Source organism: Prionailurus bengalensis, chromosome B2 (assembly GCF_016509475.1).
Source record: "Prionailurus bengalensis isolate Pbe53 chromosome B2, Fcat_Pben_1.1_paternal_pri, whole genome shotgun sequence".
In the NCBI taxonomy this organism is placed as follows: domain Eukaryota; kingdom Metazoa; phylum Chordata; class Mammalia; order Carnivora; family Felidae; genus Prionailurus; species Prionailurus bengalensis.
The window spans coordinates 121,718,957-122,007,314 of NC_057349.1; the positions used below are offsets into that span (position 1 = coordinate 121,718,957).

At 40.4% G+C, this 288,358-nt stretch overlaps 2 protein-coding genes and 1 long non-coding RNA gene across 7 annotated transcripts; 1 reads left to right on the forward strand and 2 right to left on the reverse strand.

Moving 5' to 3' along the window:
• The first annotated feature begins 97,335 nt into the window (after positions 1 to 97,335).
• Positions 97,336 to 98,180, forward strand: LOC122490014. The gene is made up of 2 exons (XR_006299066.1): positions 97,336 to 97,616; positions 97,851 to 98,180. It is a non-coding gene; the product is annotated as an uncharacterized LOC122490014 (long non-coding RNA).
• A 6,314-nt stretch (positions 98,181 to 104,494) lies between these two features.
• ALDH8A1 (aldehyde dehydrogenase 8 family member A1) lies at positions 104,495 to 127,152 on the reverse strand. Its single transcript, XM_043593058.1, has 7 exons — positions 126,942 to 127,152; positions 122,941 to 123,088; positions 121,518 to 121,673; positions 119,716 to 119,865; positions 114,349 to 114,605; positions 110,522 to 110,683; positions 104,495 to 105,344 (listed from the first exon to the last, which is right to left on the reverse strand). Exons 1-7 carry the CDS (start codon positions 127,077 to 127,079, stop codon positions 104,892 to 104,894), a joined length of 1,464 nt encoding a protein of 487 aa, XP_043448993.1. The 5' UTR covers positions 127,080 to 127,152; the 3' UTR covers positions 104,495 to 104,891.
• Positions 127,153 to 136,474: 9,322 nt separating this feature from the next.
• HBS1L (HBS1 like translational GTPase) lies at positions 136,475 to 223,685 on the reverse strand. Of its 5 annotated transcripts, XM_043593059.1 has the most exons (18): positions 223,457 to 223,683; positions 218,926 to 218,991; positions 209,979 to 210,107; positions 209,289 to 209,483; positions 172,059 to 172,167; positions 167,682 to 167,941; positions 167,049 to 167,214; positions 164,129 to 164,246; positions 158,963 to 159,109; positions 156,652 to 156,726; positions 155,782 to 155,899; positions 155,317 to 155,385; positions 152,449 to 152,553; positions 148,829 to 148,919; positions 148,287 to 148,395; positions 141,725 to 141,825; positions 138,728 to 138,872; positions 136,475 to 137,142 (listed from the first exon to the last, which is right to left on the reverse strand). In XM_043593059.1, exons 1-18 carry the CDS (start codon positions 223,497 to 223,499, stop codon positions 137,131 to 137,133), a joined length of 2,058 nt encoding a protein of 685 aa, XP_043448994.1. In that variant the 5' UTR covers positions 223,500 to 223,683; the 3' UTR covers positions 136,475 to 137,130. The 5 variants fall into 5 exon arrangements, with proteins under 5 accessions (XP_043448994.1, XP_043448996.1, XP_043448997.1 ...); XM_043593061.1 differs by lacking the exons at positions 209,979 to 210,107; positions 218,926 to 218,991; positions 223,457 to 223,683 and adding an exon at positions 185,869 to 185,976 and having other exon boundaries at positions 209,289 to 209,392; XM_043593062.1 differs by lacking the exons at positions 209,289 to 209,483; positions 209,979 to 210,107; positions 218,926 to 218,991; positions 223,457 to 223,683 and adding exons at positions 185,035 to 185,040; positions 187,636 to 187,644.
• Positions 223,686 to 288,358: the final 64,673 nt, after the last annotated feature.

Genomic DNA, 288,358 nt, shown 5'->3' on the forward strand with positions numbered 1-288,358 from the left:
TCACAGTGTTAATGCTCATAATCACTGGGGATTTTTACCACTGGTGCCTTGGACCAAAACAACCAGGAACAAATGAACAATCATTTGAACTCATTCAAACTACTGAGAAGCAACTCAGAATACACAACCTGGGGATGGTTGCTCAAGCACACCAATAATTTGTCAAGAAACAAGCATATTTCCTACTAATCTAGTCAAGACAAATAACCTATTTGACCTTATAGCCATAACCTTGGAAACTACAGCATTTTACCCTGCCAAAGTCTTGATGTGTATGTACATGTATAGATGTGTAATATTTCATTATTAGCCATTTACAATTTTATTTTTATTTTCTTATTTTATTTTCTTATCACCCTGCCAAAGTCTTGATGTATATTTACATGTATAGATGTGTAATATTTCATTATTAGCCATTTACAATTTATTTTTGCTTTCTTATCAAGAGTAAATAATGGTTTTCAGAAATTAAGGAGAAAATGCAACACTTCCAGGAGTCACAGCGATCCATCTTCAAAAAATATAAATTGACTAACACATGAGTCATACACTGAGTGAGTCAGTCCAATCAGGGTCTAGGCTAAGCTGGTGGGTGATTCATCATTAAACTGAATTCATATTCACGTTTTTCTCATCACTTGAAGGCAAACACAAGAGATTAAATTATTTCATAAATGCATCTTCTTGACAAATACATCAGACCCACAAGAGAAAATGGTAACTTCGTTGGATGCCAAGTTTCCCTGAAGTGAATCAAATGCCTCCACACAGCACAGCCTGGGCCACGTGTTTCAGAGATGCCAGCCACACAGGGAAACACAAGACAGAAGCTTCAGATGCTAAGTCTTGGCCTCCTAACACCTCAGGAGCTTATCAGGCTGTTCCAAGTAAAGAGAAGGAAGCACTGAGTTCTTGTTATCTTCTTGTGCAATGTGGGCAAATCACCATATTTCCCGGAACCCAGTCTTAAGCGCCATCAGATTAAAATGATGCAAATCAGCCTACATGTCCCATCAGGTTAGGGTGAAGATTGAACATATGGTATGCTCTCTATCCCCCCAAAGGGAAAAGAAAAAAGAAAAGCATCTCTACTCTGGCCCTGTCTCAATGCCTATAATTCCCACTTATCACTGCTTTTGAATTAAGGCATTCATTCTCAACTGTGCTTCGTGACAGGATCACCTGGGGAGTTTTTGAAAATATCATTACCGGGGTGGGCACCTGCCTGGCTCAGTCGGAAGAGTGTGTGACTCTCAGTCTCAGGTCGTGGGTTTGAGCCTCACATTGGGTGTAGAGATTACTAAAAATAAAGAAATAAACTTTAAAAAAAAAGATAGCTGAAATATATATATATATATATATATATATATATATATATAAAATCATTACCTGAGCCCCATTCCAAAACAACTAAATTACAATTTCTGGAGGTGGGGCTTTGACACTCACCAGTAAATTTTCAAAGGTTACCCAGGCAATTCTGACCTGTAGCCAGGGTTGGGAGCCATGAGAATAGTGTGGATTCCACACGAGCAGCTTTTGTATCACCTGGGAACTTGTTAGTAATGAAATTCTTGGGCCTGACCTCAGACAGACCGAGTCAGGGACTTTGGGGGACAGGATTCAGCACTCTGAATGTCATTTTAACAAGCCCTCCAGGGGATGTTGATGTAAGCTAAGCTTATAGAACATTGCAATAGAATAAGGGCATAAAGATCCCAGTTAAAACTCAATGATATCTAGAAATGGTACCATGTTAAATGACTGTACTGACACTAACACTTTAGGTGGAATTAGCTTAGCATTTTAACATAATACTCATTTAATCTGTTCCTGAAAGAATGTGACAGAGGCTATGTAGGCTGAGATGGAAAAAAAAAAATAGAAAGGAGGATCTAATCAGTGCTGTCCAGTACAAATATAATGTGAGCCACAAATATGAGCCACAAATGCAAACCACTATGCAATGTGAAGTTGCATAGTTTCCACATTAAAGAAGAAAAGGAAGTAGGTAAAATTACATTAAATAATGTATTTATGTAACCTAACATCTCCAAAAGGTTGTCATGTCAGCATTAATCGATATAAAAATTGTTGATGTTCTACATTCTGTTTTCAAAACCCGGGATGCTTTTTACACGTTCAGCACATCTCACTTTGGACTAGCTACATTCCAAGGGTTCAATAACCACATGTGGCCAGTGACTATCAGATTGGATGGCACACCTCTAGATCAGTGCTTCTCAAACTTTAGTGTGTAGGTGAATTACCTAGAAATCTTGAAAATGAACATTCTGATTTAGACCTAGGATGGGGCCGGAGATTCTATTTTCTTCTAAGTTCCCAGGCCCAGCCAACTACATAATTGTTGGGCCAACTGCAAAATGAAAATGCCGAGCACCTTGCTACTATCAAAAAGACAAGAAATAACAAGGGTTGGCAAGGATGTAGGGAAAAGGAACCCTTGTGCACGGCTGGTAGGAATGTAAATTCATGCAGCCACTATGGAAACAGTATGGAGTTTCCTCCAAAAATTAAAATTAGAAATACCAAACGATCCAGCAACTCCACTTCCAGGTACTTATCCAAAGAAAATGAAAACACAAACTCAGAAAGACATGCATCTCTACGTTCATCACAGCATTATTTACAATAGCTAAGATATGGAAGCAACCTAAGTATCCAATGATAGATGAATGTATAAAGATATGTATATATACCCAATGGGATATTACTTGACCATAAGAAGAATGAAATCTTGCCATTTGTGATAATACGGATGGACCTAGAGGATATTATGCCAAGTGAAATAAGTGAAACAGAGCAAGACAAGTACCATATGATTTCACTTATATGTAGACTCTAAAAAGCAAAACAAATGAACAAAACAAAACAGAAACAGACTCAAAGATACAGAGAACAAACTGGTGCCCAGAGGGGAGGGACGTGGGTGTATGAGTGACATAGGTGAATAGGATTAAGAGGTTCAGTCTTTCAGTCATAAAATAAATAAGACACAGGGCCACAAGGCACAGCATAGGGAATATAGCCAATAATATTATAATGACTTTGTATGTTGACAGATGGTAACTAGACGTATCGTGGTGACCATTTTGTAATGTATATAAATATCAAATCATGATGTTGTACCCTTGAAACTAATACAATATTGTATGTCAATTACTCTTCAATTTAAAAGAAAAAGGAAAAAGGAAAATGCAGGGCTTCTTGTTTAAAAGGCAGAGAAAACAATGCCTTCAGGGGTCCTAAAATGTAAAATTTTCTCCTTTCTCCTGTGGTCCCTTTATACCTGCCATAGTTCTTTTGTCTTTAATTTGAAGCGAGAGAGAGCTGGAGAGAGAGGCAGAGGGGGAGAAAGAGAGAGAGAGAGAGAGAGAGAGAGAGAGAATCCCATGCTCAGCATGGAGCCCAACGCAGGGCTCGATCCCACAATCCTGGGATCAGGACCGGAGCCAAATTCAAGAGTCAGATGCCCAACTAACTGAGCCACACAGGTGCCCCCTGCTGTCATAGTATTTTTTTTAATCGTTTTTAATTTTAATTTTAATTTTAATTTTAATTAATTTATTTATTTTTTATTTTTTGCTTCTTGAGTCACACTCCCTGGGGCATGGATAAGGCAGGGTGGTGGGAGAGGATACTCCGGGACTGAGCGCAGACCTCCATAGGCAGGGAGGAGACGGTGCGCTGTAATCTGTCGTGTCCAAATGTCCCACTTCACCCAGTACTTTTTGTTGTTCTTTTTGTTGGCAAACCTGGAGCCCTGTGTACAGGTGTGAAACTATAAAAATAACTCCGAACTTCCTTTCAGACAAAATGTAGTTGTTTAATTAGGTTGATGGTAGAAATAGGAAAGCTAATCCTAAAACTTCCAACATTTTATACCACAAAGGTAGGGGACTTGTTTGCTTCCATGGAGGAGATAAATTGTCTCTTTCAAACCTCAGTCCCTTTACTTCCAAGAGGAGGCAGGACTCTGAGAATCCTGGCAGTTTGGCTCAGAGACAAATGAGCCACCTTGGATAGCGGGAGATGTCAGGGGAAACCAACGTCAGAGAACTCTGGCTTTTTCTTCCCAGCATCCTTATCCTGACATGATGATCCAAAAAACACACAGGCCCTGGCCATTTGTCAGAAATGGTGCAGGAAAACAACCTATGAGAATGACTGGAAACTTCTATTCTAGCTTTTTTTTTATTAACTGATTGATAATCTTCCTTAAATCACAAAGGTTCTGAGGTGACCTAAAGGTAACATATGCCAGAAAAAATTTAAATTAAATTAAGTTAAATTAAATTAAATTAAATTAAATTAAACACCAAGAAAGATATAAAGCAGATTATATTGTTAGAATCAGAGGGAAACATTAGAACTCCAATTTATAGGCCAAGAGGTCCAAAAGAGTAATAGTACTTGATTCTGAAGTGTTTCTAAGTTACTTGCCACCAGAAGTAAAAATGGAAATGTTGTCAGTTACATTGTTAACTGTAACTACAGTTACATGCATTGTCCATGAGGAGAACAGCACTGATGTCCTAGAGAGAGCAAAACGTATTTGGTACTTAAGTCTAAAAGAAATTACTCACTTGGATGCTAAGAATTATGACGGACAATGTCCTCAGTAATATTAGTCAGAGTCCAGGCGAAGTATGCCAAAACACTCTGCTTTGGCTATTCCTTGCGGCTTCTTTCAGTAAATGACAAGCGCACAACCGAAAATATAAAATAGAAATAATACATCTTAGGGGCACCTGAGTGGCTCAGTCAGTTATGCATCCCACTCTTGATTTCGGCTCAAGTCATGATCTCATGGTTCATGAGATCGAGCCCCGAGTCAAGGTCCGTGCTGACAGCACGGAACCTGCCTGCTTGGGATTCTCTCCCACCCCCCCTCCTCTCTCTCTCTCTCTTTCTCTCTCTCTCTCCTCTCTCTCTCTCTGCCTCTCTCTCTCTCAAAATAAAGAAATAAACATTTTTTTAAAAAAGGAATAATACCTCTATACTCCCTGCCAATTCATTTTTCTGATCCAGTTTAATATTTGGTGAGTAGTATATAGAGCGACAGGGTATAGCAGATGTTTTCCCACAGCTGGGCTTGATAATTGGTCGGGATAGAGAACCGATAGACACAGAAGCCAAGACCCGTAAGTCTTTCCGATAAGCATCGTACAATCTCTTTGAAGAGAAAGGTCTACTGTTGATTGGTTGTCTGACAATTTATCAAGCTGCAACAGAAACAGAATTCATAGGCACAGCCCATGATTAAAGAAACAGGATCCTACGTGAAGATCGAACCCTTAAAACCTGCTGTTACTGTCTTCATGCAGTTGGAAACCATCTTCACACCCCATCTTTCAGAAAGAAAGTCACTCCTCTATACATAGTGTGGAAGCTGGGCGATGCAAAGGCCAGTGGATATTGCCAAACGTGCATGAGTGACAGCAGTACTGGGGGCCTCCTGAGAATGCCCAGGCCTTCTGAATTTAAGCAAATTATTCAGCCTATAAAAAAATGTTGGCCTGGGGGCCCCTGGTGGCTCAGTCAATTAAGCATCCAATGTTAGATTTCGACTCAGGTCATGATCTCATGGTTCTTGAGTTCAAGCCCCATATCAGGCTCCACACTGACAGTGTGGGGCCTGCTTGGGATTCTCTCTCTCTCTCCTTCTCTCTGCCCCTTCCCAGCTAGTTCTCTCTCTCCCTCTCTCTCTTTCTCTCTCTCTCTTTCTCTCAAAGTTAATAAATAAACCTTAAAAACTTTTCTTAAAAGACATTAAAAAAACTGTCAGCCTGGCCAGCATAAAGCTACTAATGTTAAAGAAATTATTAAATAGAACCGTGAGACATTAACAAAAACTCACTTTAACGTATGTAGCTATGGCTTAAGCCCTCATTTGAGCACTAATCAATACCTCTTATAGACATAGTGTCATGAAGAATGAGAGGGAAATATTGGTAAAGAGTCTCCCACTAAAATTAATTACAAATTCCTTTATTGCATTATTGGTCTGTAGGCCTCCAAAATCAAGTTATATAGATTAGTGTGTGAAGTAACAAAGGGACAGGTGACCAGTGGAGAGATGGTGGGCATGGGCTCAGATATCAGGAGAGAGGGGAAGTGAAGCTTCTTTCAGCCTGAAAAGAAAAATTGACACAGGAAACGTACACATGATGAATTTAAAATATGATCTGAGGAGAATACGATCGTAAAGGAAGTAATAGATTTTAGCCCTCAAATCAACTTTCTCATATCTGCCTTCAGTATGAAAATTTCTGCATGACCACTTCAACTTATAATAAAAGTTATATATAAACTCTGGAGTTTAAACAAAATATCATCACTTTTATGTACTAAGAATGTATCCTTTCGCCATAAAATTGGAACTCTAATTTCCTGGGAATTTATGGAAGACATTTTTAAAATCCCACGGAAGGGTTAAAATATGTGTGTGTAGCCACTCTTCTTTTAATTAGATTTTTTATCATTTTTTTTATTTGGGCTGTTACAGTAGTTATTATTTTAATTAAGTTTTTTACTGCCAGTGCTCATTTTAATGCATTGAATGTTATTCCTAATGAAAGGAAGGCAGTTTAATATCATCTGAAACTCGGCGGAGCCTTTGTAAAGTTAATTTTTCTCCAAGGATGGATCTTAAAAATGCCTCGACCTCACAGACTTGGAGCCAAAGTTAGGTCGGTTTCACTTGGATGCTCACTGACCCATTAAGAGGATTGCCACCAGCTTTATTGGGCAAAGTAATATTGCCCTGAGTCTAATAAAATTCTTACTGTCCATCCAAGTCTTCAGCGGTTGAGTTCATCCTCGCTCTTCTCTTCCCAACTTCATAGAAGAAAGAATAACCTTTAGATGTAGATTTCCATGAAGCCCACCCTGTTTGATCCAGGGCCTGGCATTGCTATGAAATCAGCCCCCTGTTTCTCCACTCGCCAGGGAAATATATAAGTGTGTGACACTTTCCCTCTGTAGCACATATCATGGTTTAGAATCATAGACTGGTTTGATTATTTAATCAGTGTTTCTTCCAGCCCGACCTGTATGCCAAAAGGGTGAGCAGAGTGTTTTATTTGCACCCCATTGCACCCTGCACTGGCCAAGCACTTACCAAGCACACAATGAATGTTTGCTGACTGAGTAAATGAAATTTTAAGCTGGGAGCATTATAGCGAGCATCATGTCTGCCTCACCCTTAATACAAATGGGAGAAACTAGGAGAGAGTTGGTCCTGATTCTCATTTATGGTTTGCTTAATTTTTAAAAGTATATTTTATATAATATTTTAGTTGAAATCATTTAGTTAGAAAAGGATGCTCTGGGGGTGCCTGGGTGGCTCGGTCAGTTAAGTGTCCAACTTCGGCTCAGGTCATGATATTGTGGTCCATGGGTTCGAGCCCTGTGTGCTCTGGGCTGACAGATCAGAGCCTGGACCCTGCTTCAGATTCTGTGTCTCCCTCTCTCTGCTCCTCCCCTGCTCTCTGTCTGTCTGTCTGTCTCTCTCTCTCTAAAATAAATAAACATTAAAAAATTTTTTTTAAAAAGGATGCTCTGATTTAGTAAGCACTTAGTGTGTTAACCACTATTTGGCAAACAATAAACTTGAGCAATCCACTGCAAAGCGCTAAGAAGTATATTAGCTAAAGAACAAAAACAAGGGGCACCTGGGTGGCTCAGTCAGTTAAGTATCTGACTCTTGACTTCAGCTCAGGTCATGATCTCACCATCGTGAGATCGAGCCCCACATCAGGGTCAGCACTGAGCTTGGAGCCTGCGTGGGATTCTCTCTCTCCCTCTCTCTCTGTCTCACCCCCATTCGTGTGCACACAAGCACATTCCCCACCCCCTCTCTCTCTCTTAAAATAAATACAAGTTAAAAAAAAAACAATAAAAAACAAGGAAGTAGGACCCAGAAGTCTGATGCAGAGGAGCCCAGAGACTTTATAGGGCAATAGGCCTCACAACCAAATTATATCCAATATTGGGAGAATGGCATTTTCACTCTGGGATTGTGCCCATCCTGGAGAATGCCACAGACGTAGAGTTTCTGGTCTTTCCCTCATCCCCTCAGTCTTCTCTCTCATATTTTGCCTCCTTATACCCAAAACTGGAGAGAGCTATGGGGTAACAAGGGCTACCCTTTTAGATGAAGAGCTTATATTTTCCTGTTTCCTGTCTTCATCTCTTGACAGAGAACCTTGACATTTTCCCTCCTTGGATTCTTTTTCCAGTATACATAAATGAGAATCCTCCCCGCTCCCTGCCCCCGCCTCAATCTCAATCACTTAAGTGATACGTATTTTTTTAATGACTATGCAGTGAAAGGCTTTAGAATACTTTCCTCACTATAGGAGAACAAAAAATCCAGCTAGGTAGTCAGACAGCAATGTTCATTTAACCTTCCTTGTCTAGAGGAGAAAGGCACTTGGCAGGGGGAATTTCGAAGTAAGATCACTCCTTCCTGAAGGGCAGCCATGTCCTCATGGGCATCAGAAAATTCTCCTTCCCCCGTGTTCTTACACACACACACACACACACACACACACACTAGTGAACAAAGGCACAGTTGGCACATATCCAGTCAGACTTGTGGTCTATGGGCAAACTTGAAGGACTATGAGGAGGTTGGTGTGGATTCTGCTGAAGGAGAAGGTGAGGAAGAAGGAGAGAATACTAAGTTGGCTGAGAAGACTGAGGAAGATTAAGATGTCACAAAGGTGCTGCCTTTCCAGGGAAGCCTATTCTATTCTAAACTTTGGGAAGCTGTGGTCTGATGGGTTCCTTTTTACCCAGCGCTGTGCACCCTCGTATACGATTCCCGACCTATGTTTCGAAACCCAACATAATGATCCAAATGGCCCATGTCTCTGATGGGTTTGAATACAATATTCTGTGTCTTAAATGAGGGGGGGCAGGGGGAAGAAACAGAAAAAGGTCTCTCCCTTCTGCCTGGTCCACATTCCCCTGTCAGTGCTCTTTGGCCAGACTCCAGGGTGCATCTGGCACTCAGTTCTGATGATCACAGCACATTCTGCCTACTTAGCCCTGCACTTTTCGTTTGAAGAATTCCAGATTCCCAAACTACCTCTCCCTTCCCATTCACCCCTGCCCATTCTCTCTGAACCCAGATCTGAGCTACCCAGCAAGCCGATGTACAGATGTGATCAGCTGATAAGAGCCAAAGGAGCCGTCACTGAAAGTTTATACTGGAAACCAGATGTAATTGCCTTAAGCACAGAGAAGCTGCCATCTCAAGGTGATGCCTCAAGGAGTCTCAGGTAGGAAGGTGCCCTGAGTCAGTGGAGGTGGGAAGATACTAGGGGCTAACAGTGGTGACTCTTGGATTGGGGAGGAGCCACGATCCTCGGAAGACACGAATATATTGAAGCGGTTTATTTGGTAGTACATATAAAACTGGAATGACTAAAAAAGCAAACAAACAAACAAAACAAAAAAGAAATAGAAATAAACAGTTGGTGAATGCAACCAAAGCAAGCAAACAAGAGCTGTGAATGGCTGGTGGCGTTCCCTACGCTTTACGTCAGGGGGGAGAGGGTGCAGTCACCCGCCAAATGAATACTCCTTGTTCATACTCCACCAGCCAACTACTCACTACTCAACCCTTCAACCACAGCTCTCTTAAACTCAGTCACTGAAACCTTCAATTCCTCCTTAACTTACGCCTTTTCTGAGGACCTAGATCTCAGTGTAGGTGGTTTGAACTCTGTTTATTAACTTAAGCTACAGAGAGACTTCTTCATTTTCCAGCCTCTGAGGGCATGGTGACTTATTTTCCTTTTCCCTTTTCCCTTTCCTCCGTGAACTTTCCCCGTGATCCCTGGGGAGAAGTAGGGCTTACTTTAAATAGCCTGAGAGGTACTTGAATTTTCATGTTTCAGTGATCTTTAGCCATGAAGTTAATCATTACGATTAAAGAAGGTCACCATAACTTAGAATTGGCAATAGAACTGAACTTTTTCTCCCAAGAACCTAAACCCCTCAAACCCGGCCAAGTTTTGCAGCAATCGAAAAAGCTTTCCCTGAGTCAGCAGTGGAGGCAGGTGACAGGAGTGGGCAGGCACAGGTGAGGTCACGGTGAGGTAGTTACGGGCCAAGCAGTGTGGGGAAAAACCCACACCACCATTATTCCAAGACAGGCCTCATTTGGTCTTAAGGTCAGATGGTGGCCTAGCAGCTTTTTATTCCCCCTTTGCTACAACCCTCTGTCTTACCTCTTCCTCTTCCTCAGCCTTTTCAGAAGAAAACACCCGTGACGAACTGACGCGTATCTTCTTATTTTCGATATTTTCGTTTGCCAAATGCGGATGCTGAGGTCAGTGTTACCTGTATCGTATCTCTTCCCAGTTTGGTCTCTCCCCCACCCCCGAAATCTAACCCAGCCTCTCCCTCCCATGCCCCATTCTCCTCTTCTCCCCACCAGCGAGACCCACTTATGCAGCGACTTACCATCTAACCACTCATTCCTGAGAGGATCAGTCTCAGAGCCACATCGAAAAGTCAATTTTTAATAAAGTTTCAGGGAGTGTCCAAAGCGAGACTGTTCGATGCAAACAGGAAGCAATGTTATGCATAAATAACCTGTGGAGACAGAGAAATCAGACAGTTCGAGCATTAGGCATCCATGTGGGCAGAAGAGAAATCCATCCCTGGAAGCAAATGGCCACTATTAATTGTCCACCTGTAGCTGTGATGTGCTCAAGAAAGAGGAAGGGTAGAGGGCACCTATGCAGGTCAGTGGGTTAAGCATGTGACTCTTAATCTTGGCTCAGGTTGTGATCTCACGGTCCATGAGTTCGAGCCCCAAATTGGGCTCTGTGATGACAGTGTGGAGCCTGCTTAGGATTCTCTCTCCCTCTCTCTTTCTGTCCCTCCTCCTCTTCTCTCTCTCTCTCTCTCTCGTGCACGCTCTCTCAAAATCAATAAATAAACTAGAAAGAAAGAAAGAAAGAAAGAAAGAAAGAAAGAAAGAAAGAACAAGGATAGGAAAAGAGCTACCACCATAGCCACATGTACACTAACCTTTAATTCAATTCCATTCCACAAGCATCAAGAACTGACCATGTACCCAACACTATGACGTGCACCAGATAAGCAAGATATATCTGTTTCCTGTCCTCACAGAGCTTACTGTTTAATGGGTAAGCGACACAATGTGATATGGCATGAAAAGCACTATGGCAGAGAAAAGAGTGATCTCAGGGACCATAGGAGGATTCCTACCCAGACACAGGGAAGATTTCTGGAAGAGGTGACATCTCAGCTGCGGACTGAAGCCTGAACAGGACAGCAGTTATGCAAACCTAACTGAGGATTGGGAGGGAAGGGAAGAATTTAATCTTGACCAGAACCCTGTGAAGTATGTGTGACTGGCTCTGTCTTCCTAGGAAGATAACCACGCCTCACAGGCATTAAAGACTCACGTTCTCAAATCCAGTCCATGGCGGGTGTGGGCTTCGTCCTCGGGATAATCAAGCCCAAGGCTGGCCTGGTTCCTTGCATGACACCAGGCCTCTAGCCGCATCTCACCTCTCTACCAGTTCCCAGACCTCAGAGAAGCACCTGACAGGATCAGGACCGAGAGTTCTGGCCAGAAAAGGAGGGCAGGACAATGCTTACCTGTGGGGATTTTATCTCTGAGCAGCAAGGGCTCAGCAGGGACATGTGCCCTTCAAATCGCCTCGGAGTTCCTGTACAAAGATAACTTCTAGTGTCCAACCAGCACATCGTATGGAAACTCATTCTTGGAAAAGTGCATGCAAACGATTTTGAAAAGCAAAAGAGACGCTTTATTTAGAACAGACCTGTCACGAGGACCTTTAAAGCAAAGTCTTGTAAACAACTGTAACATCTCCTTTCTCTTACGATGAGGCACGCTTGGAATATTGGAGTTGGCTCTTCCTGGCATAGCACATTCAGGAGATCAGAGGCTGTCAGAGGCAGTTGGAAAAAAACGACCTTGATAAAACAGTTGGCTTTCATTCCGGCCCCGTTCATACTCTGAAAAGAAAATTAAGTGACTGACGTAAATGTCCATCGCTGAGTATATTTATTTAAATCCTGAATGGCAAAAGGCAAACATTGTAGATATTAATGAAGAAATAAAACAAACATTTGACTTTTTTTCTTTGCTCAATGATAATAACCTTGTTTGAAAGCCTGCCTTGCCAGATCTGAGGCCAGCTCCTTGCGGGTCACACAATGGCTTTTCCAGGCGATGAAAATTTGCTTTTCACCGAAAGATGATGCAGATGAATACGTTTGAGACGCGCGGATGGGGGAGCGACCTCTCTACTGGAAGTCTGCTGTGCGGGTAGCAAAAAGTAACACATCTAATGCTTTACTTTCCCCTCAGAGCCCAGAATGTCAGCTTTTAGCCCTGCTAGTCAGGAGGAAATGGAGACTTCAGAAGGTACTGGCTGTGGTTGCCAAGGGATTAGTGTAATGTGTGCAAGACTCACTTCTGGCTGGCATGGATATTTCTGAAACCACCAAAAAGCTTCATTTTGGTGAGGCCACTTTTCTGTCTCAGATATTGAAGGAAGCATTGCTGGCTATGATGCCATCAGCCTTCAGCAGCTTGCCAATGGGAGGCTGGCTCCAGACAAACCCCAGTTGCCTACTTGTTCTCCTTTCCAGAAAACCCTGAACGCATTTGCTCTAACCTAATGCTCCTCACACACATTTCTACACCTACAGAAATAAGGATTATCTCGAGCCTCCCCAGTGATTAGGTTCGAAGCCCCTGAGTCTGAGAAGAGACATTCTTTGGACATTTCTTTCTAAATGTCTTTAGAATTACCACATTCTTTAGCTCTGCCATTGCCATCTATTCTGAATTTCCCTTATGTCTCTGTTCTTGAAGAAATCTCATCCGAATTCATCCTGCTCTCAGTTCTCTCTCTTTCTCTCTCCCTGCCTCACCACCACCACACCTCCACCACCAGGGTCAATGTTGAGGATAAGTCAGTGAGCTAAGACCAGGCCTGCTACTTGTTAAATTGGAGGGCTCGCGTGGATAGTATATCCTGGGGCTGACATCTGCCCTAAAGAACTTTGTTTTCTGCCTCTGCCCTGTGCCGCACTCCAGCCCCCAACACATTCACATTAGGGCCCTTGACCAAAGAGTAATAAGAATACCAGGTATCATTTTGGCTCTGACATTTTCACTTTAACTCCCTTCTCATTTTTAACAAGGCGGCGGTGGCCTCTGGAGATAAATCCAGGCACGAGCATAAGAGGGAACTAACACATCATAAGCACCCATTTTGCCCCTGTTGTATCCAGCCGAGACTGGTGGTCAAGAGCACCGACTCTGGAGCCAAGGACCCAAGTTCATACCCCAACACTGTACTTTCTAGCATTGAGATCTTGGCCACTTTACCTGGCCTCTGTACCTCTTTGTCCTCATCTATAAAAGAGGGAAAGGAATAGTGCAATGTCTTAGGGGTGTCAGCAGGATTGAATAACTCAGTCTGTGTCAAGCACTTAGCACCTTGTAACCCCAGTAAACACTGGCTATTGTTACACCTGAGGGTGGGGGGTGGGCAGGGGTGCGGGGTGGGGGGGGAGACACAAGCAGCTGATCTCAGCCAGTAAAGATTGTTGTTTTCCAAATTAAAAAAAAAAGAAAGAAAAAAGAAAAGAAAAGAAAAGAAAAGAAAAGAAAAGCAGAAAAATTTAAAAAAAAGGGGGGGGGGGCACCTGTGTGGCTCAGTCAGTTAAGCTGCCAACTTCGGCTCAGGTCATGATCTCATGGTCCGTGAGTTCCAGCCTCGTGTCGGGCTCTGTGCTGACAGCTCAGAGCCTGGAGCCTGTTTCAGATTCTGTGTCTCCCTCTCTCTCTGACCCTCCCCCGTTCATGCTCTGTCTCTCTCTGTTGCAAAAATAAATAAACCTTAAAAAAAATTTTTTTTAAAAGAAAAGAAAAGCAGAATCCAAGCAGTTCATCTTTTTTTTTTTTTTTTTACATGCTTTCTTTTAGCTTAATGCTGCATTGGAGGCATAGAAAGCATTTTTGAGGTTTGTGCTCTAGAAAAGCTATGCATGGTTGAGAGACTTTTACAAAGTAAACATAAAGTTGGCTGGGTCCTCCATCTGTGGACGTGATGAGACTAGAAACCAGGCAGATTCTCCTGAGACTTCTTTGTGAGAAGATGAGTTACCCAGCCAGATCATGAGCCCTGGTAACCTATAAATAAATCTCTTTCTTCAAATCACCTCGTTGGAAGATAACCTTTTATGTTGTGGCTTTTCACAAAAATTAATTGATGTTGTTACATCTCTAAAATCCTTCATCCTAAGAAGAAAAGGCTTCATCTATATCTTATTCCCATATTTACATCCTGTTCTTGTCTAAGTGGTATCACATGTCCGGTCACAGAGTAAGAATCCACACAAATGCAATCTGCAAGTACGAGAAAGCACCATGCCTGTTTGACGGTGAATGCCCAGATTAAATGTCAAATGAATGAATGAATGAATGAATGAATGAATGAAACAGCTCAACAGTAAAGCAATGAGCTGTTTTAACAGAAAGCATAGTTCCCTTGGGAACAATAAGAGATGGCTTTACAAACCATGCTTAACCTCCGAGTTATTATTTCCACAGGTAAAGCCAGGAAGTTATGGAAGCCTCTCCCTGCCCCACGGTCATAGTACAATGTCACAGATAGTCACAGGCAATTTTATAGCAGACCTGTGAGTGAAAGGCACCCATGGCATCAATCTGCATTGAAGAGAGTTACACTTGGGGCACGTGGGTGGCTCAGTCGGTTAAGCATCGATTTCGGCTCAGATCATGATCTCACTACTGTTCGTGGGTTCGAGCCTCAAGTCCAGCCAGCTCTGTGCTGATGGCTCAGAGCCTGGAGCCTGCTTCCGATTGTGTATCTCCCTCTCTCTCTCTGCCCCTCGCTTGCTCATACTCTGTCTCTCTCAAAAACAAACGTTAAAAAAATTTTTTTAATTAAAAAAAAAAAAAGAAAAGAATTACATTTGCAGCATTCCCAGTAGCTGCTCACCTCAAGTGGTAGGACAACGCCTTGGTTTTTCATTTTGTTTTGTTTTTTTAATGTGTATTTATTTATTTTGAGTGAACATGAGCGGGGGAGGGGCACAGAGAGAGGGAGACACAGAATCCGAAGCAGGCTCCAGGCTCTGAGCTGTCAGCACAGAGCTGGACACGGGGCTTAAACCCACAAAGTGTGAGATCATGACCTGAGCCAAAGGCAGATGCTTAACCGACTGAGCCACCCAGGCATCCCCGACAACACCTTGTTTAATCACTAATTCCGTTTTTTGAAATTAAGGAAATTAAGCCCTGACTTTTGTAAGCAAGTATCTGAAAGCACAACACTAAGACCTATTCTTAGATGTGATTTCCTCGTGTCTCCAACCTATGTCATCAATCTTTGGGATGTGGGTAAGCTGTAAGGGTCCCAGCTTCACCATTTTTTATGTCTGAGACTGACCTTGAGAAGCTCTCTGTTACTGCTGTTCCAGTTACTGGCCAGGTCAATAGTTCAGCTCAACAAACATTTTATTACTCTGTGATGGGTTCAGGCTTCCTCACGTGCTTTTTTCTCTGTACCCTCTGCGGATTATTGACTTTGACCCCTTTCCACCTAAAGACAATGCCAGGCCACCTGGTCAACAAAAGAACCCCACTCTTTTTTTTTTTTTTTTAATTTTTTTTTTCAACGTTTATTTATTTTTGGGACAGAGAGAGACAGAGCATGAACGGGGGAGAGGCAGAGAGAGAGAGGGAGACACAGAATCGGAAACAGGCTCCAGGCTCCGAGCCATCAGCCCAGAGCCTGACGCGGGGCTCGAACTCACGGACCGCGAGATCGTGACCTGGCTGAAGTCGGACACTTAACCGACTGCGCCACCCAGGCGCCCCAAAAGAACCCCACTCTTGACTCCACAGGGCCAAAGTCTTCGGTGATTAAGCTTCTTTCTTTTGTTGATGACACCCCAAATAGTCTGCCTGAAAGATACACTATACACACATATATATACATATATATACATATATACATATACATATATACATATCTATATCATATATAGATCCATTTCATCTCAGAACTTGCCTCCCATTGATTGTTACCTTCTCCTGACCTGAAAATTCCAAAATTTTCCAAAATTCTTTGGCATCGTCAGTAGCTCGTATAATTCTTCTCTAGCCTCTGGGTCCCCATAAGTTGCTTTACTCTTCTTAATATCTAGAGGTGCTGTTTATCTTGCCTCTGTGGATCTGGAGAGGAAAAAACAGTTTTAGTTCATAGTCTGCTTACAAAGATCATCTCTGCCTTTCTCTCTGTGTGATTTTTCCCCCATTTCTTTAACAAAAATTCTCCCTTTACTCTTTCTTACATGCCAGCGGGAACGAAAGGCCAGGGGAAGAACCTGATGACATTTTTAATATCTATCAAAATTGTACTGTCATATCCATTATTATGCATCACCCATAAGAAGAGGGAGAAGTAACTTCTGAAATGCACCCTAGATCCACCCAATAAAAACGGAAATTTCAAAATTCAAAACTGTTTGAATGTTTCCAGCCAAGTAGTACTTAATTCTTAATCAATAATGAAATAGTGTAATAGTCCATGTTCTGGGTAGGCTTCTTGTTTGTTTTATGTGGTCTTATACAAGAATGCAAATACCTCAAGAGGCAGAGAAACCTCCTAAGAGAGGCTTTGGAACAGAAACAGGTGCTAACATCTGCCAGTGATGGGCATTGGAAAGAAGCTGAAATCAAATAGATTTTCTTGGAATTTCAGATTCCTCAAGGTGTGCCTGAAATCATTTGGAAAGATACTAGGTTCGGCAAATGAAAGACGGATTAAAGACCGATTCCCCGTCTCTAAGACCCAACCAATCACAAATAAATTTTGGACTTCCCTCCTGCTTTTCACTATTTTCCTTGCAACTTTGAGAACTCTTAGTACACAAGAGGCATTCTTGGAAGATCACTTACCTGAAGATCCTAAGGAGGAAAGATCAGCCGTTCATTAATAATGGTGACTCATTAAAAGTTTACTTAAAACATTCCACAGGAATGCCATGGAGACCTCTTCTACATGCTACTCAAAGTTTAATACTTAACCACATTATGGTCCGGTGCCTTCAGCTCTGTCCTGCCCTGCAGCGTGTACCCAAGCTTCTCATAAATTAATGGGTCATTCATCGCACTGGAGCTCACCCACCTCCCTAGAATTCAGGATTTACTGCCAACATTCTCACTCTGCCACAAAATTAATAAAGCACTGTTAGGACATGGTGTACTTTGAAAACAACCAGCAATCATGATTCTACATTTAAGCCCCTGAATCCAAGAAATATTAATTAAAAAGATAAAAGGTACAGCAAAAAAGGACCACTGTACATAGTTATAATTAATCTGTTTTAACTATTTCTCGCTTGCAAAAACGTAGAGATAGTAACTCAAAATAAATCAAGTTATTAGAAGAGTAGGAAAGGAATGACCTTTTAATAAAGACTTGGTTGTTCCATCAGCCTTTCATAAGCTATCCGATATAATTCTCCCAAAGACCCTGCAAGGTAGGCATCATTATCCTTATTTTGGAAGCAATGAAACTTGGGGCACCTGGGTGGCTCAGTCGATTGAGCATCTGCCTTTGGCTCAGGTCATGAACTCACGGTTCGTGGGTTTGAGCCCCTCATCCGGCTCTGTGCTGACAGCTCGGAGCCTGGGGCCTGCTTTGGATTCTGTGTCTCCCTCTCGCTCTCTGCCCCTCCCCCACTCTCACTCTCTCTCTCTCTCTCTCTCTCTCTCTCTCAAATAAATAAACATTTTAAAAAAAATTTTTTAAAGCAATGAAACTGAAGCTCAGGGAAATTACCCCAACTTACACTTACTAAATGGATTTATAAGCATTAAAAGCTATATATAGAATCAGGATTCATACTCAGGAACACCCAACTCCAGAACTTTTCCACTAAACACATATTGCCTTCCTAAGATCAATTGATTGTGCTATTATTAGAACCATCTGTCAATATTTTTCCTTTCCTGTGAATAATAAAGTGAAATATACATTTTTTTTTACGTTTATTTATTTTGAGACAGAGAGAGACAGAGCATGAACAGGGGAGGGGCAGAGAGAGAGGGAGACACAGAACCGGAAGCAGGCTCCAGGCTCTGAGCCATCAGCCCAGAGCCCGACGCGGGGCTCGAACTCACGGAACGTGAGGTCGTGACCTGAGCCGAAGTCGGTCACCCAACCGACTGAGCCACCCAGGCGCCCCACATTATTGACAGTACTTACTCTTATAGGAGAAATTTTCCAAAACCAGTAGTTCCACGCCTGACTAATCACCAAAATTACCTGGAAAGCACTTAAAATATTCCTTAGGCCTTTCTATAGAACTACTGAGTCAGAATCGCTGAAGATGAGCCCAGGAATCTCCTTAAATATAAAGCTCTCAAGACAATTTTTATAGTCAGCCAATTAGGGAGCCATTGGGTCTTCCAACAGTGGAGACAAAAAGCAACACTACCACTTGGAGATACAGTGCACTGTACTTTTTCAAAGTATTATAACATCCTCTGTTTCATCTCATCCTTATAAACACCTGCTGGGCAGGATGTGGGGCAGATATTTTTATCCTCCTTAGATACAAACAGAAACCAAGATCAATAAGGGAAGGACACTTGAATGATTTTTTTCCACTTTCTTAGTAAAAATGGATCACCTAGGAAAACCAAACTGGCTTTGGATATACAGCATTAAGAATGTAAATATCTCTAAGAGTTTCCCTTCATCTTCTCCTTTCACTAGGATAACAGGCTCAATAATATTAGAGGATGAGGGGACTTCATATTTGTTCCCATCTCCCATTCTGGGCTGTAGAAGTAGTTATTCTTCAGTTACATAGTAAATAGCATGTGATGGGGCCCGAAGTCCATGTGGATGTTTCAGAAAGAATTTTGCCTCAAGACACAAATTATTTAATAAAATAAACTGAAGCTAGCATGTCTTTGTTCAAACAAAAATATTCCAGAGTAAGAGCTTGAGGTGTTTGTCAGACTTTTACCAAGTTCTTTCTCTCTCTCAGATGGCTTTGGATGGCGTCTTTATAACCACAAGTCCTTTGGACTGATTTCTCTTCAAATGATAAACATAGGGGCGTCTGGGTGGCTCTGTCAGTTAAACGTCCGCCTTCGGCTCATGTCATGATCTTACAGTTAGTGGGTTCAAGCCCCTCATTGGGCTCTGTGCTGACAGCTCAGAGCCTGGAGCCTGCTTCGGATTCTGTGTCTCTTTTCTGCTCTCTCTGCCCCTCCCTGGCTTGTGCTGTCTCGCTCTCAAAAATAAATAAAATAAACATAAAAAATGATAAACATACTTTCCTACTGTTCAATAAAATGTCTTGTAAAACCAGCATTTTATGCATATTTCAAAATTCACATTATATAGCCTGTTTTGGAGATGCATCTTATGAGTGATTTTTATGGTGTAAGTGGTTTTTATGAGAAGTCTTGTGACCAATTAATAACACATAAGTGTACAGAGATCATGTCATTATAACCAGCATTCGGTCAGTTATGTAACATTTCAAAATACCTGAATGTTTGGCAATATGTTGACCAAATATACACGTGTATATTCTCTTAGTTTGATATATCATGGCCGTGTTGTATTTTAAAGGAACCCAACATGAATTACCAAATCAAAACCACAGTTCACCCAATTCAGTGGTTGATCTCAAATGATGGCATGGCAGGGAGGCTGCCTCAAGTCGAAGAACCTGGCTGGAAGTCCAAAGTCATTCCCATAATATCATTTCAATCCAGAGTACATGAAGGGTATTTCATGCCTTATACTCACCTGTGTAATAACAGATCAAGTCTAAACTAGGAGAACATGCAGAGGAAAAAACCAAAGAAAATAATTTGGAATTATGCCACAGATTTCACACGCAGCCTACTGAACAAAGTAAAACTTTCCCATGGAGGGACAGAGTCCATGTGTACAAAAGTGCAGTTAAAACAAACAGAATTACATTTTTTGGTCCTGGCTGATTCACGGCTGCTTATCTACAAAGCCACAGGATGGCAATCGAAAAATTCCTGTTGTGCAACTCTTGTCCAAATGGTTTTATGGAAAAAAAAATTGGGGCCAAATGCTTGGGTTCTAGTCCAATTGGCCTGTAATCTGGTCATATTCAGATCAAGCTTTGGAGAAGCCCGTGCTCATGAATACCACAAGTACAGATAGCCGCGGTTTTTCATGATCTGACTCTACGTTTGTAGCCTCCACTCCCACCCTGTCAGTAACCCTTCCCCACCTCCAATCTATGACCTTTTTAAAATAAATAATTGGGGATCTACCAGGAGCCAACAACTGTTCTGTGTCCTGGAATTACATGAGAGAGAAGTAGAAAAGCTCGCTTCTCCATAGAGTTCCCATTGTCATGAAGCAATACTGAACCTAGACAAGTAAACGTGTAGTGTGTGTGGTAGAGATGGCCTTTTGTGCACCAACATTTCCAGAGTGGAGTTGTCACTGGTAAGCAAAGGCCCTACCCTTACATTTCGCAGCCTCCCTTGCATCCAACAGTGTCCACATCACTAACTTTTGCCAATGTAAACTGAACAGCAGTGAATGTATATCATTTCCAGGACAAGGTTGTTAAGAACCTGCTGTGCCTTCTCTACTTCTTACTCTTCCCCCTGGTTCCTGCTGCATGTAGAAAACTCTGAGGTCCTGAAGACAGAGCCTCCAGATGGAGGGATCTGGGTGTCTGAATCCCAAGTGAAGGTAAGCCACTCGCTAGTTAAAACATTAGCATTGAAGTGTTAAGTGAGTATGTAATGGCCCTGAAATATGTCAAATTATAGAAATGTTGGGGTGAATATTTAGAGGTTCTATCAGTAATCTAGCATAGCATATCAGGTGCCATAATGCTATTGAAAATAATGCACGTGTGGAGAATGAGGAATGCAGCGGGTAGAGTTGCTAATCTAAATAGAGTGGTCGAGGAAGACCTCATTGATAAAGTCACATGAACGGAGACTGGAAGTGAGGGAGCAAGTCAAGTGAAGCTCTTGGGAAAAGCTTTGCAGAAAGAAGGGGTAGTGAGAGCAAGGGTGCTGAGATCAGAGCATGCCTGCTATGTCTAGGGAACATCCACGAGGCCAGGATGCCGGAAGTAGAGTGAATGATGGGGTTTCTGGCAGGAGTTGAGGTCAGAAGGTAAACAGAAGGACCAATCGCATTGGGCTTCACATGCCGTTATAGGATCTTTGGATGTGATTCTGAATGAGATGGAATGTTATTGAGAGATTTTGAGCAGGAAAGTGGCAAGATGTTACTTACGTTGTGCAAGGATCACTCTGGATGTTGAGGTGCGACTACGTTGTGTAGAGTTGAAAGGAACAAACGTGGAAGCAGTTAGGAGGCTGTTGCAAAAATCCAGGTGAGAGACACTGATGGCTCAGACTAGGGTCGTGGCAGAGGAGGTGACAAGAAATAGTCAGATGTTTGGGGATGTGGGTCGAGAGAGAGTTAATTTTTTTTTAAGATGGGAGATATTATGATTTATTTCATGTTGATGGAGATGATTCAGTAGGGAAGAGGGAAATTGATGATAGGGTAAAGGAACAGAGGAATTGATGGAGCCATATCCCTGAAGAGAAGGAAGGACATGAGTTAGCTTTTGACAGAGGAGTGTTGGTATCCATAGCAGTAGGGAGGAAACAAGTCTAGGGACTCAGATCCCAGCTTGTGAGTAGATGTGATTGGGAGCATGTGGGAATCTCTTCTGATTGCTTCTATTTTCTCATTGAAACAAAAGGCTAAGTCAACCACTGAGAGTGAAGATAAAGGTGTGGCTATTTTGAGAAGAGAGTAGAAGGTGGACAATGGTCGTTTTGGGCGAAGTGCGGGCCACAAACAGGCTAAGAAAATGTAATAAGATGGCATGGCTACATTGAGCGCTCCCTTTAGTTCACTGACCCTGGATAAGACTAGAGTCCATGGCCCTGAGTTTTCCTCCAGCCAAGGGCAGCTTCTCAAGAAGAGGACGGAGTAGGCAGAATTGGAACTAACCAAGGTTGAGGGCCATTGAGTCTTTAAGACAAAGTTAGAGAAGGGAAACCCAAGGAGCTGAGTCTTTATACCAGGAAGTGATGCTCATGGAATTTAGTTTGAGCAATGGAGGACACTAGGAGAGTGAGGCACAGTGAAAATCCGTGGGGGTTGGTGGATTCCTGACCCTGGTGTAATCAAAGAATTATTGAAGTCCAGATACTGAGGCAGCAATCTGGAAGCATCTGAGCTGGGCTGGAGGCAGCGTGGTTGTTGGCAATAAGGCAGCCATATCAGACTGCTTACCATTCCCTGAAGTTCAGGGCGTTTCAAACTGCTTTTAAATTTGCTCTTGCTATGCCTTCTTGTTGGAATCATTCTGAATCCCCTCCTTGGTTCTTACTCATTCTTCAGGGCCCAGATCAGATGATACTTCCTTGTGCAGTGTCCTCTGATCCTCCAACTCAAAATTAATTGCCTTGTCCACTGTGCACATACGATGGGTTTTACTCACCTTTCATATGAGGCTTATCATAGTGTATCATTGTTACCTGTCTACAAGTCTGACGCCCACGGCTTGTGATCTCAAAGAGGACGGGCTAATTTTCTACTCACTCCCGCATTCCCAGCTGATGGCGGAGAGGCTGGCCTTAATAGTTTAATCACCAGGGGCCACAGGCATGCTTGCCCTACTCGGACCGTTTTCCAGATTCTAGTCAAAGTGATTTCCTTAAAAGTGTAAATCAGATCATGTTATCCCCCCTGCTTAGAACGCTTAATAGACTTTCCAATTGCTCTTAAGATAAAGACCAAATTCTTTCCATGGTACACATGGTGCAGGACTCGGCTGGAGCTTACGTCTCCAGCTTCATTGCTCACCATTTACCCTCTGCTTTTCACGCTCCAGCTACCCTGGCCGCTCAGTACGTCCAACGGGCCATGTTTCTTCCTGCAATCAGGGACTTCTCATGTTCACTTGCTTCGATCTGGCACCTGGAACATTACCTTTCAGATATGAGTTCGAATATCACCTCCTCAGTCTTTCCTGACCCCTCGCTAGGTGGGGATGACTTTTACATACTCTCAAAATACCCTGTGTTTTTCTCATAGCACTTGTAGCATCTGTAATTACACAGTCACGTGGGTGGTTTGCTCCCATTCTGGTCTGGAAGGCCCCTGACGACAGTAATCTACCTGGCTTTGCTCTTTATTATGTTCACAGCACCTACCACAGAGCCTGACTCATAAAATCACTTCATAAATATTTCTTCACTAAATGACTTTATTAAACTGCTAAATCAATGGTTCTGCAGTTTTTCTTAATATTCTGTAAAAGATAGCCAATTGGGTTCTCCAAGCACTTATATTTCCTACAACAAAAGATAACGCAATCAATGCACACACATGCACACACACACACACAAACACACGACCAGTCTTAATGACTTTTCATACAGATCTTTAAAATACATAACCAGGCATGAGGTTGTGGTCTGCAACTTATAGGCTATACATAATTATTAAAATGAAGATGATATGTATGTGGCTAAACCAAGGGCTATTCCCTCTTGAATGAGTTATCGTGAAATCTTGCTGCACTGAATATTTCAGAAGGCACCCCAGGGTTAGAATCGATGCTCACTAGAGTTTTCCTGCATAAAAGATAACCACATAATGAAAGGCAAGTGTGTGCCCTTTTGTGTGTGTATATTCAACTAAGAGCCATTTCCTAAGCCTATTGCATAAATGGAAAGTGGACTCTAGTTGTTACTTTCCATACCTTAATGGAATTTTTCAGATGATAAGCACTAGGGTGGCAAGAAAAAAAATTACATAATGTCTCTAGGGAAAATCCTCATTTGTTCACTTTCTTTCTCTTACACCGTAGAAATACAACTATAAGGTGCCAAATAGGCAAAATAACAGACCTCTCTAACTAAATACATTTCTCTTTTTTAAGCTGATTTTCACTTTAAAAAAAAAACCAATGAACATACAAGAATCCCTGAAATTATTTTCTTTTTATTAACATTTTTTTTTTCCTAGGAACTACTTTGGAGAACCATTTTAACGTTTATTACAGCAAAGTTTAAATAGTAAAGATAGTATACGGAACTCCCATCACCAACCACCAAGCTTCAGTAATTGTCAATAGTCTGCCACTATTTTTTTTCCTCTGAAAAAATTTAAGGAAGGTGAAATACAGGTAAATCCAAAAAGTTGTTCAGCAGAATTGCCCCAGATGTCTCCATGTTCTTTATCTCCCCCGCTAGTCCCTCTCTGACCCACCGGAGGTGAGTTTTTGTGGGTCAGTCCCTCTCTGACCCACCGGAGGTGAGTTTTTGTGGGTCAGTCCCTCTCTGACCCACCGGAGGTGAGTTTTTGTGAAGCAAAAAGGACTGTGTGGACACCATCATGGCCAATAGAGGAGGATTTTTCAGGGGCCTGTTCAAAAGGATCCCCCAGTTAGAACACCTCCAGAATAATCCCACTCCTGACCCCAAGACTCATATCAGAAGCATCTCGAGATGACTCTGACATGAATACATTCAAATTCAATTTTAGGAATTGACGTGCTACTCACAGTCTGACACAGACATGCTCGTGACTCATAATCTCTTTCTGCACAGGCTGCTTCTCAAATCCCTGCAAAATGTAGTTCACATGCAGCTGTTGAAATTTACAATTATACTTCCTTTTTACGATGCCGGGTTTGAACATAAGCTGGTAATGTGACTTGTCTTTATGTCTAAGGAGTGGTCTCCTAATTTCTATACTTTGCTCTGTATTTTAGAAATTACTCTGAACCCTGGCTATTATACTGATTTTTTAATAGCTTTTGGCCAAACACATGAAAAGTTTGGCTTCACTAGAGGAAGATGGACATGAACATTTCAGCTTTAAAGTACTTTCTGCATCGTTCCAAAGGAGAGGAGAGGCCATGGGGCCTTATCTTAAATTTGGTCTAGTGACCTTGATAAAATTGGTCCTGCTCTGACCTTGAAGTCCACACCAGTGGCTGGGCTGTGCACCCTGAAATCCATCCCCTTAATGACCCAGCTTGCTGGCAGGTGCCCAGTTTCTTCGCCACTAAGGCTGAGAGCTGTGCCCCAGACCCAGCACTCCACAGCTCCCTGAGGCTTCCTTTTGATTAAATGCATCTGTAGGGATGGCCTGCATTGATTCCCACTTATATATACCTCCATTTAGGGCTGTTACATCGTCTCAAGCTCAAGGTATTCGTGGCCTTACCCGTTAGAAATTGCTGGTTTGGTACTCACTTTCCTGAGTGGTTATTGAAATTTTCTTCTTGTTTAAATCTTTACCATTACACACAACTCAGCCTTCCCCACCTCTTGAGTCTCCCCAGACATTGCATATATCTCCCCAAGCACCTATGTCATGGGTGAGGCTCAGAAAGTTCCAAGTCTTAGAGATGGTCTGTCCAACCTCTGCTCGTTTATTCATTCAATTAATGGTAATCTGTGCCAGGCACTAGATGTTAACCATTCTCCACCTGACATTTTAGCAGCGACAGGTAACAGCAGGTAACCTTTGATATAGCTGGCCCCTCCCATTTCCACACATGTCCACCTCATCAGGTGTAAACCTCCAGAAATGACACCTAATGTGGCAGGTGTCCCCCTCCCCCAAGAATTCCTTGGGAATGTCGACCCCCCCCCCCAACTCACTCTGACTACACAATCTCTCCTCTCAGAGGATCAAATTCTTCTTGGTCCCAATGGACTTGGCACATTCATTATCTCCCTGAACCTCTGGAAGGGAACACGTTTCTCAACATACATGGGAGGGCAGAGTGTGACGAATGGGACAGCCAGCGCAGAGCGCCCAGTGTTTCAGAGATGCCAGGAGGCTACCTTCCTTACAGTAACCCAGGTCCTGGTGGGACAGGGCCACCAACCCAAATTCAAGGGTGGGTTCTGAATATCCCTGTTCTTTATCTTTTCTCAAGACTGCAAAGAACACAACCACCCCACTAAACTTTGTATCTCGAATGTGAGCCAAAGACCAGCCACAAAACCTTGTCCTCTTCCAGGCTCTGACTCCCTCCCTACACAGAAGTCATTGTCCCCAAACCTCTTGGTCCCTGTTGAGGGAAAGAACCAAGCAATGAGGCGGGTGGCTGGTTTTCCAGAGGCCCTTGCGCACTGGCTGAAACAATCCCGTCACCTTACGTGTCCCCTCTAGCTCACACACTTAGAAAAGCATTTGCCAAGTACATATAGATTTCTTGGATCATTTTCAATTACTCAGAGAAGGTACCAATTGTTAAAGAAAACTAAAAAATACCCAGAATGACTGTGAAATCTTTTCATTCCCCACTCTGTAGGGTAATTTGTTCTGATTGCCACTATTTCAAAAGGCAAGATTACACACCAGGGAAGCAGAAAGATAAAAAAGGGAAATCTGTTCCCTGCTGAGGCCCTATCAGAGCTCAACTCGTGTTTGGAAGCAAAGGCGAATTTTTTTCCGCCCTAATGAAACCTTGTTAACTATGAACACTGCGGCTGAACTGATCTATTAAGACTACTTGCTGGGTCATTAGGAGGTCATTAGGGGTCACTGGTGCATTCAGAGGTCACTGCCATTCTTGGCTTTCTTCTTAAAGCAAGAGAACTTAAATATTTCCTAAAAAGTGTCCTCCCTGAAGTATATAAGGAAAGTGGGAGAACAAAATTATCATCTTTTTCAGATAAAAATATGTATCACCCACGTTTGTAAAGTTCCAGACTAGAATATGTGAGTTTTCAAAACTTGGTTTCCACCCCCCCCTTCCCCCCAGTTTTGCCAATTCTCTCTAATAATCAGCAGTGGTCTTGTCCTATTGGGAGAATGTTTTAACTATCTTTTATAGGTTTAGGATATCTATTTTGTTAATGATGAATCGTTGTTACAATCACTGCAAGAAACAGCAGACAAATGACCTTCAAGACTTGCCAGGAAGAGCAATGAGCCCTTCTGTGTATTAAAATTATCTGGGCTTGGGGCACCTGGGTGGCTCAGCCAGTTGAGCGTCTGACTTCGGCTCAGGTCATGATCTCACAGCTCATGAGTTCGAGCCCCACATTGGGGTCTGCGCTGACAGCTCAGAGCCCGGAGCCTGCTAGGCATTCTGTGTCTCCCTCTCTCTCTGCCCCTCCCCCACTCGTGCTCTGTCTCTCAAAAATAAATAAACATTAAAAAAAGTGTTTTTAATTATCTGGGCTCCACTAATGGTAAGCAGGAGGCAGAGTATGAAGCTGAATACTTCCTCTGGGTTGGGGCAAGGAATGGACATAATTATAACATTTGGTCTCCCACCATATTCTTGCCTTGGAGTTGAATTCTCACATAACTGAAAACATCTGAAGCAAACACAGAGCAAAGCATGGCTTTATAGACCCCTGTTCCAAGAGTAGGCAAGAAAAACAGCTCAAACACAATAACTAAGAGTTCCATGTCATTCATTTATTCCATGACCCAGCATGTTTTAACAGAGCTTTCAGAATTCATGTGTCATATATAACAGCCTGCATAAGAAAATGCAGTGCAGAGCTGAGCTGAAGGATAAGTACATATAGTTCTAGAACTATAGTCTCTATAAAGGAATGATAACAGAAAAAAGTAAGATTCCCCCTCCCCACCCCCAAGAAGCTTACACTTAGGGGCACCTGGGTGGCTCAGTCCGTTAAGCGTCCAACTTTGGCTCAGGTCATGATCTTGCAGTTTGTGGTTTCAAGCCTCACATCAGGCTCTGTGTTGACAGCTCAAAGCCCGGAGCCTGCTTCAGATTCTGTGTCTCCCTCTCTCTCTCTCTCTGCCCCTCCCCCTCTCATGCTCTGTTTCCCTCTCCCTCTCTCTCTCTCTCTCTCAAAAATAAACATTAAAAGAAAAGAGAAGCTTATGCTTAGATATTAGATAGGAAAAGTAAAGGCTTGAACTGTACAGGCTTTAAGATTCTTTGTAGCTCTACAATTCTTTGAGGACAGAAATAAGATTTAACATGACATTGTTCTTTAGGCCCAGAAAGTATACCGATATACACATTGTGCAATTGATACAGCATGCAATTATCTAAATCAGATTTGGTTAAACAAAAATTTAATATTTTTGTAAAAAGGGTATGCTTACTTAGAAGACATCTCTAAGGGTGGAATTTAAAAAATGAAAATTTAATCCAAAAAGTAATTGAAGAGGCTTCTGGAATCACCCAGTCCTGGATTGGTTTTACAAATGAAGCATCCGGGAAAAACCCAGACGTCCCTTTCCTCCAGGCTTCCTAGTGAGGGGCAGAGCTGGAACCAGATTCCAGACCAAAGCCAGAGCGCTCTGGCCTCTGTGGCCTGGTGCCTACCGGCTACACGTTGCATTTGCCTACTGAGGAAACAGCGTCATCTAGCGGCCATTTATCAGAGTCACCTAGATGAGATGTGATTCAACCCTCACTGACATCTCACCCACTCACCCATTTCTGCTGTCCCTGACTGCCCAAGACAACACTGCTGGACATTTTTCCTTCCCTAGATTTTCCAAAGCCCAAACATCTCTCGCTGGGACACTCTCCTACAATGCCTGTTCCCATTTGTATTTTTCAGACTTCTCATGCCAAACTTTGACCAGGCATCAGGAATCCTCCACCGCAGGACCCATACCCGTGGTGGCTGATGTCCTTTGAGTGCTTCTTGATTCAAGTGTTCAGCAACATAACACTCTAACCCATGCTTTCAGGCCTTCTGCCAATTGATGTGTTTTAACCAGAGAAATATCTTCCTTTCTTCTGAAAGTTACGCATTTCATTCAGGCATGCTGATAAAACACTCGCTTTTTCCTCCTACTGACAGATAAGGACATTTTTGTTGCCTTTGAAATAATCCTAGGTATTGCCCGGGACAGTTCTGTGAATAAGTATATGGACGGACTAGTTTCAGCCAAATGCATCTATTCATTTGTCTTTCATGATCTCAACCATTTACCCATCTCGTAACATGTGCCAGAGGCCAGACGTGTCCCCTGCCCTCAGGACTCTAACTTTGGAGGTGAAAAACAAAATACATCAACAGATAGATAATTGCCTTATATGATAAATGCTCTATTATTAGTAAGCTTAAAGGGACAGGGGAAATCATTCTGCTGAGGCTAGCAGGGAGAACAGCAAGGGCGAAAGTGCAGAGTCAGGAAAGTACATGGTATGATAAAGGGTCAGCAAAGAGTCTACTATATTCACAAAAAAGAGCCCAAGAAGACAAATGGGAAGTGATGTAGCAAAGTAAAGAATGAGAACACAAAGGTGCTTAGATGCCAGCCTCGGGAACGTGGACTTTATACGCAATGACATACTTTCACATTATATGCCCCCCCCAAAAAAAGGACTATGTTTTCAGTTCTCCAGAAAATGAAGTACTTTATTTTTTGCCATTTTGAAGCTGTTTCCTTCCTAAAACGGTGCCCTCATTGAAGAGCTGGTGTGACTGAGGTCCTGGACGTGAATGATATGTCAATGTTAGGGCAAAACCTCAGACCTATTGAATCTCAGTCCATTTCTTTGTAATAAAGAGTTAATCAAGAGCATGAAATACTTATTAGAAAAATAAAATAATTTTAAATTAGAAAATCTCTGGGTTTTTTTTTTCCAATTTAGTTCTTGTATAAATCCTCTGAAAGTAATTTAAATATTCACAATGGTCCCTTCTAATCGTATCAGCCTCATTCAACATGTGCCGGCTGTATAAATGAAAAAATAATTTGATAGGCATTCTATTTAAAAGCACTCGTAAGAGAAATAGAAACTTTTCAGACTAAAACGTGTGATAAAGGAGGATAAGGCAAACGTAAACCACCATGAACTAAAGAATAAATGAGCAAGAAAGGTCATCTTAAGCATCAGAAAAGCACAGCCGTGTAAAGATTTCTAGAAAAGTCTATTTCTCTTGGCTTTGTGAAGGCATCAGTCCCATTGGTGTCAGAGGAAAAGGTAGCTTACTAGTAAGTGTCGTTAAAAGATAATCTTGGCAATCAATTCTAAGGAGATGGAATCTTTTTCAAAATTTATTTATTTTGAGAGAGTGAGAGCACATGCATACATGGGGGAAAGGCAGAGAGAGAGGGAGAGGGAGGGAATCCCAAGCAGGCTCAGCGCTTCTGGCATACCGCCCAATGCAGGGCTAACACAAACCTAACCATGAGATCATGACTTGAGCTGAAATCAAGAATACGGTACTTAACCAACTGAGCCACGCATGTGCCCCAGCAACCAGTTCTACACTGGTAATTAAGAGGTCATTTCTTTTCAAGAAATGCGTTTCTCAACATGGGCCAGTGTTTTCTATTTCTGCTTTGCTTATACAAATAGTCAATCTACCTACTAAAATCTTGATCCAACCTGCTGCTGTTTCTCTTATTAACTATGCTCATTGAAGTGTCAGGTCTTACAAAGCCCTACTCCATTTTCCATGCTTTTGCAATAGATAATAGGAGATATGTGTCTGAGCTGACAGTTTTCTGCAAATGGGTGCCAGACGTTTCACATAGAGCTAAACGCTGAAATCATATGATATAGTGCATTGGCCAGTGCTGTTACCATAGTATTTTATGTTGAGGCTGACATTCCATTCATCAAGTGAACACCCAGTGGGAAAGGGAACAACATGGACTGTCGTGCTTCTGAAGCTGCCAGACCACAAAGAATAACTGGACTTACACAGCTCCTCCTTGGCCCCCCTCAAGAGTCAGCTTGTAGATTTGGGTGTGTCATTTCTAAATGCTCCTCTCCGAAAAGTAGTAGCTGAGTGGACCACGGGGAGGTGAGAATACCCTGCAGCCAGGCTGCCTCCCAGTTTCCCACTCCACTAGAACCAGCCCCCTTGGCACTCTGCCCCTCACAGAGCTGCCTCAGAGGCCTGAAGCCCAGAGTGCGTAGACGCCGGCCTGTGGCCGTGTTGGCTCACCTCTGTCAGTCGTAAATAGAGCCAGACCATGGAAGCCTCAGCTGGAGAAGTTCTTCTCCATACTTGGCCTTCCGAGAGAGGGTGTCTGCTCTGTGGTTTTCACTGCCTAACAAATAAGAAATGAAAACTCTAAGCATTCACCAAAGAAGCTGGGACTGAGTGCAGTGAGATTCCGCGTCTGTTGAGAGATGATAGCGCGCTACAAGGCAGCACCTCCAGACCTTCAGGGCGGCTGTGACAAGGTGCAAGTCATTGTTAAATAGAATAGTTCACACTCACTAGGACCGTCTTTTGTGAGAAGCATGTGTGGGGAATGAGTTCAACTGGACAACTGTAAAAAAAAAAAAAATTAAAATGTAAATGGACATCTACCATGAACCTTGGCACTGTGTCAGACAATCATCCACGTCCCATTCTCATTGAACTAACAGGTGATAGGTAGCATAAAGAGTTAGTCTGGTCTAAAGTTTAAATCAATAAGGGCTTCCCAGAGGCACTGGTGTTTAAATGCGCTAAGAGAAAGGTGTAGAAGGAAACAGAGACCTTAGGCGAAGAAGCAAAGGGGTGAATTCCAGAGAGTATTAGATGTCTTCAACTGACCTAGGCAGGATGGACATTCTAGAACAGCTGACCTTCTGCCTATATGCCGTTATATATAAGCCTGCTTAACTGTGCAAAATATGGCCCCAACATTCTACTCAATCAGGTCTGACCAGCACATTTCTCAGGGACAACCTGGCAGGGGATTGTAATATCTCAACTATCTCCAAACTATGGTTTACCACCTGATTTGGCAAATCAATCTTAGCGGAATCCAGCCATACCCACCGTTGACATATTCTCTATGGCTGCTTTTGTTCTACAACCGCGGAAATGAGTAATTGCAAGAGAGAAAGCATGGCCCACGAAGCCTAAGGTATCTACTATCCGGCTCTTTATAAGAAAAGTTTGCCAACCCCTGCGATGGCTGACAGAGACTGTGTGAACCAAGTTTGTGAAATGTTAGGAAGGAGTTCTCAAGTACCTCATCGCCCTTCAGACCAGGAGGTCATATGCCAAACGTTGGGCACTTAAGACACTCAAGGGCAAGCAACCTCACAAGACGGAGGGCGTGATGAACCCCCGGTATGAGTTGGTACCCCCATGTTTGTGGAAGGCATCAATATCAGACTCAGAGAGTATATCCACTTAGCAGAAAAATATGCCATGGTACTAGTGTCATTTCATAATAGAGCTTGGGACAACAGATCAGTTTTTCTCTCGCTACAATGGGGAATTCCTTTCTATGAGGGACGTGTTCGACTGGGATCCCTGGCATGATGGTTTCAGTGAGGGTGGAAGTTGCCTGGAGACAGAAGCATCCCTGATGGTAGGAAGCAAGGGTATGGTTCTCCACAAGATAGCCAGGTCACAGGAGGGATCAGACAGAAGCATGGACAGCTTGTGATTAAACTCTGCAGCGTAGTCTTCCCATAGGCCACTGCTTTCCTCAAGCAGAAGGTAACGGGGTCCATGCCCACCAACAGGTAGAAACAGTCTGACCAGACCTTGGTCAATGAGGCCACTCAAGTCTATTACTTCAGTGCAGTGGAACACACCTCTTCCTGAGACTAAGAACTGGGTTCTGACCAGGGCAGGAGCCAAGGCAGGAGCCAGCTAAGCAATGAAAAAGGACCCCTTACCCAGCAGAGACTGGCCACCCAGCATGGCAATGGGTCCCTACTGCGTGTGTCAGAAGGCTGTGAACACTGACAGCCAGCAAGAAAACCCCCTGTGAGAGGGGAAAGAGCAGGGAATCACCAGGCCAGGAGGAGGAAAGGAGGTCAAGGAAAAGGAGTCATCGCGTTCTCACGATGTGAGCTTCGAAAAAGCTGGGAAGAGTGGGGCACTGGACCACTGTCTCCAAAGCTTTCAGGGGGTCTTCCCAGGGCTTTACTTGTGGTCCCAGTTTGCATTCTATTTTTATATCAAGGCTTCATTCTGTGGTAGTGCATCTACACACCCGTGATGGAGCCTGTGGCTGGTATTGTTGGCCATCTCTTGCCAAGTTGAGCCATGGCGTTTTGTGGTCTCGGAAGCAACTGGCTGCCCTATAACTGGAAGGTGCTGGTAAGCCTCTGGCAGCGTGAGCTCAATCCTCATCTCTGGCTGGCAGAGGCTGCTGTCAAGCACAGGAGGGTGGGGACCACACTCCTTGGGTCCCTCTGAGCTTAAAGTACTCAGCTATGTCTAGAACCAGCCAGGGTTGAAGGGCGACCCCAGGCAAGGAATGCTACGGCAGCAGCCACAGCCACAGGCGGTAAATTATGATAAATTCACACAACTGGTGATTCAGGGATTGAATGTCTAAACTCCCCTCCTAGACAAGTGAGAGTCCAGCTTGCCAGACACAGGCCATGTAGGGCCAGGAGTGACTTGGTGCTGACCCATAAATCATAGAGCTGAGGAAGACTAGGGCCAAAGAAAACACCAAGAAGGCAGTCCATGTGAAGCAGCAATTGAAATGGCCAAAGTAGAAATGTGATCCTTAAACATTCAAGGCAAGAGGTTAGAAATCAGACGCAAGACGCTGGAAGATAGAGCTAGGAGAGCCTTCCAGCCTCTGGGGCTTACCTTGTGGCCTTCTCTGTAGGTGAATGGGCAGGCTATTAGAGGCACAGTAAGCCAGATATTTGGATGAGCCATGGTCTACAAATCCTACCTGATGTCCTGGGTGTTAATGAGTCGTAAAACTAGTTTCCAGGCGAGGCTGTTATCTGATTTTGGAGAAAGTTCTGGGACTGTGAATTGGGGTATCTGCGACATTTGCATACTTAACAGGGACTCTGTATATCTCACTAAACAAACAACTTCACAGAAGATGCAGTCAAGAGTATCTAAAGGTCACCTGTAGTGAGCTGCTTAGAGACATGCTTTTTATGATTGAGCTGTTAGGTTTTATAACTGCATGCAAGGTTCAGATTCTGATGGTGAAAGATTCGACATACTTTGAGTGTAAAAGGCTTTGCAAAAGGAGCCAGAAAACCTGACTGGCTATGCCACTGATTAGGTCCTCCAACTTCCAATCTGTGGTCTCTTCCAGAACTAATGTTCTATAATTATTCATAAATCAAACTGTATATTATGATGAAGCATGCTGGCAAAAGACAGGCCCATATGGGCTTGTACAATTCCCCTAAAATCAATTATTAATGAAGTCGTTGGCTTGCAGATGTTGTATACAAGGATTGGTCTGGTGCCCACAATGTAATCTTCTGTTCCCATGAACAAATCAAGGCTATTGTGATCAATAAAGCCTTGTTAAACATTAGTAAGGGAGTGGGCAAATGGTGCAGAGTTAATAACCTATTACCCAGGCTATTGTTTTTTTCCTTGATCCAGAATGTCCCCTTCTTCCTCAGCTGTATCATGCTTGCAGCACATGCTCGCACTAAACATACACTTACCTCTAAAATTAGGCACTATGTATTTATTTTTGTTAAAATTCAAAGTTATTTCACACTGATTTCCTGAACGGCTTCCAGTTTTGTTACCGGAATAATCATTAGGAGTTGAGCCAGCATGAGAAAACTGGAGAACTTGATGTTTTAGTGGGACCTAGAAATGTTCACTAAACTGTTCCTCGGCTCATTGTGAAAGCAATTAATTGACCAAGAGTATCCTGCATTGTGGTATTTGTTTAGTCAGAAAAATCATTGTCGACGAATGGCGGGAAAAAGAATTCTCTGGTTGGTCAGTCTGTGTTCAGTCTCACAGACTCCTGAGGATTAACTTGGACCAGCCCCCTTAGTAGACCTTCATTCATCAGCACTCCATAATCTGAATAAGTGATTCTTTGAATTCGGTTAAAATGCAGTGTTACCTCAGTGTATGCAAGTGCCCAGGTGATAATAAAAGCAGCTAACCAATAGAGAGAGCTTCCTGTCAGGCCCTGGTCTAACAGCGTTACATGTATCCTTGTTTAATCTTTACAACAACCCTATGAGATACATTCGACTACCCCACACTTTATACAGGCGGAAATTGAGAAGTTAAGTACATGGTCTCACAAACAGTAAACACACCCGGCCTAGCTCCAGAACCCTAGAACTTAGCCGATGCCTCCCTCATGTACATTTTCACTATGTTTCTGTAAAGCACCTATTGTAGGTGAACCTTGACATATCTAGAGACACAGAGAATTTGTGTTATCTAACAGACTCAGACCATCTTCGTGCTGAAAGCCTCTACGGAGACCATCCAGTCTGACCCCTCCTGCAGACCCTCAGGGGGAGTAATCACCCTCTCTCCGCTCACCCCCAGTGAAGGAGATTCACTAGGTCCTGTAGCACCCCCACCTCAGAGAGCTTGAGGCTTGAGAAATGGCTTCCTTTCCTTAAGCTGAAACATACTTTTCAAAAATTCTACCTGCTAGCCAGAAGTCTGCTCTCGGAAGCCACGCTGAAGACACGCAACCCCTTTCTCCTAGTACTTTCCAAATCTTCACAAGAGCGGTTATGCACCATCTTAAATTACAGTCTTCGTGACTGCTCGCTCATCACCCAAGTACCATTATTTTGAGATCCAGTTATCTTGGTCATTCTTCAATGGGCTTTCTAAGTTTGGGGCAAATCTCATTTGACGTGTAGGGCCTGCAAACAAACACGGTTGTCAGAAGGCCTGAAGAGTCCACAAGGATTGCCCCACAACTGTAGGACGCTTCCCTCAGTGCACCCTGAGGCCGGCCCTGCAGAAATGATGGCGGCCCATGCCTGCTCACTCACATCTGATGGCGTATAACCCAGCTCTAGTCCAGAGGGGATATCTTTGCATCTTAAGCTGCCATCAAATGAAACTTCCTCCACTGTGTATTTTTTAAGTTGTCCTTTTAAACACAAGTGTAGGATTTAATACTTATCAATAATGAATGGATCCTTCAAGCCCACAGAGAGACAGAGACAGAGACAGAGACAAAGACAGATAACCACTCTGTGTTCATTCCACCCTACAAAACACTAAGAAATTCAAGTGGCCTGTGAATTAGTTCAGAGATATAATGAGTTATTTTAGAAGGGGAAAGCAAAAAAAAAAAAAAATGCAGTATTAGCACAGAGCGAAGCTGGACCCTAAAATATAAAAACAAAAAACAACAAAAAACCCAAAGCAAAGGGCCTGGCAGCTTTCAGAGCCTGGGGCTAGTTTCCCTTAACGTGTCCCTGGTGGAAAAGGGATCAATCAGATGCTATAATTGTAGACATTTGTTGATACAAGAGTCAGCCCAAACGTCATAAAGGCCAACCTGAAGTTTGTGGTATGCGGGGTCATAGTTTTGTCACATGTGACCCTGTTTCCAAGACGGCATGTGGGGAAACTCACTAATTGATCTGCCCATCGGAGCCAAAATTGTAACCACAAAGCAAGGCAGAAAACTAGGTTCTTAGGCAAGAAGTATTCTTCCATGGCAGCAGCACTGATGAATTTACAACCCAAAAGGAAGAAAACAATGATTCATATCTTAGACAATTGTTCTTTATGTTGCATAAATTTTGTTTAAATAATTCATAGCTACATAATCAAGATCCCCCACACACACTACAATGGATCTGTGCATACCAAAGGGATTTAAAATATTTGGAGTAGTGTATGCGGAGATGGGGTTTTTTTTTTCCCCCTTCCAAATCTTTTCATATCCTTTATATCACAAAACAGATTTTACTTTTAAGTTTAAAAATCCACAAAGGAAAAATGGAACAAAGATTTTAAATAATAATGAATAAACTGCCTAACATGTAGAACAACCCTTATCCTCTCCCCTCTTTTTTTTTTTTTTTTTTTCCCCTGCAGGATAAACTGGCTTGCTACAAAGCTAAGGGCTAACATTAAATTATGCAGTTAGTGGTTTTTATTAGATATTTTGAACTTTAGTGAAACAATATGAAATGTGAAAGACATATTATAGAAAAGATCTTCCTTTTGTGTTGACCATTCTAGGTATCAAAGACATCTAGGCATCCGGGTTAGCTTAGGTGCGTGTAATTCCTACCATCCCCAAGTGAGAGGGAAAGGGAGTCAAACACAATAGCATTTTCCAAGGATATTTAAGAAGTTTGTGGAGAAATTATAATGTGAATCTATTATTTTCTGACACCTCATTGTCTTTCTTCAAGGGCATTTTGAAAAAGGAGTTAGTAAAGCTTAACATTTCCCTTGCTGTCATAATGAAAGGAAGGAGATCACAACCACCGCTGAGCTGATAATCAGGAATGAGGGGTGGGACAGGAGAGAGGCACTTTTCCCATGTGTCCCACAGTGATATTGACTAAGACATCAATCTCCTTGGCAAAGATGGACAACCTCTGTTTTCTGTTTCCCTGGGGCCCGAAGGCATCAGTATCTACGCCATTCCATTTGGCAACAGTAATGAAAGGAAGAAAAACGAGATTAGTACTTAACACACATGATTTATTGTAATCAATTTTAATACAATGCTCATAAATGTAGGCAGAAAAAAGAAAAACTGTCTTGCTATTATCCAGAGAATTTAATGATTGCGACGTGGAGAAAAAGGCATACTGAAAATTCATGGTATTTAACAAAAGGATAGAAGCAGAGCATTTTCCCAAGAATAGTCTGTCCGTGGGCAGGAAAGTAAGAAGAAAGAAACAGAGAGAAGAAAGAAAGAAAGAAAGAAAGAAAGAAAGAAAGAGAGAAAGAGAAGGGAAGGAGGGAGAGAGAAAGGAAGGAAGGGACGAAGGAAGGAGGAAAGAAAGACAGGCTATATATATATATATATAGTTTGGATATATGTACAGGAAAAGAGCATGTAACAGAAAATATGCATATATAAACTGACGTAAACATATATCAGAAATGTATACACATTTGTACTTTCTATTTAAGATTATCCAGTTTTCTATCCTCTCTTGTTCTATCAACCTTCCCTCAGCATCTATACCTACTAACTCCACAGGGGCATGAGTTTCACTTTAGATACATTTTGAGTATCGGAACGCTATCTCTAAGATACAAAATCAGAAGAAGATTAAAAACAGCATGGTTCTTAATTCTAAAAAAATAAATTTGTGAACCCAAAAGCAGTAAAAAAAAAAAAAAAATATATATATATATATATATATATATATATACATATGTATGTATGTGTCCTAGTTATCTCCTCATATTTAACAAGCATATCTCCTTAAGATGAATGACCTATGTCTGCTGTCCAAATAACTTAGGGACCCAGGAAGGAATGTCATTGGGGGAGGTTTTGGCAGGGGTTTCTGAGTACAAGACACAAAAACACACAATGGGAGTTGGAAAATATTTGGAAAACTCAAAAACAACAGCTTGTGTTCATTCTCAGCTGACTTGTGGCTAGCTTTCCTTCTTCACCTCATGGAGACCGATGGCAGGGGCCAGCCTGGCCGTTGGTCAGCTCCAGGCACACGTGGTTTCCTCGAATTCCACTGTTAAAAGAAACATGGACCATTGTGGGTGAGATGCCTGTTTATCAGGAAACAGAAATATGTGGCAATTAAAGTCATCTTAACCGCAATTAAAAGCCATCAGGCACAATATGCCAGATTTATGAATGTGTCCCCTGACATGACCTCCATTTCCCAAGAAGGAAACAAACAATACTCACAAAGAAACAGAAACACACAAAGAAACACCCTGTAACATAGAATGGCAGCCAAGCACTTGCATTTAAGAACACATGCTGCATGAGTTACTGATATTTGGATCGGTGATTTCAGAGATAATAAAGCTCCAGAGCTCTTTCGGAAATTCACAATGTAAGCCCAGTGTTAGAACAAACAAGGGCAGAGGTGCTGTGGTTGAGACCGCCGAGGACTGGCCCAGAGCTCGGCCTGCTCGGGCCTTTCTTGTTCCCAGTGGAGACACTGGGGCCTTAAGACTGAGGAACCTGTCTTCAGAGAATGAAAAATAGAAGTACCTTACAGCCCAGCAATTGCACTACTAGGTATTTATCCAAAGGATACAAAAATGCTGATTCGAGGGGGTTATATGCACCCCAATGTTTATAGCAGAGCTATCGACAATAGCCAAAGTATGGAAAGAGCCCAAATGTCCATTGGCTGACAAATGGATAAACAAGATGTGGTGTATATACAATGGAATATTACTTGGTGATGAAAAAGAATTGCCATCTTGCCATTTGCAACAACGTGGCTGGAACTAGAGTGTACTATGCTAAGCGAACGAAGGAAGTCAGTCAGAGAAAGACAAATACCATATGATTTCACTTATACGTGGAATTTGAGAAACAAAACAGATGAGCATAGAGGAAATAAAAGAGAGAGAGGCAAACTGTAGAGAACAAACTGAGGGTTGCTGGAGGGGAGGAAGGTGGGGGAATGGGCTAAATGGGTGATGGGCATTAAGGAGGGCACTTGCTGGGATGAGCACTGGATGTTACATGGAAGTGATGAATCAATAAATTCTATTCCTGAAATCATTATTACACTATCTGTTAACCAATTTAGTTTTCATGAAAAAAAATAAATATTTTAAAGAAGACTGAGGAAATTGGGTCAAAGAACCATTAATTTAGAGAGACTGACTTGGCCAAAAGGATTGTTGAAACATATCCCTAACACCAAAGTATTTAAATATTTAAAATACAATATATGCAAAAAAAAAAAAAAAAAAACCTTTCAAATAAAAAAAGTTTTCAAGGGAATGATTTTATTCAATTAAATGAGTACTTTTAGAAAAAATTATTCTGGGGTGCCTGGGTAGCTCGGTCATTTGAGCATTGGACTCTTGATTTGAGCTAAAGTCATGATCCCAGGGTCGTGGGATTGACCCCCACATGGAGCTCTGTACTGACAGCATAGAGCCTGCTTGGGATTCTCTCTGTCTCTCTCTCTCTGTCTCTCTCTCTCTCTCTCTTTCTCTCTCTCAAAATAAAGAAACATTTAAAAAAAAAATTCTTTGGCCTACGATTGTACCTGGATCATTATTACTCGTAAAGAAATAAAACCACAAGCCCCAAGCTCACTTAATGGCACCAGCCTTCACCTTTCTTCTACATCTCTTTCCTATGTTTGGCCTACATTTATTCAGTTACTGTGTTCTGCTTGCTCCACCCTTGAGCATCTCTAAGACCCCTTCCTTCTTCTCCACTCACCCAGCAGCCGCGCTTGCTCAGACCCCCATCGATTCTCCACCTGGACCCTAAGGTGACCATTCTACAAGCCAACAACATGGATCACTCACTCACCTGCTCACACCCGTCCTCTAGCGCTCCAGTGTTCACACGGTCAAGCCCGCACTGCTGGGAGTAGCCCCACTCCTTCTGCACCTGGACCCTGGCTGCCTCTCCAGTTCTCCCACCACCTGGAGAGAGCCCTCTCCCTACACTCCAGGAACCCATATACCTCCTGCCTCTGTATTTGTGTTCTTACTGCTTTTAATGTCCTTCATTCCAAGCATTTCCGCAGCCCCGAAGTCATTTCCCTTCCTACACGTCCTTCAAGACTCAGCTCCTACCTTCTCTTATAAATCCCTCGCTGGTGCCCTCAAATGTAGTAGAAACTTCCTCCTTTATGCTATTTACACGTTACATAAAAACCTATCTGTAGCCTATATCTTATAGCATCCGCTGACCAGTGTCCTTCCCTCCCCTGCCTTGTAGCTCTCCAAGGGTAGGCATTCTTTCCCTTTCCCTTTTCATCCAGAGAGTTTAGCTGGGCTTAGTAGTAGTACTCAGTGCATGTTTAGAAGTGGAATGAATGAGGGAACAAATGAATACATATGCTGGAGAAATCCAGGGAGGGAGTTTACCAGGTAAAAGGTAAAAGACTTACATCAACTCACTTTAGTGAAGGTGATGGGTAAGTTGATCCCTGAGCCTGTCCCCACCCTCGGTCTGTTCATTTACGTACTCGTCCATTTATTCAACAAACATTTAACAGATAGTGCCTGCATGTTTCAGGTCCTGTAGCAGGCACGCGAGCTCCACAAATAATAAAATATGTTTCCTGCTCTCCAGGAATTTGTAGTGCAGAGAAGGTCTCGGATGCAGAAGGCATCAGCACCGCAAAGACCTGTAGGAGCTCCAGCGGAGAAGAGGCGGCAAGTCGGAAGCCAAAGAAGGGCACAGGGTACCCCCGCTGGACAGGCTTCCTTGTGGAAGTGCTGCAGGAGGAGTATCCTGAAACGTAGCAAGAGGACGAGTAGGAGGAAGGCACAGCCAACCAGGCAGATGGCTCGTGCAGACTCCACGCAGGTGGAGAAGTGCGCTACACGGAAGTGAAATGAACATCATGAAAGAAAAATTGTTTCAAACTCGCATTCCAGAAGTCAGGCCTGTATTGAAATGTCAATTCTCTACCTATGTGACCTTGAGGACGCGACACCTGCTGTAAAATGGAGGTAGTAATGGAACCTACCTGATAGGAGTGTTGTGAATGTGAAAGTTAAGGGCAATGAAGTGAAGAGCAAGTGAAATAGTCCTTGGAGGGCCCTTGGCACAGTATTTGCAACACGGTGACGACGGAACTACAACACAAACGCGTAGCATGAGACAAGTCTAAACCGCCAGGCGTGGCCCACCTGGGGACCATCTTCCACGTCCTGTCATAGAGTGTGGACTTTAATCGGAAGTCATCGACAGAAAGCCATGGAAGAATTTTAAGTAATAAAATGCAAACTAATCAGATTTGCATTTTAAGCTCTCATCTCGTGTGAAGGACACGATTAAAAGTAGCACAGGATGACTGACAACAGCTGGACAGAGACAACAGCTGGGAGACGGTGGGGAGGGGACAGACTGTGCAGACGCCAAAGAAGTGGAACAGCAGGAGCGCCTGGGTGGCTCAGTCGGTTAAGCAGGCAACTTCAGCTCCGGTCACGATCTCACTGTTCGTGGGTTCGAGCCCCGCGTCAGGCTCTGGGCTGACGGCTCAGAGCCTGGAGCCTGCTTCGGAGTCTGGGTCTCCCTCGCTCTCTGCCCCTCCCCCACTTGTGCTCTGTCTCTTTCTGTCTCTCAAAAACAAACAAATGTTAAAAAGAAAATTTAAAAAAATAAAGAAGTGGAACAGCAGTACTTGGTCACCTGCAGCTGATGGGGAAACGAAGGAGAGGGTTGAAGGTGACCCTTAGGTTTCCATCTGCAGTGACCGAAGAGGGGGAAAGCCTTAACCAAGAAAGGAAGCACAGGAAGTAGGACATATTGGAGGGGAAGTTAAAACTTTTATTTGAGATGGAAAGTTTCTCAGGCTCTGGACTATCCACGCAGAGCTGCAATGGGCAGCTGATAGCTGAATCTGGTGCAGGCTGCACTCACAGATGTGGGAAGCGACAGCAATATTATTTATTATTACTTGAAGCTATCGAAACAGATCTGTTCACCTGGGAAAACAAATAAAGGCTGAAGAGACGAGTAATGAAGGAAAACAAGAGGAACTTTTAAAGGACGGGCCAAGGAGAAAAGGGACAGAGAAATTACTAAGTCTTTAGGTGACTAAGTCGTGGGGACAAATATCTTACAAATAAATCCTCTTATGAAGAGACTTTGAGTCAATTTCAAAGATGACTAGAAGAAATACATTCTGCAGTCTATAGCCAGTTCTACTGAGAAAAGACCTTAAAAGGATTATTGTTTTGGGGTCAGTTATAAAACGGTTTTTAAATTGTTGTAATAGCAGAGAATAGATCTGAATAGGGCAACTTTACGCCTTCATTCTCGGAGAGTGAGGGTAGCCATGTTTCTGTATAAAGATTCTGAGATCATTCTAGAAATAAACAGAATGCCCTAAACTACATTATTAAGCATATTTCTTTTAGCCAGTGATCACAGAAAGTGCTGGAGTCTTGAAATGGTTCAAACAGGTAAACTATATGAAGAATGTTGACCTCTAGAGTATTTTAAATAGGTGATAACCAGAAATATTCAAGTCATGGGGAACAATGAAGAGGGGAAATTGGGTTCATCAATGGGTAGATCATAAGAAAGAGGGAAATATATAAAATATCCCAGAAATTCTTTTCCATATTCTCTCACACAGAAACTAATTATGACTTAATTTTTATTAACATGTTCTGATATATTAAAGATGTCCAGGGCTAAAAATACACATTATATGTAATAAGTTATGATATTTATTGCACATCTGTATGTTAAAATTGTCTGGGATTTTAATTCTGCCTTATGCCAGCCACCCACTTCTCTTAACCTAACTCCTCTATCATATTTTATAATTTTATGGTCTATTACCTTTACACATTCACACTATATGAAGTTATCTTCCTTATTTATTTGTTTATATATTTCTTTTTCCCCTCGCATAAGAATGAAGGCGCTATGAAATGGAGGGAATCTGTCCATTTTGTCCATGATTATGTTCCCATCTGTTAACAAACTGCCTAACACATAGTAGGTACTCAATTAAAGGTCCGTTGAATGAAATGCGTTAAGGAGGTTCGTTTGTTTTTTATTTCAGTTGTTATGAAAGAGGACTTCTCTGACCACCCTAACATACCACCCCTCAACACTCCTTGCATCTTTACCTACTTAATTTTTCTTTTAGCATTCATCACCTGATATATTTTGTATTTCTTGGTTGGTTTCTGTCTGTCTCCCCTCCCTCCCTTAGCTCACTGGCAACAGGCTGTTATGCTCACCTAACAGAAACTCTGCGTGTATCCCCAGTTTCAGAACAGTGCCCAGCTTGGAGCAAGCTCTCAAAAAAAAAAAAAATGTGTAAATAAATGAATTTAAATTAAAATCTGGATTACACGTTGCAGCTATGTGACACATCAAGTTCTTTCCATATATGGAGCATAGTATTTTCCTCCTGCCTTAATTGTGATTAAAGTAATGTCATTATCACCCCCATTCTATTAATTCTATCACACATATGTCACCTTGGCATTGTAAGTCTGAGGCTTAAAGTTGGCGACGCTCGTTTTCAGTGTCCCTTTCCCCTTGTTACACGCTCTCCCCTTTCCCTTCCCCTCCCCACTGCCCCCTCACACACCCATTCAGGCACCTTGGCCTCTGTGCTCTTTAAGAGTTTCATGTCCAGGGGAGAACCACTACTCTGGAGTTTGCATTCTTCTGTCGTAATTTGCCTCTTCGTTTCTCAGGATAATGACAACTATGTGTTCCCCACACTAAAGTCACATCACATAATTTAATCCTCATGACAGCCATATAGAGTAGCCTGTTAGCATCAACCCTCGTTATAAGTAAGGAAACAACAAGCCCCAGTAACTTGGATAATTTGTAGAGATAATACAAATTTTCACAGGTCCAGTTTTTGGGCGCCTGGGTGGCTCAGTTGGCTAAGCATCCGACTTCGGCTCAGGTCATGATCTCACGGTTGGTGAGTTCAAGCCCTGCGTTGGGCTCCATGCAGACAGCTCAGAGCCTGAAGCCCGCTTCGGATTGTGTCTCCCTCTCTCTGCCCCTCGCCAACTCACACATTCTATGTCTTTCTCTCTGTCGCCCTCGAAAGTAAATAAACATTAAAAAAAAATTTTTTTAAAGGTCCAGTTTTAAGCCCAAGTATCACTGACCTAAAACTCTACATCCTTTCTGCCATCCCAATTGCCAAGTGTCAAAGACAAACTAAGGTGTCTACAGCTGGGGATGGCTTAATGTGCTCTTTGTCTTGGGGGGAGGGAGCGGGAAATGCTCATTTTAACACGGCATTGTGGGAGACCCAATACCTCAATGCAAAGGAGTGTGTCCATAGTGGTGGGATTTGTGGGCACTTTGGCAGATTTGTGAGAGACACAATCTTGAGCAGGGACACCATAAAGGCGGCTTCCTTTTCACCTCTCTGTGTGAGAAACAACCCTACGTGCATCTTGACGGGCGGAAAATAGAGCAGATGGCACATGACGAATGACGTGTGGCTCTACCTCCCTGGCTGAGCCAGATTATCATCCGGGCACATGAGAGTCTGGTTAGAATAGACTGGCCAGTGTGAGCCCCGAGTACTTCTCCAGTTATGAAATATTTCTATTGCTCTTTGTGTCTCTGAACTATTTTTTCTCTGTTCACCACAAAATGCAGATCTCTAAGTGTTAGAGCCAGCAAGAGGCGTCCGTGAGACCTAGCTCCACACTCTAAAGCCTTCGATTCTACTTTTGCTTTATTCAGAGAGGGTCTTGTTTCGTTGGAACATTGCTTCTCGATAAGGCCTAATGAAGAGTAAAGGAACAATCCAAATATTTTGTTTCCTCTCAAATCAAGGCTCTGTCTGTACCGTAATGTCATACGTGAAGTGTCATCCTGAACCATCTCTTTAACGTCATATGGGTGCAAACTCCTTCAAAAAAGAAAAAAATTAGCCGTAACTTCTGGAATTGGATGATGCAAGCACTGTATGATCAGAAGCTCTATGAAGTATTACAACACTCTTATGAGGTAGGTTATCTTTTCTTAATCCTTCATTTTACAGATGATAAAACTGAGCCCAGAGAGATTAAGTAACTTGCCCCAGGTCACACAGCTAATGGATGGCAAGGCCAAGATCTGAATCTAGGTAGTCTGATGACATCAGAACTCTAAATCTTAACCAGCATCCTTAACATTGTACACATATTATTTACGCTATTTGATTGGCAAGCATTTTGCCTTATGTTCATTATTCACTTTACAGCTTTTATCCATAATTGCCCCATGCATGGATTTTATTTATTGATGGGAATCCTAGGAAGATAGGAAGGGAGAAGACAGACTATGAAGCAACTAAGTCAATTTCCCAACTTGCCAGTTCTTGGATTTCAGGTAAGAACTTGCACAATCCTCTGTGTTTCAAAACGCAGAGCGTCTTATCACCTGAGCTGCTGGCTTTCTGTGTTACCAACTAGCCTACTTTTAAAATGTGTTTGTTTTAAAGTGGCCACTGAAGAGGAAATCTGAGTGAGATTTCCTGAGGAGAAACCTGAGGAGAGGCCTTGAGTGACATTCCAGCCTCAGCCCCATCCTGAAGGCAGAGAATAAAATGTCCTGGGGACTATAAGAACGTGAGCCTCTGAAACTGATGGGGCTGGCTGACACTGACACGTGCCTTCAGCCGGGCAGTGTCTCGGCACATCCTTAGGACCCCCTTGTAAGCACCCAGTGCTACGCTCAGAGTTGAAGATTCCATGGTGAGCAAAAACAGAAAAAGACTTGCTCTCCTACAATCTACCATTTTGTGTCGTTAACAGAATTTAATCAAATAATCTCACACGTGAATATATTGTTACAAACCCAAATGAGTGCTATGAGGCAAAGAAACAGGACTGTGAGAAAATGGAACAAAGGTCTTATTAGAAAAAGGGACGCCTTACTAGAAACACGAGCAGGTGTCCACCCAAGGGGAATGGACTTCCAGGCACAGGGAATAGCACGTGCAAACGCCCTGTGGTAGCAAGCCCACGACTGGCCCAGAAGGGTCTTTGTGCCAATTAGAAAAAAGGTACCACTTCTCAAGACCCTTGGCTGCTTTCAAAAATTGTCATAATTTGCTGATATTGTTAGAACAAGATTTTTTACTGTCACCTTCCAGAAAACCTGTTTACACAATTCTACATTGTCCAGACTATCAATAGCACAACCACATGCTGACCAATATCATAGTGACTGGTTACATTTGGCTTCTGAGCACCTACAGTGTGGCCGGCCTAAGCCAAGAAGTGCTCAAAGTTTAAAATACACTCTGGGTTTCACCGGTTGTGAAAAAATACAGCATACCTCAAATCACTTTTCATTAATTACATGTTAAAATTGTACCATTTAAATAGATTGGGTTAGGTAAAGTATTTTACTACTTTTGTTTGCTTCTTCTTATGTTCTTAATGGGGTGGCAAAAAAAGTTTTTAATCGCACGTGTGGCTCGTGTTTGTGGCTCATGTGACATTGCTACTGGACAGAGTTTACACAGCCTTTGGTGGAGTGACCTGTGTGCCACACTGCCTGGCAAGCATACTGTGCACCCTGCGTGGCAGGGAAGGACATGATGAGCACAGGGCAATGAAAGGAGACCAGAGTCATCGTCCCACAGAGGGCAAAGAGGAAAGCAGTGCAAGATAGGACAGAAGCCAGGTCATGGCAAGTCCTGTCTTCCAAGCCTACAAAGTTCAAGAAGGTTCATCCTTCACTTCATGTTCATGGATGCCTCCCGTGCTTTGAAGTTTGTCTAGGAGCACCTGGGTGGCTCCGTCAGTTAAGCATCCGACCTCACCTGGGGTCATGATCTCGCGGTTCATGAGTTCGAGCCCCGCGACGGGCTCTGTGCTGTCCGTGCAGAGCCTGCTTCCAATCCTCCATTTCCTTCTCTCTCTCCCCTGCTCTCTCGTGTGCTCCTGCGTGCTCTTGCTCTCACTCAAAAATAAACATCTTTGAAATATGTGAAGTTTGTCTAATCAGTGATTTATTGTGAACGCATTTATTGAGCGCCTACTGTGTGCTGCGCACTGTGCTGAGAGCTATAGATGCAACGTCAGAGGAAATTGCCACTGATAAGGAGTCTACCATCTGTGGAGATGCAGGCAAGTGAGAAGACCACTCAACGGGGCGTGGAAAGTGCTGACTGCTCTGAGCCCTGAATGCAAAACGATTGCATGCTGTTGGTGATGAGCGGGTGGGCAACAGAATGCGGAGAAGTTGTCAGACTCCTGCACAGCCCTCGAGAAAAGCCCCCAGCATGTGCCTTCCTGCCGGTGGGATCTCCCTCTGAAGGGCAGCAGCCTGGAGGCGTCTGACCTGGGAAACCAGCATGTACCCCGGGACAGGTCCTGGATGCCACTCAGTATCCTCGTGTGGAGGTTTTGCTTCAATAGGAGGCAAGCACGATTCTCTTCAGCATTCTAGATCACTATGACTTATGGCTCTTATCACGCCTTCTAATTGGAGAAGAAACCACACCCGTAACTTTTGGGATTCAGCAAAAAGGGGCGAGTGAAGTGTTCACTTGAAGCCACTGGGGACTAGTGTTGGGTAAACCAGAGAGGAAGAATCCTGGAGACAAGCCTAAGGGATGTGGAGCCTGGAGCCAATCTCTTGTCCCCACTGCCACCAACCAGTGTCCCCACTCATATTAAAATGAATCCAAAGAGCAGTCGTGAAGAAGAAGAAGAATATCAACCACACTGACTCTATAAGAGACACTGTGCTAAATCACATACGTTGATTATCTCATTTCACCCTTATGAAATGGCTGGATCTGTACCTGTTTTGCAAGTGGGAAAACTGATTCTCATTGCCAAGTCTGCTAGCGGATGGCAGAAAAAGGGCCCCAAAAGAGCCGGGTACAGAAGACAAGAGCTCCTCTGTAGCCCCGGAGAGAAGGGTCGTTTATGCACCTGCTGCATGTGTATGAAGCTCTCGGGCCTGCCAAAGCATCACAGGCAGACACTGCTTCCTGCAGCCCTTCCGCCTGGAGAGATTGTTACAGCAAGGGGCTCAGGAACGGGGAGGGAGGGACTGGGGGCAGTTGAAACAGTTTAGCAGTTTCAGTAAAGTCATACCTGCTCTCTGGAAATGTTTCCTAATCCATAAAATGCACAGTTAACACCGATTATCCCTAATGTCCCTACTACCTTGCACAATGTGTTATCCATGAACACGCACGACCGACCTGGGGCTTTCTCGAGAAGCTGTGATACTAACAAGCTGTAGTTCTGGACTCAGGTTCCATCTCTCAGACAATGCATCTGTTTTTTGTCTTTAAATATTCTTGACTCTTGAGACACGTCCTCCTTTTTCTGTGAAAGTTTTTGAAACTTTCTCACTAAGAACTTAAAGATAAATTATACAGAAAGATTCTTCTCAAAATACACAAAACTGGTTTCAGAATAAAGAAAATGGAGCTCTGGACCCAGCTGAGACCCAGTGATCCGAAACAGACACTTGTCGCTTTTCCCTGTGTGTCAAATGGGAACCATATTAAAGTCCAATAAGATAATGAAGGAAACACACTCTGAAGCCATGAAGGTTAGAACAAATGTACGACTTACTATCGCCATTTTAAATGTGAATTTATCAGACTGACATATCTAGATTTAATATGAGTAGGCATGGTACATGCCTTGTGCTAGCTCACCTCATCCCCCCACCATGGGGTAGGTGCTGTGACTGTCCCATCTGACACTCGGGGAACAGAAGCACAGAGAAGTGCAACAAACCTGTCCAAGGGCATGCTGCTGCTAAGTGGTCAGGCAGAGCTTCAAACCCAGACAATGAGTCCTCACTCACTACTCTATCCCATCTCTCAGCCTAGATGGTGGCCTAGAGCTCCTGGTGTTAAGCATGTACCTATGTTTCACTTCTTAGGAAAAAAAAAAAAGAGAGAGAGAGAGAGATTCTAAAAATAAATTAGGATCCTGGAAATTATACTTAAGGATTCAATAAAATGGAAAGTAGCTAGATCATTATTTCTTTTTTTTTTTTATGTTTATTTATTTATTTTTGAGAGAGAGAGAGTGAAAAGGGCAGAGGGAGAGGGAGAATCCTAAGAAGGCTCTGCTCTGTCAGCACAGAGCCCGATGTGGGCCCCGAACCCATAAACTGTGAGATCATGACCCAAGCTGAAACCAAGAGTCGGACGCTCAACGGAGCAACCTAGACTCCCCTAGATCATTATTTCTACACATTACTGGCTTAAAGTGAGGGTCGTTTGTATCCAAGGTGACCCGTTTTTCTTTCATACAGAGATCAGTATGACTGACTTTAAAAGCACAAAGCAGCATGCAAAATCGCTTTAAGGCTTATTTCTTACCGAAGACCTGAACTGGACAGCGTCGCGTGCACACATTAACCCTCAAGGTCAAAGGCACCGCGATAGCTGCCAGGATTGCGTCAGAAGTGAGCGCCACGCCTCCTCCATCCCACCCATTGAGAGATACCTGAGAGGGGCGGAGGTGTGTCTGCACAGGCCAATCTGCAGCCAGGGACGCCTGTGTGCCCCTGCACTGAGCAAACAGTGGCCTGAGCAGGCTGACGTTGGCTGCGGGGTTGGCACGTCAGCCAGCTGGGCTAATCTGTTTGGGCAGATAACCTTGGCTGCAGGCCGAGCCTGTGCCAATATTTGAAGTGGGCCACCCTGGGCTCCTGAACTCACGTAGCCTCTCCAGCGTTTTGGTTTGGGTTGGGTTGCTTTCTTGGTTGCTGTTGGTTTTTAGCATCCTACAGTAACCTCGTTAGAATCCAGACAGGAACACGGCACTGAAGTCCAGATGCAGACTCTGGGGCCAGACTGCCTAGGAGGGAGACTGGCTCAGCCGTGCCCCCCAGCTGTGTGACCTTGACCAAGTCACCTGACCCCCTGTGCCTCAGTTCCTTCATCTGTAAAATGTGGATCAGGATAGTCCCCAGCTCGGTGGGGTGTAGCGAGGAAGGGATGGGGGGAAACTAGCCCCCCCCCGGGGCTCAATACACCTGAGCTGTTGCTGTCACCAGAGCACGGCAGAGCCCGCCACCCGGGGTGGCACTTTTCAGTAGTCCACATTTTTTTTTATGTTTATTTATTTATTTTGAGCACAAGAGAGAAAGTGTGCACGCTTAAGCAGGGGAGGGGCAGAGAGAGGGAGAGAGAATCCTGAGCAGGCTCCTCGCTGACAGTGCAGAGCCGGACCCAGGGCTCCGTCTCAGGAACCTGGGATCATGACCTGAGCCGAGACCAAGAGTCGGACACGTAACGGACCGGGCCACCCAGGCGTCCCATTCTGCATCTTAAGATGACACACTATATATTCTTTTTTTAGGGTTTCCATAGCACCAAACGCACCTTTTCCAAGTAGATTTGCTGTATCGGACAGCCATCACCACTGTCTAATCCAGGGCGTTTATATCCCCCCCAAAATCCTCCCCGATAGCGGTCACTCCCCATCTCCTTTCCTGTCTTCCAGCAGCAGAGAATCCACTTTCTGGCTCTGAGGATTTGCCTACTCAGGACATGTCATATAAACAGAATCTTAAAATATGTGGCCTTTGGCAAAGATGATTTTATAAAAGAAGCCCTGACACTCAGGGCTGCCCTCCCCCTTCCAAAATACCAGTGTCAGCTGCATCTGTTGCAGGAACAGCTTCTTAGCCAGCCGTGGCTGCCGGGAGGGGCCTCGGCCCGATCTGGGTTCTGAAACGGTTTAAGCTTGAAGCTCATTTTGCCTTGAGCGTCTCACAGCAGAGACGCAGGGCGGGATCCCGTCGGATCGCGCCATCCTCCTTCTTTCCTAGTCTTCCTGCAAAGCTCAGCAGAGTTTCCCTGATAACCCCATCTCCTTACCAACCAATTCTCTCCCCTGGCGGGACGCCTACTCCTCCAGACCTGACCCGGAGGAGCAGATTCGTGATAGCTTCATAAGATGACAAACTGCTCCCCAAGCTCACGGAAGCCCCAGGCTGAGAACCCCTATGGGCTTAAATACACTCACAGAGGTTCTTGCTTTAAAATATACTGAGACCAAGGGGTACCTGGGTGGTCAGTCGGTTAAGCGTCCGACTTCGGCTCAGGTCATGATCCCACAGTTAGTGAGTTCGAGCCCCGCGTTGGGCTCTGGGCTGACAGCTCAGAGCCTGGAGCCTGCTTCGGATTCTGTGTCTCCCTCTCTCTCTGCCCCTCCCCTGCTCATGCTCTGTCTCTGTCTCTCTCAAAAACAAATAAACATTAAAAAAAAACTTGTTTTTGTTAATATATTGAGGTCATCCGTTGGCCCAACGGGTGTCATTTCATTGCTTATGAGGAAGAAAACCCCAGCACTGTTCTTGGAGAGAAACAATACAGAAGAAAGGACACCCCATACTCATTTCCGGTTTGAGAAGAAAACTAAGGTACATTCCATTTGTTTCTCAAGTCCTTGAGGACTTGTGGCAGAAAATCCCAGGATGGAGGGAAGATGTGGATGCACATGCCCACCCATGGGTTCAGACAGGAAGACAGCGTCAACCTCTGGGTTTTCCCAGTCTGGCAAGGCTTGGCAGGCTCCTTGGGTTTCTTTGCCCCGCACTTCTTCAAATATAAAACACTGATGGCCCCAAGACCCCTCCAGCTTTAAGCACCAACCAAAGTTCCTCTCACTGATTCATTAACGGGAGACGTAACACCCACGTGAAGTCTCTCTGCCAAGCACTTACACACGGTCAGACCCAAGTGCAGGAAGGCAAGATTAAGCGGTGACCTCTGGCCTGCCGGCCTCCTGCTCATCAGATCGGCGTTTGAAAATTGAACAGATTTCAGAATGCCACGGGTGTTCAGTCAAGTGAGGACATGATGGGAACGGAAAGTGTTTTTTAATGTCACCACGGGAATAGAGAAGAAAGGTGCTGTATCACCCTTGCTTTTTAGTTGTTGTCTACCGGGGTAGTGTTCTAACCTCTCTTTAGGAAAACTGACATCCTTCTGCAGGCTGTAAGCCCCAAGCCCACTGTCAAGCAGCAGAAAGGGGCATAGAACACAAAGTAAGGAGCTCATCCTGAGTAACAGAGGGCTAATTACAGAATGGGCCTAGTATCAGGCCCGTCGTTAGGGGTCACTCCCTGCCTTTCTCTATCGGCTGACTTGGAAAGGGTTGCTTTGTTACCTGAGTGGACTCTCCCTTTTGTGCCAGTGGCTAAGAGCCCCACCGCCTGATTCCTCAGGCCGACTGGGATTTCTTTCTTCGAGATCAGCTCTTTTTATCAAAGGACCCAGTGATGATCTCTGGACATCCATTCCTTTACAGCACCAAGGCTATCAATAGCAGTGTGGTCACATTACATGCTGGCCCAGGCTGAAAAGGGCTACGACGCCTACTGTAGGTACTATACCTACTTCGGAGGCTGGGATTTGCCCCGGTTTAAAGTTTCTCTAGAACTGAGACTCCAAAGCACACTGTGAAAGTTCAGGAACAGATCTGAAAATCACACGTGTTTAAACTACCTTCTGGGATTAAATGTGGCTTGCATTTCCAGTTTACAAATGGTGACCTATATCATCAGAACTCATGAACGAAGTAACCCTAATCCAGGGCACCTTAGTGGCTCAGTTGGTTAAGTGGCCAACTCCCAATGTCAGCTCAGGTCATGACCTCACAGTTCATGGGTTTGAACCCCAGCGCAGAGCCTGCTTGGGATTCTCTCTCTTCCTCTCTCTTTGGCCCTACCCCACTCACACTCTAGCGCTCTCTCTCTCAAAAATAAATAAACATTTGGGGTACCTGGGTGGCTCAGTCGGTTAAGTGTCCGACTTCAGCTCAAGTCACCATCTCTCGGTCCATGAGTTCGAGCCCCGCGTCGGGCTCTGGGCTGATGGCTCAGAGCCTGGAGCCTGCTTCCGATTCTGTGTCTCCCTCTCTCTCTGCCCCTCCCCCATTCATGCTCTGTCTCTCTCTGTCTCAAAAATAAATAAAACGTTAAAAAAAAAATTAAAAAAAAAAAACATTTAAAAAATAAATAAATAAACATTAAAAAAAAAATAAAATAGGGGCACCTGGGTGGCTCAGTCAGTTAAGCATCCAACTCTTAGTTTGGGCTCAGGTCATGATCTCACAGTTCGTGGGTTCAAGCCCTGCATCGGGCTCTGCACTGACAGTGTGGAGCCTGCTTAGAATTCTCTCTCTCTTTCTCTCTCTCTCTCTCTCTCTCTCTCAAAATAAATAAATACATGTAAAAAAATAAAATGAAATATCCAAATAATCCATCTTTTTCTATCCCCAAGAGTTTCACCTGGTTTTACTTCCCAATCCATTTAAGCAGAACGAGATGAGTCAGCTTTCACCTTAGTCAAAATATTTTTCATGAGCTGACAAAAATTGCTCATCATGAGGCAGATAAGAGGCTATACATGATGTCAAAACAAGGTCAAGCAACCTTGACGTTTAGCAAATGGTTCTCCGTGGGCTGTTTTGAACGTGTCTCCTCTTTAACTGTGAGACACACAATTTTTAAGTTTGCTAAGAATTGTCTTACTGAAAGTGTGCTCAGAAATGAACGTCTCACTCTCTTTGCTTATGTTCATAAGCTTATTTCTGTTGGAGGAGCCCAGGTGAACTGCGGGAAAGTGTTGATTGTTGCCAGAGTGAAAGGAATTAGAGGCAGAGCCGAACTCACTCCAGGTCTGAAGTCAGTCCGTCAACAATATTTATTGGACACCCACTGACTGACACCCAATTTGCCATCTGTGGGGAGCCGCTGCAGCGGCTGCTGGGAAAACAAAACACAAAGGTTCTCCTTGAATCCTGCAAGGACGCAGCTTGTGGGTGGTTGTTGCTGTTGACATTGGAGCAGGTGGTGGAATTTTATGTAAACCGGTCTCCTTTTTTCAAGGCATCAGGGTAATCATTTTTCATTGAGTATCAGATGAGCATTGTCAACAATCCTACAGCAAAGGTCAGCAGAGGAAAAGTGTGAAGCACCCGATTGCCTCTTTGGAAATGATTGTCGTATTCATGACTCTGCTATTTTCACCACTTAGAAATTCCGTAATCGGTCTTACCCCTCTTGGGGGGCGGGGGCGGGGGGGGTAGGGAGAAGGCCTCTGTTAATGTTACTTGCAAGTGCTGGAGTGATTTAATTTCATTACTTGAAGAGTACTTACAAGAGGGGCAGCATTTATCGTTTGAAACTAAGCTAAATGCTTGCATGCAGGCTTTTCCACTGAGATCACCCGTGTTGCCTTTTGTTTTTTTAAAGCAAGGAATGCATTGGAAAATGGACAACCAGCAGGACGTCTAATAAAAATGAGGCTTGATAGATCCATTTAGGCTGGGCTTTCTCAGCCTTGGAACTATTGTCATTCGGGGCCAGATAGTTCTTTGACAAGAGCTCCCCTGTGAACTGTGGGCTACTCAGCAGCACCCCTGCCCCTCTCTGCAAGATGCCAGTTGTGACCACCAGAAGTGTCTCCAGACATTGCCACAATGCCCTGGGGGACAAAGATCCCCCCTAGGTTGACAACTACTGATTTAGATGAAAAGATGTTTGGGGATTTTCTTGTTGTTTGTTGGGAGGGAAGAGGGGTGGTGTGGAAATTAAACCCTGCTAAAGGATCTGAAATCCATTCCTAGTCATCAAAACACCTTCAATTCTAGAAACAAAAGAATAGTGGGACTTGTACCGAAAGCTAAGAGTTTCCAACCCGGAGCCTCCGGTAACCCATCGCAGTCTCACTCTGCCAAATCCTGAAGCAGCAGTGGACGTCTCTGAAAGAAGGAAATAGATTGTACTTATCCTTTTCTAGGCTTCCTACGCTCAATAATCAACTAAATAGTAATTAAAGTCAAATTCTAGACTAATAAAGTTGGTCCAATTTTTTTGCTTTTGGTGTTCTAGAACATATTGCTGACCGAGATGAGAAAGACTAAATCATTAATATCTTAGGTTTCTGCTCCCTCATCCCACAAAGCTGATGGCTGGTTTGCAAGTTTCTGAATATCTAAACCACTCATAAAATGTACGACTGTGTTTCATTTTGTGTATTACAGACGCAATCGATAAGATTCTATACCTAATTGTTCGGGCTGATCCAATGATCTCTTTGTATCCCCTCTTCTTCCTTCCCTCCCACCCCCACCACAGGCACATGCACACATTTTTCTGAGCTTTATAAATCTAGTTTTGATTTTCTGTAACTATTCATTTTGTCCTACGGCAGAAGTTTGCTTTTTAAAAAAATCCGGGAATCTCTTTCTTTTAACAACTTTTTAGACCCAACTTGTGAACTAAGACTCTTCTCTTACTCTTCCCGGAGCAGTTTGAAACCACTGACATCGAGAAGAGAATTTAACTTTTGAATCTATAGCTGCTATAGACAACACAGAGTCTAAAACTATAAGTAAGGTTCCTAAGGATGTTAAGGTTAAAAGGACTACCTTTATATGTGGCAAGTCTCAGGTAGCTTCAGAGAACAATTCATCGTTAGATTCTAAGACAGACATAGGCTAACGTTATAAGGAAGAACGACTCTCTTAGGTTCTTAAAGGAGCAACCATTGCTGCAGCGAAAATCCTGTTTATTGTACAGGGCTGTTACCCCATGTAGTTCAGGTAGAAGTCCTCGTTAAATATCAGCTCTCTGCTGTGAGAAGCCACCTCTCAATTCAAAACCTCACAGGAGCTACAGAGTTCCTGTCTTGCCAATCCATGCCCCTGTCAACCTGGTTTTTAGTAGCTTCTCCAGCCCCACCCCCTTACTCACCCAGGCCACATATTGTGCTTTGGAATTCTCTACAGAGGCTCCATCTGATGGGAATTTCCACCTCATGGTCCCCCATCCAGTCAATTGCCATGTTGTTCTGTTTTATTTTTAATTTAGCTTCAAACTTGCCTGAAGTCTTTCCTGAGAATTTCTCTTATGAGCTCTGCCTCCTTTTAGGGTCCCTTGGACTCTGCATTGAGCTGAACCAAATCATCCCCTTGCCTTTTTATTCTCCTCAAGTTGTTCCAATGAGTAAGTTCGTCACAGGGTCATCCCTAAAGGACAAATTCCCCAAAGACGAGACCCTATTTTTTTTTCCTTTATTTCCCACGTTTTGGCTAAAGACCTATAATAACTTCTCAAATAATGCTTGCTAAAATAAAATCGCATATACAGTCACAACGGATTGTTATGAACAAACAATGGATTGTTATGAAGCCAGGTATAAACAGGCCAGTCATGGGAATAATAGCACACTCAGTTGAGAACAAGAGTATTTACGGTTAATTTTATGGAACAACCTGACTAGCCATGGTGTGTTCAGATGTCTGGTCAAATATTATTCTAGGTCTTTCTGTGAGGGTCTTTTGGGACGAGATTAACATTCAAATCAGTATACTGAGGGGGTGTCTGGGTGGCTCAGTCGGTTGAGTGCGGGTCATGATCTTGCAGTCTGAGTTCGAGCCCTGGGTCAAGCTCTGTGCTGACAGCTCAGCCCGTCTCTGATTCTGTGTCTCCCTCTCTCTGACTCTCCCCACTCACACTCTCTCTCTCTCTCTCTCTCTCTCTCTCTCTCTCAAAAATAAATAAATAATTTTTTTTAAAAAAAAATCAGCATACTGAGTAAAGCCAATTACCCTTCATAATATGCATGAGCCTCAGCCAATCAGCTGAAGGCCTCACTAGAACCAAAGTCTGACCCTCCTCCAAGTATGAGAGAATTCTCCTGCCTGATGGGCTTTAAACTTGGACATCACCTTTGCAGATTTTGAACTTGACAACCTTCATAATAGCATAAGCCAATTGTTACAGCTAATTAGTTAGTTAGTTAGTTAGTTAGTTAGAATATGAATGTGAACTTGTTGGTCTGTTTCTCAGAAGAGCCCTGAGTAATAAAGAGTTTATAACTATCACAGGGCCCCATGTGAGCATGATACATAGGTCTGTTGACTTAACCCAGTCCCTGAGAAAAGAGCAATAAAAACCAAAGGTATGAACAACCTCACTCAGCCTTTCAGCCCAGGAGAGGCTGTCTATACTACAGAAGAGAAATGACACACAGGCCTAGAGGTCACCATAACCACAGGGGCAGAAATGGACTGTTTTGTGGAACTTGAAGCTCAGACCATTGTAGGGAATGTGGGTGCTTTTTTAAGAAAAAGAATATGAAATAACAAAATTCTTCAGAAACCTATCAGTTCAGGTGAACACATTATTTGAGGACCTTTCACAACCTCGGAAAGAGTTCATCTAAGGGACAGATTCTGAAGTTTCAGCTTCATTTACTTCATGGTAAATGCACTTCCGTACAGGAAAATTGAGCTGGATGACCCAGAATCCTCTACCTGAAGATTCTGGCTCAGTGCTTACCCAGCTTCAAAGTTGGGGAAGACGGAAAAACAGAAGGAAGAATGAGGGCCACTGACAAATTTTGACAACTAACTTTTGAAATTATTTCCAGACTTAAATGAAGCAGCAGATGCCCTCCTAAAATAAAAACAAGTCACAAGTAGAAAAGATATATATGCATTTTTACAAAGAAAAAAAAATCCCCTAAATAAGTAAAATATGGTTAGTAGATACAAATGAAATGGCAGCTGCTTACACTCCTGGCAGATTGTCAATTTCCAGTCAAATGAATGCTAGGGGGTATATATAGTGACTTCATCTCAAATCTGAGACAAGGGCACTAAAATTGGCTCACTTCAAAGTTGCTCGAGCAAACATAACCATTCACACTCTCTATGTGTTGGTAAATGCAAGCTGTAGGGGTAAAGGATGCTAGTTTCTTGTTTTTAATGCTTGCAATTAAAGGAATGGTTGGTTTTCTGGAAAGTCTTAAAGGCTAATACATTTTAGGTGTATACGAACGAAAGATAGTTTTGAAGTTTGGTTTACCTGCGACTCGGCGTTCATTTTGCTTAACGTTGACCCTACCTCTTCAAGAAACAGCATGCTTCCATCCAAGTTTCTTCTGAATGTAACACAGGGAAATAGCTATTTTTGTTCTCTGCTATGGCCATAGCGTTTCTTGTAGATTCCGTTTCTTCATGTTGATCCTCAGAATCTTAATTTATGAATGAAGGAATCACAGCAACCAAAACTAGTTACAGCTCTTGCCTTTCTTCCTTCCAAACATAAGGGCTCTGGGGCAGGTAGAAATGACAAGGTGGTTTATTCCAAGGGACCTGGTGGCTGGCACAGAACTGAAGACTGCTTTGACCATCTCATCTGCTTTGACCAGCACAACCACAATCACCAAAAGAAGAACAGGCAAGTCCTATGTGTCTCCAGGGTAATGCCAAAATGCTGGGCACTAGGTTGAGAGAGGAATACCATTGAGGAGTGACGTGTTTATCTCTGTTATAAACCTCCCGGGATAAACCTAAACTATGGAAGGCTGGCTGTGCTCCTGACACACTTTGGGCATTCTTTCAATGTGTTCACCACTGCAGAGCCTAAAGGGAAAAAAAGAACAAGCACGCGGAGCTAGAGTTTCAGGAGGAGGAAGGAAGGAGTGAAGGGAAATACAAATGACATTTCTGGCAGTGATCAGAAAGCCAATAGAAATAGTGCCACATCTCCTCCCCGTAGAATCTTCCCTCACTTCAGTGTCATTACTTCCCCTCCCTGAGAATAATGTGACTGGTGGACTTGGAAGGTAATGAACTTGTTCCATACACCCCACAGACTGTGTGTGTGTGTGTGTGTGTGTGTGCGTGTGCGTGTGCATTTGTGGATACATACGCATTTATGTATAAATACACACGTGTACATACAAGCATATGCCATAGATTCTCATTATTCATGGTAATTATGTTCTATAAAGCTACTGTGAACACTGAATTCACGAATACTGCTCCTAAGGAGAAATACAGGGTATACAGGGGTATGTTCCCGCAAGCCTCTGGTCATATTTTCATTAACCGATCAATATAGAATTTTGTTTTGTGTGTGTTTATCTGTTTAAAAATGTCTTATTTTATATGTATTATTGGCTCGTTAACATTGAACTCACAGCCAACAGCACCATAACTCATGACTGAATAAAGCTTATCGAACACATGTATCTTCTCTGAAAGTCACATCAGCCTTCTTGTGCTTGGAAACATTAGACAGAACTTTAGCACTAAGTTTGGGGGCTTTTCAGCAAAAATCATCAACAAAAAGCAATGTGGCAATAAACAGAGAGTGTTCAAAGGACACTTGTTTATAGTATGAGCCGAAACAGAAGGGAGAACACTGCCTTGTTCACCCTCAGCTGGAAGGTGGGCAACTCGAATGTGTCACCCATCCACGCCTGCCCATAAATGACAGTGAAAGCACTGTGAGTGTTAATGGAAGGGTTACAAATAAATTTTAGTGAGTAGGTGATTTCACAACGACAGAATCTGCAACCAATGAGGATTATCTCTGTGTGTGTGTGTGTGTGTGTGTGTGTGTATTCACAAAGGTGGTGTCGTTACTTTATGGTTTTATTATGATTCAATCGATACGTATTCATACTTATTATTGGCCACAGGGTTTTGTGATGGGTGCTCAGGATGCAAAAAATATGTATAATTCACAGTAGCCTTCTTCAAGGAGTACATAGATTATGGGGAATCAAAGCACTTATATATAAAGCGATAATGCCAAAAGAAAGCCAGTGTTGACTGAGTGATGGAGATGATACATTATATAAAAAGTTCTACAGATGTTGTTTCTGTTATGGATATTTCGTTAATTATTTTCAATATAGTCTTTGTAAGGGAAAATAGGAGTTTAGATCTGTACTGTCCAATTATGCTAGATACTAACCACATGTGGCTATTTATATTAAAATTGAATTAAATTGAAAATTCAATTCTTTAGTCTCACCAGCCACATGTCAAGTGCTTAACAATGACATGTGGCTAGTGCTCAGTGTATTGGGGAGTGTAGCTACAGAATATTTTCATTAACACAGAAAGTTCTATTGGACAGCACTCATGCAGATTGTCTAATTTACATGTGTGGAAAAGCAACAAGAGAAAATCACCAAAGGTAGAAAATTTCCCAGTTGGAATTATTAAAACTGTAAGTTATATAGAATATTTTAGGTTTGACCCTTACACAGTTTGAAAAGGAGAGTTTTGGGGCACCGGGTGGCTCAGTTGGTTAAGTGTCGGACTTCGGCTCAGGTCACGATCTCACAATTCGTGAGTTTGAGCCCCACATCAGACATGCTGCTATCAGTGTTAAGCCTGCTTCAGAGCCTCTGCCCCCTCTCTCTCTGCCCCACCTCAGGCATGTTCTCTCTCTCAAGAATAAATAAGCATTAGGGGAAAAAAGCAAAGGAGAGATTTAAGCTTATCATTTCTTGTACATGAGCAATATTTTATGGTAACACCCCAGAAACATCATGAACTTTCTACAAGGCCTTCAGATTAACAGTGACACGCCTATGATACATAGACAACTGTGTACTCAATGAGGGCTTATTGCATATCAATATTAAACATATCCATTTTTCTGAAGGTTTCTCCCTCATTTGTTAGGTAACTGTCTCAGAGAGCCGCTGAAAGTTCACAGGTACTGCATGAGCCTTGGAGAATGAAGCAGAAGACACGCGTTTAACCACAATTCTATCACTTCCTCACTACGTAAACTTCACGACACAAGGATCAAGAACTTGGGATAGAACTATGCTTTCATTCACTTCAGGGAAGCTGCCCAAATTTCTCCAGAAACTTCCCAATGTTCTCCCACCCACTCTGGGTCTCCAGGGACGTTGGTAGTTTCTCCAACACAGACTCCCCAGGCTACCAGCATAGGAGCGGCAACTATTTTGTGAGGCATGGGGAGAGTCCCCACAAAGCCGCAGCACTTGGGCTTTGTCTAGGAGAAAGATACCCATCCATTCCATTTTCACAACCCCCAAAAGACCAGAGCATTCCATAACATGTCAGTGCCCATCCTACCTTTTTATTTCCAAGTTCTCTCTTCATTTCCATCCCAGCTTCAGAGGTATTCCTCCCATCTGGGGGAGCCAGGGGAAAAGAAACAACTCTGAAAGCAGATGCAACGGTTTACTTCAAATATCTTTCTATCTTACACTTGGATCTTTAGCTTTGAAGTTTAGAAGATTAGGAACTTGCTGTCTTTGGGGCACCTGGGTGGCAATTAAGCCTCTGACTCTGGGCTTTGGCTCAGGTAAGGATCTCATGGTTGGTTGGGGCCTCACATCTGACTCAGTGCTAATATCTCAGAGCCTGCTTAGGATTCTCTCTCTCTCTCTCTCTCTCTCTCTCTCTTTCTCAAAAATAAATAAAGTTAAAAAAAAGAAAAAGGAAATTTCTGTCTTTGTTCTCTCAAGTACAGTTCTGACAACTTCCCTAAATCTCCCAGCCCCACTAGCTTATGGGTACAATCAGATTGAGTTTTCAACTTTATTATCCCACCACAGACATCAACCTGTAGCGTGAATGTTTCTTTAAACAGATTAGCTATCGGGGCGCCTGGGTGGCGCAGTCGGTTAAGCGTCCGACTTCAGCCAGGTCACGATCTCGCGGTCCGTGAGTTCGAGCCCCGCGTCCGGCTCTGGGCTGATGGCTCAGAGCCTGGAGCCTGTTTCCGATTCTGTGTCTCCCTCTCTCTCTGCCCCTCCCCCGTTCATGCTCTGTCTCTCTCTGTCCCAAAAATAAATTAAAACGTTGAAAGAAAAAAAAATAAATAAACAGATTAGCTATCAGTCTTAGTTGAACCACTGTATCAGGTGGTCCCATCACCTGAGAAATTTCCTATCCCAGTATCATCAGTAGCCCTAAAGGATATAAAGAAGGAACTCACCTGGAGCCAGGAATGCATATTTGATCAGATCAATATGACAAATATGCCTGTGGCCTAGTAGTTCTACCTGGATACTTCTTTCATGCCATGATCTACATTATATTTCTTTTTTGCAAATGGCTTAGTTTAGTCCCGAACTTCTAAATGTACTCTCAGAGACTGCTTGGGGGAAGAAGCGAGAGAAATGGAATTCATAGTCCTGAAACTTGTAGGAAATATTGTCTTCTGCCTTAAAAAACAATCTGACACGCCAAGAGGTTGAATTTTTTTCTTAATCTCCATTATTCAAGACATGATGCCAACCTCCAAGAGATTGAGTTTTTAGAAAGAAATAATGCAGATTTCATATGTGATTAAATTAAGTCATAGTAAGTTAGGGACTCAGGGAACCTGCCTCAGCTAGTACTAGGAGGTTAACATACTGCCCTAGAAACAAATGTTCTTTAAAAGAAAGGACAAATAAAATGTTTAAAACTAAATCGTGAGGGTACACATTTTGAGTATGCAGGTTTTTTTGCTCTGAAAGATGCTTTTCAGCACGATGAGCATTGTTCCAGTAACCGAACACAGCTGTATGGTTGTGAGCCCTCACCTAGAACACGAAAAGTGATTTTATTTAAAAAATAGAAGATGGCAAATTGAGTAAGCAGATTTAAAACATGACCGTAGCAAAATTTTTAATTGACTGGTTTACCGCAAGGAGGACTCATTCCAAGGAGGAATTCTATCTCCAGGGGTGATATCGTGCAGGAAACAACAGATTGAGGTGTGGTCAGTAGTTTCAGTGATGAGATCGTCTGATTCCTCTTATTGCTCATTTGTAAATTACAGACGCGCAGGGTTCGCTTCAGGCGGCCATGCTGTCAAAGGACGAAAAGATGCCGTCTTATCAAGTATAATTTTGCGTGTGCCCGTGTGTGTGTCTGTGTGTCAGTGTGCATGTGCGTGCATGCATGGGCGCTGTTCAGCACTTAGCCTAGAAGGACATTTTCACGTACTTCTTTTTCTCTGAGCCTCTGCCCACATAGCATTTGGTTTACGATCTTTGAGGGGCACTCAGGCTCCGAGCCTCAGGGACCACTGTGTACGGAAGGAACTCAGGTGGGACTGGTCTCTTCCTCCACAGGCTCCTGGGAGAGAATATCATTTCTACTTCTGTGTTACTGGAGCCCATTATACGTGGAGTCCTTTAGAGTAGGATCTTAACAGCTTTCTTTCTAAAGAATGTATAACTTTCTCCTAAAGATGTTTGTATCTCCTAAAGAATGTGTAACTTTCTCCTTTCTCCTAAAGAATGTATAAACATTATAGTAAGGAGGCAGACATCATTGGGGGTGATTTTATACAATTACCCCCTAGGGTACGTATCTAGTGTATTTAACACCCGTGACATAGCATTGTTCACGCTCCTCTTCTGCATGACATTACTTTTAGTACAAATATGAAATGAAATCAATAATCATAACAGAAAATAAATCCATTTCTTTTGTTTAACTTTGTATAGGTAATCATTCCAGTACACATTAAAGAAGTGATTTTAATAAAGCTGAAATATTCACAAAAGTTAAATTTTTGCCTCTAAATCATACCATTAATGTCATGTTTTCTTTCCTTCATTTTTTGTTGGGTTTTAAACCATGAACAATAGGGTCACCTGGGTGCCTCGGTCTGGTTAAGCATCACCCTTGATTTCGGCTCAGGTCATGATCTCATGGTTCATGAGTTCGACCCACAGGTCAGCTCTGCGCTGACAACACGGAGCCTGCTTGAGATTCTCTGACTCCCTCTCTCTTTCTGCCCTTCCCCTGCCCTTGCTTTGCTCTGTGTCTCTCAAACAGAGAGACAGACATTTTTTATTAGAGTATTTCTTTCTAGAGTATTTCTTTCTAGAGTATTTCTTTCTAGAGTATTTATTTCTCTCAAAATGAATACACTTTAATAAATAAACAGTTAACAATTAAAAAGCAGAAAAAAATTCTATCTTACAGCTCTTAGTCAAGTTCAGAAAACTATATCAGGCCAGATGAAATTTGTACCAACTGAACCAAAATATTCCACCCTGAAGATAGCGCTTCTGCTATTCCACTGTGCCTCATTTAAACTCAAATAAAAACAAAGCTGTGACAAAGAATAAAGAATTGAAATAACTCAAGTTCTGTTTCTTCCTCTTTATAATCTCTGCACCACGTTGTTTATTTCAAATCTACTACTTAAACGCAAGGAGTATGTAGTACCCATGGGGTTGGAGACACAAACTTGGTCAGTAGCAAGCCTAAACAAATCCAAACTATTGTGAACTTAGTCTAGAAAAAGCACGTGTGCTGAACCCACATATGTTAGGGGCCAGTGAGATAGCTGGAAATCCTCCAAATTAATTTCCATATTCAATATAATGTTTATTAAAGGGCAAGTAATTAAATACTTGCGAATTTGGAGCTAATATGTATATTACTAAAACTTAGTAGTAAGCATAAAAACGGCTTGGAACTTAAACCAACAATAGATTTTTTTTCTGGGGAGCATTTCATCACTGACATTGTTTAGAACTGCTAGCACATGGCGATGATAAAAAGCAGGCTTACCTGCAGTCAGTTTTATTACCGTCTTTAAGTTCTCTGTACACAATGCACTTCCGTATCGTGACACAGAGAGTTGACTGCTCCTGGCCCCCCCAGAACACCGCCAGCTCCTACTAATGGATTTAAAATCGCATGTGACTGCAGAACCTAGATTCGCACACAAGTCAAAAAATACCGGGATCAATTCCCGATGAAGTAGTGGAATAAATTCCCGTTGGATTTTTGACAGTTTCCCTGAGTGATGTAACAGGTAGGGAATCATGGCTGGCACTTACTTCACTTCGAAAGGTTTGGAACTGACTGCAAATTTAACTAGTTTTCCGTAATGACTTAAAGTACTCCTTTCATCCCAGAATTTCTCTGAAGGCTTTCGAAACTTACTTATATTTTCATCATGGCCCACATTAGGGGGTTATAAGTACTGTACCTTTAATACCTGCTATTTATTTATTTACTACTTTACTTCGTGTTCTCTTCAGCCTGAATCCTTTCAAGCTTTGAGGGCTACCTTGTGGGTTCCGGATTCCTTTATTTGGTTATACAGTCTTGGTCACGTTTCAGGAGGATATTCAGAGAATGTCGAGTGAAACCTCAGCGGTCCTTCTGTCATTTTTAGATCGTTTTGTCACCTCCAACTCACGGTGCTAGTTAGACATAAAACTGAACTGAGAAAGGAGAAAAGTCAACCCCCCCCCAGGTGTAACTGAAGCTTTATTTGCAATAATGCAGCAACAGACTCAATAGTTTAGAGACTGTGACAATGTACCAGGATACCAGGGTCACCAGGCTGCCTCCAATTTGCACTTGAAACCTAGAAGGATTGAACAGCAGCTGTGCCCTCACCGAAAACGCAAACACACCTGTGCTTCTCATTTATGTTCACCTGCTAACTCATTAATACCCCCATTTTGTCGTATAATGACTTTCCCAACAAACAACTTTAGTATATATAACGTTCTAACCTATTACGTTCCCTCTGTAGTACAAATGTGTTTGTCCCAATCTGTCTATAGCTGGATATAAACACTGGGATATGCTCGTGCCGACTTGTACCAGCTCACGAGGGCTGAGGCTTAGGGAGCACCTCTTCCCAATTTATATTCACTGATGTCTCACTGGTGGCTTGAAATTGGCCATGGTGGAAATTTACACCACAGAAAATGGCAAATGCCACAAATCAGGCTCCCCCTTCACCAAGAGGGCTAGTTTTGTTTTTTTGGGTTTTTTTTGTAATGTTTATTCATTTTTGAGAGACAGAGCATGAGCAGGGAAGGGGCAGAGAGAAGGAAACACAGAATCTGAAGCAGGCTCCAGGCTCTGAGCTGTCAGCACAGATCCCAACGTGGGGCTCGAACTCATGAACTGTGAGATCATGACCTGAGCCGAAGTTGGACACTCAACTGACTGAGCCACCCAGGTGTCCCCAAGAGAGCTAGTTTTTTTTCTTTTAATTTTTTAAAATGTTTTTATTTATTTTTGAGACAGAGAGAGACAGAGCATGAGCAGGGGAGGGGCAGAGAGAGAGGGAGACACAGAATCTGAAAGCAGCCTCCAGGCTCTGAGCTGTCAGCACAGAGCCCGACGCGGGGCTCGAACTCACAGACTGTGAGATCATGACCTGAGCTGAAGTCGTACGCTTAACCCACGGAGCCACCCAGGCGCCCCAAGAGAGCTAGTTTTTAAACACATACCAGCATACCCTTGGATATATATTTGACTATTTGTTTTTGCTTTGTTTTGTTTGTTTTTCATGTTTGTTGTTATGTCACACAGGGAACCTCCTTTCTACTCCTTCCTAACTTGGCTTACATGTGCCTGGTGAAAACCACAAGAATGCAGATGTGTAATGATTTAAAAGGTACAAGAACTCATTGATAATTGAGTGGCGGGAACCTGTGCTATGTCTCCTCTCCATAAAGTAGCAGAAGGAGACAGGATACCAAAGTTTGCCAGAATACATGGTAGTGCTTTAGTTAGCTAGTATGAGAAAGCCAAGGTCCTCTGAGCTAGGAGTGTGTATAAGTGAGGAGCCCAGCATTGGCACACCCAAAGGTTTAACTGAGAACAGCTTAATGAAAAGACTATTTGCAAAGTAGTGGGTAGCGTTGAAGGAAATAACAAGGAACGGTGAAGCGACAGGAGATATGGGAGCAATTACTCTCCGAAGCCTGAGGGGAAAAGGGAAGAGATATTCTTCCTGGAACCAACCACTAAGAGCTCTAACCACAGGCAGAGAAATTTCCAGAATTGTGGCAAGGCATGCAGGCACAGGGGGAGAGGGGGAGTGGGAGGAGAGAAATACCCAGACCTCTCTCTGTGCTTCTGTCTCTCCCCACAAATGACCCCCATTGGTCAGACCAACCAGAAAGCAGAGGGCAAGAGCTCAAGTGACACTGTCCATTGAAGTCATGTCCCCTGGTCTGGAGCAGGACACCCAAGAGAAGAGGACAAAGCTGGGGAATGGATGCAAAAGTGAATAATCCTCCCAGGCCCCTAGACTCTCCCTTCCCTTCATTCTGCATTCTTTCTTCTACCTCCATGTAGCCCCCAAACAAGTAGGGAACTGAATCACTTAGCTATGCAGTCACATGTTTTTAAAAACTTAAAAGTTTTATTATTATTATTATTATTATTATTCTGATGCAAAGGAGGACTCTGAGAAAGAAAGAAGGGGTTTGGAGGAGGTTAACCTGCTATGGCTGTCATTTCAAACAGAACTCTAACTGCAAGCCTTGTCCTTAGCAGGACCACATAGATTTAAAAGCACAGAATGGGACGGTGTCAGTGACACCTGGAACCATCTTTAACAGGTAAGAGGAAGCTAAGACAGACATTTCTTTGATACAGAACAGAGTGTCGTTCCAACAATTTTGCAGAGCCTGACAAATGAACCATTAAACCAGAATCTGAATCGGTCTGAGTCACTCCGCTTGAACGTGTTAAGGTCACTTCCTTCACTCCAGCTCTCCACGCTCCAGCCTTCACGTCCCCCCTACAGGCACAGAGATAAAGAAAATGCATTTTAAAATCATAGAAGTGGTTACAGGGTGCTAGCCCCAACTCTTGTGAATGCTCAGTGACATTTTAACCGTGACCAACGCTGGCCCTCAGAATCTCTACAGAATTAGCAGCTCTTTTGCTCATGCCGTTGGGTAGAGTATTCGTTCTGTAGGGCGGACATACAAAGCACTGCAGTCTGGGTGGCTTCAACAACAGAACCGTATTTCCTGTCATTTCCGGAGGCTGAAAGTCCAAGATCAAGGTGCTAGCAGCATTTCTCTGGAGGCCTCTCTCCTTGGCTTATAGATGGCCACCTTCTCTTCTTGTCCTCATATGGTCTTCCTTCTGTATGTATCTGTGTCCTAATCTCCTCTTCATATGAGGACACTAATCAGATTAGATTAGAACTCACCCTAATAGCCTCCTTTCAATTTAATCAGCTATTCGAAGACCCTGTCTCCAAATACAGTTATATCCTGAGGTGCTGAGGATTAAGTCTTCAACGTATGCATCTGGAAGGGGACATAATTCAGCCCATAACTGGTAACGTGTATTTCCATTCTCCCACACACCCATGCCATAGCTTCCTCCAGAGAGAATATTTTTGCCTTGGTCTTACTTACTTCACCCCCTCAAAATGCATCGCTCCTCGGTCCACGTTTTCTACTTTCAAGTATTATGTAGACAAATTCTCTGATGTTAGAAACTGCGATTTGATTTTTTTCAATTTGTAAGTATATCAGTCTCCCAGGTAACAGAAACCTAAGGATAATGGCCTGTTACTGAAAGAAAACAAAACAAAACAAAACAGGACTCACATGGCAAGAATTTCAGGAATTCTAAAGCTGGAAATAGGAACGTGTGAGGGAAGGTGGAGGTTTGTGCTTGGTTCCAGATAAAGGCATGCATGGAAGGTCCCAGTGCAGAGCCTAGCACACGGTGGGGTCTGAATCCTTATCACTTCTCTGCTGAACAGGGGCAGATGTCCATAGATCTGACAGCCACCCCTGTCCAGCCCACCATCATCCTTCTGGACCACCGCTGCAACCTCTTCCTATGCCTCTCCATTTTCTTCATGATGCCCCCACACTTGCTCTCCAGACAGTCTCCGAAGTAATTTTGTAAAATTCTGAACGAATCAGTGTCACAAACACCTCTCCACATCCCCTTAAAGTCCTTCAGCAAATTCCAGTTGCTCTTAGGAAAAACCTCTGCTTCTCATTACGGTCTTTGAGCAGGAGTCAACAGAAGACAGCCCGTGAGCCAAAGCTGGCCGCCATCTGTTTCAGAGAGCCCAGGGCAGAGAATAGATTTCCCATGTTTAAACGGTTGAAAAACTCAAAAAGAAGGTTTCATGACACATGAGAATTACATGAAATTCAAATTACAGGGTTGAGAAATAAAATGTATGGAAACATAGCCAAGCTCATTTATTTATATCAAGTCTTCAGCTGCTCCTCATACAACAGAGTTGAAGAGTTACCAAAGTTTGCCAACCCCCGCCTTACAAAACCTAGGTCATGTGACACCTTCTACATTCCATCCTCATCCTGGGTGCCTCTCCACCACTCACTGTGCTTTGGCCACAGGAACCATCCTTCTGTTCCAGACAAGAGGAGCACATTTGCAACCCCAGGGCCTTTGAATGTGCTCTTTTCGCTGCCTAGAATGCTCTGGCTCAGCTCTTTAGTGGCCAGCTTCTTTTACTTAGGAGTCAGCAAACCTATCATTTCTTCCCAAAGACTTTCCCTGAAGACATTCTTTAAAAGTAGCTCCCCACACCATCTTTTCTGATTTGTGTGAAATTAAATAATTTACCTCCATTTGCAAGGCATTAAACAAGTCTTAACATTTAGCCTGTTGAATAATAAAATGGATTAGCCCTGTCAGCAAAAATTTAAGCAAAATTAAGTCACAATATTTTAAAACTTCATTATTTCCTAAAAGTGATAAGTGCCTATTGCCATGATTTTAGAAGCTACAGAAAAGTATACAGACGGAAATAAAAAAAATCACTCCAGAATGCCACCACCTTTAGATTATTGCCTTTAGTATTTGATACATATCTTTCTTTCATTTTTTTTATATAGTTCTGTTCATTTAAACTGAAGCCACATGGGCCACTTGGGTGGCTCAGTCGGTTGAGCCTCCGACTTTGGCTCAGGTCATGATCTTGCGGTCTGTGAGTTCGTGCCCCACGTCACCTTCTTTGCTGAGAGCTCAGAGCCTGGAGCCTGCTTCGGATTCTGTGTCTCCCTCTCTCTCTGCCCCTCCCCCGCTCATGCTCTGTCTCTCTCTGTCAAAAATAAATAAACATTAAAAAAAATTTTTTTAAACTGAAGCCATATACCTAGCCTGTGACTAGATTTGCCTAAGGCAACTCTAAAATATGCAAGTTTGTTTGGTGCTAACACATACTAGAGAATAATAATAAATTAATTCATGAATTAAGATTCAGTTGAATTGCATTATAAGGAAGGGTCATGGCTGGACACATATATTGTATCCAAACTGGATTCTGTATTATGAAATGTAAATGTTAATGCTTCCCCTCCATGCCTAGAGATTCCAAAGGGAAAGAAAGAGAGGTGGGGGAAGGGAGAGAGGGGAGAAGGCAAGAAAGTGAGGAAGAAAGAAAGAAAAAGAGAGAGGGAGGAAGGAAGGAAGGATAGAGAGGAGGAGGGGGGAGAGGAGCTTTTTCTTCCTGAGTTTAATTATATCTTTACAGAAAATTACATGCCCATCTCATTTCTATGTGTTCTCTTTAAAGACTGGTACTAATTAGCCTTTGAGCAAACATTTGGGAAACAATCTCATGCAAATTGCTAAGTGCCCTTGATCTGGCCTGTCATAGGCCTTCAGATTCGCTTCTTACCAGTGCCAGCACCATTTCCTTTTGCTTGGTGTGGCAATTGCCAAACACCGTGGCAAATTCTCTGGCACTCCTTCTACTGCGAGGTGTGGTCCACACCCCTCTCCTTGATTCTGGACAGGCCCATGACCGCTGCAGCCAACCCAGTATGGGGGAAATGTTGCTATATGATTTCTGAGGCAAGACCAGAAAAGGCCATGAAGCTGCTTCTTGGTTCTCAGGATTTGGTTTTTTGTTTGTTTATTTGGTTGGTATTTTTTGGGGGGTGGGGGGGTGGGGGTAGACAACCATTAGGTAAGAAGTTCGACTGCTCTCAGATCACCACACTTAGGTGCTCTGGTCAACAGCCCAGCCGAGCTCCTAGCTGACAGCCAGCCTCAACTGCCAGCATGTGAGTGAGCCATCTTAGACATTCAGCCCTGACTAGCTATTATGGGGTGAATAATAGACCCCAAAAAAGATTTGTTTAAGTCCTCCTGTCTGGAACCCATGAGCGTGACCTTTTTGGGAAATACGGACTTCGCAGGTATAACCAAGTTGAGATGAAGTCATACTATGTTTGTGTGGTCCCTAATCTAATGACCAGCGTCCTTGCAAGAAGAGGGAAATTTGGACACCGTGACATACACAAAGAGAAGACGACCCTGCGAAGAGACGGAGAGAGCGCCATGTGACAACTAGGCAGAGATGGATGGGCTCCATCTACAAGCCAAGGATTGCCGGCATCCACCAGAAGCTGGGAAGAGGCAAGAAATAACCCTACCCTGGACTCTTCAGAGAAAGCACGGTCTTGCCTACACCTTGATGTTGGACTTCTAGCCCCCGAGATCTGTGAGAAGATATGTGTCTGTTGTTTCAAACCACAGAGTTTGTGCTACTTCATGATGGCAGCCCTCATAAGGCACTACGCTAGTCCTCGAATTTTTGCAGCCTGGTCAGCATCTAGCTGCAAACAGGAGAGACTCCAAGAACTGCCCACCAACCCTCCGATTTCCTGCCCCCCCCCCAACTGTGAGCAAAAGGAATTGGTTATTTTGAGACTCCAAGGTTTGAGATAATTTGTTCCATAACAGCAGTAGCTGGGGCACCTGGATACTCCCATTCACCCTTCAGGTTTCCATTTCGCCATCGTCCTAGGACGCCTTCTCTGACCTACCCAAACCCCCCTCTGAACTCCCACAGTGTCTCTTTTTACTTGCTCTGCTTTTCACTCTGCGTTGTATGAACCCATACTATCCCCCAAAACAAGCCTTTCCTTTCACCATGTTCCGGCGATGATGCATGTTCACCTCAAGACATTAGCCCGCCCGCTTTGCCTCAAAGAATTCTGGTGCATTGTTGATTTTACTAAAGCTTCTGTGCAGGAGATAAAAGAGAAAGATGGCAATATACATTCACAGAGCAGATAACTAACACACTCGCCCATAGATTTTTTTTTTTTTTTTAATTTAGCTTGAAGTCCTCCAGGGGCATCTTTACCACATACATTCTTAGGACCCTTCGATGACCTATTAGGAAGAAGAGGTTCTGAGGGTTTCCCAAACTTACAAAATGGCTGAAGTCTTTTTTATGGAGTAGTTTCAATGGCTTGGGATTTTCCTGAATTTGATTTAATTACCAAAACTCATCATCATTATAAATCCCGTTTTTTAATTAAATTTTTTAATGTTTATTTATTTTTGAGAGACACAGAGACAGAGCATGAGTGGCGGCAGGGCAAAGAGAGAGGGAGACACAGAATCTGAAGAAGGCTCCAGGCTTTGAGCTGTCAGCACAGAGCCCAAGGCGGGGGCTTGAACTCATGAACTGAGTGACCTGAGCCAAAGTCCGGCGCTTAACCGACTGAGCCACCCAGGTGCCCCTAAATCCATTCTAAGATATTGCAATCTTTCCCCCAAAGCTTTGGACTCTCTGAAAAAAAAGAGCAGGGCCCTGGGCATTTCACCCTGGCTTCTTTATCATCATTAATAAGTCCTAGAGAGAGTTTCCAGACAGACCCTTGAAGAGTCTTTACCCCTATGACTCATGTTGACGTTCCTCATCCCAAGCACATCACAGAACGACTGAAAAGTTCCCACAAACTTTCCGACTGCCCAAAGCCAAATACAACACCATTTGGAGCACACCAAATACTCAATGTTTCTTTTTTTTTTAATTTTTTTTTTAACATTTATTTATTTTTGAGACAGAGAGAGACAGAGCATGAACGGGGGAGGGGCAGAGAGAGAGAGGGAGACACAGAATCGGAAGCAGGCTCCAGGCTCTGAGCCATCAGCCCAGAGCCTGACGCGGGGCTCCAACTCACGGACCGCAAGATCATGACCTGAGCCGAAGTCGGACGCTCAACCGACTGAGCCACCCAGGCGCCCCAATACTCAATGCTTCTGCTCACTAATTTCATTTCTTAGTTTCAGGCATAGTACTCGTAGACTATTAAAAAGTTGACGACTCCTGTACGTGTGGCACAGAGAAGGTGTAATGGAGCCAGAAGGAGGCCCCGATGGAGCCTCAGACGCCTTCTCGCACGGTTCTGTCTACCTCCCAAACGACTACCAGCCCTGAGCAACTGCCAGGAATGCCATAGGGTCTGCCAACGCGTTTTGTTTGTAGATGATAAAGCAAGTGAGGGTCATTCTCTAGCCCCTGGGAAGTGTGAGGGAACCACTGGTGCAGGACACGAACCTATTTAGGAGCCCTGCTCCAGTGCTGGGCGAAGCCCACGGCAGAGGAGGGCTCCCTCAGTTCTCCATCGCGTTTCCTGTTCCTGTGCATTGGGGCTCTGTGTGTGCTCAGCTGACCTGTGGTCCTTACCGGTACGGTCCTCCTTACCCATAGAACTTCACTTGCAAGGACTGCAGATTTAACCTCCTCTAGGGTGAAGAGAAAATCAAGCATGGTCTTTTAGTAATTGAAATATTATAACTATGATACAGATTGTGATGTTGCACTGTAATCCTGGTTGGTAACAGTGAGCTCTCTCGATGCTTGTATTTCTTTAGGCTCAAAGTCATTCATCCCTAAGCTGAAAATATACCATCCTCACTGGCCAACACACTCACATTTTCTTGTACACTCACACACACACACACACACACACCTCGTGTAACTCTGACTCCCCTTACCACTACACTCCCTAGTACCCCTTATTCTACCTGCCTGGTTTCCAAAATAAAACAGGAAGTCACCCTGGATTCATTCCTCCCCCTCTCCATCAGCACTGGGCAGTTACCATGAGCTGCAGTCTACCCCTTTCCAACCCTGAACTCCATCCACTTCTCTCCCTACCTGCCGCACCCAGCACTATGCAGTTTAATCACCAAAATCCTTGGCTGTCTTTTCCTTCAAGGTACAGACCTACCTTCACATAATCTTTGTGCCTTAGGCCCTGACAACATAGTGCCTGGCACCTAGCAGCTCTTCAATCATGTTTGCTAAATGGATGATTTTCTCATACAACCTCTTCATGCATTTGCTAGAACATATGGCCGCCCAGGTGGGAAGACTGGCAGGCAACCAAATGGAGTCCAGGAGCGGTTTGAACCTACCTCCCTCCCAACATGATATAATGCCAGAAATCTCCCCTGGCAGAATAGACATAACTCCTGATCTGATGCATTATGTTTCCAGGAGGCCTGTGTTTAAAAATCAAACATGGCTCCCCTAAGACAAGAATTATCAAGTCATATCAACGTATTTGGTCAATCGGCAAGGTTCTGGATGGGACATGAGACAAATGAGTTTTGACAGCCGATTAGGTCAAGTGAGATCCATGGCATAAGATGTTACCCCTTGGAAGGACAGGATCTGAAAGAAAAATCACAGAAATAAAACCCGGCATTTAGGCGTTGCCTCTAGAATTAGATGGATCAAAAGAGAGAAAAGCCGATCGTTCATGTTTGAGTCAGAAATGGGAAAGCTGTACTTCCTGTCTCGGTTCATCGCCTCGATGCTCTGGTTCCACTTACAACGGTAATTCTCTCTCTAGACATGAAGCTAATAAGGCCATGTGTCTGGATTTCCCGGAATTTTTCTGACTCTGAATATGGACTTGTTCCCAAAAACGTCCATGTCCCATCTGCCCTCATGAGTGGGTCATTTCCATGATGTCAGCCGAGGGAAGGCAGGGAGATGCCTGAAGCCTGCTCACTGCTGCCACATTTGACAACAGTGGCGGATGGAGACTTATCCTCACCAAGAGAAGTGGGGGCTGAATTCACCTTTTAATGTACTGCCTGAGTCAACAAAGCATGAAATGAGAGCTAATAAAATAACCCAGTTGGCTTGGAAGTGTTATCTAATTTCTAAGAGTTCTCTAAACCAGGTTGAATCATCTCGGAATCTACCAGATGTCACTGGTCATTAGAGTTCCTGCGAGTTCACTGGGCTTCTACCCCCTTCACTCTCCTTCCCCTTTCCTTCCCTTTTCTTCTCCCTCCCTCTGCTCCTCCTCCTCCCTCAGCTCTTCCCCCTTGTCCCACTTCCTCACTCCCTCCACACCTCCTCCCTCTCTCCCTCCATCTCTACCTCCTTCTCTCTCTTCCTCCTTCCCTGTCCTCCTCCCTGTTTTCTTTCTCTTCCCTCCTTCCCTTCCTTTCCTCCTTTCCTCCCTTCCTTGCTTCTGTTCCTCCTTCCCTCTCTTCCTCCTTACTTTCTTTGCTTTCTTCATTTCCTCCCATCCCTCATTTATTCAACAAATACTTGTTGAGGGCTTACCTCAGGTCAGATGCTACAAAAAAGAATGAGATAATTGCACAAAATCCTTGTTACACACACTCACACACTCACTCACACTCAGTAGCACACTCCTATTTGGGGACTGCCCTTGGCAGTTTCTCCGATGGAAACCGGTGTTGACAGTTGGTGGCCCTGCATGCCCGATGCTAAGAGGCAAGGCGTGCTAAAGATCAGGGCGGGATGGGGAGGCCAGGATGACTGGAGAACACTTGGGTTTGCCTCGTGACTCTGCCTGCGACTTCATGAATGACCTTGACCAGGGATCTGGGCTCTGAGATCCTCACTGAAGAAAGGAGGTGCCTGCTCAAGTTCTCTCAGTTTCAACTGGCTATAAGAACTGAAAGATCAGCTCAGTGTGGGAAGGGCTCAAAGATAATGAGGAACCAAGTCTTCCAAGGTCAGAAATGGGAAAATGGAAGCCATGAGAAAAATAAGTAAAGACCTGGTTCTCTGAAACTCTTGTCTATCAAGGAATATATGACAGATGTAAGCAAGTCTTATTTCCCCTAGCATAAAATATTCAAGTTGCTTTTCTGGGTCAGGCCTTTGCAGAAGCCACTTGAATGAGAGAGAGGCTAGAGTGGATCATGAAAAATTTCTGCAGAGAAGCAGCGCCACCTGCTGCTGTTCAGTGGTGCTGCACTTGATAAATATAAATCAGGACCAATCTCCAGTCTGGGGCGTTCCTGAGTATGGAATCAGGAGTGTCAGTCTTTTTTTTTTTTTTTTTTTTTCAACGTTTATTTATTTTTGGGACAGAGAGAGACAGAGCATGAACGGGGGAGGGGCAGAGAGAGAGGGAGACACAGAATCGGAAACAGGCTCCAGGCTCTGAGCCATCAGCCCAGAGCCCGACGCGGGGATCGAACTCACGGACCGCGAGACCGTGACCTGAGCTGAAGTCGGACGCTTAACCGACTGCGCCACCCAGGCGCCCCAGGAGCGTCAGTCTTAATCAAAAGCTGAGGTTTTCGATTTTGACAAGACCATCAGACTGTGGAAAGATTTCTCCACAGGTTAAATTTAGCCATGTTTTAGATTTACCTTTGCCTCAAACTGTTCAGCCATGCTACTACGTATCTTTCTTTATAAATCAGCTTCAATGATATGTGCTATTAAAAGCCACTTAGTCAAAATCTGACATTCTAAGTAGGTGGCTAGGTTCAAAGGTCTCAAGTGTCCTTCAGTTCAGACTCCATTAATCAATCAACCAACCAGTCAGATCTCCAAATCTCCCTCCATCTCTAAAATTCAGCCTCCTGGAGAAAGTAGTGTTATCTGTTGAGTTCTATTGAACATGGGGCATTTTGTATACTGAGGGGTAGAGGCATAGGATGCATTCCTGACCTGTCACCGTAGAGAATTGTTATGAAAATATACAAACATAAGTAGCAATTATAAAAAGTAAATAAGGATTCTGATCAACCCCCGTCCCAGGGTAGAATGGACCATAACTGCTTTGAGAACAAATGCTTCAGACAGGCAACCAGTGGGGCTTTTATAGAGGAAGAGTTTCCTGATCCGCAGATGCAGAATTACTAGGATTTGGATAACATTCAGGGATGCTGGAAAAAATGGAGCCAAGCACAAAACAGGGAGGCAGAAAACATGTTTCGAAGTTTGGGGCTAAAAATAAATAAATAAATAAATAAATAAATAAATAAATAAAATACAATGCAATGTGCTTGAGAAATACCAGAAAGATTAACTGAACCTGAGTAAGACTTTTTAGAATAGTATGAGATAAGCCAGGAAAGGGAAATTGAGACATGATGAGATATTTCGTAAATGAAAGGATTCGGAGTTTGAGCTTGTTCCTGTAAGCAATCGAAAAGCACTGGAGATTTCTGGGAAAGAAAATAAAATGATCAGGAGTATGTGTTAAGACTCACCTGGCAATCAGACACAGAATGAAATGATTTTCAGATGTGAAAAGATGCCCTGAAAGTGTAAAAAAAAAACCCCACAGAGGTGAAAAAGGAAATTTTTCAAGGCCACAAGTGTGAACCTAAACGCAGAAAAGAAATCTGGCTTTGTGATATTTTTCTGTCTCAAAGAATAACTTAAAATTATTCTGAATATCAAACCCGGTGGGTGCCCAGTATGCAATAAGGAAGAAGAAAAGGAGGGAGACACACACACACACACACACAAGCCAGAAAGGAACTACTATAGAGGGAAAAGGATCCTGACCCACAGCTTGAGAGAAGCAGTTCCGATGTTAAGGCCGCAGAAACATCTAGAAGGCTAAGAACTGGAAAAGCATTGGCTAGACATGGTTACACATTGTAGATAATGCATAAATAATGAATGAATTACCTGATCGGTTAACTGTTTCATGTTTTTTCATTAGACAGGTTTGGGCAAGAAGGAAACTTGGAAATTATCTGCCTCTCGACGCAGTAACAATTTGTGCTACATCCTCCCAAACAGCTTTCCAGTATCCGTGTTGTGTCCGGTGACGTGCGCACCCTCCCGCGCTAGGTGGGCCAGCCGGAGACTTCTGCGAACACTCAAAGGCAGGCATCAGATCTTACTCCCACACCTCCCAACACCTGTTCTTTTCCCTAGATCACCGTGATCAGTCTGGACCATTTTGCCAATGTCTTTCTGGAGCACTGAGCACACTGGTGTAGAAATGCTCTAGAAATCAGAGCGCTAAACGGGACAGCGGCATCACCCAGAGCCTGCGGTACACTCAGTTTGGGTCTGAGCTAGACTCATGGCTAGGACTGTTCATTAGCTACTCCTGGTGAGCAAGCTCACTTCAGTCCTGTACATGAGCACTTGATTGTGCTAAACCTATGGCATACATCATGTCATTTCCTATAAAGTTGTTTTCTTTAAAAAATTTTTTTGGGGGCGCCTGGGTGGCACAGTCGGTTAAGCGTCCGACTTCAGCCAGGTCACGATCTCACGGTCCGTGAGTTCGAGCCCCGCGTCAGGCTCTGGGCTGATGGCTCGGAGCCTGGAGCCTGTTTCCGATTCTGTGTCTCCCTCTCTCTCTGCCCCTCCCAGTTCATGCTCTGTCTCTCTCTGTCCCAAAAATAAATAAACGTTGAAAAAACAATTTAAAAAAAAAATTTTTTTTAATGTTTATTTATTTTTGAGAGAGAGAGAGGGAGGGAGGGAGGGGCAGAGAGAGCGGGAGACCAGGCCCCAGGCTCTGAGTTGTCAGCACAGAGCCCTACGCGGGGCTCGAACCCACAAACTCTGAGATCATGACCTGAGCTGACGTTGGCCGCTCAACCGACTGAGCCACCCGAGGGACCCCTTTATTTTCATTTTTTTCAACGTTTATTTATTTTTGGGACAGAGAGAGACAGAGCATGAACGGGGGAGGGGCAGAGAGAGAGGGAGACACAGAATCGGAAACAGGCTCCAGGCTCTGAGCCATCAGCCCAGAGCCGACGCGGGGCTCGAACTCACAGACCGCGAGATCGTGACCTGGCTGAAGTCGGACGCTTAACCGACTGCGCCACCCAGGCGCCCCTATTTTCATTTTTTTAATGAAGTTTTTTTTTTTCCTTTTAGACAATATTTCAGCTCAGTTCTAGCACTAGAATTGGTACCTGGTAAGTATTTAATAAATATTTAATGTTCCAATTTAGAATTTTAAGTTTGGCTGTGTTGCTACTCCACCAACAGCAAAACTTTTTCATTTCTTCCCCTTAGGTTCTATCTCTATCTCCCCATAAAAAATCTGAGTATGTTCAGGGCAATGATTATGTCTTATTATGCCCATTTCACCAAAACCTGGCGTAGCAATTGGCATGAGCTAATGAATTAATTTGAAAAGTGTCAGTGCACATTATAGATGGATTAGATAATGTATTATAAAATGAATGTTCTATTCCCGTTGCAAATAGTACCTCAGAAAGATATTCGTACGGTGCTACTAAAATTTCGGCAGGTAGATTTTCTTCTTGTTTGTATCATTTATTGAAACTATACGTGTGCTTAAGAGACAATCTGCTGGTACATCCACACAATGGAATATAATTCAGCAGTTCAAGAAAAAAGAAAAACAAACTACAGATATGTGCTGTGTCATGAATGAACTCCAAAAATACTGTGCTCACTAAAAAGCCAGACAAAAGAGACCACGTGTTATGTGATTCCTGTATATACCAAATATCCACAAAAGGCAAAAAGTAGATTCATCGTGGCTGGGGAGGTTGGGGGTGGTGGTGCTGGACAATGAAGATGAGCAGTAAATGTACATATTGGGGGTGATGAAAATGTGCTAAAACAGATTGATGTTGAGGGCTGCACAACTTGGTAAATTTACTAAAGACACACACATACACAAAACTTGAAGGGGGTGAATATTTGATATGCAAAATATGCCTTGATAATTTTTTTTAAGCCAGTTTAGGTCTCTGAAAGTTTTTCAACATTCTTAAGAAGGCTGCGTCAAGTTCCAAGCACACGGGAAATTCTTTCACGGGCAAGGTAGTTTGCCCTTGAAACCATCAGTGGACCCTCCATTATACCTAGACTGAAATTTCCAACCAGCATCTGTAAAACTATAGACACATTGTCTCCACAAGACCCACATAAAATGTGCTCTGGGTTTCTGAGTGCCCCCCAACACCCACCCCCTTCCCCGCAGACCTTCATGTGAGCACATCAGACGGATTCCCGTGTCGGATTTGCTAGTTCATGCGGTGGGTCCTGAGGAATGAGAGATAGAGTTCTAATTTTGATGAAAGGTAAGTGCAACATTTACCAAAAAAAACCCCTAAAAACAGATCTTTCCCTCTGCCCAATGTCACTATTTCTTAGCGTAATTCTTACTTGTTCCCCCTTAGCATGCTTGAAAGACTCCCTCTTCCCGCTTTGAGCTCCATTGGGAGGACTCCCTTCTATTATGCATTGTGTGTACCCTGCCTCTCCGGGGAGACAGACATGCTTCAGGAAGGGAAAACTGGGGAGGAAAACCCCAAATCATCGTGGCACTGATGAAGAAAACTTACGGTGTTCGCAGTGCTTTGTTGCTTTTTTCTTTTTTTCTCATCACATCACAAACATCTTTCCTTGGATGAAGACTCATGTTTTGTGTTGCCGGTAGCTCTCCCGTCTGGAACTCACATCATGTTGCTATTCTGGCTGGAGAGGGGTGTGAGGTGCTTGGAGCCCCCCACCCTCAGCCTGCCCGAGATCAACTGAGATCAATGCCTGAGACCCCTGGGCTCTGAGGAACACGGTTGAAAGGGTGATCGTCACAACATCCACATTCGTGGCTAAGCAGCGTTCTGTTTGTGGATGAACCGTGCCTTTTCAAACATATTTCCTCTGTGGGACCTAGAGTTCATGTCCAGTTTTCCTTATTTAAAATTTTTTTTAACGTTTATTTAGTTTTGAGAGACAGAGAGACAGAACCCGAATGGGAGCGGGGGGGAGGGTGGGGGCAGAGAGAGAGGGAGACACAGAATCTGAAGCAGGCTCCAGGCTCTGTGCTGTCAGCTCAGAGCCCAATGCGGGGCTCGAACTCACAAACTGTGAGGTCATGACCTAAGCCCAAGTTGGATGTTCAACCGACTGAGCCACCCAGACACCTCCAGTTTTCCTTATTGTAAATAAGACTGTAGTATGGGGCACCTGGGTGGCTCAGTCGGTTAAGCATCCAACTTCAGCTCAAGTCATGATCTCGTGGTCCGTGGGTTCGAGCTCCGCGTCGGTCTCTGTGCTGACAGCTCGGGGCCTGGAGCCTGTTTCGGATTCTGTGTCTCCCTCTTTATCTGACCCTCCCCTGTTCATGCTCTTTCTCTGTCTCAAAAATAAATAAATGTTAAATAAATAAATAAATAAATAAATAAGACTGTAGTAGGCAGCGTGTAACTAAATCATTATGCTCATTTAGGATATTTTCTGAAGTAAACTCCTAAAAGTGTTCCTGGTGGCTCACATAGATGCACTTATGTATACAGACGGAAAAAACACACTCTTAAAAATTTTGTTCTGATGAACTCTTAGCAGAAGAATATGAGAGTGTTTGCTTCCTTAGTCATTGGATCATGCCCTTTTTAAAATTTTTGTGAAAAAATAAAATAAACATACAATAAAATCCCTGTCAATTTGAAAGGTGGAAAATTATATTCATTGTTCAAACTTACAGTTATTTGAATACTCATGGGGCTGGATAATTTTTCTATATTTAGTGGCCACGTGTGTTGTTATGTTGTTTCATCTTTAACTCTTGGGGGTTTTTTTGTTTGTTTGTTTTGTTCTCAAAATCTTTGAGAAGAAAGCTTTAGCTCGCTTTCTGCTCTTGGAGTTCAGGCTCAAAGTAGAGTTCGGAACCCAAGGACCAGCGAGGAAAGCAAACTGGAGGGTTGTGTTTCAGGCCAGAGGCAGTTCTAGATCATTCTCCCTCACTTTCAAGCACTCGACCAGCACTTGAAGCACAATCAAATTTCTTGGGTACACATAGCCCTTGGACACATAATTTAATAGAAAACTTCAAATAGTTCTCTGTGTCATTTCTGAGGAGAAAGACCAGCTCGGAGGTCTTGGAGGCCATAATCAGACAAGTACCTCTCTACTGAACGAAACATCAGGCTTGCAATAGAATCTTTGCAAGATAAATTTAAGCCACGAAGAAGTCTTGTGTAGACTTAAAGAGGAGTCTTGAGGATATGACAGGGTGGCTCACCTCTGAACAGTCCTCAGGATTCTATTATCATTGATTAGTCAATTTCCTTCCCTCCTTCCTTCCTTGCTTCCTCGCTTCCTTCCTTCCTTTCTTCGTTCCCTCTTTACCTCTCCCCCACCCCTTCCCTCCCTTTCCTCTTCCTTTCTGCCTTCAGCCTCCTATTTAGGAATACTTATACAAGGTATTGTGGAATTTCAAAACAAGAAATAGAACAAGCTGTGTTCCCAAGGGGTGCACAGGACATGCATTCAGAAAATAATTTTAAAAGTAGACCTTTTCTGGGGTGCCTGGGTGGCCCAGTGGGTTAAGCGTCCGACTGACTCAGGTCATGATCTCACCGTCTGTGAGTCTGAGCCCCGCATTGGGCTCTGGGAGCCTGGAACTGCTTTGGATTCTGTCTCCCTCTCTCTCTGCCCCTCACCTGTTCATGCTCTGTCTCTCGCTCTCTCTCAAAAATAAATATATTTTTTTTAAGTTTAAAAAAGTAGACCTCTCTTCTTGAAAGAAAAATCTTTCAATGTTTTCATACCTGTACTTTCTACAACCTAGTAAAAAGATACCCGACGGTGAATTATTAAGGTTTAAGTTTTTGTATACACAAAAGTAACAAACATTTGCTTTAAAAACTTAAGCAATGTGGGACGCCTGGGTGGCTCAGTCGGTTAAGCATCCGACTTCAGCTCAGGTCATGATCTCACAGTCCATGAGTTCCGGCCCCGCGTCAGGCTCTGTGCCGACAGCTCAGAGCCTGGAGCCTGTTTCAGATTCTGTCTCCCTCTCTCTCTGGCCCTCCCCTGCTCACGCTCTGTCTTTCTGTTTCTGAAAAAATGAATAAAGCTTAAAAAAAAGTAAAAAAAAAAAACTTAAGCAATATAAAACCATGTTAAGCAGAGTGAAGGTGGCCCCATGCATGGACAGTAACATGGAAAAAAGTCACAGGTGTTCCATTCCCCCCAGAGTAACAGCATGAGTGTTCCCTTGCAGACACGTTTCCATGCACACACACAACGGTAACATGTACGTCACAAAATGCTGCACGAGTCTTCTCCTTTAGTCTTGAAATCTTGGCTAAAGCTACACAGCTAAGGCTCGTCATCTCCACAAAGCCATGCCTTGTAAATAGGAGCTTCCCCAATTCCCTTCAGCCTCATAGAGTTAACCAGACTGGTCTACCCTCATCCCACCACTCCATCCATCCTCCAGAAGCACAAAGTCAGGCTCAGGGAAGGAAAAAGGGAATCACCCAGATAGTGAGCTGCAAGCCTGGGGAAAGGTGCTTTGGCAGGATCGGGGATGCTGGGCTCCAGTCCCCAACCCAATCCATGTAAGGAGGGTTCGGTGAGCACCTGTCATAAGGAAAGAGAGTGCCAACCTGCATGTTTACTCAGCCACAGGACCGCATGAAAGAGCCTGCTCTGTGTCCCTCAGCCTACGAGCACACAAAGACGTGAATCTGCTTTTCACTGCTCACCTACTGCTGCTCAGGGCCCACGGAGGCGGAGCAAGGAGAGAGGGCTGTGCCAGGGAAAGGCCCCACCCACCATCAGCACAGCAGCAGTATGTGAGCTGAGTCGCCAGCGATTAGGAAAATACAGCCGCAAATACTGAGACGCCGTCATTGGATGGGTTGGCAAAACAATTTTTTCATTCAGAAAATCTCGTGTCGACAAGAGTAGGTTGGAAAAGGGCACTCGCAGATGCTATATCTAGAGCCACAAGTGTAAATATCTTCCTTAGAGAAAAATTAGTAGGACCTATCAGAACGGGAGACACAATGCTTTTTCCCCTAGTAATCCCACATTTAGCACTGCATCTTATAAAACAATGACAAAATTATCCTTCCAAAGTTGTCGGGAGACTTTGAATCCATCCAGATAAGGACTTGGAACAAAGCATGGTGGTGGGAATGAAGGGGAAGAGAAGGACGTGGGAGACAGTTAATAGGATTTAGAGGCTGCCTCAGAGTGAATTTTTATTTCATGTTGATTTATCTATTTTGAGAGAGAAGCAGGGGAGGGGCAGAGAGAGAGGGAGAGAGAATCCCAAGCAGGTTCCACACTGTCAGTAGTACAGAGCCCCACACAGGGCTTCATCTCGCGAACCATGAGATCATTGACCTGAGCCGAACTCAAGAGTCAAATGCCTAACGGACCGAGTCACCCGGGCGCCCAGGCATTTTGTCCCTCAAAAAGATATATTAAAGTCCCCCAGTACCCAGGAATGTGACCTTATTTGGAAATAGTCTTATGGTAGATACAGTCAAGTTTAGGTAAGCTCACACTAATTTCGGTGAGTCCCAAATCCGGTATGACTGGTGTCCTCATAAGAAGAGGAGAGGAGACACAGAAGCAGAGGAGAACATCACGTGATGCCAGAGACAGAGATTGGAGCGTTTTATCTACAAGCCAAGAAATGTCAAGATTATCAGAAACTCAGAGAAAGGCATGGAACAGATCCTTCCCTAGAGCCTTCAGACAGAGCATGCCTCTGGTGACATCTTGATTCTGGACTTCTTCAGATCTGTAAGAGAATAAATCCTGTTAGTTTAAGGCACAAGTCTGTGGTAATTTAAGGCAGCCCTAGGAAGCTAATACAGAGACCAATCAGTGTAGACATCAAGAAGAGGAAGAAATCAAATAATACGATTGGAGAAGATAGGATTCAGTAGGCAGAGAGGGAAAGATTAGGGCCTGAGGTCCCTGGGTGGGTAGAACACCTATTTGAGAACAATGCTGGGAGTGTCTGAGCACAGCAAACCCCCTCAGGCATGAGGTTCCTCTTAAGAATGTAACAGACCCCACCTTTGGCCCCTCAGGTTTCTCTTCAGGAATTTGACAAAAGACCTAAGTACAGCCATAGACCCCCCCCCCCCCTGCAATGGAAAAGAGCCCATCAGGAATGGACAACCCAGCACCCAGAGCTATCAAGCCAATAAGGGCAGAACCTGAGAAGAAACTGGGGGAAGGGTTGGGGGAGGGCTCACCAGAACCTTATAAAACAAGGACCCTTACGTACAGCCCTCAGGCATTCACTTTCCAGTGTCCCCTGTCTGTAAGGAGAGCTTTCCTACTGTTCTTCCTTTCTAATCTTATATTCTAATAAACTTTGGCCTGCTGCTCATTTTGTGTCCACCTCTGCATTCTTCAAAGCAGCAAGGCAACGAATCCGGAGTATTGTAAAAAATCCTGCAACATTGACTTAGATGTATCTGGCTTGGGCCACTAGGTAGATGTTAGTGCCATGGACCATGGGAATGGATATAGAAAAAATGCAAAGAGAAGCAGCTGGGGCAGGGTATGGCTTGAGTCATGAGGTCAGTGTCAGTCAAGGCAAGTCATGGCCCCAAGGCCTACCTACTTGGATGAGCCCAGTCTGCATTTATAAAGAGAAGCTGAGGAGATCAAAAACAGCCAGAAGGTATAGGTGAGGGAATCTTGAGAAATATCCATTTGTTTGATAAACATCTGTGTTCAGACTGAAAAGGCTTCATTCCCTCTAAGGTGACTGGAGCTTTACACTATGGAGCAGATAGTAGGCTCTTGGAAGAAACACAGCCAGAACCAACATAGGGAGTTCTGGAAAACAGGCCCATTTCCCACCCAGCTTTGAGTTGACTTTCTAGAGCTGATGTGGGCCCGCTCTGGCTCTCTGGGCCCGCCTGGAAGCCAGACGGCAGGCACCCCAGAGGGTGCGGAACATTCTGCAGGAAGAGCAGGTGGGGGGATGGGTGTGAGTCTGCCCCTCATTAGGGGGCAGCCCCCCCCCCCCCCCCCCCCCCCCCCCGCCCAGGGTGCTTACAACTCAGAACCTCCATTTCTCACCGTGAAGCAGCAGCGGGATGGTACACAAAGGAATGTGAGAACCAAGCTGACCTCAGTCAGTTCAAGCAGTTTATTTTACAGAGAAGGAAAAGCAGACACAGAGAAGTTAAGGGATTTATTCAAGGTCACGAACAAATGGGTCTCAGAGCTAGAACTGGAAAGTGCTCTTTTCATTAACAGCATTTCTAAGGTCTCTTTCAGCCTTTAGATCCTATGCTCATAAAAGCAATTTATAAATAGAATGGGGTGATAGAAGTTTCTAAGTAGCACCACACAGCAAACATTGCTATTTAAAGAGAGAACTAATTAGAATTCATCAATCTCACAATTCCAAGGTCCCATATTAATTTTGTGCATTGGAGCAAAACCTGTGTGGCAGATAATTTGAAACGCAGGAGGTCGGTCAGTCAGATAGATTGCTTCTTCAGATCTTCAAGAACGTTCAAGAACATTGTCAAAATCCTTTCATTGCAACTGTTTTTGCGTGTTGGATTTTCACGGATGTTCCCTGTCACACAGCAAGTGGGTTGGCTGAAAATTTTCCCCAACATGCCACCGCCCCCCGGCTCAAAAAAGGAAAACAAATGTAGCAATAGCAGCCTTGCCCTAAAGTCAATACCTAGAAATTGTGAACAAATAGCAACGGGTTGCTCTCGCAGGTGATGTATTCCCTGAAAATGAACTTCCCTCAGGTCAAGCTGAAGCAGGCTCCGAGCTGGACTTTGAGTGTGCCTGACAAAGGAAGACAAGGCGCTAGAGAGGACATGTCTGAGGGTGCATGCACCTGTCAGCTGTCACCTCCAGATGTGATCACAGCTTGGCTCCTGCTGGAAGCCGCCAGCTGTAGGGCAGGAAGCTCATTTTTTTTCCGGAGAGAACAGGACAGAGGAAGGCAGTATTCTCCCTATCCCCGCCCCCACTCCTTTTCCTCTCTTACTCTTTCTCTTAGACCATTCAATCTCCCCCCTCCTTTGCCTTTTCTTTGTCTTCATTCCTATTCTTCCCTCTGCTCTTCTTTCTATCTCATTCGTAGTTTTCCCTTTACCATAGGTCTTTCCAGAATCTTCAACCCCAGCTCTGGTCTATTACTGGATGCATGGAAATGAAGGCACTTAAATCAATATCAGTCAAACATTTCAATGCCTTAAAAGGACTAGTCCTGTGGTAATGAGTAGGGTCTGTCCTTTCCTCCTACAAGGCTGTAGTGAGTCTAAATGGTCATAAGCTGTCTGCCAGGAGATCACCAGAGCAAGGAGATACCTGGTTCCATAAAGGCAGCATCGTCTGGCTTCCCTGGTCCATGGATGTCCAAGTACCAAAATCATCAGAACTTAGTAAGAGAAATTTCCAACTCCTTTCTCAGTTGAGGTGGAAAACTGAGCATGCGTAGGAAGTACCCCTTCTACTTCCAACACATAGAAAAAAAATATATATATATATTATATGTATATATAATATATATATATATATTCAAATTCAAAATTCAAAAAAAGGAAATTCTCGAGAATGAGACCTTCAAGGACATAGCTGTAAAAAGGCATTGAAGCCAGATAACACTCAGGTGTGCTGGGAGGAGATAGGTTCCTCAGGACTGAAGTTCTAGAGGTAAATCCCCAAGCCCCCTACTCAACAGGTGGTTGGAAGGAGCCTCCTTGCATACAGCCAAGGGTGAAGAAGCCAAGTGCCTGTGGAGTGACCAAAACACTCTACCCAAAACTTGTCAAGCTACCACCATTCCTTCCAATAACCTTTGAAGTTGATCAAGTTATAACTCCACTGGACTCCCTCCGAAGGTTTTGATCTAGAGAAATGACAAAACCAGAGGAATCTTGCAGTCAAACCTGTTTAATCCTGTTTTTTGCATCTCACGTTAGCAAGTAAGTGGTTGGCATAGAGATTGACGATTGTCTTCTAAAGCCAAATCTTTGGAATTTTGCCTGAAATCAATCATTCTTTTATTTGCCCAAACCCTCTACCAGAAATAGGTCATAAGTGTCCAACAGGCACCCCTTCCTGGTTTTTATGGACATCAATTAACAGCTCCACCGTGGTCAAGCCATTTAGAGACTCTCCACTGGAAATACCAGCTGCTTCATTGGTTAATATGTCTGAGACTTCCTCGGAGGGCTGGGAAATCTTGATGGAGCAGCAACACAGAAGGATAATTCAGACCCATTTCGATCCTGTAGCCCCTATACATATTTTTATTCTAACCTATCCTGCTCATATTTTTATCCTAACCCTTGCCTTCTGCCTGGGAATGCTGTCTCCAGAACACTTACTAACCTAAGAAAGTGATGGCCTCCACTTCTCCTCCAGGCCACTGAAATCTGGATTTACAAAGGGCTTTTCATCCCTTCCGATAGTAATGCTGTCCTCTGGGTAGAGTTTTATAAGTTCACAGAAATACTTTCACAAGATAACACGGTTCCTATGTGATAGATGATGGGACCAGGGTTTTTATCCACAAATGAGAAAAGGAGGCTCAGGGGGGCCTGGTGACTCTCTGAAGGTTACACAGAAGAACTGGGACTTGAGTCCGGGTTTCTGGTCCAACACCAGGTGCCTCGGTGGCCTTTCCTTCCCATGATCGTGACTTTCCATTCTTTTCCATGTCTTGACACTGCTTGATGTTGACTATCCTGCACTCTTTTTATTTTATTGTGGCAAAATCGACAAACCATAAAATTTATCATTTTAACCATTTTTAGGTGCACAGTTCAGTAGCATTAACTATATTCACACTGTTGTGCACCTCACCACCATCCACTTCCAGAATTTTTCCCCATCCAGACTGAAACTCTGTCCCCATCAAACAAGAATTCCTCATTCCCCCCCCCCCCCCACACACACCCCCGGGCCCTGGCAACCATTAATCTACTTTCTCTATCTATGAATTAGACATAGTTACCTCATATAAGTAGAATCGCACACTATTTGTCATTCTGCCTCTGGCTTATGTCACTTAGCACGTTTTCAAGGTTCATCCGCATTGTATCAGAATTTTAATCATTTTAAAGCTGAATAATATTCCATTGTATGTATACACACCATTTTGTTCACTCGTCAATCTGTTGACACTTCTCTGAACTCTTACCTTATGCTTTGGGGAAATAGCACTTTGATTTTCCTTTGAGAAATTTCCTCCTCCCTTTGGGTAGAGTCTACTGGAAGCTTTAAAATGTTCTGGTCTGGGACCAACCCAAGCACATGATTCTCCTAGAATTGAAACCTAAGCAACATGATGAATAGAATACAAACAGGATGGCTTTTTAAAACACAGCTATACGGGCGCCTGAGTGGCTCAGTCAGTTAAGCATCCGACTCCTGATTTCGATTCGGGTCATGATCTCGTGTTTCATGAGATGGAGCCCTGCACTGAGCTCTGCACGGACAACATAGATCTGCTTGGGATTGTCTCTCTCCCTCTCTGTCTTGTTCTCTCTCCCAAAATACATAAATAAACATTTACAAAATTGAAACACACCTATAACCAAGCAAAACAACTAAGTAGTGGTTGTGACTATTAGAAATGTTTCAATTCATATTTATTCCCAAACCCAGGCTTCCAGCTTTCCCTTTGGTTCTATGATTTGCACAATAGCCAGTATTAGATTCTGCTGCTAGAAATCAAAGAACTCTAACATTCATCAGAACCAAATGAAATGAAGGGTATCCACTTCCACAGCCTCCATTCTGGCTGTGGGCATGAGTTATTTTCCCCTAAAAAAAAATGTGTTCAATGTGTCTTTTATGTGTATATATTATTTATTTACATAGATCTGTGAACACAGGATACAAAGTAAGGGGTAGGGAGAACGAAAACTAGGCTAGGAGTTTGCTGCCATGTATTTGCCCAATAGATGAACTCGAATTTCCTTAAAGAATCTACTGATCTTCATTTTCACTTACTTTTATGTCAAAACCTGGGCCTATGGTAGAAGGACTTAATCGTCAGTATCCAGAGGCTTTGCAACTCCCTGCAATCTGGTATCCCCAGATGACTTGGGGGGCATTGATATGTGTTTACAGAATGGTCTATTTTCATCAGTGCTCTCCAATACCAAATACGACAGTCATACTTCTGTTATCGCCTACCTACAATAGAAAAAATTCTTATTTCTCTCAAAATGTTCATTCATTCAACAAATAATCATTCAGTCCCTGAAATATACCTAGCACTGGGCTGGGTTCTAGGCATCCAGCAGCTAACAGGACATATTCTCTATTCTCGTAAAACTCACCTTCTAGTGGGAGACAGATCAAAGGTAATTAACTAATGAAGCAAAACTCTGTAAGATTCTAAGTCAGTTAAGTGCTCTGAGAAACTTAGAAGGAGGATGTCACCTAGTCTGGGTTGCAGATAAGATTTCCCCAGGGAAAGGGTGACGGAAATGAATTTCAGAAGATAAATAGAATAAATAGGCGTTGCCTAAGTGGAACGGCAGTGGGCTGAGGGTTTGCGCAGACATGCTTGGAAACATCCTGGCATCTCTGTCTCAGGAAATTTCAGTTCTTTCATTCTCATTTTACCTAATAGTTTTCACATGGATTTCTGTCTCAGCGCTTTAATGCACCATATCTAACGTTGAATTCACAACAGCCATGTTAGACTGGTTTGGACTGGGTCCCAGCTTCTGCAGCCCATTTCTCCATCCACTTCCTTCCCTTCTTCCACGCACGCACAGACCATCCACTGGAACTTAATAAACAGGCACAGCCCAGCGGGGTTAATAACTTAATAAACACAGCCCAGCCTCAGCCCAGGCTGAGCATCCCCTGCGCTGAAAAATAAGAGATTAAAGAGCTCCAGGCTCAAGCCCCTGTGCTGGCTCATTTAACCCTGACCTTGTGCCTCAGTGCTGATAACCAGGTCACTGAGATAAGACTATTTTGTCTGCAGGCCTAGTGACAGCTCCCGCTCTGGGTAACCTTCCTGGTGCTCCCAGCACCGGCTAGCATTAGGGTTCTGTCTTGCTTTTCCCTATCTTCCTGTTGGGAATCAGAGCCCCACTTGTGAATGCCAGCAGGCACTCACTCTCTTCAACCACATGTCCAGAGGCCACCCCCAGCTTGCCAACGTTCGGGAACTTCTATTTCCAAGGATAACTTCAGCCCCTGGTAGGACAGGAGCTCTTTGGCTTCCAGCTGTTTGCAGTGACTGCCCCCTGGTGGTTATTGTCACAGTGGAGCTCTCACTTCCCAGCCCAGCTCTCCTGGGCATCCTGGCCCTGCAGCACCTGCCCTACTCCTTCTGAGGGCATGTAGTGCAGGGGCCTGGCTCTTTCTAATCTTCTGCAATTAACCAGGCCCTGCCCCAGTCATACCAGAGCCCAGACTGAACCACAGCAGGGCCACCAGCCTACCCTCTAATCCAGAACTCTTCGTACTCCATCCACATCCTATAACTAGTAAATAAAACGAGTTATGTTGACGAGGATTTGTGAACTCTGACTCATATGTAAAAAAAAAAATTGTGATTAGAGAAGGATTTTATTTTCATTACTTGAGGAGCACTATTATCATCAGATGCATTTCCTTGGCTGGTCAAGAAGCATCCGTAATGAAGCCATCTTCAACCTGATGTCATTCACACTGTCTGCACATTGACGGACACCATGGGCCATAAACCAAGAGGCCAGGATCCCTGATGATTAGATCAGCGTATATAGATAGATCCCAGATCTCATGCACTTCCCTTCCCTGAAGTCTCCCAGGATTCCAGCGGGGAGGGTTATACATGGCTTCAGTTCTCTGCTCCGCACTCAGGGCACCTGTCTCCTGCCCCAGGCTCCCCCACCCCACGCACGGCACTGAGGGCAACAGGGAGGGAAACAGCATCAATTGTTCCCAGTACAGAGCAACCCTGCGGAAGGAAACACCTAGCCCAAAAGGAGTCCGTATTTTCCCAGCCATCTTTGCGATCATTGTACCAGCAGAGCATTTCAGTGTTGGTTAGCTCACACACCAGGTCAGTGCTAAGGGTGACTAGCCAAGCTGGACTTTTCCTCTTGTTCCTGCTCCATGGCACGATTTGAAGGGAAGACGAGTGTTTCCTAACATGTCCCCATTCCCCGCCACCTGACCAGAACGAAACCCCTCAGCCATTTCCTTGAAATCTGCACAGGTGGCAGAGGCCAAGCCCAGAAAATGTGCCAGGGAACATTAGTCGTCACCCCGCCTCACATGATGTCTCAGAATCTGTAACCTAATACAATCCCCGTAATCTTAACACTTCATCTAACTTAGCAGTACTCAGTGACAGAGATGCCTGTACAGATCGCCAGGGAGCCCATGATATGAACTCTGAGTACGGGCTGTTCTGACCGTATCTGGGAAATACTTAAGGGTGGGGGAGACGGAGGGAGGCGGAAAATGTTTGATGATGCAGCTATTTAAAAAAAAAATCCGGAGTTGGCACATTAATAATACATACCAAAAAATAAAAAGAAGAAGGAGAGGGAAGGAAAAAGAGGAGGGAAAGGAATGCAAATTAGACAAAGCAAGGAGCACCCCCCCCCCATCCCTCCTCTGGGGTGAAGTGCCCACATGGGCGCTACACTCACCATGACAGTTGTCACCGCAAGCCATCTGGGCCCAAAGAGCTTAATAATGTTTTGTTTTTAAATAACCAACCCCCACCTGCTCAACTTTGGCGAGCAGGTGTCACCGGGACGGGAAAAGCTCGCAAAGACGGGAGCTGTGGTTTCTGTTTCGCCCCATGGTTGCCCAGTGCAGCTCATTGATGTCCTTCCGACTGGGGAGGATTTGGGGCCGAGGATAGCTCATCCAGCTCGGGTTTGCATTTTCTCTTAAGCTTAAAGCTGCTTGCCAGCTGCTTCAGCAGTGCCCAGACCTTGGTAAAGGAACTCCCTCTGAGCCACCATGGGTAGTCCCAGGAAGCCTCAATGGCAGCCCTTCCCATCCACCAGAAGGCAGCCAGCAGAGAACCCACTGCGTCTGCAAGGCCTGATTAAGATCAGATAGGATTTAGGCATGGCATGTGCGCCCCCAAATCTGGCCAGTTCAGATGTGTGCATCGTTTCACAGCTCAAATCGTGGGTGGTAGCTTTAGAAATATTTGCATTTTAAAATCTCATGCTGACATTTTTAAAGTAAACCCTGCTGGAGAAATGTAACAGTTTGCAAACGTAGGCTAGAAAGGATTTAAGAAGTTGTTAAAAGAAACTTTCTCTTATAAAATATATGCTTTCAGGGATGTGATTATTTCAACCAGGAAAGCTACACTCAATCAAAAATCAGGTCCAGAATAATATAGCTGAGGGGGGAAAGTCCATGCTATAAAATACATATCTAATAGGGAATCTAAAGGTTAACAGGAGATCAGAAATTCCTGGAAAAAAGAAAATAGGGCTGTGAAATTCATCGTGAACTGTAGCTCCACAGAAGAGAGTGAGTGTTCCCAAATTAAACAGAGACTCACAGGACCAGAATGAATTGCCTCAGTTATCCAATCTCAGTGCACTTGGCCCCTGGACACAGTTCACTCACAGCAACCTCGGATTCCACAAAGAGACACAAGATGTATCTGTTTAGGAGCAATTCTCTTTTGCAAGTGCTCGGAAAGTCACCTATTCCTGAAGGATGGAATCATCCTCCAGAAAAGGGTGACACAACCACAATAATGTTTTCATTAAAACTCCTTCCATGCTCAGAAATACATTTCCTTTTCTAGAATTCCAGTCTGCCTCTTTCCCACCAGTCCACTGAACTCTGTGCTTTTTTGGACCTTCCCGACATTTTCCCATGAAGGAAATAACAACTCACGATAATTCCCACCTTGTTTTATATGTTATTTGCTTCTATGAGTGTGTGTTACTTAATTTTGCCTCCTTTCTTTGGGTGTTCTTCTCATTCTCCCTCACTTAGAAGCTCTGTGAAGCCACATGCACTCAGAATCTGCTTTTTTGTTCTCCAGCGTATGATCCTACAAATACATGGGCATTGAAAATGCTCTCATTGAATATTCTACGTATGACACATTAAAAATGAAATGGTTGAGATCTTGGCTCTAAGTTATTATTGTAAAGAGTCGTTTCAGATAACACACTTTGACAAAAATATGAAGACTGTCCATTCTGTTCTACACTCATGACCTGAACTTCCTGTCCGTTGGATCTGGATAGACCAGTCGAAGAGTTGATGGACTCCTGGTGGGTTAGATCAGCTCTTTTTCTACAGGCCTTCTTAAAATGATAACCATGCCCACTGGAACATAGCTTTTTCATTTCTTTTCTAGACTAGTCCCGGAGCCCCAAAGTGGGAAATTTATCCTAGGACTTGCATTTATCCTCATTCATGCTGCTCTGTGAGGACATAGAGTCTTGAAGATCGTCCTGGGGTTTAGAAACCCCAATTCCTCCCAGTATCTCTTTTCCACTGGACGTGTTTTTTCTCCCAGAACATACTCACCCAAGCACACCATCCCGATATTTCCTCACTTAGACTTGAGTGGGTTTGTTTTGTTTTGTTTTTCCTTTAAGTGGTGGGAAACATAGGTAGTGGAGGGTATCAGGATATGCCACCCAAAAAACACGACTTTGGAAGTCACGCAGTGTCCCTTTGGCTGCAGTCACGGGCATGCTGGGATTCAAGGAAGGAAGCATAGACCTCACAGTGGGCAGGACTCTAAGATGATCCCAATTATTCAATCAAACAGGATCCTAGGTACTGCTGTGAAGGGATTTTGGAGAAGTAATTAAAGTCTCTAATATGTTGGCCTTAAGACAGGGAGATTAGCCAAGGATAATCCAGAGTTTTCTCTGGCTGGTTATAGGAGAGCTACCCAGAGATCTGAAGCACAAGAAGATTTTGATGCGCCTTCGCTGTCTTGAAGAGGGAAGAGGGTATGTGGCAAGGAAGGTGAGTGGCCTCTAGTTGCTGAGAGCCGCCAAGGAAAGGGTGAAGTCAGTCCTCCAGCTGCAAAGAACTGAATTTTTCCAAGAACAAAAAAGAGTTTGGAGACATGTTCCCTGTCCCCACACCAGAGTCTCCAGAGGAGAACTCGGCTGGGCTGACACCTCGACTTCAGCCTTGCCCTACCCTTCAAAGAGAACACAGTCACACTTGTAGAGCTGTGAACCAATAAAGGGGTGCTGTTTTAAGCTTCCCAAAAAAAAATAGCACTTTGGTATAATGATTATTTTGAACTGAAAGCAACTGAGAAAAACCAGACCCAGGAAGAGCTCTCTGGCCTCCTCCTATCTATCTAAAAGCAGAACATGAATTCCCCTTTTGTAGGTGTCCCCTGGCCTCTCCCATACCAGGAAAAGAGCAGCCCTTATCACCGGAAACGGAGACAGCACCTAAGTGAGTCTCCAAAAACAAACTTTACTAAATAACCCTTATCTAGCATTAGTTTTTCCAGAATGTTTACCCTCCCGTAATTTCTCACCCCTAGAAGCTCAAACCCCCTTTCCTTCATTTAGAAACTTCTCCACAATCTATTGCCCTTTATTTGAATGGTATATCATTTCCCCAACCCCAGTCTAACTGCTACTTTGGGTTTTCATTTGTGGGGAGGGAAACCACCCCCATGCATGTAAAATTAAAAATAAAATGTTTGTGCTTTTTCTCTTCTTAATCTGTCCTTTGTCGGTTTAATTTACAGGCCCCAGGAACAGAACAGAAGAAGGCAGAAGAAACATTTTCCTCCCTAACAGAAATAAGATGAAAAACATGTTCACCTAATTTTTATTTCTTGGGCGCGGATCAAATTGAAAATTTTACATTTGCCATAATAGAACCAATGTAGGAAAAAAGAAAAAAAAAATGTGAGGGACGGCTTCAGAGGTTTTAAGAACTAAAGGTAGAAGTTGTAGATGACATGGTCCAAGCACTGGCCCCAGAGACTTTCCTGGCACATCATGTCACCACCCCCTCATTAACTGGCCAGCTCCTCCTACTAGAAGGCGTCATTTTATAAGATATGAATTTATTGCTTTAGTGGGTTTAATCCAAAACACTTGAGTCAGTACATTTCTGATTTTAAACTCCTATAAAAATGTCAGTTCATGTTCCCCACCGACTTGTTTCTTTTTAGATTGCTTTATGGGCACCCACTGTCTCTCTCAAGTTTTCAACTGTGAAGTATTTTCTACTCCTGCAGATCCCAGGCACGCACTTTGGAGAGCATGACAAAAATTCTAGAAAGTATTCCAGCAGTTATAAGGTTATAAGTGACCCAGTCGTGGCCTTCCAGTCACACAGTGTGGTCTAGTTTTCTGGGGAGTGATGTTCAAGGGGGTCACATGTAATGAGCTCTGAATACACTGGAACAGTGGACTGGGCCAGGTCGCATCTGTCTGGGTAGTAGGCTGAGCCCTGAGCCCTCACCACTCGGGCTATAACCCTCAGCCAAGAAACAAGAAACTGACCTCAGACTTTGTACGTCTGACGAGCCAGGATACCTGGCTTTTGTGTTCTGTTTTTTGGTTTTGGGGGGGTTTTTTGTTTGTTTTAGTTTTTAAGTTCTTCTTTAAATTCCAGTTAGTTAACATACAGTATAATATTAGATTCAGGTATACATTGTATTCTTGATTACGGGATGAATGTGCCTACTCAGAGATCAGTAGAGTAGCATAATTAATACCACTTGGTTTGGGCGTCCTCATAAATAAGCGTGCTATTTTCCCAGGACACAAGACTATTCAAATTATCTTACAGTGATTTTTATATTTTTTAAGCTCAGAAGAGCAAACTTGTATTCAGTCTCCACTCTGTCTAAGGCACTGATCTGCCCTAGGGATGAAAGAAATGTTGGCATGACTAATATGAAAAACCAATCCCTAACTTCAAGGACCTGGAACTCTGGAGAACGGAAGGGTGTTGGAACTTATTTTCAGAGCACTTTATGTGAAGCATAGAGACGATGCTTATACACGCATCAAAGTATGTCAATCACTAAAACAGAAAAAGAAGACTGGGACACCTAATACCCTTCAGAGCTTAAAAATTAAATGTTGCTTACTGTATGGTTGACCTCTAAGGCAATCAAAATAGGATGTGAAAAGCTATCTATTTGTGCCAAGATTTAAATCACTTTTCCGAAATGGATTTGCCAAAACAAAGAGAGGTGTTTTCTGTAGCAACATGCCGAACAGTCCCAAGTAATCATTTTTTTTTAGTTTTTTTTTTTTTTTTAAGGTTTCGGTATCTATCTGCCCCTTTGCTTATGATAGCAAAGCATAACGAACAGCCAAAAGGCAGAAATAGCAACACTCACCTTATCATGCCAAGGGATGTCACATTCTTTCTATAAACAATACGGTGCAAAGGTTCAGGAAGAGTGAGAGATCTGACCTCCAGTGATTTTTCCACTACTCATCATTTTGGATAGTTACAAGAAACCAAGAGAAGGGATTTTCTTGTCTAATTATTTCTAACCTTAAGTTCAGGGAGTTAGTCTTTCGAAAGATTAGAACGCACTAAACACATCCTGAGGAAAGGGTGCAGTACATTTTCTGCAAATACTGTCCGGGAGATGTGAACTCTCTCCCTTCATTTAGGATATCAGAGGAGGGAGCAGGGGAGGGGAGCAGGTTCAGCGAGCTCAGCTCAGAGTAAATGCTTCAGTAAGCACTTTATGTTGCTTCCCGGGGAACAGGGCAATATCCATTCTGAGGATGGAACTCAGTCTGACTGCAGACCACTAACAGCCCAAGTCCAAGCCGGTGGCCTCAGGATGCCAGAGAGTTACAAATCACCCCTCAGAACTGCTTTCTGGTGAGTTATTACTGCAAACTGAGAGAGTGCATTTCCCCGAAGATACCTCAAATTCAGGCAAAAAGGACTCAAGAAGCACGTATTGCGGGTGCGCTTCAAACATCAGAGAAATAGTTCCAAAGCCCCCCGAAGGGATAAATAATGCTGATCTTCAAGGTTTTACCTATCTTGATGCTTCTCACGTGCTTTCCTTTCTCAAGGAGGTTACATGAAAGTCTGATGTCTCCTATTTAGGAATTTGTGCCCTCCTGAGGCTTATTTACCCGCGGCCGACCTCGTGATCTGACACGTGGACACCCTGATGAGATGCTCAGTGACAACATTTGATGCGGGCACTGAAATCCCACTCGGGCTATTGGCATGGGATGCAGCGACCTCCCCCCCCCCCCCAACGAAGGCGACACGGAACCGGGGGCTGTTCCCCTACCTCATTCCTCACACCCCCTCACGGGGGCCCCACCTGGGCTTGGAGCCCTCCGGAAAAGGGGTTTCCACCCTCCTCCACCATTCACTATTTCTGAGCTCAAAACATCAAAATAAAGCACTTCTAATTTTACATATGAACTCAAACTGTAATTAAGAACCTTTTTTCCCCCTTTATCTTGTCCTCGGTGGATATAGAGGCCAGCTGCTTACTATCTGTGGGAAGGAAGTCCAAAATAGTTACTAGAATTTGCAATTATCTTTCATTGTCCTCAGAATACCCCTATCTCTTTGATGCTTGTATATTTCTGTACCTCCTGTTCCACTTGGAGGAACTATTTGCTGTAAGATTTTTCACAAGTCAGTTAATCTCTTTGTGCCTCAACTGTCCATCGGGAAATGGGGAGCGACACAGGGTGACCTCAAGATCCCCGGCAATTCTGCCTCGCTGTGATTCAATGACCCCCCGGGGTCCGTAAGATTCGGAGGAGGAGTTTTCGGCACGTCGTTGGAAACTGAGTCACACTGGCATGGCAATTGTAAGACGAGGCTGGTGTAGAATGACTCCTCCTGAGGTAAGATTGGATGAGGAATGCCAGGAGGTGTAGCGTGGGAAAGTGTAACTGGAGTGAGGCGACGACATATCCTCCGCTAACAGGCAAGATCAGGCAAATTCCTGATGCTTGATGGGTGGCCGGCCGCAGTCGGAAACTGGGCTCTTCCCAGAAGGCTGCTTATCATTTCTTTGGCAGAAGCCTCAGAGAAGTGCCTCTGATGCTTTGCACAGGCCCTGGGGTGAGTCAGCAGTGATTGGGGTGCTGACTAACGTGGCAGCAGATACGGACGATGTGAATGCTCGGATCTGGTGGGCTAATGACCACGAGGACACCTTCCAGAAGGTTTGCTTTAGACACCCGCGAACAAAACGTTTTCCTAAAACTATGTTTGAAACCCTCATCTGAAAAGCCCCAGTCTTGTCCCTGGGATATCCCAGGGATGTCCCCCTTCAATGTAGGTCACAGGCAGCCTCAGTAACCTCCAAAAAAAAAAGGACATGGGAAATTCCCAGCAGAGAAGCAAATCCAAAGCCAAGAAGGACCATAGGCTGTGGAGTTTTCTTTTTAAAGTCCCAGCTCAGGCTTAGGGGAAATCCAGCATGGATGGCCGGAGGCTGATGAGATATCCTGCACTGCCTCTCACCCTCCAAGTGCAGGCAGAAGGGAAAGAACAGGTGCAACGGGAAGGAAGTTCTCTTGGGCGGTGACTCTCTGGAGCCCCCTGCTGAGCAGACCGGCCAGGCTAGGGACAGGGCACAGGAGGCCAGAAGGTGTCTTCCTCCCCTCACCTGACCCGGGGCAGGCTTCCCAGATGCTCTGCAATCAGGCTGTGCCTCCCAGATACCGGGGGATCTCAGCTCTCTTATGACAACCAGAGGTCAGAGGGCCGGAGGGTTAAGATACCCTGGAGCATAGAGTACATTCCTCCCAATTACCACATGCATAAAAAAGCATCATTGGGAGAGCTTTGAAATATATACGCTATTATTTATAAGACTGTTCATAGCACGTTAAAAAACATAAACTCAAAGGGTACCTAATGATTCACATGAAACTCTCTCCATTATGCTAAACAACCCCTCGCCTGTCCTTGTTCAACTGAGAAGCAACCATTTTTAAACAGTTCTGGTTTTAGGTCTGTCTATACCACAGAACTAATTGGTATGTGTGTGCCTGTGTTTTTGGCCTTATCAACTTCGAATAATACATAATCTTCCCACGAGGAAAGGTGTGTGCACTTAATACGCTTTGTACTCTGAGTTCACCTGCATTCCACCCTCCAACTTTCATTAATTCCATTAACATTTTGAGATCTTGAATGGTTACGTGCGTCCCTTTAAATAATCTGCCTCAATCCTTGCTTCTTGATTCATCAACTTGTGGCATCTTCAACCCACGCTCTGTTCTGTAAGAGGAAGAAAGTAGATCCCCGCGGCCTAGCCTTGGCCACACCCTTTCCTCTGTGCGACTCGTCAGCTGATTAATATGATCCAGGCTGGAACCTTTGTACTCTGTTCTGTCATTTTAAGTTAGTTTTCTGTACTTTGTCTACAGCTTGACTTTAAAAATTGAAAACCAGCGAGAGACATTCATAACATTAAGATCATATAAACACTCATTGCAGAACCCAGCAATACGTAAGGCCCATGAAGATGTAAATGCAATTTTATATTTACAAAAATGTCCATCCAAAAAATAAGGGAAAAATGGATTCCCTTTCTTTACACCCTTTCTATTTTTCCAGGTCATGTCACACTTCGGTTCACTTCGTCTCGTCATCACTTCTGAATAGTTATTATTTCCTTTATTCTAATGGAGAGAAGAGACATACGTGGACATTTTTACATATCTAAGATCTTCCAGCTTGTTACACATGTTTTGTAATCAGTGCTCGTCAGTTACCACCTCCGGTCTACTCTGTTCTAATTTGGGCCAATTACTTTCTAGGCCTGTTTTACTGCTGATAATTTGACATTTCTTTTCATTTTGTTCCTCAGCAGTTCTTCTGTTTGTTGGATTTGTTTTTCTTTCTCCTAAGTTACCTCCCAGGTCACACCCAGAAGAGTAAACAGAAGAAACACTCTGAGTCATTAGCTTATTTTGCTTGGATTCTTGAGTAACAGGTTAGCTGGCTATAACATGTAGGCTCAAAATAATGTTTCCTCAGAACTTTGAAATCTTGCTCTACTGTCTTCCAAAATCAGTATTTTATTTTTTTGAGAGAGAGAGAGAGAGCACAAGTGGGAGAGTGGCAGACAGGGGGCGGGGTGGGAATAGAGGATCTGAACCAGGCTCTGTGCTGACAGCAGTGAGTCTGATGTGGGGCTCAAACTCATCAACTACGAGATTATGACCTGAGCTGAAGTCGGTGCTGACAGCAGAGAGCCCCTCGCAGTGCCTGAACTCACGAACTATGAGATCGGGACCTGAGTTGAAGTCTGACATTCAACTCACTGAGCCACCCAAGTATGCCCAAAGTCAGTGTTATTAATGAAAAGCACATGATGACAATCCTATGCTTGTATTTTTGTTTTTGGGTTTTTTTTGTGTGTGTGCATGTTTGTTTGTTGTGTTGTTGTTTGTTTTTTGGTGGGGGGAGGTTTGTAGGTATCCTGGCAGGTCTCTCTGCAAGCCTTATGCTAAGAATTTTTAAATTTCAACAGAATAGTCCTTGGCACATGGTGAGTGTTTTTCATCGGAAAGTTATTTTTTAATTATTTGCTTCTCCACCTTTGTTCTCTCATCTTGGACTAATTACACTGACAGCTTTCTAGATCTCTGCTCCATCTTCTATTTTTCCCTTGCTGTCATGCCCTGTATTCTGAACAATTTTCTCAACTTTATCTTCCAGATCGGTACGTAGTTTTCAGCCAAACCAATGATTCAACTCTATTGATTTTTCGTTTTACTTCATTTTATCGCCAACGTTTAATTCTTCGAGGCCTCTTCACGTCCGTCGCTCGCTCCTTGTCCATAGTAGCCCGCTGCTGTGGACAAATGTGCTGTGCCCTCAGATCTCTCTGAGACGAATTCGGTGTTTCCCATCTTCTTTCTTGTATCTGTTTCTCCCACGGTTAATTGTTCTTTCGCACACCTTAGTATTTCTCTTTAACCAGATATTTGACGATCCTTGATTGACTGGTGATAGCTCTTAATAAAAAGCATGCTGGTTGATTATTATAGGTAGTCGGCAAAGTTATTTTTTACGGTTTGGCGGAACATTTACCCCTAACACCTGTCACTGGATGGTGTTAACTAATTGGTGTTAATTAACTAACTCTACATTTCTGTGTAAGCGGGTCAGAGACGGGCTTCTTTTCAGGCTGTGAGGGCAGTTCAGTGTGTGCCCACCTATCAAAGGGAGGAGAACGGTACCCAGGTGGTGAAACTCTTTGGTGGGTTTCTCTCTAGGTGTTGCCTTTCCTGTACGTCCTCTGGGCTGCGTGTGAAGGTCCTGAGTTGTCTCAGGCTCCATGCCAACAAGCACGCTGGAGGCCTTCCCCAGGAAGGTCTACACTGGCGTTTGAGCACCTCCTTTGTGTCTGGGAGGGGCCAGATCCAGGGGGCAGCTGCTCCTGAGACCTGGGAAGGAGACCTGGGAGGAGGCTCAGAGTGGGAGCTTTTCTGAAGTGCCCTCTGATTCTTTGACACTCAAAGTGCAATCGGGCCCCACCCCGGACCATCTGAATCTGAATCTGCCTGTGAACCAGAGACCTCAGTGACTCAAAGGCACAGCTGGGCACACTCAGAAGTGCGGCTCCTCGAAGTCCTTGCTCCTGCCCCCTCATGTCCTGCTGTCATCCAGGCCACCTCCGCGAGCAGGAGCCTCTGGGGCCGTGCCAGAAGGAGTGGCCCTACGTCCCTTCAGCTTCCTCCATGCGTGCTCCACTCTGTCCTTCACCACAATCCACTTTCCCTTTTCGGTATGTATTTCCTGTGTGTGCAATAGTGTAGCAAACACCCAAGCACCCGTCACCCAGCTCAGAAATAAAACTCAACAGATATCATTGAAACCCCTGTGCCTCCCCTTCCGGTGTTTTCATTATCAGTTCTGAACACAGCACACAGGGGAGCCGGCAGTCACACAGCTGCAGAGTCACCCCTCTGGTGGGATTCTGTTGTGGGGCCAGCACAGACCCAAAGGGTGCCCTTAACCGATGTGGGGCTTGAGACAGTATAGGATGGTCTGGGAGGGGAAGGTCTTGGAGCTAAAGTGACCCGTGGTAGGCTAGAACGAATGAAAAAAGGCCCATCGGGTGCTAAGACATCATGGCCACTGGCGTTCACAGCGGAGAACTGGGCCCGTGTTGGGGTGACAGAGAACAGCATCTGGTCAAATATGCATTAATGAGACTGCCTCATGAGCCCTGAAGAAGCTTCTAGAGATCCAAAGAGACCCAGAAACTGGGAAATGACATCCAGAATGTCTGTCAGCAAGAGGCAGTCCCCTGCACAATACAGGACCCAGAGCCCTGACAAGATTTGGAATCAAGATGTGGCTTAGGTCTCAGAAATAAGGGTGAGCTTGGGCTAGACCAGGTATAAGAACAAAACTGTGGGTTCTTCGAGACTGGAGCTGCTGAAATTCTTCCTGTTGCTTCATGGGATTGGTCCTAGACTTAACTAATGAAGATGCCGGGGCCTGAGCTGGAGAACAGGGCAGGTGAGAAAAGGGGAGGCGAGGGGAGGTGGAAGCTGGGAACCAGATATGAACCCACACCATCGCTTGACCTCAAAGGCGTTTATGTTTTCCAGCATTTGTGAACACGCCGACATATCCAAAAAACTACACAAAACGGTAAAGACTATTCTGTCCCCCGGCCCTGACCCAACCCCCACCCCCATACATGATGAAACAAACACCCCCGAGTATCAGGAAGACCTTCACTGCATTCCTGGAAATTGTTTCGAGCACCTTCTGTGTGCCAGGCACTGTGTTGGGATTGAGACTTCAGTGGAGAGTAGCACCTGCAGTGGCACCTGCCTGGGCTTTCAGCAATTATCTGGGTGGTCAGATATGCAAACAAGTGGTTTCAATCAGTGCAGGAAGGGCTATGCTGGAGGAGTTCCTGGGTCACATGGCCTAGTGGGGCCAGGGAGGGGCTGGGGGAGGGAGGCACGGAAAGGAGACACAACGCGATGTTTTCCATGAGCCGTAAGTACGTGGCTGTTTCCAAAGCAAAACCCAAGACAAGTGTGAGATGGTCAAAGATCATGGCTTTGGAGACTGACAGCCCTGGGTTCGAATCCTTCCTCTGCCCCTTACCATGTGTATGACCTTGAGCATGCTACTTTAATCTCTGTAAAGCTTGGTTTTCCCCTCTGATCATTAGGGGATCCAGAAAAAAGGGCACTAGAAATACCTTTATTATTTTGTATAAAGTCCATACCCCTAAGAGGATGAGGATAAGGAAGAATAAAGGACAATTCAAGAAAAAGGTATATGTCATACTGTCTACTAAAATTGCTTAACATTTATTCTTTTAGGATTAGTAGGTTGTAAATCTAATGAAATGCATACATGAAGAACTGTAATTGATTAGACACTACAGTAGAAATGGATCAAACTATTTCCTCTTCTTGTTCCAAATTCCCTCCAAAAGCAGTCATTATGTTATTTTTCTTTGTCCTTATATAGATGTATTTAGTGGGACTTACCATATAGGCCTGCTCTGACAAATTCCATATTATGCTTATCATCAACGTTGGCTTCATCGATATTGATGTTGGTGCCTGGGTGGTTCAGTTGCCTGAGCATCTATCTGACTCTTGATTTCAGCTCAAGTCATGATTCCAGGGTCATGGGATTGAGCCTTGCATCAGGCTCCATTCTAAGCATGGAACCAGTTTAAGATTCTCTCTTTCTCTCTCTCCCTCTGGCCCTCTCCCCCACTTGTGCTCATCCTCTCTCTCTCTCTCTCTCTCTCTCTCTCTCTCTCTATCCCTCTCAAATTAAAAAAAAGGAAGCAAAAAAAAAAAAGATTGTCTTTAAATTACCAAGAATTCAATCAAAACAATGAAAAAAAAAAGTGAAGACACAACATAGAGGAAACCTGACAATCCCTTGGCTCCCTTTTTGTGCCTTCCTGTTCAGAAGTCTTCTCTTCTTTGACTCCACAGTGAAAATAGACAGCATCTCTTTGACAGCAGATAAAAATACTAACTACCGAGGATAGAGAAAACCCGCTAAGTCAAGATGTGGTTAGAATTTATGCTGGTGAGTCTGCTCACCACGTTGGATGACTGATTCTCTACAGCCGAGCATTGACCATAACAGCTTCTCCGCTGGCCGAGGTCAGTGCTTAATGGTGATTGTTTTGACTTCAGTGAAAAATTCATAAGAGTCTTTGGCTCCCTCTCTGCCTATCCCGGAACTCTTCATCCCCCCGAAAGGGAGGTTCAGCTCTCTGATGAGCCAGCAGTTGGTCCAGACCAAGCCCGACTGCAGCTTCTTAGCCACTCGGTGGACACGGCCCACATTGCTTGACCACACAGTTGCTGCCAATCCGTATTTAACACTGTTCGCTCTTTGAATCACTTCCTCCTCACTATCAAAGGGGACGACACATGTCACTGGACCAAATATCTCTTCCTTCATGCAGCAGGATTCATCCTTAATGTCTGTTATGACTGTGGGAAGCATAAAATATCCTGCTTGATTCTTGGGGGGGAGACTCAACGTATCCACCCCTTCACCACACAGAACTCGGGCCCCTTCGGCGCGGGCTTTCTTGACGTAACTTCTGACCTAAGTGGGTAGAAACCATGATTAGCAGCACCTTACCATTTGGTTTTACACAAAGCAGCAGAAAATTCAATATTTTTGAATCATCTACATAAAACGTGTAAGGTCATTGCTAAGAACTCTAAAGCTGAGGGGCGCCTGGGTGGCTCAGTCGGTTAAGCGTCCGACTTCGGCTCAGGTCACAATCTCACGGTTTGTGAATTCGAGCCCCACATCGGGCTCTTTGCCGACAGCTAGGAGCCTGAAGCCTGCTTCAATTCTGTGTCTCCTTTTCTCCCTGCCCCTCCCCCACTTGTGCTCTGTCTCTATCAAAAATAAATAAATGTATAAAAAAATTAAAAAAAAAGAACTCCAAAGTTGACTGCCGTACTGCTCAGCTGCTAAGCCTGAGGGCAGACGTGCTCTGACCATCATTTGGGCATCCAGCCCTCATACGTTAGAGGAGAGGAGTCATTTATTTAATGTCTACGTGCTGGGCACATGGATAAACGCTTTTCAGCCATTCTCACTTAATTCTCTCAAAACTCTATTAGCTATGTATTATTATCTCCTCTTTGCTGACAAAATTGAGCATCAAAAAGGGTAGATGGTCCATACAACGAATAAACAGGAAAGCCAGAATCCACACTCCGCTATAATCGGTAGTTAAATACACAAAAGAATAGTTGCTCACTCTTGGGAGGGACTGTGCCCACTGCAGAATATGGGAAGTTGAAGGGTGTATAAGATTGCATTAATGGCCACGATAGCTAGGCTTCCAGAACAAATAATTTCTAACTTCTAGTCTCATTACCGATTATATTCTAAAAATATATCTAGGCAATAAAGTATAGCTAACTATAATGGGAAATAAATTATGTAATAAGTAAACCCAGTGACTCGGGGACAATGACAGATGTTTACTAATAACGGTTGTAGAAATGACTCATTATAAAATGACACATATGGTTATGTCTGGAAGGGTTGTTGCGGTCACAACATTATCCTGCCCCTGAAGGGTATCATAAGCATAGAAGCCATAGAAAAGTAATCCCCCAACTTAAAAGCGTAGAACAGCAGTGAGGCGGTCCATCAAAGGCTGGGTACGTTGAAATCATACTTTGGCTTCTTACTTATCACCTATCTATCTGAGCATTCTGCCCCAGTGTCCGACTAATATTTCATCGTAGAACTGTATTCAACGTAGAGCTATGTGTTCGCTCTGTAAAAACAAAAAGGTAATGTTGTTCTATGATTCGTTTCGCTCTAGTTTATGGAACGCTTAAAGTCAAACACTTTCAAAAAATAGAACATTTGGAGCAGTTCTGCATTCCAAGCTGCTACACCGTTCCCCCCAGCCCGTGCAGGGATCTCAGCGTTCTTCCTGAAAAGCCCTAGTCTAGTTTGCGGGTAGAGACTAAATGAGGTCTGGACTTCTTCTTCCTCCTTCCCGTATTCTCTTATTCCTCTTGAAGCAACCCACCCAGATTAAAACGTGCCAAAGGGCGAATCCTGCGTGAACAGGAGAAGTTGAGGCAAAGGTCCCCAGGGGCCCCTGCTGGTCACAGGACCAGAACTTTCTTCAGTGATTCAAACTCAGAGCGTTCTGGCTTTAGATTGTCTCCTCTACCCAGAATTTCATGGTTATCTATCTCTTAGAGGTTCTTGGCTCTAAAACGTGAAAGCGTCGGTTTTCAAACTGTGAACTTTTCAAGATATTTAATGTATAAGATGACTCACACTAAACTGAATTTATTTTCTGGGGAAAGTATTGCTGGATGATAGACTATCTATACTAGAAGCTCAGGAACTGAGATTTTCAGTAAAATCTGAAAAAAGAAAACAACATTGTGACTGGTAATATGCCATAAAATGTAATAGACTATTATTACGAAACTTTTTTGAGAACAGAGAGTAGTTATTACTTCGTAGATTTGCACATAAATCAGAGCACAGAGGGCAGAAGGGAGTGCTGGGGAGCCCACGTGTTCAAATCCCAGGGCCTCCACTTACTCACGGAGAGATTTCAAATGCTCTGTGCCTCAGTTTCCCCTCTGAAAAATAAGATTAACATTCCCACCCATTCCTAGGATTCAAGAAAATCATGCATGTGAAATATTTAGCGTGATGCCCGGTACGCAGTAAGTCTTATGGATGCCAGCTGCTCTCAGTGCTGTTGGTGAAGAAGGAGATGGTGTAACACACGATCTGATGCTTACTGGCTATGAGACTTCAGAGATGCTCCCACCCTGCAGGTCGAGTTTTTTGAACCTGACAAAAGAAGACAGGAAACTGCCAGAGTGGACCTTTGTTAGGCCTGAAGCCTGGCCCTGTCGGGGGATGCACCAGCCAGGATCCCCTGCGCTTCCCCCAGCCTCACTGTCAACACTCAACAATTCCGTCTCCAATTACCCGCATCTTTGGGGAGGCTGGCGTATAGCCAGATTCTCCAGACAGTCAAGTGGAAAAGAATTCAAGGGGGTAAAAAGAAAAACAAAAGTGAAAACAAACAGCAACGCCATGCAATAGGCAAAGAGCCTTTTCTTCACTCCTGGAGGACAGAGTCGCCTGCAGCTACCTATGCATCCCCTGGGTCTCTGGGAACCTGAAAAGTCACAGGTCCTCTTAGGAGCATGCTGTGTCTCTGTGGGTTCTGAGTCCTTTGCCATTACAGGACAACCTTGACATATTCTAATGGGATTCTTCTGTCCCTGAATCGCCGGCACCTATCGCGACAGCCACATAGAAGTAAGATGGACACAGACGCTGCAGGGCTAATTTGCAGGGGACAAAGACCCCAGATGCTCCAGGGCTAATTTGATTCGGAGAAGATATAGACAAACTGCAGAAGAAAACAAAGAGAGTAGCCAGACCTTCCTTAGCACGCAGCCCCCCAAGCTTTCCAGTGAGAGGCGAGTAAAGATGCCCATCAGTGGAACATGTCCGCTGCCTCCTCCATCCCGGAGGGTTTGGCATACTGGACTGAAAAGAGTCCCACCGGAAAGGCCACATTTACACTTCCCTAGCTGCTCCCATGAGCTCCCCGTCAAGGGCAGAGGTACCCAGGGCCTTCGCACAAGAAGTGATCGGAAAGCACCCGTCAGGGGTCCACCTGGTGGGAGAGTCAGAGAGGGACGCTGTGATTCCTTGCATCTGGGCACACTTGCTCCACGTGGAGCAGCGACGATGGCAGACATCCAGGAACCCTCTGAGCCCCCGCAGGATTGCCCTAAGGCTTCACAAGGGGAGGAAACGTAAGTCCACCCGAGGGGCGCTCTACACGAGGAAGGAGGGACCACAAACAAGAGAGACTCCATAGACAGCAGCAGGTCGATATGTGGTGGGGTAATGGGAATAACATCTTTGGTGTGCTTCCCTAGAGAAATCAAAATAAAATAAATCGGCCAACGATAAAAAACTATTTTTTTAAATTTTTTAAATGTTTATTTTTGAGAGAGAGAGAGAGAGAGCGCAGGAGGGGCAGAGAGAATCTGAAGCAAGCTCCAGGCTCTGGGCTGTCAACACAGTCCGACATGGGGCTCAAACTCACAGACTGCGAGATCATGACCTGAGCCGAAGTTGGGCGCTTTAACTGAGCCACCCAGGGACCCCTTTTTAAAAACTTTTTAACTGTGTGTACAAAATCTTTCTCCTTAAAAGCAGTAGGGTCATGGAACTTTCTAAAATGAGTGCAAAATAATTAACTTTATTTTATTTTAATAAGGAAAGTAGCTGAGAAATTATTTTCTCTAAGGATCGAGGAGAAAATTAAGAGACGTTGGCTGAAAAGTCTGCAGTTTGGCTAACGGTAATGTGCTAACGTCAGTTTCTTGGTGCGGACAGTTGCACCGTGGACATGTAAGACGGTAACAAAGGGAAAGCTGTGTGAGTGGATATAGAAACCATCTGCCTTCTCTTCGAGATTTTTCTATAAATCTTAAGTTATTCCAAAATAGAAAGTTTATTTTTTTCTTAGTTATTTGACGGAGATAGAAAACATTCATGATGGTAAAAATATTCGGGAGTGTTCGAAAACTTCTGTTTGAAAGATAAATACGTGCTTATGTTTGAATGCGGTCAGGAAAAAACTGGTAACTGTACCCGTCACCATTTTCAGGGTTATTCATGGAACCTCAGTAACTACCTTGAAATGATAGTAAGAAAACAAAATCCAACTGCCACCTTAAATAAATGCCCGTCTTGCCAGCATAATTTGGTTTCACAGAAGATGGCATTTCTGGGCGGCCATACTGGGTCTAAAACCTTGTCAGTGGTTCAAGTCTTGAAAACAAACTAAAGATCACGTATGGTTTAGGTTAGGGTTCTTGCCCTTTGTCCACAGCTTCTGTGGCTACGCTAGATGCCATGGGGATCTCTCCCGCAGAACCATTTCACACATTCTCTCCTCCTCACCCTGCTTCCTGCTTCACTGAAGAAAATAGAAGAAATAAGAGACCCTCAAGCTACTACACCCTCCATTATGTGCATCTCTGCTTCACAATATTGTAAAAGTCAAAGTTAAAATGCATTTAATCTGCCACATCTGTGCAATGTCAAAGATTTCCAGAAACTTAGGTAAAGGCCCTGTCCCTCAGAGGCTAACTGATGGGAGCGTATCTTCCTTGGGGGCCCTCAGTCACCACAGCTGAAAACAAGGTCCCCTAGCCCCCAAATTCTATGACTTGTTTTGGGAGTCACATCAGGTAATAAGTTAAAATGACTTTAAAGACCTAAATGCCACAAACCACCCAAAGACCATCGATGGCTTCTCCCACATGGACCACCACTCACCTTACCAATTACGAGCCACCTAATTAGGATCGTGCATGCTGGCCCTTCCAGAATTCCATCTGCTGTAAGCCAGAGGCAGAATCCTTTCCACTGGAAACTTTTATCTATGGAAACTCCTGCCTCCCTTACTCTGCATCATTCTTATTAGTGACCTTTATGTTTTGAAATTTGACTTCCTCACTCTTGATTCTATCTCCATGCTGACTTCCTAGATTCATTCATTCCGTGTAGATGCTGCTTTAACTTGGACTACATTTGTGTATTCATATCTAATATTTCAGAGACCATTTCCTATACAGGTCCGAATGCTTTAGGAATAAGGCAGTAATTAACAACATTTCAAACCATGGATGTGTGCTGTGTCCTACACTGAGCTTATGCCCAAACTCACATTGCACAGATGTACTTACTTTTTCCAAATGAGCTTTACTTATCAGAGCTCCCATGTTGGCCGATGGATCGGAGGGAATGCCAACTTTCCACATTCTGGTAGCTTCTACAAACTTCTTCAAAAATTCACTATAGATGCTCTTCTGGACAAAGATTCTGCTGGTACAGAGGCAGATTTCACCCTGCCAAGAATGACATGTGAGGACAATGACAAGACACCCTCCTTCGTGGATAGGTCAACGCGGCAATTGTGAGCACCTGGCAGTGGCCAGGCACTGGTCTAGGCAATGGGAGACGGTGACAAACCAGACAAAGTCCCACCATGAGGACCCCAGCGGTGTGCGAGGCAAGGCAAGACAGCGTGAGCAGGGCTGAGCGGGAGTGTAGGCAGGAATGGGGTCGGGGAGGGTAGGAAATGAGGGCAGGAGGTGAGGAGCAAGGCAGTATCATTCAGTCTCACAGGCTCACAAGGAGTTTGCACCTTGCTCCTGGCATCATGAAAAGACCGTGGAAGCCTTTCAGCTTTAAGCAGCAGGATGATGTGATGGGGTTCACGTTGTGAAAGGATCCTCCCAGCAGCTGTGTGGAGAATAGAACGGAAGGGAACGCGAGCAGTATCGGAGTAGAATTAAGAGAGTATTCCAGAAGTCCAGATAAGTGGACGTAGCTCGGACCAGGGCAGGCCCAGTGGACATGAGAGAAGTGGTAGGCGTCCACTGACGTTCCCAGACTCGAAAAGGGACATGGGACCCCAAAAGTGCAAGGAAACTGGTATAGATGCTCTGCAGAACAGACGGGTTTCAGGATGTATCCTAATAATTGCGGGGCGCCTGGGTGGCTCAGTCGGTTAAGCGTCCAGCTTCAGCTCAGGTCATGATCTCTCGGTTCACGAGTTTGAGCCCCACGCCTGGAGCTCAGAGCCCGGACAGCTGTGCTGACAGCTCAGAGCCTGGAGCCTGCTTTTATTCTGTGTCTCTGCCTCCCTCTGTCTCCCTCCCTCCGTCTCTGCCTCTCCCTCATTTATGCTCTGTCTCTCCCTCAAAAACCAAAACCAAAACCAAACAAAAACATTTAAAAAAAAAACAACTGAACCGACAAGACTGGTTGATGGGTTCTTGAGACAGAAGGAAAAGGAAGGGTAAGAATCAGGGTGGCTCCCAGGTTTTTGATGGAGCCGCAGAGCAGATGATAGTGCTCTTCCCTGGGAAGGCGAGCCCACGGCAGGGAGAAGATCAGCACTGCGGGGAAAGGAGAGGGAGGGAAACCGGAAGTTCTGCTTCGCACAGGTAAGGCTCAGACGCCTAATCGTCACCCAAGCAGAGGCACTGAGTGTCCTGGGCTGAGGTGCTAACAGGTGCCTGAATCAAAAGTCATCCTTACTCTCATTTGGCTACGCCATGCAATTGTTCGCAAACACCATTCTAGACACATCAAAGCATTATATAGGTTTGACAAGTACACATACGCATGAACAACTATTTTTGTCACATTTATATTTGTTTGACCTTCACAACCATCCTAACAAGAGAACGTTTCTAATTATCTTGCTAGTTGTGCAAAGATGCACTGTCCAAATTAAACACTCACTGTTTGGGAGCAATAAATTCTCTCTGCCAGCCAGGATCACGGTTAGAACCATCTGCCTACCTGGCTTGGGAAATCTCCCAACACGAGTGCCCTCTGCCATGTGCGGGAGGCAGGGGAGGGAGTGGTAAAGAGATCTGAGGGGTTAACCAGTCAGGGTTTTCCTGACTACTTAGTGCCGGGAAAGCATAGGTGAGACTAGCGTCCCTAGTGGCATGACTTGAGAGGAAATAAGAGAAGAGAAATCTTATTGATTGAGTGCCCATTGTGCGCCAGGCACAGCGAGGGATGCTTTCCTTATAATACTTCTGTGGTGTACTAGCTTTTCCAGTTCAGAATTAGGAAATGAAGTTCGACCAAACACAGGCCCAAGGCCCCCAGGCACAGGAAGTTTCAACTTCAGTCTGAGTGGTGCTGAAGTCTGTGTTCGTTTCTTCCGAGTCCCACGGCGTGTCTTAAGTATGAGTGTGCCCCACTCCAAAGAAGAGTACACACAGTGGAGATGTTTCGAAGGAGCCCGTTGTGTCCAGCTGAGGAGGAAGTGCTCACTATGTGGGACTCATCTCTCGGCCAAGGAAAAAGAAATCAGCCCCTCTATGTTGCCTAAAGTCCATTTGTTGTCTCGAATTAGCCAGTTGGGTTCATGTCCTTTCCCACCGTCATTTAAAATACACGTCCCCCCCCCCCAAGAGGAAGGCTGTCTGAGCATTTCAGGTTCTTGCACAGTCCTTCCGTGCACTTGGAGTGCATTTGCCACCATGCAGAGGCCACTGAACACCCCCTCAACTATGTCTCAGGCCACGGTTTGTCCCCCCACCGCACTGTTGTCACTAAGCCACCCAAATGCTCGATTTCATTGTTCGTTTCGATCCTTGTTTATTTTAATGATTAAAATAGCTGTATCATAAAATTGCAAGTCTATTTTCTCAAATCTGAAATTGAAGTCTATTGATTCAGAAACACTCTATACACACAGATATATCTGTATATAGAGGTGCGGACAGAGATACGTAATCAAACCACTTTCTCTAAGAATTACTGCGAGAGAAATCATTACAATTGTAACGATCCTGAAAAACCACCGTCAAGAATGTTTTTCGTTCGACACTCATGAAAACCCTACTGGAAGGCATCATTCTTGCTTCTGTGATTTTACAGAAACAAAGGTTCAAAAGGCTTTGCAGTTTATTCAAGTTAAATAAAGATCTATCTCATTCTACTCATCCTTCTATGACAGTTCTCTTTCATTAATTCTTTGCCCTCTGCTAATTTTTTTTTTTTTTAAACAGACCCTTTGGAGAGGGGTGCCTGGGTGGCTCAGTCGGTTGAGCGTCCGACTTCGGCTCAGGTCGTGATCTCACAGCTCGTGAGTTCGAGCCCGGCGTCGGGGTCTGTGCTGACAGCTCAGAGCCTGGAGCCTGCTTCGGATTCTGTGTCTCCCTCTCTCTCTGCCCCTAACCCACTCGCATTCTGTCTCTGTCTCTCTCAAAAATAAATAAACATTTAAAAAAATAATAAAAATAAAAATAAAAATAAAATAAAAACAGACCCTTTGGAGAAAATCATTCAGTATTTTTGTATACCTGTTGAAGGTCAAGTGTGCCCCCAAAGCAGGTACAGGTGTCCTCTTCGTGATGCTTCCAGTCTGGTCTATCTGGGCTGGTTTTCCTAACCCTTTGGGAAGCCATCGAAGAATTTGCTAAAAAACTGTCGCCTCCAGAAAAACAACTGTTTACACAATTTCAGGAGATGAAAAGTTGCCACGACTCCATGACACCCATGACTCCAACATAAGAAAGGTGCTGTAGGCTGGTTTAGGCATTTATTTCTAAGTGTGTGGTACATTTAGGATGCTTTGGGGGAGCAAAGGTTCACTGGAGAGAGGACATTGAGATAGCGAGAAGAGAATGAGAGTGACTCTGTGAATTAAGGGAGAGAAAAGCTTGGAGAAACAAAAAATCAATCATTTTGCCCATGGCCAGTACCTGACAAAAAGCTGTGACTCAGAAAGAGGAGCTTGCTAAACAGAAGCTGTGACTCTACAAGACCACAGATGGACATCGAGATAACACAGACAGTCAGCGGAATAACACAATGTAACAATCTCTTCTCACTGAAATAGCACCAGATTGACCGGCTCACTCCTGGCTTTGTACTGTGATGAAAGAAATCCAGTCTGACAGGGTCACAGAGTTTAAAAATAAACAAACCAAAAATGAAACGAAACCAAATAAAAACAAACAGAGCAACCCAGAGGACGTACCTGGTTGGCAAAGCTGGACCTGACGGTCGTGGGAATGCACTCCTCCAGGTTGGCATCCTCAAAGATGATGGCGGGGTTCTTGCCCCCCAGCTCCAGGGACAGCTTCTTGCAATGGGGAGCACTCAGCTGAGCGATCCGCTCGGCAGTGGGCTGGCTCCCCGTGAAGGAAATCAGGGGTACCTCTGGATGGGACACCAGGGCCTCGCCTACCTTGGGCCCCGTTCCAAACACAATATTTACCACACCTGGTGGAACACCTGGATGGGACACAGTGACAGTTACACTAATTCTTCTCGGTATGTTGAGAACTTCCGTTACACAGACATTCTCTTGGAAAGCCCAATAGCTTGAATGGGTGGGAGGAAATGTCTATGGCCGCCTCTAGTTTAATAACAAAGCTCCATGCGCTTTGCCTTAGAAAAACGAAGAGTAGAACATTCTCTCTCTCTCTTTGTTTTAATGTTTATTTATTTATTTTGAGAGAGAGAGAGAGAGAGAGCCAGCCAGTATAGGGAGAAGCAGAGAGAGAACCCCAAGCAGTCTCTGCACTGTCAGCGCAGAACCCCATGCAAGGCTTGATTTCCCAGACCGTGAGATCTTGACCGGAGCCGAAATCAAGAGCGGGACGCTTAACTGACTGAGCCACCCTAGGCGCCCCGAAGATTAGAACATTCTAATTAATTCATTCCATAATATTGACTAGGCATCAGGGGCTGAGGACGCAGAGATATCCTCAGGCAGGTCAGGCCCTCTAAGGTAGAGAAGCCCTGCTCTTAGCTGGCATCCAGAAGTCACAACGCAGTGTGAACACGTTAAGTCGAGGGAAGAAGAGATCAGACTATCCTGGCCCAGGGACATGAGGGAGGCTCCTCTGGGAAGGTGAGTATTGAGTTGAAGGTCCTGTGTCTCATAATATGGACATACCGTTACACTCCTGGACTGACGTAAAATACCAAGGACACCCGAACACGGGTGCCCTAATCTTTCTATCATGAGACCCTACCTTCCTACATTTGCGTGTATTTTTTTTTTATGTGTTTATGGCTTTCCTTGTTTATTACCTATCCAACCCTGGAAGGCACACTAAGGGCAGAAATGGTGTCTGTGTTTTGCTCCCCACCCTGTTCCCCTTGCCATGGCCTAGTTTGCCATATAGATTAACACTGCGAAACGCTCACATTCACTGCGGGTCAGTTATTGCTGCAAGTGATTTACACCCTTCCCATCTCCCAACAACTGATGATGCAGGTAGGATTTAATATCCTCACCTCACCCAAACTGAGGCAAAGTGAGGTTAAACGGCAACCATTACGAGGCAAAACCGGGTGCGGAAGATTAGTAAGCAATTAAGTGAATGAATGAACAAATACTTAGCATACATTATCCAAATCAGAAACGGTTCTTGACTTTGTTTGAAAGCTTTAAGTGTCCAGAAAGAAAATCTGTGTGCAATTGTGATGTGTCCAGGAAGCTTTTAGGTTTGCTTGGAGGTAGCTGAATGTATTGCCTGTATTTCGTCAACCTTGAAATGCAACATAGGCAGAAAACCTCCAATGTGTAAGGTTCTTGAACTACCCTGCTGCTAGGATCTTTTTCCATCCAGGTTGGCCATTCTCTCCTTCATAGAAACATACTCCATGGGATTAAAACCATCTCTTCAAGAATATGCTTTTAAAGTATAAATAATAAGTTATCATCAATGATCCATTATCATCACGAACACCTTCCCGTAGAGCCAGTCTTAGCCTGATCACTTGAGGGGACAAACGAGGCCCCCTTCAGGTGAGCCTCAGGGACAGGTGTGAAGAATCAACGTGGCATCTGACAAAGCATCACCTCTAATGGCCCCACTGTTACAGTCACGTGCACACTTATTGAAACCTAGTCTGGCTCGATCCTGGATCACAGGTCACTGCCACAGAGGCCAGGCCCAGGGCCAGACACCATGTGAATGCAGGTGAGCCCTGTGTTGGGACAAAGAGGAGGTTCAGGAGAGGGGGGGCCCATGGAGGCTGATGGGAGAGAAACAAGGACAGGTTCCCCATCGTTTGCAGGAAGGGGTCTTAATCTCCATCAATTATTACTGGGCATGTGAATATTTGCCCAATATTTTCTTTCTTTTTTCTTTTGAAATGTTTATTTATTCAATTTGAGTGACAGACAAGACAGCATGAGCCGAGGAGAGACACAGAGAGAGGGACACAGAATGCAAAGCGGGCTCCAGGCTCTGAGCTGTCAACACAGAGCCCAACGTGGGGCTCGAAGCCAGAAACCCACGAGATCGTGACCTGAATCGAAGTCAGACACTTAACTGACGTATCCACCCAGGCGCCCCTGCCCGATGTTTTCTGATTGGAGTTTGGGGGCAAGAGAAGTTGGGCTGTTGGTCAGGCTTTATAAATCCTGAAGGCAAAAATGGATCAAATCCCTTCTAACGTTTACAATAGCATTTTAACGAAGAGTGAAGAAAACTTAGAAACACCACACATTTATAACCCAGGAAACTGGGCTCATTTCTTCCAGGCCAATTGACTTCTATACAACGGCGCGAACACTTTATATTTCCTTGAGCTCTGGTGTTAATATGTTAAGAGCTACATACTGGCCATTATTTCTCAGTACCAATTTGCCATTCGATGGAGGCAGTAATGAAATTTTTCTAGAGACACCTGCCCTCTACCCTTAAGATATTCTGGTTATCAAAGGAAGAAGGCAGCCCAGTCGGCAAATACCAATTCGAGAAACCTGAGAGTAGGTGGCTAACGGACAAGAAAGGGCACAAGGTCCCTCCCATGCTAGGATGCGGCAGGGTGGCAACAAGCTTAAATTGGGCAGAACAAAAATAGGAAGGCCAGGGGCGCCTGGGTGGCTCAGTCGGTTGAGTGACCGACTTCGGCTCATGTCACGATCTCACGGTCTGTGAGTTCGAGCCCCGCGTCGGGCTCTGTGCTGACAGCTCAGAGCCTGGAGCCTGCTTTGGATTCTGTCTCCCTCTCTCTCTGCCCCTCCCCCACTCATGCTCTGTCTCTCTCTGTCTCAGAAATAAATAAGCATTAAAAAAATTAAAAAAAAAATAGGAAGGCCAGAAATTCGCTTTCAGTAGACCCTCCAAGAACGAGGGCAAACATTTGGTGCCCCCAAGAAGAAGCGAATACTCTAGGACTTGCAAAGAGTTACTCGCTGTGTGCTTTTTTAAATGATTGCACTTCACAGGAAGGTCATCTGGCAAGTCTGTTTGAAGGCTCAGGACTAGAGGACTGGCTCTTTAAATATCCAGAACGCACCAGCAGGTCATTTTAGCTTTCTTTTTCTTACACCATTAAAAGTGTCTCTTACATAGTCTCAGTGGAGAAACTGAGGGCTTAAGGCAGGTGCAATTTGAGGGGTGCCTGTGTGGCTCAGTCGGTTAAGCATCCAACTCTTGGTTTAGGCTCAGGTCATGATCCCAGGGTAACGGGATCGAGCCCCGCATCGGGCTCCACGCTGCACATGAAGCCTGCTTAAGATTCTCTTTTTCCTTCCCTCTTCCCATCTCCCCTGCTTGTGCCCTCTCTTTCTCTCTAAAATAATTTTTTTAAGGTGATATTTGAGCCTTATGCTCTCAGTGGGCCAGAGGAGGGAAGTTCAGCAAAGCCAGCCCAGGCTGGGAAGGAGAGAAGGACCACCTTGGTATAATCAGCTTATTTGTTCACAAGAAAGAAGATCACTGCTGTGCAAATACATGGATACATAAACCTCTCATGCAGACCAGGTTCTGGGTGTATGGAAGGGGAGAGTACTCAGGGAAAGGAATCATCCTAGATCAAGACGTAGTTGACTTCAAGAGAGCACGGTTCTGGGAACACAGCTCTGTGGCCCATGCCCCCTCCATGCGTTCCCTCCCCGACATGGATCACAGCAGAGCCTAGGTCCCACTTCTGTTCACTCGGGGGACCTACAGTCAACAGGCAGGGAAGAACTGCCTTGGACCCCCGCAGACACTAGGCACTTAGTTTTGCAAAGAACGGCATTAGAATGTGATCTCTCGTGGAAGGAAGGAATGACAGGTGGGGCGTGGGAGAGGTCGCCATCTTTCTATCACACACCCTCCAGGAGCCTATGGCATCCGTAAATGTCACCTCAAAGACTGAGGATGGAGGGCCTCATTCCTCTGTACAATACAAGGGAAATGGGCAGCTAGACTAGGGTCATAAGGCCACAGTTCAACCTGCCATCTAAACCTTGCAGTCAAGAACTGGCTCAACTTCTTTAGAAGCCAATATGTATATTTTTGCTTGGAGAGATGAGATATCCAGAAGGGGGAGGGATGGGCTCTTTCCAACCACCTACTTTACAGAGATGGGTGAGCCCAGCTACCTTCTCTGTGGGCTTACAGGACATATGCACAGCGGAGACTGACAGAAAGACAGCCTGTTTCCCACCATCACCCATCATCCCAGCCCAGAGTATGTATGGAGACCTGAGCTGAGGGACCTAATAGCGAGGGGCTTTCCTGTGGGTTATAAGCTGGGGCCTCCCGATGGTTCCCCTCTAATCCTGTGCCCATGCTGAGTTATACCCCAGAATGTAACCAGGAACATACCTTGAATGTGACCATTATACTATTCGCAAAAAGAGGGCAAGGAGGGGCACCTGGGTGGCTCAGTTGGTTGAGTGTCAGATTTCAGCTCAGGTCACGATCTCACAGTTCATGGGTCTGAGCCCCGCATCGGGCTCTGTGCTGACAGCTCAGAGCCTGAAGCCTGCTTCGGATTCTGTGTCTCCCTCTCTCTGTGTGTCCCTCCCCCACTTGTGTCCTCTCTCTCTCTTTCTCTCTCTAAAATAAATAAACATTAAAAAAAAAAAAGGACAAGGAACCATATTGCATCAGCTTCCACATAGTGGCTCCGAATGCTGGGGAAACTGAGGGATATATATTCAAATCTCTTGAAAATGGGCTATTTTGAGCAGTTACTCTATAACCATACAGAAAAGTGCCTAACAGTAGCCTTATTTTCATCAAGGTTAACACGTAATCCAAACAGAAGATTTAAATTGACCACTGAAGACACTCTCTGGGGCCCGCTGCTGTCGGGCTTGAGGCTCCCCGATTGTACAAGTCTCTGTACTGCCTGCCCCCTCCTGGCGGAAGGGTTCCTGCAGCAGCTCGGTACACGGGCGAAGAGAGGAAGCAGTGTGATGAAAGGGGTTTCTCGGGAAAAGCTCAGGGAGACAACAAGCAAAGATGTCGATGGGATCGATTTTGCTCTGAGCGGATTTCCATCCAAAATAACTTTTCAAACGTCAGCGACGCGGAGGTGGCGCAGCCCGCAAAACTCGCAACCCCAAAGCCGATCCCGTGCCTCTCGGGACCCGCAGCTAAATCACCTGCTGTCTCCAGGAGTTTGCACATCATCCAGGCCGTCACTGACGTCAGCTCGCTGGGCTTGGCTATGACGGTGTTGCCGGCAGCAATGGCCGGAGCCACCTTCCAGGTCAGCAAGTAGAGTGGCAAATTCCAGGGGCTGATCAGACCAGCTGCAAGAGGACAGAAGCACCTTCAGCAATGGCATGCCCCTCAAAGCAGGCTGGCCACACTGGGTTTCTTCCCGGGGAGCTCCTCCCTCCTGCATCAAAGTGAAGCTTACTCTTCTAAAAATCCCCAATTCTGCTATTGGTAGCCACCTTCAGGAAAAGAATTCTGAAATGTATCATACGCCATTGTGCCTCTTCAAACCATAAATCCATACAATTTACTCTTTTCTTGATGTCGTAACAATTGTATTGATGAACAAACAGCAATATAAGTTCTAGGACCAAGAGGCTGTCACTTGTGACTAAACAGTTCCAGCTGTAATGAGTTTTGGGAACTCACATTTTTTAAAACCTCTCTCTCCTTCATCATCAAACTGTCTAGCTCCTACTTAAGGTTTTCCATCACTGTTTCTAATCTGTTGTGGATTAAGACATAAAGTCTCAAGCTTTTTAGAATTATTTGTAAAATAGGAACAAATCAGTAATGAGCGTGCCCTGTGGGGGCCTCCTACTAGTAAGGCCAATGAATTCTGATGCATAGGCTGCGAAATCCATTTTGCCAAGCCAGGGTTTTTTTTAATAAAAAATTCTCTCTAGGTTCTCACCTGTATCATGAGCAGATAGGATTGCTAAACAAGTAATAGAACCAGCATCTAGAATTTGTTCCCACGCAATACTGAAACCATGTGTAGGCTTCCAACCATAAAACACACACACACACACACACACACACACACACACAATCTACCTTATGAATAAGTAAATGGATTCATTTTATTTTATACTCTCCCCTCAAACCTGTGCTGTGAAAGTAAACATACACTCTATATTATTATATTTCTCGTTGGAAAATCTTTTCTTTAGGGGATAACAGTATTTTTTCAGCATTGTATATCATCATGCTTCTTAGAGGAAGGTTTGAGCTTCTCCTAAATGCCTTCAAAATGTGATTTCCAAAGGATTCAAATAATCAAAGTGGTAAAATGTCCCATTTTCTTTCCTTTTAATTTATTTTATCCTGTCATAAAATGTAATAAATATGGGAGGTTGGTGGGTTTTTTTCCTCGGAGGAACAGTGACATCTAGTGGATATTTTGAGACATTGCTCATATTTATATGTCCTCCAAAAGGAAGCAAGAAGCGGCCCATTCAGTCAAGGCTCACTTATCTGGCACTGTTCTAAGTGCCCTACACTTACTAATTCATTTAATCCATGTTAAAATATATAAGTATAAAATTAAACTATTCTCTCAGTTTTTCAGATAAGAATCGTGAAATATACAAATGTTAACGAAACTGACCCTGCACATATCCAAAATCCATGCTGTTAACTACAAGCCTCTCTGGAAAGAAACTTTTTTTTTTTTTTTCTTTTTTTTTAGTTGTATGGGGGGAAATTTTGTATGTGAATTTCCTCTCGGTATTATTCTTTTCCTGGTAATTTCCCAGGAACGATGTTTTCGGAGTAAGTGGGGAATTTGACACAAAGAAAAATAACCTCGAAATAGATTTTTGAGGCCCATTAATTTTCAGTCCAAGTAGAAGAAATCATCTCTTTCCTTTTTCTGGGTCTGTTCCCTTAGATCGGTGCTGCAGGACCGACGGGGCATCCCTCGGCACCAACCCAGTGCAGGCTTTCACCCAGCAGCACCTACCGATCCCCACGGGGGCCCGCAGGGTGTAGTGCAGACAGCCTACGTGGTCCATGTGTGTGCACTCTGATGTGTGGTGCAGGATGGAGGAGGCGAAGAACCGGAAGTTCTGCACAGACCGGGGGATGTCCATGGTTCTTGCCAACGTTATGGTTTTCCCTGTAACAAGTCAGCAACAGGAGGCACAGTGTAGTGGAGACACTACCGCACCTGCATCCTAACTCACGCTCACGTAGCCTTGGTGCCTTCCAGCCCCGGACCCCAGCCCTTGACTACACGGACAGCTGATCATGGTTTCATAAAGCTGTGAAATAATTAGGTATGACGTTATAAGATGGGGGGGTTCTTAAAACGGAGTCAAATAATCTTCGTTTGTGGGTGGGGGAGGGGTTGAACAATTGATAGCGATCATGAATTCGCCAGATGCTACCACTCCGCTCACATCAGCTCTTTCAATTCAAAATCACGATGCCTTGCGCAGGCTACAAAGGGGTTGGAGTAATGGGTGTTAGGACAGCTGTATCTGCACGACACCATAAAACCCCTCGGACAGACATACGCTGTACATGAAATGTCCCCCAGCACGTGGCGGAGACCTTCAGATGGGCACGTGACAGAGCGACCAATGGCATCCAGAGGTTGGCATGTGAGGCTCGCTCACCATGTGCCCCATGCACGACCTAGCTCCTGGACGGAACAAAAAGAGACTCCGGACTTTTCCTTTATTCTCTTTGGCAATTCCGGGGGACTCCCTGCAGCAGGAGCACTAGCAGGAAACATCTCCTTCTTAAGGGCTTAGACTCAAGCTGCTTCCTAAGTTTAAGCTGATATATAGCACACATACCATTTTAAAAGATCTTGGGTTTTCCTAACAGACATCCCTGCAAGGATTTATGGGCATTTACTCCATTATCCACACCTCTGGGACGGTAGCTGCTTAGGGAGCGGAACGCTGACCTGTCGGACTCTTTCTGAACAACTTGACTGTAACTGCTCTTCAATTATCCGCGCTTAGAACCCCTCTGCCTAGGATTGGAGAATTGCAGGATCAGCCCTCCTCTTCCTCTCTCCCCATATCCGTGCCCTTTGCCAAGCATCTCCGCCGTGCCTTCCACCAAATGGACAAAATGTATTTGCTTTCCTGCCCTGGAACCTGGGCTCAGCTCTGACTAGCTGTGGCCATCAGAATGGGGCAGACGTGGGCCAGATGCCAAACTCCCAGGTGGTTCTGCTTTCCACCTCTACCTCTGCCATGAGAAGCGTCGTGCAGGCTAGCCTGATGGGGAGAAGGTGCCCTGAGTCCCATCCATTGTGGTTAAGAGACAAGAGGTCCCCTGCCCAACGGGAACGAGGGTGTGAATCTCCAGTGTCTGAGTAGTTGTACTGCACTTGCCATAAAGCACCGCTAAGAGGCGGCTGCACTCACCTTGGTCTCTGGATTCCGCCTGGGCCAAGTCCTCCAGGGATTTCTCCAGCAGATCCGCCAGCCGGTGCAGCACCTGTGAGCGCTCCTGGGGGCTCCTGGCCGACCAGCCGGGAAACGCTGCCCTGGCAGCCTCCACTGCGGCTTCGATCTTTGAGGAGCATCAGGAAGACAGTCACCTTAGGACTGTTGCTCCTGAGGTTCCAGGAATCCAGAAACCACAGCTCCACGCATGCCTAATTTTTTTCAGCCTAGTTTCAAATATGCAACACTTGCTAGTGCTGAGTTGCCTGCAAAGTGGTGTTTTCGTGACCGGTGAATCAGGGCACCACAAAAACAAAGAAGAGGGATCCGTTTTGACCAAGGTGTGCAGATGTGGCAATCAGATTATTAAAAAGAAGCTGTCTGAGGGGCGCCTGGGTGGCTCAGACGGTTAAGCACCCGACTTCGGCTCAGGTCATGATCTTGTGGTTCGCGAATTCAAGCCCCACATCAGGCACTGTGCTGACGGCTCGGAGGCTGGAGCCCGCTTCAGATTCTATGTCTCCCTCTCTCTCTCTGTCCCTCCCCTGCTCATGCTCGCTCTCTCTCCCTCTCTCTCTCTCTCTCAAAATTAAATAAACATTAAAAATAAAAGCCATTTTAATTTTAACAGATGCACGTTTTCAATCATGTCAAAATACACATTTTTTTAATATCATAGGGAAGGGAAACTCATCTAGACATGTAGAATCTCTAAACTTTTAATCCAGCTCTAACACGTCTGAGAAAGTCTAAAATTTTGCTTGAAATCGTATCTGCAGGCTGTCTTTCCCCTCCGAATGACTAATTATAATAGCCATTTACTAATTTTTCTATATAAAGGGATGTTAGACACACAAATTATTTCATCTAACCTGTTCTAAAATTCTAAACCGTGCCTATTGCTATGCCCATTATGCAGATGAGGAAACTGAGGCACAGAGCGCTGAAGTCACTTAGCAGAGGTCACACAGCCAATAAGTGGCAGTATCAGGATTCAAACCCAGATCTTTGTGGCCCCCGAGACCATGGCTGGCCTTCTGTGGCACAGCCTCAGTCCCTGCCCCTGCCGGGCTCTGCCCAGTAAAAGAGGCCTGTTGGGGAGGAGGATATGTGTGTTTGAACAGATAGTTTGGAGACCTGGTTTTGGAGCCAAATCCAAAAATATACAGGGGAAGGTACGGGCAAGGCCAATTCATGCAAGGTGAAACAGGTCTTCAGTTCATGGGCTGCCTTTGTCTGCTCCTTAGCAAAGTCTAAGCAGTATCTTTTCCAGAGACAGCAAATCCATAGCCTGTGTCTCACCCCTCTCCCCTCTCACACACATGACAAGACTATAATAACTCACAGCTTGCTTCTACCCCCGGGCTCAGACCCAGCCTCAGAATCCTTTTCCACAGGCTTCAGGTCACCACGAGCATCTTTCTCATGTGACATGATCTGACAATTCTTGCTGCCCTCTCCCCCCAAACCTGACGTACATTCCTCCTTTGCTTTCTTTATAGAAAACAGAGTCCCTCTCAGCGGGGCTGAATAAAGGATAAAATGAGTCTCATTTCAATTATACATTTCTGGAAAAAAAATGGTGTTTTCATTTCAAAAGCTGAATCTCTAATGTGGACCCACAGAAACGATGAAGGAAGAATGTGGGCTTTCCACCAGAAGCTGCCGCCCGGCCGAGGCCTGGGCGCCCGCCAACAAGAGGAGGGTTCATTCCTGCTGTGGTCAGTACAAAACGTCCTCTTCCTGAGGTTGTCAGTGTAAAAGCTAAGCTTTTCGCTACGCAGAGAACTCAAGTACAGTCATGTTTTCTAAGTTGTCTTAGAATACATGTGAATATAACATGAGCATACGCTAAGACTTAGGAAGCATTTACTATTTGCCACACACTAAGGGCTTTACATATACCAGTCTGTTTAATCCTTAGAACAACACTATAAGGTGTTACTATTATCCCCACTTTACAGGTAAGGCGACTGAGGAACACGGAAGTGCAGCTCTAAGTCAAGACCATACACACTAAGTTGTGCAGCTGGTCTTTGAAGCTAGGTGGTCCAGCCCCAGTCTGTGCTGATGACTGCAAAGCTATCATGTAAATGCCACCATACGTGTGTGTGTGTGTGTGTGTGTGTGGCCACTGATCTAAGCATCAGAGATGAGAATGTTAGCTCACTGTCGTCTGTGGAATAAAGGACGATGATAAAGTCTTATTTGTAGGCTGTTACGACTCATATTGGGGATAATTCCGCTGTTAGCAAAACCAGCAGCACTTTCTGTGAGTGACTTTCTGTAAAATCGGGCATGTAGTTTGTACGTGGACTGTAGTTTTCAAGCCAGAAAAAGCTGGGACTTATGGGGATCAGAGAGAATATTTGCAGGGAAATCCAAAATGTTTGTTTCTCTACCAGCAGGTGCTTCCATAGTACATTCTGTCTTCTGAAAAGGCATGAGCCATTAGCTGCAGAAAATATTTCAACTGAATTTGTCATATTTGTCGTTTTTAACTTCAGTTTACAAAACACCCTGAGACCAGGAGGACTGGAAAACACAAAGCTGGATTTCCCACATCTATCCCAGGTCATTTGAAACAAACAAAATTGTGGGTTACAGTTTAACCAATAGATTAGCCAGCATTTGCTAACTTTAATCCATAAGTCTAAAGGTTTTTTTAATGCAAGACAGATTGAAAACATTATTAACAAATGAGAAATAATAGCTTAGTATAGATGGAGGCTTGTTTATATATCTTTATTAATATATGAAGGTTACAATTATCCTTTAAATAATCTAGTTCTTTGTGCCTTAAAAAATAAAATCCATTAGGCATTAGATGAGCATATGTCCATCAGCCACATTTATCACCCCAGACACATTTACATTGTCAATAAAATAAGTGATAACTAATCAAATGTGTCTCCACCATTTTATAAAATTTCTCAAAATTAATTCAACATCAGTAAAAAAATTTTAATGTGTGTGCCATTAAGCACTTTGAGTAAGAAAAAGGATGGTATTAAATTTAAACACAAAACTATATGGGAATTTGATTTTGCATTTCATCATTCAAATGATCAGTTTTACTTTACCAGATATTTTAAAAACATAAGGAATTATTAAAGGATAACCTAAAATAAATCCCTGGGTTTTTACTTTTGCTTGTTTTTAGAGAAATAACAAGTTTTTCAGAAAACCATGAATATAGTGGCAAGTTTAGGCAACACTTGGTAGAGAAAAGGAAACAGTAATACTGATCATTCTTAACAACTAATAGTTTTTAGTAGACACCTATTAAGGAATGTCTGAGAAATGCAGCTGTGTGTTAAGCTGCCTAGACTAATAACTTGCTTCTGCACAGTCACCTGGGCTTTGTTCCTTTCTTTTAAGAATATTGTTTAAGTTTATTTATTTATTTATTTATTGGGGAGAGGGGCTGAGAGAGAGAATCCCAGGCCGGCTCCGCGCTGTCAGCGCAGAGCCCGATGCAGGGCTCGAACCCGCGCACCGTGAGACCACCCTGAGCTAAAATCGGAAGCTTAGCCGACTCAACCACCCAGGCATCCCAGGTAGCCCCTTTTGAAAGGTCACATGACACTGCTTCGCTTTTACCTTAGCACCTGTTTTCGCTAACCAAAAGAAACCCGAAGAGGATTTTCACTTCTATGAAAAGAGCCATTACCATAGTATGTACTTCTTTCCCAAAAGCAAAGTTGCATGACACGAACTTTCAGTAAGTGGAGGAAACTCTGCACTTTATGCCATTTCCACAGGTGTCATAGGAAGGCTCTCTTTTCAGATTGCGGGGGAAACCTACATCCTAGGAGTCCGATTACAAAGCAAACCTTCCCAGAACTAAAATCTTCCTGTCCGCCGATGTTTAACAACTAGGCACCTTTTCCCAATTCCCCTTGCTCCTAGAAAAGTTAAGTGATGTGTAATCATCAAGACACCAAGCACATTTCAGTCTCCCTAAGTGAACTACTCACCTCTTCGTTTCCACTGTCTGGCACCCTGCAGTATACTTCCCCCGTGGACGGATCATAAGAATCGATATATGAGCTACAAGGTACAAACTTTCCATTAATGAAGTTCTCCAGCGTCAGAAGTGCCTTTGTTCCGGCCATGGTGGAGACAACTCCTGTCTTTCTCCCCACCGGTGAGGGAGTCTCCCTACCCTGAGTTTGCCTTGTCCTCACCTCCAGCCCCGACGTCCTCATTTACCAATCAGGGAATGTGGGAGGTGTCCTGACACTCAGGAGCCTTCCAGTCTCCCAACTCTAAGTGAAGAGAGTTCTGGAATATTTCACAGACTTGCGGTACATTTTGAGAAAGGGATAATAACCTGGTAAAGTAACATCAGCTTATGTGTTCATGGCCCTTTGAAATGTCAGAAGGTATCTGTGTATCTCCTTTTATTGCATTCACACTATAAGCTTTATTGCTCAAACACTGAGGGCCAGACCCTGAAGCAAGTCCTTGACACGAATGTACTCATTCATTCCGCACAGCAACCCTATATAAAGTAAGTGTCATTAAATCCCCTCTATTGTAGAAGAAACTGAGCCTCAAAGAAGTCAATTTGTCCAAAATCGCAGTTAGTAAGGAATGACCATTAATCTGTTTTTCTCCTAATCATGTTTTTCCTCCACGCATCACTGCCCTCACCCCACAGAGGTAACTGAAGACAGACTCTCTCTCTCCATCACTCATCTGTGTTTCTCTTTACCTTGCCTGCCTTCTCTCTGACCGGTCCCTCCATCCCGAAACCAGCAGCTTACCAGCCAGATGTGCCATGGCAATAAAGCCACAAGCCAAATATATGCATGGTGTGTATAACACACAAGGGATTCATATCTGTGGTGTGTGTAAGAATTTCTATAAATTGGTGAGGGAAACAAACAGCCCGGTTGAAAAAAATAAGCAAAGGCTAAAAAAAAAAACAAAAAAAAACAAATAGCAACAATTCATAGCAAAAGGGATGCGATACACAATTGGCTAATGAAGGTATGAGAAGTGCTCGGCCACACTGTTAATCAAAGGATGTGAAGGACACAGAGATGCCCTGTCTCCCCAGTGAGAGACAGTACACATCCCCCCTGGGCAGCGTGTACTCTTCCGTGGGCTCCCACGGTGGGAGGGCTTACAACACAACACCTGGGAAGGCAACCAGGCAGTTGTCAACATTTTTTGTTATATTTATTTATTTTGGGGAGACAGAGAGACAGAGCGCAAGCAAGGGAGGGGCAGAGAGAGAGGGAGACACAGAATCCGCAGCAGGCTCCAGGCTCTGAGCGGTCAGCCCAGAGCCTGAGGGGCTTGAACTCACGGACCGCAAGATCATGACCTGAGCTGAAGTCGGACGCCTAACCCGCTGAGCCCCCAGGTGCCCCGGAAGTGTCAACATTTTAAATGTGCCCACTTGGAGTCTGGTAAGCCTAGGAATCTCTCTCACAGAATTTCTTGCTCTGGTGCAAGTAGCTAAGTCACAGGACATCTGTTTGCATGGTAATTTAAAAACTGTGAAAACCATAGAAATGTCTACCAACCGATGAATATGGTAAATAGTTGTGACACCCACAATAAGGAATGTTATGTAGCCATTGAAAGGATGTGCTATTAGGTGAAAAAAGAGAGCTAGTGGATAATATGTCCTATATAATCTCCTTGGATGCCTATTTGATTGAGGGGATGGAAAGGGGAGGGGGAGTGAGGGTTTTTTCCTCTTTTTACTCCATACAGTTTTAAATTTCATGAATACTTTGTGACGAACCTTTATCAATATGCCACTTTTGTAGTTAAAATTTTGTCAAATGTGAGATATCAATATTCTAAATTCATTGGTCATTTGGGATGTTTCCTGGCTGTGCACAACCTTAGATCCTTAGGGCTTCCCTGCTCCCCCCTTGTTGGTCTCTAAATAATCTCCAAAATTCTTGCTAATCAGTGATGCAAAGCGAGAGGCTCTTCTTTCCCTAAGCTTCAGGCCTCTCTGCAGATCTAAAGGTGACCTCTGATGATGGTCTGGTGAACAAAGGACCAAGCTCCTGGTGTTCTCTCATTTGCAGCTCAAAGCCTCTGCAGAAACTTGGGAATTATAGCTCATCTTATTTAATTTAGCCACGTTCTCGAGCCTCCTTCTCCTCACCCAGTAAGAAGCAGGGAAGAAGTTTAAAGGCAAATATTTTTCTTCTCGGCCGAAAATTCTTAACGTTCCTTTTCCAGGTGACTTTTCTTTTATCTTGTGTTATTGACGTGGGGTCATTTCGAGGTGCTTCTGTTGGATACCTGGTTACCTATAAATAGAAACATACGTGCAGGGACAAATACAACACTACATGCAGCCAGCGTCCATTCCAGAACCCAGAAACCAGGGTGGGTATTTCAAAGTCATGCAGGGAAATGGTTACATTGTGTTGGAAGGCCGAGAGAGAGGGGCCAGTCCGGCTGAAGCGCCCAGACAATAGTTAACATCAAAGAGCAGATGTCATGTCTGAGCCCCGGGAACACAAGAAGAGGTGGCTAGAGAGAGCTCCTGCAGGGCTGTGGCGTGGCCACAGCGGGCTGGGCCAAGGGCAGCTGGGGGCTGCAACTTGGGCTGTCGCTGGAGAGATGCTGACAGGGTCTGGATACAGGGAGTGTCTCTTCCCTCCCCCTCCTTCCAGGCTCTTCTTAGTGCCTCCCTTTGGCAAAAAGCCACTTGGCAAGGGATCTGAGCGATAGGGTCTGCAGACCCCAGCTGTGGCCCCACAGTTCAAAGTACCAGGGAGGGAGCCTGGAGCAGAGAGCTGGCAGGGAAATACCCAGCCCAGACTGACTTTTCTTTTTTTTTTTTTTTTTAACTATTTTTTAAATGTTTATTTTATTTTTATGTATTTATGTATTTATTTTTTTGAGAGAGACAGAGCAGACAGACTTTTCTTAGCTTGTGTCCCTGATTCTCCCACTCAGCTTCCAGTGTCTTGTTTGCTCCTTCCGAACCTTCTAGAAGCCCACCCTTCTTTCTCCTAAGCATGTCATGCTCAAAAATATGCATCACCCTCCCTTCCCCTCCCCCACTTCACTGAGCTATCTCTCACCCAAGCTATTGAGAAAAAGATCTGATTGTGTGACAGAAACAGCGGAGACTAATGTGGATTGCTTAATCAAGGTTTTTGTCTTTTTGTATAGTTTGCAATCATCCAAAAGATTCTAATTAGAGGACTACCTAAGGGAGATCTTTTAAACAGGAGGGACTTTCCAAGGACACCGGGGCGGGGGTGGGGGGGCGGTGTGTGTGGAATTTTCTGACACAGAGGAGCAGAATAGTGCGAGAAGCTGGCCCCAGTACTTGTAACGTGCACTTGGTGCTTCTCAGAACTTCTCACAGAAATCGGCCCAGCTTCAGAGCAGACATGAAGTCAGCTTTAGCTGGTGCATCTTTGTGCCACTTGTCATTCAAGCTTGACCTGGTCCATTTGGGCATAGTGCCCTGGCCCTTCACTTCCCTTCTCCCTCTGTCCTAGCAGCCCCTTCCTGTCTACACGGCAAGCATTGATCCCCACGTGCCGCTCAGCCCCAGGCCTGACTCTGGAACCAGAGCGCAGGTGAAGCGGGAGACACTTCCTGAGGACGCGGCATTCAGCCTCACTTCGGCCTGAGCCCTAATGGGTCTTCATGCCCTTCCCTTGAAACTCAGGACCAATCGTCTCTTGCCTGTTTCCCTTAAGGAGACTAAAATCCGATACCCAAGCCTAGGAGTAGAGACTCTACTCCCTTGTGGTTCCACCTGCCTCACTGTACCTCTGCATGTGACCTGCTCCCGAATCCTGCGGACTGGTCCACCTGCTCTGCAGTGCTCGTCCTGCTGAGCCCAGACCCCTGGATTGCATCCAAGTGTCCTCCCACTGGCAGCAACTGCCCCCGCCGCACCCCACCGGTTGCTCTAGCGCCAGGGCCTGCACAGCGAGAATAGAGGACTCAAGGCTTTAAGTTCCACTGGCAAAATTATGAACACGAGGTGTGCAATATTCTGAACATCAGTAGTTCTAGAATACTTCAGAAGGCGACAGGGTAATTTTCACCTCATAGGCAACAAATTGTTCTTTTTGGAATTATTCCCTGATTTTCCACGATCCTCTCAAGTGTTTTCGGAACTCTGAACCACCCAGGTGGGCCGCAGTAACAAGAAGTACACGGTGTGTTTGTTACGTAAGCATCTCCAGATGCCATAGGGGAAGATACGGGTAGCTTCCAGTTCTTTCTCTCACCTTCGTCTAGGGGAGACAGAGCACGAAGCAAGTCACAATGGAGTAGGGCGTGGGTACCCCGAAGGCGGGCACTATGCTTGGCAGAAACCCAGGGCGGGGAATGGAGAGCTCCACCTGAGTTCAGCGAAGGGACCAGAGGCCGGGACTTCAGAGGTGGATAAGGAAGGACGGGGAGGAAGTTAACAGGCAGACAATAAGTGGGTAATTCCAGGCAGAGGCAATACCTGTTGAGGACCCCACCATCCTTCTGTCTCCACAAGAACCTTGACCAGAAGACACTCTCCTCTCTGCCCCCTCCTTCTCCCCTCTCCTGGTTCTGCAGCCTTTTAATGGGCTCAAGTCTCTCTACTATAATATTGTATCATGTGACTATATGGAGGAAAATAGAAGCCTGATAAAGTGAAAATGTGTCTCTTCTCCAGCACGAGAACACTGCTCTGAGAATCACAAAATTAAACCCAGTTAATGGGGTACCGAATTGATATTACAAAGGCCACACGCTACCTCCTGCCCCTATATTGGAGGCATAATTTAATTGACTTGTTTGTTCTGTCTTACACTATTATTTCTACCTATTTAAGTGGTTTCCAAGTAAGGAAAAAGCTGCGTCTGAGAGCTGAAAGCTGGCTTGGCCATCTTGGGTAGGCCATGGTGTTCTTCTATCAAACATTAACAATTCCTAAATCTCTGACATCAGACAAGGTCACTGTGATCCTGAAGTGAGATCCTATAAACGCTGAGCGAAAAGCACTGTGCAAACCGTAAAAACGACTCAACGACTCCCTCCTGTGGCTAACTTGAGTGACTGTTGTTGCTTTACTTGCAGCCATTGCCCCTCCCTCAAAGGGTACTCAATTGCAGAATTACCTCCACTTTCTGACAGCCACCAAGTCCAGAAGAAACCCTTGCTCACTCGAGCCCTCCTCAAAATTACCTAGGTGTGCCCAACTCTCTAACAAGCCCCTCTGTACCCCTTCTTACTAAGAAGCACCTAGTCTCCATGGTGGATGGCCTCTCTTGCTGCAGCCAGCATCGGTCATTTTGACTAGTCGTGTCCTGGTGGTCTTTGACTGATGACATCAACAAATGATGGGCACCAACATATGCTTGATGCAGATTCTTCTACTATGACTTCCCGGAAGTTTTGAACTACATCTATGACCTGAGTATTGTATATCCTGCTTCCCCACTTCTCCACCCCCTCCCACAAGGACTCCTTACCTTCACCTCTGAACACCACCGCCTGGGTGGCTCAGTCGGTTGAGCGTCCAACTTCGGCTCAGGTCATGATCTCGCAGTTTGGGAGTTCGAGCCCTGCGTCGGGCTCTGTGCTGACAGCTCGGAGCCTGGAGCCTGCTTCGGATTCTGTGTCTCCCTCTCTCTCTGCTCCTCCCCTGCTCAATCAGTTAAGCGGCCGACTTCAGGTCAGGTCATGATCTCGTGGTCCGTGAGTTCGAGCCCCGCATCGGGCTCTGTGCTGACAGCTCAGAGCCTGGAGCCTGTTTCGGATTCTGTGTCTCCTTCTCTCTCTGACCCTCCCCCATTCATGCTCTCTCTCTCAAAAGTAAATAAACGTTAAAAAAATTTTTTTTTAAATGAATAAATTAGTGGCCTACACCCCCTCTAAAAGTTTTACACATTTGGCACCTGTGTCCCTTTGTCTTCTAAAATGTGGTGCTCCACAAAAGACTGGGGTTAATTTTCATTTCTTTGAAGATGACATTTTGGGGGGAGATTTGCTTTATTCCCAAGATTTGTTTTAATCTTAGAAAAGTCAACGTTTTGACAGAAAAATGTGGTTGTGATCCCTTTGTGATGTTTTGCACAAAAATGGTGTGCTCTCATCACATGCAATCTTGGGGTCTCCCTGTCCACCATTTTCAACTATCTGTGTTCTAGGAGTGGCTCCGAAGGAAAACTTACAGGTCATCAAATTTGCAAATTTACAGCTCTGGTCCCACTGTTAAGATGCTCATCGGTGTGGCTCTTCTTAGAGGTAGGTGGGTTCTAAAGAATGGTTTTCACTGTTGGTGGGATTTTAAAATGTTGCTAGTTTGGAGGCCAAAAGCTGCCCTCTTGGGTGATTTTGCCAAAGCAAAACCTGCCTCCCTCTCCCCCCCCCCCCCCCCGGCTAATTTTTAATTTTGCAGGAGGGAGACTGTGATTTCCAAGTTGAATTACTTAGATTCAACAGAATCATAATGCCTCCCCTCCTCACCTAGTCCCTCTGCATTGTCCTTAAGGTACGTTCTTGCTAGATGCTTTCATATTAATTCTTCAGAGAACCCCCTGGGCTGGGCTGTCAGCCCTAAGAAGACCTGTGCTCCAGGGCTCTCTCCTGTGCCTAGAATATGGCAGGCTCATGTTGAGGAAGGAAGGAAGGAATGTTTTTCCATTCATGTATTTCTATGGGTATTTTAGAGGAAAACTGGAAAGTGATGACCCAGTAATTTTTATTGGGTCTTCTTATCTGGAAGGTTTGTGTGTATGTGTTTTAGCCATGTAATCCTGATGAATTCCTACAAATCAGGAATGTGCTGGGGACATTCAAATGACTGTATTTTTACATCTTTTTTTTTTTTTTAAGAGAGAGAAGCAAGAGTAGGGGAGAGGGGCAGAAGGAGAGACAGAGAGGATCCCAAGCAGGCTCCACACTCAGCACGGAGCCTGATGGGAGTTCGATCCCACAACCCCGGGATCATGACCTGAGTTGAAATCAAGAGTTGCAAGGTCAAGCAACTCAGCTACCCAGGTGCCCCTTTACATCATTTATTAAAAGCTACTGATACTTCTATTGAAAAATCTTGATTGCACTATAAAATAAAAAGATCTTGAGTAATGATCAAAACTACATTAAAAAATAGGGGTGCACACACATGCACTCTCTCTCAAAATAAATTAAAAAAAAATATGTGCTAGAGGCAGAAAAGAAATGTATCAAAATATTGGCAGCAGCAATATTTAGGCAATGGAACTATGGGTGAATTTTATTCTTCCCTCCACTTTTCTGTATTTTACAAATTTTATAAAGTGAAAGATTACATTTTAACAACGGTTAAAGTAGTTTTTCATCTGCATATCCATAGGAGAAAAAAAAATCTATGTCTAGAAATTGTTTTCTAAAATACCTCTCAAAAGAGAAGGGCTCAAATACTGTCGTAAATAATGAACCTATGGAAAAAACACTAACAAGTCAAAATATGGATCTATCACGTTTTTAAGGCCGGTTATTCTACAGGCAATTGAGCGGTGGAGATTCACAAAGAGCTGAGATCAGAGAACAAAGAAGCCACTTGTGTGCAGAAACAGAGAAACCATAAATAGGAAGAAGAAAAACAGCACGGGAAGCAAAAGTGCCCCAAAATGGATGCACTGTTAGTAGTATGGATGGAAGTTTCAGGGGGAAGATTTCCACCAAAGCCAAGCTTGTGTATGCTTGCTGTTCGTCACTTAACCCCAACCTCCTACTGCCACCACACCTCTCCCACGCTGGGTGGGTCCCCTTAATGTCTCCACCCCCTTAAACAACAATCAATTGTACACATAATGCAAATAAGAAGACTGCACTTTATCACAATTTAAGAAGGGAGAAATAAACACTCATTTCTACTACTGCTGCTACTATTTTTTGATGCTAAACTTTTTTTTTTTTTTAATTTTTTTTTTTTCCAACGTTTATTTATTTTTGGGACAGAGAGAGACAGAGCATGAACGGGGGAGGGGCAGAGAGAGAGGGAGACACAGAATCGGAAACAGGCTCCAGGCTCTGAGCCATCAGCCCAGAGCCCGACGCGGGGCTCGAACTCACGGACCGCGAGATCGTGACCTGGCTGAAGTCGGACGCTTAACCGACTGCGCCACCCAGGCGCCCCTAAACTTTTTTTTTTTAATGTTTATTTATTTCTGAGACAGAGAGAGACAGAGCATGAGTGGGGGAGGGGCAGAGAGAGAGGGAGACACAGAATCGGAAGCAGGCTCCAGGCTCTGAGCTGTCAGCACAGAGCCCGACGCGGGGCTCGAACTCCCAAGCTGTGACATCATGACCTGAGCTGAAGCCGGACGCTTAACTGACTGCACCACCCAGGCGCCCCGATGCTAAATTCTTAACAGTTAATTCTATCAAGGCCTTATACAACATTGAGTGGACGTCTCTTGTTCTGGCCGCACCCCTGCCCAGTCCCAATCCATTTCTCCTGCCTAAAATCACCCTAAGTTTCCATCCAACCCTCCCATGATTCTCAGCCACGTGCTGTGCGTGATATCCACTTCACACCCAACTACAAGGGTGCCCCAAGCAAAGAAGTTAAACTCAATTATAGTCAGCGGTGAGCTGTTTCTAGAACTTCTGGAAAACAAATGCTCTTTAAACCTGCCCTTGACCTTGATGAAGGCTCTGCGGATCCAGGTGTGGAATTGCAGGGGGTTCTGAACAGAGTCAGAGGGAAAAGCCATCAGTGGAGAAGGCGAGTATAGATGAATGAGTCTTTGCTGACATTGAGCTGCTCCATCTAGATGGAGTCAATGTCTGGCTACCGCTAGTCTTTCTTTTTGGTTTACATCACTTTAAGTTAGGTTTTTGTCAGATCTATCTGTTAAATTCCTGATTACTATAATGCATAAATAAAACACTTCCTTAGCTTAGCAAGTTTACACTGGAGTGACAACTACTCAAACACTCTTCAGTAAAGAAATGTACTATATGGGTGTGTTCGCTCTGATCATTCACCCAGCAGCACATCTACACTCTGTACATTTTAGCACATGGATGTTATTCTTCCACAGAATAAAAGAAATGTTGCCGTACAAGGTAAGCCACCAATATACAAATCACACTATTTCCCAATAAAAAGGCTTATCATACAGTCCATCAGATCAGAGTCCCAGGCCCAGCTGAGGATGAATTCTACCCTAAAGCGACTTATACTCAGGAGGCAGCACAACAAATACCCATTAACTAAATTTACCTCGGAGTTTGCTGTTGCAACTTTAAAGAAAAACATGACATTACTCACAGGGGACTTACAGTCTATAAAGTATGCAAGATAAAGTCATCATGTATGTAATTCTAAAATAGAGAACAGGAGAAATAAATTTATGGTTAGAAATGGAGGAGTTGAAATTTAATCTGTTAGGGAAAAAAAAAAAAAAAAAAGGAATTCATGTGAGTCGGGAAACTTAGGTGAAAAAGATCCCATAAAATCCCCAAGTCATTTTTAGCAAGAGTGGTAGAGAACCTCATAAACAGACTCTAAGAAACAAAACACGATCTGCTGTTATGCTCAAACTAAGGCAATTTATTAGCTGGCTTTACACCTTAAATAATCTCTTGGTTACCTACAGGCACAGTTCCACTAATTCCAAACCAAGCTTTCAAAAGTTCATTGTTGGAGGAAGAACATTCTTATGCTCAACACAAAATACCTCTTTTATAACTTTCAGCAAATCTTTTCTTAGAGTTAACTAAAAAAAAATTGCTCAGGTCAAATATTAACTACCTCAACAACCAATTTAGTTTATTTTCCATCAAAATGTGCGCAGGAGAGTTGAAAATCAAAAGAGAACACTGTAAACATTTTGTGGTTTGGCTGGAAGTAGAGTTCATTTCATGATGACTGAACGTCTTCTAATACATATTTCTGATAGTTTCCATAAACCTCAGCAAAGTAAATCCATTCACTAACATTTCAAAGGGAAAGTTGTTTTCTTAAATGAAAGTGCAATATTAGCCTTTCTTTGCCATTTGGCAACTTGAAATTTTTGCAGGAGTGCTGATTAATACTTCTTTGTAGTTGATTATATCATTTTAAGTTTCTCTCTCATTTAAAAAAATATCAATTGCACATTGTTCCTTTAACTGAACAACTGGATTCTTTAAAACAGAGGTTAGCTATTTCACTGCATTTGGAAACATGGTAGAAATTCTGACCCATCATTCTTTTATCTGTAAAAGAAAAAAACAAAAAAAGGCGCTATATTCATTCACATATTAAGAACAATAACAAAAGGAAAATGACAGTGAAATAATCATTATATCAAGATGAAACTTTTCTTTTTTCCTGCAACTTTTCCCCTTCCCCAGTCATGCTATTTCTGAGATTTACTACAATCTCTCCATTATGTTCCACAAGACACTGTGTCTTATTTCTAGAATGCTCTTTTAGAAAGAATGCTTTGATGGATTACGTGTCACGTTGCTGACAGTGCATTAGATAACATTTACTGCATGCCAATTACGGTGCCAAGTGTTTTGTGTAGACCTTCACTTCACGACACTGGGAGGTAGGTTCCTGTACCCCATTTTTACAGGTGAATAAACTGAAGGAGAAATGTGCTTGTGCTGCTAGGAGTCAGTGGGGTCGTAACAAACTTGGGCAGCTGGACTCCAAAGCCTTTTGCGGGATGCAAGTATAACTGGATTTGGATGCAACATAAAGCCCCATGTTCAAAGTAGACACTCCGTTCGATGAACTGAACAACTTCCATGCGGAAAACGATCAAATGAAGTAATGAAGTTCCCTTTAAAAAAATAATATTCCTAAGATTTACATTAACCATGATTGTGTGGAAGAACATTGAAATTACTGAAGTTCTCTGGTCCACTTCTGGCTATTTTGTCCAAAACTCAACTGCACCTTACATTATACAACAGGTCCCTTTCATTAACATTAATTGAACTTTCTGAATGGATCATTTCAAAGAACACTGAGAACCAGTTATTTAAAGAAAAAACAATAATGATGGCTCTTCTATTAAATGAAATCACTTCCCCCAAATTCATTGGACTCTTAAAGCCTGTATTCTCATAATTTGGATTGCATAGTTTCAAATCTATTTTTCACAAATTTAATTAAAAACATTTTTTTTAACATTTATTTGAGAGACAGTGAAGGAGTAGGAAGGGGGCAAAGATGGGGGGAGACAAAGAATCTGAAGCAGGCTCCAGGCTCTGAGGTGTTAGCAAAGACCCAATGCGGGGCTCAAACTCACAAACAGTGAGATCGTGACCTCAGCCAAAGTCAGATGCTTAATCCACTGAGCCACCCAGGTGCCCCGAATTTACTTTAATTTTTAATAAATGTTTATTTATTTTTGAGACAGAGAGACAGAGAGAGAGCATGTGTAAGCAAGGGAAGGGCAGAGACAGAGGGAGAGAGAGAATCCCAAGCAGGCTCCGTGATGCCGGCGCAGAGCCCCACGTGGGGACTCGATCTTATGAACCCTGGGATCATGACGTGAGCCGAAATCAAGAATCGGACACTGAACCGACTGAGCCAACCCCAGGCGTCCCAAAAGTAACCTTAATTTTGAGGAATATCACTCATGGGGAAGATAGTTTGGAAGTCTCACTGTGAAAAGTTCTAAAACCACACATTTTCTTGCCATCATGTAAAAAGACTTTAACATAAATTTTAAAATCTTGTTCTAATACCATAACTGTGTTCCCCTTAAGCCATAAAGTCTCAGTGAGCATTCTCACAAAGCAGGTAAAGAAGAGACGCCAAGACAGGTAAACAGCCTCACGGTACCTCGGTGACCACGCCCGCGGCGATGGTGGAGCCGCCGTAGCGCAGCATGAACCTCCCCAGCTCCTTAAAGTCTTTGTACAGCTCCAGCGCCACCGGCCGTTGCGTCTGCAGCTCCACCAAGGCGTTCTGGCCTTTGGTCAACAATCTGTCAGAAAAGGGGAGCGGGGACGACACAGATATCCCGCAGAGGTGAATAATGCAGTAAGAAACCAAAAAATGTATATTTCACATTTGATCAACTTTCAAAAACTTAAAAAGAAAAAGAGTTTTTAAAATGAAAATATATACCTTTGAATTTTTCTGGGTCAGTTGAAAGAAATGAGAGGAATAATTCTAGATTTAAGAAATATTAGCTACATTTTATATACGTGTGTGTGTATTTTTTACCAATCTTCCAAATACAGCTCTTGAAGGACCCTATAACCTAAAATGCTCAAGGACCCTCCACCAAAGCCTTCCCTTCATTCCCTCATGCAACTGAGAGGTTCAATATCTAATAAAGAAAGTAAAGAATTTTCATTTTAAAAGAGGAACATAATATAAAATTCTAATTGGGGGGACGAAGTGTTAGGAAGTTATGTATAAAGAGGACAAAATCTCCTAGTGCCAATAGACTATTCTAAACCTCTCTCTTTCCTTCCCTCCTCTCTCTTTTCTCACACAGGAATAGTAATTCTTTAACAAGCGTTCAAAATAAAATCACATAAGATTTTTCCATCGTATGATGTCTGTAGGAAACGAACGGGGTAGGGCAGGAGCCTTCATATAAGCAGTTCCATACAAATATAAACAAAAATCCTCATGCAGTGGGCCCTCCCAAACTTACAGGAAGAGTAGATCCCAAAAGGGGACATTTTGAAAACGTTCTCTAATTTAATTTTGATAACATTCTCTAATTTAATTTTGATGTGTTCTAGAAAGAAAACAGCAATTATAAACTCTCCTTCTGGAAGATTAGTTCAGAGACAGAATAAGCCAAAAAAGTTTTTAAAAAAGTATTCCAAAATTCCCAAAAATTGGCTTTGGACAATTTCAGTCCAAAGTCCAATTCCTTAGAAAGGAGAGTATCTAATATATTCATAATTTGTACTTAATGTTGTTTCTAGAAAGCTTGATTCCATCCATATGAAGCAATCAAGTCTGTAATTTGCCAGCGGTGGAAAGGAAGGAAAGACCAAATGGTGCTGGTATAAAGTAAGAGAAAGGCTACAAATTAGGTGCCAGGGAAATTAATATGAGAATATACTAGAACCCAGAATCACTGAGCAGGGAGCAGAAGCAGGGAGGGGAAAATTCAGAATTAGATATGATGAGTCAATTTTAGATTGAGAATTCTCCCAATCACTTGTGTGGGTCAAACAACCTGGATCCTGCCAAAAATACTATAATTTATGTGAACCAGCTGACTAGGTTAAATTCCTGGCTCTGCCCCCTTGCTAGCTCTGTGAACTTGAACATGTTATATAACTTCTCTAAACCTCAGCTTCCTTATCTGAAAAATGGGGGAAATCGTACGTGCTTCGTAAGGTTGCTGAGAATATAAACCATGTGAAAGCAGTCCCGAGAGAGCCTAGGAAATAGCGGTCCTTCAGAAATGTTCGCCATTATTTACACTCCTCAGGACATTATGGCATCACGGACTTTAAAGACTCTGGTTAAACCTGAATAAGTATCAGTGACTACACATACTGTGGTGAGCACTGAATAATGCACAGAACTGTCAAATCACTATGCTGTACACCTGAAACTAACATAACATTGCATGTCAACCATATTTCAATACATTTTTAAAATCCATCTTAAAAAAAAATAAAAATAACTATTAAGGAACTATCTTCGAAAGAGAGATTAAGTAACTCTTTCTTCCTAACTAATGGAGAAACGGGCATGGGTATAGAGCAGAGTGAAGACTCACTTCCACTTGCACCCTACCTATTAGCCCACTAGCCACCTCTGGGCCTCTTACCCAGGTGCGAATGAGGAGGAACACCCAAAGACTGAAAAAAAGGGGATTTTGGGTGGGATTCCCCATAGGGTTGAAACGAGGAAAACCCCAAAGCTGAAGCAGCCAAGCCAAACTGTGGTTAGTTAGCCTTTAGTTGAATTAGGGTAAAAAACTTAAGGTTCTCAGGAAGCACTTCCTTTGAAAAATCCCAACCTTGTCCCGGCCAAAGGGAATTGTCCCCACTGAGGCCTGGATATTAATGATAACCAAGAGGGAAACAACATGGTGGTGATCACCTCAGCTTAAAGCTCCACGTGGATTCTGAACAGAAAGAAAAATTCTGGGTGGGAAAAAAACTAGAAGCTACAGGGTATGCAATACACTTTTTGCCTGGAGTATTCTGAAAGTATGGAATGCTTCTCATTAAGGAGGTGACAAGAAAGTTAAGAGCAACACTCAGGTATAATCTGGAACTGGTGGCTAGGCATAATTGAAATTCATTCTTTAAAATGTAGAACTGACTTTTTTAAGTGCCTTTATTTTTACATCATCAGTACCAGGGCTTGACACATATATGCAAACTTACATTAACATCGTTATTCACAATCCACACCCCACTGCCACCATCCATAACAGAAATTATATCTAGCGGCACTCATACCTAGACGGAAGCTTAAATATATGGTCTGTGTTTATTTTAATCTAGTCTGGGCAAAGAAAGATTTCTGGAACAAGTAAAATTAGATTTAGGTTTCATTTATCACAAAGAGAAATACTATCACAATGAATTAATCAGTAAAAAATTTGCTAAATTTTAATTTTTTTTTTAAATGTTTATTTATTTTTGAGAGAGAGACAGAGCTTGAGCAGGGGAGGGGCAGAGACAGAGGGAGACACAGAATCCGAAGGAGGCTCCAGGCTCTGAGCTGTCAGCACAGAGCTCAAGGCAGGGCTTGAACCCACGGACAGTGAGATCATGACCTGAGCCAAAGCCAGACGCCCAACCGCCGGAGCCACCCAGGCACCCCTTTGCTAAATTTTAAAATACTCACTTTGGCTTCTTCTTTGTGACTTCACCCGTGCTTTTGTTTAAGATGCTAATCAATCGTTTAATAACGGCAGGCTCACTGACAGTCTGGTAGTGTAACAGCACCTGAAACAAAAAATGGTCCTGTCAAAACACTCTTTACCGTGCACCCGCGGCTGTTTATCCTGGTGTCACATTCCATCATATGAATGCACTCGGCACTCCTGCCGGAAGCTTTCGGGGTCTCCAGCTGCTTCCTAAGTCCTACCATTCCGATCAGGGTGTTCCTTCACTTACTAAGGGAAAAAGGTCACAGGAGCCAGTTCGAGTCTCTCCTCCACTAACTTAACGAACCTTAGTAGATCAGACAACCTTCCTTACAGGGTCGTGATGAGAACTGAACAAGATCAGAGACAGTGCCTGGTATAGATGTTCATCAAATGCAAACTGTTCCATCACAAAAATGAGGGAAGGGGGATCATGTGATATTCAGCAGTAGTTAATGTATTCATTGTTGGATAATGAGAATAAAATACTATATAGGACTTTATTAGACAGTCTTTGAACTCAGGCCTGACTCTACACTTTCCAAGTGTGTGATCTGGGGCAAGTCCTTTTAAAGCCCTTTATCCCCAACACCTCCAGCCTCAGGTTCCTTATCAATGAGAAAAATCAGATAATGTTATTTTGAAGTGGTGAATATTCAGTTAATTGATGATCTTAAATTTTAGCTATTGTTCGTGTTTTATATGTAAGGAAGTTTAATATCAAAAAGGTTAAGCAACTTAATGTGGCCATGGTGATATGTTTCAGAGGTGAATTTTAATTTTTTTTTTAACGTATGTTTATTTTTGAGAGAGACACAGACAGAATGCGAGTGGGTTAGGGGCAGAGACAGAGAGAGACACAGAATCCAAAGCAGGCTCCAGGCTCCGAGCTGTCAGCACAGAGCCCGACACGGGGCTCGAACTCACGAGCTGTGAGATCATGACCTGAGCCGAAGCTGGACGCTCAACCGACTGGGCCACCCAGGCGCCCCTCAGAGGTGAATTTTATATGCTGGGATCAACTAGAGTAAGAGTTACACTGGCTATCCTCATTCAAATAACAAGCACTAAATGTGCAATATGTCTATAGTTGGGTATAGTGGGAAGACCAAATACTCAGCAAGTGGCAAAGCTGGCAAGGTTTAAGTGGTCTGACCATTTTATGCTGTTTGCTTGAAAAAACACTGACACTTCTACTATGGAACTTCTTGGCTGGGACGGCACATTCAGAAAAAGGGGACTTGTGGATGCACAATCCTGGACTCTGTAACTTTCTAAAAACCCAAGTCTTTCAACCAGCACTTTGTTTATTCTGTCTACTTCTCTCCCCAGGACAATGCTGCCCTCAGTCCAGGACAACCCTCTCTCATCTGAATTAAAGTGCAGGCTCCTTCATGGTCTCTCTGCCACCACTCTTGTCCCTCCCTTAGCCAGTCTTCTTAAATCTACCAGACTGATCTTCTAAAAGATAAATTTAACGATACACCCTTGCTTTTTAAAACCATGGAAACTTTAACTCCACTACTAGGCACAAGGCCCTTCTCAACGTGACCCTCACTTCTCCAGCCTCATCTCTCTCCATCGCCTCTTCCATTCTCCGTTCCAGGCATACAGAGCTTCCACTCCCTACATATACCACGCCCTTTGTAAGCTTTAGACTTTTGCACACGTGATGCCTCTGGCTAGAACACAGCCTCCACCTGTGCAGCCTCACTGGGCTAACTCCTACTCATGCTACTCCAACCCTCTTAGAGTGAAGCGTCCCCTCCTGCAAGAAGCCTGACCTCTAGTCTGAGCTAGACACCTTCCTCTGGGTCCCCTAATCTCACGACATAACCTCTCACTTTTATTGTAGCTGCTGTTTTAAGTGTCTGTCCTCCCATGTAAATATAAACTCTGTGAGACAAGGAACTATGTATACCAGGACCAGACATTCAACCAGCACTCAGTAAGTATTTATGAAATAAATGTAAGAATGAAGGAATAAGAACACCTACGACACATGGAAGAAGAAATCAGTCATGTGGTTTTGTTTCTTTGTTTTTTTTAAAGGCACAACCGAACCTCCATTATTCTACAAAGGCAAATTAGTTTTTGTTTTGTTTTGTTTTTTATCAATGGCATGTGACCATTATAAACTGGAAACATTCCAGAAAAATTTAATGACCAACTCTTACCAGGGGAAAAAACCTTCCACAACACATGGTAAAGTTACATTTGTGTATCCAACACGGTCAGGGGTCAAAAGGCACCAATGTGTAACGTAAATGTAGTTCTACAAATCTAAGAAACATTTCTTTTGCAACAAACAGGTAAATAAGCAGAAAGCCCCTTACTTGGCTCAGGTGTGACTAAGAAATCAATACCAGTCTCCATCCAAGGCTCGCCAAATTTGAAAGAACAGAAGCACACGAACCTACTTAAGTTTCTTCTAACTTCTGTGAGCTGTGTGTGGGTTCCACCCAATGAGGTAGATGAATGGATCGTAGCAGTTTGGGGTACAGTGTGTGTGTGTGTGTGTGTGTGTGTGTGTGTTTTATGTCCATAGTATCTTACAGGTAGTAGCTCAGGAAAACAAAACAAAAACAAAAACAAAAACAAACCTTGTGGAACACGAGTGAAAAAATCTACATGCCAAGTAAGTGGAAAGTAATTGTATATTATATTAACATTTAGTTCATATTACATATAACCCAAGTCATCTATAATTCAAACCAGTATGCAGCATAATGTAAAAGGAAAAGGATCTCAAAGTGAAAAGTACTGACTACGAGTCCTGGCTTAATCACTCATTATTCGGACAGTCACCACACCCGAGTCTCCAATTCCTCACCTGTAAGTGCAGACAACACTAACACAGTCTACAATCTTATCTGCAATTCAAAAATCCAAAAGACTGAAAACCTAAGTTGTTCTTGATTCTGCTATAACCCACTTAAGTAGCAAAAGAGGACTTGAAGTAAGGCAATTTACAGTCCTTATTTATTCTACTTAGCATTAACAAGCTGTGATGCAGAATTACTAGTATGTTTGATTACAGGGTGTTGCCCCATCATCTGTTAGGGGTTTTACATAACATGCATGCATCATATCACCTTTCTATAATCTGAATATTTCTGAACTCTGAAACACACTAGCTTGAAGAGTTTCAGATAAGGGTTGGGACTCTACTTCATGTGGGGTTGTGAAAATAAAATTATCTAGTGTTTTATAAAACTGTAATGAGCTACATAATCTGTTAGGTGGTAAAATAAGTCAAATTATCATTTTCCTTACACTTCCAGGTGACCTATATTTTAAAACTATCAAGGCATATATGGTCCATTAGTTTACAACAAGAAAGCTAAGACCACTCAATAGGGAAAGGACAGTCCTTACAACAAATGGTGCTGGGAAAACTGGGTAATCCACATGCAAAAGAACGAAGATGAAGCCTTACTTTACCCATGTACAAAAATTAATTCAAAATGGATCAAAGACCCAAACAAAAGAATGAAAACTATGAAACTCATAGAAGAAAACAGAGAGGGAAGTTTCCTTGATGTTGAATCTGGCAATGATTTCTTATATATGACACCAGAAGTATCGGCAACAAAAGATAAATGGGACCTCATCAAAATTAAAAACTGTTGTACATCAAACAGCATTATTAAGAGATTAAAATGACAGCCCACAGAATGGAAGACAATATCTGCAAATCACATATCTAACAAGGGATTAATATCCAAAATACATAAAGTACTGAAAAGATACTCAACATCACTAACCATTATTAGGGGAAATGCAAATCAAAACCACAATGAAATACCACTCACTTCACAACCATTAGTTTGCCTATCAGTTAAAAGCATCCTGCTCTTGATTTTTGGCTCAGGTCATGATCTCATGGTTTGTGAGTTCGAGCCCCACATCGGGCTTTGCGCAGACGGCACACAGAGCCTGTTTGGATTCTCTCTCTCAAAATAAAGAAGCTTAAAAAAATCACCCACACCGCCCCCGCCCCTTACACACACACACTACCAAGTGTTGGTGAGGAAGTGGAGAAAAGAGACCACTTGCACACTGCTAGAAAGAGCATAAAATGGTGCGGCTACTATGAAAAATAGTCTGGCGGTTCTTCAAAAAGTTAAACACAGAATTACCACATGATCCAGCAATTCCACTCTTAGGTACGCACTCAAAAAGACTGAAGAAAAAAAAAAGGTGGGGGGGGTGGTCAAACAGATACTTGTATGCCAATGTTCAAGGAAGCATTATTCGCAATCGCCAAAAGATGGAAACAACCCCAAGGTCCATCAACGGATGAACGGATAAACGATACATGGCATACACATACTATTCAACCTTAAAAAGAAATGAAATTCTGACATGTGCTACAATACTGATGAACTCTGAAAACATTATGCTAAATGAAGTAAGTCAGACACAAAAGGACAAAACCGTATGATTCCACTTATGAGGGACGTAGGATAGGAAAATTCATAAAGAAAGAAAGTAGAATAGCGATTGCCAAGGGAAAAAGGAAAGGAGTAACAGGGAGTTTTTGCTTAGAGGATACAGAGGTTCAGTAGGGGGTGAGGAAAAAGTTGCGGTGATGGATGGTGTTGTGTTGACGGTCGCACAAAAACGTGAGTGTACTAAACACCACTGAACTGTACACTTAAAAACAATTAAAATGGTAAATTTTATGTTACCAAATATTTTACAGTAAAAAAGCATAAGTTTAAAGTCTAACCCATTCTTCTATTTTTCTTCTTAAATAGAGTTTACCATACAAACTAAGAGACACAAATACTTCATGTAGTGTTAAGAAATGAGTCCCCAAATAGCAAAATTTTAATTGCTTGGGAAGCCTTTTCTCGGTTTAAAAACAAAACAAATAAACCAACAAACAAAAACTGAAGGTTCCTTCCCACAAGGGGCAGATTAAATGACAAAACACGACCGTTTTATTCTGAAACAAATTTCATCCTCGTATTCGTGAATCAATATACGCGGTGTCATTTCATAAAGGAACACGGACAAACTTTCAATTCATACTTATTTTTAAAAAACTACAGTAGACAGGAAGACAGTATTACTATTCAAAGTAACTACTGACCTCTTGACCTCTCTACCTCTCCAATGGCAAAAATTATTGCTGCATGAGTAAAAACACGCCGTAACCAACCTCTCCAGTTTCTCCCCACTGGACATACTGCTTTCTAAGAACGAGTGCCGTTCATTCACAGCAATTAAGCTACAGTTTCTTGCCTGTTAAAGAAGAATTCTGAATATTTAAAAATTAAATATTTTCAACTAGAACAACTATTTTGGAGAAACAATTTTAGTCTTTTTTTAGCATTTGGGAGAAATGGTATATGATTAAAACTAAAATTCTCGAACAGTATCTTATATTTTTTATATGACCAAATTTACATAGAAATAATTACAAAGAGTTACAATCAAAGTGCATGGTTATTTCAAAGGTGTGTAAGTATAAAATGAATTTAAATAAGCTAAATAAATTTATTCCCAACCTCTAAAACATGATCACTAACTAAACTGAGCTTAAAGGTCAATTACTACTACTGTCTTATTTTTATTTCAAAGATGCATTAAATGCTGAAAATGATCTGTTTATATTTTCAAAGGCAAGCCATTTAATTCCACTAAATATTTTATTGTCGTGCAAATCTGTACTATATGAGCTGACCAAGAAAGAAAAAAAAAAGTCTAATAAGAAAAACTTCATCTGTTAAGTGGCAAAAGCAAAGTATCAAACTCTAAACACAGGATGGCCCCAAACATCTGAAAAAAAATTACACATAAAAGAAGAAACCCATGCAATTCACAGGCAGTGTATCTTCTGGCCAAGTAATATTAGAGTATAAAAACTCCTCTCCTTCCCATTAAATGTGCATGTTCAGATGATGCTGGTAAATGATAACCTACAAACAAACCTCACAGCCTGCAGGGTCTAAATGTGTTGCTTCGGCCCAATTAAAGTTAACCCTGTGTCAAGCATCCCCAGAACGTATTCATAAATACCAATGGGTGGACAACATGCACACATAAAAATACACTAAATATAAAGTGTAGAGATATTTATGTAGTATGCAATTACAGAGTATTCTTATCTTTTATGTGTGTGTTTTCCAAAGTTTTCTATAATAATGTATTACTTTTATAATCAGAAACACTATAAATAAGCATATTAAAGCCAGAACAGAAAGACATAATCTAAGATTAGTCAGGTAGCCTCTAGAACACAGTAAAAAACATCAACCATTTTCCCTAAATGGATTTTACTATTATCCTTACTTTGTATCCTGTTGATTACAAGATTTCTTTTTAATGAAAAAATCGTCAGACTCAAGGACCAAAATGAAAAAATACAAATGACTTCCAAAGTCTAATTTCATGTTTTTCTGGATTAGGGTAGTAAGAGGTTAGTTGAAAATAACTATAATAGCACTCTCGCTTGTAAAGTAAGTTACACTTTTTAAGATGAAGTTACTTTGAATTTATAAAAACAATAACAAACATTTTGAAACTTACAGGAAATCCTTTAGTGATAGGAATTTCAATATTAAAGATGAGGATCCGAGCTCTGAAACGAGTGCAAGCTTTAATGGGTTCTTTGGGGCCACAGAATATGCAGCCAACACTGTAACAGAAGAAAAACAGAGACGGGGTGGGGGGGAGGGGGGAGAGAAGGTACTTGAAGAACAAATAAATACACATCAGATAGGAGTATCTCTAAAACCATTTACAAATAAAACAATCAAGTAAATTGGGGACTTTTCTAAATACTCCCTTCTGGGTTAAGGCAAAGCTTATACCATTATTAACCTTCCACCATTTTCATACGTTACAGCTTTCACTCAAAGAACGTGTTGAGTACACGTGCTGACATGTATTAATTTCAGTTTTAAGCAGATTTTGCTCATCATTTTTACATTTCTACAAGTGCCTATTTTTGGCCAAATGAAATTCGAAATTAATACTCATTCTTTCAGTTCAGTAGGTGAGTTGCAAGATCTATGTTTTGAGGTCCTACATCCAAAATAAGGGTCGCTTAAACTCATTTTCTCACTCACTTGATCTTGATGATATCCATGCCAACCAGCGTAAGACTAACATGATCACCTGCCGCCGCCCAATCAACAGGTTCATCATGCAGAGTGATTCCTGGAAATGAGTAAGAACCAAAGCATACAGTGAAACACCTCAATATCAAACCATAACAACCAAGAGAGCTTGGCTGATTTATGCCTCATCAGTCACTACTCATCATTTTCAATATGAATAGATTGAGAATGAGAAGTGTAACTGTGAGCGTTGAGGAAAACACACTTCCTCTAGACTTGACTCTTCTAGAACACCACCCTAAACATAAAGTGACTTGTATTTGTCCAAAAAAGGCTGATTTCTGCTTATTTAATCAAGGTTTTAAAACTCATTTATACAACTCATTTTATAACTCATTTATACAGCTATTAAACATGCCCCCGTTCAAATAGTTCTCTTATATTAATAGATGCGGGCATAAGAATGCAGTTCAAATCACTTAATAACATAAAATATGGGACTAGGGGAGGTGTCCAGTAACCCTTAGGGCATCAGTGCTCAGTCAGATGATACTCTTGACAGGCCCCTTCACTATTCCTGGCTCAAAAGAAACGCTTCCCAGAAAGAGAGAGAGATCCACAATGCTAACTGGTTATAAGAAAAGTGTAAGGAAATTTAATTTAAAACTGATCCCAGGTGTTGCTATACACCTTTATTACCTAGGGATAATCCTGGAGAACAATTACAAAGGGCATTACTCCACTACCTTATTCAAAAGCTATGAAAAGGTATCTCATATTTTCTGATTCTATGGGGCAAATTAATGGGCTAATAGTAAGTTCCGTTCCACTAGAACTTGAACCTTTTGATGAAGACAGTGCATAGGCCAACCACTGTGAAATAGTTCTTGATGGACATGTTTTTAGTAAATGATAACTCACCCATATCTTTCTCAAAATACTATTTTTTTCCCATGTAGCATACACTTAAGAAACTCTTAACTTTCTTTTAGACTTTTTATGAGTTCAAAGAGAACTTTAAAAGCTCTGAGACAACCTAGAGTTTTATTTGAAATTTTATGTATGTATATACCTGCATTAGTCTAGGAGGAGCCATAACTTTTATCAAGGCATCAAAGAGGTTCTTGAGTCCAAAAACTTAACAATTATAATATTAAGGAATGTTTGTTAAATTTTCAACTACTTTAGTTTTTAAATGTAAACTTATTTAAAAAAATTTTTTTAAAAGGTGGGGGGGCACCTGGGTGGCTCAGTCGGTTAAGTGTCCGACTTCAGCTCAGGTCATGGTATCATGGTCCATGAGTTTGAGCCCCGCACCGGGCTCTGTGCTGACAGCTCAGAGCCTGGAGCCTGCTTGGGATTCTGTGTCTCCCTCTCTCTCTGACCCTCCCCCGTTCATGCTCTGTCTCTGTCTCAAAAATAAACAAACATTTTAAAAAAATGTTTTTTTTAAATGTAAACTTAAAGTGATCATATCTGATTTTTGTTATGAAATGTGGAACTGAAGGCAGGAGCTGGCCACTTACAACAAAGATTGCCTTTAGTTTAGGATTTTGAAGAGCTCTCATACTAGAATTTTAATTAGCAATATAAAATTTTGTAGAGGCAATCTATAATCTGATTTTCTCCGTCCAAATATGTTACACTGTCCTATATATGATACTCATCTTCTTAAGGACCTTCTTCATGAGACAGACATCACACAAAGTAGTACTTTTTTAACACTCCAAAAACTCGATGCGTTAATAAAATGAAAACACAATTTAGAATTTCCATTTCTTGGTAGCAGATTTAGTCACTTCTCTCTTTTTAGGAGATGTTACTGGTTAGTGATAGAATTGTTGAGATAGAAGGGTGCACTGAACAATTAAGTAAATCAAGCAAAAGCAACGGAGTTAGAAATTGAGGACTGAGGGGCGCCTGGGTGGTTCAGTCAGTTAAGCACCTGACGTCAGCTCAGGTCATGATTCCCACAGTTCCTGAGTTTGAGCCCTGCATCAAACTCCGTGCTGACAGCTCAGAGCCTGGAGCCTGCTCTGGATTCTGTGTCTCCTACTCTCTCTGGCCCTCCCTTGCTCACACTCTGTCTCTCTCTCAAAAATAAATAAAAATTCCCCCCCCAAAAAAAGAAAAGAAATTGAGGACTGAGAACCTCCAAGTTGGGTTATAAGAGTAGCCATCAAGGAGTAGGGTATGATCTCAGGTACTTCTTATACAGCTTTCCTTTAAGATTAAAGACAAGTAATTAGAGTTTTTCTGGTGGGGAAGGGACAGGAAGAAGAGAGGGAAAGAATGTGGGACTTACAGATGTAAATTATGATTCTGGAGGTCACAAAAGAGCCAGTCTGTAAGGTCCATGATAATTTTAGGACCATGGTTTTAGTTTTAATTCATGTCTATTGATTATTTTAAAACTTCCTGTCTCAAAAAAGCTCATTAACCTACAAAGAAATTAGTATTTCAAAAGTGTTGTTGCTCTTGATCACTTTAAAAAACAGTAAGAGATCTGAACTTGCAAATAATAGATCAATGGAAAATGATTCTTTTTTAAAAAGCGTGCATTACTTGTCATCTAAATAGAATTTTCATGATCCCTAAACCAGCAGAAAGAAAAAAGCAAAATGGAAATAACTTTGGCTTTCATTCCCCTATTCATCTTTAAATTTGTTCTAAATTGTTACCTAAACAGATAGTCATTAATTTCTTAGACTCTAAGAAATCTGCTTTTGAAGTAAGCAAATTAATTTTTAAAAATGTACATTCAAATTTATCTTCCAGTCAGGTACAACTCTGGATATAAACTATAATAAGAGTAATAGAGAAAAGTACTGAAATTTAACAACTTTTAACATTCTCAGTATACTGTAATTTAAAATTGTTATAAATTGTTACTTTGAAGTATAAATCAGAATGTCAGGTCTGTGTTGAAGTTGGAGGCTTAGCTGGAAACTAGATTAAGGTAAGTACAGAATTATAAACTTTTAAGCAGAATTCAGAACAACAAGTACACTTGTAAGGTCAAAAGATTAGAAAATAGAAACAGTTATTGGTCAGTGTGAAAGGTCATATATTACATGTGGGAAAGCAGTAATTCTGGCACGTTAGCTCAATTTCTCTTTTTAACATTAGGATTCTCTGCATTTGCATCTTATTTTCTTAGGTCTTTCTGCAAAAAACAATTTTTTTTTTGGTATAAGCATGATTAAACTGTTAACTGATAGTAATTCTGAAATACAAATTTCAAAACAACTAGTTACTGACTGTTTAGTGCCAGGATGGGGTTAAATTTAATTTCTGCTGCTGAATACTATTTTCAATGTATCTGTCAGGTGTCTATACATCTGGTTAGATCCTAACCAGGCTTTTAGAATCAGTGTCAGGAAAAAAAAAAAAAAAAAGAAATGCTACCACAGTTAGAATGTTCTGTGTACATTTATACACACATAGTCACAACAGAAAAAATCGTTTAATGTTTTCACATTTTTATCTTCAACAGTTAGTATCATTTTGACAGTCAGTTACAATTTCACTAAGAGGTTATTTACTTAGGAGTTAATAACTAAACTACTTTTAAAAATCTGCTGTCTCAACTTAAAGGTTTTCAGCAAAAGAATCTTGCAGAGGAATACCTTTTGCAGTACAAGTTTCATTAGGAGGCATTGCTAGTAGTCGGTCACCAGTCTGGATATAGCCAGCTTCAATTTTACCAGTTACACAAAATCCAGATCCTTGATCTGCAAAATACACCCAAATCTTACAACTCATGTAGCCACGTTATCTAATGATTCAAACTGTTAGCTACGTTTTGTTCCCTAGTAGGTTATATAAAACTAGTAGTTCAATGAACACTTAGCAATGATCATTTCAGAATTTGTAACATTATCTACTAAATAGGACATACCACATTCTACTCTATATCTTCTTACAAATAAAAATATTCATGTTATAAAACGGGAGATTCATTCCTCTTTCAAATATTTAGTGAGTGTTTACCAAGTACCAAGCCATGTGCTAGCCTCTAGGAATAAAGAGATGAAAATATAAGTCCCTACCTGTAAAGGGGTTTTACTCTAGTGAAGAGAAAGACAAAAACAATTACACTGTCCAGAGACAAGTATAACTTAGGATGTACAATGAAAACAGAAAGAGGTACACCGAAGAATTCATGATGAGGGGGAATGACTGCACGTTAGCCGGGCACTCGGAGAAAGAACAAGAGTTGATAAGGTACTTGTGTATATGGGGAGGGAAAGAAGGAAAACACCAATGACCCAGGATACTATATAAGCAAAGGCAGAGTCATAACCGAATGTGAGATGTACGAAGACCCGTGTGTCACTTATAAGGAATGTTTATGGCACCACATGAGGCAACAGGGGGAGGCAAAGAGCAAACAATAAAGGGACCTCATAAATCATACTCAGGGCTTGAATTTCATCCTCAGTTAAGGAATAGGAAGCCGGTAAAGAAATGTGAACAGAGAAGTGGCATGATGGTATTTCGGTGTCAGAGAGGAGGGGAGACTGACTGCAGACTGGAAGCAAACTCAAGAATTTGGGAATAAGTTATGACAGATTGAAGGTGATGAGATAGAAGAGGGATAAAGGCAAAAAGGGGAAGTCTAATTTGATGGTGCATCAAGTGTGAGATAGGAAATTAAGGAACAAGATCCATTTTAGCCTTGGTGAATCTGAAGTGCCTACCAGACATACAGGTGGAGACAATGCATTCCAGGGGGCACCAATCACATCAAATTCCATGAGAATGGGACCCTGGGAGCACACTCCCTGTGGAGATGTCCAGTAGCAGTTAGCACATGCGCATGTATCCAGAAGTGAGAACAGGTTTGGGTTGGAGATACTGACTTGGGAAGCATCAAGACACAGGAGGTAGATGAGTCATGGATGTCTGTCTGAAAACAGCACGTCAAGTAAGAAAAAGACTGAGGCAGAACATCAGTTAGGAGTCAGAAAAAGAGGAGCCCACAGAGAAGATACAGAGAGGTCTGAGAAATGGACAGGACAGTAGGAGAAAGTGGGTCACAGAAACCAAGGGAGAAAAGTTTCAAGGCGGATATGGCTACCAGCTTCAGAAGTAATGCCAAATTCAAGTAAGATGGAAGACAGAACTGAAAACTCTGTAGGGACTGTGGCAACCAAAGGGTCATTTGGTAACCTCAGCGGGAACATGCTAAGGGGGAGTAGTGTAGGCAGAAGCCAGGAAGCAGCCTGAGAAGAGAGAGACTAGCAGGTAAAAAGGTAGAGTTAGCAAACACTGTTATTCAAAACATTATTTTTGTATTCTGTATGTTAAAGAAATAACAGGCATTTTAAAAAGCATTACCGGTATTTCTTCTGCTACTAGAATGTGGAAAGCTAGTAATAATAATGATTCATTTCAATTTCACTGAATGATTTTTTGGGAAGCACCTTCATTTATTAAACAATTATTAAGCATGTATACGTGGGAGGCACTAGTCTGCACTGAGCTAGGTCCTGCAGATAAAGATACAGAAGAGACAGTACTGGCCCTTAAGGACTCCACAATCTAAGTTCAATAAAAAGCACAGAAACAATTATACTACTGACTGAACAATACACTGACAGAAGATACTGAGAACACAGAAGGACACCTTAGGGTACATGATGGCTGAGCCCATCAGTTACCAAATTATTGCTGCTTAGTTCGAAATCCATTCTGCACTGCCTATTCCATGATAATGGCGATTTGGGAGACCACTGACATCTTTACTGTATTGATTATTCCAACAATTACGTTATACCCTTCCATTTATTAATATCTTTTATTTCATTTCTATTTTATAGTTTTCGAAATAGGGTTTTGTACACATTAAACTGGATGTACTCTTGGGTATTTATTTAATACAACACGTTCTCCAACATGGCCTTCTAAGTTTGCCCTTCCTTGCATCCTCTTCCTCAGCCCTCTGGTACCATATAGAGTTTCCTTACATCTTATAATCACTCTTTTATCATATTAATAATTCTTTACCTCAAACTTCTCTTTTCAGCTATGGATGGTATCTTTCTCCTGATTGGACCCAGACTCTGCTACAGATAGGTACGAAATGGGCAAGAAAAGAGAAAGACATAGTGGTAACAAAGATTCTGTATTGGTTAAGAAATAGTGAACAATCCAGTTTGGTTGAAGGATACAGAAACTAAAAAGATCTATTGAGACGGAAAAAAAAAAAAAACATGAGGCTAGAAAGATAAAGGGCAAGAGATTTCACACCTGGAAGAAGAGTATGAGCTGAGGAAACAATGTAAGCTGAAGTAAACTGAAGATTTTTCTGGGGAGGGGCATTAAATAACTAGAACTATGCACTTCAAGATTTATTGGGCCTTGATCCTTACGCTGGCATAAAGAAGGGGGAATATGAAGACAATGCAATGATTTCGTCTAAGAAAAGAGGTCAGGGGAAAAATGGAAAAGCAGGGACCGTACTAAAGAAGAACCAGGGAGGCAGCGCTTACCTTTGAAAACATCAGATACACATAATCTAAAAGGCTTATCCACAGATCTCTGAGGCGGCTTGAAGGAATCTGGAAAAAAATGGTAAAAACCAAGGTTTAATTTAAAAGTAATTCTTGACTCAGGTCTAGTCGGCCCATTGTCATCCCATGTCTCCTAGAAAATAATTTTCTTTTATACTTACTAATAGCAAATTGACTCTCATTCATCTAGTATTTTGTGGTTTATGAAATGTTTTTATATACGTTATCTCATTTAATGTCAACAACCATCTATTGGTTGGGTAGGCACGAACCTCAGTAATTAAATAAGGGAAATGGAGTACTAGTTGAAATACTGCAGAGGATTTCAAAACTACTACTCTAGCTCTTCTGACTATAAAACCTATGCTTTTTCACACACATCACTTGTCTCCCATCCAGAACTCTAAATGACAACATCAAGCTTATAATGTACTAAATTCTTACCAATTTGTTCTAATAAACATAGTCCTTTATACCATTTTGTGAGTTCACTTGATTGAGATCTTGTGATCAGATTTTCACCACTGAGACCACTTGTAGGGATGAAAGCTACATCACTCTCCTATTAAAAAAGATTGAATATATGAAACTTAATACAACACTGTTTTCAAAAGGTAAAAGACCCACCATTACCATGCTGCACCAAGTTTGTAAAAGCAACAACATACTTTTTAAAAAGTAATAGAGGGGCACCTGAGTGGCTCAGTCACTTAAATGTCCTTTGGCTCAAATGATTTTGGCTCAGGTCTTATCTCACAGTTTGTGGGACCAAGCCCCGCGATGGGCTCTGTGCTGACAGTGCACAGCCTGCTTGGGATTCTTTCTCCCCCTCTCTCTCTCTACCCCTCCCCTGCCTGCACTGGCTCTTTCTCACTCAAACATTTAGTAATAGAAATCACAGAACTACAGCCTTGAAGTTATCTGATCCAACAGTTTTCAACTTTTTTGATTTTTGTAAGAAACTTACAAATTTGTTCAAAACACTCAAGCACTTTTGTTGGGCAACAGACGCTTTGCTAGAGAAATTCCTCTCTACTAGTTTCCACTGCAGTGGAAGTGTGGTTTCCACTCCTCTGGTACCTCCCTAAACCTATCCACCTAATTTAATAGCTGGAGAAAAGTCTTTTACTTATGTTAAATCCAAGCCAAGTTATAAAATATGTGCAATTTTCTAAGGTAAAGTAATCCTAAGAATGTAAGATATACAAAAGACCAGGCAGAAATAAAAACAAACAGAATTAAACATACTTAATAAGACAAGAACAATCAGTAAGATGAGACTTCAGGTACCAAATAAATTTAAATTTATCTTACCTTAAAACCTGCTTGTTTAAGAAAGTGCCCAAGTTTTCCAGTAATCTCTTGAAACCTTTCTTGTTGCCAATTAACCTGACAAAGATTCAATTTTTAAAACTATGCTTCAGATTATGCTATAAATAAAATTTAAATTTCTGCCACAAAATATTAAAAAATCAAGACTACAAAATAAAAATATAAAATCTATTAAATATGAAATCTATTAAAATTTAAACTTGGAATATCAGATCTTACTATTAATATGATCTAAAAATAACTTTCCCTACAACAGAAAACCTAGAAAGAAACTGCAAGACATATAGAATTTTTTGTATATAGCTATAAGTGATTTCAAATTTGGGGAGACAGAGTGAAGGATTTATTAAGTTATGCTCAGACCAACTGCTGATGTAAAATAAAATTACTGATGCACCCCCACCGCAAGCCAAATAGACTAAACATGTATGTTATATGAACTCTATGTAACAATATGCATGCTGCAGTATTTAGAGGTAAGTGTAACAAACGTGTGTAACTTACTTGGAAATTCTTGTCAAAATAAGATGAATTAATAGGTGGACACAGGGGTAAATAAGACAAAGATGAGATCAGTAAGTAGGAGAATCTTAAGTAGTGGGTAGAGTATGGTATTTGTTGTAAAACTCTCTCCACTATTTTTTTCCTAATCTTTACATTTGAAAATTTTCATACTAAAACACTGGGAAAAATAAAATGTGTAATAATAATACTATAAAAGAACCATGTAGAAAATTGTGAGTAAGTATCTGATCCCAAGGTAAGAAAATACCTAAGCATAAAGAATAAAAAAAATATGCTAATAAACTTGACTATATGTCAAAAATAAACCATAAATAAGTTGAAAAGTAAAATAACTGGGAAAAATACCTAAGACAAGATAAAGGATTAATATCTTTAATAAGTAAATTATACTTAAAAACCAGTAAGAAAAAAATGTTTCAAAAAAAAGCAAATTATATAAATAATTCCCAAAATAAAACCATAAATGGTTAATAAATATACAAAGTATATTTAAATATTATTAACATTCACTAAAGAGTAGGTTAAAAAACAAAAAACATGTTTGGCAGTGCCTGGGTGGCTCAGTTGGTTAAGCGTCTGACTTCAGCTCAGCTCATGATCTCAAGGTTTGTGGGTTCGAACTCCATGTCAGGCTCTGTGCTGACAGCTCAGAGCCTGGAGGCTGCTTCTGATTCTCTTTCTCCTTCTCTCTCTGCCTGTCCCCTGCTTGTACTCTCTCAGTCTCTCAAAAACATTAAAAAAAAAAAAAAAGCATTAAAATAAATTTAGGGGCGCCTGGGTGGCTCAGTCAGTTGAGCGTCTGACTTCAGCTCAGGTCATGATCTCGTGGTCCATGAGTTCGAGCCCCGTGTCGGGCTCTGTGCTGACAGCTCAGGGCCTAGAGCCTGCTTAGGATTCTGTGTCTCCCTGTCTGTCTGCTCCTCCCCTGCTCATACTGTCTCTCTCTCAAAAATAAATAAAGATTAAATAAATAAATATGTTTGGCATATCAAATTAGAAAATAATCATTTAATAACAGCAGTGTTGATAAGAGTTTGGGAAAATGACTACACCATATGTGCCAAGAGTAAATACCAGAAGATTTCTTGAAGGCATTTTGATCATACATAGCAAGTCTTAAAAATGCATATGCCCGTAGGCCCAAACATTTTCATAAAATAAACAATTTCTGAATACACTACACACACACACACACACACACACACACACACACACACACTCTCACGGAAATATTCAAAAGTCGGGGATTATTTGAATAAGTTATAGTATTTTTTTAAAATAGACTAGAATAAAGCTATAAAAACAAGCTCTTTATACAAAAATTAATTACTTAGAAACATGCACAAGAACATTATCAATTTTTTTAAAAAGGAGCTAACAATAACACGATGTTATGAAGAAAAATATTTTCCTCTATAAAAATAAACTGGATGGATGCACAAAACGAAAAGTTAAAAGATTTTGGGGAAAAAAGAGAGTTGGAAATATGGGTTATTTTGGGTTTCTTTACACTAAATTCACTGTGTATTATTTTAAACAAAAACAATTTTAAAAATTTAACTTTTTAAAATTATCTCCGAAAATGAGAAGACATCTTCTTGCTTAAAAATCACTAGTATTTCATTTATTTAATACCAGGATCGTGCATTTTTTTTAACTATGGTAACCAAACTAGTAAGATGTACGCTAGCCACATCCGAGGTCATCGATACGGCAGAAGAACATTTTAGTTAACATCTACAATGAATTCTCAGTCGCCTTCAAATACCTGATCCATCTTATTGACTGCAACCGCAAGCTGAGTTACTCCAAGAGAACGAACCAAGAGGCCATGTTCTCGTGTCTGTCCCCCCGTCTCAAATCCAGCTTCAAACTCTCCCCTGCTGGCGTCTACAACTAAAATGGCTACATCCGCCTAAGAAAAAAGAAATAATCAAAATTAGAAATAATGTCACAGCATTTTAATTCAAAGGACAAATTAGTCAATTAGTTGTGGTCAGATTTTAATTTTTTTTAATTGTGGTCAGATTTTAATGGCAGACTCTAACCTGACACCAAACCCTAAAGCAAATCAAACGAAAGAATTACATAGATGGATTAAAACTTAAATATTAAAAAAACTAGCATGTGGCCAAAAATAACGATACAAAGAATTTAAAAATTCCCATATTTGATTATATAACAATCAAACTATCTAGACAAAGGAGGAAAAACATAAGCACAATTAAAATGTAAGTAAACTGAGGGGCGCCTGGGTGGCTCAGTCGGTTAAGCCTCCAACTTCGGCTCAGGTCATGATCTCACGGTTTGTGAGTTCAAGCCCCTCGTCGGGCTCTGTGATGACAGCTCGGAGCCTGGAGTCTGCTTCGGATTCTGTGTCTCCTTCTCTCTCTGCCCCTCCCTCACTTGTGCTCTGTCTCTATCTGCCTCTCAAAAATAAAATAAATGTAAAAAAAATAATAATAAAATAAGTAAACAGGGATTGGTATTGGTAAAAATTATAATCTTAATATGAAGCCTTTACTAAAATAGGAAAAAAAAAAGACATAGCTCTGCAGAGAACTAGATAAAGAATACAAGCAATTTGCTAAAGAAGAAATATAAATGGCCAAGAAACATTAAAAAATTCAAATTCAGGGGCGCCTGGGTGGCTCAGTCAGTTGAGCGTCTGACTTCGGCTCAGGTCATGATCTCAGGGTCTGTGAGTTCAAGCCCTGCGTCGGGCTCTGTGCTGACAGCTCAGAGCCTGGAGCCTGCTTCAGATTCTGTGTCTCCCTCTCTCTTTGCCCCTCCCCTGTTTGCTGGCTCGCTCACTCTCCCACTCTCAAAAATAAATAAATATTTAAAAAATAATAATAATTTTTAATTCAGATTCACTATAAACAAACAAACAAAGGGCATTTAAAAATACATCAATATATTATTTCCTTCCCTATTTCTAGAGATCACATTAGGCCAGATTTATAAGACAGAATGATTTACTGTAGGCCAGGGTGCAATGAGACAGGCATTCCTATGCAGTGCCTGTGTAAGGGTGCAAACGATCTGGAGGGCATTTTCACACTAAGTATCAAGAGCCTTAAAATTATATATATCTTGCTTCCTGCCAATTCCACTTGTAGGAATTTATCCTAGAGAAGTAATTATGAATCTACACAAAGATATTTATCAGAGTACTATTTATCATGATGAAAAACTGAATAAACGCATTACCAAAAATAGCATATTCACCCTCTACGGCCAAGAAAAAGAACCTTGACTTAGCACAGTTTCCTAACCTTTCTGGAGTATTTTGGGAATCAGGTGAAAGACATTTTTTCCTCTCATATGCCATTTACACACAAAAAAAGAAGGGAAAAAGCTAACCTCAGCCTTAGCTCCTTTTCCTCTAGCTTTAAATTAACACTAGTTTTACAGGTTCCCACTATTCTTTTGTGTTGATGCTTCTTTCTGTGTCTCCACTTGCATCACATGGATGCAGTCTCTGAAAATTTGCAGGAAAGTCTGTGCAATCATAGGTGTTCCTCCATATTCATTATCATCAATTATTTCTGTCAATGCATTGTTGGGACATTCTTTAAAGGAACACTCTTTCATTTTTTCCCCTTTGCAGGCTTACCTGTTCTAACAGAGATCTGGTCTTCTCTAATCCAGGATAGACTGACTAACTCTGACAGTACCCCCCTGAGCTACCTCAGACAGGTACTTGATAAGCACTCTCTCGAGGGTCCTCTTAGACTCCATCCACATGAAACGCTCTGGCCTTTGGGTCAGAACAGAGTCCACAATAGCATTTCTCTTCGCTGTTTCCTCAATGACACTTTGTTTATGCTACCCAGTTTTTAAAGAATTTCACATGAACTGCCATATAGTCCTCACAATGAGAAATAAAATGGTCATAAAGTAAGTAAAAATATATCAGATACTTTGCTCTGAGCAGAACTTTATAATTAAATTAGAAGTAACATCCACATACTTTGGTGGGGGCAATTTACACTATGATTTCTATTCTTTTTCCTTTTATTCCTACCCAACTACTTCTGCCCTTCTTCTCCTCTTAAGTGCAGCATTCATTTCCAATCCTTCATGACTTAAAATACGGACCCATAATTTCTTCAATGAGGTCCAGTTCTTTGAACAAGGATTCTTGTTTAAGAGCACAAACCAGAGCAATCCATGTCAAAACCAGCTCTCTCACTCATCTGTACTCACTAACCGGTCTCCCACCTCAGGCAAACATTGTCTAATCTTGTCAAGGGTCAATTTACTTGTATGTAAGTGTTGAATCACGATATTGTACACCTGAAAATAATTTTACACTGTCTGTTAACTAACTGGAATTTAGATAAAAACTTTAAAAAAAGAAAAAAAAATCTACTCACTTCACAGAAACACTGACGGGTAATATATAAAGCACCCAGCCCTGACCTTCCAAATCCTAGGCTCAGTAACTGTAAATCTCTTTCTAATCAGGTTTTGCCACCAACCGTCAAGTTTTATTTGTTTTCTTAGGTTAAAATTTGAAATTCATTGAATGAGCACGAACATATCTAAGGCAGTAAGTATTCTTCCTAATTCACTCTATTACATATCTCCAAAAAATTGGGGGGCAATTTCTCTCTTCTTTCATGCAACAGCTTGTTTTGGGGAGCTCACATGTCCCTACATTTTCAAGAAAGCCCTTCCAGCACTAAAAAGAGATCTTCCCTTGTCACGTATACTGCATATATTCTTCTTGTAGTACATTTGTGTTAGCCTTTTGTCTTTACAAAGTTTACCTTCCTACACTGTGATTTCCTTGAGGACAGGCAGCATACCCCGTATTTTTCTTTGTATCTCTAAAAGCCGACCCCAGTCTTTTGCACACTAAGTTACCTAATATTTTGAGTCTATTTCTTCATTTGTCATGTAACAGAACACGATTAGATACTTTCTGAAGTCGTTTCCTATCCTAATTCCATTAGGAGCTTGGAATAAATGATCATTATGATTATTCTGGATTCTAAGATTCTAGGATTCAAAGACACTTTACTGTAACCACTTGTTTTGATGTTTGCCTTTCCCATTAAACTATCAAAATGTGCTTTGCAGTTCATCATATCCCTATATTGCCTACCACAGTGCTTGGCACACAGTAGGCATTTAGTAAGTATGCACTGAAAGAAACACACACACACACAATGAAACAAAAAGAAAAATATATTGTATCCTTTAGTAAAGAGAAAAATATATTGTATTCTTTGGTCATGATCTACACTACTTTAAAACAGGGATGGGGTTAACTGGCTGACTCCTGTTGGCACAGCATACAACTCTTGGTCCCAAGGTTGTGGGTTTGAGCACCACGGTGGGTACAGAGATTACTTAAAAATAAAATCTTTAAGGGATGCCTGGGTGGCTCAGTTGGTTAAGCATCTGACTGGCTCAGGTCATGATCTCGCAGTTCGTGAGTTCAAGCCCTGCATCAGGCTCTGTGCTGACAGCTCAGAGCCTAGAGCCTGCTTCGGATTCCGTGTTTCCCTCTCTCTCTCTGCCCCCCCCCCCACTTGCGTTCTGTCTCTCACTCTCAAAAATAAACAAACATTAAAAAATTAAATCTTTAAAAATAATAATAAAATAGGGAGGATGTGTACTTTTATCGTAAGGATTAAACTAAATGCATACAAAACACCTAATACAGTGTCTAGCCCATATTTGGTATTCAATCCAGAGTAATAATTATTTTTCAATCTTCATTATCTTGTTCAGTCCATAGACCTTAAATTAATATTCTGAAATTATATCTCAACTTTCTAAACCAGAGTATTTTCTCATTTATCTTCAAATATATTCAAATTTATTCCTATAAAATCCTTTTTAGGTTGACAAATGCTCATATTAACATACCATTTAAATAGCTGTTAAGAACTCAGAAAATGGCCAAATGCTTACCAAGTGACAGGCAAACTTCTGAATTCTTCATATTTTCCAACAGTCATCTATTATTAAAAAAAATTGATGTCCTCTATGTGCAGGGCTATTCCCAATGTTTTAATTATTTATTTATTTAAAGATATTGCCTTTGATTTTTTTTCAGTATCCTTAAGAACCATGTAATTCTATAAATTGCAATGGTTGTTTAATCCTGTAAAGAAAGTAAATGGGTGCCTGGGTGGCTTAGTCTGTTAACAGTCTGACTTCGGCTCGGGTCATAATCTCATGGTTCATGAGTTCAAGCCTCTCATTGGGCTCTCTGCTGTCAGCACAGAGCCCACTTCAGATCCTCTGTCTCCCCGCTCGTTTTCTCTCTCTTTCAAAATAAATAAACTTCAAAAACAAAAAAATAAATAAATAAACCACAGGGCAAAACTCCCAAGCTTCAGTACTTCTGCATAAATCAGCTCTTTAAGAAGATACAGGCCTTGACTATAAATACAGTAAAAAGGCAGATACTCAAATATTCACTCCAACTTATTAATATGATATAAAGCTATAACTCATTTAGCACTTTATCATTATTTTTACTATAAGAAATCCATAGCTTTTATACATTTGCTTCTATATCATAATTAGAAAAGGTTTTATATAGTACCAATAAGATCATAAAAATACAGTATGTCTCTATTTTTTCAAATTTTTCCAAAAGTTAAAAATTTTTAATTTACAATATTTTTTGTTTGTTTTAATTTTAAGTCCTAGTATAGTTAACATACAGGGTTATATTGGTTTCAGGTGTACAATATAGTGACACAACACTTCTATACATGACCCTACGTGCATCACGGTAAGTGTACTTACTCTTTAATCCCCATCACCTATTTCATCCATCCCCCACCACCTCCCCTCTGATAACCATCAGTTGTTCTCTATATCTAAGAGAGTGTAGAATTATAACCTCAGCATCAGGACATTTTATATACAATCAGTGTACTATAATTCAGGGAATATCTCGTACCTGGGCTGCTCCTGTAATCATATTTGGAATGAAATCCTTATGGCCTGGAGCATCCATTAGTGTAATAACTTTGGTTGTGGTCTCAAACTTTGTCATACCAACATCCATTGTTACTCCCCTTAAAGAAATCAAAATGGTTAGAATGCATTATAGAAATAATCAGTGCTGCTATGGATTAAATTATTTAATAATATAGGCTAAATGACAGTCTAAATTCCTAAATAACAATGGGAATTTTATTACCTAGTCTACTATTTTGACTAATCAAGGTATCAGTTGGGACTAGAATTTCTGCTATAATAGAATTACACTTGTATAGCTTGAAAATAAGGTTGTGGACGCAGCAAAGTTTAATCAAAATGCTGGGTATTTCCCATTCCTGCCCTCACCCCCTTTTTGGTAAGAGACAATGCAGACTGTGAACAAAGAAAGATATGTGGGGACATCTCTGGAAAATGAAACAATAAATACTGAACAGGAGAAAAGATAAAGTTAAGAATGACCACTATCGGGGCGCCTGGGTGGCGCAGTCGGTTAAGCGTCCGACTTCAGCCAGATCACGATCTCGCGGTCCCTGAGTTCGAGCCCCGCGTCAGGGTCTGGGCTGATGGCTTGGAGCCTGGAGCCTGTTTCCGATTCTGTGTCTCCCTCTCTCTCTGCCCCTCCCCCGTTCATGCTCTGTCTTTCTCTGTCCCAAAAATAAATAAAAAACGTTGAAAAAAAAAATTAAAAAAAAAAAAAAAAAAGAATGACCACTATCAGGAGGTAGTTTTCCTCATCTTCTAATGTAGATGCTTCACTAATTATAAATTTATAAAACTTACATTTGCAAGGTAGGTAGGTCAGTATGTTACACATTTAGAAAAAAGAAAATATCAAAGGAGATAGCAATTTTTTTAAAAAAATCAAGAGAGATAAATAGTAGTTTGTTTCACATCTCATTTCACCCTTCTTGGAAACCAACATGGTGCCTCTTAGTTATAAAACAGTAGGTTCAGATTTTAAGAAAGCCCCCGGAGGGTCTATATGGGTACTGAGTCTTTCCAGATGTCAGGAAAGGGAAATCAGGTGGGCAATAAACTGGGTAATCATTCATCTTGGTTTGCCCCAAATAGTTCAGAATAATGAATGAGCACTACCCTACTACCAAGGGTTCTGACGATTATAATAAATTATATGTCCACCCTAGCATAGCAGTAAGGTAACTGTGGGTCTCCTTGATCATATCATTCTAGTCTAATCTGAAACCATGGGCCTGTTGACGTGGTAAAAATGATGCTTAGTTCCTCTCACAATCCTCAAATAATTGCCTAGAATACTGATGAACCAAGACTTATTCTGAGCTCCTGCCTAGACTTTCAGCAGAATACACTCCTTTGAGCCAGCTCTGGTCTGCATTTGTCACACTAAGGATATAAAATTCATTTATGTTCAACATTAGATCAGAACAGAAGATTTATAAATATTTAACATGGTGGCATAAGTAACACACTGTATTTCTGAAATGCTATTAAGGAACATACAGTAGTGAGTTAAACTCTCATTATGTATCTAGAAGCATCCGCTATCTACATATAAAATGAAAGAATACTCTAAAATTGCATCATACTGAGCAACAGACAACTAAAAAGCCATATATTTTAACAATATGTTTCATAAACTGATAAGTGCAAATTATTTAGTCTTCTAACATTGACATCATACAAAAGTTCCACTGTTTTCAATATTCATTTTCCAATTTTTCTTATTAGGTTGGAAAACAAGCTTACGACCCTATATAGAATAAAAAAGATACCTACCAGGAAAAAAAAACAAACAAACCCACCATGGTATAAAATTCTGTTTATCAAAAGAGCTACGGAATATTGTGACTCCCTTTATTAAGAATTGCCTTATATTATAACGCATACTATTCAAGACTCCAAAAAAATAAATATGCACTTTTTTAAAGTATGAAAATCTAAATATATCCTCTAATATTCAGAAGGAAGATAGGAAACATGCAATAATTTCTTTGTTGATTTAGGACTTTCAGAGGACTTCAAAGTCTTTAGTCATTACTTTGACACAGTCGATAATCTCGCCATTTCACTTAGTTATTAGGTGTCCTCTTTCTTTCCTGAAAAAGATGCCACTGCGCCCCCTCATCCCTGACAGTTCTAACATGATAAATATCACTACTCTAAAAAGACGTGTTCAAAAGAAATACTTTGGCCAGAAGTCTATGAGTAGCTGTTCTCTCCTGCAGAGTTAGCATTGGGCACAGTAACAGATACTGAATTGACTAGATTAAACCTATATGGTAGGAGATAGGTTGTTTTTTATAATATAAGTTATTGTCAAATTGGTTTCCATACAACACCCAGTGCTCATCCCAAGGTAGGAGATAGATTTAATTACTTGTTAACTCTATCTCACAAAAACATAGTACAGAAAGTATAAAGATGAATTAAAGTGATAATTTAAACTTACTGGTCATTTTAATTTGAGACAGAAGACAGTTTACTACAAAAAGTTATCTTTCCTTAAAGTCACTTGATATAAAATCAACAGTTTTATTCGTAATTTTAATTCAAAATCAAGTCAACTTGACATATACTGAGGGAAGCGACAACTGAAACTTCTCTCACAGAATAAGTAGCTAAGACTTCTTACTGCCTTTTTCTGAGTTTGCTTTTTAATTTTTTGATAAACATTCTCTTAAACTATTCTCATAGAATTTGGAAGAGTAGAAAATGTATACAGATATGATGAAAGCTATCATAAAAATATTTTCCTGATAATTAAAAGCTTTTCTCTAAAAAAAAGTTTCTAAAGTATTTCATGTTTTTTTTCCACACATATTCAACACATATCGCATACTTATTTAAAAGATTATATATATCATTTCAAACTGAAAATTTTGAAATATAGTGACTACCTTTCCCTTTCTTCGCCAGTCTCATCCAAGACCCATGCATATGCAAACGAAGCTTTGCCAGCCTTTTTAGACTCCTGTTCATACTTATGCATAGTTCTTTTGTTTACATTACCCAGGAGATAAAGCATATGGCCCATCAGAGTACTTTTCCCAGCATCAACATGACCTAAGGAAAATTGATTCAAGATTAATACTAGGTACAATTTCCAGATGTTGTTCACATAGAGGCATTGCAAGAATATGTAATCCGATAGCTCATGTCAGTGTTGAGAGTAGTAAGTACCAATTTTTATCAAATGATAGTTAAAATAAATGGAGAAAAAAAAAAGAGCATCTCTTTAGAGAGGGGGGGACGTTTCTTTGACTTTTGGAAATTAAACTGTCAATAAGACATGCCACTTTCAAAATGTTCACAAAACGAACATGCCACAAGCAAGTCTAATGACCTCCTTGGTGATGTGGCGTTATGTCACCCGGGGTGACTAGCAAGCATTACGATGCAATGCCTCCCTGCTTATGTCCATTTACACCCATACAGAAACTCAGACTGGGAATGAGTCTGCACGCTGCCACCAGAAAGCTGCCGGGCCAAAGCAGAGGTGACCAACCATCCAGAGGAACAAAGGGCATTACCAATGACTACCAAGTTGAGGAGCTGCTTCCCTCCTTGCCGCTTCTCCAGTTCCGCTTTCACGTCTATTTGCTGCCTCAGCTTGCCGGACTTTTTCACTGGTGTTGGTGCTGAACTCTGCTCTTCTGATGTTTGAATGGTGTGGGATGGAAGAACTGATTTAGAAACAGTGTCAAGAACATCAGAAGGAGCAATGCCGGTTTCTTCACTAAGATGTCCTTTTTGAGGCGTGTGGAAACTATGACCATTTTCTTCAGTTACTCTACAGAAAGCAGAGACAGAAAAAAAGTATTTAAACCAACTCAACTAGCATCCTATAATGTCAGAAGGGCAGAGAAGCTGTCTGTTCTTATTTCTTACCTTTGGAGACCAAAAATGATCTCTGCTAAGTGGCCAATCAATGAAGGTGGAAATGATAAGTAGCTAGACCCAAAGCCCACAGACTTGGAAGGTCCCAGGAGAGAAAGAGTCTATCAAAAACTAAGGTAAGAAGAAAATATCCTGTAAAATAACTGAATTCAAGCCCATAGCCTTGGCCATATAATCCTATCAAAACAGATGACATAAAGGAGATATTTGGTAAAACTTGGCATCAAATGTATTCCTAGAGATAAAGTAGTATTAAAAAAAAAATTGGGTTTATCCCTAACTCATTCTTCCAACAGGACAGAGACCATCTGTTTCGCTCAAATACCATCCTTAAGGAGGTATTTCTGAATGTTTACGTTTTCTTAATATTTTCAGCAAAGAAGCTTTTAATTCATTAATTCAACAAGATACCTGATTTTCTAAAAACTACAACTCACAACTGGCATTGATGTTGAAAAGAAAAGATGCAGATAAGAAACTGATCTACTAATCCCAAAAGTTTACCATCTAGTGAGGGACTCAAATACATAAGGTAGAAACAAGGCCACCTAGCATAACTTATTTTCCCTTTGATAATGATGATACCCTCCCAAGTAAACACTGATCTTAGTTCATTAGCTCTTTGACCATTATCTACAGAAACTGTATCCACTGCTATCCCATGGGCATCTAGAAGCAACATGATCTAATCAACCAGACTACACTATACTTAACGTTCCTTTCAGTGACATAGATAAAAATTAGGACCAAGAACAAGTTAAATTGCAAGTTATTAAAAACGAAACCAACTCTATCCAATTCACTTTGGAACTGGCAAAGAATTATACACCGTAAGCAGTTTATGTGAGAATAGTAAATCTATTTTCTTCTTGCACGCTGTAACAAAAACGACTCGGGGCAATTTTATATGCTCAACGCTGACCTTTCATCCTAGGCCTCAGGAAAAGAGTCACACAGCTTTACTAAAACCTCGCATCCACTCCTACTTTCTCTTGCTTTTGAAATCTCTACTAACAATTCTGGTGTTCATTTGCTAACACTGCTTAGAAAGATTCGCTTCATCTTGAACCACAGCAAAAAAATTTAAGTCTGTGGAAAAGGTTCCAGTTCTTTGGAAGGATTCCAACAGGCTAAATTAAGTGAAATCTTAGACTATAATTTGCAAACATTTGAATGACCACAGCTTCTAAAACCAAAACATGACAACTGTGCATCACAATTTCTCGTTTCAAATCTCTGGTGTAGTTACAGAAGCTTTTCTTCAAAGGAAAGCTTACGTTAACTCCTGTATGGAGAAGAGATCCAAGCAGAATGGCTATGGCTGGCAGAGCTCAGTGGGCCCAGCACAGGAAGAGCTTCACAAAACATGGGTCTGACTTGAACATTTCCTTTACGATTCAGTAACAGAAAGGTTTGCTTTTCTCTTGGTTTCGCAAAAACATTCCCTTTCAAGTAAATCCTAGGTAAAATGCAAATCAGGTCACTGAATCGTACAGGGTTAGAAGGAAGTGACCAAAGTAAATAGAAAAGCATCCTAGGTAAGTCTGTGCTCAGGAAAACCGTCTGAAGGTTTATTATCACGAAGTAAAAGTCAGTATTTTTAAGACTTTGAAAAATCTCTAAGATGAGGCCTAAAAATGACCATTCTGGATGGCACCTGGGTGGCTCAGTGGGTTAAGCATCCAACTCTTGATCTTGGCTCAGGTCATGATCTCACAGTTGATGGGATTATGCCCTGCTGTTAGCGCAGAACCTGCTTGGAATTCTCTCTCTCCCTCTCTCTCTGCCTCTCCCCTGCTCATGTTTGCTCTCTCTCTCTCTCTCTCTCTCTCTCTCTCTCTTCCCCTCCTTCTCAAAAATAAATAAATAATTTTTTTTTTAAATGACCAATTTTGTAACTACTGACTGATGAAAGAAAGAGTAAGTTGGCTGAATGTTTTTTCAGGTGCTTTCTGATATAATTTTGTAAACTTATCTATTATTATCATATGATTATTCTGGGGTTTTTTTTCCCTAAACCATCTTTCCAAAAGTGGGAATATTTCTACATGAATCTAGAGGCTTTCTTTCTCGTTATTTAAATGAGACTAGGAAGCTAATAATTTAGATTTAAGAGTATTTGTCCTCTATGCAAGGTTCAAACCATTTATACTTAAATAAGCTTTGTCTAGAGAGGTATTTACCATCTTTAATATTAGTAAAGAAAAAGTTTGCTATCTCATTTCTTCTAAGCAATGCATTACCCTTTTTTACAAGCCGTCACTGGGAATCACACTGTGTAGATATTTATGCTGCTGAAATCTCGACTCAGAAGTGTTTTTTTATGTTTCTCTGTGCTTTCTCAAGATCAAATCAGAATAACAGCCTAAGTATTATCCCTAACAAGTCCTATATAAGTATTTGAACAAATATAGCTTGGTCCTTAAGCACTATTATGTATTTCTGAGTAACCTGATCTGTACCTACAGACCTTTCATGTTCTGATGATGTCTCTTATAGAGCTATATCAAAGTACTAACTCACAGGCTGTTTTTTCACCTTTACATATTTACATATTTCCAAGTCTGTTTTTAAAATAAAATGTATTTCCCCAAGGACTCTGATCAATGAATATTTAAACAACTATTCTATGAAAGAAATCCAATGATGAGCATTAATGGCCCTGCCCTCATGAAGTATATAGTCTGAAAGGCTTGCATCACACTTGTAAAGTAATACAAAGTTAGGTTGTCAATAATTATTTACTTGTATTTACTATTTTTCTCTTGATCATTTATTATCCATTATTTCCTCTAATTATTCCCATAGATAACTATGCATTTACTTCTAATGTGAATTGGGGCTTATTTACATGTTGCTTTCTAAGACTTCCAAAACATTCTGCATTAAGATTATAAAATCCTTAGAATAAGAATTGTATATTCTGGGTTTTTTTTTCCCTCTCTCAATGAAAATAATCCCATAATGTGATTAAATGGTTCCCAAGACATAAGGATAAAAAAGAAATTTATGATTTCAACAACCCAACCCCAATGCAGAGAGAAAAAACATACATTTAGGTTTTGGTAACTAAATCAGGATTCAAAATTATTTTAAGTGACTGAAGTTACCCAAATTAAAATGTAACTTTTTCATTCATCCAATGTCCTAGATATGGAGTTCTTTCCTGCACTGAATTAGAGTAAGTTCATCAATTTAAGATTCTTCACAACTAAGACTCATGAAATTTCCATTAATTTAGATAGAATAATGTTGTAAGGGAAAAAAATTGAGGCTGCTTAGTTTATATTTCTTGAAATTTAAAAAAATCCTCTATTCTTTGTTTACATTTGATAACAGCGAATCTTACCTATCTAAATGGCAGACAAAACATATACAATTTATAAGTAATAGATTTAAGAAAATTTTAAAGAGGCTCTATTAAAGTTAATGTTTTTAAACTGTGCTATTAAGTCTCAAGCAACCAACTTCCCTTCTCTACAAAAACTCCTGGGAGAATCCTAAAGACAGTGATAAATGAGTGCTACTAATATAGGATTTATCATTTCTCACCAGATTTGAAATTCTAGGTATGTTTCATTTCATATTTTATGCCCTTGTTCTAGTGGCCCACTTTTTAGTCAACCTGAACATCTAAAAGAGTTTAAATATCATAGTCAGAAAAACTTTTTAAATGATTCCATGACATTTAATTCCCAAACACTGCTTACCTACGCCATCTAGTGGCAGAAGGATTCCTTATCTCACAATGTTAGATTTCACAAAACATGCTTTTTTATGTTAAGTAGCTAAAAATCGTTTAGTTTACATAAGGACCCTGACAACGAGATAGACTAAGTAATATACATAATTTAGAATCAATCCCTTTTCTTTGTACCATGCCATTCTGAGAACGCACGATACTTCAATGTTAATAACACATCATGCAAAATTAAAATAGTTCTCTTACAGTCAAATACAAGACAGTACCAATTTCAAATAAAAAGGTGGGGGAGGGTTAAAAACCTTACCCAGGCACTTCAAATCCCATAGTTTGCTTCTTTCCGGACACGGTCATTTTAGCAACTTTTGGCACAATTTCAGATTCACTGTGAGATGACTGGGAATCTACTGATTTTCCTAATTAGAGAATAAATACACAAGGCTAATCAATTAAAGCTGATTTCTAGAAATATTTGTTACACATTACATATTATATGAATATATCATATGGTAATTAAGTTTTATGTAATTTATATCTTTAAACATATTCTTTTCTCTAAAAAAATTTAGTGGAACATTGAAATGTTGAAATTCTTTTGTCACCCTACATTCTGGGAAATCCCCTACTACTGGGACTATGCTATGCTTAACCTCTACCAAATCTCTTCCTAATTTTGAAGTGACTCTTAAGTTTCAGTATTAAGAGGTCACAAGGTGGTTTCTGCACTGAGCCTTGCTCTGACAGAACACCTAGACCCTAGATCCCTCTCTCCTACCACGCCCTTTCACACTACTAAAATTGTCTGGTCAGTTAGCAGATGGCTAAGCTATTTTTAATCCCATGGTACCTATAAACTGATGAGCAAGTTAAGAGTCTGCTGGATTGTGCTGGACCCTGCATATATTTTACTTGGGCACAATATTAGGCTTAGTAAGATATTTGATCTCTGTCAAGAATATTGGGGAAGATGTCAATAGAGAAACAGTGAAGAACAAAATTAATTATGAGTTAGATCAAAGTAAGGCTTTCATGCATTTGATCCTTTAAAAAATATACAGGTATTTCATAGAATTCTCTACAATGTATCTTTATAATTTTTAGTAGTATTACCACTAGGATTGGGTCCACTTAAAACTGCAAAATTGCACATGCTTCACTGGTAAATATACATACATAAATTACTTTTAAAATTAGAAATAAATTAATGTACAGAATGCATATAAAACGTTTGTTATTTGCCTACTAGATGCCAAGCACTGTGCTGGAAATATGATGGTGAACAAAAGTTGATGTAATCATTGGGCTGAAAGGGCTCACATCTAGTGGAGAAGGTATACTAACTGAACAAAAATAAAACTGTTATTAGTGTTATAAGCATCCATGGTGTCATAAGATATGGTGATAGGGCACACAAATTAGAGGGCCTCCACAGGAAAGTTAAGAGTTGAGCAGTGATGTAAAAATGAGTAGGAATGACCTACCCAGAAGGAAGAGCACTGCAAACAGAGAGAGTAGCTGGTACAGTGACTGCATTGTGGGAGGCAGCACAGTACCTCAGAGGAAGTAAAAGCACAAGGTTAAAGGAACAGAGTTAAATGGAGCTGAAGTAGGCGCAGCGGCCAGGCCATGCAGAGCCTTTAGGCCATGCCAAACATCCTAACAGAACTGGAAGCCACCAAAATGATGTGAGCAGGTAGGGAGAAGAGGAAAGAGACAGGGGAGAAGATAAGAAGTCAAGCTCAAGGAGAGGTCTCCTCTGGAGCATCTATCTGTGATTCATTAGCACAGAATTAGCTGAAGGCACAGACGTAAGTGAGATCACAAAACGAGAGAACCGGGGGGTGGGAAAAGAAGCGGTACTAGGGCAGAGCCTTGCAAGAAACCCAGCCTTTGGTCACAAGATAGAGGATGCTGAGCCTGCAAAAGGGTGACAGGGAAGAGACAGGGAGGGGAGGTGGCCGAGGAAGCCAAGGGAAGTTTGACAGATCTGGCATCACCAGAGTCTGAGGACTGAAGATGTGAAGATGTTCACTAGTCCTCTAGACATGATCTCTTTGGATAAAGGTCATTGGTAGAACTAGCAAGAGCCATTTGAGACAAGGGACAGGAGAAGCCAGGATGGGTTTAAAAAAAAAAAAAAATGAAGCTAAAAAACAGAGGCGGCAATACCTGTCCACAATCTATTCGTAATTCCAAAACCAAAAGCTCTGAAAAAATAAGGTTTTGTTTTGTTTTAATTTGGAAGCAAAACTTGACCCGGGACACCTGGGCGGCTCAGTCATTAAAGTGTCTGACTCTCAATTTCAGCTCAGGGCATGATCTCACGGTTCCTGAGTTGGAGCCCCATGTCGGGTTCCGCACTGACAGTGCAGTCTGCTTGGGATTCCCTCTCTCCCTCTCTCTGCTCCTCCTCCCACGCTCTTCTCTCTCTCTAGAAATAAATATACTTTAAAAAAAACAAAAACAAAACCTGACCTGGACTAACATGAAACTATTTATAGTCCTTACTTATCCCACTTAAAGTGTAAAGCCATGCATGTCCAGGTCAGAAACAACAAGGTGATGATTACAGGGCGCTGCCCCACATCCCACTGAGATTATCACAACCTTAGGTAGTACGTACATGTCGATGCTTTTCTAAATCCAAAAAAATCTCATTTCTGAGTCAAATCTTGTCTGAAGGGCTTTAGATGAGAATATATGCAAATGACTCTTTAAAAAGTTTGGCTGGAAAGGGAGGGTTATGGTAGAATGGTAGCAAAAGGGTCAGCTGACAGAAAAAAGTGAGATGGACTGGCTGACAATATTAGGAAAAGCAAGAACCACATTTAGATATTTTAGAATTTCTGAGAAGGCAGAAAGGGACGGGATATGAAGCACAGGCAGAATCCAAACTAAGATAGGTAAAAGGCTCTTTTCACTGTAACAGGAGGCAGATACGTATGTTGAGCTGGAAGATGTAAATCCCTAATGGTTAGATTCTATTCTCTCCATAACAAAGCAGCCAGCGACCTAGTGAGACTGAGACTGAACGAGGAAAGTAAAAAAACTGGCGAAGCAAAGAGTCTTCAATAATCATTGCATTAAGGGAATTGTTGGACAGTACTGAAGACCCACTTAAGATTTGTGATAATAACACCTGAAACTAATGTAACATTATAGGTCAACTGTACTCAAATAAAAACTTTTCAAAAAAAATTTCGTGAGGGGGCTGCCTGGGTGGCTCAGTTAGTTGAGCATCCAACTTTGGCTCAGGTCATGATCTCACAGCTCATGAGTTCAAGCCCCGTGTCATGCTCTGTGCCGACAGCTAAGAGCCCAGAGCTTGCTTTGAATTCTGTGTCTCCATTTCTCTGGCCCTCCCCCACTTGTGCTCTCTCTCCCTCTCAAAAACAGATAAACATCAAAAAAAATTTTTTTTAAGAATATTAAAAATAAATAAATAAATACATAAAAAGATTTATGAGGAATGCCTGGATGGCTCTGTCAGTTTAGTTTCTGACTCTTGATCTCAGCTTAGGTCACGACATCAGGGTCGTGAGTTTAAGCCCCGCAATGGGCTCCGCACTGGGCATGAAGTCTACTTTAAAAATAATAAACAAACAAATAAACAAATAAATAAATATCTGCGATAATATGTTTATAGAGGAATCAATTTGCCTTTCTTTGTGACTTTTTCTAGCGATGCTCAGCCATGTATGAACAGACACAGAGAAGACATTAAGTGCTTCATTCGATGTTAACTTTCTATCCAACAGGTGCGAAGAGAAAAAGCAGAGAACCAAGGAAGTTAAAGGTATTGGCAAAAGGAGGGGGGGGAGTTATTGAAATTATAAATCACGAATTCTAAGTGGGATTAAAGAAATAAAATGTAGAAGGAAGACTACCGATACACTGGGAATAAAGGAGAGAGGCCCAAAGGTCAAGAAAAGGTCATGATTTGAGAGGCACAGCTAGGTGGCTGTGGTCAGAATAAGGACTGTGAATATGTGATTCTGGAGGAGGTGGATTATAGTGAATTGCTGATGAGGTGAAAGTTACTGGAAATCGAGTGGCCCATGAACTCAAAGTCCAGGTGTGGTATTTGTTGGTGTTTTTCCACATGGATGCCCAGGTAAGCTACGATCATCGGAAGCTGAGGGTGAAGAAAACTGTAAACCAACTGCCAGTGAATAAGGAAAAGCAGCCATGAGGTTGCTCACTAAGGACTAACAAACAGGTGGCTTAGGCAAAAGACAGGAATTTCAAAGGAGCAGAGACATAAGGAAAAAAAAAAAAAAAAGGATGAAAGAATAACGGTGTTGGAAAAGGCAGCAAAGAGAACAAAGCTGACATTCCAGACCCCGAGGTTTGAGAGACTATAAGTGGAGTAAAGCCAAGGAGTGGAAAAACCACTAGGAAAACAGATTGAGGATTACAGAGGCATTTGACTTTCATGGGGGGGTGGGGGGGAAATAGTTCCAGATTATAGCAAAGTAGAGAGGAGTGAGAGATGAGAGAGGGATAAGAAAGGAGGAAACTGAGAGCACTGATACTGATGATGATGATGATGGCGGTGGTGGGGTGTGTGTAGGTTGGAAGGTGACCCTAAGACATGGAAAAGAGGCATGGTGAATTTTGGCCTCTGTCAAATGAATAGGGGAAAGACCCATAAAGCACAGAAATGTCTCAATCCGGGCTATACAGGACTAATTCCCACTTCCCATTACAATTCATTTTAATAACTTCCAACTGGTTTGCATGTAAACGTTGACCCCACTTACACATTTAATACACTGAAAAACTGTAATTTTGACTTTTTTTTTAAGTAGGTGGGTCATAAAATGGCATAGAAAGTCTTAAGCACAAAAATCACAACATGTGATCCTATAATATTTCTGCAGATGCAATTTCTGGTGATTCTTATCTATCAGACATCAAGCCCAAGATGTAGTATTTGAACAATTCAGTCATTTAAGTGAAAGTCTTTTTTTTTTTTCTAACAGGAAAATGAGTCCAGTATTATAGATTTGATTATCACTCATTAAAGCAGTAGTTCTGAAATCTTTTTATTTAGGTCACATACCTTTTGAAAAAACTCATGAAAACAATGGGACACGCTTGACAGAAAAAAAGCACCATACACACAAAATTTTGCATGCTATTTCAAGAGGTTTAATAATTCCAACTCTAGAACCTTCCCCTTGAGAGATAAACTTGACTCAGGCTATTTTGGAAATATGTTAATTTCAATTTGATGTTATCCACAGTCAAAGAAAAAAGATACATTCAGCAAATTTTCCACTGAGCTGTTGTCAACAGCAATGTGATACACTTCCACTTATCCAACCACATTACAAAATTCCCCTCATAATCAGATGGCAGACAAAACCTGCTAATAGGTCAGAAGTGAATGAATAACTAAAATAACCAGTTGTGGATCACTAAGAGACATGAGTATTCAAAGGAGTATTCAAATCCATCACAGAAAAGTGTAAAATGTTTACTGTGTTCTCCCATCCTCCCTAACCAACTAGAAATTCGTTCACTGTATAACAACCTCAAAAAACAGCATTAAATTTTCATAAAGTCCAAAAAAACGTCAGTATGGAATGAATTTTCTATTCCATAGAAAAAAAGAAGCTTGGACTCTGGTTCCTGCTCTGCAACTATTCAGCTATTACCTACCTTCCAGCTTACGAAGCTCCCTAAATCTCGCTAGCTCGTTTCCTCATCTACAGACCTTCCTCCATTTACCACGGGGCTATGTCCTGATAAACCAGCCTAAGCTGAAAAGATCATAAGCTGAAAATGTATTTAATACACCTAACCTACACAACGTCACAGCTTAGCCTAGCCTACCTTAAATGTGCTCGGAACATTTATAGTAGCCTACAGTTGGGGAAAAAAAATCACCTAACACAAAGCCTACGTTTTAGTCAAGTATTGAGGATTTCATGTAACTTACTGAATACTTTAATGAAAGTAAAAACAGACTATATGGGTACAGAATGGTTGTAAGCATACTGGCTGCCGACCCCTCGATCAGGTTACTCATTGGAAGTTTCAGCTCACTGCCACCATCTAGCATCATGAGACAGGATCACACCACATTACATCCCCGGGGAAAGATCAAAATTCAACATACCGTTTCTACCAAATGCGTATCACTTCCGCACTATTGTAAAATCGAAAAATCTAAGTAGATCCATTGTAAGTGAGGAACCATCTGTACACAATGAAATAAATTAAATAATTTCTAGTTCTGTATATGTCTATGACTCCTAAACCACTAACACGATCTTTAAATCAAATAGCCCACTAGGAAGTAAAAGTAAAATGTGCCATTCTAGAGGAAAAGGATGTCCTCTCTCAAGTCATGTAAAATCCAGCGACCAAATCATGGTTACCAAAAAAATATGCATTCCGAAGATTCACATATTAGTGACCAGTGTTCAGTCTCTAGTAGGGTGGAGTAGAATCGATCATCATTTTGATTTTTCATTCGGATAGAAATGACAGCTATCCAGTTGACCGAGTCTAACCTGCTTGTTTTACAGACCAGAAAAAGAGACAAGAAGTTGAGTGACCTCACGTCAAGTGGCAGGACCAACACTTAATCATCTTACCCTACCTGTCCAATTCACCTTTCTCATACTCCCAGCTGGCTCTCAAGCAAAGCCTCCTTTTTCCCTGCAGTTACTCCTTGATGGGCTGCTTCCTCCAGGGCTCCACTGTTTCCTTTCTTGGCTAAGACCTAAATAGCAGTGTCTAAATTTTCTCTTAAGTACGAAATTATCCAGGCCTTGTCTTGAAGATCTTTTTCAACACGTATGCCTTTGTAAAGGATACACAGCTCAGCTTCCCTAGTACCACCCAAATGTCATTCTCTTGCTGAATTTAATGACAACCTAAGCGTGCATATCCATCCACATGATTCACCCATCTCTGATTCATTTCTTTGGTCTCAAAGCATCTTCAATATTAGACAACTAGCTCTTGGAGCATAGAAACTGCCGTATACATATGTTCACATACTCGACAGCACATGACACAGTGCTCTGCCCACAAGCACTCAATAGAGTTTAGTGATTAACCCCTAAAGGTTTACGTTTTGAAAACATGAGATGATCTCTTGTTTTTGCAAGTTTTCCTCCACCTTTTCTTTGGACAATAACCTCAATTTACTCTCTACCTACTACTTGCACTTAATACCAGCCACCCAATGTTTCTGCTTTTCTAGACAGCCACTTTGGCCTTGCTATGGGCACCTCAGTATGCTCTCCTGGCAGGTGCTTTATAAGCTCTTCTGGCTTTATAACCACCATGTAGAGTAGGTATAATTATACCTACTTTAAGAAAACTGAGGTCCAAATTTGTTGATTTTCCAAAGGCTACACAACCTTGGCCTGTGACATAACTAAATTAAAAAAAAAAAAAAGATATGAATCACATGGTAGCTATTCTCAGAGAGTTTAGATACTATAAACTGAGAGATAATTATAAAAGTGGTAGAGATGTTATAGAAACAAGAAGAAAATTTGAAGTATGCATCTATTTAGAAAAAAATTAAATGAAATGAGATCTGACATGACTCTGAAAAAGAAATAAAAATAACATGAGAAAAAACATATTTAAAGGTCAACCAGGCACAAATTCTGAAAAAAACTGGGCCTAGTCATAGACAGACAGTAACACAAAAGTGTACCCTACTTTTAGCTTGAGCCCAGTTTTTTTTTGTTGTCATTGTCGTTTTATTAAGTTGCTTAAGTGTCATGCAAGTAAGTTTCAAGAGTACATAACAACAACAAAAAGAATGATCTGGCAGTAAAAATCCAGAGACTATTTTGGGGAGAAACAAGCCACATTGATGCTGAAGTTCATTTGGAAGAGTAGAAGTGAGAATGACCAATAAAATTTTTAAATTAATAATAATAATAGGGGAACCAAACTAGGCGATATCAAGAACTCCTATTAAGTTGGAGTAAACTAAAATGAGAATAGACTGATGAATTAGAATAGAGCATCTGCAAATGAACCAACAGGATGTATTTGTATTTGTTATACATAAGAGTTGGAAAGAAAAAAAGAGTAAGAATTGAGTAACGAAAAAATATATAAGAATACACATACAGTTATAGATAGAAATTCAGTATATACAAAGTGATGCTTCAAATCACCAGGAAAAGCATGGGGTATTCAATATTGTATTGGGAATACTGGCCATTTGAGAGGAAGGTTCTATCCTATGTCTATGGTGTATCACATAAGTATATCATGTATAAATTCCTTATTGATCAAGGAAATGAACATAAAGGAGAAACATATAAAAATATATTTACAATCTTCAAGTGAGGAAGTCTGACAAATTTTATATAAAATTTTTAAATTTCTCCCTGATTAAAGATACCACAAGCGAACATCAAGTATCTGGGGAAATATATATATGGGGTTAATCTGTATAATAAAAAGAGCTCCTACAGGGGCACCTGGGTGGCTAAGCCTCTGACTCTCAATTTCGGCTCAGGTCATGATCTCATGATTTCGTGCATTCAAGCCCTATATTGAGCTCTGTGCTGACGATGCAGAGCCTGCTTGGAATTCTCTCTCTCCCGCTCTCTCTGCCCCTCCCCCGCTCATGCTGTCTCTTTCAAAATAATAAACAAAAAAATTTTAAAAGAGCTCCTACAAACCACTTAAGAGAAAACAACTCAGAAAGAAAAAGTGAGAGATTAAAAACAACAACAACAACAACCCAAGTCAAATTACACAAGTCAAAGAAAGGTGTGGCAGAGCACAGGGGAGACGTGAATGGGAGGGGGATATAGGGGAAGGAGGACTAAAAAGGGAGATGGGGGAAGACGAGGGACAGAGGGGGAGAGCCAGCAGACAAATAGGTAGGAGTACTTCTTTTTTATTAGCAGCTAGTGTTGCCAAGCTAAAGGGGAAAGAGTGCTATCTGACATTGTTGGCAAGAGCACAGCCTGGTTCAACTTTTGGTGGGGAGGAATGCGATAAAATGAAAATGCTACGATAAAATGAAAATGCTACGTAAGTTATACTTCTGGGAATGTGTTCTACAGAAATATTAACATTACTGTGCAACAGTATACAAACAAGATTCTTTACTGTGGTGCTGCCTATAGGGAAAAAAAAAAAAATTGTGGGTGGACATCAATAAGGGAATGGTAGCAAATCATGATGCATCTAAACAATGGAATAGTTCATGTCAGATATAAAAGTAGTAAACCTACGTGCATGGAAAGGAAACCATTACACATTAAGTGGAAAAAGAAAGCACTGTAATATTATATAGTAAAGGTGCTGTATCACTATATTAATGGCATTAAAAAGTCCACAGGAATGGAAGTGAACTTTTAAAAGTGATTACATCTAGAGTGTGCTATCAAGAAAAAAAATAACTTTCAAAATTCATATACTTCTATGCTATATTATTTTTATAATTAAACATGTTTAAGTGAAAAGCATACATATTAAAACAAGCACTTTAAAACACTAAAAACTCCCCTCTACTTTATTCTTGAGATGCTCTTGATATTTCTTATAAGGTCATAAAGCAAAATCCTACTACCTGACAGTAACACTTAGAATCATCTTACCACAACCCAAACTCTTCCCATCAATGATCTTGAATACCACATACTACTGAAAACATCCACTGAAAAGTTCATGCTTGCAAGTTCATCCAATCAGTCATTCAATGGCAACTTTATATTCTGCATGCTCTATGAAGCTGAAAGTAATGCTCTAAAGAGTTTTGGTTTTTGGATTACGCAACCCCCTTATTTAAACTCTGAAGCTCCTTGACAGCAAGGGCTGCCATGTGCTGGATTTCTCTATTTTTGCAACCTAAATATTTGATACGTTGTACATCATTGATACATGATTGCTCAATTGAACAAAATAATTTCATGATAGCTCTTTCAATGCTCTAATAATAAGGGTGAAAACTAAAAGGGAACTATAAATGTGAACTTCTTTGAACAAGGTCATGGCAAAATCTATCCCTCCCGCCTCATATTCTCTAGAGCACGATTTCTCAACCTTGGTACTACTGATATTTTGAGCAGGATATTTCTCTGTTGTAGGGAGCTGGACTCCCCATCACAGGATGTTTAGCAGCATCCCCAACTGTCTACAGACACAGCCAAGTGTCCTTGTGGCCCCAAATCACCTCCAGTTGAGGACTGCTCTACAGTTATTAGAAAAAGCACTAAATACATATTATATACCCTATAATCACTACCTCAAATGTATAGATCATCTCCTAACTCATCCTCTTGCCCACAAAATGATCAATTGCCTTTTCTTGTCCAAACATAAAAAATCCCAAAGTCACTGTTTTCTGATTCCCCTTTTTCTCAAAACTTCTATATCCAATTAATACTAACTGTATTTACTATTCCTCATAAACATTCCTCAAATTTGTCCTTTTCTTTCCTTTCCCATCTACTTAGGTCAAGCCCATAGAACCCCATGCCTGATTTACCTTTCAAGACTCATCTCTTCCCTACCATTCCCATAAATGAACTGGCATTCTCTGGCATACACATTCTTGTTTTCTCACATCTGTGGCCATGGCCCATGCTATTTCCATGTTCATGAAAATGCCATTATTTTCATGCAAATTATTAATATAAGGAAGCCAAGTCTTCTTGATAATGCATGAATCACAGAGGTCAACTTCAGCACCATATACTATGATCAAAGACTCTTAGATTCATTCTACAAAGATTTACTGAGAGCCTGTGAGGTATAAACACTGGTCCTCCCCACCCCCCCACCCCCCGTGTAACTGGCAACAGAATAAAGAACCTAGAGATATACTTGCACACTTTCATGAACCCCCCCATAATCACTCCATGTCAAAATCCTCCAGTTCACCAGAGTTTGGTAAAGTAGGTAAGACCTGGACTCTCCTTCAACATAGCCTTGGTGGAATCCAGGCTCTGCTACTAACTATGTGACTTCAAGTGAATTATTTAACTTCTGTGCCTAGGTTCTTCATCTATAAAATAACAATAAGAGAACCTACCTAACAGGGATGTTAGGAGATTTAAATAAGTCAATACATGTAAAGCACTTAGAGCAACACCTGACATATATTAAATACTCAGTGCTCCACAGTAATGACAGAAAGCGGCACAGTCTGTGAGTCTCTGAGATCACCAAAATACCAACTTCCTTTTCCTCGTTTGACACCAGGGAATCCACAGTTACAAATTACTCTCTGGCAATCACATATTAATTCACGATGGGGAGAAGAAAAATGCCAACTGTGTACACTGTACTAAGCACTGGGATAAACAGATCAAATAATAAGACATAATTCCTATCAAAAAACAGAAGTCTACTAGAGATAACACACATACTACAATGTGAACTATCATAACACAGACAGGCATCAGAAAGGTACTGACCCACCCACACTGAAAGAATTGGGCAAGGTTTCCTTTAAAATATTTCTAATGAATCTTGGAGGACAAAATAAGGATAAGGGGATTGGGAAATAAGACACAATGCCTGAAACAATACAACCGCCAGTAGATTGGCATGGCTGGGACACAAGCAAAGGGGGTAAGTAGGTTAGACATAAGAATAGAAAAGCAGGCAATGGATTTAGGGCCATGTACAACATTAAGACATTTAACTTGATTTTGAAATATAAGAAGAACCACTAACAGAATCAAAGCATTGGAGTAAAATATCAGAGCTTTTAAAACTTACTCTGACCACAGCATGGAAAATAGACTGAAGGCGAGACTGGAGAAAAGAGCAGTTAGAAGACTGCTGTCCTAACACGTGTAAGAAATTCTACGGACTGACCTAAGATATGAACGATAGAGACAGAGAAAGGGATATCCAAGCTATTACAGGGTAAAATTAGGAATCCATAATACCTAGATGTACGTAGACAGGTGAGAGAAGTAAAAGTTCCCAGACTTTCCAGCAAAGAAGAATGAGCAGATGGTTAAGTCATTACCAAATAGAAAACACATTCCAGAGAATTAAGAGAAATCTGCTAGTCAGGGTCTTGCTTCTTTGTATGGGTCCTTTCACCAAATGCACAATTACAGCAGTACATAGACGAGGACTGCCACCATTTTTTTTTTTTTTTTTTTTACCACCGTTTAGATACAATCTTGGGTCTGTAGAGTTTTGCAAGTTAAATTATAACATGTTCTTAGCACTGGGGACACAAAGATGAATAATAGTCTCTGTTTTCAGACACAGACATAAAGACAGACAAGACTGAAAGAAAATACAGGCAAGGAAATTAAGAGAATTTTGCAGGAGACAGTGCTATGACTACCGATGAGCAAGAACCACAGCACAGGGAATAAGAGGAAACAGGCAGGAGAGGAAAATACACTCTCACATCATGAAGATGAATTAAATGTTACAGAGGCAGAAAACAGAGATCTTAATCCCTAGGACTCTAAATTAGATATGAATATAGAACATATTGGGTCTGAGATTCTTTCAAGGCAAAGAGAAATTGGATAGAAATCTGGATAATCATGTTTGCAGAGGAAAAGAAAGGACAGCATCATTAAAACACATGAACTTAAGACCTGGGAATGGATGAGGTAGCTTACCGAAAATGAAGGCTGAGACGGCAGGCAATGGAGGAACTCAGATTAATAAAGAGACAGGCAGAAAATAAGCATTCACATTCCTTGTAGAGTTCTCACAAGGAATTTAGAGTCATGGAATCATGCAATTTTGTGGGCTGTATTTTTAGAAGTCACTTGGTCCAGTCCTTCATTTTACAGATGAAAATTTCAAGCAGATTTCTAAAGATCACATGCTTAATTAATGGGAACTTTGCTTCTTTTGTCCAGGCTGCTTCCAAGGCACACTCCCCTTTCCACTCTGTTTCCGGCTGCACCTCCTCCAGACTTCATGGGGTTGATTTCCTCAAGATTACTGAACCAGGTTTACTTTGAAGTTAAATGTATATGAAAACTGCTCAATCAAGTGTCTCTATAAAATGTTAATGCTTTGTCAAGATCATGATTTTGTGATTTTAGTGAGGCTAATCATTAGTACCTATTTGGATACTTCTGGTCACAGTTAAAGTTAAAATCAATAATTATGATTTCTTTTAATATTTGCATTTCAAAATCTCCAAAGAATCTATTTGGTCAGAGCCTAGTAGTTACATCAGTCTCTGCTTACCAAAGAAGTTTCTGTTTGACACAATTTTAATTTCCAATGGGAAATTGGATGGGTAGGCTAAGTTCCCCTAATAACAAACACATAAATACTAACTCCTTAACCTTCTGCTCATGCTGATTTTAGGAGGGGAAAGTGACATTTAGACTCTAAGGCATGCATCATAGCATTAGGCTATCAATTTTAGGTCATAAATGATACTCCCAAATTCTTAACAATGATAACTCCAGACCAAAATGATATGACTTGGAAGTCAAAAACCTTTATTGTATATTCTCATAAAACATATATTGTTTCCTGACTATAATGTAAAATTTCAATATAAAGTATGTGCCTTACCTCTCCATCCAAACTACAAGCTCCAGAAGGGTATTTTTTGTTTTCCAAAACATCCAGTCCAGTGCCTGGTACACACTAGGCACTCAAATATTTTAAAAGATTATATAATTTTATATATGGAAAAAAGCCAGTGATTCTCAGCTTGGGAGAAGAGGTAGATGAAAAAAACAAGGCCATCTCTGCCTCTCTTCCTTTGAAAATCCTTGTCAGTGGAAGATACTGATGCTGACAAAGTATTATTATCTTTCAGATGTCCTGAGACAGAAAAATAACTCAAAATAACATATCTGATATAGGGGCACCTGGGTGGCTCAGTCGGTTAAGCGTCCGACTTCAGCTCAAGTCATGATCTCAGGGTTCATGAGTTTGAACCCTGCGTCGGGCTCTGTGCTGACAGCTCGAAGCCTGGAGCCTGCTTCGGATTCTGTGTCTCCCTCTCTCTCTGCTCTCCTTCTCTATCAAAAATAAATAAACATTAAAAAAAATTTTTTTAATGACGTATCTGGTATAAAAATATTTTTATAAATGAAAGAGTGAAGTTCATCTAAGTTAAACAATTTGACCACCCAGATTAACATCCCTTGCAAATTATAACCTACCTCTCTTGTTGACTGGTTTCAGGTTCATAACTAAAAAGATGTTTGAAGATCTGCCTCAAGTCAGGAAATTAGTTCAGATGACCTTTTAAGGTTCCTGCCCTCATAATCCTATTTTTAAAAATAACCAGTTAGCCTATTCAGTGAGAATCTCTTCCCCACATATATACCATTAATTTCTAAATAACATCAACTACACAATATTTTTTAACATGTTAATACTATCATCCACATCAAATAGGGTACTAGTTAGTGAAAACTGTTATGCAGGAAATAATACTCCTAAATCCAGTTAAAAATAACTAAGGTGTACTTGGTTTTGCCTATATAAAATTCATAACTAAACATGAGAAATATTACAAGGGGGATGTTCAAAAATATGGGTTTGTTTACTTAATGGCATTAAGTAATTTCAAATTTGAATAATACCTATAAAGATGTAAAAACACTAATATAGAACACTAGTTTTGTTTTAAATTAAAATGCTTTTCACCATCTTTAATCTAGGTTTTTAAAGTATTCTCTGAAACAAACTGGGGTGTAAAAATTGATTCTACATTTAAAACTGTGTGTACAGACAAGTATAAAATATAAAGAAGAAAAATATAGGATACAAAATTGTATGTATAATAATTGTATTAAAAAATCTTGAGATAAAGAATAAATATGCATAGCAAAAAGTTGAAAAAAATATGGCAAAAAACAAAACTGTTGTCTTTGGGTAAGATAATCATTAATGATTTTCCCCTTCTACATCAAGAATATTACTACTTTGATACTGAAGATAATAGGTTAATAGGTGATTTTAAAGAAAAGGAGAAAATATTTATAAGGTTAAAATAAAAACCTTCAAACTAAATTTACAACAGACTCTTAATGTAAGAAAAATTTACAATTTAAAGTAATTTGGATCAAAACACCTTAAGTTTAAGAAACGTTTAAGGTTATTTAGAAAGAAAGGGGGGGTAGAGGGGAGTTCCAGGTAAGTATACTTTTTGCCATCAATCATCACTGTTCGTAAAAATGTTTCAAAATATGCCCAGTACATATAGGTATTCACACACAAAAATAAGATTTTCATAATTTCACAGAAACCAGTGTTAAATTTTCAATGAAAAACAACTACTTCAAATATGAAACCATTTCAGTGAATCTGACTACATCTTTAAATTCTAGTTACCAGATGTACATTCAAAAAGTACATCAGCTAGGTTACAGAGAATAAACCACTTCCTTCAATATTACAGCTGCACTGACTGTGATTTATTCAGTATGAATTATTTTTTCACTTTAAAACATACTTTATATAGCATAATTTGCCTCATCAAATCCACCATGCACCACCACTTGCTATGACACAGAAGAAAAAAGTTTTCATTGGAATCAGATTTCAATTTTTATAAACATTACTGAGCCAGAAATCTTTAAAAACTGAAAAACTTCAGATGAACAGATTTCAACCTGTATATTACATTATATACCTTCAAGCAGTATCCACAAAATTTATAATCTAATGTATGTAATGAATTTAAATTATGGTATTATAACTTATTCTATAGAAATTAAACATTCTTGCTATTTCAAGAGTTAAGGAACAATTACTAATTACTAACATTACTAATAATGTTCCTTAAGAAAAATCCATTTACATTTTGTTAATATTGCTGGGATAAAAATTTCATTAGACCAGAAATGGAACAAAACCTTCTTACTTTATAGAATAAAATTATATATATCAAACCCTTCAAAAACTACATTGGTGTCCCTTACCATTCTTCCCTAGATTTCTGTTTCATTTATTCTAAACCCTCCCTGAAGAAATCTCGTCTATATTCCTACCCTTGGGATTATCCACCCTTGGAAACATCCTAACAAATTTTGTTAATACTTCATGTCTTGTTTAGGCATGAATGCGTATTTGAGAAACACCTCCTCAACAACGCAGGATAACCTAAATTTAATGAGTTCCTACTATGTGCCATGAAATGCCATAATGGCTTAACATATTCGTTAAAATATTCATTTAACATTATAGGTACCCTAAAAAATAAGAACTATTATTATCTTAATTTTGTGAATAAGGAATTTGTGACACACAATGTTGAGTAATTTGCTAAAGGCACACAGCTAACAGGTGGTTCAACTGGAATATAAATCCAAGCAATCTACACAAGTAACTGTGCTCTTCTCCAAATTACTGTGGGCACTAGCAGTGAGAATCTACTTCTAATCATAAAATCAGAGAAATGCTAAACATTTGGATAGAGAAAAGGCATAGAGGAAAAGGCTCACAGCATGCACATGAGCTGAAGTAAGAAAAAAAGTTTACAAGAACCTTGTTGAAAACTTCAAGAAGGAATTCCAACTTTAAAAGAGATAAATAAAAATTAAACTGTATTAATAATTCAAAAGGCATTAAGTTTCATTAAGATTCTCATTATCTAGCTGTCATTTACACTTTTATTTTAGTGACTGCAAAATACACACATATGCACACAGACACAGGCCTACATAGGTCAACCTAATCCATATTTCCATCTAGTCCCCAATTTCCTTCCTTAATTCTATCTTTGGGATCTTCAAGAACATGGCCTTAAAGACAGGAAGAGGCTACTGCATTGAATAATCCTAAAAAATAAATAAATAAAATTAAGTTTTAAAAGGACATACAAAATGTCATATACTATCTGCACATATCATCTTGAATTCACATGTGGGACCAAGAGTCATTCCTAAATGATTTAAAAAGACCTGGTAATATTGAACACTATCCATATCCAGAAATAACTCCCTAATAACAAATGTAATGAACTTTAAAGCAATCAGTAAAAGGAAGAAAATAAGGGAAACCAACACGGTTTTAAGAGACTACTATAGCATAAAAGCTGGGTTAAGTAAATCAGAATACACTTTGAAGTAGATAGCATTATGGCCATTTTAAAGAAGAAAAGAAGTCTCAAATCCAGTCACTTTAGCAAGGCCATGCAGGTAACAAATGACAGAGCTAGTTTGCAAAACACTGATCTAATTTGAGAGCTACCACCCCTCTGATCCCACACACTACTGATACATACTGATATGATACATACAAGCCCATGCGTTGAAATTTTTTAAGAAAGTAAAGTTTTACCCTTCTTTACACACTAAAGTAAATTTTAGAAGAATTAAAAGTCAGACATTAAAAAAGCCAGACATTAAAAAAGTCAAACATAAAAAATTCATATAATTCTCTCAAAAGAAAATTTAGAATATGTATAACCTAGAGGTTGAGTTGTTTTGTTTTGTTTTTTACTCCAAGACTCGAACCCAGTAAATTAAAGACAGTTAGAGTGAAAGTTTTTAAATTTTTCTATAGAAAAAGAGATCATAAAGAAAAAGACTAGGCAAGCTATTTACAATGTGTAGAACTAAAAAAATTCTCTCTTAAACACTGGCCTTAGCAACATATTTATAGATATGACTCCTCAGACAAGGTAAACAAAAACAAACTATTGGGACTACACCAAAGTAATAGTGAAGGAAACCATCAACAAAAAGCAATCTACTGAGTGGGAGAAGGTATTTACAAACTATATATCCGATAAGGAGTTAATGTCCAAAATATATGAAGAACCCATAACACCAAAAAAAAAAAAAAAAATCTGATTAGAAACACAGAGGACCTGATCGACATTTTCCCAAAGAATACATGCAAATTGCCAACAGACACATGTAAAGATGCTCAACATCACTGATCATCAGGGAAATGCAAATCAAAACCACAATGAGGCATCACTTCACACCTGTCAAAAGGGCTAATATCACAAAGACAAGATATAACGAGTTGGTGAGGATGTGGAGAAAAGGGAACCCTTGTGCACAGTATTTGGGAATGGAAACTGGTGCAACCACTGTGGAAAACAGTATGGAGGCTCCTCAAAAAATTAAAAATAGAAATACCACATGAGACAGTAATTCCACTACCAGGTATTTACTCAAAGAAAACAAAAACATCAACTTGAAAAGATTTATGCAAAATGATGCTTACTGCGCCATTATTTACAACAGCCAAGACATGGAAACAACCCAAGTATCCATCAACAGATGAATGGATAAAGAAGATGTGACATACACACAAATATACACACACACAAACAGAATAATACTCAACCATAATAAAAGAATGAAATCTTGCTATTTGCAACAATATGGATAGACCTAGAGAATGTTATGCTAAGTGAACGAAGTAGGAGAAAAGACATGTCTTCACTTACGTGTGGAATCTAAAAAACAAATGAACAAACAAAAAAGACTCTTAAATACAAAGGCTGCCATAGGCAAGGTGGGTGGTGGGTAAGTGAAACAGGTGAAGAGGATGAAGAGGTGCAAACTTCCAGTTATAAAATAAACAAGTCATAGAGATGAAAAGCACAATACAGGGAATAAAGTTACTAACATCACATGGTGACAGATGCTGATGACACTTATCACGGTGAGTACTGAGTAACGTATAGAATTGTCGGTCATTATACTGGACACTTGAAGCTAATACACTGTATGTCCACTATACTTCAATAACCACTTTTAATTGGTATCAATAATATAAAGACTTCAAATTAATAAGGAAAAGACAGCCTAATTAAAAATGGGCAAAGGATACAATTAGCAATCCACAGAACAAGTTCAAATAACAAATGAATATATGAACATACTCGATTTCATTAATGATCACAAAAAATGCAAGTTAAAGTAGCAATGACACATTAGTTTCTCACTTGCCAGACTGTCCAAAATCAAGAAAAGTAATAATACCTACTGCTGGGGAAGGGATGAACCATAACTTTCATAAAGCACTGGCCGTATCTATTTAAAGCAAACAATACGCCTTTCAACACAGTAATCCCATTATAGGAACTCAATCTCATAAATCAAAAGCCCTAGATTGTAAGGATATATATACATAGATGTTCTACAAGCAGTGCTGTTCATAAAAGCAAAAATTGGAAATAAAATGTATGTCCTTTAATATGGTAAATTTTTAATAAATTGTAGTATAACATCATCATGGAATATTATATAATCACCAAAAGTTGAATAACTTGAAAATATTCTAGTTGACAATGGATTATAAGAATATGAAATTATAGTATTTTTTAATAAAACATTAATGAAAAACCCCTGTATGAGTGTCTATTTTTATATATTATGTGAAAATAAATAAATATATGGAAGAATCGAATCTAAAAATGGCTAAGTGGGGAGAAGAGCCACGTGGGGCTTACAAGAAAACATCATGAATGACTAAAAAAGGCCTCAGAAAGTCAGGAATCATTTAATAAGCACCCTAATGCATTACACTTTAATATAATCATGTTTTAACTGCACCTGTTCCTTAGTTGGTAGTAAAAGAGCACTTTATTTCTTTGAACTAAGTTCAGTTATCACTTGTTGAGCACTTTCTATGTGCCAGACACTGTGCCAACAGCATCACATACATTATTTTACTTCTTTATAGAAACTTCTGAGTTAGGTACCATTTTCTCATGAGTAAGTGGTATTTTAGACAATACCAACCTCTGTAACAGCACACACAGTGCAGCACAGATACAATTTTCAGGAATACGTAGGTGACTGTCACCTCAACAAGCAACCCAAAAATGACATTAAAAAGTCACCACCTTTGATGCTTATCCACTCTATTAATGAATGAAAACTTCAATACAAATATAAAATCCATCACTGAAATATAATTATCCTTTATAAAATGTTACAAATGCTACTATGAATAACAATTAAATGTAAGAGTAAATTAGCACAATCCATCCAATTGCTTTAAAATTGCATTAAAAATGCCCATACCTTTTTAACCAGCTACTCTACCCAATACTACTCTACAAATATCTTTTATCAAATAATTGAAAAAACACACAAATGTACAAAATATTTACTGTAGCATTTTCTGGAATAATCAACTAAAAAACTTAAGTTTGCAAAGTGTCTGATTAAATAACAATATTATGTTAATAATTGTTGGCATACAATAAAGGTCTATGGACAGCTGTTAGGGCAGAGGCAGGGAAAAATGGAGAGGTGTTATGAGTATAGAGTTTCAGTTTTGCAAGATAAAAAAGTTCTGGAGATCGGCTGCAAAACACTGTGAATATACTTAACATTACTGAACTATACACTTAAAAAATGGTTAATACAGTTGCTTCCGTATCTTCGTTAGTGTGAATAATGGTTCCATATCTTGGTTATTGTGAATAAACATGGGAGTGCATATAAAACAGTGGTCAAGGGGCGCCTGGGTGGCGCAGTCGGTTAAGCGTCCGACTTCAGCCAGGTCACCATCTCGCGGTCCGTGAGTTCGAGCCCCGCGTCAGGCTCTGGGCTGATGGCTCACAGCCTGGAGCCTGTTTCCGATTCTGTGTCTCCCTCTCTCTCTGCCCCTCCCCCGTTCATGCTCTGTCTCTCTCTGTCCCAAAAATAAATAAATGTTGAAAAAAAAAAATTTTAAAACAGTGGTCAATATGGTCAACTTCATGTTATATGTATTTTACCACAATTACGAATAAAATTAAACAAATTTTTAAGAAACTTTTAAAGTACGTAGTACATGACAAAATTACAACAGATTTAAAAAGTGATGTGTGGTCCCATAAAAAAAAAAACTAATATTCCATATATATAGAAATAGGTACACAATGTATAAGAAGAAGGACATTGGTATTAGAGGCATCTTATTCTGTATGCTGGTTTCACCATGTACTAGTTTTGTGGCCTAGGACAAGAAGTTTAGCCATTTTTGAGCTTCAGATACTTCAACTGTAAAACTAGGATATAAATAATCCCTCCTCTTTATGATTATTGAATATTAAAGGAGATAACAGAGATTAAAGACAATGTTTAGTACAATATCTGGCATATAAGTGTTCATTAATATTGTCTACTATTATTGCTTAAATGCATCAAAATGCTATAGTTCTAAATTCTGAATAATAGGATTAAGGTACATGTTTTTTCTTCCATTGACTCATTTGAATTTTCTAGTTTTACTCAATAAACACTATTATTTATTTAAGCTTTTGCCTTAAAATGGTACCAAGTTATCAACTATTAAAAAAAAAACTTAAATTTTTCAAGACTTAAAACCAAACCGAACTGTTGCTCAAGAAACGGAAGACCACAAAGTAGTTCTAAATTAAATAAACTAGAAAAGGACTTCATTTCTTAGGATTGCTTATTTGCAAGGACTTGGAAATTGATACCAATTCTCTATACATGAGGGCCAAGTCTCTTGCCAAATTAATACTATCAAAAAAAAAAAATGCTTGAAAGTAATTTTTGAATACCTCACTAATGATAAAACTGGTTTCCCTGGCAAGGGATTTAATTTTATCCTTAAGATATTTATCAACAAATACCAAACAAGGTTAAATTTTACAATATAAAAGTTTGCTGCAAGTACTATGTAACAATGAAAAGGGCACTGGAGTTCAAAAAACTCCATTTGAGTTGCAATTTACCTCTTAACACCCATGTGAAAGAAGTCAATTTATTTATTTAATATAAGCCTCAGCTTCTTCCACCTAACTCACAGATTCTCCGAACGACTAAATACAATACATACAAAGCCTGAAACACAGTTTACATTTCAATATATTCTATTCCCTATCGGTTCTTGAGAGGTAGCAGCTCCCAGACAGAACACTACATACAGCCAAGAAAAAGAAACAGGTAACATGTTCAGAGGGAAAAGCACCTGGCTACATATGGTGTTTCCAGTAAATCATTTGTAGCCCTCAGGGGCTACTATAAAGCTCTACAGGAAAGTCTGTGACCTCAATCTAGGTCTCCAATGGCTACCACATGTTTTTCTGATAAAAAGTGAGTATGAAATAACTAAAATGAATGCTGTCGTTTGCTTCCACTCTATTCCTTGTTGAACTACTTAACAATGCTTAGTATGTACACAAAGCACTCAAAATATACCAAAAGAACTTATAATTGCCTTGGAATGAAACATGAAAGTATATAGCTATAATCAGATTATAATTTCTATGGTTAAAAAAAAAAAAAGTAATTAAGCCTAAAAGAAAACTCTGTATTTAGCATTCATGCACTTCTTATATGGTACTGGCTCTAGCAAGAAAAAGATAAGCTGTTTTGAGAGGTTAAAGCAAATTATTTTTAAATTAAGCAATTAGTGTTTAAGTTTTTCCAGTGTAGGTGTACATACAAAGAGAATCTTAAGACCCATCTGAGAACGTTCTGAACCAGATGAGTTTTTTCAGTGAAATAAACCACTTCCTTTCAAAAGCCCACATAATTTTAAAGCAGAAAGTCAATGAACTCTGAAGTTTTCTGTACAAGTATAAAATACTTCTAGTTGCTTGAATAAAATTACTCAGTGATAAATTAGTGAAAAAAATTTTTCAAAGAGAAAGATTCTACAGGGGACATCAAAAATATTAAATATGCCAACTTTAAACTCCTTACAAAAAAGGATTAAAGTAAAATGAAATATATTTTAAGCACTTTACTAAAAGTTCATGTTTAGAAGTGTTTAGAAGTGTCCTCATATTAACAATTTTTCACTGTAATACAGACTTTTCAAATTAATACTGGGATTTACTTCCAGGACATGTTAAAATCTCACAACATGCTCTACCTGAGAAGAAAGAAGGGTGGCATCTCCTCCTAAAACTCTCATGTCATTTGCTTTTCCATTTCGTTGGGTGATGTTTAAGAGACAAACAAAACACAATAAAGAAATAGAAATGATCTTGTTGCAAGCATTTACAACTCTTACAATTTTATCTTTTTTTCAATTCCCTACACCTTCTCTAATGAACAACCTACCAATAAGACTCAAGAATATGACTCAATAAGACTCAATAAGAATATGACCAATAAGACTCAAGAAATCATTATGTGCATACTTATAATATTTCAGACATTCAAATAGAATACAGATATACTATATATATGAAGATTGCTTAATTGACTTATTAAAATAATAAGATACAGAAAATAACTATATCCTCACTATGTACAATTAGAGTTTATTTTCTAAATGAAGGGAAAACAAGATGAAATTCAAAGGGAAAGGAAAATGAATAGATTTCTAAACAGTATGAGCAAGCCAATATTAAGACAAACCTTATCAAAAATAGCTCAACTGTAAAGTATACTATTAAAATATATTTCTCCAAAGTCTCCAAAACTTTTAAACAATCAGTTCTTTTTTTTTTTTTTCCAATGTTTATTTTTGAGAGAGAAACACAGAGCACAAGTGGGTAAGGGGAAGAAAGAGAGGAAGACACAGAATCTGAAGCAAGTTCCAGGTTCTGGGTTGTCAGCAGAGTCTGATGTGGAGCTTGAACCCATGCGCTGTGAGATCATGACCTGAGCCAGAGTCGGACACTTAACTGACTGAGCCACCCAGGTCCCCCTAAACAATAAGTTCTTTTAATGATCTGATTAAATAATTATTGGCTACTTTACTTGTAAGGTGATAGCAGTATCAATTTCAAGAACTATAAAAAATGTTAAATTTAGATTACATAAGATTCCTTTTCCAGATTTGCAGACCAACTATTTTTCTTAATACTTTTTTTTAGGTCAACTATTTTTCAAGAATCAAAATAAACCCAATGTTAGAAAAAGCCTCCAAAGCAATCAAGAATTAAACCTCACCTCACACAATAATATTCATTGTGTGGGAAATTACTTTCTTCCAAGTTAGGTTGACTATACAATTAGAAACATAAATAGTAAGACTTTTTCTGCCAAGAACTTTCCTTTCAAACAATACTACATGTATTTCAATTTCTGGATGTTTTTGTTTAAAAGAAAGAGTCTGTGTTACTCAGTTTGGGGAGTATCTTCTCCTTTGGTAGGTTTAAGTGGCAAGGAAAACACCATCAGAAAACTACAAGATTGTCCCAGGATTTTACGCCCTAAATATATGTTCTTTTAGCAGTCCGCTCATGAATGCATAACAAAAGTACACAATAACCTGTTCAAAGATTATTTGTATTTGCTATTGATTTTCCATTTTGCATATGCTAACAAAATGAACTAAAATGTTATCTAAATTAAGGAGACACATTGACATTTAATGCATTATTTTAGACATCAGAGTTCTAGTTAATTATGCCATAATAAAAGGCTAATTTTCACATAGGTATTAAGTTCTCAGTCCAAAATTCCAAAAGTACAAAAACACTGAAAAATTCTCTAAATGAGAAATAGAAGAAATTTCTCTCTACACTGTTCAGTGTTATGTCATGATCAAGTCAGGCTGATATGGATAGTGGAATCATTATACCTAAGCATTTAAACCTTTGCTACAGTCTGCCTTACTGACAAGCCTCTCAAATCAGTCTAGTTTTACAGCTGAAAAGAGGGTGTTTAATAGGATCAAATGCTCTAAGGAAAAATTATACACTTTCTACCCTATTTTTCTCCCAAAACACATACACGGGGCGGGTGGGGGGAGGGTAGAAAGAGAACTAAGGACAAAGAGAAAATGATAAAAACACCAGGAGAAAAAGTTGGAAAGTAAGCCAGCAGAACTCCAGAGAAATGCGGGCCGGGGAGTAACACTAGAGAAATAAAAGCCACATTAAAAGCAGCATAATCAGACTAGCTAGCAACATACAATAATAGAGAGCAGCACACCAGTATCTGCAAAGCCCTCCACAAAAGCAAGAGGGACCTAAAACCATGATCTGTCAACTGGTCATGCAAATATAGGCCCACAGAATCCCTTTCAAATATTCAACAACTTGGGAAATATTTCACACATGTATATTTTGCAAGGAGGGGATGGTGAGCGGTCAAACCAGATGTCACAGTCAAATGAGACAAATAGAAGCCTAATCATGAAAATGCTATTTTAAAATGAACTATGGTTGTTTTGAAAGTAAGGAAGCTTTGAGTACAGAATAAAATAAAAATGCTATATATCTTGGCAATAAATAATACAACTAAAAATACAGGACAAAAAGAGAGAGGGGGCAAGTATAAGAAAGTGTAACTTTGACGAGCTCGACTTTTAAATCCAGGACTCATTAAATTAACTGTTTAAAGTTAATAGTTCAGTTAATAGAAATGTAAACATAAAAGTTATAAAGGTAAATATTTTAACTAAGAACTTAAAATATCAACAAAAATTATGAGAAATAGGGAGGGGATGAAGTATAAATTAATTTCTTCATCTTCCATAATGAGAGATCAACGTATTTCTTAGTGCTGGCAAATTAAAGTATGTTACTATGTTACAAAGATAGTACAAATCTCCAAGTTACCAAACAGTACACACCAAGTCAAAATACAGACCATGTATCACAGAAGGTATTATACCTAGCCTATCCTTTGACTCTGACAAACGCAATTATATCTACAGGAGGCACAAATAACCAAAGTGACTCAAAACATTGAAAGTAAAAGGATGAACAAGTCCAACTTAGGGAAAGCAATCATGACATTAAACAAATTGAATTTAAGTCAAAAAGCATAAAACAAATCAGAAAGGAACTTTACATTAATGAAACTTCAAATCCACAGAAAGATCATGTATCTTTACATATCAAAAGGCATAAGGTAAAATCTGTAAGTAATAAGATGAAATAAAATGGAAGGTATTATATTTTAACTTACCTCTCTCTCAGCCTACAATTAAGGAAACGGATTTTAAGTCAGCCCACTGAACCCTCTAACAATTTAAAAAGTAACTGACAGAAATGTATCATATTTTGTATTCCTCAGACAGAATTCATATTCTTGGCAAGTGCCTATGAAACCATTCTAAAACTACACTGGGCCTCAAAAAAAAAAAAAAAAAAAAAAAAAACCTCAGTAAACTTCTAAGGGCACAGACCACATTCTCTAACAGTACAGTGAAATCAGTAATCTTAACAAAAATAACGAAACTCCCACAATAACCTGGAAATTTTAAGACTTTCAGATTCTTGGCTTAAAAAGGAAATCAAAATAAAAATTGTGAATTATCCAGAAAATAACAGTAACTCTAAAGGAACCCAGAAAATAACAATGATTCTAAAAGAACTCATGAGCAAATATAGTATCCACAGGAAAAATAGAACTACAGAGACTTAGGTAAATAAGACAATGTAAACAATGCGTATCAACTACAAAGCAGTGGGGAGAAATAAGGAAAAGGTGGAGCTAGGACTCCAATCTAACAATTTATTTCTCACAACAGAGAGACAGATCTGCAACTAAATGGTGGGTCCATGAGTATTTGTTATATTATTTTCTTAATTTTTCTGTGTTTGCAATCTCATAAATTAAAATTAACTTCTATAATAAAGAATTGAAAATGCATTTAAGTTAAATTAAATGTTCCACTCAGAAAGGCAGAGAAAAAAAATGGAAAACAGATTAGATAATAAACAGATTACTCACAAACTAATGAAAAAATATACCAGTAGAACTAATTATTAATCCAAGAGCCAATCTTTGGAGAATGAAACAAATTAAAATTAATAAAATCAAGAGAAAACAAAGCTGGCAGAGGGGAAGAAGAAAGTAGAGGGGAGAAAACAAAATAAAAATGGAGGGGCACCTGGGTGACTCAACCAGTTGAGCCTCAGACTTTGGCTCAGGTCCTGATCTCACAGTTCGTGAGTTCGAGGCCTATACTGGGCTCACCGCTGTCCAAGTGGAGCCCGTTTCAGATCCTCTGTTTCCCTCTCTACCCTTCCCCCACTAGTGCTCTCTCTCTCTCTCTCAAAAATAAATATTAAAAAAAATTTTTTTAATAAAAAAATAAAAATGGATATTGGGGCACCTGGCTGGTTCAGTCGGAAGAGCATCAACTCTTGATCTTGGGGTCATAAGTTCCAGTCCCATGTAGGGCATAGAGATTACTTAAATAAAACTAAAAAAAAATAAATAAATCAGAATGGAGATTTAACTAAATATAAAAGAATCTAAAAAAATTATGACAATGTTTGCTATAATGCTAAACAAATACACCTGAATGAAATGGATGGTTTTCTAAGAAAAATAAAACATTCAAACTGACTCTAGAACATTTCTCTATTGAAAAAGATAAATCCTTTGATGACACAAATAATTTCAATGCTCTTTAAATTACTTAAGGGTAACGAAAAACTCTTCTCTATAAAAGCATCACAAAGAGGGACGCCTGGGTGGCTCAGTTGGTTAAGCGACTGACTTAGGCTCAAGTCATGATCTCCACTTTTGAGTTTGAGCCCAACATCAGGCTCTGCCGAACCCACTTTGGATCCTGTTTCCCCTCTCTCTGCCCTCCCCTGCTCATCCTTGCTCTCTCTCAAAAATAAACATTTAAAAAATTTAAAAAAAAAAAGCATCACAAAGAGAAATCAAAACCTGAAAGAACACACACATATACACAAGTGTAAATTAAATTTGCGAATAGATGGAATAACCATCAACAGAATATTAGCAAATAAAATCCATCATATTAAAAGAATAAACTATCATGATCAACTAGGATTGTTCCATATTGTAAGTCTACTAGAAAATCTATTAAAATTATAATGTTTCATGTTTAATAATGTAATGTCTAAAGCCTTTTGCCTTTGATAAAGACAATATATTTTCTCCAAACATTTTTGAAAACATTAAATATCTCAATAAAAATTAGAACTGGATTTTTCACCCAGATAATTTGACCAGCTTGTTTCTAAAGCTCATGTGGAAAAAAAAAAAAAACCAAGAGAGATAACTCAGGAAAACTATGAAAAAGGAAAGAAGAAACAAGATAGCCTACAAACATTAAAACCAAATCAAAATTGTGTAAGAATTACCACGGTAACTAACGATCTGGTACTGGCATAAAACAAGACAAAGAAATGGAAGAGCACAGAGTCCCAAAATATAGAGAGATAGGAAAGAATTTAGTGTATGTCAAAGACAGCAGGTTCAAATCAGGTTAAAAGAGAAAAGGGACATGTAATTAAACAAAAGGTACTGTGACAAATCCAACTGCTGGAAAGACAAAAGATGCTGGTGAATAAACTGCATTCTTAGCTTCCTCTGTAATGGCAGCTAGATCAAAGAGTAAAAGGTATTAGAAAAGAAAAAGAACAGAACAGAAAAGAAAATCTGTCAAATGTATTAGAAAAAACGAATGATTTTTTAAAAAATTATCTTTTGCTGGAACAGAACTTTCAAACAAAAACCTTTAAGAGAAAAGATTGATGCATTTCAATACACGAAAATCAAAATTCTGTCTTATAAAAACAAGCTGGTAATCGGAAAACAGTATTTTCCAGGCATACAACAAAGGACTAATGTTTTTTTTACTTTCAAGTACATGTACACATATATATACAATACATACATTGTATATATACACACACAAAAAGTCATTATGAAAGACAACGAGCAGAAAAGTGGGTAAAGATTAAAAGTAGACAGTTCCAAGAAAAAGAAATACAAATAGATTTAAATATACAATAAAGCAGTTAGCCTCACTCTATTAAAAACATATAAATAAATGAAAAAAATATTTTCTAATGATCAGGTTGGTGTAATACCAGAAAGAGTAATAACCGTATCTGTGAGAATCTGCACAGAAATACTCAGAAACCTGTGAGAAAGGAAATTAGTACAATCTCTGTTAAAGACAATTAGGCAGCATCTATCAAAAATTTAAAGTATATATTTTTTGGCCCAGAAATTCAACTTCTAAAAATGTAGGGTGTTCATTTTCGGGTCATTAGTGATAGCAACTGAAAACACTTAAAATGTTTATCAACAAGGGCTATTTAATGTACAACCACATTAAGAAATCCTACACAGCTTCTGAGAAGAATGAGATTGATCTCTGTATAAACAGTAAAGTCTGCAAAAGGCTTTGACAACTGGTACAGACATAGAAGTGTTACAGCATCTTCCCATTTGTCTAAATATATACATGCAGGTTCACATAGTGATATGCAAGTAAAGTTTCTAGAAGAATAATACAAAAGAAACGTTTACAGATTTATTTACAGCTTCCTGTAGGGAACAAGACTGTGGGAGTGAGACTCCCTTTCTGCTTTAAACCCTTGTCTACATTTATGTGCCAGACATACTCTAAGCTGAAGAGACATCAGTGAACACATAAAATACCTGCCCCCATAGAAGCTGCGTGGGGGCCATGGGGAGCAGTAGGGAGACAGGTAATAAAAATAACTGTGTATGCACACACAATGTCAGATGATTTAAGTGCTGTGAGGGACAATTCAACAGGACTACAAGGGAAAGGGACTATATGTACAGAGGGGTATAATTTTACATGGAGAGGTAATAAAAGGAATGCAATGAACTAGGGTGCCTACGAAGGTTCCCCTCCCCGGGACTGGGAGTGAAGTGATATATAAACTACAACATGAAGGATGATCAGCCAGGAGAAATGGGGGTGGTGGTAGGGGCAAAGCACTATACAGAAGCAGAGGAAACTCAGGTAGGTTTGTTCTGGGGGGGGGGGGGGGGAGGGAAGGGAGAGAGGGCACACAAAACAGAAACAAATTCAGAAAAAGTCTTATGAAATAATTTAAAAGGTTTATACAGAGGGCAGAATATTAGAGCTTCATTTTAGAAAAGTTAATCTGGTTGTAGTGTAGAAAGTGTTTTGGGCAAAATAAAATGAGAGGTAAAGAAACCAGTTCATTTTTCAGTAATTTTGCTCAAAACTAATGGCCTTTTAAGAGGTAAACTGGCAATAACGATGGAGAACAGTGGGGTCAAAAAATGTACAATGCCTCCTCGTTATTGACGGTTTCCATATTTAGAAATTCACCTATTCACTAAAGTTTATTGGTAACCCCCAAATCCCTATTTATGGCACTTTTGCAATCACTCCCAGACAAATGCAGAGAAGCAAAAAATCTGAGTCACCCAACATGCACATTCCCTGCTGGGTCAAAAGGTGATAGATACCCTGCCTTCTTGTTTTGGCTCTTACACCATAAACAAGTATCCTTTTTATGATCTATTTCGTGTCACATTTTTCACACTGTGATTTTAGTTGGCTACTTTGCTGTTTAAAATGGTCCCCATGAGTAGTGCTAAAGCACTGCCTAGCGTTCCTAAGTACAAGGCAGCTGTGATGTGCCTTGTAAATAAAAGCCATGTGTTGGATAAGCTTTGTACAGGCCTGAGTTACAGAGCCACTGGCTGTGAGTTCAATGTTAATGAATTAATGATATGTAAATAATACATTTTAAACAAATGTCTTTTAATAGATACATTAAAGTAAGGTCACATACTGACTGACAAAAATGTTGTGACCAGAAGATGAAAGGAACCTAACCCTGTATTTCCTGTAAGAGCAATGCTTCAGCATTTGAGAAGTCAGTGTTGGCATACTGCACTCAGCGTTCACTAATTTGTGATTTTATACAATGTAACTACCACAAATAATGACAACCAACTGTATATACACAGATGTTTTTACTTATTTGTAAAGCAGGAAAAATAGGACCGGTAATCAATTGTAAGTAAATGAGGGAGAGAAATCAAGGACAATGTTAGCTAGGTTTCTGGGTTAAGCAACTGGAAGACAGAGATACTACTAAGAAAAATAGGAAACAGAGGAGGCAGCAGCTTAGATCAGGAGGGCAAAGATGTCATGTCAGCTTTGGAGAGTGTAAAGACGTAACTGCCACACTACAATCAATATAATTATGTGTTTAAGTACCCACAACCCCCCTCCCATCTGAGGTTAACAATCATTGCTTTGTTCACCTTGTGATATCTCTTGCAACTAAAATGATGTGATGTTTTCCTTTCGGTCATATAATATAAACCAGGCACGTCAACATCAGAAATGGGCACTCTGTCAATTCTTTCCCCTTCTACTTCCATCCTTGGAATTACAATATCCATATTCGTTATAACCTATACTTTAATAGGATTTCTATGTTAAGTTCTCAAAAGTAAATACATAAGAAATTTTACCTTTTGGAAAGCAAGAATTTGAAATGGCAAATATCTTAAGAGGAAATTCTTTTTTTTTTTTTTTAAATTTTTTTTTTTCAACGTTTATTTATTTTTGGGACAGAGAGAGACAGAGCATGAACGGGGGAGGGGCAGAGAGAGAGGGAGACACAGAATCGGAAACAGGCTCCAGGCTCTGAGCCATCGGCCCAGAGCCCGACGCGGGGCTCGAACTCACGGACCGCGAGATCGTGACCTGGCTGAAGTCGGACGCTTAACCGACTGCGCCACCCAGGCGCCCCAAGAGGAAATTCTTTACAAACAGGTAGTTCTTTTTTTTTTAATTTGTTTACAGGAACATAAAAGTAGTACCTTCAGCATAAATTATTAAAATTCCATTCTGAAGGCTCAAGCTTATCTAAAAATCCCTATAGACAAACTGTGTTGTTTTCTTACTTAATTTTGGAGAACCTCAGAACTGTAATTTATTTCAACGTCGCTTTTACAAAAATGTATATATGCACTCAAAATGACATCTTTCACACCCTAAAAATTAAAAATACAATGTATAATTGCATATACTGAGTCTTATATAATTTTAAAAGAAAACTAGTAAAGAAATTACTATCAATCCTTCCCTGTTTAGTCAACATTCTCTTTGTTCACACAAGTAATAGAAAACAATTTTTAGGCTACTACAAATCTGACTCTATAAGCAAATACATACTTGTAGGAATACAAGACAAAAAAACTTGTTGATACACAGTTCTTCCTCCATGTATAACTGTGCACTTGTTTATTTGTAGTGGTCCACATATAAATCCAGGATCAATTTAAAAGGTAAATAATCACATACGAACCCATTATCTTCTCTTAACTGTGTTTATCTTAACAGTGCTTCCCTTTACATACAAAGAAAAGCACTATACTGGTTTTATCTCTGATGTGAAAATCAGTTGTATGACCTCCCACCGAACACTAAAAACAAAATATAACACACTTGGGCTATTTATTACTACTTATATGAGAAGACAAAAGGATGAAAGGAAAGTTCAAGAAAGAAGAATTAAAAGCCAAAGGAGGGAAGGAGGTTGGAATGCCGATTATTAAACTGGAAATAGGAAAAAGGTAAAACAAAAAAGAAAAGTTAAGCAAAGTGTTCTGTAAGGAAGTGAAACCCTAGTTCTTGCCAATTAATGGAAAGAAGAATCATAACCAAAAGAGCCAACCAAAGACTTGAGAATGCAAAAGGACAAAACATCCATGAACAGTAGATCATTTAAGGACAAAAAACGTGACCAAAACTAGTAATTTTAAATATCTTTTGTATTTTGTATCATTTAGAACATAATTACAACATTATATCTATTCCTAAAGGAAATTTTTAATGCACTTGATCATAATGCAAATAAAAATGACTTTGCACTACAAAACTGGTATTAGAATTGGAAAATAAATCAAAACACTTAGCATACCTGAGCTACCAAACAGCAGTCAAAAACGGGCAGTTGGTGCAGAGTACGCATTTAGTGCGAGCAAATCATCGTCACTGAGGTGTATCCATAAACAGGCACTGGTCGCTTTATCAAGGGCCAAAGGCCAAGGGTGGAAAGGGCAAAGGGTCTTCTCGGCTCCGCTCTGAATCTCAGAGACTGACAATTCCTTACTCAACAAAGCCAAGTACATGTCATGTACTTGCCTGATGGACCAGGAGCCATGACAATGGCAGGGAGACCTATTTAAAAATTGTTGCCTTTCCTATCATCCTGCAATATAGGATTGTCCCTAAAGAAATAATCTTATAAATGGTAGTTACAATCCTAATGAGCCAACAAAGGGAAATCTAGTTCACTACAAAATCTACTTTTAATGGCTTAAAAGTATTACATTTCCACTTGAAAATCTGTTCTAAAAGATGGTAAAATAATAGTACCACTGTTCAACTTTAATATGAGTTACATAAATATTTGTGGATTCGCGTGCAAAGTGGGTACACTTGCATTAACGCTTAATCTATCAGGAATTTTGTCAGTTCCAAACTCATAGAATACAATTCACTTCTAAGTTGGAGAGGGCCCATATATAAATCTAGTTGATGAGTCATACAGTAATTTTGCAAAAGTACTAAAATGTTTTGTCAAGGTGTAAGACTAGGAAAACAAAATCAGCAGCTGGGGTAATTTAAACTTTAAAACTGACCATAAAATATAACCTAATTTATATCATCTCGTAAGCATCAGTATGATATACACTGAAATACACAATTAAAAACAAAACCTGAAGGCATCACAAAAAAAAGTGTTTGGTCAAGAATAAGGAAAACATAATTCTAGCTTAAGATTTCCCACCAAAACAGTGGATATAAAAACATCATACACAGCTAAAAATACTGGAATGTCATTCTGAAAATAAACTGAAACAAGAAATACAAAAAAGAAAATTATAAAAAGCACTCTGAAGTAGCTGCCAGAGAAAGTAGGTCTTTACTAGGAAAAGGCCAGCTATTTTATTTTCATTAAGAACTAACATTTTAGATCCTATTTTTTTCTGCAAGAAATACTAATGATACAGTATCAGCATCCTCTTATGCAAGACTATAATTCCTAATTAGCAATTTTCCTTGGTATTTCTGATTACGAGAAACTATAAAATATAAATTCACATTGGTCAGGTGCTATCCTTAGCATTAGTAATTCTTTCCATTCTATTGAGTTCTTCCCCCAAGGCAATAGTTCTCAAGTAAAAGTAACACATCAAAATCACCTGGGGACTTGTTTAAAAATACACAGTCCCAAAATGTCATCCCTCTGAGACTAACTGACCATGTCTGGATTGAAGCCACAGCATCTGTTCTGAAAAAAATTCCCCTAGCGATTCTGATTGCTAGTTGAGGACCACTGCTTTCAGGGATGAATTACATACTTGTTCTACTGCCTAGAAGAGCTCGGATTTGGTCTGACACTGCTGAAACTTGGTCACGGTAGCACATACACTGTCAGTATCAGAGGAAAACACATTTTATTACTTACATAAGAAAAAGCTAAAGAGGTCTGATAAAATTATCTATTCAAACAGCATGCAACCATACTTGAAAACACTTTCTATATATTTATTTCAAAGTGTGCATTTAGGACAAATGGTTTCGAAAATGTATAAAAATAATTTATGTACTAATCCAACTTCAATATGTACATGGTCCCTTAAAGGATTTTCATTTTATTATCATCAAAAATGTATTTCAACAACCTCCACAGTATTCTTAAAAGTCAGGAATTTTAAAATTTTCTAATAGAAAAATTTTATCCACCTACAGAAAAATAATGAATGGGAATGATATCACTAATATTTTAAAATATAATTATGTCTCACCTATGCTATGCCACATATCAGAAGAAAAATCTTTATCTCTAAACTAGAATAATCCCAAGTGGCATTTTCATTTAAGAATGAAGCACAAAAATGTTTTACAAAAGAAAAGGTCTCATTGTAAAAACTTATAAAGTTGAGTGCTTCAAACAAAAATATCTGAGGTTTGATTTCACAATATCAAGTTTCCATATGCATTTTGTAAACATATACACCCACTTTAGGCTATCAACTTAAATAAAGCCAGTTATCACTAAAAGAAAATATAGTAAAAAAAAGTTTTTTTCAGTGCAAAAATACATTATCAACTAAAGTTATCAACTGACTTAAGACAATTTTAATATAAAACCACAACTCTCATCCCATAATATACAGTAATCCTATAAAGATTTTAAATTAAAACAAAAACTCTACAACAGTTATCAAGTTCTCCTGTTACTATTCTCTAGTGAAAGCTTTCTTCTGATTAGCTTTTACAATGTCATCAGGAGATGCTGATTTGAAGTCAAATGGTGTTATTGCTATAAGAGGACTTATTTCTTTGTCCTTTATGTCTTGAACTTGTCTACTATAAAGAAAAGTCTTATAGAGGTCAAGGGTGCGTCGCTTGCAGCTTTTCAATGGGTAACGAAGACACAGTGTAGAAGCAAAAGCTGAAGGTCTAGCAGCAAGAGCCTTGGTCCAAGAGAGAGAAAAAGGTGGGTTCCTAGTCAAAGAGCCTTTATTGGTTCTCTTATTATCCTTAGCAGAATTGAAATTTTTCCCTAACTTCGAATTTAAAACTTTAGTTCCTGATGTTGGAGCAACTGATTGGTCTACTACATGTTTTGGAACAAAATCAGGGGTTTTTATAAGGACACTAAGATCAATATTTGAATCTATTCCAGGTGAACTCATTTCAGATACACTGAGCTTAAAGGAATCCTTCTTAAACTGAGAGTTGTCTACATCAATTGTCTCTGCAATCAAATCAGAAAGTGACAAATTCTCAAGGTCTCTTGTAGGAGAAGCTTTACAAAATGCCAAAGACGACAGAGATCCTGTTAACTCTGATATTCCAGTCGAAGATGGATACCGATTTGCTAGCCTTGACAAGGGAAAAGATCCCAAACTGAGATCTGTGAAACTGGCAGATGACTGGTTACAAAGATCAGATAAAGTAAAGCACTGGCTTGGATTATTTTCTTTGTGTTCCTGAAACAGTTCAGCTAGGGATGGACTTTCACACCCGGCAAACTGCGGACTGTCATCTTTTAAAATGTAATTCTTGGCACTCTGTTCAACTGAAGAAACACTTCCAACTTCAGTCATTTTACTAGTATTTAAATTATCATGAGCTATATTTTCCAATGAGCTAGTTAAGAGCAAAGGACTATTTAAATTTCCTAAGTTGTTTTGTACTGGAATGTTATGGGTAGCAGGAAGTGAATTATTCTGAATACATAAAGAGTTACTAGGCGTTGTGCTCTTTATCATTAAGGACTTTAAATCTGGTATTTCTTTGAATGCAGAATCATCTTTGGAAACACATTCCGATTCGTGAGGTCTAAACAGATCAGCACCTAGATTCTTTGAAAACAGACTTTCCAGACCATCCGTGGATGATAATCTGACTGACGGCTGACTTTTACAAGAATCTCTTGGCGCATCATCAATGAGGTCAGCTAGCGAAAGCTCTTTTGTTAACTTACATGATTCTAGTTTCTTTTCACTTTTAGGTCTGTCAGGTTTCTTTTTTTTATGGAGTAAATAGTGACTTGGTACAACTGAGGAATTATGATATAATCCATATTTTGCTAGTGGGCCAGAAAAATCAGAGGGTTTGCTACTACAATCCAAATGGTTTGCGGATTGAGGACAAGAGCTTTGAACATTATCAGCTGAAACTTGAGAGGAAGATAATAAGACTCCTTACCTTACAAAAGCCATTAATTTTCAGATGAATAGGTTGACATATGCAGAAGACAGTCACAGCAACCAAAAGGAAACATGAAATGAGGCATTTAATTACTAAATGTTTCTTCTGATTACAGCATGAATAAAGCGATCAAATATTTGATCATTATTTAATAAGTGAACACTCTAAAAAAAACAATAATAAAGGAATTTTACCTTCCTTTAACCATCTACAGTGACCTTCATACTTTGTTCACTAATATATACAAATGTAAATATCAAGTTAGTCAATATTCTACTTTTCACAAATTTTATAATGTGAGGTTTTAATGTACTTAAATTATCGTCATGGTTATCTCAAATTCAAAACAATTAAAAGACCAATGAAAAGAACTAGGTTTATCTTCTCCTATATTTTTAATGTGTTAAAAACAAGCAAACAAATAACATCCTGTCATCTCTGGGATAAACTATTAATAAAGATGAAATATTAAAGATTCATTTTCATAGGGTCAGTTACAAGTGCCTCCACATCAAAAATTTTTTTTTAATTTAAATAGATAATAAAACCCATCCTTGTTTCATAGTAACAGATTGCATACGACTTTGATGTGGTAAAAAATCGAGTCCTCAGGTTACAGGAAATACCAGCCCAGTTAATAAATCACCATGGTCGTACTGACAGATACCATACCAATTATTACAGAGGTACCTCAGTTCCCTTCTTATGCCAATTAAATTTCCAAGCTTAACCCCAAATTCTATAAATTTAAAATTAAAGATCTGGCTTTGAAATGAAACAGTATGATACTTATGATATTTCAATAAAACTAACATATTTATAAATACTATAAAAATAAAGGGATTTCTGTAATTAATCGTCTGGCTATTAATTTCCACCTCCTGACCCATTAGAGTTAGAAAAACAACAATAATTAAAAAGCTCTCTAAGCTACTGACAAGAAGCAACAAGTGGCTTGTTTTTGTCTGATTTTATTTCCCCTATATCCTGCTAGTTACAAAACAAAGGGAAATTATGAAAAAACAAGCTGTAACAGAGGGAAGAAAACAAAGCACTCAGCTTAAAAATTCACAAAGTGGAAAATCAATTGATGAAAATCAGGATTACTGTAACATGCAAAATGTTCCGCCCATATTTCTTAACAGCCTGAGCAAATCAGTGCCTCTTTTAAAACACTAGCTGTAAAACCACTAAAGGAGAACAAGGAAAAGCATACCTTTTGCAGTCTTCCCTGTGGATGCTGCTCCCTCACTCTTGACCTTCAAATTCTGCATTTTATCTTGCTCCAGAACCAGTGACAAGGCCTTCTGCACATCAAACTTGTTCTTCAGAACTGCTTCGACCAATATGTCGTCTGGCACGGCATCTCCAAGTGCCTCTCTCATGTGATCAAGGCATGAATAAAGACGAGCTAGAACAGAAAATAATTAAAAGGCTGTACTTAAATGGTGCCATGGAAGAACACTCAATCTTGAAAACTAAAAAAAGGAATTTGAAACTATATTAGGATGTACAACTCTCCTCTTTCCTTGGCAAAAATTATTTATAATGATTATATTTTTATCCACACTATATCTCTTTCCCTATTAGAGCTTATGAAATAATAAATATTGGTACAAGAAAACAAATCACTGAAGTTTCTCTCCTGAAGAGATAAAACAAAGATCTCAGTCAAAAATTCCAGTTAAATAGCCACACAACCAATGTTTCAGCCATACAGTTAAACATACATTCCTCATAAAATATACTTAATAAAATGTAAATTTCCCTTGACGAGACAAGATATATTTGTACCATTCCTTCCCACCATCACTATCATGAACAATCACAAAACTGAAAAATTCTGGTATACCGATTACCAATCATTTTCAAACACGAAGCACGGATAAACTACTTTTTACTATACCTTGATCAATTCCACTTAGCTGATGGTTCAAAAAAGAATTGGAGGACTCTTTCAGATCTTCGTAATCATATTCTTCTACAGGCTCAACAAGTGAAGGTTTATCACGTCGCGAGTAAATAAACTGAGCAGCTAGAACAGAAAATGATGGAAGAATGCTGTAGCACAGCCACTTTCCAATAAGTCTTTTTTTTTTTAAAGTGAAAATAAAAACAAAAGATGCTGACCAACCACCTACAGCCATTTACCCACATTCTGTAGTAATAGCTAAAAACAAAACAGGGACAAAACACACCATACTCCAAATCCTGCTCAGACGTCCTTACTAACTACTCACTGGCCTCTACAATCATCCTCCTTTTTATCTCCAAAACCTTCACTGAGCTGACTCGCCACAGTTTTCAAACACTACCTTTCCTAACACCTCATCCCTGCCTACCACCCCATCTTCCCTGCCATATTCTCTTCTTTGGAACAAATATTTCAAACCACATACCAAACTTGCTTATTTGTACAATTAAGAAAATACTAAAGGGGTGCCTGGGTGGCTCAGTCAGTTAAGCATCCAACTTCAGCCAGGTCATGATCTCACAGCTCGTGGGTTCAAGTCCCGCGTCAGGCTCTGTGCTGATGGCTCAGAACCTGGAGCCTGCTTTGGATTCTGTGTCTCCCTCTCTCTCTGCCCCTCCCCACTCATGCTCTGTCTCTCTCTCTCTCTCTCAAAAATAAACATTAAAAAAAAATTTTTAATAAAAATTTAAAAAAATACTAAAAACTTAATTTTCGCTTTCTGAGAGTTGCTAATTTTGTCTGAACCCAACATTGATCAAAATCATAGACCTTAATTTTTGAAAACCTCCTTTCAATCACGCATTGTCTACACTGCATAATAGCATCACATACCTAACTCTGACTTTCAGATATCAGCCTGTGCCATTCTATAGCACTCAGTGTCATCCCTCAATGTGTAACTGGTATTGTATATTTCATTAAAAGGAGGAAAGCCAAAGTATGAAAGTGTCAATATATGTCTGCGTATCATCAACCAAATATAAGTGAGCAAAAAAGAAAAATCATCATGAATGCCCCCAGGGCTGACTCTTCCACCTCAGCTGGATGCCCACTGACCTCAATTCCTGCAGCTTGTGTTCAATTGTGAAGAAATATAATTAAAGAATAAGTTAAGAAAGATAGAAAGTTACAAAGACAGAGGGTAGAAATACAACATTCTACACGCAAAGTGTTCCTAGGGATTTTATAGTATTTAGCTTTCTGGAAGAGCACATAACACTTAAGTCTACTGCTTAGTGTTCCCACATTGAACCTTTGTGCATGTTTTCAGGAAGGCATGACCTATGAAAGAAAGAGAAACTAACCATAAAGTCTATAACCAATGCATATAAATAATGCACACACAAACACTAGATAATGCTATGGCTTATGTGCAATACCCCTACTCAGAGGGCTGTGGCATAAGTGATATCTATTCATAGACTATATAAACGATGGCCTTAGAGATTAGTAGTAAAAGCAAAGAAAAAAACGTAACGATGCATTTTAAGAGCCAAATGAGTAGTACAGATGAGTGCTACAGAGGCACAGTCACCGAAGACTGGCGCGATTATACAAAATGAGGTAAGAACATCAGAAAAACTGAGGAGCAGGTGGAAGACACCTGGGACAAAGAGAACAAGTAAGAGAGAGAGTGCGGCTATTCTGCCATACTGCGTGTTTCCTTAACACAACCTACTCACACCAAATGGTAAACAGGAGAACGATGAGGGTAAAACATTCAAGTTGCTTTGGTTATGAGATTTTGTCCCCACTTCGATGTTTTGCATCATCACCTAAAAGCAGCAGGTACAAAGTAACGTCTGCCACAGCTTACACCGTAACTGTGACCGTACCATAAAGCCAGAGCGCGCCACATTCTTCCTCTAGGCTCAGTTTGGAGGACCTGTGACTTGTTTTGTGCATGCCTACTGCTTCTTGACTCTCCGAGATCTGTGAGCATTTTGCCTTTGCAACATGACTTGTTAGTTTAATTCTTTCTCACATTTCTGTTAAGCTTTTACCTTTTTTAAAAATTTAAAGTTTTATAGTTACTGGAATATTTCTTTATTAGGAAGTTAAGGTATCTTTTCAGATGTGCAAGCATTTTCATTACTGTTTTTGCAGTACTTTACAGGCTGAGTGATCTGTCACGATCCTATTTTTTCCCAGTTCTGTTATTTTTTGTATACAATTCTGAAGACCCTAAGGTTTTCAAAAAAATACACATATTAGAGGCGCCTGGGTGGCTCAGTTGGTTAAGCGTCTGACTTCCGCTCAGGTCACAACCTCACACTCCGTGAGTTCGAGCCCCACATCAGGCTCTGAGCTGACAGCTCAGAGCCTGGAGCCTGCTTCAGATTCTGTGTCTCCTGCTCTCTATGCCCCTCCCCCACTCATGCTCTGTCTGTCTGTCAAAAATAAACACACATTAAAAAAAATATACACATATTATGGGCGTGCCTGGGTGGCTCAGTTCGTTGTGTCTGACTTTGCCTCGGGTCATGATCCCATGGTTCCTGGATTCGAGCCCCATGTTGGGCTCTGTGCTGACAGCTCAGAACCTGGAGCCCGTTTCAGATTCTGTGTCTCCCTCTCTCTCTAACCCTCCCCTACTTATGCTCTGTCTCTCTCTCTCTCTCTCTCTCTCAAAAATAAACATTAAAAAAACCTTTTTATTTAACAATACACATATTATGTTGCATATATACCCCTATTTATCTCCCTCTAGTACAAGGAGAATAGAGCACTGCTATTATAATGAAATGGGGTGGGATGCCTGAGTGGCTCAGTTGGTTAAGCATCCAACTCTTGGTTTTGGCTCAGGTCATGATCTCACAGTCCATGAGTTCAAGCCCCACATCAGGCTCTGCACTGACAGCATGGAGACTGTTGGGGATCCTCTGTCTTCCTCCCTGCCCCTCCCTGACTCTCTCAAAAATAAACATTAATTAATTAATTAATAATAACTGGGGTACTAAAAAATGTAAACTGGACCACTTTGTGCCTGGTAATTTGTAAATTATTTTCCTAGCTGTAATAAACTACTCAGTTTAGCCTAAAAGTAACAAAAAAAAATACTTTCCCTAACTTCTTCTCTTGTCTTTCAACTGTGAGGAAAACCCTAAGGAAAATCAAAAATTAAGTAAGGAAAAAAATCAGATAATTCCCTCAACAATTTTCACTCAGGAAATAATTGACAGGGAAAAGGAAGTTGTCAATATCCAGGCTGCTACTCAACCTCAGAGGAACTATTTTTTTTCTGGGGGGGGGAGGCGGATGGATTCTTATCCCCAATCTACACACAAATCCAACTCAGAAACCTACACTGTGGCTACTGTTTTAGAAATGCTGTTGGCTGGATTTGCTGGGAATTGGGGCGGGAAAGAAGGTAGAAAAAGTCCCCAGGGAAAATAGCTACTAGTGGGGAAAAAAACAGTCCAAATCTCTGAAGTTGAAGTGAGAACCCAAAAGGCAAGAAATACAATAAAAAGAGAAAGAAAGAGGAGAGAAAAGGATAAATACAAAATACTATTCTTTTCTAAATTTAAATCACAAACTTTGATGGAAATGCTTTCTGAAAAATTGGAACACCCATAATTACTTTTAAAATTTAAGGCATTTAAACATACATGAAATTTCAAAGAATTCAAAACCTGACTCCTAAACTGCCTCAAATTGTTCCCTAAACACCTTAAATTGAATATCATGTAAGAGGCACTCATTAATGATGCAACTGCCTGAGCTTCCTCCTCTGGAGGTTCTGATTCTGTGATGCTGGAAACGGGACCGGAATCTGTATTTTTTAATGTGTTATGTATTTTTGAGAAAAGGAGAGACGAAGTACGAGTGGGCAAAGGGCAGAGAGAGAGAGAGAGAGAGAGAGAGAGAGAGAGAGAGAGAGACAGAATCAGAAGCAGGCTCCAAGCTGTCAGCACAGAGCCAAAGCGGGGCCTGAACTTGTGAACTGTATGATCATGACCTGAGCCCAAGTCTGACGCTTAACCAACTGAGCCACCCAGGCACCCCCAGGGAATCTGTATTTTTATATTATTCCCAGATGACTGATATCAGGGAAAGTTAGGAAAAACTGGCCTACAAATCCCCCTGTAGTCCACTTTGTATATGGTCATCAGTTTCTTTCCAAAAATATTACCCCTTATTCAAAAACCTCCAATAAGCTGACACCAAAAATTAAAAACTGCCTTCCAGAATTTGCCTATTTCCGTTCCCAGCCCTCTTTCCTGCTGCAAATGAGTGTTCTCAAATAAGCCTCACATAGAGGCCACTGCTCAAGCACTACTGTTTCCTCTAAGATGCCATTCTTCCTCCCAAATGTCCCAGTCCTTCCAGAAGCCTTCCCAGACCCTTCAGGCAGGACTAATGTTCCACCCTCCATACCACTTTGGCACATTTGAAGAGGACATTTAACATACTTCCTTATACCAAATTAATTCATAAATTTATTAGAATTGGTTTTTTCTTACACATCAATTGATGCTTAATAAAGATTCTGAGTTGGAATGGAATGAATACTACTATTTAAGCAATCATTGGAGGCCTTTTGACTAAGTGGCTCCAATGCCTTGATAACAAATGGAAAACTAAGCCAGAGTCAACTCCTAAGCCTGAGGATCAAGAAGAACAACCAATCAGGGGTACCTCAATGGCTCAGTTGATTAAGCTTCAGACTTAGGTTCAGGTCATGATATCACGACTCAACCTGTGGGTTCAAACCCCAAGTCAGGCTCTGTGCTGACAGCTCAGAGCCCGGAGCCTGCTTCGGATTCTGTGTCTCCATCTCTCTCTGCCCTGCCCCCGCTTGCACTGTCTGTCTGTCTGTCAAAAATAAATAAACGTTAAAAAAAATTTTTAAAAAGAACCACCAATCACAAAATCCAACTAGGCTTTCTCAAATAATGCAACCTTTAAGCTATAGTCAACCAAATAATTTCCTTGCTTTGTTTCCTATCTTCTCCATAAAATCCCTGCCCCTTAGTCCAATCTGGTGGGGGGACCATAACCACTTCCAGTTTGGAGCTGCCTGATTCAAACTGGTGTTTGTTCGAATAAATTCTTACTAATTGCAATATGCCTCAGTTTATCCTTTAACACTTCCAGTTACAGTAGGCAAAACAAAACCCACAACTGTTCAAATAAAGTTGTATATGTAGGCTCTTTTTGCCATCCTCAATTCCTTGGCTATGTTCAACACGCAATATCAAAGTCAATCTTTCCAAAGGAAAAAAAGCTGTAACATTTAGAAATTCCCTTTCCATCAGGACAACGGAGCCTACCTAGAGTTCAAAAACATACATGTGCTGATGAATTTTAGAAAAATTCCTATTAATTGATAAAAATCACTCAATTATCAGAATTCATAAGACCATGAATATGATCAGCTCTTCAATGACACTGGCTGCTTCTTTAAGAACAGAGCATCCTTCTAACACTATTCATTTTTTATTGAAAATCACTTGGAAAATATATCACTAAAAAAGAAAAATAAGTTTCTGATCTAACATCACTATTGCATACATGTTTTGAAAAACTAAAAGACCCCAAACCACATGCATTTGTTAAAAACACAGTTTGTCACAGAAAAAACTCAAAACCACTTCATTGTACCTCCCACTTCAATAAAGTCACTGACTTCTTGGTGTATAGTACAGAAGTAACTCAAGGAGTAAAACTATCCTGAAAATGAACCACACACAAGACACACCGTCAAGACCTATGAGAGACAAAGGGATAAACTCTGACCTCAAGAAAGCGAGGCCATGAACACACACAAAAAAAACACCCTCTGAATGCCTGACGTGGTATGCCATCAGTTCCTTACACGAGATCAAGAATACGTTACCCAGATAAGCCTAGATAAATGAATGTGTTAACCTGCAAGATTAAGATGTCTTTCAGCAGTCTCTCTCTCTATAAAGGTTTCCACACTGTGCAAGCCAGATTCAACCAACTTCCAGATCCTGTAGCCCTTAATTCCTGTAAGGTATCTCTTGAATCTATCTCCAAATCGAATGCTACCACCCTTGTCCTAAACTTTGATTCTCAAAGCAAACATCAACAGACTATGGAGAGCTTATTAAATAAAAGAGCAGCTATGCCCCCCTCTGAACAGGGCCAAGAATTACTTTTCTAATAAATTCCCCAGTGATGCTGATGGTACCTGGACCACACTTTGAGAACACTGTCCTCAAATATCTTCATCTCCTCTAGATTAATAAACCCATCTCCAAACTAATCTATGTACATCCCCTAATGTACTACCTTCAATCCAGTCTCTACTACGTAAGAGATTTTTTAAAAAACTCCCATCTAGGGGCACCTGGGTGGTTCAGTTGGTTGAGTGTCTGACTCTTGATTTCAGCTTAAATCACGATCTTAGGGTCCCATGACCAAGCCCCTGCTTAAGATTCTCTCTCTCTCTCTCTCTCCCTCTGCCCCTCTCCCCTGCTCAGGTGCGCATTCTCCCTCTTGCTCTCTCTCTCTCTCTCTCTCTCTCTCTCTCAAATAAAATTAAATACTCCAATCTAATTATCACACTCACATCATCTTCTCAGTTTCATGAACATGCCATGCTCTCCACTGCACTTAAAATATGAGTGATAAAGTTAATGCTACCAGATATCACTTTATCACCTAGTCAACTGTGACAGTATATCGTAGGAACCCCAAAGGGTTAACCCATGAAGTTTTTTTAACACTGCAAATGGCAAGTGTCTCAGAGGTACCTTGAAAAAAATGAAATTTCTTTTATCCTTCATCCCTACAAAATGTGGTCTTGAATCCCAGCAAAGGAGCTCTAAAGGCATGATGATTAAGCCATCTCTGAGCTTGTAACCCAGTCTTCTTTACTCTGCTTTGTGATGCTGGGGTTGCAGTCTCTAGGAAGTTCATTTCTTTGACAGCTGGCTCCCTTTTAGGATCAGCCAATGGGGAGATGCTAGAGGGAGACTGGAAGGTCAGAAGAGGAAGACACGTGCTCCTTTCCTTTCTGCTTCTTGTCCATCCCCCATCTGCCCAGCAACACTGCACGCTGCAGTAACAGCAGTTAGTACCAGTTAGCAGTTTTCCCAAAACTCCCAGAACCAGCTTCAGTGTGCCCCTGCCCACATCCCTCAGATACCCTCCAGCCTGCTGACTAGAACTCCCTGTTGAAAAGGCTGAATCCCAGGTTCACAAGGTCCTTTTGCAGGCACCGGTACCAGCCATGCACTGTCCCCCTCCTCAGAGGTCTGAGTCTCCATTCCACAGCCCCTCCTCTGAACTTCAGAAGCAAAGCAGCACCGTCCTGTCACAGGTCTAAGTTCCAGCTAGAAGCACCTCCAGGAGCTTCTAAAAGGTTGGGTCTGACCTCGCCCACGTGCTCCTCCAGGAACTCAGAACTGTAAATGTTTCCTGAAGTTACCGCCTCCCTGACACTTTGCTCGCCCTTTTTGCATTTTTTTGTTCTCTAAAACCTAGCTAACAATTTTTTTTGTATTAAATTCTCTCTGGCAGAGGTGCCTGGGTGGCTCAGTCAGTTAAGTGTCTGCCTTTGGCTCAGGTCATGATCTCAAAGTCCATGGGTTCCAGCCCCGCATCGGGCTCTGTGCTGACAGCTCAGAGCCTGGAGCCTGTTTTGGATTCTGTGTCTCCCTCTCTCTCTCTCTCTCTCCCCTTCCCTTGCCTGTGCTCTCTCTCTCTCTCAAAAATAAACAAACATTATAAATAAATAAATAAATACTCTCTGGCAAAATGACTGGTACAATTTCTATCTCCTAACAGGATCCTGAATGGTAAGTGTGTAACACTAGAGGAAGATTGGAAAGGCCCTGATAGTAGTAAGGCTAAATGAGGAAAGCAGAAATCAAGAGCTAGATGCATTTCAGAGGAATAAGGAGAGGTGCTAAGACAAGTTGTGGAGTATCTCTGCTTTATGGGGAAGAGGAATTCTAAAAAGTCAGAAGGGACATATTTGGTCATCAGAGACTGAAAGTGAGATTAAAGCAGGTACAGGTCTACAGGGCAGCTTCAGACACTAAATGGGATTAAAGACAAAGTGGATTTTGATAGAATGTTAATTATATTAAGCCCTTAATATAGAGCCCTTAAACTTGTAGAGAATGAGTGCTGTGAATTACACTTATGTTGTACCTAACTGTATTTAATTTTACCCTTTCACAGCATAGTAAAATTTAGCAGGGCATTTTAACTAACTGTTTATAGAACAGAATGAAGTTTGAAGACAAGTATATTATTAGGGAAATTATGAGAAAAGGTCTGGACGAACATTATGTATTTGCTGAAAAGAATATATGAATGTTTCATGTTTTCTTTATACAGTGACAAAGAACTCTTTCAGCAGGTAGGCAGGAGATACAAACTGATGCCCAGTCCTACTGAAAAATGAACTCTACATGACTCTTTGGCTCCATCAGAAGTCTGAACTACATATATTTGGTTTATTTAACAAACTATATAACAGTAAACTGAAGTACTATATGAAACGTAGTCTATGTGTAACACCTCAATGTTTCTAATATTCAAGAGATCCCTGAGTATATAAAGTTAATTGCTATCTCCTTTCAAAAGTTTTAGGTTTTCATTATTGACTAAATTACCATTTCAGTAAAATTTAGATTAACTGCATGTTACAAAGAATTTTGGAAAAAACATACTTTTCAAAGTTTTCTTCAAATTGTTGTTGAAAGCTAAATGATGAAATCAATACTTTAAATTCTTTTCTTAGGTAAAGAAATGATTTTATACACCTTTAAAAGTTAACATACAATTATCTTTTAAACATTACATAATATCATAGCCTTATGGAACACTCTAGTCCTAGAATGACAATGATACTTACTTAACATTTTTAAACCCCCAAATAATGGAAATCAAATACCTGTTGATGGCGAAATACAATAATCATCCTCTACAGACTGGCCATAGAGATCATCATCTTCAAAATCTATAATAAAAACACAAAAGATAAATTTATTTACAAGTTCTTTTTATATTCTTAGTTATTAACAAGGAAGCATCAGAACTTTCTCCAAACTAAACCATCCCTCAAAATTACAGGAACTTGGAATGTCTGCTTTTCCAAAAAATTCTAAAAATTTTATCCACAAAGTAGGTACTTACTGACTTTATGCATAAAGACATACACAGTTCTGGGGCGCCTGGGTGGCTCAGTTGGTTGAGCGACCAACTTCAGCTCAGGTCATGATCTCATGGTTTGTGAGTTCGAGCCCCGCGTCGGGCTCTGTGCTGACAGCTCAGAGCCTAGAGCCTGCTTTGGATTCTATGTCTCCCTCTCTCTCTGCCCCTCCCCTACTCATGCTCTGTCTCTCTGTGTCTCAGAAATAAACATTAAAAAAAAATTTTTTTTTAAGATATACACAGTTCTTCATTTTTTTAAGCTAACTGGGTTTCATTAAAATTTTTCCAAGTTTTCACTTTATGCAATCAAAAAACGATAACACCACAGGCCACAAATTTGAATTGTCTCTCTGGTGTTAAAACCTGAAATAAGCCATCCATTCATTTTTTTTTCACCAAGTGCTGTCTATGACCTAAGCATTTATTTCCCATACAATCGACTAGCACAGGGTATACAATCAGACCATCAGACCATGAGAACAGATTTTCTTCACGTCAAGCTAATTTCTATAAAAACCATCTTATCCTAAACTCCCTTGTGCTCTGTTCACGCTAATTGGACTTCTTTTCCTAGTGACCAGAATATGCACTTTGCCCAGATTTCCTAAAGCTGCTTCTTTTTCCTAGTTAAGGTTCCAGCTCAAATGTCACCTGTTTGCATACATCTTCCCTGACAACTACCTTCCCTGACCATTCCGGTAGAGCAGCAAGCCCCCTACCACTTTTACTCTCTAGCACACTCCTCCAACTGTCTGTCTTCAAAGCACTATACATCTATGTCATTCCACGAGACTATAAGCTCCTTCTGGGCAAGGCTTTGTCTTAGCCAACTACCTAGCACATGTTTGGAACTAAATTAATTCTTGTTTGATTACAAAGTAATGAATCAAACAATTTAAAACTAAAACCTCCAAGAAACATAAATATATTTACATAAAGGTATTTATTCACATGATAGACTATGCCAAGGACTAATAAAGATATCTGAGGGGCAACAGTGAGTGACAGGCACATTCCCAGATCTATAGGAACCTAAACTCTAACAGGAACCAAACACAAAAAAACAGGCAATTAAAAAATTATATGACAAGTGTCTGAGACATGAGAAATACAGACTGATTTGGGAACACACACGTGAACAACAAAAACAGAACTAGAAGTGCGGTGGCTAGAGAAAGATCCCCAGGAAAGTAGTATTGAAACTAACTCCAAAGGATAGGTACCTAGTTTCTCAGGGTATTTATGTATCAGGAACAGCATGTTCAAGTGCTGAAACCAAATGTTTATGGCAAAGAAAAATTAGACAAATACAACTATTGGATAAAAATATGTACCAGTCAATAAATTATTAGATCACAATCCTAAGTCAGCAACTTATAAATGAGTCATTTACAAAAAAAAAAAAAAAACAAAAACAAAATTAGACATTAAAGGCAAGAATCTTTTTTACCAGGTTAGTTTTCCAACTGAAAGTGACCCTAACAGTGCCACAATATAAAGTTTATTTATTTTTGACAGAGAGAGAGAGAGAGAGAGAGAGAGACAGAGACAAAGCATGAGCGGGGGAAGGGCAGAGAGAGAGAGGGAGACACAGAATCCGAAGCAGGCTCCAGGCTCTGAGCTGTCAGCCCAGAGCCCGACATGGGGTGGGGGCTCGAACCCATGGACTTCGAAATCATGACCTGAGCCAAAGTCGGATGCTCAACCGACCGAGCCACCCAGGTGCCCCAACAGTGCCACAATATAAAAGGATGAAGAGAGAGGCACCTGGGTGGCTCAGTCGGTTGAGCCTGTGACTCTTGATTTTTGATTTCACTTCAGGTCAAGAGATCTCACAGTTGTGAGATGGGGGTGGAACCTGCTTAGGATTCATTCATTCTCTCCCTTTCTCTCTCTCTCCCTCCCTCCCCCCTCCCCCGCTAGCACTCTGTTTCCCAATAAATAAATAAAGATGAAGAGAATTCTGTCCTAGGATTTTTGTAAAGTGGTTCTTTTCCTTGACAAAATTTTGTAATATTTACAGCACATAAAGTATTTTACCAGCTACTGGAGTAAATGTAACAACAGAGTAAAAGAACAATAAAGAATGGACTATGCCCTCCTGGCACTTTTAAATTAGTAGCTAACTGAGGGGTGCCTGGGTGGCTCAGTCAGTTGAGTGTCTGACTTCGGCTCAGGCTCAAGTCATGATCTCACAGGTCGTGGGTTCGGGCCTGGCACCGGGCTCTGTGCTGATAGCTCAGAGCCTGGAGCCTGCTTCGGATTCTGTGTCTCCCTCTCTCTCTCTGCCCTTCCCCCGCTCATGCTTTGTCTCTGTCTCTCAAAAAATGAATAGACGTTAAAAAAAAATTAAAAATTAGTAGCTAATTGAGCATTAGCTAAAGGCAGTCATGTAAGGTACTCTCCAAACAACAGAGAAGAACAAAGTGAGAGTTAATTTGAGGAACCAATAGGTTTTAAAGCACATACTCTAATAAAGTTATATTACTTTCGAGAATTTTCAAATTATTATTTGAAAACAATACAAAGGAAACAGTAACTAGGAAAAAAAAAGAAGAAGAAACTGGACCCTTAAAATGAGTAGAACTTTTATAAGCAGGAAATGGGGAGGAACCTCCCATGCTACAGGAACAGCTTGTTTATGACATCATCAATTGTTCCAAAGAAACAAGACCAAAAAAACCAACCTGACCTGGGACTGCCCAGGTGAAAAGATATTTAGCACTCATTCCCACAGGACCCGCACCTCTCATCCAGGAAGCCTTCCTTCACACAGAAATCCTGCTTTAAACTCCTCCAACCCACTCGGGAATAAGGTGTTCTCACTTAAGTAGTAGCGCCCACAGCATCTTGGGAGTACTTTTTGTAGTAGCATGTCATACTCGAATCATCGGTTACTTGTGTATTTCCCCCTCTACAGTCCCTCAAACATCTTACTATTTTTCCCCAAAGCTTGGAGCAGTACTCCAAGCACCCAATTAATGAAGAATAGGCACTCAATTAATGTTGGCTGAAGAGATTATGCATACTTATTGAAGAAATGAGTACATTGCAATTAGGCCTCTCCATACTTTTCCTGTCATAACTGCAAAACTATGTCTCGGGCCTAAAGTCATCTCTCAGGCAGCAGCGATCCACATGCAATAAATCCACTGCATATACTTAAAACGACCTCCAATCTGAAGTGAACACCAGGAACCTAACATGTGCCAGGCTGGCGAGGCGAATCTCCAAATGCAGTACAGGGTGTTAGCTACCCTTCACTATGGTTAGGGCATACTGATGTTCTAGAATAATCTGTTGACAGTGCCAATAACAACCACTAACATACTAAGCACACTTAGACTATTAGCACTTTAAAAAGCAACAGGTCTTAACTCCTTTTTTGAAGTCCTTCATATTTGTTTATAATTTTAGTTTGTATGATGCTTGGTGATGCCTACCTCCTACTACAAGGAGATGACGCACTTATCCTAAACTAATTCTAACTCCTTTTAAACTCCTAGAGAACATTCATATGCACATTTTTTATTTCATTTTTAAAAATCAGTAAGTACTTTCTGGAGCCCCCTTGCTTCTAGAGTTGCTTTTTTCCCATTCCAAAAAACATTTATATTGAGCATTATCAACCAAGAACGGAGTATACACCTCAAGATCATCTGATCCACTTATTAATTAGGCCGTTTTAATATCTTTTTTATCGTCTCCTAAGTTTCCAATTTAACTTGAAACTCATACAACCTAAGTTCAGTTAGCTCAAACCAGGTTCTACACAAAATGTATGCATGAACAAACACAGAAGATTCATCATGTATATCTAATAGTTACAGCCTAACAATTGAAGGTAAGCATGAAATCAATCCGTCTTTTACAAGCGAGCATCATTTCGTGGGCATTTTTTAAAGTGGGGTCGGAAGAGAATACCTAGAAGGAGGCAACTGTGTACCCGACCTGGGAGGAAACAATGGGAGGGAGAGGTGACGTGCACAAATATCACCGAATCCCAACCTCCGCAAATGTCCTCCCCATAGGACGACGTGCAGCACCTCTCCTGCCCTAAAATAAAACCAATCCCAGAGGGCAGAAATCACGACATAAAACAACGCCACTCGCTGGCATTCAGATGAACTGTTATTTTCTCCAACTGAGCCTGCTGTGAATTCCACCCTGGCACCACTAACGAGAAACTCACAGATCAAAGTGTATGCCAACGGGCTGGAATCCCAGCTGGAACGGCGACAATGACGTCCCGGCAAGACCCTGCCACATACCTTCATCGTAGTTATAGCCTCGAACATTCCGATGCCGGGCCATGGCGGGAGAACGGGCCTTTGCCACAGCCCCTCACAAAACACACGGCTTAGATACTGATAAGGCGCCAACTGCGGCCTGGACAACACACACACGCCATCTTAGCTTCCGGCAGGCCTCTGCGCTGAGCTCCTGCGCACGCGCTACGTCTTAAGCCGCGCACTGCGCGACAGCAACTTCTCGGGGTCACCCGCCTCCCCGGAGCGCATGCGCAGTTATGCTCACGAAAAAAAAGCTCTTGGGCGTGCCCCGCCCACAGACAGGTTGACTGACAGGGGTTTCAGGGGGCGGGTATCCCAGCGCCTACCTTTTGTCGATTTGGAACAAAAATTTGGAGCGTGAGTTCGTGACCTACGCCAGCGTTCCAGGTTATTTCCCAAACTGGTTTCTGCTAATGAAGCCGACTGTGTGCCCAATAAGAGCAGGAAGCTTGTGTAGCTTTCATCTTTGAGGCCCAGGTAGGGACATGATAGACACTCCCAAACTTGTACATGTTTGGTTTAAGAATTAGTTCAAGATTCAGAAGGCAGAAAAAAGGGCTGTTTAAATGAATATATATGGTAAAGTTGAGAACCTGGATACAAGAGGTCACCATACTTTCGTGTGTTATTTACTGTTTCACGTATGTGCTCCGTCCTGCATTAATATCTATAGTAAACAGCTGTCTGCCCTTAGCGATGCAGAGGATTATAATCAGCATCATGAAGAATTCTGTAAGCATTCATTGAACACGTAATCATGTGTAGCATACTAAGAGTATTAAATACAGCTTTTTAGACATAACATTGGCTTTAAAACATACATTTGTTTTAACCCGTGTTTTTGAAATGCTGTTACTTTACATCAAATTCTAGAAATGAGTTGAAAGCTTACTCAACTTTATTATACATAATAAAAAGATAATAATACCAGTGCAATTCGTATTTGTAAGTGGCTGGAAATATAATTTACACATGCATTTGAGTGTGTCTAACTGCCAAGTGTTTGTTCTTAACTATCACTGATGTTTAATGTAGCTCCAAGACGAAATTATACACAAAAATAGTTGCTAATTTTATATGGCTTAAGGGTTTTCTTTATTTTACACTTGTAGATAATTTTTTATGTTGCAGTCTGTTCTAAAATGGAGATAGTTAATAGTATCTAACTCACAGAGTTGTAAATAATAAAGTATCTTTTTAAGAGTATTTCACACAGATCTCCGTAGGTGCTTTAAAATATTAGGCATTATTAAAATACAAATAGCAGCTTCTAGTCCACTGTAATTGTCAATTACAAGCTTCAGCGTAACTCACTGAGATATGAAATAGATGAGTTATAAATTGCACTACAGAAGCAATGAGGAAGAAAACATTACTTCTGCCTGAGGAATAGTATATAATTTGCCTTTGGTTCATCAACAATGCACTCTCTTAACATTCTAAATACTTGAGAGCCTTGACTACCTCTCAAGTAATAGGGTTTCTTCAATAGCAAAGTCGTCAGTGACTTCCTCAGAAAGAGTTAGGGATTTTATTCTCTGCCCCCAGAACTCTTTTTTTTTTTTTTTTTTATGTGTATTTATTTTTGACAGAGAGAGACAGACCACGAGCAGGGGAGGAGCAGAGACAGAGGGAGACACAGAATCTGAAGCAGGCTCCAGGCTCAGAGCTGTCAGCAGAGAGCCGGATGTGGGGCTTGAACTCACAAACTGTGAGATCATGACCTGAACCAAAGTTGGACACTTAACCGACTGAGCCACCCGCGTGCCCCCTCCCCAAACTCTTTACCTGTGATTCTTGTATTGTGGTTTGATGGAAAGTACCATAATTTTGGAATCAGTCAAACCTGGATTTCAGGGCCAGTTCTGCCACTTTCCATTAACTTCTTTGGGCTTAATTTATTCATCTGTATAAAATGGGTATAAAAAGATACATCTTTCTGTTTTGTGAAAAGTAAATGAAGTGATGGATGTAAAAACAGTAGGCGTTCAATAATAAGTTCTGTAAGGGAGGAAAATTTCTGTACCACCCTTGGGTCTCACTTACGCTGGCATAAGACAAATTAATAGGAGAAAAGCATACACGTTTTAAATTCTTACACATGCATGGGAGCCTTCACGAGAGAGTGAATATCTTAAGTGACCAGAGCAGGAAGTTTCGATACCTTTTAAACAAAAAAAACAATCAACTTGTCAAGAATTTTTAAGAAAAAAGGGTATGGGCTATGGGTAGTAAATTGTGGGGAAGAAACTAGGAAATGTAGGGTAGGGGCAAACGGATGCAAAACAAGTGGAAGACAAGGGTTATTTCAGTAAATTTGTACAGATCCATTTCAGCATCAATTTCCAGTCTCTGACGATAAGGATTCTTTCTCTTCCTGGTATAGGGAGGGGACAAATGAATAAACAAACAAAAAGCAGAATCAGATGTGTAAATCCAGAGAACAAACTGAGAGTTGCCAGAGGGGAAGAAGGGAGGATGGGCAAATGGGTGAAAGGGAGTGGGACACACAGGCTTCCAGTTAGAGAATGAAAAAGTCACCAGAATTAAAGGCACAGACAGTATGGGGACTACAGTCAGTGATATTCTAATAGTGTTGTAGGGTGACAAATGGTAGCTACACTCTGTTGGGAGCACAACATAATGTATAGAGAAGTTGAGTCGTTGTGTTGTGAACCTGAAATTAATGTAACACTGTGTCAACTATACTCAAGTAAAATAATTTTTTTAGAGCCTCTTGGGGCGGTTGGGTGGCTCCGACAGTTAAGTGTCCTACTCTTGATTGCAGCTTAGGTGGATGAGTTCTACTCTGCATCGGGGCTCTGCACTGGCAGCATGGAGCCTGCTTGGGATTCTCTCTCCCTCTTTCTCTGCTCCTCCCCTGCTCATGTTCTCTCCCCCCCCCCCCCCCGCTCTCTCCCTCTGTCTCAAAAACAAATACACATTTTTAAAAAATTAAGAAGAAAGTTATAAATGAAAATAGCATTAATATATTACTGAAAAGTTTAACACCTTTATTGAAAAATCCTTGACAAAAATAAACTACATATGTTTAAAGTATACAATTTGACATGTTTTGGCATATGTATTTACCAGTGAACCCATTAACCCAAACAAGATAATGAACATACTTAGATTCCCAAAAGTTTCCTCAAGTACTTTCTCTCTCCCCTGCCCCTCTCTGCCTCCTCACCCTAGCCCCAGGCAGCAAGTGACCTCCTTTCTATCATGATAGATTAGTTTGTATTTTCTAAAATGTTATATAAGGAAATAATATAATACGTATTCTTTTTTATAGGTCTTCATTTCCTCAGCATAATAACTTTGAGATTCATCCGTATAGGTGCTTTAATCAATAGTTCATTCCTTTTTATTGCAGAGGGGGATTCCATTGTATGGATATACCACAATTTGTTTTTCTGTTCACCAATTGATAGCTATTTGGGTCATTTTCTTTTTTTTTTTTTTTTTTCGTTTTTTTATTTTATTTTTGGGACAGAGAGAGACAGAGCATGAACGGGGGAGGGGCAGAGAGAGAGGGAGACACAGAATCGGAAACAGGCTCCAGGCTCTGAGCCATCAGCCCAGAGCCCGACGCGGGGCTCGAACTCACGGACCGCGAGATCGTGACCTGGCTGAAGTCGGACGCTTAACCGACTGCGCCACCCAGGCGCCCCAATTTGGGTCATTTTCAATTCTGGCTACTACAGATAGGGCTGCTATGATTATCCATGCACAACTCTTTGGATGGACATAAACTTTGATTTCTCCTAGATTAATAAATACCTAGGAGTGGAATGGCTGGATGATATGACAGGTTCTCTCTAGCTTTTTAAGAAACTACCACTATTTTCCTAAGTGGTGGTAACATTTTATGTTCCCGCCATCTGGGCAGTTGTATTTTCTCCACATCCTTGCTGGTCACTTGTTATGGTCTAAAGATGTACTTATTTGACATTTCTAAAAAAATTTTTTTAACGTTTATTTATTATTGAGAGACAGAGAGAGACAGAGCATAAGCAGGGCAGAGGGAAGGGGAGACACAAAATCCGAAGCAGGCTCCAGGCTCTGAGCTATCAGCACAGAGCCCGCAAACCGCTAGATCATGACCTGAGCCAAAGTCGGACACTTAACTGACTGAGCCACCAAGGTGCCCCTGCTAATTTGACATTTCTATAGCTTCTCTGCTGAAGGATCCGTTTGAATCTTCTCGTCTACCTTTAATGAGGTGTTTGTTTTCTTATTTGTTACTTTAGAGAGTCGTTTTTATGTTCTGGATAGAACTTCTTTATCTGATACAATTTGGAAATATTTCTCCCAGTTTGCAACTGGTCTTTTCATTCTCTTATCAGTCTTTTGAATAGCAGAAGTTTTTAGGTTTGATGAAGCTCAATTCATCAATTTTTTAACTAATGGATTATACTATGGATGTTGTATCTAAGAAATCTTTGCCTAACCCAAAGTCACAAAACTTTTCTTGTATTTTTTAAATAAGGTTAACAGTGTGGCATTCTACAATTATATTTTTTACCATTTTCAGTTGATTTTTGTGTATGGCGTAAGGTTTGGATCAAAGTTCATTTTTTACATATATATTTTAACTTGTTCCAGCACCATTGTTGAAAAGAAGGTCCTTTCTCCACTGAATTTCATCTGTGTCTTTATCAAAACTCAGTTGTCCATATATGTGTGATCTATTTTTGGATTCTCCATCCTTTTGATCTAGCTTGACATCAATACCATGTTATCATGATAATGGTAGCTTCATAAATCTTAAAACTAGGTAGTGTTAATCCTCCAACTTCTTATTTTCAGTTTTCTTAGCTAGTCTAGGTCCTTGGCATTTCTATATGAATTTTTTTCATTTTTTGAGCACAAGCAGGGAAGGGGCAGGGAGAGAGGAGGACAGAGCTGGCTCTGTGCTGACATTAGCTAGCTCGAAGTGGAGCTTGAACCCACGAACTGTGAGATCATGACCTGAGCCAAAGTCAGACACTCAACCAACTAAGCCATCCAGGTGCCCCTACATGAGTTTTTAAATGAGGTGATCAGTTACTACAAATATTCCTGCTGGGAGTTTGGCTGATATTTTACTGAATCTACTGATCAATTTGGGGGCAATTGATATTTTAACATTGCTAAAAATATGTACTCTCTCGACACATGCACGTCATATGTCTCTCCATTTACATAGATCTTTAACTTCCCTCAAATGTTTGCCCTTAAGGGGTGCCTGGGTGGCTCCATCAGTTAAGCATCCGACTCTTGATTTTCATCTCAGGTCATGATCCATGGTGTTAGATAGAGCCCCATGTTGAACTCCTCTCCACCCCCCCCCCCCACCCTCCTGCGTATCAAGCCCCAAGTCAGGCTCCGCTGGGCATTCAGCCTGCTTAAGATTTTCTCTCTAGGGGTGCCTGGGTGGCTCAGTTGGTTGAGCATAGAACTTCAGCTCAGGTCATGATCTCACAGTTTGTGAGTTCAAGGCCTGTGTTGGGCTCTGTTCTGACAGCTCAGAGCCTGGAGCCTGCTTAGGATTCTGTGTCTCCCTCTCTCTCTGCTCCTCCACCACTCACACTCTGTCTCTCTCTCAAAAATAAATAAAACATAGGGGCGCTTGGGTGGCTCAGTCGGTTAGGCGTCCAACTTCGGCTCAGGTCGTGATCTCACAGTCCATGAGTTCGAGCCCCGCGTCAGGCTCTGTGCTGACAGCTCAGAGCCTGGAGCCTGCTTCAGATTCTCTGTTGCCCTCTCTCTCTGCCCTTCCCTGCTCATGCTCTGTCTCTCTCTGTCTCAAAAATAAATAAAAAAAACATTAAAAAAACCCAAATTTATAAAAAAATAAATAAAACATTAAAAAATATTTTAAAAAAAAGATTTTCTCTCTCCCTCTCCCTCTAGTCCTCCCCTGCTTGCTTGCTCTCTCAAAAAAAGAAAATATAATAATTTAAAAAATAATAGTGCTTGCCATTTTGCAGTGACTAGTCTTGCACAATTTTTGATAATTTAATTCTAATTATTCCATGTATATTTATTCTATCAAAGATAATAATTTTAAAAATGTCAAGGAAAAGGTACATAATTACACTATTAAAATTTATAAGTTAATAGTGCCATAGACACACCAAAAACTGTACCTATATGTGATAAGAACAAAGTAGAAAAATAAAAAGTAAAAGTAAATTACATGAGCATAAAAATATCCTCAATACCTATGATAAATATAAGGAAACATGTATAAGGCCTAACCTGAAACAAGAAAACATTGCCTAGAGTAATAAAGGAAATCACATTAAATGGAGAAATATGCCATGTCATGTTAACTGGAAGAAATGTCAAATCCCCCCAGATGAATTTATATTCAATATTATCCCAGTTAGATCCTAGCAGTTCTTTGCTGGAAATTCACAATCAGATTCTGTAATTTAAACAGAACTGCAGAGATTCTGGAATAATCAAGACAATCTCAACAAAGAATGTCCTTCTCAAGTTGAAGAACTTGCACTCTCACTAAGACTTGCTCGAACGGTAACAGTAAGGAAGACAGTGTAATATTGGTACAAGGGTAGACAAAGACACCATGGAAACACTACCAACAGTCTGGAAACAGGCTCACACATGTGATCATCCAATTTACAACTAAGGCACCACTGCAGCTCACAAGGAGAGAGAATGGCCTTGTCAATAAATAGTTTGATCACAATTCTAGGAAAAAAAAAAAAAACATAGGAAAATACCCATATGATCAAGAGATGGGCAAAGTTTCTCAAGGTACAGAAAACACTCAACCACAGAAGAAAATATTCATAAATTGAACTTGATTAAAATTAAGAACTTCTGTTCGTCAAAAGACAACATCAAGAAAATAAAAAGGCAGCGGGTGTCTAGGTGGCTCAGTTGGTTAAGCATATGACTTAGTTCATATCATGATCTCATGGTTCGTGAGTTCAAGCCCTGTGTCAGGCTCTGTGCTAACAGCTCAGTCTGGACCCTACTTAAGAGTCTATGTCTCCATCTCTCTCTGCCCCACCCCACTCACACTCTGTCTCTCTCTCTCTCTCAAAAATAAATAAATATGGGGAAAAAATTTTAAAGAAAAGAAAAAGGCAAGTTGCAGTCTAGGAGGAGATACTTACAGCACATGTGTCTCACTGAGAACTCATGTCTAGAACATGAAGAGAAACCTCTACACCCCTTCAAAATATTTCCTCCTCCCCCAAATTATAAATGGTTAAGTCCCAAATAGGCACTTTACAAAAAAGAATAACCATATGGGCATTGAGCATTTGAAAAGGTCCCCAACATTATTAATCATCAAAAACAAATGCAAATAAAATCATAATGAGTATATCCCTACCAGCATGACTAAACTTAATAGTAGGTTTGGCAAGGATATAGAGCAACTCATGAACAACTACAGCACGTGCAAACTGGGACAACCACTTTGAAAAACGTTTGGCGGTATCACTAAATACTGAACATATATGAGCCCTATAATCCAAAAATTCCCCTCCTAGGTATAGACTCAACAAAAATTAGTGCTTGTGTACAAGAATGTTTGTATTAACTTTCTTCATAATAGTCCAAGAATGTTGGGGCGCCTGGGTGGCTCAGTCAGTTAAGCGTCCGACTTCAGCTCAGGTCACGATCTCGCGGTCTGCAAGTTCGAGCCCCACGTCAGGCTCTGGGCTGATGACTCAGAGCCTGGAGCCTACTTCCGATTCTGTGTCTCCCTCTCTCTCTGCGCCTCCCCCGTTCATGCTGTGTCTCTCTCTGTCTCAAAAATAAATAAACGTTAAAAAATAATTAAAAAAAAAAGAATGTAAACCAAATATTTATGAACAGCAGAATAATCAGTTGTGACATATCCATTTAATAGGAAGCTACACAGCATTGAGAAGCAGCAAGGGAGATTTTATACATGTGTAAATTTTTTGTGCTGTACATTTAAGATTTATGCAGCCTTTATACCTTAATAAAAATAAATAAAAAGAAAAATAGGGGGAAATCCATGGAGTTTTCGAGATTATCTTTGATGTGGAATAAAAGAAAACCTACATAGTTTTCAAGTGTTTCCTTTAAGAAATCTTCATAATGTCCTGTCTTAAGGATGTAAATAAAAACTAAGAACTCGTATATATCTGGGTTAGAATTCACTCAGCAATGTATCAGTATTTCCTGGAGTGTAATCTGTTTTCCATTTCCTATTCCAAACTGGGCAATTACCCATCCATTTAGACTAATTTTTTTTTTTTTTCTGCTGAAATAGCACTACTTTTGGCAGCTACTTAACTATTCTGGAGTTTTGGTCAATAAATTATGGTGACGTCTGCGGTCCACAATTCTTAAACAGAAATGAAATGGGCATAATCATTAAGAAAAGAAGAAGGAGGGGAAAGAGTTGTAATTGTGACATTAGACACAGTATATAAGAAAAGTTCTGGAGTTTTCTAATTAAATGCCTAAGGAAATGTGGCCTATACTACAAAAAAATGACACTGATATCTGGAAGGATACTTTTGGGGTCTTTCACCATTCTATGAATGTGATCATAAACTAATAATATAAATTTATTCATCTTGACTATTATTGCCATATATCTGTAACATCTATAAGGAGGTTACTTAATTTTTCTCCTGACCTTCTAAATTAGTTCTAGAACCCTCTGTCTGACTTAATGATATTCTAACCCTCCTCTATGGAATTTCCCCTGACTTCCCTCATATATTATTCTTTCTGTTTTCATTTTTTCTTCTTTTATTTTGAAGTCATAAAGTTAGTTGAGTGAAAATTGGTAAGATCTAGTGAATAGGTACTTCATCAGGACAAAACTTTGCCCCCAGAGAGTTTGAGGCCCTCCCGGGATTCCATGTTTGACAGAAGTGTTGAGAGCACAACTAAACAAACAAGAAGGTATTCAGAGAAGCTGAGACAGATCTTCAAAGAAGAGTCAGTGGTTGGTTTTTAATTCCTGTGTGGCATTATGGAGCTTAATGCAGAACATATCAAAACCTTGGAAAGGTAATGGTGGGGTCATGAACTTCATAAGGCAGAATAATTCCCTATGAGAACAAAATAGAAGTCAAAGAACTCTATATTTACATATTAACTACTAAATGGGGGAATACCAGCAAAACAATAATGCCTGGGCGAAACCTTCTTCCTCCACAGGTAGGTTCTTTCAACCGCCTATCCTGGGCTGTCTGGCTGCCAAGCACTTTACTGTGAAATATAATAATAACTGTGGTTCAAGTGTTCTTCATAACATTCACTTTTTTAAAAGCTCATATTGCTTTAAATATCCTAGTAGTGACTAATCCTCCAGTTTAAAATCTTTGAGTTTCGAGGCACCAAAGCTCAGTTGGTTGAGTCCAACTCTTGATTTCGGTTCAGGTCACGTTCTCACGGTTCGTGAAATCAAGCCCCACGTCTGGCTCTGCTCTGTCAGTGTGGAGCCTGCTTGAGAGTCTCCCTTCTCTCTCTCTCTCTCTCTCTCTCTCTCTCTCTCTCTCTCTCCGTCATCCCACTTGCACTCTCTCTCTATTTCGAAATAAATAAACTTAAAAAAAATAAAATCGTGTAGCCACATTACTTACAAAATAAGTCCAGATCCTTAGAAAGATATAGGAATCCATTTGTGGTTTCACTGTTGCCTGGTTTCCCACCTTATCTGCCACCCGTCCACCACCCTACCTGAGGTACTCTATACCACATCTCCTACCGTTAGGAGTTCAAGTCCAGCCACGCTCTTCCTGCCCAAAGACACGTACACATGCTATTCCTTCTGCCTAGAATGTCCTTCTGTATTCATGCCTTCTCTCATATTGTTCAAGGACAGCCTCAATAGCATCACAATTCTGTGACGCCTTCCTTGACTCTAACGGAATAAGCACCCCTACTCTGTGCACTCAAAGTACCTTTTGTAGTCTCAGCTATAAAATATATTAATAATATTCTAATTATCTGTTTGCCTATAACGTCCACCTCCCTAACCAAATATAAATTCCTTAAAAGCAGGACACTCTTTAGTTTATCTTGTATCTTCAACATCCAAACTAGTGACTAGTACAAAGCTGGAATAAATAAAATATATTTTGTTGAGTGATTGTTGAAAAATTTATAATATATAAAATATATTTGTAAGGTGGAAGAATTTCATGACTTTGCAGACTTCGTTATCAACAGGATTCTGAAGAAATTGTTTGCAAGGAATGAGAGAAAGAGTGGGTAATATAGAAAGACAGGATGTGCATAGAAATTTCCAGACTATAACGGTCTCTTTTACATAACTCAAAAGAAATAAAACATGTTCACACAAAAATTTGTACACAAATGTTCATAGCAGCGTTATTCATGACAATCAAAAGGTAGGACCAATTGAAATGACCATTAACTGGTAAATGGATGTATAAAATGTGGTATACTCATAAAGTGGAAAATGATTTGACAATAAAAGGAACAAAGTATTGATAATATACTATAACATGGATGAACCTTGAAACGTTACATTAACTGAAACAAGCCGGTCCACACACACAGAAAATGCATATACTGCATGATTCCATTTATATGAAATGCCAGCATAGATAAACCTATGGAGATAAGGAAGTAGGGGACAAATGAGGACTGACTGCTAATGGGCAGGGGGTATCTTTTGAGGATGATGGAAATGTCCTAAAATGTATGTGGTAATGGTTACACAACTCTGAGAATATACTAAAACCACTTTTTAAATTATATACTTTAAATGTGTGAATTGTAGGATATGTTAATTATATATCAGTAAGGCTGCTATTAAAAAAAAAAGAGGCTCTTTTGGTGAAATTCTATCTCTTTTAAATAAATATTCATCCAATATGAAGGGACAGAGCCCATCTGGCCCTTGAATGCTGTGTTGGTCCCCACTGAGATGGCAATGGTATGGTTTTGTGCCTTGGTGCTGACATCCACCACCAACACTTTTGAACTTTACCACTGCCTCCAATGGTAAGGCCTCCATGAGGCCTTCCCATCCTTACTTCAGTCTTCTTGGTCCATCGGAACTTTTAGTACTTCTGGTCCTTTGGCGGGCTAATGACTCTTACGTGTTTTCTCAGCTCTGTGCTGCAGCAAGTGGGACTCAGTATGTCTGTCCTCAGTCAGGGCTCTTAGTCCCCATCAAGGTAATACTGCACCACCCGCTACTCAACTTTCAACATTGGGTTCAGAACAATGTCTAGGAGGCTTTCTTGAGGGATTTTCAGCCTCTCCAGACTATCTTCAAAAAAAAAAATCAGAACACAGCTCCCAATATTCCTGAATTTATCCAATCCACCTGGAAATCTTGAATATAACAGCTCCCACTAAGTTGAAGAGAACAATCCTTGTTGAACATAGGTTTCTGGTTTTAAATTTAAATTTATATTCATTGTTCTTCCAAACTAATTGTCATATGAAAAATTTAGTCAATATTACTATAATAATGTTTAGATTATCTATGTGTATGGACAAAGTTTGAAAGCACACATGAGACCATAAAGTTAGCAAGGAAGTTGGAGGTATTCTGAATGTGTTTTTGTTATATGACAGAATTATTGTTTTAATTATCAGTGAAATAAAGATAGCTGACATTTATTTAACACCTGCCATATTTTAGGCATTGCAACATGTGCTTTAAAAGCCAGGGCACCTGGGTGGCTCAGTCGGTTGAGCATCCAACTTCGGCTCAGGTCATGATCTCGAAGTCCATGGGTTCGAGCTCCCCCGCCCCGTGTTGGGCTCTGTGCTGACAGCTCAGAGCCTGGTGCCTGCTTCGGATTCTCTGTCTCCCTCTCTCTCTGCCCCTCTCCCACTTGCTCTCTCTCTCAAATAAACATTAAAAAAATTTTTTTTTAAATCACCATTTACCTAAGAGAAAACATAGGCAGTAAGCTCCTTGACATCAGTCTTGGTGATGATTTTGGATTCGATACCAGGCAAAGGCAGCATAAGCAAAAATTTTAAAAGACTACATCAAACTAAAAAGCTTCTGCCCAGCAAAGGAAATCATCAACAAAATGAAAAGACAACCTACCAAATGGGAGACAATATTTGCAAAATTATATACCACTTTCCTCTGCTATCCCAAAGTAGAGTGTTCCTATGAAAACTTTTGTAAGCCAAAATGCCATTCATTTATATGGAAATTTTTTTGAACATTCTCATACCCAAAAACCTCTCTTGGGCTTTTCTGATACCTTAGGACACATCTTGCTAATGAATACATAAAATAAATTAAGATAAAGCACAGATATTCACAGACATAATTCAAAATTATGGCAGCTTGGTGCTAAGATGGTGAGCATAGTTCCTGGGGAAACAGCATGGTGGTGTCACTCTCACTACTGGGCATGTGCTCTGCCTCTCTAGTGGCTTGTTGCAGAACAAACACTGATCACTATTTTTGCATTTCACCTTTTTCATGAAAACGAAAATCCTCTTCTTATTTCTTTCAGTTAATGAAACAGGTACTAATGTAGGTCTTTCATAAAAGTGGCATAATAAGAAACTTCCAAAAAGTGGGCATATCTGTATCTGATAGAGGATTAATATCCAAAATAAATAAATAACTCATATAACTTATGAGCAAAAAAAAAAAAAATTACAAATGGGCAGAAGATCTGCATAGACATTTTTCCAAACAAGACGTGTAGATGGTACACGAAAAGGCACTCATCATCGCTAATCAGCAGGGAAATGCAAATCAGCACCCCAATGAGATATTGCCCCACATCTGTTAGAGTGACTATTATCAAAAAGACAAGATATAACAAGTGTTACTGAGAACGTGGAGATAAGGGAACCCTTGTGCACTATTGGCGGGAAGGTGAATTGTGCAGCCACTATAGAAAATAGGTTGGAGTTTCCCAAAAAGATTTAACACACAACTACTATATGAGCCAGCAATTCCACTCTTGGGTATTTACCCAAAGGAAATGAAAATACTAACTCCAATAGATATATGCATCCCCGTGTTCATTGCAACATTATTTACGGTTGCCAAGACGTGGAAGCAACATAATTGTCCATCAACAGATGATGGTTTAAAAAATGTGGTATATTTATACATTAGAATATTATTCAGCCACAAAAAAAAGAATGAAATCTTGCCATTTGCAGCAACATGGATAGACCCTGAGGGCACTATATTATGTGAAATAAGTCAGAGAAAGACAAATACCATATGATGTCACTTACATGCAGAATCATTGAAAGAAAAAGAAACCAAGCTCATAGGGACAGAGAACACATTGGTGGTTGCAGAGGGAAGAGGGGGTGGAATGAATGAAGGTGGTTGAAATGTGCAAACTTCCACTTATAAAATATAAAGGTTTTGGGATGTGATGTACAGCAAGGTGACTATAGTTAATAATAACTGTATTGCATATTTGAAAGTTGCTAAAAGACTAGATATTAAAAGTTGTCACCACAGAAAATAAATTTTGTAACGATGTGTGGTGACCAATGTTAACCAGGCTTATTGTAGTGATCATTTCACATTATACACAAATATAGAATAATTATAAAATAATTATATTGCTCATCTGGAAATAATGTACACACAAGTTTAAACTGCATGGGTCCCCCTAAATGTGGATTTTTTTTTTCAGTAAATACAGTACAATACTATAAATGTATTTTCTCTTCCTTATGGTTTTTCTTTTTTTTTAATGTTTTAATTTATTTTTGAGAGAGAGAGAGAGAGAGAACAAACATGAACACAAATACAGGAGGGGCAGAGAGAGAGACACACACAGAATCCAAAGCAAGCTCCAGGCTCTGAGCTATCAGCACAGAGCCCTACACAGGGCTCAAACTCATGAACCACAAGATCATGACCTGAACCAAAGTCAGAAGCGTAACCAATTGAGCCACCCAGGCTCCCCTTCCTTATGATTTCTTAATAACACTTTCTTTTCTCTAGCTTACTTTATGGTAAGCATACAGTGTATAATACATATAAACACACAAAATATATGTTAATCAACTGTTTATGTCATTGACAAGGCTTCCAGTCAAGGCAAGGCCATTAGTAACTAAGTTCTGGGGGAGTCAAGAGTTATATATGAGTTTTCGGCTGTGTGGGGTATCAGCACCCCTTACCCCCACATTGTTCAAGGCTCAACTGTGATGTTGTATATCAATTATTCCTCAGAAAAAAATAGTTCCTTTACCTGTCTTCCATTCACTGCTTTTCTATACAATGTCATTGGTTTAGCTCGTGTTCAGATTTAATAAACCACATTGGAGACATTTAAAACCACATAGTAACACACTGCTGCTAGAAGTTGTTCCTTCTCTAGAAGTGATAGACTCTTGAGCAAGTAACTTGATTTCTGAGGACTGCAATTTCTTCAAATGCATAACAGGCCTTGATAAACTTGTCTCTGTAGTATTTTGTTTGTTTCATTCCCATCATGCTCAACCCTTTTCTTCGGTCCATGCCTGTCACTTCCCTTACAACAACTCCAAGACTTTTTCTTATGTAAATTCACTTTCCGATGGTATTTGCTTAGTATTTAAATGCATTTTACACAAAATTATTTTGTACTTGTATTCAATAGTTAATAAGTGTATTTCACTGGCTTATGACAGGGGGGATGCATTTAATCAGACCTGTGGGATTCCACTATGAAGCACAAATGCATTTGAAGGACACATGTTGAGGGATGCCTGGGTGGCTCAGTCGGTGGAGCTCCCAACTCTTGATTTCAGCTCAGGTCATGATCTCGCAGTTTGTGCGTTCAAGCCCCACATCGGGCTCTGCGCTGACATTGCAGAGCCTGCTTGGGATTCTCTCTCTCCTTCTCTCTGCCCCTCGCCCGCTTGTGCTCCCTCCCCTCTCAAAATAAATAAATAAAAACCTTAAAAAAAAAAGAAAGATGCATGCTGGAAGAATGCTGAAAATGCCAACAAATCAAGATTTAAAGTAGGTTTTGAAGAAGTCTGAACACACCCAAGCTACAAATTCATATTTGTGTTCCATGATGCCAGGCACCTTATAGACTTTTTAAAATATTTACTGAAAAAAAATCCTACAAGTATTAGAAGAGGAACAGAGGTGGGTTTACCATGAAACCAGTAAGATTAAGCTTCAGAAGCCCTAACTTCTATGAACTCCTCCCTTGAGGGCATGGGAGGGGCCCCATGAGCTTGTTCACACAGCTGTGGCGTTCTGTGAAATTTCAAAACTAACATGTACACTCACACTTGGTGTCTCTGTGTCTCTTCACTTCAATTTTCCTTGCCACACAACTCCTCTCATGTTAGGTGTCAATGATGTGGCCACACACATTTTTAGGTTCTGGCTAAGGGAAAATTGAGACGGGGATAGCTTTACTTGAGTTTCGTGAAACGTATTTATTTTGTTCACACTCACCTCTACTTTACGAGGAGGACATGATAAGGTGATGAATTGTATCATCACTTCAAAGGATATTGAAGATCAGTCAAGAAGTCACAAAATGCACTGAAACCTTTCAGCTTATGCATGAAAGTAACCTGAGTTCAATTTTCCCAGATTTTACTTAGTCCTAAACTTTCCATGATGTTGCCAGTGCCATGGAGCATCATGTGACATTGCCACTATGCAATGTGAAACTGAAAGAAACTTTTCTGGATCTTCAACAAAAAAACTAAAAAGAGAAAATTCAGTCAGCTTATGCTTACTGAATTACCTTTCTATTCCTTCTACAGAAAATTATAAAATCATGTCTGGGGAAGGAGAGATCAAATTATAGGCAGGCCAAAATATAGGGAAAAGTATTACAGAAGCATGATAGACCATTAATTCCTAAATATGTTATTTTTATTTTTTATGGATTGTTATATTCATGATATGTATCAGCTTTTAATATAAATTTACAAATTTTTTGAGATTCTTTTCCTCAATCTAAATACATACTTTTTGAAATAATTTTGTAATAATTTCATGTTTCTTTTCTTAAAGAAGGACCCTCAAATTAAGTAAGGTACAGACTCCACCAAAGCTGAATCTACTTTAGTGAGAAAAGTCACAGGTAAATAATCTGAAATAACACGCCAGTTTCCTCCCCTTCAACATCAGTCAGAAGCTACAGTTTAAAAGGATGCAGTTTCTTACACAAGGAATAATGTGGAAGTAGTAGGGGAATCTACCAAATAAAAAAAAGGGAGATGGTACTCGATTGTTGTCTTTTTGGAAGAAGCATGACCAAGGGAAATGTAGTCGTTTGGATTGGAGCGTTGAAGAACGTTGGAAAAGAAAAAAAAATGTTGGGTGGGAATATTTCAGTGAAAAGATGCAATGTGGATTTGTCCATCCTGGTTTAAATCCAGGCTTGCTGGACATACTTGTTCGTGTATACACAACTTCCTGTAGGATCTGTACACTGTCCATTTCTGTGTATCATCTTGAATGCTGCCTGTGTTTTTTTTTAACTTAGGGATACACATGGCTCCTTAGCCATGGGAAAGAGATGGATCCATGATACAAAATGCTCCAAGGCATCAACGGAATATTAATAACAAATCAAAGGGCAAAGCATTTTAAATGCCAAGGGAATATTCAAAGCAAAGAAAATTTGCAAATCAAATTTAAAGGAGAAAAAAGCTTAAACATAAAAGGTAGGGTTTGACAAGGTAAAATAGGTTCTCATTAGAAGTCATTTAGAGCAGTGAACTGCTTGAGGAATTTCCCTTCCTTGACCTGTCATACTATGTTTTCTTCGGAAAAGCAGAAGATGGGATATATTGTTTAGGAACCTAAATCTGGAAAAACTCTGAGAAGACAAGACTAAGACAATGTAAATCCAAACCATTTAAAACTGCTTGGGATAGTTCTTCTTAGAATTCCGTAAGAGGGGAAAGGTGGAAAATGAGGAAAACAGAAAGGAAGCTTTTCTCTCTTCCTCATTTCCTTATAGATGTAGGGCTGGAGGCATTGGTCATCTTGGAAAATAGGATATGGGGCAATCACACAACAATGTTGCCAGTATTTGGACCACAAATTTTGTAGACTATCCCATAAAATTTGTTGGCAGTTCTGAAAAATATCACACTGAGAGAGGACCCTTAATATTGATTACTTTTGTGTAACTTGACCTAAGGTCATTTAGAAGACTTTTGGCTCCTAAATGGCTCCTAGGGAAAACATTCAATGTGATTGGTTATTTTTAAACATTTTTCTTATATACTGATTTATGATTTTCAGATATGATTTAAGTAAGCAAGACTTCCTTTGACTTTGGTTGAGATCTACATAATCACATTGGTATGACTACAGGACTTATACCCATATTTGCATTTACATAAACAGCATAAGCATTAGTCCTTTCCAAGTAGAACATTGAGTAACAATTATTTCTCATGAGTTCTTATCACCATTGTGGTAGGTTATATTTTCCTAAGATGTCCACATCAGTATTCCACATCCAACATGCTTTGCTTACCATGTGATGCTGGCACTCCTTCATGGAAAGATGAGGGTCTATATTTCCCTGCTTAAAACTGGATGGATCTGGGACTACAGTGGAAGCCACATTCTGTGTCTTCCCAAGCTAAGTCATAAAAGGTCATAAGGCTTCCACCTGTTCCTCTTGAGATGCTCACCCTGGGAACCCAGCCACCATTTTGTTAAGAAGCCAGCCACATGGGAAAGCCACGTGTAGGTAGGTGTTCCAGCATTAGCCTGAGATGAGATTCCAGATGACAGCCCGCATCCACAACCGTGAAGCTTCAGATGATGGCAGTCCCCATCTTTTCCATTACCCCAACTAATGCTGAGTGAAATAGAAAAAACTTGTCCTCACTAATCCTACTTACATTGCAGAGTTATGAACAAAAATATATGTCTTTGTTTAAGCCAGTGAGTTTTGGAGTGATTTGTTATGTAACAATAGATAGCCAGAATAATTACCACCCCAAAAATAGTTCAGTAGGAGACATCAATAAATATCTCCAAGTTTTTTTAAAAGAGCTCCATGCCTAGGAACTCTCATAATTTATAAAAATGCTAATGGTGTTTAAATAAAATTAATGATAAACACTATTGATTATGATCATTTCTATGACAAAGAATAAAAGTTTAGAAAGTTTGCTTTAAGTGAGTTTTTTTTTTTTTTATTTTTGTCACTAGTCACAATTATGAAAGCTGCCTCCTAGGTATACCATGAATAATCACAAAAGATTGTTTTATTCCATTCTGTTGATAATTTATACTAAAATTATTTAGGAAGGCTAGTGTAACAAGGACTTGATTTTCTAACTGGAAAATTTATGTTATGAAATTCTGTAGTTTCCACTCTTTAACATGTTACCCAACACATTAATTGCCTGAAAAGCTTTAAGGAACAAATATTTTATTCAAAGGCTTATGCTTTTTTAAAAAACCACAACTCGACAAAGAAACTTTTGACAAAATGTCTTCTTCTCAAGTAATATTAACGTGGGTCATTCATGATTTTTTAAACAATATTTCTACAGTATGATTACATTTTGATTGTGTTAATAATTGATTCAGATTTATCTCAAGGACTATTTGTTCCTTAAGTCAGTTTTTGATTCGTGAATGAGAAGAATGGCAGGAAATTAAGCAGCATACAATTAACCACATCTCCAAGAGAGTCTTAATGAAATTCAATACACCTCTGTAAGACTATTTTTAATCCTTCAAGATGCTTAAGAATTAATTGTCCCCTGGGGCACCTGGGTGGCTCAATCAGTTAAGTGTCCGACTTCAGCTCAGGTCATGATCTCATGGTCTGTGGGTCGAGCCCCTCATCAGCTCTATGCTGACAGCTCAGAGCCTGGAGCCTGCTTTGTATTCTGTGTCTCCCTTACTCTTTTCCCCCTCCCCTGCTTGAACTCTGTCTCTCTCTTTCTCAAAAATAAGTAAACATTAAAAAAAGTTAAAAAAAAAAAAGAATTAATTGTCTCCTTCCAGGTGTTTTAGATTAGGGCAGAAAGTGAGACCATGTTTTTCCCACACTCAGAACATATTAGTATACAGACATTTGTTTTAATGTATAGGTAAATATAGGTAAATCATAGCCTGATAACAGTCAATGAAAAAGAAGAGAAAAGCAATAAAAAGCATGAGAGGAAAATGATGTTGAAATTACGATTTTTAAAAAAATTTGGCCAACAAGCCCAACAGAAAGGGCCAAATACTGGCTAATCTTTACATTGGCCTCTCTGTCTTCTTCTCAGCATTGGACCCAGGGGTATTGGCTTGTTAAATTCTGAGCTTGTATAGAGATTTTGCCTCTGGCTGTCTCCTTCTGCTTTAGGAAAAAACATCTTGGGAGAGAACAGATGTTTAAGAAAGAGAGATATCTAGAAATAGTTTATGTGCCTTCCTATTGGCACTCTAGAGTAGGTGATAAATGGGGGATTTAGAAAGAAACTAGATTATCCTGAGCTGTGGTAGAACTGAATTCTGGAGTCCTTTACATTGTAGCAGATTCCCAGTATTTAGCATGGGTCTTAGGGGACATACATACAGTACTTATCAATATACTTATACTTATCAATATGTTATACTTATCAATATAAGCAGTGACTAGAGAAAACTTTGTCAAGAAGAAATGCATGGGAAGACTCCTTTGTTGTGCTTCCTATTAAGGAGCAACTTGGTGCAAAGAAAGAATAATTTACCATCCTTTAGGAGCTTTTGTCTCAGTAATTACTCAAAGGTCACTGTGCATCTTAGGTAACCCACTTTACCCTCCCTTGTTTATTTGTGTTTAAGTAGGTTTTATGACATGACCTCTAAGTTTCTTTCCAGTTTAACATTTCTACGAGTTTTCAATAACAGCAACAACAACTTCTGACATCTCTGAGTGTAAAACAAGCATATATATAGTGTTCTTCACTAGATCTGAACATAAGAGCAAGTTTCTAGTTTTAATGCTTAATCCTGGTATGACCTGATAACTCTATGAGGGCATCCTTATAGATTACAGCAAATAATAATGCACTGATTTCCACGTATAAAAAGCTGTTTGAAATGTCTCATCTTGATTATCCATCTTGATAATGATTTTAGAATTGAAAAATTTGCCCATTTCTGTCTTTTAATATACGCTATACAAATGAAAGTAAAAATACAGTATAGTACCTGTTCTACAATTGGTCATAGGCAATACATACAAATTAGAACATGAGTAAAACACAAAAATTATGTTAAACAACCAAATAAATATTAAATTTATCCAATATCAAAATTCAATATCAAATAATATTGAAATAAGTGCTTTCTGGGAAATTGATGAAAGGGAAACATGGGGATCACAGGATTATACATAGGGGCCATGAAGACTGAGAGACAGTTGGGGACTAAATACAAGAATGTGAATACTATGCTTTAGAAAAAAATGATTGAATGGCTTGAAGCTATCTAGCCTAGACAAAGGAGACCAAAGGAAGATATGACTGCTATTTTCAAATATGTTAAGAAATGCCCTGTAGGTTACAGATCAACATATTTTGTGTTGCCCTAGAAGGGTGGGATTTACAAAGAGGAAAGTTTCAGTTGAGTATAAGTACAATTTAAACAATGTTTTCCAACCATGGAATGGTGTGTCTTCAGAGACAGTGAATTTCCCATTATGGAAAGTATCTCGTTGGGAAATTTTTAAGAATATTTCTTCATTTGGGAAGAGATTGGACTACATGTCCTTGCACGAGCTAATGTATCTCTAGTCTGTGATTCTATTTTTAATTGAATAGTAAACAAAGGCAAGAAAACATTTTCAGCAAAAAAAAAAAAAAAAAACAAAAAAAAACACTGAAAAAACCCTTGGTTTTGGGAAAGTAATAGGTTTCTAAATGGAGAATTATGCAAAAAAACAGAGTATGGAATAAAAAAAGACAAGATGAGTAAATAGATTTAGCCAGGCATAACACTGACCTTCAGGGTGAGGGTTGGGGCCTAGATCCAAAATGCAACCAGAAGTTGACAGATTAATAAGAGGAGAAAGGAAACAAATCATAAAGTCAATTTGATGCCATAGAAAAGGGTAGATAATAACTGTTACGCCATGCCCAGTGCTAAAATTAGGTCAGGCATCCAACAATTTTAGGATTGTAGCAGTTTAGATAGGAAAAGACCAGGACATGGGCTAAATCCTTGACCATGTATTTTTGCATAATTTAGGCCAATGAGATATAGTGGAGGAGAAACATGAAGATGAGAAGTTGGGAAAAATATATCGAAAGGGAGATGTGAGTTTAGCGAATGAAGGTTAAGGAGAGAGCTTTACAAAGGACCTGCAGAATTTACACGTAATTCTTTTTTTTTTTTTTTTTTTTTTTTTTTACTTCTCCATCAACCAAAAGGGAATTCTCTTCCAGAAAATAAGTAAAATTTGAGCTCTTTGCACATTTGTATTTATTAAAGATTACACACTACTTCAAGAAGAATGTATGCTAATATCCCCACAACCTGGTCAAATTCCAAGTCAAATAATTTCATCCTCCCTACCTAAATCCTCTGCTGTTTGAGGGAAATCATACTTCATTTTACTTCCTTAAAAGCTAATAAAACTTGTCTGGAGTTGCTCACACTATTACACTATGTGGTATCATGGGATTCTTGGATTTTTGAAAGTCCACAAACTCTTTATATCCCTCAAAAGGACTCTTTAAATGGAAGTTGCTAGCATTTTGCCTAACACTAACATTTCAGATCTTCCATTATGTTATTAATATATGTTTACAGAGCATCCTAATTAGGGAATATAATTCAATATGATCGTTTTTATATAGCAATGTGTTATCTTGCCTAAAATTACACGCATGATAGAAAACAACATCTAGCTTTCCTTGTATTTTACACAGTTCTCTTTGGAATGCTTTTTGGACTCACCATAGAAATCCAAGAAAACATCAGCTTCTGCTTGCTTCTTCATTTCATCTCTCAGCTGTCACTTTTTCTAAATTCTCCTTTGTATTAGGGCAAGACCTAACTTGACTTGGTTGTTGGAAAATCCTGGCATCATAGGAGGGTGGAAACTTGGCCCTAATCCAATGAACTTTCATGATAACACTCTTTCAGCTTCATTTTGGTGGTTTAATCTGATAACCAGAAAGAAAGGAACTACTTAACAATATGTCAGCTTACTATCTAGTTTGCTTTACAGGCCTAAAGTATGAAATTCTATTACCCATTGCTAGGATAAATGTCATATCTTGCAAAGACTAATCTTGTTCAACGGATGCACTTTTAAAATGTATAAATCTACTTGAAAACCAATCTGATAACAAGAACATGCCAGCAGAAGGATGATTCAGTTGTATCAATGTACTTGTCACTCAGACCTCAACCAAAATTAAATAATAATGTGATGTGGTTGGGTGGGTGTTAAAAGCATGCAAAGTCTTGATAATAGGAAAACATTAGCCACGAGATGAAAAGAAATTTATTTTAAGTTCCAGGCAAAATACTGTCTAATAAGGTTTTTAGACTTTATTACATGAGAATAAAGAGGCAAAGTGTCAATTTGCTTGAAAAATTAGTGAATCTTAAGAGAGGTTTTACTTACTTTGGCCATTATCATTATTTTAAAATTGAGATTATGCATATTGTCCTGACTTATTCTCAAATGGTATGTTTGGAATTGGGAATATAATTATTCTATGCTTCAAACGTTGTATTTAATTTCATATGCTAGTGGGGAGAAGGGCTTTCTCTTAACTTCATTTGCAGAAAATACGTTCTAACTCCCCACCATTTCCCAGTTTCCCAATTTTCTTGCTCCAGTCTTTTTTTTTTCCAGTTATTTGTGAATATATTGTAATATGATTTTACTTGTAGAAAATATTGGCCAAGTTCAATAGCCTATACCTGAAAATGAAGGTTGTCCTCTGTGCATTCTTTAATACTTTAACAGAGCACTTTAATTTAACTATGTCCAATTTCACATGAGAAACGGTTTCTCTGAAAACACTTTAAACAATTCTATGATAGGACCATTTTTTTAATGTTTGCAAAGTCCAGCTCTAAAAAGCTACATCTTCCTAATTATTTCAACCAGCCCCTCTCTACCACAGAAACCAGATCCATGAGTACATAGTCACATAAAAATATTATAATTTAATATGTTGGATACCCTAGTATTCCCAGGGACTTAAATTTTTTTAAGTATAGCAAATTAGGATCTCTATCCTTACTTTGTAAATGGATAATTAATTGCTCTTTAAGTGAACTTTTCTCACTTCTACCTGACCTTGACTTGACTTTACTATTTTATTATGACTCTAGTGGCAGGAATAGAAGTTATCCTTCCTTCCTTCCTTTCTTCCTTCCTTCCTTCCTTCCCTGCTTCTTGTTACTTACTCTAATTAAAAGGTTAGGAATTTAACTAAAGCACCTGTTTTGGTTTTCTTTTTAATACTCTTTGGTTGGTTATTGTGTATTTGTGCTTATTTGTTTAGTTAGAAATTTGATTATATAGACCTGTGAAAGAACTCATATGTTATTTTTATTATTATATTCATAGAACAACATTTCACTTCTCACATCTTTAAGAATTTTATCGGGGCACCTGGGTGGCTTAGTCAGTTAAGTGTCCGACTTTGACTCAGGTCATGATCTCACAGTCCTTGAGTTCGAGCCCTGTGTCGGGCTCTGTGCTGACGGCTCAGAGCCTGAAGCCTGCTACAGATTCTGTGTCTCCCCCTGTCTCTGCCCCTCCCATGCTCATGCTCTGTCTCTCTCTGTCTCTCAATAATAAACAAACATTTAAAAAAAAAAGAATTTTATTAGAGGAATGACTGGGTGGCTCAGTCGGTTAAGCATCTGACTCTTGATCTCAGCTCAGGTCTTGCTTTCAGGGTTTTAGGTTCAAGCCCCATGTTGGGCTCCATGCTAGGCATGAAGCCCACTTAAAAAAAAAAAGAATTTTATTAGAAAACTTCACATACAGACTAATAAATAGTTTTCTATTCCTATGTTCATTTAAATGTGAACATAAAAAATATTAAATGAATTAGATGCAATGTTTTCTAATTCCATTTTAAAGAACTGAGCAAATATTATTGATATTTTATATTTGAGTGTTTTAGGCAGAGCTAAAATATGACAATACCTGCTTTCCTATTTGAGGTTCTCTAGTGCCTCCATGAACTCTCAAATGCTAGTATCATTTCAAAATTTTCTATTATTGCCTGAATATGACCCAATATATTATTTCTTCTTAGGAGTGGGATCTTTGGACTTTAAATTGGGCTTCCTAAAACCAAAATGCCTAAACCTAGAGGGATAAGTGCCAGTAGTCGGCACCTTGGTCACTAGAAAAATCAGTGAGGTTCTATACTTTGGGAAAAGGGAAGACACATTCATGCACACATTTTCAATCATTTATTGAGCACCTACTATATGACAAACATTTCATTAGACACCAGACATACAAACTGAAAAGAAGAAAAATAACATAAAACTGTAAGGAGAATACAGTCTAGAGAAAACAACATTGTCATTGAATATGAAGTGTTCTCTACTTAGAATACTCTTCCCATTCTCCTTGCTCTTGACTCCTTCCCAGTGCAACTTTACTCACACTGCCTCACATCCTTCCTTCCCATCCCCCCTCCCCATCACCTGTTCAACTTCTATTCCTTCTTTAGGTTTCAACCTAATTATCACTCCTTCAGGAAGACCTTCTCCAACTCCATAGACTTGGTGAGGTACACCAGCTATGGACTTGCAATTTTTCCTTATAATAAATTCCAACCATTTTGTTATATTACTTGCTTGAGGTCTATCTTGGGAAATTTAACACAGAAACATGTTTGTTTGTTGTTTTTTGCTACTATATTCCTATTATAGAGCACATTTCCAGGCTCATACTAAATGCTCAATAAATACTTTCTGAATTAGCAAATGAATGAATAGATGCAGTTCAACACGTGTAAATAAAAAGGTGTATTTATTGGGGCACCTGGGTGGCTCAGTTGGTTAAGCCATAAAGCATCCTACTTTGGCTCAGGTCATGATCTCAAGGTTCATGAGTTTGAGCCCCATGTGCACTCTGTGCTGACAGCTCAGAGCCTGGAGTCTGCTTCATATTCTGTGTCTCCTTCTTGCTCTGCCCCTCCCCCACTCACCCTCTGTCTCTGTCTCTCTCTCTCTCTCTCTTTCAAAAATAAATAAACCGTAAAAAAGCTTTTTTACGGTTTATTTATTTAATAAACAGGGTGAGTAAAATAACAAATATTTTTTAAAGGAAAGATGAAGACATGATAGGATCGTGACTCCAATGTTATAACTCGCTCCCTGCTACTTGGGCTCCACACACACTTTCAAGTCTTTCCACAATGTGTTATTACAGCTAAGTTTAAGTTTTACAACTCTATCTTTGTCACTTTCTGATTCCTAGTTTTAGATTATCTTGGAAAGTATGGGCACACACTCACTTTTTTTTTTTTTTTTTACTAAATGGAAGTTGTTAGTAATGAAATAAAAATGTACATTTCTATATATTTATCCAAGACAAAAAAATGAATGCTGTGTATATTGTGGAATGCCTCTCTTCCTAATGCCTAACACAGTACATTGACTCTCTAACGCTTGTCAAAAGTCCAGTTGAGATCACTAATGTTGGAAAGCAATGGTCAAAACTACGCACACTGATTAAGTGATTATCTCAGCTCTAAACCCTGTTTTGAGATGCTGGGGCTGAAACTCAGTGAAGCACATTTCTCTTTTGCCATCTGCCTCCCGGCTAGGCTCAGCCAATGGAAGATACTAGAGGGAAACAGGGAGGCTGGAGCTGAAGAAAAGACTTGCTCCTTCCTGTTTGCTTTCTGGTTGGCGTTGCCTCAGCCAAGGTCTCTCGTCCAGAGAGGCCAAGAGGCAGAGGCCAAGTTTCTTGTGTCCTGTCAACCTCACAGTGCGCCCCCCCCCCCCCACCCACACACACACACACTGTTACCACTAGGGTCTGGTCAGAAAAACAGAAACTACAATGAAAGACTGTACGAGTGTTAAAGAACTGAAAAGCAAAAGGGGCCACTGAGGTAAAACAGAGCTAAGCAACCCCAGGAAGCAGCTACCACCCAAAGGCAAAAAGGAAGATGTGGGAGTTATCAGAACCTAGAGGCCTACAGGAAGGACTCAGCAGGGCCTCTGAGGAGGGGCTGTGCCTGGCTGGTGCTGGTGCCCCAGGAGTTAAGAGGAGGAAGTTCACCGAGCTGGGACCCAGACCTTCAAGTGGGGTGCTGTCTGGCTGGTATAGCATGTAGAGAAGGAATCTTCAGTTTTGAGCCAGCTTATGTCCACTGCTGTGATTCATGAATATCTAAATATATTTGCTTGTTTGTTTTGGTTCAAAGAGGAGGAAATAAGTTTTAGTGACCAAGTGCCTAAAGAGATCGGTGAATGAAGAGCACAGCATGGCATTTAATTTCTAGCTTGATCTCTGACAAATTCAGAATCTTATAGAGGGAGAGAGAGACTGTAATCAGGCTTAAGAGATCATTTCCTTGAAAGTCTTTGAAAAACACAAGGAATGTCTCTTAGATTTCCACATGATAAAGTATATCACGAACTGTAAGAAATGAGTGCTCTGTCCCCCAGTTTCTGAGAACTCAGTGTCATTTGACATGATAAAAGCTGAATTGCATATGGCGGTACTCAGCACAGAGTGCTACCACTGTCATGGTGAAAATCAGAAAAATGCAAGTGTTCGATAGGGAACAGTTAAAGATGCAACTCAGAAGTTCTTCCACGAATGCTAGATTCTTCTTTCATAGTTGTCTACTGTACAAATGGATTTTGAAGTAACATTTTGATGTCTTGGTGAGGTGCTCATTGAATAGCTATTGATATTTTCAGCTCAAAGCACAAAATTGGGGTGAGATTCAGAAATATTTGTACATTCCATTGATAACACATATCCCTGCCATGAAATTTTGATTCAGTTAAAACATGTGTGAATTAAGTTAGGTATTACTAATTATGTGAAATATGGGTACCACATGCCACAAATATTGAGGGTAATTTAATATCATGCCTCTTTTTACCATTCCACATGTAGTCTCTCACATAGGGAACCAAAAAAGCCAGCAACTTCCATGCACTGAGCATTTATTTTACTATAAAAAGTGTGTGCTAACATGTCCAAAAAGAAACATGGAAGCTGGGCCATCAAATTCTAACCATGAGTTCCCCTTAAAATCTTTCATTTATTTTTTTCCTAGTTTTTTAATATTTATTAGTTATTTCTGAGAGAGAAAGAGAGAGAGAGAGAGAGAGAGTAGGGGAGAGGCAGAGAGAGAGGGAGACACAGAATTCGAAGCTGTCAGCATAGAGCCTGACACGGGGCCCAAACCCACAAACCACAAGATCATGACCTGGGCTAAAGTCAGACACTTAACCAACTGAGCTACTCAGGCTCCCCCCTTAAAATCTTTGAATCTTAAATTAGAGGAAGTAAGCCTTTATGGATTCAGAATTTTTATTAATTTAAAGAACATTAAATGTCTAATCATGCTTTGGGGAGGACATAAAAAGACTTCAAATGTAACAGAACATTTAAAAACGTTCTGAAACATTGCCGCTCAATATGCTGGAGGGCATATTGCAATATTGCAATAATTGTTGGAAGCATGGTTTCACTGTAACACGTTTTATACTAACAATGATATTTAAGCAGACAATCTGTTCAAGACTTCTGCCTGCTCAATTATTTACAGTCTAAGTCTAATGTATGCCCCACACATTTATTTCTGTGAACAGCAAGTATTTTGCCGTAGAAAGAAGGTGTTTGTAAGCATTGCCACATGGTCCTTGGGATATCTGAGCACAGGAAGACAGTCATTTCTTTTTAAATTATAAAACAAAGGCAAACCATAGTCTACAGAGAAGCAGTGTTGAATGTTGTTCATTTGAAATGTTTCATGGATTTTTACATTGCTTTTAACTGAAGATACTGAAGGTATATGGTATAAAAACAATTTCTTTTTTATATAATAAAGACTGTCTCCCTAAGAGTTGAAAGTGTGCCTCAACAGACATATGTACATACAGGCATACACAAACACACACACACACACACACACACACACACACAACAGAGTCCCTCAGCAAAGGGTAGAATATTTACTAGTTGAAAGCGTTTTAGGAAATCTCTGACCAGTCACTAGCTGACCACTAAGCTAACAGAGCAGAGACTTTAACAGCCACACACCGCAAAATATACAGACTTTATATAATTCGTTTGAAAAGTCACCAAATAAACGAACAATATAGGCAACAACAAACCCTTGGGTTTCAAATTTCCACAGTTTGCCACATTATATTATTTTAAATGTCCAATTTCTAATACAAAAAATTAAAAGACACACAAAGAATCAGAAAAGTATGGCTCACACACAGGAGAACAATAGTCAGAAAAAAACTGTCTCTGAGGAAGCACAGACATTGGATTGCTTAGACAAAGACTTTAAACCAGTTTAGGGAAGTAAAGCAAACCATGCTAAAGAATTAAGGAAAGTATGAGAGTGGTGTCTCATTATAAAAGCATACCAATAAGTTAGTAAAAATTATTTAAAAAATGAATCAAATGGAAAATCTGGAGTTGAAAAGTACAATAACTGAAATGAAAATATTACTAGAAGGGCTTGATATCACATTTCAACTGACAGAAGAAAGCATCCATGCACTTGAAGATAAATCAACTGAGATTATCCAGTTTAAGGAACACGGAGGAAAAAAAGAAGGAAGAGAAATAAACAGAGCTCTAGAGACCTGTGAGACAACATCAATGATACCAAGATAAATATAATAGAAATCCCAGAAGGAAAGGAGACAGAGAAAGGAGCAGAAAGAATATTTGAAAAAGCAATTATTTAAAACTTTCCTACTTTATCTTTTTAAATGTTTATATATTTATTTTGAGAAAGAGAGAGAGAGAGAGCACAAGCAAGGAAGGGGCAGAGAGAGAGGGAGAGAAAGAACCCTAAGCAGGCTCCATGCTGTCAGTGCAGAGCCCAAGGTGGGGCTCGATCCCACCAACCTGTGAGATCATGATGTGATCTGAGATCAAGAGTCAGACGCTTAACTGACTGAGCCACTCAGGCTCCCCCAAAATATCCTAATTTAATGAAAAACATTAATCTGCACATTCAAGAAACTCAATAAATGCTAAGTGGGATAAACTCAAAGAAATTAAGACTTGGGCAAATAATTGTCAAACTGTTGGAAGACAAAGATAAACAAAGAATCTTGAAAGCAAGCACAACAGAAAAGTGAACATGTACAAGGGATCTTCAGTAGCAGTAATACTCTGACTTCTAATCAGAACCCTTGAAGACCAGAAAGCAGTGTAATAACACAGTCCAAATGCTGAAAGAGAAAGACTGTCAACCAAGAATTCTATATCCAGCAAAACTACCCTACAACAATGAAGAAATTAAGGCATTACAAAATAAACAAAATACTAAAAACACTAAAGGCAGGCTTTCAAGTTGAAAGAACACTAGACAGTAATTTGAATCCACAGGAAACAATCAAGCACCAATGGAAAAAATGTATAAGTGAATAGAATAGACAGAATACATGCATTTGTTTAATAACTTTTTTCTTCTCCTGTTTGATTTAAAGGGCAATTGTATAAATAATAATCATGTAACTGTGTTGATAGGCTTTTAATGGCACAATGGAAGGGGGGGGGGATGATGACCATATAATTTATTATCAAAATCCAAGTAGTTTTGAGAGTGCCAGAGGACATTATTAATAATTATGTCAGGACAAAAGGCATAAGTCAGAAATGTCTTTTGCTACAGGATGTAGGATCACCCTGCTTTTCAGAGAAATGTTTAGGTATTTTGAACAATTTAGTTTGTATTATATATTTGACTATTATCTCCTAGGGCAAATTAGCCACTATATTTTAACATTTTGGTACAATCTGATTGTGAGAAATTACTTTTAACATTATAATATAGTCACTACCACCAAGTAAACATTTTGTTTGGGATTGTATTGGGTCTAGAGACCAATTTGAGGAGAATTATCTTGTGGTTTTCATTATACAGATTTTGTGTATATATTATTAAATGTATCCCAAAGTAGTTCATGCTTTTATGCTATTATAATCTTATGTGTTCAATTTGTTTATTGCTAATATAAATACAGAACAGATATTTGTATATTGACCTTATATTCTACAACTTTGATAAGTTCCACTAATTTTTTGTAGATTTCATTTTATACCTGTGATACAAGACTAATATTTTAAAATATCAATGCTTACTGACTGAGGTGAGTAAACAGGGAATTTGTATTTGGAAATATAAATTATTAACATCATTTTGGAAAGCATTTTGATTGCATCTGTTAAATTTTAAATTAAAATATACATATATTTTTAGCTCAGCAATCTCACTGATGAGAATATATATTTGCTGAAACTGTTCTAAAGATGTATTACTGTTCAGTAAAACAGTATTTATTCTTTATTCTTTCTAAAGCTTTGTCTTGCTCAGAGAATAGGTATCTATAGTCTGGAAAACAAGTATTTATTCCTTTTGAATTTACATAATGGACACGCAGCTACCTAATTTTTTTATTGAATTGCCAAAGAATTTTCATAATTTATTCAAAAAATGTACTCAAATGCAGCAATATATTTACTTAACCTACTTTTTTTTTTTTAACTCTGGCTTCTATCTCTCCTTCATTATCACTTTCTTCAATAGAAAAACAAACAAAAACAAAGAAAACTTAATTCTGATGTGATGAGATTACCATGATTTTCACATATTTCTCTGTCTACATTCATGCATACCTTTAGTGTTGGATGCAATCAGAAACTATTCATTATATCACTCTATATCATATTAAATGTCTATTTTTTTTCTATATAGACTTTTTTACCCTTTGCAGAAATACACAAATACTTTTCTCATAAAAGTAAAAGTAAAGAAGCGAAGAGATGTTATGATCAGATCTTCTTCAAGGACATCTGGAGGGTAGCAGGGTTATCTTTTTAAGGCTTGACATACAAGAGGGTTGATTTATAACAGATTCTTGGAACAACTACTATCTGCAGGACCTAGCAGGCAGAAAAAATGCAAAGACATAAAGAAACTCAAAAGAAGCCACTTGTGCATAGTCATTAACTGCAGAGAATATGGTCTATGCTTTTATAAAGAAATCATTTGAAATATCACATGAAGAGAGGGAGTCAGAAGCAGTGACAAATCCTTCAAATGGGGGCTCCAAGCCTGGCCTTGTCAGGCTTAGAGAGGGACAAACAGCATGGACTGGGGGAAACATGCTGTTTATTCCTTTTTCTATTTTTTGAAAAGCTATAGTGTTAACAAAATCTTGTTTCCCTTTTTTCTTTATCTAATACCCTCTTGCCTGAAATGTCTTTATTCTGCTATAGCGTCTTGAATTGCTACGATTGTTTCAGATCTCAGAATATTACATTTCCTCATCTTTTTCCAGGAACCAAAGATTTCATGTAAAAATAAACTGAAAATTGATGGTAGGTACATTCTTCGGAGATAAATAACTCTCCTTCAGCAATCCTAGGCTACAAGGTGTTCTTGTGGGTGCACAAAATTCTTAGAATTCTATACTGGGCTAATAATACATGAGGTGGCCTTTTAGTCTAATTACCAAAGATGTTATCTTGTTTCCTGCTGTGAAAGAAATATATAATAGTAATCTTATTGAGTGTTCTCATACATTTGATTAGTATAACCAGCTAATTTCAATAAGTGTGTTGGCTTAAAATGAGCATTTCCTTCAGTATTTTGAAGGTTTTATTTATAGCTGCTCAACCCTTCATCTATTCCAAAGAAGAGCCTAACAAATATTTACTGGATATCAGTACATTTTATCTACAATGGTGTAGCCATAAAAACATTAGAAATAGTGTTTACAGTGTCAGTCAAATATAGGAAACCATAATTTGGTGAAGAATATTAAGAAGGAAGGGAGGAAGGAAGGAAGGAAAGGAGGAAGGAATAAATAGAAATTTCTGAAATTCAGCCTTGACACTACCTAATCTGTTGAGAAGGAAATATATGCTACAAATTTAAAGCATGTCTTCAAGAAAAGATCAAAATTAGTGAAAAATCTTGTAAACATAGTGAAGATGCTATAATCATCAAAATAAGTGGCAGTAAAAAGCAGTGCCTGGGTGGCTCAGTCGGTTAAGCGTCCGACTTCAGCTCAGGTCATGATCTTGTGGTCCGTGAGTTCGAGCCCTGCGTGGGGCTCTGAGCTGTCAGCACAGAGCCTGTTTCAGATTCTGTGTCTCCCTCTCTCTGACCCTCCCCCATTCATGCTCTGTCTCTCTCTGTCTCAAAAATAAACGTTAAAAAAGTTTTTTTTTTTAATTATATAGGAAATTTCACCAAGAAAACCCTAAAAAAGAACAAGAATCTGTGTGATTGACGCTGAGTTGTCAGAGCAAAGATTATCCAGGATAAACAGAAGGTAGAGGCTGGTGATAACAACCCATTTTCAAAATGGTAACACTGGTATATAACTTTGAGTCAAACTGGGAAGCCTCCCTCCTCTATAAATAGACAAGCCAGGCTTTAAAATTACTTTCAGCTGGGGCGCCTGGGTGGCTCAGTCGGTTAAGTGTCCGACTTCGGCTCAGGTCATGATCTCATGGTCTGTGAGTTCGAGCCCCACGTCGGACTCTGTGCTGACAGCTCAGAGCCTGGAGCCTGTTTCAGATTCTGTGTCTCCCTCTTTCTCTGACCCTCCCCCATTCATGCTCTGTCTCTCTCTGTCTCAAAAATAAACATTTGGGGCGCCTGGGTGGCGCAGTCAGTTAAGCGTCCGACTTCAGCCAGGTCACGATCTCGCGGTCCGTGGGTTCGAGCCCCGCGTCAGGCTCTGGGCTGATGGCTCAGAGCCTGGAGCCTGTTTCTGATTCTGTGTCTTCCTCTCTCTCTGCCCCTCCCCCGTTCATGCTCTGTCTCTCTCTGTCCCAAAAATAAAAATAAATAAACATTAAAAAACAATTAAAATTACTTTCAACTAATGTAAGAATTGAATCAAATTGCCTTTGAATGTAAGCTCCAGAGGAATTTTTTTTTTTTTTTTTTTTGGCGGATGATCCATATAAAAAGAAATGCACCTTTCTACAGTCAAATACTGGGGAAAAAAAATCAACAATATACATTGTTAATATATACACAACTTTATTCATTTAATGGGCTAATGTTCATTTAAATGTCCTGAATACTTTAGGGGTGCCTGGGTGGCTCAGTCGGTTGAGCTTCCGATTTCGGCTCAGGTCATGATCTCATGGTCCGTGAGTTCAAGCCCCGCTTCAGGCTCTGTGCTGACAGCTCAGAGCCTGGAGCCTGTTTCAGATTCTGTGTCTCGCTCTCTCTCTGACCTTCCCTGTTCATGCTGTCTCTCTCTGTCTCAAAAATAAATAAGCATTAACAAAATTTTTAAAAAGTGTCCTGAATACTTTAAAAATTAACCTCTTGGCTTAGGTCTGAGAGTTCCTAGCCAACTTCAGAAGATTTACTTTACGTTTCCTTGGGGCCAGCAGGGGAGCCCCTCAGCAGGGGGCAGTTGGGATGGCACGTGTTGATTTATCATTTCCCCTTACCTACCCCAGTACATTTCTTGCAGGCATTATCCATGGCTGCAGACAGACAGAAGGATGTGCTTCACGGACTCTCTCTAGGGATACTCCGATTCAGTTCACCTAATTGAGACCAATGCTTTAATGTGTTTCTGTGTATGCAATCATACTCTAGAAAGACAAATTCAACTGCTTTCACGCAAGGTAGTTCTCCTAATGCTTTCTCTCTCTCTCTTTTTTTTAATATAAGAATTTTCTCTAGATTGACTGGGTTCTAAATTCATTATGAATCCAGTAAACACTCTGAAATTTGTGCTTCTATATTATACACCTTGTGTCTGTTACTAGCTGTTGTGGCTCTGTGTTCTGGATTTTCAAGCCTCAAAGATAATCACAGTGTCAATACCAGTGTGTCTGTTTAGAATTTTCCATTAGCAGGAAGTCAGCACAGATAAGGTTCACTTGAATATCCCAGCTTTCAGAAACCCTTAAAGATCTTTATGTTCAAATGCTGTGTTAAAAAAAAAAAATGACACCTATTTGTATTTCACTTCAGCCACATCTGGAAGAAGATAAGAAAATTTATTCTGAACTCCATCACTTCAATATTATTATGGTTACTTCGTTGTTGAAACTAAGGAAAATGAGTCTGAGATCTGGAAAGAGCCACTAAATAATTTGTTCCAGATTCTTGTCCATGATGACCAGACTAGGGGGGAAAAAAGGACAAAAGCCAGAGTAACAAAAATGCTGTTTTGGAATAATAAACAAAAGCACAGGCTTTAGAGCTGCACATAGACACACATCCCTGGGTAAGTGCATTTTGTTAAGCTGGTGACATCATTACACTTCAGTTTCTTCGATAAGATGGAAATGGCAACTCCTTCGTGGAATTGCTATGGGGATTACAGCATTATGGGTGAACTCTCAGCCTCGGCACCCAGGACGCACTTAATATATTGGTGCTGTCAGTATTAGAAAAGTCTCTTCCTGCTCATATTGACAGAGGTTAAGAACTAAAGCAGGGTAGAAAGACTTTGACTTCTCTGGTGATTGTCATGGTCATAGGAATTCAGACAAAAACTTATGTATCCATTTGAGACTCGATGAAAATGAAAGAGCTGGGGCTGCTGAGGGCTACACATCAGAAGAGCCATGGTTGAATGAACACAGCTGGACCAGATGCTTGAGGACAACTGTCTCCTTCCACTTCCCGACCCATAAAGCCCAGAACCCCGTGCCTTTTTGTGAGAACTTTGTACCTTCATGTATGAGGGAAGCAAGGATCTCCCCAAACAGGTCCCAGTTAGCATGTTACCAGTGTTTGTCACCAAACGATGCCTGTGCCCTGCCTCCTTTCCATGCCTTACTGACCTTTCACCATCAAAAAAGGAACACCTTTGATCTATATTATGACTATGTTTTATTTTTTTTAAGCAAAAGACATTCGACTGACATTCCACTTACAAATGGATTCAAAACCTAAGTCCCACTGCTTTAAAAATGATCGTGTGATTGTGGTTTTTTTTTTTTCCTTGAGGGAGTTTAACCTTTGTGAACCATATGGCAAAGGGACAGGACAGAACATGAGTCACAGTACACATGGGAACAAACAGCCAAACAGCCAGACACGAAGACAGACAGCGTCACAACAACTCCATAGGCTGGCAGTTTCTAAAGTAGAATTTTTTTTTTTTTTGTACTAGGCAAACCACAGTTACTTGTGTGGTTCGTGTGTAGCTAAAGGCCATGGCTCTCCTATCACATGATCTCAAACAGAGCTGGCATTCTTCCAGTGAACAGGTGCTAACGGTCCCTGAAAACCAGTTTTTAAAAGAAACTACAGAGGGGTCAAAAAGACATCATCAGCTGTCATCCTGGGGTGATGTGCTTTGAAATGGAAAGAAAACCAGGTTTCCCAGAAAATTGCCATCAAAGTTGAACAGAGATTTCAGTACATGAGCAGGACACAATTTACCCATCATTTCTCTTTACTGACTACCTACTGTGTGCCAAGTACTATGCATTTCCTTAGTTTTGTCTATTTAAATCTTGCTGTTCTTTAAAAGCTTTGCAAATCATCATTTACAAAAGCCTTTCCTTCCTTCCCTGACTAGGTCAAATCCTTTTCAACAGGCTGGTAATACTACGTATCTCTCCTTCACAGCACTTACAACATCTGAACTTTTCATTTATTTATTTTCTTCTTTGATTAACATTAGCCAAGAATAAATGAATGAATGAATGAATGAATGAATGATTGAATAGCAGTTTTTGGCACAGGTAGGTACTCAAAAAGCTTCCATTTAATTAACTATAACTTAAATTTATGAAACAAGACCTCTGTTAAAAAATCTTAAGGTTGAGAACATTTACAATAGGCACAAGATTGAGGCAGTAAATGGGGGCAGATATGACAACAGAGTCTTTGATGTTGATAGAAAGGCAAACTGGAAAATATTCACCCTTCAGAAGCTCAAGTCCACCCACACTGGAAATTGTCACTAACGTACTCTCACCTAGGAATAACACATACCCTGACTTGTGAAGCTTGTCTAGTTCTTTTACTCTTATATAGAAAGGGGTCAAGGGGCAAAGAGAGGATGACATGGTTCTATATAGTTCAGTATATTCTATATATGTATATATGTAAAATCAACATAGTTTAAATATATTAGAACTTAACTGGGCAAAAAATGCTGAGCTGATTTAGGCACTAAAACAGTGAGAAGTTACGTGGCTCAGATTTTAAACAGTCTATTATATCTCTGATATTGCAAGTATCTAATCGGGAAAGCCTCTTGGCTTTGAAATATTTCATATTCATTCTGAGGGACTGGGCAATTTTTCCTTCATCTGGTTGGCTTGTAATAAAATCTGTATTATTTCTCAATAGCAAAATACAACAGCTGCATCTACTTTGCAATAACTTCCTTTTTGGGGTCTCATTAAATTTTGGTTGCTGCTTTGCAAGAAAATATGGAGCTATGGTCATTTCTCAAAAGATGAATTTTTCTTTACCAATGCGGTAAGCAGAATAATGGCCTCCACAGATGTCCAAATCCTAATCCCTGGAATCTGTGAGTATGTTAGTTTGCATGGAAAAGGGGGACTTTACAGGTGCAAAGACATAAAGATTAAGGTTAAAGACCTTGAGATAGGAAGATTATCTAGGTAGATCCAACATAATCACATGAGTCTTTACAAGCAGGAAACTTTCCCAGCTAAGATTAGTGTCAGAGGGAGATGTATGGAATACTGAAGATAGAGAAATGTGATTTGAGGAGTGAGCCCCCTGTTGCTAGTGTTGAAGATGAAAGAAGACAGCTATGAGCTAAGGAATGTGAGTAGCCCCTGGAAACTGGCAACAGATTCTCTCCTAGAGTCTCCAAAAAGGAGGATAGCCCTACAGACACCTCAATGTTAGCCCAATAAACCCTGCATCAGACTTCTGATCTACAGAACTGTAAGGTCATTAATTTGTGCTGTTTGAAACCACTAAGGTTGTGTAAACTTGTTAGGGAAGCAATAGAAAACAAATATAGCTAATATCAAACATATGCCTCCCTGTTTTGTTTACATGCCTTTTTGGGGGTACCTACTTACCTTTACTTTCAGCGACAAATAACAGCATACGTTTTTAAAAGATTATATGACCATTTGAATCAATACAGGTAGTATCAGTAATGCATGTAATTAAATCGAATCAGCCATAATACAAACAGCTATGACCAAGTTCATTTCATGCACAGGCAACGACAACTGTATTACAACTGCCCTCTCACTGACAGTGACAGAATTGTAAGATGCACTACAGTTTCGGAAATGTTCTAATGGGAACAAAGAGAAGCTATGAAATGTGGAGGGGAGGGATTGTGCTCTTCAGTTCTTCACGATCCCTACCATTCCTCACTACCAACCCGTATGCTCACGGGCATTATTTGACTGGCCTTTGAGGTCCTGGTGTAACCTTTCAAGGTCTTCTTTTACGGACTGGAAAAATGGCTCTAAACCTAACTGCTGTTTCTCTTCTCCTTAAGTCAGTTTTATAAACAAGCACATGGCCAATTTTTCAAAAAAACAAAAACAAAAACAAATAAACCAAAGTCATATCTATGTCTGTCTTTCTTGACAGGCAACTTCAAACTTTTCATGGTTCTAAATTTTGACCGAAAAAGCATAAACCCTTTACTGTGGCATCCAAGGCCCATAACAACATGGCGCTCTACCAAAACACATGTAAACTCAGTATGTATATACCAAAAGCATTCTTTTGGTCTCACTTTCCTCCTCTACGCATATCTGAGTGCTAAGATTTTGTTAGAATTGAGCTGAACATTCAGCTACTCCATGAGAACTTTATCAACCAACACAGTCCTTGATCACCCCTTCTGACCCTCGTATCAAGTGTCTAAGGCCCCCAAATTTTCTGACGTATCTAGCACCATGCCCTAAGTCACATAAAATGTCAGTTGTTGATGATTATGAAAATGTTCCCAAACTTTTTATTGTCCCTTGACTCTGTTTTGCTTATGTCTACATTGGCAATTTACTGATGTGTTTTACTTTGCCTGAAACACCTTTTTCTTACCTAGAACCATCCCAAATCCTACTCCCCTTCAAGGGTCAACTCAAGCGTTCTACCTTGCCTTAGAACTTAACCACCCTAGCTCATGCCATCTGCACCATTTGAATTGTTAATTAGGACAAGTGAGTCTGTTCTGTGCTCTATTTCTATCCAGTGGTGTGTGTAACTCACAGTTTTTCCTCAAACAAAATTCTAAACTCCTTAAGACAAGAACCTTTATCATACTTTTTGGATATTAGAATTCTACTCCTGGCACATACTTGTGGTGTGGCTTTGGGAAAGTCACTCAATTTCTAAAAGCCTCAATTTCTTCATTTGCCAAATAGAGCAAATGTGTAAGAAAGAACCTACTCAAGTGCCTGGCATGTAGTAAGGCCTCATTAAATGTTTATTGTTTGCATAATATTAGTTTATAAGCTTCTATCCCATCTCGTTCCCCGCCACTGCGTCCACATTTACATAAAGGCTACTCTTTAGACTAATTATTTCATCCCTAAGCTGGTGTAATTCTAATCTTTGGAATGGTTTGCTGCTTACCACAATGACCACAACTAATGATATGCTATCCAGAGGACAGACACTCCCAGAGGTTGGTGCTTTGTTAGTGAGATATTGAAGGAAAACACTGTCATCTTTGATCCTGAACCTTATATTTTCCACCTATAATAACATCTGCCTCCTTAACAAGAGTTTTGGGAAGCTCAAATGAGATAAATTATGTGAAAGTGTTTTATACGCTTTATAAAGTACCATTAACATAGGTTATTATTATTCCAGTGTCTTTATTTACGATTTTGTTTCAATTAAATCACTTTCCCAAATACGATAAAAGAGGCTACAAACTCCCCTCAAAGACTACTCTTTTATCCATTCATTCTGTCAACAAATATCTATTAATGTTCTATTACAGGCAGAGTAACTATGCTAGCCACAAAGGGGGATACAAACATGTAATACATCCGCCCTTTAAAAAGTTCATATTATCCTTTTTTCCTTCTCACCTTTCACCTTAAGCCATCCTGTTTATCAACTGAACACTTCATGTGTCTGCACATGCGACAGGAGGGGGTGGAGAAAGGACCTGAGTAGGTGACACTGAGGGGGACTCATCTGTAAGAACGACTCTGTTGTACCATGTGAACCACAAGAACTGTATTTATAGTGTAGTGAATCTTCTAGAGATGAAAACTGTCAGCCCCAGAAAGCAATGCCAAATTATGAAAAATCTGGAGGCAGAAGAAAACCACCAAAGGGTATTCTTAAAAAAAAAAAAAAAAAAAAGTATACCTACTAAAGACTCTGACCACATATCATTATGAGTCATAGTAAAATGGTCTTTGGTGATTCACTGCTACTTATTTTTTTTTTTTGAGCATGATAATTATCTTTACTGCTTAAATTAGGTTTTCTTATTTCCAAAAACAATTTTTTAAAACCTTTGAGCCTTTGTTGGATTTTTATTCCATTGTTTAATGTAAATAAGATTAAATACTCTAGGCCTTTCAAGTCTAACATGAGACTTGGTTACACTTTTGTAATACAGGATGTATTTGAGTTTCCATTCTAGATCATTTTTTGAAAGAATAAAAAGGGGTTTTTTAAAATTGTAAGTTAGCTATAAAGTAGAATTTTAAAACAAAGATTATAAAAATGCTATTTCATTGTATTCAAACACTGAGCACTTAAAGATAAACAAAGGAAGAGAGAGAGGGAAAAAAATCTTTGAGATATTTTTACTGCCTATACTTAAACAAGCATTAACCTATTTCAAAACCAATATCAGTTTCATAGTAAATGAGTTTGGACATGTACATGATTATGGTTACATTTTAAGTGAAAATGGCCTGGCCTGAGGCCGAAAATCTTCAGAGATACTAACCACTTCAAGATATTCTTACTACATTTGTTCATTAATGAGTGAATTCGTCTGACGGGTGGATCAGATGCAACTGAGCTCTCCATTAAGTAATTGAATTTATATATATTTTAAATGCCTGATAATTTATGAATGAAGAAATAACCTGAAATGCTCAAAAGAATAGCAAAAGTATGTTCTCCAAAGACCACTTTACTTCCCAAGCTCGGTCCTTGTTTTCTTTTGCACATCTCCACATCTTCCATGATACTTGGCACGTCATAATTTGTTGTTTGATATATATATGTGTGTGTGTGTGTGTGTGTGTGTGTGCGTGTGTGTATACATATATATGTATATATTGCAATGAATTCATAGAAAGATAAACTACATTGAGAGAGGATGTGTGCATTTCTACATATGTATTTCAGCAATCTATCTGACTTAGTGGGCACAAAACTACTTTGCCAAGAATTTCACTATTTAATCAATTAGCCCTGTTACTACTTTGCACCATGTGCTTAACCAAGTCACTTACTCCTTGTTTCCTCATGTTGGTTTGTTTAAGAATTGCTTCATCATTCGTGAAATAGGACTGTCTTTCTGACTTTGTAAATGTATATTTGTACCTCCCAACCCAGGCAGGGATACATAATCCGAACCTTGTATGATGTCACAAACTCATTAAAAGGCTAGTGTCCAAGCTTATTAAAATACTAAAACAAGACGTACACCAACAGCTACTCACAGAATCCTGTCAAATTTTAGGAAAGCGTATATTCATATTGTCTCGTGAAATATCTGAAGCATATTTAAGAGGCACAGCGTCTCAGACATTAACTATCACGTTATGAGAGTGAATTCTATATCTGACCCTAATTATGATTTTTAGTTCTTTAGTTTTCTCTTTAACCTCTGTATTTAAAGAAAGCTCCTGAGAAAGAACTGGCTGATCCATACTAGTCATAAATACATATTTGTAGTGCAAAATCTTTTCAAATATCTTCAACCTCGCCAATGAACCAATGGCTTTGCTAGTATTACTGATGTTATTTTTTCGATTCTGTAGTCAAGAAGAGGAAGGCATGCTAGTTCGGTGTATGCATAGGAACATCGCTCAAGAGAAATGGATGTAACTAGAGGGAATGACATTACACCCAAAATTCAGGGAAGTAGGCAAGCAGTTGTACCACTGAACACCATTAACATTACATAATTAGGCACCAGACTGCTTGTTTATTAATTCTTCAATACATACATATTCGTACTTTAAAAGGTACCAAACACTATTCCAAGCATATCACTTGTAACTCTCTTCGTCCTCCTAAGACGTTTTGAGTCAGGTATTCTTATTGTTGTCATTTCACGGATGAAGAAGCTGGGATACGCAGAAGTCAAAGCCCGAGGCTAGTAAAGCCCAACGCCTTACAGCTAAGTAAGTGAAGGGCCTGGGATCCAAACACAGCACTCTGGATGTTGAGCTTCTACAGAGCGAGGACCACTTCCTGCCATACTTAACAGGGTATGTGGTACGGAGAAAGGAGCAATTATTCAGTATTTGCTGGATAGAATCACGACAGCAGTGGAAGGTTTTTGTCCGTATCGTTTGCTGAGCTTTTCTGTGCAAGCCCCTGCACCAAAGTAAACCAAAGCCGCTGCTTCTAACGGATGTTTATTGGGGCAATAGGGCGTTAGTGAATGAAATAAACCGGAGGTATCATCCCAGTTTTGCTCTGCAACTTAGAAGTTGGGTAACAGTCAGCAAGCCCGCCCTCAGAACCTCCGCTGCTCTCTTCATCAGGAAAATGGGGATACTTCACACCCTGAGAAAGAAGCTAGGAGAATTAGAGATAGATAGTACAGTAAAAGTGCTGCAGAAAGCGATCTATGGTAATCAAGGGCTTAATAATAATAATGCCTGTAATTATTATTATTATCTCGTTAGTTCGAAAGCACACCTCAAGCTGGTGGAGCAAATGGAACTAGAACCTGGGTCTTCAGATTTCCAATCCGGCCTGTCCAAACACTCACTCTTATTCTTCTCCTCTATGGTTATTTAGGGTTATTTAGGGTTATATTAAATTAAATAACTGACACGCATCGAATACCACCATTGTACTTCCAACGCACCCCATTTTTAAGTTCTGTTTTTAAGCCCAATTGTGGAAATAATTTTGCAATGCTGCAGGAGAACAAAGCAATTTGGTCTTTCTGATTAAGGAACACTACTGACACGACATCAGGATGAAACTCACTCTGGAAAGCAGATGTTATTATATCAAAACCACAAAATGTTATCAGGGCGGTTCCCTCAGGAGACGCTTACTGGCAAAAACTTCTGACACCATCAAAAAATATAACATTTTTCTCTATATAAGAGTTTATGGTAGAAAATTTAGAAAGTACACAGGCAAAGAAAAAGAATAAAAAAAAAAAAAAATCTCCAGAAATTCCTTCACTGAGAAAAGCCCAGGCCTGTGGGAAAAAATGGAGCTGTTCTAAAGTGTATGCAGTAGGGGCGCCTGGGTGGCTCAGTTAAGCGTCTGACTCCCGGCTCAGGTCATGATCTTGCAGTCCATGGGTTCGAGCCCAACCCCCCCCACCCCCCACCCCCACTCCCCCCACTGTCAGGCTCTGCGCTGACAGCTGGGAGCCTAGAGCCTGCTTCAGATTCTGTGTCTCCCTCTCTCTCTCTCTCTCTCTGCCCCTCCCCCACTCGTGCTCTGTCTCTCTCTTTCAAAAATAAATAAACGTTAAACAATTAAAAAAAATAAAGTGTATGCAATGTTTGTAATTTGCATTTTACTTCCGTAATAGAACAGTCTTTCATGTCATTAAATACCCTTATATAACATCACCTTAAAAGGCTATGTGGGATTTTATTTTATGGATACAAAATGACTTACTTTACTGAACAAGTGCTTGTTTACAATTTCTTTACTATTATGAGTAATATTGCGATGAAGATCCCTGTGATACAGTTTAATTGTTAAGATAGAATTCTGGAAGTGGAATCCTTGGTCAAGGTTTTAAACATTTTTAATGCTTGCCCAAGTGCTTCTGGCAGTGAGTGAACCTTATCAACAATAAATATTATCATTAAAAGCAATCTTTGGGGCGCCTGGGTGGCTCAGGCAACAGCCTGACTTAGGCTCCTATCATGATTTCATAGCTCATGAGTTCAAGTCCCACATCGCGCCCTGTGCTGACAACTCAGAGCCTGGGGCCTGCTTCAGATTCTGTGTCTCCCCCTCTCTCTGCCTGCCCCCACTTGTGCTCTGTCTCTCTCTGTCTCTCAAAAATGAAAAAACATGAGAAAAGTTGTTTTAAACAATCTTTATACATTTGTTGTTGTTTTTCTTTCAATAACATCTTGCTAGCCTTTTAAAACCTTATATTTCTTTGCTTACTAATGATACCCTAATTTAAAAATATATTTGTCTTTCATTTTATATTCTCTTCTTGTGAAATGAGTATTTATGCATGTAATCATTTTTATACTGAACGATTTTTATTATTTATTTTTGTGTACTCTTTATGTAATAGTCCTTTACTATAAAAGCAGCTGTATTTTCCTTAGTCTCTTTTCTTTGATTTTTAATTTTTAATGTTTTTACCCAAAAGAACCTAATGTTTTCATTTTTATGTAATTTAATCTGCTATCTTTGGCACGAAACTTAGAAATTCTCACTCTAGCCAGAGATTGTAAAGATATTAACAGTTATTCTCTAGCACTTAAAGGTTTTAGTTTTAACATTTAAAAACATATTGTTTTTGGACCTTGAGGTAGGTATATACACATACACAGAGACTTCTGTATAAAAGGATATTAATAGTGCACATTTTATATTTTCTCCCTCAAATAGCCATTTATTGAATGCCTAGCCTTTCCCCCTTTGACTTGAAATGCCATTTTGTTCACATACTATATCCTCATTTCCAGTTGTAGTTATGGACTTTTCAAACTATTGCTCTGTCTGATCATTTCTATACCAATTCCACACTATTTTCATTAAAGTGGGCTTATATTACTTCTTAAAAACTCATAGGACACATGTCTCCCTTTGCTTTTCATTTTCTTTCTTTTCTTTTTTTTTTTTTTTAATGTTTTATTTATTTTTGAGAGTCAGAGAGAGACTGAGCACAAGTGGGGACAGGGGAAGAGAGAAGGGAGACACAGAATCCAAAGCAGAATCCGAAGCTGTCAGCGCAGAACCTTACAGGGGGCTTGAACTCACCAACCGTGAAATCATGACCTGAGTCGAAGTCGACGCTTAACTGACTGAACCACCCAGGTGCCCCTGCTTTTCATTTTCTAAAATTTCTTAGCAGGTGTAACTCAGATTTTCTTCCAAATAAATATAAAATTTATTTTGACATATTTTTACAGCTGAGGGTCCACTTTTTCTCTATTAGTGACCTAGTAAGACATTATTCTTCCACAAGATGCTTAAAATTGCAATACTTTTGGCTAGAAGAAAACAAGGTTGTAGATAACAGAACACAACACTGGTGAAAGCTGTGAATTATTTCTCCATGACTTTAATTCTAAGGTAGCCCTTAGATGAAGATAAACACGCAAATGAGCTGTTGGACCAATTTCTACTTAATAATAAAACCTATGTGATTCAGGCCCAGAATCATGGTATGTTTAAAATGGTGCAGTCTGAGGCTAAGAATAATTTTCTTTTTATTTAAAAATTGTGAAAGGAATTATGCTTCCTTTAAGATTCAGATCACATTCGCGTTCTTACAGGAAGACTTCGCCATTCTCTCCAGACCTTGGAGTCCTCTCTTTACTGAGAACTGCTACCAGACTATCTCCTGATATGTACTGCCTTTTATTGTTGTGGGGGGATGTGTTTGCACATGCGTGTGTGTGCGTGTGCGTGTGTGTGTGTGTGTGTGTGTGCGTGGTGCCAGATGTATCCAGTCTCTACAGCAGATTGCAAACTCTCTATCAGCCCAGTGTCCCACAGACAATACAGTCAAAATGTATCCTTTGAGGGCCATTTCTAATCCTGTGATTCCATGTTTTTGTTTTGATTTCCTCAAGATTATGCTACCAACTTAATTGTAGTCATAATTTCATCATAATTTGGCACTGGCATTTGAGTTTTATGATACTTATTTGATCTAAAAGATCATAGCTTTTATAATTAGCCTACAATCATTGGCATTGTGTTGGTGTATAGATCATATAGGAATTTTTACTGTAAAGATTTTTTTAAAGGACTTCTGGGGGGGGGGAATTATGGAACAAAGCAGGATTGCAGAATTTCCCTTCCAAACATACTAGGAAAAGCAAATAAAATTGAAATATAAAGTTAGGAAAGGGGTGAGTAGGAGGACAAACATTTTTGATGGGGCACAATTGACATTGCATAGCTTCTAATTCTTCCATGGACATAACCAGCAAGGAATAAAAAAGATGAACTAAAAGTCTTTCAGAGTAGGGCTAGGGTGCCTACTTGGTAGCTGTGGGAAAAGTCTAGAGAAATACCTCAAAAGTAGAAGCACCTAAAATTATCTTAGAAGCCTGACTGAGGCAGAAGGCTATCAGAACTTATCACCCTCTGGGGTGCTGTGCTATCTTAGGGTAGTAAGCCAAAACTCATAAATGGAATATGTTTCTGGCTAACTGGACTGGGTTATAGGACATTTCACATCCTAAAAGACCCTGCAGAATAAGATTTCCCAGCAAGGACTGTATAAGCCCAAATTAAGTTCACCCTCTTTCTTTTCCCTCGCCTCTTTGTTGTTATGCAACAGAAAAAGTGGCTTGAAAGAATAAAACTACCCTCAAATATTAGCCCAGAATAAAACTACCCTCAAATATTAGCCCAGAGGGAAAATAATAAATAGGTCTCAGCAGTAAGTGGGAAGAAAATTAGGGAGAACACACCCACACTATATTACAAAGGGCAGAGTGTTTGAACTAAGTCATCTGAATAAAACAGGAACAGGAGGAAAAGAACATCATGGCAACTAGACAAACACAAGAAAGAAAGAAAGAAAGAAAGAAAGAAAGAAAGAAAGAAAAGGAGGGAGGAAGGAAGGAAGAAAAAGAAAGGACACAAAGGAGAAGAGGGAGGGAGACTGAGAGGAAGGAAAAGTATATTAGCAGCAAAATTAGGTGAAGAACTTTGTTGAAAAAAAATAACAAAGAGACAGATTTCTCAAGCACTTTATTACCTAAAATATTATACAAATGTATAGATTTAATATAAAGAACAGAAGATCGAGCTAATAAACCACAGAATGAGATGATTAAGTGATTCTAAGAGCAGGGATCTACAAACTACAGTTATTTTTGTATGGCCTGTGCCTGCAACTTAAGATTGGTTTTTACATTTGTAAAGGATTGTAAAAACAAAAAATGAAGAATATGCGACAGAAATGTATGTGGCTCACAAGCCTAAAGTATTTACTCTCTGATCCTTTACGGAAAAAGATTGAGCTGCTCTCAAGCAATGAAATAAACTAAGAATAAAAATTATACTGTTATAGATTTTAATGTCTATAGGCCACAACAAACAGAATATATTTAAATAGGTATGCATGGCTATCCATATGAATTTGAGTTACCTGGTATTTGAATGAAAGGTGCTTGAAATATTCCTTGTGGATCCAAAAGATAAAGAAAGAAATTAAAATAACAGGGAAATAGAGGACAAAGAGAATTAGGTAAATTGAATACAGAAATAATTTATCCAACATACAGATAATTTGGTCTTTGAAATAGCATCTCAACAAACTTAATGAATAAAGTTTGTTTGTTTGTTTGTTTGTTTAATTTAAAGAGAGAGCACGAATGGGGAAGAGGGGCAGAGGGAGAGAGAAAATTTCAAGGAGGCTGTGTGCTCAGCGCTGAGCCCAACGCAGAACTTGATCACATGACGTTTCTTTACCTGCATGGAGTCAGCTCACATGTTGTCTGAAATTAAGGCATGTAGCTTTAAAAAAATGTTTAATCTAGGGGCGCCTGGGTGGCTCGGTCGGTTAAGCTTCCGACTTCAGCTCAGGTCATGATCTCACAGTTCGTGAGTTCGAGCCCCGCTTTGGGCTCTGTGCTGACAGCTTGGAGCCTGTTTCGGATTCTGTGTCTCCCTCTCTCTCTGCCCCTCCCCTGTTCATGCTCTGTCTCTCTCTGTCTCAAAAATAAATAAACGTTAAAAAAAATTTTTTTTTAAATGTTTGATCTAATCTAAATTGGAACCAGTCTTAACCACCTTCTTTCGGAAAAAACAAAACAAAACAAAACTCTGAATTTCAGTAATTCATTCAGCTATTTAGTTTTATTTTAGTTTTTATCCTTGTGTTATATTTAGGTCAAATTAAATATAACATCTCTATTTCTAAAATAGTATGTATAGTATGATCTCATTCTTATTAAATTACTTATGCTCTGTATCTCAGCCCATGCAACTGCCAGTTCATTTATTCATTCATTCAACCCTCTTAAAGAAATGCGAAGAGAGATGTCTAAAAACATATTCACCATGATGCCAGGCCATTAGAAAACCTGTTGCTTTCCACTTGGTAATTTTCTCTTTTGCCTAAAATTCATATGCATGTTATCGTTTAAAAAAAAACAACCTAATACCACCTGAAGCTAATGTGATAATGTATATCAACTCAACTTCAATCAAAACTATTCTTTCCAACTTTTAACAAAATTTTTAAAAATCATCATCTTTTTCTGACCGATTGACGGATTTCTTTTCTTTTTTAAAATTGTGAGAAAGTGCACATAGTGTAAAACTTAGAGTTTTAATCATACTTAAGTGTCCACATCTGTGGCATTAAGTATGTCCACAGTGTTGGGCAACCATCAATGTGATACATTTCCAGAACTTTTTCCTCATCCTAAACAGAAACTCCGTACGTTTAAACAATAACTGCCCATTTCCCACTTCTCCGGCCCCTAGTAACAACTATTCTACTTCTGTCTCTATGAATTTGCCTATTCCACGTCTCTCTTTTAAATGGAATCAATCATACAATTTTTGTTCTTTTGTGTCTGACTTGTTTCACTTGGCATATTTTCAAGGTTCATCCATATTGTAGCGTGTGCCAATTTCATTGCTTTTTAAGACTGAATAATGTTCCATTGCATAAAAATATAACGTTTCATTTACCCATTTATCTGTGTATGGGCATTTGGGGTTTTCCCACCTTTTGGCTATTGTGAATAATGCAATTATGAACATTGGTGTGCAAGTATCTGTTAGACTCCCTGCGTTCAATTCCTTTGAGCGTATACCTAGAAGTGGAATTGGTGGGTCACATAATAATTTACTTAACATTTTACCGTAGCGTTTTCCACAGTGTGATATCATTTTACATTCCCACCAGCAATGCACGATTCCAATTTGTCCGCTTCTTTGGCAACAGTTTTTGTTCTTGGTTTTTGATAGAAGCCACATTGATGGGTATGAAGTGATATCTCTTTGTGGTTTTGATGTGCATTTCCCTAATGATGAGTTAGGCTGATTATCTTTTTAAGTGTTTTGGGGACATTTGTATATACTCTTTGGAGAACAGTCTATTCAAGTCCTTTGCCCAGTTTGAACAGTTGTTTATTTCTTGTTGTTGGTAAGTTGGAGGAGTTCTTTATATATTCTGGACATTAATCCCTTATCAGATATATGATTTGCAAATGTTTTCTGTACTCTGTGGGTTGTCTTCTCACTCTGTTGTGTTCTTTGATGCATAAAACTTTTTAATTTTGGTGAAGTCCATTTTATCTATTTTTTCTTTTGTAGCTTATTCTTTGGGTGTTCTATATAAGGAATCATTGCCACATCCAATGTCATGAAGCTTTCCCCCCTCCATTTTCTTCTACGAGTTTTATAGTTTTGATCTCTTATGTTTAAGTCTTCCATCCATTTTGAGTTCATTTTTGTATATGATGTAAATTAAGGATCCACCTTCATTCTTTCACATGTGAAGTCATTACTTTTTAATAAATGTTATTACCCAGCAATTTGACCTCTGACATTGAAGACTTACCCAGGAGAAAGTGCAATGAACATCTAAGCGCCCTGATGCATCTTTGTGACACGGTGACCGAAAGCTGCCACTGAGCCAGTCTTCCCGGTGCTCCCACTCATCACTTCCTGAAGGCTGCTGTAGACTGGTACAAGAGCCTCTTTTTCTTTTTTGAACATCTACAGGCACCTGTTCTTTGAAGTGGGTGTCAGCTGCAGATGTAACACCCATTATCACATGACATCTGTTTTTAGTTAGTGGAAAACGCTACAGTACTTGACTTACTTGCCACCCGGCTTGAAAATCCACAAACCAAAATTTCTCACAAGGGATAATTGTTTTTTTCTCAAGTAACTTCTTTATATCAAAAGACTTTTTTTAGTATTTAAATGTACCATTTAAAATATTCACCATCTTATTTTTTTTTAATGTTCATTTGTTTTTGAGAGAGAGAGAGAGCACGAGTGGAGAAGGGGCTGAGAGAGAGAGGGAAATAGAGAATCCAAAGCAGACTCCATGCTGTCAGCGTAGAGCCAGATATGGGGCTCGAACTCACAGACCATGAGACCGTGACCCGAGCTGAAGTCTGAGCCTCGACTGACTGAGCCACCGAGCCACCTCTAAAATATTTGCTGTTTTAAGGGGAAAGAAACAAAATGGCATATTTTAAAAATAGTATCTTACGTGCCAATTGTCAGACTGGAAATATCAAAAACTTGGCAGCCTTCCAACTGGAAAGTCAGGTGAATGATCAATTAAAAAGTCAGCAGCAAATAGAACACACACCGCACAAACAAAATATTACAGGTGAATTAAGATGACAAATATGACCTTTTTGTAAGTATTCCATCATAGTTTGTCTAATTAGTATCAATTGTATTTTTCTCTGTATAAATCGAACTGTAAGTAGTAATGTATATTACGTCCATCCAGAAATGTTTTAATGACTTATACTAAGTATTAGTATCATCAAATATTGCTAGATCATCTATGTCTACTTTCAAGACTGCTACAATGATCTGAAATAAGAAATGAGCACTCCTAATGAAAGCAGCCTATGAAAAGATCCTTAGAATTTCTTAGGACCTACCACCTAGCTCTATAAAATCTATTTCTCTCATTCTAAACCCTTGATATTCTATTCCTCTTCCTCAACTATAATGAGAAACTATGGTGTGTACCTTGGGTTGGCTACATAATTTGTGAGGCCCTGTGCAAAATGAAAGTGCAGAGCTCCTTGTCAATAAAAAAAAAAAAAAAAACCCTGTTAAGAATTTGAAGATGGCAAGAGCAGAGCTTCAAACCAAGTACAGGGTCATCTGAGCATGGAGCCCTGTGCAACCACATAGGGTTCACACCTGTGAAGTCAACATTATGTATATTTGTTTCTGTGTTCAACCTTATAGATTTCTGAGGACTCAACTGCAGATGCTAATTCTCAGATGCTGCCACGAATTCGTTTTCTTTCCCTTTCTTTCTTTCTTTCTTTCTTCTTTCTTTTTTGTAATATTGTCTCCTCCCTAGGATGTGGTAGCCCCATCTTTTGGTTGCTGAGCTAACCTTCCACCTTCCACGAAACTCTGCTGCAGCTGTCCCCTCTCCAGTCTTGTTTCTAAACATGTATCTAGAACCCCCTGTGAATAATTCATTCAACGATAACAAATATCTGTCATCTTGGCTTGGGTCGCTCCAAACAGACCCTGAGACAAGAATTTGAGGGTAAATATTTACTTGAGTGGTGCGAGCTGGTAGGGGAGCAGGAAAGTGATACTGGGAAGGGAAGGTAGCCAATAAAACAGTGTGCTGTTACGAAGGGGGGAAGGTCCTTCCCCCATCCCCTTACCCCCACCCCTCCTCCACTGAAAGACAAGGGAGCTGTAATATTTGTACAGCAAATGCTGAGAATTATCGATTGAGGGATGCTCTTTGGCGGGGGTGGAGTTGTATAGCCTCAAGCCTGATGCCTAGGCAAAATGGCCTTCTGCAGTCTCTGGAAAGCATCCTCTGACTTGAAGATGCAGATATTCACGGCTGGAGTTTGGCTTAAACGGTACAAGGGAGGACACTGATAACATCTGCTTTGTTTGAGTGCCTGCTTTTCCCCAAGTACTGTTCTTAGTATTGGGAATAGAGGCCAAAAACAAAATCCAAACTCATGAAGTTTTCTATTCTGATTGAGGAGAGAGACAATAAACATATAACCAAAGACGGTAATCACTACAAAAAAATAAAACTTATTATGGTAATAGGAAAGGGGAACTAGTTTAGAAAGGGTGGTTGGGGAAAGTCTCTCTGTAAGGTCATGTTTGAGCAGTGATCTGAGCAAGTGAGGGAAAAAGTCTAGTGCCTATTGGGGGCAGGGAGATCCAAGCTGAAGGAAGAGTCAGTGCAAAGGTCTTGAGATAAGTGTATACTAGCATGTTCAGGAAAGAGCAAGGAGGCTAATGTGGCTGGCTAGGTTGTAGGGAGAAAGGAGAGAGTGGTAGAGTCAGAATAGTAAGTAGAAGTGAAATCATGTGGGGCTTTGTAGACCACACAAAGGATTTGGTATTTCATTTTGTTTTGTTGTGTTGTGTTCTGAGATGGAAAGAAAGTGGAGGCTTGTAAGTAGAGAAATGATTTGGTCTGTCGTGCCACCAATCAGAATTGATAGTTGCCATATTGCTTCTGTTTTTCACCCTATAATAGCAGTTAGTAACAGACATCTGTCGGCCAAAGACTGCCTAACTTTTTTATGCTGCCTGTAATCTAACTTCAGAAACAAAACATTAAAAATAGTAAGGTAAACACATGATCACCCATCCATTCATCCATATGTTGAGAAAACCTTTCAAAGTTGAGTAATTCCTGCTCCTGGACCCCCACTTGCCATCTGGGACAAGCCGCCGTGGGGAAGTGGAAACAGGGAGACACCACCTATTAAGAAGCATAAGGCAGAATGAAAAACAAAGCCAAAGATATTGGCCAACCTCATGATTGCTGCTTCTCATTTTTCCTTTACATTTCTCCCCCTGTTCTTTTCTTTTCTTTGGATATCTACCATAAAGCATTCCAATAAAACATACACCACAGTTCTTGACACAAGAAAATGTTTGATGAATATTGATCAACTATAAAAATCTGTGCTAATTTTTTTAAAGTAATTACACATTTTTATTTTTCAAATAAAAAAAGTTTTAAAGTATAAAATGCACATTAGCATAAGCAGCAGACTGTGTACCAGCCCACTCCCCAAAAAATCACACGAGGGGCTTGCTTGTGCCCTAGGAGACTAAGGCTACTGGCCAGGGACCATCATGGTGGAAAAATCAATCTCCCTCTTTCTAGAAGGCTGAACTATTGTGATTGTTGAAAATGGGTGTGAGGAATCAGGAGAGAGAATCGGGGCTCCTACGGTTGAATTGAAAGGTGTCTGTGCAACGTTGCTTCGTCTCATGGAGCAAGCAGGGGATCAGGAAGAACAAGAATCACTTCTGCCAGGACATCTGCATCCTGGCTATCTCACGTTGTCATGGGGCAAAATGGGAGAAGTGGAAAAACTGACTTCAGCCCTCTGTTCCAACCGTGAGAAGACAACAGGTAAGTTTAAAGTGTATGCCCTTGAGACAAAGGTTTGTTTTTGTTTTGGTTTGTTTTGCTTTCTGATTTTTAGCATTCTACCAAAGGCAGAAATGCAGAGGAGTCATCGCTGCATCACTGAAAGAGAGTATCTGTTATGGCCGGGACCAGTTTTTTCATAACAAAGATGGCAGTGGGGACAGCAGTTCTGGTGAAGGATAAAGAAGAAGCTCCAGAGAGTGTCAAGATAATGTTGCATCTGTGATGCTGGGTGGCTGTCGTGGCCAGAATCTAGAAACAGGACTGGAGGGCCTCAGGTGGCCCTTCTAAGACTTAGATAGAAGGGAGCCACATGGGCAGTTCAACAACCAGGACAGCAGCAATGAGAGAGAAGAAGGCCTTGTCTAGATGTTGTTTAGGATTTGTAGAGGGAGATATTTGGAGGACAGCACTCTCCCAGATAGTTTGCAACATGTGGGGTTAAGAAAAAATCACACTCTGTTCAGAATGACTAAGGAGACACGTGTGGATTGAATATGCAGCCTTGAAGGCCAGGAAAGAGAATAGTCCTTCTGAGTTCAAGACCTAAAAGGGTCACCAAGTGAACAGAAGGAGCAATGAAGCTTCTTTGATCCTCCTTAGAGTCTTCTTTCACCACTAAAAGGTGGATACACACAGCCTCATAAAAATAATTTTTTTCCGATCGATAGAATTTTGATTTTCTTCCATTTATTTTTCTTAATCCCATGCAGAAACTGCAAACTCGGTGTATTTTTCCTGGGTCACAGTCTTTCTGGTTTTGCTAACTTTAGCCAACTTTGTTTTGTACAGAAAGCAGACCAGCACATCGAGTCCTCACGTTGAGATCCTAAGTCCTAATTGAGATTCTAAAGATCAAATTAAAGATCATTCTTTGAGCGAGACTGCAAGCATGATTTCTTACTTAGAAATTGCAGTTGTATTACACGTGGATTATAGCTACTCTTCACCTGCACAACTATTTCTGTTCACATAGGTGTTAAGACGGACGTGGAAGGGGAGAGAAAAATTATGATGATAAATAAAATAAATACGTCTTGACAGCTTTTGTAGAGAGTAGAATTTCTACTAGTAGCAATAAAATCCTGGCTAGTAACGTATTTTAAAAGGCACTGATAATCATGGAAGGTAGGAAGATCGTTTCTGAAACTACCTTGGCTAAGTTGTGTGTATAAATATATAACAACTCATCTATGTCATAGACATTCAGAATTTTTCCTTTTATTTTCACTCTTACAGATAAAAAGCTAAATTACTTTAGTGCTATAGTAAAAGCCTCTTTTTCTTTCCCACAACAAGTTCTAAAAGAAAAGAAAGGAACTCAACAGACCAACAGAGAAAGAAAAATCTTCAAATGCACTCTTCATGTTCAAACATCATAATAAAACTTCTTCAGAAAAGCCAACTTTCCTCTACGTTTACATCATCATTATTTGGAGGAAAAAAAAAATCTGAGCAAAAAACCTTGTGTTTCCATCACATAGCAACAAGAATAGATAAGAATCTTTATACAATGCAAACAAGAAAACATAAACAGCCTTTGTCTAATAAAGTGTTGAAAATTCCACCTCAAATTTGCCATGGTTAAACTCACTATCTCCACAGGCTTGGAACAATTAGCTCTGTTGGGAATAAGGAAAGGGGATAAAGGAAAAAAAATCCTTGATTTCCTTCTCAAAATAATGTACATGTCATGAAAGATGTAAGAAAACGAGGCAATGTGATATACATGGGCTGAATTGTATACTTCTTTAGCATAGGGCCCACGTCTTATTCAATTTGTTCTTCCTAGTTGCTGCCTCAACTGCAGAACTAATGGTTTGTAGGACAGCAGGTTTTCATTATTGGAGGATTATTTGTCCTGCAAAAAGCTCACTTAAAGCGAATCTACTTAAAATAGAGAAGAAATGTCATGTACTGAGTAAGTAAAAGGTTTGATTTTCTTATTTTGAAAAAATGTAACCAAAACTTATAAAACTCAGTATTTCATCTTGTATTTCACAGAAGTTAAAATTGAAGCTATGCAGTAATTATGAGACCAAAGAATGAATCAAGCATTGGTTCTTTTTAAGGTAACTTTTCTGACAAAAATAAAGGCTAGCAGGATATACCATTCACTACCTGTTTGAGTTTTGCAAAATGATCACAGTAAGTCATGAAAAATTATTCAAGAGCTCTACGTTTCCAAGATGTTCTCTTAATACACTGATATACAAATAAGTCTCTGAAATACCTATTATGCTATTAGTCCTGTCGATTATTACTTCTTTGGTTATTAATTGATCTAATTCCACCAGGTCCTCCTTTGTCAATAGCTTCATATATAAATTGGAATCTTTTTCCATCACCGCGTTCGTTGATTTGACTCTATTGTAAGATTTCCAACTTCACCTCGCAATCAATATGTATTATATTTGATTTGTATTATTAGATATTTACAACATTCAGAGAGTGATTAAGAAACTCATTACGAAAAATGTCAATGTGATGGAGATCTATGCTGACTTAAACAAAGTGGGTATTCACAGAGACCATATTGGGTTTTGATAACTTTAGCATCCCTATGCAACAATCCTTGTTTTGGAGGGTCAGATACCAAAAGCAAAACAAGAAAGCCCATGTCTTGTAACAAACGACAATAAGCAAATATGGAATATATGCTCAAGCACACACTGATATAGAACATGTACTAGTTTGTAGAACTTGGTATATATGGGCTAAGTTGTGAAAAAATTCAAGATTTAGCTGCTGAAAGCTCTTTCACACTGAAATTTCATCTTTAACAACGCATTCATGAAATAGGACCAAAAAAAAAAAAAAAACCTGCTGAGATTATGTGGGCCTCTGGGGGAAAAAAAAAAGTCACTTTGCTGTAACTCTTCTATAGATTCTACCTTTTAGAATCAGCATCATTTAGTCAAATGAATGCTTTAATTTTATTATGCCTATTTTCACCCAATGATTTGGCCACCCAATGGCCAAATTTCACCCAATTTCCACTTTCTCTTCATTCTGAAGAAGATGGACTCTTTAGGAGCATTTGGAGTATTTTAATCTCCCATTAGGAGAGCAGTCTGGGACTGCCTACTGTTTTAACTACAACTATTTACTCATGTCTGTTTCTCAGAAGGCACTCAGGCTGTTGAGAAATGGATCAAACCATTTGCGTGCGAGCCACAGGCACTCTAGGCATGCATAAAACATCAAATTAAACTTTGGAAATCCAATCCTAAAGGAGCATTCTTGATCCATGATGTGCTATGACTCTAAATGATGGCTATTCGTTGCAAGATAAAGACTATAACAAATAGTCTAAATAGTCTAAATAATAAAGAACCTACTAGGAAGAGGTGTTCCTGGTTAGACTCCAGGGTAGAACACAGTAAAAATGACTTAGATGATGAGCAAAAGGAATCATCTTTTCCGAACATATTTCTATAGACATTAGGACCCTGCACTGGGCATTGCAAGAGGGTCAAGAGTCCCTATTTATTGAGGGCCTATTATGTGCCCTCAGATTCTTAACACATCCCATCTCAATTCATTAACTAGACAAGTCAAACTATCTTCTACTTCGTTTTTGTTTACATATAGCTCCTATTTCATCTGAAATTTGGATATGTCTCTGTGTCCAGCCTTACTTTTTCCAAATAATTTATTAAACTTCTCAATAATATTTACTAACCTTTCCCATAGATTTAAGTTACCATATTAATCATATCTGTATATAAATAAGATTGAATTCTGGACAATCTGTTCTGTTCTATTGATCTTTATGTCCACTTTAACATCAATATAATTAGTAAAGCTTTATGTTTTCATATATAGTAACGCAAATTCCAGTGATTGTGACTTCCTCCAATCTTGTATTAAACATTTTTGCATATTTTTCTCTTTGAAATTTAGAATTATTTTCCAGAAAAATTTAGAATTAAACTTCATTTAAAATTCTTGTAATGTTTTAGTAGGGGTTGCATTAAACTTATATATTAACTTGGGTAAAATTAAATTGTTTTTTATAATATTAAATCTTCTCATCTAAGAATATGGCTTTTCTCTCCATGTTTTCAATTCTTCTTTGACAACCTTAGGTTTGAGGTATTCTTCATATGTGTCCTACAATTATTATTATAATTATTATCTTAAAAGTTTTCCTTATTATTGTTAATAATAAAAGTGGGACTTTTTCCTTATTATTGTTAATAATAAAAGTGGGACTTTTTCCTATTCCATTTTCTCACCAGTTATTGTGATGCACAGCATATTATCTATTTTTGTATGTTAATCTTGTATCTGGCCACCTTAATGGACTTTCACATTAGATATTATAGATCGTCTGCTGATTCTTCTTCAATTTCCTGTATAGGTAATCATATCTCCATAAGTTGCGATTTCACCTCTTCCCTTTTAACATTTACATTTTCTTTTTCTTTTTCTCAGTGTATTTTTAGGGCCTTTAATACATATTAAATGATAGCACTTTAGCAGAAATTCTTGTCTTTGTAGGAATTCTTCTAATATTTCACCACAAGAATGTTGGCTATAAGTTCTTGGTAAAGACCTAGTTTTGTTTTGTTTTTTTAATTTCTATATTTATAAGCTTTTGTTTGATAGTAATTTTTTTTTTTTTTTACATCTCTGAGATCACTATATATGTTTTCTCCATATAGGTTGGGTCTTTCAGCTAAGAGGTTGTTAACAATACTCCCAAAGAAGTTTATAACTGACAGTTTTCCTTTTTCCACAACTCTAAGTCCAGGAAAATAACTTGAATGGGATGCGTATCTTGACGAGGCGGAGGGGGGTAAATAGACTGAATAAACCACACTGTCCTATATTGTGCATTGGGTTCCACCAAGACTGATGATACACGTAACCCTGATGACATGGTTTCTCACAAATAGCCACTCTAGCCTGTAGGAGAATTGCCACAGCCTCAGGAATAATAAGGCTGGGTTTGGAGGGCATCAGCTGAACTTCTAGAAGTTCTCATGTGGCTCTCACACTCTTGGACTTATATCTGCAGTTGTACATCTGCCAGTGTCCTCTGTCTGTTATTGGAGAATGCTGCTGGCCTCTTTGCTGTGTATCCTGATTGCAAGACTTCCTTCTGTAGCTTCTAGATAAGTAAATTTTCTTGATTCATCAGGAGGTGTTTTTGGTCTCTCAGTCAATTCGATCTTACCATTAACATTTATCAACATGGTGGGTGTGAGATCTTTTAATCTAATGAAGTTACATGAATACATTTTCTAATATTAAGCAATTTTTGCATGGCTGGAATACGTTCTACTAGTTCATAAGATTTTATTTTTTTTCACATGCTATTAAACCAAATGTACTCAAGAATGTATTACATGATAAGGGTTATGTTTCAATTGTAAAGATGGAATTTTTCAGAAGGTGGTGTTGTGAAAAGTGGGTAGTGCATAAAAAATATTAAATAAGATTCATCTTTTATACACTGTACACCAAGATACTCTACAAATGTTCCAATGATTAAATGTAAACTATGATATAAGAAAGGAAAGGTACAAGAAGGAAATATCTGTGCATTTCTTTATAACTCTGGAGTAGAAAAAAAGTCTTTCTCTCTCTTTTTTTAAAGATTTTATTTTTAAATAATCTCTCCACCCAATGTGGAGCTCGAACTCACAACCCTATGATCAAGAGTTGTTTGCCCCACTGACTGACCCAGCCAGGCACCCCAAAAACATCTTCCTAAACCAAGTCCCCAAATGCAGAAACCAAGAATAAGGAAAAAGTTGGTAAAGTAGAAATAGATAAAAATGAAAAAGTTGTATATGGCAAAAGACACCATGAGCCAATCTAAAATAAAATGACAAATTGAGACAAAGCATTTGAAAGTCATAGCAGGAGCAATACTTCAAAGGTCCCTATATCCTTTCTCTAATCCTTCATTTAAAAGCCCTCATAAATTGAGAAGAAAAAGATCAACAATCTGAAAGATAACCTGGTTCGCAGAAAAGGAAATACACAAGGTCCTAACGTATGAAAAGATGTTCAGCCTTACTCATAACAAGAGCAATGTACCTTAAAACTACTCTAAAATAATATTGTTCAACTACCAGATTATCAAAGCTCCCAACAGCAAGTTGGGGAAGAAAGTCTGTTCATGTAATTTGGGTAGGCATGCAAAATAGAGCAAAGTCCATGAAGGGTAATTTGGCTAGACCAGGCAAAATTGTAATTTGCAATCTACTTCTGCAAGTTTTCCTACAAATATGCCTGCTTTGTATTAAAGGCTACATTTACTAGTTTATTCATTATTATTGTTTATTATAGAAAAAAAAATGTAATGAGGCAAAGGGAACCCAAGTGCCTATCAGAAGAGAACTGCCAAAATAAATTATGGTGAATCTAGACAATGGAATACTAGGCTGTTATAAAAGAAAGTGAAGATTTCTTTGTATTGATGTGGAAAGATCTTTAGGATACATTAAGCGAAAAACAATCAAGGTGAAGGTTAAATGTATAGTCAGCAATCTAGAAGGCTTTTAATCAGCTATGGAGGTAATCACCTTCGCAGCAATGGTCTGGGGACCTCAAGACCCTTTCAGGAGTCCATAAGACCAAACTATTTTCAGGATAATACTACAAATATATTTGCTCAGTTTGGGCCACTTTCTAAAATGTATACAAGCATGTTATTGAAAACTACAGAAATAAAGGCAACCTTGGACTTACTGTTTAAACTAATCTGGTTGACATTTCCCTTGTTCTGTCACTTACACCTGTGCCATTATCAGAGACACTTAGGTCAGGCTGTGAAGAAATGGATAAACACTGCCTAGTAAGTGTAAGGAAATAGACCACAGAAGCAGACCGCTTGCTTTCTAAGGCTTGTTCTTTCTGCAAAGAAATTTACAAAAAGAAAAACAGGATCAGAAAATGAATAAATATGTCTGTCAAAATTAAATTCTTCCCCTTTTAAACTTCACTGAATGTAAGGCAGATAAACAAGGTAAGTTCTAGGTCATAATAAATAAAAATTTAGATTGGCAATTTATTTCTGTTTAACGAACAAGTATAAGCCTATTAAAAACAGGCTTTGTAGTCATTGCTGAGGACAAGATGCTTGGTCACAAGGGAAATTAAATGAGGATGGAAAGCCACCTCCACTGTTAAAACAATTCAAAAGTGTATGGCGGGGCGCCTGGGTGGCTCAGTTGGCTGAGCATCAGACTTGGGCTCAGGTCACGATCTCACGGTTTGTGAGTTCGAGCCCCGCCTCGGGCTCTGTGCTCACAGCTCAGAGCCTGGAGCCTGCTTCGGATTCTCTGTCTCCCTCTCTGCCCCTAACCCACTCGCATTCTGTCTCTGTCTCTCTCAAAAATAAATAAACATTAAAAAAAAAATTTTTTTTCAGTGTATGGCATTTGCTGTTTACAGATGTTTCTCCCCTGTACAAAATGTTTCTGACCCATGGTCTCCAGGGCACCCACTTTGAGCTGTTTTTTTTTTTTTTTTTCCTGGAGTAGTGTCTCATTTACACAACTAACCCACATTTTCTTCTGTGATTTTCCATATGACTAACGAAGCACAGCTCTGAGGTTATGGTTTAGGGGAATATTGGTGGCCATGGAGTGCATTGTGTTGACTCGACCCACATCCTGATCATAAACACACCACTGGCTGACCAGCCTCCCTTCTCCTCTTTTCCTTTTCCTTTTGCTTTTTAAAGATGACCCACTAATTGTAATTGTGTGCTTCCTACACGGGCTCTTGGACCTACACCTCCAATAAAACTGGTTAGGCCACGGGCTTTTAAGGTTCGATGCAGACTTTTCCCTAAGAGATAGCTCCAAGTTTCATCACCTCATGCTAACCCAATCTATCAGCCATTCACATGTCCCGGCTGTCCAAGGTTACAAAACTGAATATGTACTGCAGTATGCATCCCGAGAATGTTTTTCCCCTCCCTGCTCACATTCCTCTGATGTATCCATCCTCCTATAAGAGTTCCATAAGTAGATCTATCTATACATCTCTTTACTCACATATATGAGTATATGTGTGTGCGTGTTTACCTGCAAAATAACGAAACAGCTTGAAAAGCAAATACATTTCAAACTCAGAAATTAATATACAACACTCTTCTAAGGATATTTCAAAATAATATTTGTACTTCTTCATCTAAAAGATAAATATGTGTAATAAAAGCAAAGGCCGGTGTTCCCTAAAACTGAAGCCTCAATTAGTTCCTCAGACGGGTAGAATGATTAGAGAATCGAGAGGACCTCAGAGTTTGATTCCACGGAAGGCCACATGTCGGCTTTAAATAATGTTCCAATGTCCAGCGTCATTCCATTTTTAGTTCCTCTGTGGCATCTAGGATTTAGTATTCTTTCCAGAACTTCTTTTTAGACATAGTTTTTTTTCTTTCTGACATAGTTTTTTAAAAGGTATTCAAACTGCCGACACATCTTGAATATTTGTCTGAAGGGTTTAGTCAAGACTGGGTTTATAATCTGTAGCCTAAAGATGGAAGTTTCTGAATGACACTGACACTGGCTGGAGGCAATCTAATTCTCATGATGAATGTGAACGCCTCATTTACAAAATGTGTCAATTGATTATAGAGAATCCATAACACGCAAGAACAAGAAAAAATAAGCCAAAAATCAAATCATCAATTATGCTAAAGCTTATTTCATCTCCTATAGTAATTCTTCCTCTTTATCAGACGTTCTCCTGAAATTCTCATGTCCAGTTTGTTCCTACTATCTTTGGATGCCACCTTCTCCAGCAAGCCTTCTGTGAATCCTCTATGTTCAGGGAAAAACAGGGTGACCTGAGGGTTCCTTTTCCTTTTAGCCCTTCCTTACTCATCAGTAAGCTGAAGGGAGACAGTGTCGGTAGAATGTATGCATATCAAGAAGTGAAATGAAAACAGTTGAGTTAATTCTGTGAAACATTTCCACTGTTCTGGTAAGAGTGAAAAGCATATGTATGAACTACAAAATATGACTTGTGTAATTTCAGTAATCCCGCATATGAAGTCAGTGCTCTTATATTTGCATTTAAGTCTGGCTGTGCACAGAATAAAGACAAGCAGTGAGACTTGTGCTAATAATTTCAAATGTTAATTTTCTTTACTTAAAATACCATGAAATAGGAAATAAAAAACACCACACGTGGAAAGAGAGACCCTAGAAAAAAAGGAAAAAGATATAGACCTTCAACACGCCTTTTTAAACAAGGGTTTCTGAATTTTCATTTTGTACCAGGCCACACAGATTGTGTGGCTTTGGTTATAATGCATCACACAGGTTCCTCTGAAGTCTAAAAAAGTTCAGTATCTTCCAGAATGCCTACTCGGTAGAAAGATGATACATAGATACTGTTTGTTCATTTTGTTAAAGCAGCCACTATGTGAGTATGTCTGAAGTATGAATACTTGGTACAACACTTCCTTAGAATTTTGCTTAGTAATATTCATTGCCTTCATGTTGTCTATAGTTTTAAGCCTAAGAGGTTTGAATTTCTTTTCAATACTGCACGTGTGCTAGGCTTTCTCAGGGGCTCTGGAGCATTTCATCACCAGCATGCCCTGAGTTGGATGACCTTTAGGGGAAGATCAGGAGGTTCCTCTGTTCTTCACACAGGGGAAGGAAAGACCTGCTTGTAAAATGCAACAAATGTTTCCCGGATTGAAGCCAATTTATTTTTTATCTGCATTTGATCTTTATTTTGACTAATCCTTTTCTTTGTGTGATTTCCTTTTGTTGATACGCCAAAATTCTGCCAGCTTGTTTCCTTTCTCAAAAAACCCCTCATTCCTGCTAAGTTTAATTTAGCATTCAGACTTGTTTGCCAAAAGTAAATTAAATCCCCTCTGCCCTAGCACCAACCCCTCATCAGGTCAGAAGCATACCTTGTAAAATGTCTTGGCAATCGGCTCATCTATATGCTTGTTGTGCCTTTATCTTTTAAGGACTGTCATATATTGGCCTTTATGAATGTTTGATGGGGGTGAGGGAAAACCCAGGATTCTCTTTCCACTTACTCATTCTTACAAGAGAATATTCTCATCTCGCTGTGGTCTGATCTATACAGCACCAACTATCTAGGTAATGCAGACAACACATCCAGCTTTAATTTAAATTGGCCAGGTGAACTGAATTGCCCAAGATGCCTGTAATCCCCATTCAGGAATGTGATATGAGAATGTGATTGGTCCAATTCCGTAGCTTATTTTGGAGACTGTGCTTGGCGATCTGGCCTTACGGCAACCTGTGCATTTGCCTTATTGCAGGTAATCTGTCAGGAAGACCGAAGGCCTCTTGCAAAGCTTTACTAAACTCTACATATGCTAAGAGAACCCTTCTTTTTCCAGATGAAACTACTCAGAGGTTTGGGCAAAGCAAACTAATGCACCAATTATTACTGTTAGCTCAGCATTTTCAACATGCAAGTTTGCTCCCCAAAACCTCCCTTGGAGCCTGAGTTTGCAAGAGGTTCAGATCTCCTGAGTTTCACTTTGAGTGTCAAGTTCAAGTAGAACCCAAAAGAAAACTCAAATCAAAACCCACTTTGGACCCTTTGAGTTTCACCTGGCTTTTACCTGAAAGAACTACCTAGTGTTCCCTTGAAACTTGGCCCAAGTTTGCATGCAACTCAACTGAAATCCAACTCAGCGCTGCAGAAAGGTTTGCAAACCTCCATAAAATAGGCTGTGAACCTAGGACGGCCCTTGGGTATCCAAGGAGGTTTATCAAAGTGTTTCATAAATTTAACTTCAACAGGGCTATTGGGACCTGGTAAAGAATCTATATGTTACATTAAACTATAATTCACCTCCAGGAAATCTAGGAATCACACATAATTGGCCCCAAGGGATGAGTTATCTCTGCTTTTTAAAATTATTTCTCATCTCTGTATCCTCTTTGAAAGAGGAGGGATTCTGGATAATTGGTGAGAAAGTCAGTGGCTATCACTACACGCTATTTTCACCTCAGCGTGGCGCACAGTAAAGTCCACCAGCTCAGACACGTTATTAAGCATTGGCTACAAAGTGGCCCCGGGAATCTACACTTTTCTAATGGCGGGCAGTTGAGATAATCCGATATCTTAGCACAACACAATGGGTTGGAACAATGTGTCGCAGGAGACAAACTTCCACTTCTTCTAATGAAGATAACACTACACTTTTTCTTTTCTTTGTTCTTTCAGCAAAGTTTCTTCCCGTTTCAACTCTGCTTCACCCCCACCCTCTCCTCTCACCACAAAGCCCTACTTGTGTTCCTCTGATAATCTAACCATTTGCCCCTTTCCCGCTCTTCATTCGGCATTACCTGCCCTCATCCCTCCTCCCTCTCCTTTTCGCCCAAGCCCCCTGATGGGACTTTTTGACTGGCTTTCGGCTGCCGCGTATTTTACGACAGTGTTGTAAACCGATAGCCCCTTCCGCTATTCCTGAGCCTACGGGAGACTTCCTGCTTCCGGTCCTGCGCGTGCTCTCAGAGCTGGCATCTTGGGAACGCCGCCAGAGGGTTGGTTGCAGCGCTGTCCTAGGGCCTGACAGTAAGCAGCACTTTGTACCAACTGTGGATGACAGAGTAACTTTATTCCATACACCTAGCGCAAAACAGGAGGAGGAAAAAACAAAACAATGTGTAGTAGAAAAAAGCCTGGGTTTTGAAATCAAACAGATGTAGGCTTGAATAACCTCTTTGCTGTGGTGACCCTCTTGGAGTTGTTTGCCTGTCAGTGAAATACGGATACTTACACCTACCTCAACATGTCATGGAACTAGGGGCACCTGGGTGGCGCAGTCTGTTAAGCAGCCCTTCTTGATTTCCGCTCAGGTCATGATCTCACTGTTGGTGGGTGGAGCCCCACATCAGGCTATGGGCTCACAGAGCGGAGCCTGCTTGGGACTCTCCCTCTCTCTCTCTCTCTCTCTCTCTCTGCCCCTCCTCTGCTTGTGCTCTGTTTCTCTCTCTCTCTCTCTCTCTCTCTCTCTCTCTCTCTCTCTTTCTCTCTCTCTCCAAAGGAATAAGAATTTTTTATTTTTAAAAAATGTACTTTCGGTTTTCAAAAAAAAAAAAGCAGTAGAGACTCAGAAAATACTGCATCTTATATCTTAAGCTTAAACAAAGATGGCTTAGTGGGAAATTACAAAATTGCTTCTTTTTAGCTTCCTCCCATAGTGTAACTTCTCTGTTCAGTGTTCCAGTGTTTTTGCATAGAGGTACAAACACCAGACTCAGAGGAGTGTCTTATTTTCTCGTGTAGGGATGCATCTTCCA

Bases quoted from the DNA above. Each gene is read 5' to 3' on its own strand.
- HBS1L (XM_043593059.1), bottom strand. From the start codon at position 223,499: ATGGCCCGGCATCGGAATGTTCGAGGCTATAACTACGATGAAG. The intron at 148,920-152,448 runs GTATTCCTCTGC...ACTCATTTCCAG, and splicing joins TGAAACTTGTACTGCAAAAG to GAATCACTCTGCATGATGAA. The intron at 138,873-141,724 runs GTGAGTATTTTA...CTTTTCTGACAG, and splicing joins GTCACAAAGAAGAAGCCAAA to ATTGTTGACCAAAGGCCAGA.
- ALDH8A1 (XM_043593058.1), bottom strand. From the start codon at position 127,079: ATGGCCGGAACAAAGGCACTTCTGACGCTGGAGAACTTCATTAATGGA. The intron at 121,674-122,940 runs GTGAGTGCAGCC...GACTTGTTACAG, and splicing joins GGCGGAATCCAGAGACCAAG to GGAAAACCATAACGTTGGCA. The intron at 105,345-110,521 runs GTAAGTACATCT...CTACCCACTTAG, and splicing joins GTAAAGCTCATTTGGAAAAA to GTCAGAAGTTACGTCAAGAA.